The sequence below is a fragment of the Tenrec ecaudatus genome, chromosome 3 (genome assembly GCF_050624435.1).
Source record: "Tenrec ecaudatus isolate mTenEca1 chromosome 3, mTenEca1.hap1, whole genome shotgun sequence".
In the NCBI taxonomy this organism is placed as follows: domain Eukaryota; kingdom Metazoa; phylum Chordata; class Mammalia; order Afrosoricida; family Tenrecidae; genus Tenrec; species Tenrec ecaudatus.
In genome coordinates, this window is record NC_134532.1 from 220,164,143 (window position 1) to 220,368,964 (window position 204,822).

At 57.2% G+C, this 204,822-nt stretch overlaps 1 protein-coding gene across 2 annotated transcripts; it reads right to left on the bottom strand.

Annotated features, from left to right (window-relative positions):
* Positions 1-3,916: 3,916 nt before the first annotated feature.
* SORCS2 (sortilin related VPS10 domain containing receptor 2) lies at positions 3,917-183,131 on the bottom strand. 2 transcript variants are annotated; one of them, XM_075544655.1, is made up of 27 exons: positions 182,702-183,128; positions 131,240-131,307; positions 92,962-93,061; positions 69,143-69,307; positions 67,530-67,603; positions 60,210-60,274; positions 59,632-59,750; positions 56,356-56,445; positions 48,392-48,571; positions 47,694-47,840; positions 40,312-40,414; positions 37,071-37,147; positions 33,616-33,707; positions 33,018-33,125; positions 24,204-24,324; positions 23,370-23,503; positions 22,771-22,899; positions 21,567-21,738; positions 16,571-16,757; positions 15,502-15,635; positions 14,410-14,533; positions 13,806-13,918; positions 12,915-13,040; positions 11,083-11,182; positions 10,152-10,254; positions 6,273-6,376; positions 5,768-5,973 (listed from the first exon to the last, which is right to left on the bottom strand). In XM_075544655.1, the coding sequence occupies exons 1-27, from the start codon at positions 183,080-183,082 to the stop codon at positions 5,909-5,911; spliced, it is 3,381 nt and encodes a 1,126-aa protein (XP_075400770.1). In that variant the 5' UTR covers positions 183,083-183,128; the 3' UTR covers positions 5,768-5,908. The 2 variants fall into 2 exon arrangements, with proteins under 2 accessions (XP_075400769.1, XP_075400770.1); XM_075544654.1 differs by lacking the exon at positions 6,273-6,376 and having other exon boundaries at positions 3,917-5,973; positions 182,702-183,131.
* Positions 183,132-204,822: the final 21,691 nt, after the last annotated feature.

Genomic DNA, 204,822 nt, shown 5'->3' on the forward strand with positions numbered 1-204,822 from the left:
CTGGTGCAGCCATCCCCTGATCCCTGTGGGGACAGATGGACGGTAGCGGCCCAAGCCCAGGGCTGGGGGAGGGAAGGGTCAGAGGAGGCGTGGAGGGGCAGGGGGTGTTATGTTGGTGGACGATGAGTCCCTGGAGGCTTGCAGACCCAACTGTGCCCCTGGGCTGGACATGGCATTGTCACTGACACAGCTGTGTAACACACAAAACATCTGTCCCGACAGCCGGGCACTGCAGGACAGGCTCGGGGCCTCACCTTCGTCTCACCCCAGATGCGCTGTGGGCTGGGCTGTACTCCAAGCAGAGTGTTGCTGGTGGTTATAACCCTAGGGCCTGTGGGAGGTTGGGCCTGCAGGGAGTGGCCTCTGCAAATGGCGGTGGCGAGTGCTCACAGGCAGAGCCCAGAAGGAGGCGGGCATGTCCAGAGGGCGGCCTGGGCTTGAACCCTGGAGCTTGGGTGGGTGGAGCGGGTGAGCCCTAGGAGCAGGTTTTAGCTGAGTGGCACAGGGGTGTCTAGCTGGGTGGAGGGCAGGGCGCTGGGGACGAGGAGGGGGAAGGGGCAGCAGGCATGTCCAGGTCCCTCAGGGGCCAGTCCTCCCTGTGATGGCCTACTGAAAAGGCGGTGAAATTGGCAGAGGTTACTCTTGGGTCCCCAAGGCCAGCCTGGCCCTGCATCCCAACATGTGACCACTGTGCAACCGGTTGACAACAGATGCTGTAGCGACCACAGGTGCCACTGTGTGGGCTCTGGCCACAGCAACCCTGTGCACCACAGACCGACACACTGCCCATCGCTGCAGCAATCTCAGGCCTCCTCCAGTCAGGCACAGGCTGCAGCCACAACCTCAGTCCATCTGTTGGAGGGCCCTCCTCGGTTTTCTGTCCCTCCATTTAGACATCGGGCTGTGTTCTGCAGGGTCCACAGTCCAAAACCACCAGCCGACCGGCCTCTCTTTCAGAGGAAGACAGGCTTTGCTCCTCCCATAACTGGTAGTCTCATCGGGGCACTTCTACCCCGTCTTGAAGGGTCACTATGAGTCGGTATCTACTTTGCCAAGTTTTCCACTTTCCCAGGCACAATGCCCTTCTCCAGGGACTGGTCTCTCTTGGCAACATGTCCAAAGTACATGACAACGTCTCACCATCCTTGCTTCTAAGGAGCACTCTGCATTGGTTAAAATCAGGAAAGGTGGGCATCAGGGTTGTGTCCTCACACCATTCCTCACCCAGTGTGTCCACTGAGCAAATCGTCAGAGAAGCTGGATTCCATGAGGAAGAGTGTGGCATCGTGATTGGAGGAAGGCTGGTGACCAACCTGTGGTATGCAGATGACACAGCCCTGCTTGCTGACAGTGAGGGGGACTTGAAGCACCTGCTGATGAAGATCAAGGATGTCAGGCTTCAGTGTGGATGACGACTCATTGTCAAGACCCAAATCCTCACCACTGGACCAACAGGTCCTAGTATGATCAATGGAGAAGAGATCGAAGCTGTCAAAGATTTGTCTCGCTTAGATCCACAATTGGTGCTCATGGGAGCAGCAGTCAGTAGGTCAAAGGACACGTTGCATTCAGTCAGTCTTCAGCACAAGACCTCGTTAGGGAGTGGGAATGTGAGGGTGTGACCTAGAGGACTAACGTGTGCCTGACCCACGCCACACCATCACCATTGCATGCTGTGCACTGAAAAGGAAGTCTGGAGACGAAGGGATGTGTTTGAGCGGCAGGCAGAGCTGTAGACGAACATTGACAGCACCCTGGGCCGCGAGCCGGACAACCCGATCTGCCCTGCCGTACGTCCAGAGTGGCCCTCAGAGGTCAGGATGGTGAGAGTGCTCCGATCCGGATGCCACACTCTTCTCCTCATTGTGCAGCTTCTCTGGGGACATATACGCTCAGCGCACAGGTTAAGTCTGGTGAGGTACAGCCCTGACACACGCCTTTTCTGATTTGAACCCTGCAGTGGTCCCTTGTTCTGATCATGGACACAAGGAAGTGTTCTGGAAAACCCATTCTTCTCAAGGTTATCCATGGCTTGTTATGATCTTCATAGTTGAATGCCTTGGCATAATAAATAACACACAAGCAAACATCTTTCTGGTACTCTCTGATTTCAGCCAAGATCCATCTGACATCAGCAATGAGATCTTTTGTTCCACGCTCTCTTCTGAATCCGGCCTGAACCTCGGGCAGCGCCCTGTCCAGGTACTCGGGCAACCATTGTTGGATGATCTTCAGCAAACTTTTACTTACATGTGACATCAATAACTTTTTTCTATGGTTTGAGCCTTCTGCTGGGTCACCTTGCTTTGGAATGGGCACAGATAAGGATCTCTGCCAGCCTGTTGGCCAGGCAGCTGCCTTCCAGATTTCCTGGCACATCAGTGCCTCCAGTGCCGCTTTAGCTGCTGAAACATGAGTTGGTTTTCTGTCAGCTGACACCACCAGTCTTTACCAGAGCCAACAGCCTCTTGTTTCTCCTTCAGAGCAGATGGTGGGTTTGAACTGCAGAACTTTCGATGCAGCCAAGAGCCCCTTAAAACAAAAGCACAATCATGTTGACTCATCACAGCCCTGTAGAGCAGGGTGGAATGCCCCACGGCTTTCTGAGACTAACTCTGACTTCAGCAGCAGCAGCTCACCTTGTCACCCCCACACCACCAGGGCTCCTCAGGGCTCCAGGACACCTGGTGACCACATCTAGGGAGTGGGAGGTGGGCTGGCTTCCGTTGACCACACCCCTGTCGAGGGCACCTTTGGGAGTAGATCGTGTCCATACCCAGGTTCACTTCCAGCTGATGGTCATCTTTCTCAGAGCGGCCTCGTCTGGCCCGTTTGGGACCACTCTCTGCACAGGGATGTGGAGCCGGACAGCAGGGCCCCACACTGTGGGCTTTCTCAGCTGGGTGCAGTGAGGGTGGGGGGGTGGGCACATGAGTGAGGGCAGAGGGCTGGGCACCACAGATTCATCCCACTGAGCCTCAAAGCAAGTGTCCTGGGACCCCTGGAGTGGGCCCTCGGGCCCCGAGAGCAGCTGACGGAGGGGTAGACACCCGTCCCCTCTGGAGGTCCTGGGTAAGAAACTCCCCATCTCCCTGGGAAGCCTCTGTGGGTTTGTTCTCTGGGTGGCTGGCCACTCCTGCAACACCCACCGGAGGAAAGCTATGATGGGGCAGCTCTGGGGGAGCCCTGCTCTCAGGGCACCCGCTCCAACTGCCCCTGGCCTGCTCTGCTGGGGGGTGGGCACAGGTGGGTCAGCGGTCTGCTCTCTTGGACACCAAGAATGAGCACAAGAGCAGCCTGGGAGCCTGGCCCCGCTCTTCAGAGCCAGGCACTCGAGGCCCCCAGGGCCTGGGCCGTCACCCCTCAGGTGAGGCCTTGTTCAGAAAGCTGATGGACAGTGGCAGGCAGCCAGGGCCAAGTCCCCTCCTGGTGGCCAACCATGGAAGGGCACTTGCCAGGGAACTGGCCCCTCTGCTGCCCCCCATACAAGTCCCCTGGACAGCGATATGGCCTTGCTTCGCCTTTGACAAGTAACCAGGCAGGGGCAGAGTCGGACATCAGAGTGTCGGACATCAGGGTAGGTAAAGCCAGAAACTAAAACAACTTACAGCAACCCTGGGGGACAGTGTGGAACCGCCCCACGGGGTTCAAAGAGACAGAAACTATGGGAGCAGAAGCCGTCTTCTCTCGTAGAGCAGCAGGCGGGTTTGGACCTTGGACCTGGTGGTTCGAAGCCCTGGATGTCAGTGCAGTGAGGAGCAGAGAGAGACCTCCAGGAAACAGGGCAGCCCTGCGGGAGCCAGGGAGCCAGGACTGTGAGGCTGGTGCCGGCCCGGCAGGCGGTGCCCCTCGGCTGTGCCCCAAGGCGGAGCACAGACAGGGACAGCGGCAGTAAGGCAGAAGCATCCCAGGCCCATTTCATCTTTGTTAAAAGCATCACAAAGGATTTATTGGTCTTTAAAAAGGAAACATAAGAAAGACTGCACCACAACTTGTTATGTGCACAGACGCCAAGGGTGTGCAATCGCCCCCGACTCCGCCCCCGGGATGCCCCGCAAGGGCTTCCAGCAGATGAGGTCAGCCCCAGGCGTCTCTAGCTCCCTGTACATTGCAGGTGCAGCCACCCACCCGCTTCCCTTCCTGGGGGCTGGCGTAATGGGGGGGGCACAACTAAGGCTGCATCAGGAGCAGCCCCGCCCCAGGGGCTTTAAAAGTGGTAACCACATGACGTGCCAGAGAACACAGGCCACTGAGGGACCACACAGCTGAGAGGGGTGGTCTCAAGGGCCCAAGACCTGACTTGGTCACCCACCCACAGGCCCTGGCAAGCTGGGGGTGGGGAGAGTGGTATTTCTAGAAGATTCTATGATGACTTCAGACCTGGAGTGTGTTGGCTCAGGTGTCTCACACATAAGGGGTTAGAGTGCTGGGGTGGGGGGTCCTGCTAAGAGCTGTGAGCAGGTGAGAGGCAGGGGCCCCTGGGTTGTGTTTTTGGAAGACCATGAGCAGGTGAGTGGGGGCTACCGTGAGGGCCCCAGGGAACACAGCCAATCCCCGGGCCTGCCTGACCGGCTCTCCACTACTCCTGGCCCCTCACCAGGGCCCACAGGATTTGAGGGGGTCCACCAGGAGCACAGCGAGACCCTGTGGCTGCGGGCACTGAGCTGGGGGCTCACATGGATGGGGTGTTCAGTGCCCCCTCCCGCCGCAGGACCTTCCTCTCTACCTCAGAGAGGAAGGGGTAGGGCCACCTTATGGGGGAGAGGAAGGAGAGGACTCCCAGGACAACTCTGAGGCTGCCTTCCTTGATGGAGGGACCATAGCGGTCCTGTGGGGTGAGGGGTAGGAGAAGCAGGAGGAGGGGGGCGAGGAGCAGTCAGGGCAGGGAGGAGGGCGCATCCCTTTGCAAGGTGTGGGGTCCCTGCAGTCAGAACCAGCCCTGGCTCCCGACAACGGCAGGCACCTGGGGGCCCATTTCCAGCATGGAGGGGGTAAGCAGAGGGGTATCCTGTCTCACGGGTGTGCCTCAGTTTCCCCATTTTCAACTGGAGGCATGGTCCCTGGACCTCTCTTGGCTGCTCGGAAGAGCAGAACGTGGGGTGCCTCTTAAGGCCCCTGCCCTGGCAGAGGAGCCTGGGAGGGTGCAGCCCGCAGGCTGCAGTGGGACACGCGGGGGCTTCTGTGGGGAGGACGGCAGGAGGAGGAAGCCTGGGCACCGTGCAAGGAGCTCCCAAGGATGAACGGCCAGCAAAGCCGCCGCCGGGAGCTGCTCCAGTTCACACACCCCAGACAGGCCCCTCCTCGCCACCCAGTCACCCGGACTCACAGCGAACCCTAGAGGGCAGGATGGAACCATCCCTATGGACTTCTGGGACTCTGAGCACCCCAGGAGCAGAGAGCCTCCTCTTTCTCCCTCAGAGCAGCTGGTGGTTTCAAACTGACGAATTTGCAGCTAGCAGCCCAACTCGTAACCACGACGCCCCAGAGACCCTCCCTGGTGGACAGGCTAGATAGAGGGGGCATGAGAGGTGGGGCGCAGCCGTCAGGAGGGTCAGTGGGGTGGGGCAGGGCTGAGGGAGAGCAAGGATAGGGCCCCTCAGCCACCCCTACAGTCTGGAGCAGCAAGTGGGAACTCAGGGTACCTAACACCCTAGACCCTGGAGGGGAGCGCGGCCAGCCTCAGCCGAGCTTCCGGGGGCAGGGGCGGGAGCGCAGCTGGGTGACCAGAGCAGCCGTGCTGTCCAGGTGTCTGGCGTCTGGTGCGTCCAGGGGATGCGGTGTCCAAGCCACAGCTCTGAGCCCATCTGGTGAGTGGGCGGTGGGGCTGGACCGAGGAGGAGCTTCTGTCGGCCCTCAAGGGTGGCCTCCCCAGGAGGGACACAACAGTGAGGAGAGTCCGGGGGTGGCATCAGCTGACCAGGTAGCTGTGCATCTCTCGGGAGTTGATGCTCAGGACCACGCCCGAATGGTTGCCTGGGACAGAGGGAGCCCACGTGAGTGCCGCCCCGGGGCTGGAGCACAAATGGGAACACAGAGGGGAGCCTCCCATGTGGTCTAACCACCTGCCGCCAAGTCATCTACGGTAAGTGGTGATAGTGACCCCATGCGATGACATGCATTTGCCAGCCTACTGTGTGCCCACATCAATAGCCCACTCAGCAGGTTAACTTGGGAGGGGGTTTGAGGTTTTTACAGCACACGTGTATGTGTCCTCTGTGTGAAGTGTGGGACGTGGCCCCATTGCCCCTTCGCAGCAGGCCCCCCACTCTCACCCTGCCCAGTGCCCTGGGCGTCCTCGCTGTGGCTCACAGGGCTGGTCATCTCCTGCTCCTTCTCATTGTGCATCTGCGCGTACACAGTCCTGCCAGGGCGTTTCCTGCCGGGCATGGGGCGGGGTCAGGGCGAGCCCTCGGGCCCTGGGACCTGCTCTGGCTGTGAGGGTCCCCTCGGGGGCTGGGCTGGCATGGAGGTTGGACCTGTCCGTACACTGTGAGCAGGACGTGGAGCCTGAGGGTGGAGAAGAGGTGACTGTGCCTTCACAGGCCACCCTTGCCTTCTCCCAGGGCACCGAGGGTCCCCTTGCCAGTGGGGACATCCTGCCACCTGGATCTCAGTGCACTTGGTCCAGCCTGGCGAGGACCTGCATGTCTTGCCGTTCCCACCGGGGCAGGGCTGTGGGTGAGGCCTGGTCCCCGACCCCTGCGAAGCTCTCCAGCTGTAGGTCCAGAGAGGTGTCTTACTGGGCTCCCTCCTGCAGCCACTCATGCTGAGACTGCACCCCATCCCACCCCACCCCGCCAACCCCACAGCTCACGGCCACCCGCCCACAACTGGACATGACATGCCGCCACCAGTCTCTCGGTGTGTCAGAGCCCACGGTTGTGGGTACTATGTTGGGCAGTCACACAGGGCCTCCCCCATCTCCACAGTCACCCCCTCTACTAACCATGCAGTCTTTTTAGCAAGGACACCCTCCCGGCGGCCTGTCCAGGGCCGTGAACCATGGTTTCACCCGCCTGGCCTCTGAAGCGCATCCTGGCTGTCCTTTTCCAAAGCAGATTGGTTCCTGGTTTCCCTGTAGGATCTAGCTCTTCTCTCACCCTCTCCCACCTCCTTCCTCCTCCTGTTTTCCAGGGGAGGGCGGGAGGCTCTGGGAGGAAAGGCCACTGCCCGAGCTGCAGGGCCAGGCGGGGCCCTTCTTCGACCGCTTCTCCTTCCACGGTTTGCTCTGCTCCTCTCTCCTCCTGGGACCCCAGGGACCCCGGATGTTCGACTGCTCCTCTCTTTCCTCCTGGGACCCGGATGTGCACTTGAACACTTGGCGGTCCTCGTCCTCCATCCGCGGTTCCTTCCTCGCAGTCCCTCGCACCAAGTCACCTGGGTCCTGTCCTCCGCCTGCTCACCTTGGCCCTTGAGCCTCTCCGATGAGCTATTCAGGGTGGTCCCACAGGACAGAGCAGAACTGCCAGTCTCAATGGGAGCAGTAGTCTCGCCTTTCTTCCATGGGGCGGCTGGTGGGCTTGAACTGCGGGCCGGGCAGGATGCAGCCCTGAGAGTCACCTGCTATGCTGCCAGGGTCTGTGAATCCGCTCGGGGTGGGATGTCAAGGAGTCTGTCTTATGCTCTGGAGCGAGACTGTAAAGCCCCCGCGGCCCTGTTTCCCAGCCCTGCATCGGCTCTCCTGCCAGTAGGTGGTCCCTGCGGGCTTCCGGTCTCCCGTGGACCTCAGGGCAGGCTTCGACAGTCAGTGGGAAGCCTTTGTCTGGTCCATCTGAGTCTGTGGACCTGGGGGACACTCACTCCTTCGCCGCTCTGTACACTGGTTCTTACCCAAAAGCTCAAACCAAACTCATGGCCATCAAGTAGACACCTACTCATGGCCCCTGTGGGTTCCAGAGACCAACTTCTGATGCGTGGAGAAACCAGTCTGAACCCCCCAAGGGGCTGGTGGGCCTTACAGATTGCAGCCCAGCTTGTAACCATGACGCTGCCAGTCAACACCAGACAACGTGGCGTCCCCTCCGTAGGGGGTCACTGCCACTGGCCAGTGGCCTGTCCTCCCTGTTGTGCATGGTGTCCGTGGCTCCAGTCTTGGCCAGCTGGCCGCCTGGCAGCACTGTCCCTATGTGCCGGGGTGGGGCTGCCCTCTATCTGCTGGGCTTTCTGTCTGCTGCTGATGGCATCCTGGGGAGCAGGGTGCTGCAAGGAGTTCATGGGCCGTCACCCCACCCACACCCCTTCCAGGACTTAGAGACGGATCAGCTGACGCAAATGGGGCTTTGAAAGCCAGGCCCAGGGGCCTCGGAGACTGGAGAAGGGGGCTGATCTCAGTGTGTGCTGGAGGAAGTCCCTCCACCCCGCTCCCCAGGGTCCCATCACACGAAGGGGCTTCTGCCACTAGCCAGACCCAGTCGGGCAGGGACACGGAGTGCCAGCTACTCAGTACCAGGTTAGGTGTTTCTGCCACCCCTGTGCTGAGGCTGCAAGTTGGTCGGTCAAGTCCACTGCCCGCCTGCTGTGACGAGGACCCCTGTTCTCTGCAGGCTGGGCACCGCAGCCCACCCTGCGGTGGGGGGGCACAGCCGGTCAGGGTGGGTCCTAGCTTCCCTAGCTGCCCGAGCGACCCCCTTGTTTCACAGGTGGGGATACAGAGGCTCTGTTAAGGGTTCTCCCTAGCACTGTCCTCTCAGGCCACCCCCCACCATCCACCTGGACCCCAAACCTGTGTGTTTTAGGGCAGACCGTGAGGATGGGGTGGGGAGGGTGGGAGGTGAGTTACTGAGCAACCCGGGCAGAGCCAGTGGGAGCCAAGTACAGTCCCTGGCACGACTTCAGTGTGACCCTGCCCCTAGGCACCTCTGCAGACTGAGACCCTCTGGTCCGTGAGGTCATCCTGAGGCCTGAGGGGCAAGCACCCAGAGCTGACTGGAGTCTGACGGCCGACTAGAGTCCCAGTGAGCACTGGTCCCACAGACCTGCAACCACTGCGGCCACTGCCTGGCTGTGGCCAGTCCTACATCCAGGGGGCAGTGAGGCTGAGGGATGCCCATGCCCACCCTCAGAGGGGCTGTGTGCACCTCCAGGTGGGCACCCTTAGGAACCAGTGTCTGAATGCCTGTGGGTCAGGAAGGCCCAGCCTGGCTGTGCTCTGCTCCAACTTCTGCCGGCAATCTCCCCCTCCGCTTCAGGGTCTCCACTCAGACCTCACCTCCTCGGGGAGCCCCCGGCTCTCCCACTGCTCAGCCCCCCTACTGTTTCCATGGAGCCCCAAAGGCTCTCCAATCACTCAGCCCTGCCACTTCCCACCAAGACCCCTAGACTCTCAGACTAGCTCAGCCCCCCTGCCCACTGAACCCCTCAGATGACCCCTCCAATTGCCAGTGGGCACCCCATCCTCCGAGCTGCTGAGAGTAGTCCCACTGGCATGCTGCCCTGGAGAGTACTGCCCCAGACCCCCAGAGGGGCACGGGGCACAGACCTACCAGACAGACTGAAAATGACATGAGCCTTGGCGGGTCCGCACCAGCACAGGGGGGAGGGGCTACCCCGAGCTCAGCCAGCAGCAGGAGGAACAACAGGTCACGGCTGCAGACCCCTGTGCTCCTGGGCTCCCGGCCTCAGTCCAGGGGGCAGCTCCCTGTCTGAGGCACCCCCTCAACCATCAGTGGGGCAGGTGGCCACACCCACTTCACAGATGAGGAGTGGGTGTGTCTGGAGGACAGCTGGAGCCCTCGCTGGCCCCCTGGCCCCCACCCCACTTCCACCAGGGTCCCTGCGGCACCCCATCTGCACCCCTGGGACCCAGAGGGAGTTACTGAGGAGGCACAGGGCAGGGTCTGCTGGTAGCAAACCTACAGCCTTCACCTTGACCTTGGGAAGCGCCCCACCCCCCCCAGCAGCCTGCCCCCAGTCTGGGGAATGGGATCTGGGCCTCCTGAGATTGGCGTGGGGCTAGGGGTGCAGCTGGGAGCCAGCAGATGGGAGGGGCAGACATCTGCGGGGTGAGCAGCAGTGTCTGTCCGGGAGCCACAGCCTGTGTGCTCTGGAGTGGGGGAGGGAAGAGGCTGGAGGAACCCCCAGGCAAGCACACAGCCCCCCCACTTCATGCCCACCTGCGCCCCGTGCCCATGCCAGGCCAGTGGGATCCTTACCTCTTGAACTTGTACAGGATAAAGGCTCCCAGGGCAAACAGTCCCGCGACAAAGAGGACGGCCACTACCCAGTAGCCTCCACCACCGCCCAGATGCCGGGAGCCTGTGGACAAGCAGCTGTCAGTGGGGTGAGGGGCAGAGCCCTGTGAACCCGGAGTGGGTGAGTCCTGTGCCCGGTGGGGGGGGGGGCGGGTGTCTTTGTCATGGTCACGAGGTCAAAGTGCAGTAGATGGGCCTGAACCTAGACCTTTCACAAACAACGCTCAGGGTAACACACCAGGGGAGAAGAGAGCCTACAGGCCCCCAGAGGTGAGCGGTGTGAGGCAGACAGGGTCCCCTGAGAGCCACAGAGAGGCTATCCCTGGGAGCCAGAGAGCCTGTCCCTGGTGCCTGGAGGGACTGTCCCTGGGGCGCAGAGCCTGTGCCTGGAACCCAGAGAGCCTGTCCCTGGTGCCTGGAAAGACTGTCCCTGGGGCGCAGAGCCTACCCTTGGGGCCCAGAGCCTGTACCTGGAACCCAGAGAACCTGCCCCTGGGGCCCAGAACCTGCACCTGGAACCCAGAGAGCCTGCCTCTGGGGCCACACCCTGAAATGGACATTTAGCCTGATGACTGAGGAAAGGAGGGGCTGGCCCTCAAAGTCCCCCGGGAGTGTCTGAGCAGCACAGAGCACATTGGGGACAGTGATGCGGCCATGTCCCAGGAGGGCAGGCCAGTCCTGGAGAGACAAGGGACACTCGGGGTGGGGCCAGGGGTCACTGTCCTGGGCCGATAGACCTGTGTGTGGGCGCGGAGGGCCTGGGTCTGCCAGATCTCCTGCGGCCACAGTGCCCCTTTAAGCAAAGGGAACTGGGGAGAAAGAGGGTGTCTGCTGAGATTCTTGCTTACAGGTAAAGGCCTAACCCATGTGTGGGTGAAGTGGCCCCTCTCACCTGTGTCCACGTCCCGCAAGGCCACCAGGACGCGGACCCCACCACGCAGGATGAAGCTGATCCTCTGGGCCTTCAGCACCTGCTGGATGGCCAGGACCCTCTGAAAGCAGAGAGGGGGCTGAGCAGAGCCTCTGGAGCCACAGGCAGGGCTGGCGGGCAGAGTTGGGGCTGGTGGGCAGGGGTCAGGGCTGGTGGGTGGGCCACAGTATGACTCAGTGCCCAGGTTGGTGCTGGAAGCTGTCAGGCCAATTCCAGGGTTTCTAGGCTGCAGTTTCACAGGAGTGACTGCCAGGCCTTTCTTCTGCGGTGCCTTGGAGGTGGGGGGACAGCCCGTCCTCCGGCTAGCAGCTCAGCTTCATTGCTTCGTCATGTGATTCCAACACACTCCGCAGGTGCAGTGGGCACCGTCCATAACAAAAGGCCTCCACATTGAAATGTGGCCTTGCTCTGGAATGTAACTGGTTTTAATGCACTATTGAATAATCACACTCACAAACGCATTGTCTGCAGCCCCACCAATTACATTATGAAGTAAGAGGCCCTCCGTAATGTCACTTAAATGTCATATAATTCTATCACCACCCAGACTTGTCCCATCATGTGAAGGGATGTGATCACCCTCTGTAACATAGTGTCATGGAACATGTTTGCCTCGCAGAAACTGAAAGCTGGATGCTGACGAAGGGAGGATGAAGAATGGACACATTGGAACTGTGGGGCTGGAGAGACATCCTGGACGGCCCCTGGGTGGCCGGAGGATAGACTAGTCTATGTTGGAAGAAGTAAGGCCCCAGTGTCCCTCAGAGACAGAGATGACAGACTTCCTCTTGAGTGTGTTGGGCGCGTTGTCAGGAGAGACCGTCCCTGGAGGACGTCCTTTTTGGTAAAGGGGACGGGCGGTGAGAGACGGGGGGAGGGGGCGTTCAGGAGATGGACTGGTACCGTGGCTGCAGAACGACTGGGGAATGGAGCAGGACAGGGCAGTGTGTCCATGTGCTGCATATGGAGTCACTTAGGTCGGGACCAACTGGATGACCCCTAACCATGTGGTGTAATGCAGGGTAATCACATTCCGTACGGAGTGGACCCGCACGACCAGACAAGGTTGTGTAATGGCCCTTCGTAATTGAAGCTCTTACATAGCACACTTTCCTGTAAGGTTACCTAACCTCCCTTCACATGACGTCACGCAATGTGGTCACCCATCCCAGTGCATTGCAATGTGACCTCTCTCAATCGCTTAATGTACCGCGATGCTGGGTGCTAGTGCTGCATGTGTACCGGTGCAGCTGTGATCTGCATGGTGGGCTGTTTGGAACCACCAGCCGCTGGGTGGGACTGGGTGTTCCCTCCTGTCAACAGTTACAGTCTCAGGAACCCACAGCGGTTGTGAGTCCGCGTGACTCAGGATGGGATGGCAGCGCATCTGGGTTTTGTGGTAATTGAATGTAAGGTCGTGAACCCCCCATAACCAGATACAACATAACCTGACATAAAGCTATGAAATGTAATGGACTGTAATTACTTCCCATAATGCAATGTGATCAGTATAGCAATCAATCAGCAACCTACAGAGCAAAGAGGCGTTCCCTAGGGCAAGTTCTGCCCACAGACGATGGATTGGTATTTGAGAAGAGCTCCTTGGTCCTCCCTGGGATGAGACGTGTGATCGTGAGCCAGCCCTCTGCATGCACACGGAGATTCATGTCTGGCTGGGGCTGAGCCCCCCGGTTGGCTGGGACTGAGCTCCCAGTTGGTGGGGGCTGAGCCCCCAGATTGGCGGGGGCTGAGCCCCTGAGGCCTGAGGGCAGCAGGGCTATGAGAGCCACTACCTTGTCATCTGTGAGACTCCTCTTCCTGGTAGGCCGAGGAGGAGGCAGGAGCACATACAGGTCGGCCACAGTGGGCAGCCCGGGCTTCACCACGGTCACCAGCAGCTCCTCGGGGACACTGGTCTCCTGTGGGACCCAGGTACATGGGTCAGGCTAGATGCCACCTGTCCTTGTCACACTGTGACCTCAGCTACACCCTCCCTGCACTCAGCTGTCCTTGTCGGGTCCCCTGGGGGACAAGCCTCCCTGAGCCTACACACCAGGGCATGGGCCCCAAGGTCCTGCTGCCCAGCAGGGCCCCCTTCACCTCCTTCCTGGGCCCCCTCACCCTGTGGCAACAGGTAGCAGGTCCCAAGGTGACAAGCTAAGTAAAGGCTCAGCCTTGTGGTCCTGCTGCCCCCGGCCCCTCCCGAGTCCCCCAATGCAGGCCAGACCGGCAACATAGCAGACAATGGCTCTGCTTGTCCCTCTGGGGCCTGGAAGCCCCACCCCCACCCTACAAGCTTCTACCCCTCCTTCAATACCCAACACACCATTGGCCTCATGCAGTGGGAGCCTGGGATGCCCTCTGGGATTGGGCTTTCTCTCCTGGGGCACCCAGGGCCTTGGGTGTCTGCAACCCACCTGCCACCCTGCCCAGGGCTGCTCCTGCTCATACTCTGCTGGGCAGCTGCTTGGGCAGTCACCCCCATGGCCCGTGGCCAGGCCAGAAGGCCACTCAGTAAAGGGCTCTAAGTTCACGCCGACTGCGGGGCTCGGGGACTATGGTTGGTGGGGCTGTGGGGTGTGGTCCCCACCCTGCTGGGAAGACAACTCAGCTCTGAGTCCCTGGGTGCCATCCAGGTGGTCAGTGGTGACAGACTGGCCCCCCAGTGGGCAACCCTCGGGCACCTTAGACACGAGCCGGGTGACCCCCAGGCCGACGTCCTCCCTCCACTCGGGGATGTTGGGGTTGTGGGCATCCAGGTCCTTGGAAAACCTCAGGGGCACCACCTGGAACTGGTCTGGGAGGAAGCAGAGACGGCAGTCAGCCCGGTGTGGCTCTGTGAGGGCCTCATGGGGGAAGGACCACCATTTCAGAGCTCCTGGCCACCACCCCATCATCTTATCCAGCAGCTCACGGCCCCTGCTGTGGACCCAATGGCTTGGGATGGTACCCGCAGGCCCTCTGCCCACCTGTCAGCAAGGACACTGATGGCTCTGACCATCAAAAATCCAGTGACAGCACTGTGAGGGGACAGTGTCAGCCATGCTGATTGTCCACCATCTCTGAGAGACAAGCTTCCTGGGCTCCTGAGGGCTGCCCACCCCCTGCTGTCCCCAGTCTGGTCCCCAAGCAGATGCAGAGCCCAGTGACCACAGAGGGCCTGCCCTCCTTCCCTCCCTCCCATTTCTCTGAACAGCAGACAGTGGGCACCCCTCCACTCCTTCCCCCTGCACCCCCTGCTCTCGGTGTGTAATAGGGGAGCCTGGGGGTCTTGGGGCACGGACTTACCCAGCACACGGATCACCCTGGAGTCCTGCAGCACGGAGCTGCCACAGGCAGCCTGCACTGTCACCCGCACATCTCCCGCCTCTGCAAACCGAGTGGTCACTGAGCTCTCCAGGGACAGCAGGGGCTGGGGATGGGAGGCACAGACAGGTCAAGGCCTGAGGGACAGCAGGGGCATGGGAGAGTCAGGGCCCAGGGGATGGGTGAGGGTAGGCTGGGACGCAGGGAGCATGAGAACACCCCAAAGACACCCCACTTCCCAGTTAAAATGGGGATTCACTTGGTGACCCCAGCGTGGTGTAGGCCTCCCAGCGCCCTGCCTCCAGGACACTAGCCTAGCCCCTGCTATGTGGCCTCTCCGGGGCCTGCTGTGGGGGCCAGTGAAACCCCTGCAGGTGTGAACCCCAGTGCCATCCTTAGTGCCTGGCATTCAGCTCAGGTGGGCACACTGTGAGAGTGGGGACAGGTATGGTGGGCAGCAGCAGCTCCTGAGGAGCAGGAAGGCACCACAGCAGATAGGACCAGGGACCAGGGCAGTGCGGGAACCCTAAAGCGCTCAGTGGGACCTTGCTGAGCAGAGTCTGGATCCCAGAGTGCAGGCCTTTCCCTCCCTGTTCTAGGGAGACACAGCCAGAGGCTGTGATCGATCCCTCTCTCCTGAGGCTGGCTGGGGTCTGCTGCATCAGGGGAGGTCCACAGGCCCGCCCTGCAAAGCCATTAGAGGACCTCAGTCTTGTGACTCAGGCACTCATCTGCTCAAGAACCGTCCCAGGATCCCCACTGCTCACAGGGTCCAAGTCTCTGAACAGGACCTCTGAGACCAGCCCCAGGGACCCTTCCACCACCAAATAGCCCTCCCCTGACACCCACTGTAATGGCTTCCAGACACCTCTCCTGCCCGCCCCCAGGATACCTGCCCTAATTGAGAAGAAGGGGGTCCAAGGGGGTCTGGCCCAGATCCCCCAGTGTCTACTGTGCTCAGCCAGCATGGGGCCCAGTGAGGGAGAGTGGGGCACCTGAGCCATGTGCCAGGCGGGCTCACAGGGTCCTCCCTGCACCAATCAGGGGAGGGTCGAGAGGGCACAGCCAGCACACCTGCAGGCTGTGTGCGATCCACCAGTAGAAGACGGTGAGGTTTGGATTCAGAGGCAGCAGCACTGCCGTGAGGTTCACCTCCTCATTGATGCCGATGACAGGGACCACTTCCAGGTAGAGGGCTTGCAGGGGGGCTGCAGGGACCAGAGACAGGCTGGCAGTCAGTAGGCATAGAGACAGGGGCACTTCAGAGGCTTCTTATTGATCCGTGACCACACCAAGTTCACTCCCACCACCCCCATCACCTCTACCACCTGCACCCGCTCCACTATCATCACCTCCTATCATCACCACCACACCCCGCCAACCACACCACCCCCATCATTATCACTACTATCACCACCTCCACCATCATCATGGTTATCTCCATTTATACCCTCACCAACTATGCCACCTTACCACCTCCACCAGCACCATCATCACCACCAACTACCACCATCATCAACTACACCACTACCACTACCATCACATTCACGTCTACTTCCACCTCTACCACCTCCACCATCACCATCACTACCATTACCACACCCTCCCCAACGACATCAAGTACACCACCATCATCACTATTTACACCATCATCATCACTACCACCATCACACCACCATCACTGCCATCACCACCACACCATCACACCACCATCACTGCCATCACCACCACACCATCACACCACCATCACTGCCATCACCACCACACCATCACACCACCATCACTGCCATCACCACCACACCATCACACCACCATCACTGCCATCACCACCACCATCACACCACCATCACCGCCATCACCACCACACCATCACACCACCATCACCGCCACACCATCACACCACCATCACCGCCATCACCACCACACCATCACACCACCATCACCGCCATCACCACCACACCATCACACCACCATCACTGCCATCACCATCACACCATCACACCACCATCACTGCCATCACCACACCATCACACCACCACTCTGCAGATCACTAGGGGTGGCTGTCATGAGGGCCCTGAGTTGCAGCAGCCCTGAGGGCCTCCCTGTCCCCCGCCCCCCGCACGTCCCAGGGCAACAGACTTACAGTTCACCTGGACGAAGAGCACGGCCTCGTCCTGCCCAGCCGCGTTCTCAGCCCGCACAGACACGCGGTACACGCCCGGGCTCTCGTAGCGGTGCCGCACAAGCTCTCCGCTCTGCGTGAGGTTTACGTACATGGCCTTGAAGCCGTCCCCGAGGTCAACCTGGTACTTGGTGGTCAGAACATCGCCCTGCAGGGAAACATTGTGAGGCCACTTAGCAGAGGCCACAATGCAAGTGCTACGGAGGAGTCCCTCCCTTCCTCCTCCTTTCTCTCCCTTCTTCCTCCTTTCTCTCCCTTCCTCCCTCACACTCCTCCTCTTCCTCCATCCCTCACTCCTTCACACACTCCTTCATTCCCTCCCTCCCTCATTCTCTCCCACCTGCTTTGTCTCCTTCCCTCCCTCCCCCACCCGCTCTTCACGGAGGGGCAAAGGAGAAGTGTGACCGTGGCCGTGGGGTTAGAGGTGCTCACACAGCATGGGAAGGAGGACCCGGCACCGCTGTGGCTCACAGTGTCACACCCATCTATCCTGTTGACCCTCACACACGAAGACCGTGTCTTCCGTGCCCCACAGAAAGTGACAGCCAAACGACGAAGCAGGAGGGACCTCGTCAGAGGTGCAGACATTGCTGGTGATATGGGCGGAGGGCCAGACACAAAGCTGCACCTCCTCTGCATGTTGGCAGTCGGTGCTGAGTCAGGGTGTTGTGGGAGACGCTTCAGGAAAAGCACGACGATGACCTGGTGCTCAAGCAGTGTCCACGTCCCACAGCGTCCACGCCAGGGTCCATGTCCCCCAGCACCCTACCCCACAGAGGCATGGGGCTGCTAAGCGAAGCTGCTGTTCTTGTTCTAAACAACTGGTGACGCTCCTTCCTGGTCACAAAGTCCCTCGTTCAGAGACTCTGACTGTGGAAATGAGGGGGGCTGGCAGCCCTTGCTGACGAAGATCAAACTGAGAGCCTCACATCGTGAAACGGGGAGAAGGCTAGACTTGTCCAGGACTCCGTCTTGCTTGGACCCACAATCTGCTGTGGAAGCAGATCACGTGATGCGCTCTCTGGAGTGGCCTCCCAGTAGCTGAGAGCCCAGGAGAGCGACCCAGCCCCATCCACTGCTCTCTGGCTGGGATCGCTGCTCTTCTCCTGGGGGACCCCACCTCTCAGCAGGGATTGCTCATCCTTCCACTCCAAGACAGTCATGTTCCGGCCGGGGTTGGTCCTGGCTACTTCTGCCACCTCAATAAGATCTGCCATGGGAACCTGACAACCCTTCCTTCTGAGGTGGACGGTGACATCGCCCCTGATTCCAGGAGATGCAGAAACTGCCATGAACGAGCCTGAGCACAGGCATCGAGACTGCCAATGGTGGGTACAGGCATCTCCGGGATCAGGCAACATGGCGGCAGTGTCTAGTCTGGGCACTTGGTGGCTGAGAAGGTAGATGTACTATCAACACACAGTGATGGTGAGCAGTACACCTGGGAGCCTTCTGCTGGGGCCTCCATCACCACCGCTGTGCTGACCACAGGGGAGCCACGGGTCAGAGAGCCAAAGTGCTTCCACAGAAGATAGACAGACTGCCTGGAGGAGAGGCCAGGAGGGAGAGAGGGCACCAGGCAGTGGTGAGGGGGAGGCAGAGGCAGAGAAGGGGACATGGCGTGGGGGGTGGGGGAGTGAGGAGAAAGGGATGGTGAGGGAAGGCCAGGCTGGAAGATGTGGGCTCAGCGGAGGGGCATGGTGTTAGGGGCATGAAAAGGGAAACCAAGCTTAATGAGAACTCCGTGGCCCAGCAAGTGTGGTGAAGAAAGCTGATGGTGCCCAGCTATCAAAAGACATAGCATCTGGGATCTTAAAAACTTTAAGGCAAACAAGTGGCCATCTAGCAGGGAAGCAACAAAGCCCACATGGAAGAAGCACACCAGCCTGCGTGATCACGAGGTGTCGATAGGATCAGGTATCAGGCATCAAAGAACAAAAAAACATATCATTGTGAATGAGGGGGAGTGTGGAGTGGAGACCCAAAGCCCATCTGTAGGCAACTGGACACCCCCTTACAGAAGGGTTGCGGGGAGGAGACAAGCCAGCCCGGTCGCAGTGTAGCAATGATGAAACATACAACTTTCCTCTAGTTCTTTAATGCTCCCCCCCCATACACTATCATGATCCCAATTCTACCTTACAAATCCCTCTAGACCAGAGCATGTACACCGGTACAGATAAGAATTGGAAATACATGGAATCCAGGACAGATAAACCCCTCAAGACCAATCATGAGAGTAGTGAGAACAGGAGGGGGAGCGGAAAGTGGGGGTGGAAGGTCACAACGATCACAAGTAGAAGAAGAAGGGAGAAGAAAGAAGTAGAAGGAGAAGACTGGCATAGAGCTCTGTGCCAGCCTGAGTCCACCGTGGGCGGCCTTGATGGCTTCTGACCAGAGAAGCTCAGCCTCGCCCGTGCATGGCGGGCCCGGGGGGCCAGCCCCTAACAAGTTCCGCAGGTCAAACTCTTGCAGGCCGTTCGCCGAAACGTGGCTGCCAGGAAGCGCCGGGAGCTCATCAGGGCAAACTGGAATCCGTTCGCTGAAGCCAGAGGCTCGGTGTCACTCCCTCTGAGCTGCTGGACGGTCACAGCTTCCACCCGGGATGAGAGGACGTCTCTCGCGTGGAGGGGACTAAAGTCCATCTGTTGTCTCAGTGGCAGAGCTGAGAGCAGGTGGCCTGCACAGCGCTAGTGAGGGGCGCGGATGCGGTGCAGCTCTGCGTCCCCTCAGAGGTGTGTCCAGAAAAAGGCCTGGCGCTCTATGTCTGGAAGCCAACTCTGGCACAGTCTCGCCCCATGGTGCAGGGGTGGCCGTGCACTGGGGACAGGGGGATGGCCCCCACCACTGACAGGGAGTGGCCATGGTGCCCTCTCTGAGCCCTCCCCATGAATAGAGGGTCAACATGAGCCCCAAGGGGCTGGGCAGCCCCGGCCTCAGTGGCAGGCTTCTCTCCTGAGGTGCTTCATTTGTGTGAGCCGGAGGCCAGGTGCCCCAGCAGGGCTACAGCTGGTGCCTGATGTGTGACAGTGTGATGGGGTGTGGCTGTGCGTGTGAATGAATGTGTGACTGTGGGAGTGTGTGTAAATGTGAGTGTGTGACTGTGTATGAGTGTGACGGTCGAGTGTGTGACTGTGAGTGTGTAAGTGTGGCTGTGGATGTCTGTGCATGAGAGGGTGGGTGGCTGATTGCAGGAGTGTTTGTGAGCATGAATGTGAGTATAGGTGTGCACGAGTAGCTGTGTGTTTGAATTGAGTGTGAGTGTGTCACCGTGCGGGCTCACGAGCGTGCTCGTCAGTGGATGCTGGGTGAGTGACTGAGACTGTGTGTCTCTGGGTTCAAGTGTACTGCGTGTGTGTGTTTGAGGGTGCCATAGTGAATGGGTGAGTGTGCATGAGGTGTGTCTCAGGAGTGTGGGTGTGAAGGTGACAGTGTAGAGTGCTCACCCATACATACTCCTGCCTTATGTTTTGGGGAGCATCCCCAGCCCCCTCCAACCATGGTGTGTATGGGGTCTGCTCTCAAGTTTTGCTCAGCTCCCCCACTTTGTCTCAGCTGCCTCCCCCCACCCCATGTGGTACGTATACCAGGTGCAGAGAGAAGGCAGCCCCGGCAGGGGAGTGGGGGGCTGCCATGGGGCTGAGGTGCCGGCCATCCTGGCCCTGTCACATCGTCCACAGTAGACTAGCGTTAGGGGACAGCAGGGGGCCATTTTCCCAGAAGTGTCTCCAGGAGCTGGGTGGGGGCCTGATCTGCTGTGGGGACCACAATGGGCCAGCCACCCAGCATGGTGGTGGACTGGCCTGGGACGGGCAGCGCTGGGCTCTGCCCACAGAGCCCCAGGCCTGGACACAACCCCACACTGGAAACTGTATGGCCTTGGCTCCACAGCAGGGCTGGCCATGGCCAGGGCTGGTATGTGTGCATGACGATGGCATACATGGCCTTCCGGTCCCTTGCCACCACCAGCAGCATGTGTAAACAAAGGGCACTTGGTCACCAACCCCGCTTATCCCTGTCCCCCCTGCCCCCCCCCCCACTGCTCACCGGACACCCGGCCCACAGAGCCAAGGGCCCCACGAAGCCGCACTGAACGCCACCCAAGAGCAGGAGTTTCCCATGGGCACAGCGTGGGCTAATGTGAGCCACTCACATGGAAGCTCTCAGATGGGGGGGGGGGGGGAGATGTGCAGTTATTAACAGTGACTGCCTGGGTGGGGGGTGGGCCACTGCTGGTATTTACCGTCTTTACGTTTTAATAAAGCACTTGCAACACTCTGCAATGAATGCACGTCGTTCTTAAATCACGAGAAAATGTGTCAAAGGGGAGAAACAAGACGGAGAAGATCCTATGTGTATAGATCCTTCCAGCCTTTTAGAGACAGACAGGCACACGCATGCACACACGACAGAAATCCCCTCGGGCAGCGAGATGAGAGGCGTTCTCTTGTTTCTTAACGACTTTCTGTTTTTCTTAAGATTTCAAATGATCTAACTTAATACAATCGATGGTGTAAAAACTTTTAAGAATGTCCACCCACCAGTAAATATGTTAAGCCAGAAACAAATATAAACACACCCCCCACACTCACACACATACACACACTCGCACACACATACACTTCAGTCACACATTCATATGCACACTCACATACACACTGACACACAAGAGATGCACACTGTACAGCCACATACCTCACACACACACTCACACGCTACACCTAGATACACCATCAACATGCTCACACAGATGCCCCTGTGCAGCACACACACCACACTCAGAATCACACCACCTCACACACACACAGCAACACCATGCCACACACACCTCACACGCGCCTCCCTGGCAGCACCCTGACTCCACCTCACCACGACTGGTCTGCACCAGGAAGCCCGGGGCTACCACCCACTCACCCACGGCTGGTCTGCACCAGGAAGCCCAGGGCCAGGTGCTCACCTGCTCCTGCCGCACCACAAACAACACATCCTCTCCTGGCTGCACGGCCATGGCCTGGCCCAGGATGCTGAGACGCAGGCCCCGGGGCGGCATGAGGGGACACTGGAGGGGCCCCGCACCATGCTGAGGGTCCACACCGCCCTCACACACATTGGATGCCACCTTCCGGTACCTGTGGCCAGGAGAGCGGGGAGGAGAGCAGGGCCAGGGTTGCCGTCAGCACTCAGACACTGGGCCCCAGGACCCCCACGGCCCCCATCCCTCCCCTGTCCCACTCGGAGAAGGAAGCCTGAGGGGTGGGGTCAGGAGCCGAGGCCAGGTCACCTTCCCTGTCTGATCCCTGACTCGAACAGCTGCCAGCTGCCCTGCCTTCACTGCCCAGCTCCGAGGAGCCACCTGTGTCCTGTGACCTCCCCAAACCTGGCCTGGCCAGACTCCTCAGAGGTCACCTTGAGCCCATCCTGGCCTGTGCTGACTCCCCAGCATCCCCGGGCTTGCACACTGGCTCATAGACACCTTGTCCGCATGTGGCGGCGGTGGGGCGGGGGGGCACATAAGGTCCCAGGGATGTCAAACCATTTGTAAGATCAGGCCCCAGGGACCCTGACTGGGAGGGAAGCACGGATGTGGTGGTCATGGTGGGTGCAGAGGTTTGGGGGTGACTGGGCCAGAGGGACTGAGGCTGGTGCCCCCAAGGTGTCGGCACAGCACCCCAGCGACCCTGGGCAATGTGGCTATCTCTGCTATATCAATGTGGGGGCAGTTGGCTCCTGGCGGGGAGGGGACACTGGGCCTGACTAGCACCTGTGACCCTTCCCAGGGGTTGCAGCAAAGTTACAAGGGAGCCCAGGGTGACCACAGGGCAAGGCCGGCCCAGGGTATAGCCAAGGAAGGCTGCCTGGAGGAGGTGCCAGGACATACCAGCCCCAGGTCGGGTTCACAGTGGTCCAGGTATGGGGCCCAGCTTTGCAGGCTCACAGGGGATTGAGCGTGGGTCCGGGACTGGCTTTGCAGGCTCAGCAGGACCGGGTGGAGGAGGCCCTGTCCTGTGCAACCCCCCATAGCCGACAGCACTTAGGATGGTCTCTGCTCAGACCAGCCGCGGACCCTGCTCTGTGACAGCATAACCACCCAACTGTGGATGCCCTGGACTCCAGCCGCCCTCCCGCCCCAGGCGAACCACCCCCCCACCCTGTCCACTCACCCAGGGCTGGTGCTGTATGTCTGCCCCAGGGTACAGCCGTCCGGAGGGGATGACGGGTCAAACCAGAAGTTGGCCAGACACTTGCTGGTGCTGGGCTCTGGGGCCAGGGCGCGCTCAAACCCATAGTCGCTGGGAGCAGAGAGGGAGAGGGTCGCAGTCAAGGGGTGGGCTTGGAGGTGGGGGAACAGAAGGGAGCCCACAGAGCCCAGGATGGAGGTCCCACAGGAGAGAGTGGGGCGGGACACTGTATGGAAAGCAGTGGTGGTGGGTGGGGAGGTATGAGTGGGTTAGTGGGGAGGCCAGCCAGGAATGGGGGTGTCCCTTGTGGGCCAGGGCAGCTCCAGAGGCATCTGAGCAGAGTGGGGGCTCAGGGGTGGGGAGGGCCCAAGATGCCCTGCCTGCCCCTTCTCTCCCTTCCCACGAGCAGGCCCCCATGAGCTGTCTACACTGTGTCCACCCAGCAGGAGGACTCCGGGGAGCCGGCCCTCCTGAGGAGGCCTAAGCGGTCCTGTGGGACCGGGGGGCAGGGGTGGTTTGGGGGTAGCTGGCCACCATCCTGCACAGAGGCCGAGGTGTTGGGGGGCCAGGGGCTGTCTCACCAGCGGAAGTCCGAAGTCCTGCACTCGCACACGCTGGACGTGAGGGCTGATGTGAAGCTCCGCCCCTTGATGCACCAGGACGTGGCCTTTCTCTTCCGGAAGCTTCTCTGCTGGCCCATGAGGCAGCGCTCGCCCTGTGGCAGGAAGGGGCAAGGTAAGCAGTGGCCTCAAGAGGGGTCAGTGCCTCCACATCACTGTGAACCTCGGGTCTTCCCACAAGAGTAAACTGAGGCAGGGGACACAGAGTCCCCGAGGTCAAGCTGGGGCTCCCTGGGCACCCACTGTGTCCATGCTCCGGTGGGTCATAGGACAATGGGGCTGTGTCCACGCCCTGGTGGGTCATGGAACCACAGGGCTGAGTCCACTCTCCGGTGGGTCATGGGACCACAGGGCTGTCCACACCCCAGTGGGCCATGGGACCACAGGGAGGAGGGAAGTGCAGGGCCTTCCACCTCCACCCTCCCCTCAGCCCAGGGGACGGCATGAGGACACTTAGGGGGCCCTTGGTCCTGAGCCCCCAGTGTGAATGCCCAAGTTTGGACAGCAGAGCCCCCTGTTTCCACCCCCAGCCCCCACCAGGAGACCCTGTGCATGTCCCTGGAGAAACAGTCCAGTGTTTGCGATGGAAGGTGGGTGACTCGGTCCATAGAACTGCCCTGTATTCCTTCCCGAGATGGGATCTTCTGGAACCTTCTGAATATATCTGCCCACGCGGGTCTGCCGGGGATCATGGAGTGAGTCCCAGGAGTGAGGAAGTGTCCAGAAGGCCCCCAGAAACACCCCACTCCTGGGAGGGGCAGCACCCCAGCAGCCTCACCCCCCCCACCCCCGCACCTGCAGGTCACGGAGCTCCCAGGAATCGTAGTCATCCTCCCTGCATGGCCGGGGGAAGGAGGGCCGGAAGTCCACCTTGACCAGCTCCCAGTCAGAGCGGAAGCTGATGTGACCAAAGACCCTGTGGACAGGGAGAGCCCCTTAGCTGCCCAGAGGGCCCTGCCCATTGGAGAGTGGACCACCCATAGCCTGTCCCTGGGGTCAGGGGGAGCCGGGTCTGGGACATGGACACCCAGCCCCCATATTGTCCCTGAAGACCCTGTGTTCAGGGCACATGAGGCCCAGTGACACCCAGTGGGGGCTCAGCCTGTTCTGGCTGTGTGGCTGCCAGCCTCTTCTGGGATGGGGGATGGGCAGAGAGTGCCGTGCTGTGTGGATATGCCTAGCCTGGCTTAGACAGGGAGGGGAAGGGGCTACCAGAGCCTCTTTCAGGGCACTGGCATTGAGGAGTCAGTGTAAGGGGCAGAGGGGTGGAGCAGAGGGCAGGACACCCAGGAGGATCCAGAACTGGGTGCAGTGACACTGGCACCCCTGCCCAGGGCGCTTGGGGACAATGGTGGATGTAAACAGGAATGAGAAGGGTCCTCCACTGGAAGTCTCTACCCTGCACCCACATCAAAGGCACAGAAAGAGCCAACACAGGCTGGGGGGGCTCTTCCTGGGGAGCATTACAGTCACAGACCAGTCCACTGGTGTGTCAGCAGGCTTGGGGAGGGGAGAGTGCGGGTCTCAGTGCCTGGCCAGCTGCCAGCCACCTCTCTCTGACAACCATAACCAGGACCTTACTGGCTGGTCAGTCAGCCCTGGTCTATTCCCTCCTGGTCACTAAGGAATTCAGCAAACCCTCCAGCCCCTTTGGAAGGTGGTCACCTCTTAAGAAGACCCCTCTCCCAACCCCTCCCCCACCCCAGAAGGAAGTTCCCCTGCAAGGCCTTTCTTGCTGGGTCCTCCCCACAGGGAGGGCTGCTACCTCAGGGCTCCACTCGTGTCCACACATCCAGCAGATGAGGGACCTCCAGGCTCACAGATCCTGCACATGAGGAACCCCCAGGCTCACAGAGCCCTGCACATAAGGGAACCCCAGGCTCACAGATCCTGCACATGAGGGACCCCCAGGCTCACAAAGCCCTGCACATGAGGGACCCCCAGGCTTACAGATCCCGCACATGAGGAACCCCCAGGCTCACAGAGCCCTGCACATGAGGGACCCCTAGGCTCAGAGATCCTTCACAAGAGGGACCCCCAGGCTCACAAAACCTGCACATGAGGGACCCCCAAGCTCACAAATCCTGCAAATGATGGACCCCCAGGCTCACAAAGCCTGCACATGAGGGACCCCCAGGTTCACAGAGCCTGCACATGAGGAACACCCAGGCTCACAGATCCTGCACATGAGGGACCCCCAGGCTCACAGATCCTGCACATGAGGGACCCACAGGCTCACATATCCTGCACATGAGGGACCCACAGGCTCACACATCCTGCACATGAGGGACCCCCAGGCTCACACATCCTCCACATGAGGGACCCCCAGGCTCACAGATCCTGCACATGAGGGACCCACAGGCTCACAGATCCTTCACAAGAGGGACCCCCAGGCTCACAAAGCCTGCACATGAGGGACCCCCAGGCTCACAGAGCCCTGCACATGAGGGACCTGCAGGCTCACAGAGCCTGCACATGAGGGAACCCCAGGCTCACAGAGCCTGCACATGAGGGACCCCCAGGCTCACAGATCCTGCACATGAGGGACCCCCAGGTTCACAGAGCCTTCACATGAGGAACCCCCAGGCTCACAGAGCCCTGCACATGAGGGACCCCTAGGCTCACAGATCCTTCACAAGAGGGACCCCCAGGCTCACAAAGCCTGCACATGAGGGACCCCCAGGCTCACAGAGCCCTGCACATGAGGGACCCGCAGGCTCACAGAGCCTGCACATGAGGGAACCCCAGGCTCACAGAGCCTGCACATGAGGGACCCCCAGGCTCACAGATCCCGCAAATGATGGACCCCCAGGCTCACAGATCCTGCACATGAGGGACCCCCAGGCTCACAGATCCTGCACATGAGGGACCCCCAGGCTCACAGAGCCTGCACATGAGGGACCCCCAGGCTCACAGATCCTGCACATGAGGGACCCCCAGGTTCACAGAGCCTTCACATGAGGAACCCCCAGGCTCACAGAGCCCTGCACATGAGGGACCCCTAGGCTCACAGATCCTTCACAAGAGGGACCCCCAGGCTCACAAAGCCTGCACATGAGGGACCCCCAGGCTCACAGAGCCCTGCACATGAGGGACCCGCAGGCTCACAGAGCCTGCACATGAGGGAACCCCAGGCTCACAGAGCCTGCACATGAGGGACCCCCAGGCTCACAGATCCCGCAAATGATGGACCCCCAGGCTCACAGATCCTGCACATGAGGGACCCCCAGGCTCACAGATCCTGCACATGAGGGACCCCCAGGCTCACAGAGCCTGCACATGAGGGACCCCCAGGCTCACATATCCTGCACATGATGGACCTCCAGGCTCACAGATCCAGCACATGAGGGACCCCCCGGCTCACAGAGCCTGCACATGAGGGACCGCCAGGCTCACAAATCCTGCAAATGATGGACCCCCAGGCTCACAAAGCCTGCACATAAGGGACCCCCAGGTTCACAGATCCTGCACATGAGGGACCCCCAGGCTCACAGAGCCTGCACATGAGGGACCTCCAGGCTCACAGATCCTGCACATGAGGGACCCGCAGGCTCACAGATCTTGCACATGAGGGACCCCCAGGTTCACAGATTCTGCACATGAGGGACCCCCAGGTTCACAGATCCTGTACGTGAGTGATGCTCCCCGCCCCAAGCTCAGGTCCCTGCACATGAGGGACCTCCCAGGGCTCACAGACCCCCACAAATGAAGAACCCCCCCTCCGCAGGGCTCACAGACTCCTGCAGATGGGGGACACCTGAGTTGACAGATGGGGGTGCACAAGTATTCCTGTCTGACAGACAGAGAAACCAAGGCACGGGATCCCCCACGGGCACAGAGCAGGACTTGAGCCCGGGGCCGGCAGTTCCCGGGTTGTGGTGTCTGCGTGGTCAGTGTGGCCCAGCAAGCGTAAACTCCCCAGGGATGTCACATCTCGGCAAGTCTCCCACGGGAGCAGAGCTGAGGACTTGACCCTTCAATCCCAGAGCTTGTGGGAGGCGTAGGACCGGTGGGACAAGGTCATAAAGGTCAGTAGACAGACCTGGAATGATCTATGCCTTTTCGTTTTCGTTTTGCTGGGGCTTTTTCCCGCTTTTTCTTCTTTTGGTTTGTTTTCTCTCCTATTATTCAATCTTGTATTTTCCTTGTGTTTTGTCTCTGTTGTTGGTTTGCCTACCTACATAAAGTGGAGATGGGAAGCAAGCCCGAGGAGGAGGCAATGGGACCCAAAGTTCCAGAGGGACTTGGTGGGTAAGAGGGTGGGGCAACAGAGAGGAGAGCAAACCATGCCATGGATGGGAACAACTAGGAGATTAAAAGCAACAGCGAGGGCAGAGGGATTCCGGGGTGTTGGAGCAACAGCAATCTGGCTAAGGGGAACTACCCAGAGGCAGTAGGGTGAGCATGATGGTGGAGCAGGAGGAGGTGAAAGGAAACAAGAGAGATCTGGGAAGCAAAGCTCAGGACAGAGGTGTAAACACAGGTGTGAACCTATGTAAATATACTGATTCATGAAAATAGAGGTATTGGCCCGTGGACATATATTTATATGGCAATACACTGAGGAAGTGGACAGACTTCAGGTCTCTGCTCAAGCCCTGCCTCAACGCAAGGATACTTTGTTCTAACAACCTGGCATTCTGTGATGCTCACCCTCCGACAAAGTTGTTGAAGACAAACTGGGTGCACACACAAATGTGGTGAAGAAAGCTGATGGTGCCGGCTATCAAAAGATACAGCGGCTATCAAAAGATAAAGGCTTGACATTAAACAAGCGATCATCTAGCTGAGAAACAATACAACCCACATGGGAGAAGCATACCAGCCTGTGTGATCCTGAAGTGTTGATGGGATCAGGTAACAGGCACCACAAGACCCAAAACAAAAACAAATTGCAGAGAACGAGGGGGGTCGGAGCAGAGACCCAAACTCATCTGTTGACAGTGGGCCCTCCCCTCACAGAAGGGCCAGGGGGAAGGGATGGGTCAACCAGGTTGCAGTGAAGCACCGATGAAACACAACAGTCCTCTGGTTCCTTTAGGCTTCCTCACTCCCCACTATCATGACCCCAGTCCTGCCTTTCAATTCTGGCTAGACCGGAGCATGCACACTTGTACAGGTAAGAGCTCACAGCACACGGAACCAGGCCAGATAAACTCCTCAGGAACAGAAATGGGAGTAGTGATACCAGAGGGTAGGGGGAGAGGAGGGGAGGAAAGGGGAATTAATCTCAATGATCGACGCATAACCCCCCACCCAGGGAGACAGACAACAGAAACGTGGGTGAAGGGAGATAGCAGTTAGTGTGAGATATAAAACAATAGTAATTTATAATTTATCAAGGGGTCACAAGGGTGGGAGGCTGGGGGAAGGTGGGGGGAAAAATAGGAGCTGATACCAAGGGCTCAAATAGAAAGTAAATGTCTTGAAAATGATGATGGCAACATATGTGCAAATGTGCTTGACACAACGGATGTGTAGAGTGTTGTAAGAGCTGTAGTAGCCCCCAACCGAATGATTAAGAAAAATAAATGAAGGGAAAAAAATCCAGAGCCTGCGTGGACCTGAGGGGACAGCTGTCCCCCTGGGAGACTGTGGTTGAGAGAAGCCTTTGTTCCTTCATGCTGCCAAGGCCACAAGCGCCTATGCTGTGGGTGGCCTGTCACGTGGCTGCCACAGGGACTCCTGGCCCAGGGCCTCAGTCCCTCCCAGCCCTAGGGCTGTGCTGGTGGGAAGAGAGGTGGCCACAGGGTCACTTAGACGACAGCTGTGGGCAGAGCTGGAGCAAGAGCCATACAGGAAAGCTCCTGTGTGTGTCAGGACAGGAGGGGGAGGACAGAGAGACACAGAAGCAGAGCGATCAGGAGAGACAGACATTGAGACAGAGACAAAAAAGAGAGACACAAAGTGGAAGAGACAGAGAAGCAGAGACAGGGAGAAACGGAGAGCTAAGAGATGGAGAGGGAGAATGAAGCAGAGATGGAGAAAGGGATTGAGACAGAGGGAGATGGAGAGGGAGTGGAACAGAGTGGCAAACACACGAGAGAGAGAGATAGAGAGAGAGAGAGAGAGAGAGAGAGAGAGAGAGAGAGAGAGAGAGAGAGAGAGAGAAGAGACCAAAACACAAATTCCCCACCATCGAGTCAATGTCGACTCACAGTGACCCCACAGGGCAGGACAGAACTGCCCCGTGCGTTCTTTGAGATTGTAACTCTCTGCAGGAACAAGACACCTCATCGTTCTCCTGCAAAGTGGCTGCTGGATTTGAACTGCTGACCTTGTGGTTAGCATCCCCACTCATAACCCAGGCTCCTTAGAGAGACAGAGGTGGAAGGGGTACAGATGGTAGAAAGACAAGCCCAGGGCAGAGCGTGTGTCTCCACATCCAGGGCCCCCACCCTGGGCTCCATATCCAGGGTCCCCCATCCCGTGTCCTCCATTCTGGGTTCCCCTTCCTGTGCCCCCATCCTGGGACTTGCTGGGGTTAGGGTGTCATGGAGAGGGCAGAACAGAACCACATGCCTGCCAGCTGTGCCCCGAGGGGGTAGGCACCAGAGACGGATCCAGGCCGCAATCTGGACCATCAGGGGTGTGGCTGACTGGAGATGTGGACAGGGACAGCATGGACTTTCTCTGGCCAGTGGGTGGACAGCCAGCAAGGCCACCACGAAGGACATGAATGGGTGATGAGGCAGCAGGAAGGGGTCACTTGGGCCCCCGAAGCCAGGTGGTTATGGCCCTCAGCAGAAGGCAAGGCAAACCTGTCCAGCTGAGACAGGTAGGGCCAGGGAAGCTGGGCTGTCCACCCACAGGAGGGGTGGGCTCCCTCGCCCTTCTGTGAGAGCCACAGACACGGGGGCCAAACGCAGCCTGACGGTTGGGGGGGTGGGGTGCGGGCATGGTGAGGAGGGTCCAAAGAAGGAAGGAGAAGGCTGGGCTGACCTCCAGGTCAGTTTATGGTGTTCCACACAACACTGCACCGTGTGTCTACAGTCCTCATTCGCCAGGGCCTGGGGTTCCTCATCACTACATTACCACTGCCATCAACACCCTGCTCCCCATCTCCATCAACTCCTCTCACCTCCGTCACCATCACCATCGTCATCTTCATCACCACCACCACTTCATGGACATCATTGTCACCTTCATCATCTCCATCCACTCCATTGTCACCTTCTTCATCAGCACATCACCTCCATCACTGTCACCATCCTCCTCATCACCATGATGTCACATCAACTCCATCACCATCACCATCCTCCTCATCACCATGATGTCACATCACCTCCATCACCGTCACCATCCTCCTCATCACCATGATGTCACATCACCTCCATCACTGTCACCATCCTCCTCATCACCATGATGTCACATCACCTCCATCACCGTCACCATCCTCCTCATCACCATGATGTCACATCACCTCCATCACTGTCACCATCATCCTCATCACCATGATGTCACATCACCTTCATCACTGTCACCATCCTCCTCATCACCCCCAACATCATCATCACTGTCCTCACCGTCACCATCCTCCTCATCACCATGATGTCACATCACCTCCATCACTGTCACCATCCTCCTCATCACCATGATGTCACATCACCTCCATCACCGTCACCATCATCCTCATCACCCCCAACATCATCGCTGTCCTCACCATCACCATTGTCGCGCGCTCAGTCTCGCCAGCAAGAAGGACGCGCCACAACAGGATTCTTCCACAGGCGGAAAAAGACCCCGAAGCCCCAAACTACTGCTGCTTATATGCGCTCTATGGGGACGTGCTGTGCATTGATTGGTGTGTTCGCCAGAACCCTTATTAGCATACTCCAGGGTGGAGTTATGACTATGTCATCTAAGCAGTGCGCATGCTCTAAGTGGTTGTTTACCACTTAACTGGGCCACCGCCCTGACTGCCTGGCGCCATCTTGTAATGGCGGCGAGAGCTGCAGCTTCCCACATCTCCTCCTTTCTTATTTATTTTAGGCCTAATCCATCGATCCATCCCTGAGCCTCCAGCAGCCCCAGGAGATCAAGATGGATATAAGAACCCAAATCTGGTCACCCTGATGCGTGCAATGAGCAGAGCTCCGCATGGTGCAAGGGCTGGCCAAGATCCAATTTCTGTCACTCTTCCCAGTGCAATGGGGTCTTCCCCTTGGGGTGCGAGAGCTGACAACTTATGGGGGTTAGTTTTCTTTTAACAAAGAAAGCCAAAGATCATGGGAACCACCGCACTCAATCGCTAAGAGCGCCTGCGCAATGATGACCTTGTCACGCCTTTGCTGAGCTTTAAGTTTGCAGAGCAACCATAGCAACAACACTCCTCCACAGCACATTATTGCAGCAAATGTAAACACCCCCACCCACTCCTTAAAGTAGGAAAATGCAGATGAAAGCCAAGAAGAAAAATTTTCAAGGGTAAGGGGTTCCACGCGTGTTCCATTCAATCGGACAACTTGATTCAGGAGGTCTTCTTGCAGCTGGTTCAACTCTTTGGTCCATTGTCCATTAGCATCAATAGTAGCGCTGGATGGATCGCTGTCCTCTTCATTCTTTCTGCTCCCACGATCTTCATCCTCCTTCTTAATTAGTCTCACCAGTCTCTCTGGCACCCAGATGAGGTTTTCTTCTTCCGTTTCTTCCCACGCCGTGCGGTTCTGAATTCTCCCTGATGACAGGGGGTCTCCGCTCGTGCCGGAGGTGGTCGTTCCCGGGTTTCGGCACCACTTGCCGCGCGCTCAGTCTCGCCAGCAAGAAGGACGCGCCACAACAGGATTCTTCCACAGGCGTTTAATGCGGGTTCGATTTGCAGATGCGGAAAAAGACCCCGAAGCCCCAAACTACTGCTGCTTATATGCGCTCTATGGGGACGTGCTGTGCATTGATTGGTGCGTTCGCCAGAACCCTTATTAGCATACTCCAGGGTGGAGTTATGACTACGTCATCTAAGCAGTGCACATGCTCTAAGTGGTTGTTTACCACTTAACTGGGCCACCGCCCTGACTGCCCGGCGCCATCTTGTAATGGCGGCGAGAGCTGCGGCTTCCCACACACCATCATCCTCACCATGATGTCACATCACCGTCACCATCCTCCTCATCACCATGATGTCACATCACCTCCATCACTGTCACCATCATCCTCATCACCATGATGTCACATCACCTCCATCAGCGTCACCATCATCCTCATCACCATGATTGTCACATCACCTCCATCACCGTCACCATCATCCTCACCATGATTGTCACATCACCTCCATCACTGTCACCAACCACCATTGTCCTCCTCATCCCCTGGAGGCTTTCAAAACTGGTCCTCCCCTCAGATCGGAGGTGCCCCCTCCACAGCTAAGTGACCCTTGCAGATGACCACACCTGTGAGCAGACCCCAAGTGGCTGAGTCCAGGTGGCCATGGCCTTAGGAGCCTCACCTGTCCCTGGGTGGCAGAGAGGCTGGTGCAAAGATGAAGGTGAGGGCAGGCAGGAAGGCCAGCCCTGAGCTTTGTCTCTGAGCAGTCGGGCCTGGACAGGCTGTCCACTGCTCCCTTCCCCACCTCCCTTGGGGGCTCCAGCCCATCTTTCCCCAGTACCTACTCACGTCATGACCAGTGTCTCATCCCCTGGCTCACTCAGCAGCCCGTCCACGAACACCGAGGTGCTGGTGAAGTTGTGGGTGCTCCATGTATGGCCTTCATCCACGCTGAACCTGTGAGGGAGGACATCAGCTGGCCCTCCCGCCCAGGCCTCTGGCCACCTGCCAGACACACTGCCTGCACTGATGCCCAGCTCCTGCCTGGCCACCCAGTGGCAGAGGCTGCACCTGATTGGGGATGCCAGGGCTTGCTGTCCGGGTACCGTTAGGACTCCTGTGCCCACAACCCAGGCTATTAGGCCTCAGGGAGTGTCAGAATGGCTTGCAGCCTCCTGGGCCAGACTCAATGGGCCCCCGGGGGCTCCCTGAACCAGCTCCAAGGTTGTGGAGTGTAGAGCCCACCTGGTCTGGCCATCCTGCCCACCTCCTCCAGGTTACTCACTACCCCAGAGGCCTAAAGGTCGCCTCTCCAGGAAGCCCTCTGTGACCCCCTGAAGCTGGGGGCCCCCACCACTGCACCCCATCATGCTGTGCTGCCCGTCCCAAGCCCTGCAGGTTGGGGGGGGCATGTGGACCGTGCTGGGCAAGGTGCCCAGGTCCTTACTTGAGGACCTTTAGGGGGATGGAGGTGTCCTTGACAGCCACGATGACCCCGCCATGGTCCAGGAACAGCACGTGGTGCTCCTCCTCAAACACCTGTGGATGGACACAGAGCGAGCGCCACCATGGGAGGGAGGGAGAGGGCAGCAGGACACCATAGGGAGAAGGCCCAGGTAGTGGGGGCCAGGGCAGTGCCAGCTATTCCCCAGCACACAGCACCCAGCACCCAGCATAGCCGGCCTGGTCTGGCGTGGTTCTCACGCCCCATCCCCCACCCCACAGATGCAGCTTGGGGCCTGGTGACAAAATCCAGGGAGGGCTAGTCACTGCCATGGGCTCTCCAGGGGACATGGTCACTGCCCCAGATGGGGGCCATCGACAGAGGGGGACCAGCCCAGAGGGAGCCCCCAGCCCATGGCTGGAGCCATTGACAGAGGGGGAACCAGCCCAGGGGGAGCCCCCAGCCCATGGGTGGAGCCATTGACAGAGGGGGACCCAGCCCAGAGACCCCAGCCCATGGGTGACAGAGCACAGGACTCCTTGTCTGCATTCCTGCCTGTCACACACAGAGCACCACGCAGACCCTACGTGGATATGCATTCCTGTCCCTGGTCCCCTCCCCAATCCATCTGTAACTGCACCTCCCCTGGGAAATGGCCCATCATGCCCTGCTCCAGGCAGGACACCCCACCGTCCCAGGTTCTGGACACAATGAGCACCCCCACCCCCACCTATACAAGTTCCTCACAGGAGCATCTGTGAACTGTCTGATGGGTAGCAGTCACTGTGGGCACATGAGTGAGGACACTGGCTGGTGTCACAGGTGCAGACACAGGGGAGGCCATACAGGTGTGGACACAGGTGACGGCATACGGGTGAGGACATAGGAATATAGGTAAGGACATACAGGTGAGGCGGGTATACAGGTGAGAATACATATGAAGCCATACAGGTGTGGGCACAGGTGAAGACAAGTTTCTGTGCTGAGTCACCCCCAGAAGGCTGGTCTATCCCTTTGAGTGCCATCAAAACCCTCAGATGCAAACCCACCGTCACCGCATCAACTCTGCCTCGTAGCGACCTGTGAGTTTCTGGGACTACAAATCTCCAAGGGAGCAAACGGCCCCTGCTGCCCCTCGGGTGGCTGGTGGAGTCAGTTGCCCTGCACACAACGCACAGTGCCACCGGCTGCTCTGAGCTCCCAGGGCCCCTGATATGTGTCTGCCTGGGCTTTGGTCTGCATCACCGAAGAAGCACCAAGTGCCACCACCACCACCCCACCCCAAGCCTTACTCTGGGCTCCCTCCCTGCTCTTGCCTCTGTCCCTTGCCTGGCATCCTCTCCCACTGGCCCTAGTGCCAGCATGGTGCCCAGCCCCCAGCTGCCAAGGGAGCGACCAAGCTGAGGCCAGGCTGTCTGGACCCCTTGACAGCTGCCTCTCTGAACCCCAACATTCCTGCCTTCAATCCAGCCAAGGGACCGAGTGGCCGAGACAGAGTCCAGCGCCGGTGTCTGCAAACAGCCTCCTGGCCTTGCTCACCTGCTGGCTGTGTCTCATCTAGGGGAAGTCGGTGGGTGATAAACTGGTAGCAAACCTCCCCCACCCTTTTCAGCACTTGATGAAACCCACCAAGGCCTGGGGGGGGGGTGGCTACGGGTGAGCCTTCCTGCTATGGGCAGAGCCTCTGCCCACAGAGGGTCCATTCACATTCTGAAAGCAGAGACGGCCGCTCTGAGCAGCTGGACCTCATCACCTCTGCTTCTGGAGGTAAATGAGGGCGAGCACGATGGCTGCTCTCCCAGGGCTCTGCCTGGGTGCTCTGTGCCCGCCACCTGGAGCACCCCCTTCTCTTGGTCTCATGTCCATCCATGTGCACAGCCCAGGTGAGGCCTGGGACCCTGGGCTCCACGTGGGGCCAGGCGTGGGGCCAGGGTAGGCCCCACGGTCAGCCCAATGTGACCCCCATGGTCAGCCCACCCTGCTGTGTCAGCTCAGCGCCCACAAACTGAACCCAAACTTCACTGTCATCAAGTCCGTTCCAGCTCAGAGACCCTGGGCTGAGTGGCCCCACTGGTGGGGCTCGGAGACCCCAGATGTGCACTCACACAGGAGGCTCCATTTCCTTCCCTCAGAGGGGCTGCTGGATTCGAACCGCTGGCATCGAGGTTGGCAGGCCCACATGTAACCCACTATGCCACTGAGGTTCCTTAAATCATCACCCTCGGTGTCCTGCTCCCCAGTGCCCTCATTTTGAGACCTTCAAAGTCCACTCAACCACCACTAGAAGCTCAGTTCTGCTCACGGTATTCATCCTGTGCTCTATAAGGACCGGGTCCTGGGGAAGCCCTACCTCCATCTCATGTACCTTCCTGCCCAGGTGCCCATTCACCTGGCCAGGCATCTGTTCCTTTCCCCACATTCCCAGGATGCACCTGGAGGTCTCTGTCACCCTCCCCTCGTCCTTGGCCAGTGGTCATCCGTGACCATCCGTGACCATCGTGACCATCCATAGAAATGTGTGGCCATCAATGATCATCCATGAGACGCTGGTTTCTATCAAGAAAACTGCAGCATCAGGATGGGAGGAAGGCTTGTTAACAGTCTGAAATGAGCAGACGACACAGCCTTGCTCGCTGACAGTGAGGAGAACTCGAAGCTGATGAAGATCAAGGACAGCAACCCCCAGTGTGGATGATAATTCAGGGTCAGGAAGACCCTGGTCCTCAGCACTGACCCACAGGTCACCTTGTGACCAACGCCGAAAAGGCTGGAGCTGCCAAGGGATCTGTCCTCCCTGGATTCACGGTCAGTGCTCAGGAAGCAGCAGTCAGGAGATCAAAGGTCAGGCTGCATTAGGGACATCTGCTGCACAGACCTCGTTAGAGTACGGGAAAGCAGGGAGGTGACTTTGAGGATTTAAGGGCGCCTGACCCCAGCCATGGCCTTTCCAGTGGCTTCTTCGGGATGGGAAAGTTGGACACTGAGGCAGGCAAAAGCAGAGCAGGTGGATTTGAAGGCGGTGCTGGAGAAGAACACTGAAGGCCAAAAGGACAAAGCAATCTCCCGGGCAAGGCGAACGGCCAGAGAGCACCCTAGCGGCAAAGACGGGACACCCTGTCTCGTGCACTTCAGGGGGACCCGTCCCTGGTCCCGTTGGACATCCCGCTGGGTGCAGTGGAGGGGCAGTGAGGGAGAGGAAGGCCCGCGGGGAGATGGACGGACACGGGTCGCACCAGTGGGCTTGGGCATAGAACCACGGTGGCTGGTGCAGGGCTGGGCAGTTTCGGTCTATTGTGCACGGGTCTCAGTGGGTGGATACCGCCACCAACAGGACTGTCCCGTGGCTGTCCACGGCATCCACGACTGATGGGCAGGTGAAGTTTCCTCGGGATGCCTTGAACCACACATTGAGGGGGGGGGGGGTGACAGACACACACTCTGTCCCTGCACCGCCTTACCTGCCTCCAGGTGCGCCCACAGTCTGAAGTGATGTACATTTCTTCTTTATACTCCACCAGCTGCGAGCCCAGGTTGCCTGGTCCCAGAGAGAGGGGGGCGGGGTCACTCCCAGGCCTGGTCGGCTTTCCCCGCCTCTGTCCCATGGACCCGCTGATGGCACGGTGATTTCAGGATCCGGGCAGTCACGCTTCTTTACCAAGGACATCACTTTGGTGGCTGCCCTGGCTACCAGTTCCCCTTCCCCACCTGTCTTCCGACGATGCCCAGCCTCCATCGGGGCCCAGAGTGCCCACCTGCCTGAGTGGCCATCCCTCTCCCTGTTCCCCCAAGTCCCCATCAGAGTCCCCAGCAAAAGCTTTGTCCCAGAGCCCCAGACATGAGCAACAGCTGTGTCGAGCAGCTGACTCATATGCTGCATGCTGGGTGGAGGGACACAGGACCCCATCTGCAGGTAAGGAGCTTTCAGGGAGACAAGGGGCTTTGTGAGATCCTGGGACCCCACCAAGGCCTAGAAAGCAGAGCCTGGGACTGCAGGGGAGAGTCTAGGGCAGTGGTTCTCCACCTTCCTCATGCCGCGACCCTTCCATACAGTTCCTCATGTTGTGGTGACCCCCAACCATAAAATTATTTTCGTTGCTACTACATCACTGTCATTTTGCTGCTGTATTGAATCGGGTAACCCCTGTGAAAGGGTCCTTCGATCCCCCAAGGGGGTCGCGACCCACAGGTTGAGAACCACTGGTCTAGGTCAAACTCAAGAAGCCCTGAGCAGACCACTTTACAGAGGAGGAGCCACACACAGGGGGATGCGGAAAGAGCTGCATCCCTGGGGAGAGGCTCAGCCCAGAGCACATCGTGGCCTGGCGGGCTGGACCTGGCCTTCTCATGACATCCGGGAGATGGTCTTAACCAAAAGGCTTGGCAGTCCCTCTGCCCTCCAGGGTCTCCACCAGGACAGGACCAGGGGCCTGTGGTGAAGACATTCAGGCCACTTTGGGCTCCCGTCCAGGCCCCGACGGTCCCTGCCTCAGTGGCCGGAGCTCAGATGCCACTTTAAGTCTTATTTATGTAGCGCTCTCAGCAGTACTTTATGCAGAGCTGAGTTTAGACATTGTTGGAAAATTCCAAAGTCAATGGACTGCCTCCAAGAAATGAGTTAGTAAATGTCCCTGCTAACAGAGCGGTGGAGTGTGTGTGCCTAGCTTCTGCTTTTCAAACTTCATCCATCCTCCATCTGTCTGTACACTCGCCCATCTATCCACCCACCCACCCATCCTCCCACCCATCTACATCTATTCACCCGTCCATCCATATATTCATCCATCTACCCACCCCTCCATCCACCCACCTACATCCATCCACCCACCCCTCCATCCACCCACCTACATACATCCATCCACCCACCTACATCCATCCACCCACCCCTCCATCCAACTATCCACCCACCTACATCCATCCACCCACCCATCCATCCACCCACCTACATCCATCCACCCACCCATCCATCCACCCACCCATCCATCCAGCTATCCACCCACCCCTCCATCCACCCACCTACATCCATCCACCCACCCCTCCATCCACCCACCTACATCCATCCACCCACCCCTCCATCCACCCACCTACATCCATCCACCCACCCCTCCATCCACCCACCTACATCCATCCACCCACCCACCTACATCCATCCACCCACCCATCCATCCACCCACCCATCCATCCATCTACCCACCCCTCCTTCCACCCACCTACATCCATCCACCCACTCATCCATCCACCCACCTACATCCATCCACCCACCCACCCATCCATCCAGCTATCCACCCATCCATCTACCCCTCCATTTCACTTATCCATCCATCCACCCACCCATCCATCCACCCACCTACATCCATCCACCCACCTACATCCATCCATCCACCCATCCACCCACCCATCCATTTCACTTATCCATCCATCCACTCACCCATCCATCCAGCTATCCACCCACCCATCCATCCACCCACCTACATCCATCCACCCACCTACATCCATCTATCCACCCACCCACTCTTCATTAATTCCATGGCCTATCCATTCCTCCATGAACCCATCAGCATGTACTGAGTGCCCCTCCCCGAAAACTCTGTGTAGTGGGGGAGCTGGCAGGTGAGCCTGCAGTGGTCCCCAGAGTGGGGCGTAGAACGAGAAGTTGATGGGTCTGTGTGTTTGAGGTGGGGTGGGGGGAGGTAGTTGAGATGGCATCCAGTGAAGCAGTGACCACTCACTTCATGGGGAAAAGGCCAAGCATTTCCAGATCCAAAAACAAGCCTCCCAAATAGTACATCAAGCCTAAGCCCACACCAGCTCAGCTTAGGGCTGGGCAGCCTATGCGGAGAGCTGGCACAGCTCTGGGGGCCAGGCTGGCTGACGCTGTGCCACACTCCCCTTCCACTCCCCCCTCACAAGCGCATTCAGTGAGTGAGCACAGGGGCTTCTGTGGTCCCTCAGAAAAAGCAAGGTGGCTTCAAGCAGAGTCAGCGCCAGCACTGGGCTTCCATCAGCCTGTCGCCGTGGCACCTCCAGGACACAAAGCTGCTTATTTTTGACAATTCTTCAAACAAAAATAAGCCTCGTTCAATTACAGCACACTCATAGATACCTTAAAAAAAAGTCTAATTTAGGAACAAAGAATGTCACCAATGATACAAATCATCCATGTTTCCAATTCTTCATCCTCCCATCCATCTATCCATCCATCCATCCATTCTCCAATGGATCCATCCATCCTCCAAGTAATCCATCCATCCATCCATCCATCCATCCATCCATCCATCCATCCATCCATCCATCCATCCAATTCATTCATCGGTCCATCCATCTATCTATCCTACTATTCAACCATCCATCCATCTGTCCATCCTCTCATCCATCAATCATCCTTCTATTCATCCATCTATCCATATTCCCAACCATCCATGCTTCCATCCATCCACTCATCCATCCTTCTATTCATCTATCCAACAACCCTCTCAGTCACTCCTCACCCCATCCAGCCATCATCTTATCTGTCCATCCTTCTATTCAGCCACCGCGTGCCATGTGCACTCTGGGTCTGTCAGGAGGGGGAGCTTCCTGGAGCGGCTGTGGCCATGCCCATTGGGCATGCTGTGGCCCAGGCTCATCGTTCTCATCCTCGAGGTAAAGCGCTTTCCTTGTGCGGTGGTGGGGCCTGCCAGCCCACAGGGGAAGCACACCTACCTGCTCCCATGATGAGGCCCGGGGCCGTGTCCTTGGTGTGCACAGTGCCCGACACGTAGGGGTTGTCTGCCCATCGAAGGTGCAGGTGGAGGTAGCAGTCCGGCTGCAGTGAGAGGGGCGACAGTGAGTGGTGGGGGAGAGCATGTCCTTCACACAGTGAGGACTGCGCCAAGCCCTCCTCTGGGGCCTGCTAAGGAGGAAGGGGAGCCAGGTGTGCCTGGGGGAAGGAGGAATGGGGTGCGAAGGAGATCCTACCAGGGGGATGGGGGCAGGAGGGGGTCAGCCTAGAGACTGTTGATTTTCTGCCCAGGCCCTCAAAGTGGCATGGGGGTAAGGTGCTTCTCCATGGAGGACCCCAATGTGGGTGCTCCTCACTCCCCGAGGAGCATCTGTTCAGACCCCACACTGGGGTCTCGGTGGGCATCCAGAGCTACCTCTGTCAGGGGCAGAGGGGGAGGAGGGGCGAGGAGCTGGAGACCGGTCTCTGCGGAGCCTCAGTGGGACAGAGTGGGGAGATCAGCTCGGCCCATGATAACCTCCACTGACGGGCAGAGAAGAGTTTTGTTTTCCTTCTAGACAAATCTCCAATTCAGAAACACTCTAGAACCAGGCCCCCAGAGCCCCATATTCTAAGCCAAGGGGTTCCCCTCATTTTCCAGGCCCTGAGGGGTTTGGTTTCCCCGTCCCCAGAATGGAGCAGTGGCGTCTGCCTCCATACTAGGAAGGGGGTCACTCAGAGCTCCCCATCATCGCCAGTGAGCAAGACCCTACACTGCTCCCCTTTGAGTTCACAAGACTTCCTGCAGCCCCAAGCTTAACATGTCTCAGCCCATTGACCCAGGTTAATGATTTCCCAAGCAGCATGTTGGTGGTCACACAGCCGCCTAGGCTGGGCCCCGCTGCCACAGGGGCTTGATTTGTTCTGCCGGCACACAGTGGGTTAAAATGCACGCATGGGACCATATGTTACATGACTCCATTCGTACAAAACTTCCAGAGTAGGGAATTCCATGGAGACAGGAAGTAGACTATGGCTGGGCTGCCAGGGCCTGGGGGGGTGGGGGGTGGGAAGCCAGGAGTGGGAGCCCACGGGCATAGGTTCCTGTCTGAGTGACAGAAGGCCGTCCAGTTGGCTGTGGCCATGGCTGCCCAGCCCAAGGGGTGTCCTGGCACCTGCCAGGTCCCACTCATGTGGAATGGGGCTGATGGTCGATCTCGAGGCCGCGAGCCCAACCTCACTGCCACTGAGTTGCTTGTGGTCCACAGAGGTCCCGGAGCGCAGACTGGGATGCCCATGGGGGCCTCTGAGACTGCGACTCCACACTTGCGCAGACAGCCTCGTCTTTTTCCCAAGGAGTGGCTGGTAGGCGCTCAGACTGCTGACATAGTGGTTATCAGCCAGCACTGGGCCCACGGTGCCACAGGGCCCTCACTGAGCTCGGCAAATCTCCTGGGCATGCTATGCTGGGGACAGCAGGTTCATTTCCACTCACAGCAGCTGTGTGGCAAAGCTGAGCTGCCTCATTGGGTGCCCTGGAGAGGTGAAAGAGAAAGCCCCTCGGCGAGATGGACTGGCACCGTGGCTCCAGCAGGACGGTGGCAGGGAGGAGCCACCACCTCCAACAACTGTCTCTGTGGCAGATGGTCACGTGTTTCCTCCCATGGAGCCACTTGGTGGGCTCAAACTGCTGACCTCAGGCTAGCAGGTGAGCACTTAGCCCCAGCGCCACCAGGGCCTGGTCCTCTGAGCTCCCTGGAGTGTGGGAGGAGCCCAAGTGGCCAGAGCTCACAGCTGGTGCCTGGCTGCAGCCAGCTCTCCCCATTGCGCTGCCCCAGCAGGGCTGCTTTCTGTGCAGTGGACAGCCTGTTCTGATTGCCCCAGGGCTCTGTGAAGTCCCGAGTGGGGGAGGGGTGGGCATGACCGGAGGCGGAGCTGTGGTGCCTTTGGAGCCTACAGACTGCAACAAACATATCTTTCCAGCTGGTCCTGGAGGCCCTGGGCTAGATTTTGCTGGGCAGGACTCTCCTGACCAGCAAGCAGTTCTCTGGTGGGAAGTGCTCTGCTGGGTGACTCTAGGGTGGGTGGTCCCCTGCTGGCAGAGGTTTCGTGGGGTCGTTCCAGGGTGGGCGATGTTCTGGGCAGTGCTCAGCTGGACAGAAGTATGGTGGGCAGGGTTCTCCCAAGGGGTTCTAGGGTGAGTGGCCCCATGATCCCCGGTGGTGTTCTGCTGAGCACTTCCAGGCTCCATGGTTCTGTGCTGGGTGCTGGACTGGGCAGTGCTCTGCGGGATTGCGGGATCCTGTAGTGCTCTACGGGGCGGTGCACCCATGAGCTGTCCTATGGAGGGGAGTGCTCTGCTGGACAGTTCCAGGCTGACTCGATGGTGCTCAGCTTGGTGGCATTGTGCTAGGTAGTGTCTGGCCTGGGCAGTGCTCTGCTGGTAAGGTCTATGTTAGGAAGTGATGGGGGAAGTGCTCATCCGCTGGGTGGTCGATGGTGGCACGGGTGACTACAGTGCTCACATAGGTGGCGCTCGATGGGGTAGTGTTCTGCTTGAGCAGTGTTCTTCTGGTGTCTGCCAGCTTGAAACCAGGCCCAGGGGTCCCTGGCTCCCCATGGGGGGTCCTGGAACATGCCGTTCCTACCACTTTCATGGCGAAGAACAGACACGTTTATGAGGAGAAAGACCCTGTCAATCTTTCTTTCCAAGCCGAAGAATGTCCAAAAGTCCACAAGAGATTAAGACGATAACCTGGGCTGATAGTCCCCTGTGGTGAGAGCTGGCCTCTGCCCCAAGAAACCCCGCTTGTGACTCAGGATTGAAATCTGAGCTTGTAACTCAGGCAGCATCCAATACTGGTGCTGCCGACCAAGCTCCCTGGAGGAGGAAGGCGCTGCGGGAGGCCCTGAACCCTCAAATGGTCCTTCTGCCCAACAACCGGTGGTGGCTCTGCTGCAGGGCAGGCTCATCCTCAGAGACTGGTGCCAAGTGACAGATGCCAGAAGCATCCTGATGGCGGCTCAGGACCCTGGAGCCTGAGGGGGTGCAATGGAAGGTTTCAATGCCAGCCCTCGTCTTTAGGAGGCCCCAAAGCTGCCATGTCCCAGGAGCTTTCGGGTGGACGGACAAATCAGGACAAAGGAGAAACAAGGAGAAGGGGCCCGAGAACTCAGCACACCCGGGACCTGGAAAGGGCAGAGGGAGCTGGCTCTGCACCTCTGGTAGACCCCCGTGGCCCGTCACCCCTGCTGCTCTCTTTGGACGCCTGGGAATAGACAAAAACTGTGAGTCCGACAACCTATGGGGCTGAGGCCGCCAATCAAGCCCACTGGAAATGGCTGGTCGGTGTGGTGTTTCTGTAAAGGCTGGACGGAGAAAGCCAAGGAGCATGTGGAGCGTGGGGTGAAGAAAGTGAGACTGTGCCCAGTCCCGATGCAAAGCCTCCGACAGGGCATGGCCTGCAGGGCACCGTGGAGACCTTCCTCTGGGCGCCGGTAAACAGGCCTATTAGGGAGACAGCTGTTCCCTTCCAGATGTTATCAGAGAAAATAACAGAGTAATTCGAGGGTTGGGTGGGGTCCTGATCCCTTTGGAGTAAACCAAATAAAAACTCCATGGCTGCTATTCTGTGCTCTATTGCATCCCCCTCAAAATATGTGTGGACTTGATTAGGCCCCAATTCTGGACTTTGTGATCTGATGTAATTATCCTTTAAAAAAACCAACCAACTCACTGCCATCGAGTTGATGCCGAACCATCATGACTCAGGGGCAGGGTAGAGATGTGCCTATGAGTCTAGGGGAGTAGAAAGCCCTGTCTCTCTCCCTGCTGCTGCAAGTGGGTTTGAAGTGCAGGCCTTGCAGATCACAGCCCAACTTGGAACCACTGCGCTACCGCGGCTCCTACAGGTTGGACATCCTCACTTCTAGGATATGGACCCTAGTGGTAACCTATAGGAGAGTCTAGAACTGCCTCTCTAGTTTCTGAGACGGCAAATCTTTCCAGGAACAGCCAGCCTCATCTCTCTCCCGAGAAGCAGCCGGTGGGGTTTGAACTGTTGGCCTTGGGGTTAGCAGTCCAACTCGTAATCCACTCCTGAAAACACCCCCACATGTGGTGTGTGTGGTCACAGCAGGAAGACCCTAGGAAACCAGACAGTATCTTGTGATCTTTCAAAGAGATGGCCACGCTTGCCTTCCAAGGTGCCTCGGAGTGGGCTCCAACCACTGACCTCCAGGTTCACAGTGAAGCCCCCTTACCCCCTGACCAAAACCCACACCAGACTCACTGCCATCAAGTTGATGCTGACTCACCGCCACCCTCCAATACCCTAGAGGGCAGGACTGTCCTCGTGGGCTTCTGAGACCGTAACTGTTTATGGGAGCAGAAAGGCCTTTCTCCTGAGGAGCTGGCTGGTGGTTTTGAACTGCCAGCCTTGCGGATCGCAGCCAGATGCTCCCCCACTGCACCAGTAGGCCTCCTGGGTGGAGCTGCTCAGGGGCTCCTAACGTAGCTGTGGTTGTTTCAACAGGGCCATGCTTCCTCTCGTTGAGTGAAGTCTGACAGGAGTCCATTCCTGCGCTAGCACGCTTCAAAGAGAGATGATTTCACTATGGTTCTTAGGAACACATTCTCCCCACTTCATTAGACCCTCTTGCATGGGATAGTCTAAGCAGCAGATTTTGATTAAAATAAAAGGGCCACTCTTATTAAAGCATAATTGAACTCTGGCCAGCCTGGGAGGTAGGGGAAACTGTTTCTGATACCTGCTGGCAGTCCCTCCCTAGAACCTGCCGAAGGTGCCCCTGAAGTGGACTTGGGGCTCAGACAGAGAGTGGGCAATGCCTGCAGCCCCTGACACCCCAGTGGGCAGCTCGCTGACATACTCCTTGAGAAGTCATGTGCAGACGGGGATGTTAACAAATTTGCCACTCTTAGCTTCCTGCTCTGAAATTTCCTCAGAGTCTCTGCTTTGTCTAAGACAATGCATTGTTGCCTAAATGTTTCTAAATCATAAGCAGTGGGAACAAATGTTTCTAAATCATAAGCAGTGTTTTCTCATGAAAACATGTGCTGAGTCAGCTGCAAGTCACACTGGTGAGTCACAGTCTGCCAGGGGCCTGCTCGGGCCTCCCTCCACCAGTGTCCTGTGCCAGCCCAGTGGTGCAGCCACTGAGTCAGCCCATCACGGAGGGGCTTCCTCTTTCCAAGGACCCTCTACTCACAGGCCCCTGTGAGTCAGGACTGTCACCTTTACATTGAGCTGCAGTCCTTGCTCTGCATCGGCAGGTGTGTCAAGTCCTCCTCACTATCATCAAGCAAGCTGTGTCATCTGCATAGCGAAAGTTGTTACCAGGCCTTCCTCCCATCCTGATGCCACACTCTTCCTCTTCTCTGATGATCTGCTCAGCGTATAGATCAAACAAGTCTGGTGAGATGACACAGCCCTGACACATGCACACCTTTCCTGACTTTAAACCCTGCAGAATTGCCTTGTTCTGTTCACACAGATGCTGCTTGATCCATGCACAAGTTCCAAATGAGCACAAGACAGTGTTCCGGAATTTCCCTTCTTCTCAAGGCGATCCACAGTTTATTAGGGGCCACGCAGTCCAATGCCTCAACAGTCCATGAAACACAAGTCAACATCTTTCTGGTACTTTGTTTCTATCCAGGATCCAACTGACATTAGCAATGAAACCTCTCATTCAGTCTCAGAGGGGACCTGAACTTCCAACCTTGGGTCTGTGGCAGAGCACCACTCAGGGAATCTCCGAAGCAGAAGCTCCTTCGTGCAGCACTGGAGTCCAGATGCTCTTACGACCGAGGGCCAGAGGGGCTGGGAGCCTGACTGGGGTGTGTCCAGTGGAGAGGCAGTGCAAGCTACCTGCCCGTCCCACGGGGACCTCGCTGGTCTCAGCCCTGAGGAGTTCCCCATGCCTGACCCCTGATCCCTGGACTAGGACTGTCTACTATCACCCCGAACCAAGCCACCCACCCCCTGCCACTGAGCTGATTCCCAGAGCCACCCTGCAGGACCGTTATGGGGGCAGCAGCCTTGTCTTCTCCGCCGGAGCATCGAGTGGGCTCCATCTGCTGACCTCAGGGCTACACCACCCCCCCCAACGCCGGCCAGCAGCTCCTTCTATCAAGGCCGTCCTCACTGACATCAGCCCAAGGCACCCCCACCTGCTGAGGGGTCACGTAGCTCGCACATGTGGGTGGTTCTTATTCCTCATTCAAGACGCAGACAGCCTCCCAACGGCACGCCAAAAGGTCCATCAAAACCCTGCCTTTTCCCTTGAGGATGAGGAGAACCCCTAGGCAGCCAGCGGGACGACATCCAGGCTGACCACACAGCAGTCGCTGTGGGTGGGTTCCAGCTCTAGCCGCCCGGCTCCCCGCAGCCCCGGTTTCTCTGCGGCACTTCAGGTTGGGTCCACCTTGGTCTGCAGGGTCCAGGGGCACAGTGAGGCCACCGCCAAGCCCGTTCCCACTTATGGCGACACCAGAAAGCGGGTCTCCAGGCTTTTCCTAAGGCGGTTTGACCCTCTAGGTCAGCAGTGGAGTGAACCGCTCCTTCTGCTTTCCATGCACTTCCTTGGTCCCAGGGGATCTGCTCTGGTCCCAGGGGGCTGCGACTGCGGGGTCACTTTTATGTCGAGAATTGTGCCCTGCGCAGGCAGCTGGGCTGTTTCCTGAGACTTCCATGGGAGATTCCCCCCACCTCCATCTTCGTCCCAGCAAGGGAAGGCTAGGGCACAGCCCCTCTCTCCCTTGGCCCCTGGGATCTCCCTGCACAGGATTACTCTGGAACCTGAACCTAAGTCCCTCCTGTTTCCTCCTGTCCGAGCCAGTCATTGCTGACCAGAACCTATTTCAGCAACGCTCTCCTTGGTTGGCTGCGATGGCAGCTTACCCACAGACTCAGACAGTGGCCCAGGGTTCTGAAGAAGGGCGGGGCCAGCTGGAGGGGGCACACAGAGGAGGCCTGGGGGACACCTGCCTGTGGGACAGCCCTCTGTGCTCAGTACAACTGCCCCTGTGGGACAGGGAGGTGGCTGGGGAGGGGTACCGTTTCCTGAGCCCCCTGTGTGAGGAGGCTTCACCACCCTTACCTGGGCACAGTGTCAGGAAGACCCGACAGGGTGGTCAGGTTGGGGATCAGTGACTGGACAGACAGAAGGACCACCATGATGGACTCGGACACACCAGGACCATGGAGGGGACAGGTTCCCATGTGTCCTTGTTCTCCATGGGCCACCAGCGCTAAGCCCACTCAAGGCAGCTCACAAGATCAACGTGCTGGGGGTGTGTCCAGGAAGCTGGGGACTGGGGCTTGTCTGTGGAATGGGGCATCTCCACCCCACAGGCACTCACCGCCTGGCAGTTGGTGGGCTTCCCGTTGAGGTCGGTGCTGGGCGGCTGCAGGTGGGCCCAGTCACGGCCCTTGTTGTAGGTGATGAGCGTCATCACCTTCCCGTCCAGCTTCTGGTTGGCCAGGAAGACGCCTTTCACCCCTCTCACCTGGGACACACGGAGGGCCAGCGCCTGAGCCGGAGCCCGCACCGGCCGGCCTGCCTGCCACAGCCAGCCCACACCCTCCCAGCCACGGGAAGCCCTGCCAAGGGCACTGCAAGCTGGAGGGGGCTGGCTGAGATGTCTGTGCCTAAGCAAGAGAGGAAGACAGCCACAGAGACACATAGAGAGAAAATAGAAGCAGAAAGAGACAGAGAGAAAGAGTCAGGGACAGAGAAATAACTTGGAAGAGACAGACAGAGACACAGAGAGACAGAATGAGGCAGAGAGACAGAGACGGTGAGAATAAAGAGAGAAAACTTGAGAGTGAAGAGCAAGCAGTGAGTGTGGGAAACCCTGGCTGGGGCCCAGGTGATGGACCCTAGGTGAGGGGGTCCCAGATGAGGGGGTTTCAAGTGAGGGAGGTCCCAGGTGAGGGAGGCCCAGGTGAGGGAGGCCCAGGAGAGGGGGTCTCAGGTGAGTGAGTCTCAGGTGAGGGGGGCCCAGGTGAGGGAGTCAGAGATGAGAGGGTTGCAGGTGAGGGGCCCCAGGTGGCTGACCTCCAGGATGTCGACTAGCACGTTCTCCTCGGCCTGCCGAGAGCTCCGCACGTGCTCCAGCACCAGGGAGTAGAGCTCTCCACGTGGGTCCGACTGGTACAGGTTGTACGTGTCCCCTTGGTGCCACTCCTGCACGGCCACGAACACCTGGCTCTCGTCCGTGCTGATGATCTGCAGGTCCTGGGGACGAGAGGATACTGGGTGACTGGTGGGGGCGGGGGGGTCTCGGACCTCAGCCCAGGGGGACAGCTGTGGCTACCATGTCAGTGCTGGCATGGAATCCCATTTGTGGCGCTCTCTCCCGACTGCCGACCCTCTGCTGTCCTAGTCCGGCGTCACGGACTGGGCGCAAACTCACAGCGACGGACATAAGGGAGCACTGCCCAGCCCTGTGCCACCCTCACAGCTGTTCTTCTGAGAGGGCCCACTGATGCAGCGCTGTGACCCTCCGCCTCACGGAGAGCCTCCAGGGCCGGTCTCTCCTGTCAGCGTGCCCAAAGGTCATGAGACAGAGAAGTTTCACTATCTTGGCTTCCAGTAAGCACTCTGGACGTACTTCTCCCAAGACAGATCTGCTTGTCCTGTCAGTTCATGGCCCTTTCAATGCCCTTCTCCTGAACCCCCATTCAACCGCACCGTGACTGTAACCCTGTGAGCTCTTGGTGGTTTTGAACTACTGATCTGGTACCTAGCAGGCCAGTGTGTAACGCTCCAGTTTGTCTTTATTCAGTGTCCACACATGTAGGAGGCGACCGGTCAGATGCACATCGGTCCTCAAAGCAGCACCCTTGCTTGTCCACACTCTAAAGAGTCCCGTGCAGCACATTTGTTCAGCGAGCGCAATGTGCCCTTTGATCTCAGGGCTGCTGCTTCCATGGCGCTGACTGTGGATCCAAGCCAGACCCAATCTCGGGCAATTTCAACCTTTCCTGCATCCATGATGACACTCCCTGTGGGTACAGTGTGAGGATTTGGGTCTTCTTTACATTGAGTCATCGTATACACACTGAAGGCTGCAGTCCTTGACCTTCATCAGCAAGTGCGTCAAGTCCTCACTGTCAGCAAGCTAGGTTGTGTTATCTGCATATCACAGGTTGTTGATAAGCCTCTGTGTTAGTCCAGGTAGACTAGAGAAACAAATTCATAGACACTCATATGTGTATAAGAAAGAGGTTTATATACAAGAGCAACTGAATATTGAGAAAATATCCCAGCCCGGTCCAGATCAAGTTCATAAGTCTGATATTAGCCCCTATGTCCGATACCAAACTATATAGTCCTTTTCGGACTCACAAAACACATGCAATGATGCGGAATGCAGGAAGGCCACAGGCCAGTGGGTAGAAAGTCTTGTGGATCCAGTGGCGCTGGAAGCATCTCAGTGCGGGCAGGGGTCTGTCTCCATGTGGCTCCTCCAGCTCCACTCTGGCTGCATCAGCGCAGCTCCATCAGGCTCATTGCCTGGAATGACTTGCATGGAGTGAGCCCAGAGAGAGTGTCTCCCGCCTCCAAGGAGGAAGACCGGAGTTCCCAGAATCCTCAGAAGGCATGCCCACACAGAGGCCTCATTGGCTATAACCTGATTGACAGGCTAGACTCCACCCCTTCACCCTTAATCCTCTCAAATTGACAAACGATTATATAATTACACACGATTATACAACTACCATGCCTTCCTCCCATCCTGATGCCACACTCTTCTTCATATCAGCCAGCTTCTCTGACGACTTGCTCAGCAGACTGAACAAGCCTGGTGAGAGGGTGCAGCCCTGACACACTCCTTTCCTGAATTGCGCCCTTGTTCTGTCCTTCCCCTCCGTTCATCACTGGGCTGGCTGTTCCTCTTGCCTCTAAGTGCGTTTGGATGGCAGAAGCCCCGCTGACTTCCGGACATTTCGCCCCAGCAGGCCAGTGGGAGACAAGCAGGACTGCCCCAGAGTTTCCACGGTGAGACGCGCTACTCCAAGGGGGTGACTGCTGGGTGATTTCCCACAGGGCAGCAGCTGCTGGCTCTGCACCACCCATTGCCGCCCAGGCTCCCTCACCTCTGCGCCACCAAGCCTCCTGAGAACACCAAGAACCAGAGCCAAACCGAGTCCATCCCAACCCCAGCGAACTGGCAGAGTGGGACTGCCCTTGGGCTTCTGAGGTGGGAGACCTTTATGGGGGCCAGCGGCCTCGCTGGGGGCCTTCACCACGGAACCAGAACAACTCAACTCCCTGGCAGCGTGTCGGTTTCTGAGACTGTCACTCTCTGTGGAGGGGCCGGGAGTGTCTAACTCCCGACCTTGGGGTGCACACCCTGGCGTAACCACCGGGCCACTAGGGCCCCTCCTCGCCTCTATTCCCTCTACAGCTGAGGGGTGCCACGGCCACAGGGTACAAGCCAAACTGGACAAAGCCGGGTTAGAACTGGTCTGTTCTGACTTCTAGGGGGTCGGGGTGTCCCCCCTTGAGGACACAGCTGAGCAAACGCACACCCCTCCATGCAGAAGGCCTCCCACCCACAGACAACCTTGGGGTTGCACTGTGGAAGCAGGGCCCAGCCCGTGGCCCAGCCTGACTATAGGCAGGGCATGGGCTCCCCACTAGCACACAGGTGGCAGGAAAACAGATACTATGTATGAACCTGGGAAATCCCTACAAGGCCTAGGATGCTACACATCTCTCTCTCTATTTCTCTCTGCAAGGGGCTGTGAGGGAAAGGTGGGAGGTGGGTCTGGGAGGTGCAGTCCCAGCTGGGTGGATTTCCAGGGTTGTCATGATGTTACTTGGGCGATTAAAGAGGAAAGTGAAAAAGAGCTGGTGGATTCAGCGGGGAGACAGGCAGGAGTTACAAATTGACCATAAAACGCTGAGATCTGATTAGGAAATTCAATTAGCCAGGTAGGTGAGCTGTAGGCGGGCACCAGGAGGTCCTGGCAAGGCTCTGGTCTTGGGGGAAGGAAGCAGAGTTCTCGGGGCTTGGCAAGCTTCTGGGGAGAGGGGGCCCCGGATGAGGATATGACCTCCACTGGGGAGCCACTGGACCCTCTGGGTGACCTGGACCCAACTGGGCATTGGCGGCCACCTCAGGGCTCTGCCATGTCACTGCCCGGCTTCCTACTCCCAGGCTAGGACTCTGGCCCTGTCTCCTGTGCCCAGTGACCCCGAGGGACATGTTCCTACCCATCTCGTAGCTCCCTCAAAATGCCCACACTTTACGTGTCCATCCACGGACTAAGCAGTGAGAGTCTTCCACAGATGAGCACAATGGCCCCCAGGTCACAGAGGCCACAACTGGTGGCCACAGGCCAGCCTCAGCTTCCTGGAGCCCACGAGTGCCCACGAGGACCAGCGGACTGGGGCTGGGAGGGACCGCCCCCCTCCTCCTGAACAGGAAAATACACTGCCCCTCTGAGGCTCCAGCCCCCGGCATAAAGACCCTCCCCCCTCACAGGAGTTATGAGACCCCAGGTCCAGCTGCTTCAGGCTTCCAGGCTGCAGTGACCAGTCCAGGGGGAGGCTTGTCCCCGCTAACTTCGGCATCCATCTCCTGGTGGCAGTTGGCATCAGGCCCTGGCGCCCACCCGCCCCCTGGCCACCCCAGGCTCTCATCTTTTCAGGGCAGGTCACCAGGCTGCCAGGCATGGGACACAGGTGGGACCGCCCTGGACACACTCCCCGAGGGTGCACTTCAGGAGGAGGGAGTGGCAGGGAGAGCAGAGACCTGGACCAGCCCAGGGTCCACTGGTAGGCAAGGGTTTGGGAAAGCTGCCCTGGGGCACCAGAGTTCTAGGAGGTAGATGGGGCAGAAGGAAGAGGGGAGAGGCCATGGGCCAACAAAAAGAAGCCAGTGGGTCTGGCCCAATCCCAACTATGTTGACACCACCACCACCCTCCTACTCAGAGGAATGCACTTCAGAGGACAGCACTGGGGCTACAGCTTGGGGAGAGGGGTGCGTCGGATTAGAGCACGCAGTAGAAATGCAAAGGGATGGAGAGGGAGGAGAGGACATCCTTGACCATGACCCTGCAGGGAGCAGCACAGTCTGGCACCATGACACTGGGGCGAGGCACTAAGAGCATGCAACAGAGCAGCAGGGGGAGCAGAGTGATGAACCCCCGGGGAATACCAAAAATAGACTTTGGAGACAGAGTGTGACACCCCATCTGACTTGACTGGAAAACACTCATAAAGGCCACCAAACAGACCTTGAACTATGTATAGACTTTTCCATTTTTGTCAGTGGCTTTCTTTTTGTTTTTGTTATTTTGCGTTTGTTTTTTACTGTTGTTGTTATTGTTTTGTTGGTTTTGACTTCCTTTGTTGTTTTATTTGGCTTTGCCTGGTTTTTGCACTTATTAATGTGTCTGCACGACTGTCCGGATAAGAGAAAAAATTCAGAGATGAAAAGAATGAGATCAATGGTTCTGGGGGGATACGGAAAAAGGGGAGATGGGAGAAAGAAAATAGGGGGGCACAACCCAGGGACAAAGGAACAACAAGTGAACTAAAATCAATGGAAGGAAGGTCGTAGGATGCCTAGTGGGGCTCTATCAAGGGCATTGTAGCAGCGAGGAATTACTAAACCCGAATGAAGGCCAAACATGATGGTGGGACAATAGGAAAGTAAAAGGAAATAGAGGAAAGAACCAGGAGGCAAAGGACATTTATAGAGGCCTAAATACAGGTATGTAATATGTAAATACATATATAATGAGAGGCGAATAGAACTATGTACTCATATCTACATGTTAAAAATTAAGGTTGCAGATGGACATTGGGTCTCTACTCAAGCACTCCCTCAACACAAGAACACTTTGTTCTAGCAATCCGGCATTCTGTGATGCTCACCTTCCCGACATGATTGCTGAAGACAAAATGGGTGCATAAGCAAATGTGGTGCAGGGAGAGGGACCAGACTTCAACCCATTGCTCCAAGATGTGAATGCAACATGCCAGCATGGAGTAGAGAACCAATGGGGAGATCTGAGGCACCAGCCCCAATCCCAACTACGTGAATGCCTGCCCCTCCCCCCAGAAGAATTTCAGAGGACAGCACTGAATCTGCAGCTCAGGGAGAGGGACATGTCTAATCAGAGCACACAGGAGTAAATGAAGGGGGAGGAAGAGAGAGTGAAGCACATCCTGGTCCACCAAGCCTTGAGGACAATATTCCCACTCAGAGCAGCCAATTCACAGTCAAGACCACATGGCCAGCCCCACTGTGAGACACGACATCCCTCACTGATCCATACCCCTACAGGGGACAACACTGGAGACTATGAGAATTCCACCTGATCTGATCCTACCACACCAAGGCAAAACACTAAGAGCATGGAACAGAACAGCAGGGGAACAGAGCAATGAAGTCCTTAGGGAATACCAAAAATAGACTTTGGGTCCAGGGCTTGGCACCTCAACAGACTGGACTGGAAAACACTCCTAAAGGCCAACAGTCCTTGAACTAACTATACAAGCTTTTCTTTCTTGTTGTTTTGTTTTGCTTTTGTCATTGGCTTATTGTTGTTTTGTTTTATTTTGTTGCTTAGTTTGCTCTGTCTTGTTTTTGTGCATGTTATTATCTCCACAATTCTGTCTAAATAAGATAGGCTGGCTGAACAATCTGGAGGAGAAAACAACAGGACCAACAGTTCTGGGGGCACATGGGAGAGGGGAAGGTGGGAGGAAAGGTAGTGATCTTAACAAACCCAGGGACAAGGGAACAACAAGTGATCCAAATTGGTGGTGAGGAGGGTGTAGGAGGCCTGGTAGGGGGCGATCAAGGGTAATGTAACCAAGAGGAATTACTGAAACCCTAATGAAGGCTGAACATGATGATCAGACAAGAGGCAAGAAAAAGGAAATAGAAGAAAGAGCTAGGATGTAAAGGGCATTTATAGAGTTCTAGATGCAGGCATATACAGATGTAAATATATTTATATACGAGGATGGGGAAATAGATCAATGGGCATATATGTATAGATTTAGTATTAAGGTTGCAGATGGACATTGGGCCTCCACTCAAGTACTCCCTCAATGCAAGAATACTATTAAATTGGCATTCCATGATGCTCACCTTCCGTATACAATTGCTGAAGACAAAGCGGGTGCATAAGCAAATGTGGTGAAGAAAGCTGATGGTGCCCGGCTATCAAAAGATATAGCATCTTAAAGGGGTCTTAAAGGTTTGAAGATAAACAAGTGGCCATCTATCTCAGAAGCAACAAAGCTCACATGGAAGAAGCATACCAGCCTGTGTGCTCACGAGATGCTGAAGGGAACAGGGATCAGGCATCATCAGAACAAAAAGCATATCATTGTGAATGAGGAGGAGTGCAGAGTGGAGACCCAAAGCCCATCTGTAGGCAACTGAACATTCCTTTATGGAAGGGCTGCGGGGAGGAGATGAGACAGTCCGGTTGCAGTGTAGCAATGATAAAACATACAACTTTCCTCTAGTTCCTAAATGCTCCCCACCACACACAATTATCATGATCCCAATTCTACCTTACAAATCTGACTAGACCACATGATGTACACTGGTACAGATAGGAACTGGGAACATAGGGAATCCAGGGCAGATGATCCCTTCAGGACCAGTGGTGAGAGTGGCGATACTAGGAGGGTGGGGTGAAAAGGGGGAACTGATTACAAGGATCTATATATAACCTCCTCCCTGGGGGACAGACAATAGAAAAGTGGGTGAAGGGAGACATCGGACAGAGCAAGATATGACAAAATAATAATTTATAAACTATAAAGGGGTCGTGAGGGGGTGGGGAGCGGGGAGGGAGGGGAAAATGAGGACCTGATGCCAGGGGCTTAAGTGGAGAGAAAATGTTTTGAGAATGATGAGGGCAATGAATGTACAAATGTGCTTCACACAATTGATGTATGTATGGATTGTGATAAGAGCTGTATGAGCTCCTAATAAAATGATTTTTAAAAATAGAAAATGTGGTGAAGAAAGCTGATGGTGCCCGGCTATCAAAAGATATAACTTCTGGCGTCTTAACGGCTTGAAGATCAACAAGCATCCATTTAGCTCAAAGGCAACAAAGGCCACATGGAGGAAGCACACCACCCTGAAGTGTCAACGGGAACCGGTGTCAGGGATCTAAGACACCGAATAAAACCATACCCAATGTGAATAAGGGGGTGGGCATGAAGTGGAGATCCAATGACCATCTGTAGATAATTGGATATCCCCTCACAGAGGGGTCACAGGAAAGAGATGAGCCAGTCAGGATGCAGTATAGCACCAATGAAACACACAACTTTCTTGTAGCTCTTTGGTGTTTCCTTCTCCCCATATCATGACCTCAATTCTACCTTACAAATTGGATTAGACTAGAGCATGCACACTGCTACAGATAAGAATACAGGATAGATAAACCCCTCTGGGCCAACAATGAGAGTAGAGATACCGGGAAGATTAGGGGAGGGTGGGGGGATAAAAGGGGAATTGATCACAAGGATCAACCTAGAACCCCTCCTAGGGGGATGAATAACAGAAATATGGGTGAGAGGAAATGGAAGATGATGTAAGATATGAAAAAAAATCTATAACTTATCAAGAGTTTGTGAGGGAGGGTGGGCAGGGCAGGGAGGGGGTAGAAATGGGGAGCTGATATCAAGGGCTCAAGTGGGAAGAAAATGCTTTTTAAATGATGATGGCAGCATATGCGCAAATGTGCTTAACACATTAGAGGAATGTGTGGATTGTGATAAGAGATGTAACAGCTCCCAATAAAAGTATTTTAAAAAGAAATAAAGAAGCCAGTGGGAGCTGGCCCTATTATGGGTGGAAGGGCAGGGGAGAAGGGGAAGGGGCTGAGAGGAGGGTGTGTCCCCAGGACAAGCAGCCAGATTTGTTCCTGCCTGCCCTCTTCACCATGAACCAGGACCAGGGTGGCCGCACTGCCCCACTGAGTACGTGCGGATGCAGGTCCGGCAGAGGCATGGAGTCAGCACTCACCTTGGGCAGGGCGTACTTGGGCAACTTCATCTGGACAAATGGGCCTCGGCGATAGGAGACGTAGTATTTGGTCCGGTTTGTTGAGGTTGCCTAATTGGAGGGAAGAGACGTACTTCAAAGAGGGCTTCGGCCTGCAAACTGCACCATTGTTATGCCTGCCTGAAACAGACAGACTCCTATTCATCCTTCAAAACCCCAGACCAAATGCCCTTTCCCTGTGAATTTTTCCTCTGCCTCCCTCAGTTGGAGCACATCTCTGTTCCCCATGCTCCTCCTGCACCTCGTTTCCCTGCACTGGAATTACGGAACAAGGGGGATGAGTTCTAGTCCCCTGGACATATCTCAGGGAGAGTGCTTTGGGGAGCCAAGCCACAGAAGGGGGTCACCCCACCACTCAGTGCAGGATGTGCCAATGACTGAGTGCAGCTTCAGTGAGCCTCACACAATCCTGTCCCCGCTTACAGATGAAGACACTGAGGCGTGGCCGGCAAAGGAGCTGGTAGAGAGGTGTCTGCTCGGGAGAATAGGGATAGGGTGGAGGACAGCAAACCAGTTATCCCAGAGGAAATGGGGACAGGGGGGTGGGGTCTTCTCACAGGGCTGCAGGCGCACTCGCTCACACCCAGCAAGTCAGCGGCAAGGGGGCTTCCTTTGGGACCATCTGCATCCAAGCGAGAAATGAGGCACAGACCATGGGACTCCACTCTTCACTCTGGGCCCCACGCAAAGCCTGAGTCACAGGTCTTTAGCCTCACCATGGCCACAAATGTGGGAGCCACTTCCTAGAATCAACTTTCTCTCTATGCTCCTGGGAAAACAGCTAAAAGACACTGGAATGATTCTACCTATTTTCCTAGGGTTCCTTGGGTGCATGTTTGTATACACATCCACACTTACATGTGCATATGCATATACATCTGAACATACAGAATGCATCTACACACATACACGTGTACATCTGAATATACACGTGCAGCTACATGTGTGTACACACAAATATACACATACACATGCATATACATATGAACACATACACATGTGTGTACGCCTGAATATACACATCCACACGTGCATCTACACATGGATATGCATGTACACATCTGCACATACACATATGTATATATGTATGCATTCATCTGCACATATGTCTATTGCATACGTGTGAACAGACATATATACATGCACACACATGTATGCTTACATGCCTGTGTACATGAATACACACACTCTCTCACATCCACCCCAAACCAAACTGACTTCCACTGAGTTGATTCCGACTCACCGCAGCCCCGTGGCTCAGCTTCGAGCTGCCCCTGGGAGTCTCTGAGGCTTTAGCGCTTTTTAGGAGCATTCAGAAGCATCATCTTTTCTGAGGAGTGCCTGGGCAGCTCGAACAGCTGACCTTGTGGTGTGCAAGTCAGTGCACAACCCACTACAGCACCTGGGATACACACACACACACACAGAGCACATATATCCACACCCACGTGCACACACATCACATGTATCCACAAACACGTAAACACATGCAAACACACACATGCACACACATCCCATGTCCACGCACGAGTAAACACATGCATACACACACACAGATCCTTAATGAGGGTAAGTCAGAAAGCGCTGCTACAAAGCATGGGTGCCACTACTACACTACCCAATGGTGTCCACTGTGAAATTGTTGTCCTCTGCGCCACGCCCTCCCTGCCTCCTCCCACTGACCCCTGTCAGACAGCAGATGGGCATCCTCACGGGACTCCAGCTGTGCCCCTTCTCAAGGCTTCCAAGGGGCAGGACTGGAGCAGCAGGCAGAGCGGAGGGGCGGGGTGAGCAGGCTCATTGTCTGCTGGGAAGCATTCTTCAGCAGTGCTTTCCGGGCTGTTCTTACCAACACCGGTTTCTGTTTTCTTAAAAATCTTCACAGTAAGTCCTCACACTTGTTCTGCATCCTTTGAGAATTCCTTTAGAATTCCAAACAACATCATCCTAACCTTCTGCGGTGACTGCTCTGCCTCAGGCTCTGAGGCCTAGCAGAGCCCCTCAACGGAGATCACCAGCTGGAGGAGGCTTTATTCTAGCGACACACCCCCCCCCCCCGTGAGACTCAGAGTGTGCACCTGAGAGAACGTAGAGCCATGGTCAAACCCGTTTCGTGTGTGAAAGTGGTGGGAGTGTGAACTGGACCCCAGCAGCCCCCACCCCCCCGACTCCCCCAAGTGCATTGACACATGAGGGGGCTTCACAGAGATCCTGGGAAAATCCCATTCTTTCTGACTCCATTTCCTCCCGAAGTTCTTGAAGTTCACACATCTATGTGATGTACACATGCATGTACATATACATAGATACATGTATGCACAGACACTTCCCCAAGGACAGGCTGCTCCTGCTCTCTGGCCACTCTGGTGACCACTCCAGCAGGGGCGTCTTTGCTCAGCCCTCTGCAGGCAGCAGTTTCTGGACAGGGGCTTGGGGCTCAGCAGTGTGGGCAGACAGGGTCTGAGACGGAGGTGGGGAAGGTGACAGGAACTGCAGGACAGGGGACAGACTACAGACCAGGTCAGTGGAGGTTAGGGGTGGGCTGGGCCGGTCTGCTGGGGGGCGGGGGGAGGGACTTACTCTCCCTTCCAGATCCAGTTCCTCGCTTGATGGGGGCATTAGCACATGTTGTCTAGAGTGGGTCAAGCAGGAGGAGAAAGGGTCCCCCCGGCACGTGGAGGAGAGTCTGGGGATCATGTAGGGGCTGGGTCAGATGACAAGGGTCTTCCCGACAGGAGTCCTTGGCCATGTCTGACAGGACCACCAGATAGAATAGAGAGCCCTGCTTCTGTCCATATCAGAGCGAGCCTTTTCACAGCCTGAGCCTTCAGAAGAGCGTGAACTGTTTCAAGGGGTGAGCCTCTTGTCAAGGGAGGCAACCAAGCAGCTGTAGGACCCTGTACAAGCCTCGTGGTTTCTGTGGATTGTCCCACCTGCAGCCATTCTCTCTCTGATCCTCCCTGAGAGTTTGGGGTACACTCAGCAGGGCCCTGGTGGCTTACTGGGGAGTAGGCAGCTGGTGTCCAGTGGTCAGTGACCAGAAATAGCCCCTAGCCCGTTTCAGAGTTCCCCAATCCAAGAGGCAACATGGGCTTGGATTTGGGGGTGTCAGGCCAGGAGGCAGGGCTAACAGTAGGGGGCGGGAGGGAAGCCGGCAGCAGCTGGGCCCAGATTTGGTGTTGGGCAGGGTCTTCGGGAACACACGGGCAGGGGTGAAGTGGCTGTGTGGGCACCCACCTTGAAGAAAATGTAGGCATCCTGCACGGTCAGAGAGCCCTGGTCGATGGGGCCGGGGAAAGGTGTGGCCAGTGTCCTCTCTGAGCAGTTATGGATACGGCAGGTGACATAGCGGACGCCTGCAGAGGAACAGCGCCGCCTATGAGACTCCAGCAGCCCGATTCAGTCCAAGAAGCCCTGGGTGCCCACCCGGGCCTAGCCCGACACATGTGTCCCCTCAGTGTGAGGGCCAGCCTCGAGCCCGGCCATGCACAACTGTGAGCAGCTTCAGACCTCACTGCACGGAGACCCCAGCAGCGCCAAGAGTCTGAGCAGAGAAGGCGCCTTGCTGCTCACACAGCAGCCCCTGGTGCCTCAGGCTGGTGGTGGGGGTCCCAGCCCGGGCCAAGAGCAGGGACAGTCAATGCTCTGCTCTGCCACCTGAGGGCACTGCTGGACTTTGGTTTGCACTAGTGGGACCAAGCACGCGGACTGGTGTGGTCAGCAGGTAGCCCAGGAGACAGGAGACTGGAGACTGGACAGGGATGAGGTCGTGGGGGTGGGGAGCTCAGGGGCCTGGCACGCCCCACCCACCTTACCTCCAGCTGGGTCCTGGGCCTCCATGTGTACCAGGTCAGCGTCCCGGTCCACGCCAGCTACGGCCCTGGAAAGAGGGGAAGCAGGCTCAGGAGCCTTGTTGGCACAGTGGTCACAGGTTGGGCTACATGTTACAGGTTTCCAGGTCAGCAGTTCAAAACCACCAGCTGCTTCCTGCGAGCATGAGGAAGCTTTCTGCTCCTCTAAAGAGACACAACCGTGGAAACCCACAGGGGCAGCTCTACCCTGACCTGCAGGGTCACTGAGTCCACACCGACTCGCTGGCTGGGAGGTTTCTTTCTGGGGTTTGAAGGGGTGTCCATCTCGGCCCCTCCCAGCTTCCCCCCCGGGAGCCCCGGTCTTGGTTGCTGGACCCTGATGCCTGCACCACAGGGCCGCCGTGGGGACACAAGCCATGGAATGCGTGTTCACAGGAGCCCTGGCAGGCAGTGGTCAGTGCTCAGTTGTTACCACAGGAGTCCGGAGACTCCAACACCAGCCCCCAGGAAGGGGAGGGGCCAGACTGACTGCGGTGGCTGCTGTCACCACTGTCACCATTGTGGCTCTCAGGTGCTGTCGGGGAGGCTCTGTGCCGGGCCGCTGTGGCACCTGCTGTGTCCATCCATTGTGTCCACGGTCCTCCTCTCACTGCCCCTCCACAGTGCCAGGCATGACTCCTTCTCCAGGGACTGGGCTCTCCTGATGGATGATGTGTCCACAACATGGGAGACAAGGTCTCCCCTCCCCGCCGGGCTTCATCGAAGATGGGCGTGTTCGTTTCCTGGGGCCCCACCCCCCACTCCGTGCGCTTGCTCAGTGTTCTTGGCTGGCACCAGGAGGGCTCTCGTCCTCGGAGTGCCCCACGCTGCCCTCTCCCACACGGGCAGCGGCGAGTCGGGACCCACATCATGCCAAGGGCTACGGAAGTTGGCATGCCCGAGACACGGCAGCCAGAGGCCCTGACGGAGTGAACAGAGGTGCCACAGGTGCCTGGGTGCAGGCTGGCAGCTGCTAGAATGGGGGGCCCGCCGCCCTCTGGTCCTGGCTCCTGCAGCCTCAGGGCACTCAGACAATGGTCTGGCTGACAGGAGGGGTCGGCTGAGGTGGGGGCAATGCACCCCAGGACTCATCATCTGCGACAGATGTCACTCCCTGAGCCAAAGCAAGGCACTGCCCAGGGCCACCAGTCCCTGGACCTTGCCAGCTTGGCCCTCAGCCACGCTGACCACTCGGCAGATACTGCAGTGCGCCTGCCCAGCTCTGGACCTGGGTGGGAGAACCTCCACCCATGGGCCAAAGCTCGACCCTCCCCTGGGTATGCTGGTGGGATGGGTAGAGGTGGGGGTGGTCACCCTGACCCTAGCCCAGCAAACGTGAGACCCTCACCCTACAACCCAGGGACGCTTATCCTACAACCCAGGGGCCCTCAACAGAGCAGGGTTCACTCTCTGAGCCCAGGGAGAGGGCCAGTTAGAAGGTCCACTATTGGCCTCAGCTCTGTGAAGCAGCCCTTTGTCAGATCCTGGGACCAGGGTGCCCACAGCGGAGGAGGGGTGTTGGGTACAGACCAGGCCTCGGGAGGACAGAGGGATTAATGTCCCAGGCAGCATGGGTGTGGGCCTGGGCACTGCTCAGCCACATTCTCACTCATCCACTCTTTTATCCCTTTCCTCATTCACGCCCTCTCTCCCGAGTTCATCCATTCATTCACTCATCCATGCACCCACACATTTCCTCCCTCCCCCATCTGTCCATTCACCTGGCTCACTTATTCATTCAACCACTCACTCACTCACTCACTCACTCATGCTCCCACTCACTCACTCATTCATTCATGTTTCACTCATTCACTCACTGACTCACTCATGCTCCCACTCACTCACTCAGGCTTCTACTCACTCTCTCACTCTCTCACTCACTCACTCACTCATGCCCGCACTCACTCACTCACTCATTCACTCATGCTCCCACTCACTCACTCATTCATTCATGTTTCACTCATTCACTCACTGACTCACTCATGCTCCCACTCCCTCACTCATGTTCCCACTCACTCACTCACTCACTCATGCTGCCACTCACTCTCTCATGTTCCCACTCACTCACTCACTCATGTTCCCACTCCCTCACTCATGTTCCCACTCATTCACTGATGTTTCCACTCACTCACTCACTCACTCATGTTCCCACTCACTCACTCATGCTCCCACTCCCTCACTCATGTTCCCATTCACTCACTCACTCACTCACTCACTCATGCTCCCACTCCCTCACTCATGTTCTCACTCACTCACTCATGTTCTCACTCACTCATTCACTCACTCATGTTCCCACTCACTCACTCATGTTCCCACTCCCTCACTCATGTTCCCACTCACTCACTCACTCATGTTCCCACTCCCTCACTCATGTTCCCACTCACTCACTCATTCACTGATGTTTCCACTCACTCACTCACTCATGCTCCCACTCACTCACTCCCTCACTCATGCTCCCACTCACTCATTCCCTCCTGCTCTCACTCACTCACTCACTCATGCTCCCACTCCCTCACTCATGTTCTCACTCACTCACTCACTCACTCATGTTCTCACTCACTCACTCACTCACTCACTCACTCATGTTTTCACTCACTCATTCACTCACTCATGTTCCCACTCCCTCACTCATGTTTCCACTCACTCACTCACTCATGTTCCCACTCCCTCACTCATGTTCCCACTCACTCATTCACTGATGTTTCCACTCACTCACTCACTCATGCTCCCACTCACTCACTCCCTCACTCATGCTCCCACTCACTCATTCATTCCCTCCTGCTCTCACTCACTCACTCACTCACTCATGCTCCCACTCCCTCACTCATGTTCCCATTCACTCACTCACTCATGCTCCCACTCACTCACTCCCTCACTCATGTTCCCACTCACTCACTCATGCTCCCACTCACTCATTCATTCCCTCCTGCTCTCACTCACTCACTCACTCACTCATGCTCCCACTCACTCACTCCCTCACTCATGTTCCCACTCCCTCACTCATGCTCCCACTCACTCATTCATTCCCTCCTGCTCTCACTCACTCCCTCACTCATGCTCCCACTCACTCATTCATTCCCTCCTGCTCTCACTCACTCCCTCACTCATGCTCCCACTCACTCATTCATTCCCTCCTGCTCTCACTCACTCCCTCACTCATGCTCCCACTCACTCATTCATTCCCTCCTGCTCTCACTCACTCACTCACTCATGCTCCCACTCACTCATTCATTCCCTCCTGCTCTCACTCACTCACTCACTCATGCTCCCACTCACTCATTCATTCCCTCCTGCTCTCACTCACTCACTCACTCATGCTCCCACTCACTCATTCATTCCCTCCTGCTCTCACTCACTCACTCACTCATGCTCCCACTCACTCATTCATTCCCTCCTGCTCTCACTCACTCCCTCACTCATGCTCCCACTCACTCATTCATTCCCTCCTGCTCTCACTCACTCCCTCACTCATGCTCCCACTCACTCATTCATTCCCTCCTGCTCTCACTCACTCACTCACTCATGCTCCCACTCACTCATTCATTCCCTCCTGCTCTCACTCACTCACTCACTCATGCTCCCACTCACTCATTCATTCCCTCCTGCTCTCACTCACTCACTCACTCATGCTCCCACTCACTCATTCATTCCCTCCTGCTCTCACTCACTCCCTCACTCATGCTCCCACTCACTCATTCATTCCCTCCTGCTCTCACTCACTCCCTCACTCATGCTCCCACTCACTCATTCATTCCCTCCTGCTCTCACTCACTCACTCACTCATGCTCCCACTCACTCATTCATTCCCTCCTGCTCTCACTCACTCACTCAATCACTCACTCACTCATGCTCCCACTCCCTCACTCATGTTCCCATTCACTCACTCACTCACTCACTCACTCATGCTCCCACTCACTCACTCCCTCACTCATGTTCCCACTCCCTCACTCATGCTCCCACTCACTCATTCATTCCCTCCTGCTCTCACTCACTCCCTCACTCATGCTCCCACTCACTCATTCATTCCCTCCTGCTCTCACTCACTCCCTCACTCATGCTCCCACTCACTCATTCATTCCCTCCTGCTCTCACTCACTCCCTCACTCATGCTCCCACTCACTCATTCATTCCCTCCTGCTCTCACTCACTCACTCACTCATGCTCCCACTCACTCATTCATTCCCTCCTGCTCTCACTCACTCACTCACTCATGCTCCCACTCACTCATTCATTCCCTCCTGCTCTCACTCACTCACTCACTCATGCTCCCACTCACTCATTCATTCCCTCCTGCTCTCACTCACTCACTCACTCATGCTCCCACTCACTCATTCATTCCCTCCTGCTCTCACTCACTCCCTCACTCATGCTCCCACTCACTCATTCATTCCCTCCTGCTCTCACTCACTCCCTCACTCATGCTCCCACTCACTCATTCATTCCCTCCTGCTCTCACTCACTCACTCACTCATGCTCCCACTCACTCATTCATTCCCTCCTGCTCTCACTCACTCACTCACTCATGCTCCCACTCACTCATTCATTCCCTCCTGCTCTCACTCACTCACTCACTCATGCTCCCACTCACTCATTCATTCCCTCCTGCTCTCACTCACTCACTCATGCTCCCACTCACTCATTCATTCCCTCCTGCTCTCACTCACTCACTCATGCTCCCACTCACTCATTCATTCCCTCCTGCTCTCACTCACTCACTCATGCTCCCACTCACTCATTCATTCCCTCCTGCTCTCACTCACTCCCTCACTCATGCTCTCACTCACTCATTCATTCCCTCCTGCTCTCACTCACTCACTCACTCATGCTCCCACTCACTCATTCATTCCCTCCTGCTCTCACTCACTCATGCTCCCACTCACTCATTCATTCCCTCCTGCTCTCACTCACTCACTCACTCATGCTCCCACTCACTCATTCATTCCCTCCTGCTCTCACTCACTCACTCACTCATGCTCCCACTCACTCATTCATTCCCTCCTGCTCTCACTCACTCACTCACTCACTCATGCTCCCACTCACTCATTCATTCCCTCCTGCTCTCACTCACTCACTCACTCATGCTCCCACTCACTCATTCATTCCCTCCTGCTCTCACTCACTCACTCACTCACTCACTCATGCTCCCACTCACTCATTCATTCCCTCCTGCTCTCACTCACTCACTCATGCTCCCACTCACTCATTCATTCCCTCCTGCTCTCACTCACTCCCTCACTCATGCTCCCACTCACTCATTCATTCCCTCCTGTTCTCACTCACTCACTCACTCATGCTCCCACTCACTCATTCATTCCCTCCTGCTCTCACTCACTCCCTCACTCATGCTCCCACTCACTCATTCATTCCCTCCTGCTCTCACTCACTCACTCACTCATGCTCCCACTCACTCATTCATTCCCTCCTGCTCTCACTCACTCACTCACTCACTCATGCTCCCACTCACTCATTCATTCCCTCCTGCTCTCACTCACTCACTCACTCATGCTCCCACTCACTCATTCATTCCCTCCTGCTCTCACTCACTCACTCACTCACTCACTCATGCTCCCACTCACTCATTCATTCCCTCCTGCTCTCACTCACTCACTCACTCACTCACTCATGCTCCCACTCACTCATTCATTCCCTCCTGCTCTCACTCACTCATGCTCCCTCATTCATTCCCTTATTCATTCCCTCCCCTTCTCCCTAGTTCCTCCTCCTCTTTCTTCTTATCTCCCTTTCCTGGCTCTCTGTCCCCCACCCTGCCCCTGCACCTCCACAGCAGGGTCCTGCCTGGCCTGCACACTCAGTCCTGGGGTGGAGTGTGGGGGTGCAGAGGGGAGGGGTCAGGCCCCACAGCCAGCATGCAGTAGCTGATGGGTGTCCTGACCTTACACAAGGGCCTTCCCTCTGGGCGCATATTCTCTGTCACTCAGGCTGCTGTGGTGTACCAGCAGAGCCAGGTCGAAAGGACAGAATGTGAGGACCTCCCTGCCCCACTCCCACCCCAGCCTAATGAGCTGCGTGTGTTTGGCTTCTGTGGTCTTAATGAGCCCGCCTGTCAGGCAGTGCACGACCGGCTGAGCCCTGCTGGCAGCCCAAGGACAAAGAGCCATGGACACGCTGTCAAAATACCTCCATGGGCACCCCAGCCTGCCCCCCACCACCACCACAGACACCACCACCACAGGCAGCCAGGGGAGGCAGCAATTGATGGCTGAGGGAAGGACAGGTTGGAATGATCACCAATTTACCTCTACTCCTCTGTGCTGGGCACCCTGCAGCCTCGGCCAACCTCCCACCTCCCCAGGAGACCCAGACCCAAAGTCAGAGACACAAGTGACCACAGTCAATGGAGACGAGCATGCAAGCCGCCCACGGGCCCTACACTGGGGTGCTACACAAGAGGGCTGAGAGAAAGCACGTGAGTGTGTAAGTGTACGTGCACGCCTGTGTGTGAATATGAGTGAATGAGTATAGTCTGTCAGAGCACTGTGTAGTGGGAGTGTGTGCATGGGTGCGTGTTGACACCAGCAGAGGGCTGTGGGGAAGGACATGCGTGTGTGCACGTGAGTGTGCGTGGGTGAGAGCCCTGTGGGTACAAGCATCTGAGTGTGTTTGTGCTTGTGTGTGAATGTGTGTGTGCTTCCACGAGCAGAGTGGAGTGTGCTGTGCGGGGGACATGTGTGTCACTGCATAACATCAACACCAGGACATCTGTGAGAGAAGACAGACTGGCCTGCTGCTCCAGCATGGGGTCTACAGGAGAAGCCCTCAGGAGGTGAGTAAGGAAGGAGGCAGCTGCTGGCCTGGGCCTGTCCTCCTGGCTCTAGACTGGGCATGCCCCACCCACCCCTCACCACCCATGGGCTCCTTGTAGGTGGGGTGTCTGGGGCCTGGCCTGCCCCCATCACACTCGCTGGCTCCTGAGGGGCTCAGGCAAGCCAGGCTGCAGAGGGGCACTTTGGTGGACCCAAGAGAAGGGTAGGAGGCCTGAGAGGAGGGGCCCAGCTCAGCACCCACCACAGCGGGAGGTGGAGACCCTGGCCCACCCTCCCTACCCAGGAGGAAGCCTAGGCTGGGTGAGAGGGCCCCAGAGGGCGTGGCACAGCTGGGGGCAGAAACAGCAGGACGGGGGTGGGGGCTGGGGAGTGGAGTTAGTAATGTCCAGCGCCAGCCAGCCCAGCAGATGGGAAGCCCCAGGTGGGAGTGCAGGCACACCGGAGGGATGGAAGGGGGCCTCCAGCCTGGACCTAGCAGGGGGTGGGGGAGAGGGCTCACCAGAACACGTGATCCTTGGTCACACGCTCCTGTAGCAGCGTCCACTTCTTCCCCAGGTCAGAGGACACGTAGAGCTTCGGGACAAAGATACACGGAAACATTGGAAAGCCTGTATCCCCCAGGCTAGAGCTACGTCCAGCAGAGCTGCTGGAGAGCGCCTCTCTCCCTGATGGGCTGGAACTGGTCACTCCAAGGCTTGTCCCACCCACTGGGGCCACTGGGGCAGGGTGCCCTGAGCCAGCCGGTAGCTTTGGCACTCTGTGAAAACCGCTCATGGCCTGCTGCCACGGAGGCTAGCAGGACACACGATGACCCGTGGGCAGAGCAGAGCTGCCTTGTGAGGTTCCAGGACTTCATCTTCATAGAGGCAGATGGCCTCATCTGCCTCCCTCAGAGCAGCTGCAGGATCCGAACTGCAGCCCCACAATGAACCCACTGCACTACCAGAGAGCCCTAAGCACCACCATGAAAGCCACGGTTATGAATGTCCCCACTCCTTATGCAGCCGGAGCTAAGACTGCCGCTCCCCCTCTGTCCCTCATCCTCGAAAGCAGGGTCGATGGGCAGCAGCCCAGCTTCAGTACTGTGAGTGGTCATGCACCGTGAGTCACGGAGCCATCGCGCAGCTGTCAGGGACCACCGGCAAATCCGTCTTGGTGATGGTGCATCAGGCTAATTACAGAGACCAATAAGCACGACCAATTCCCAGAGGCCTGTGCTGCCCCGAGGAAGGTGCCTGGGCAGAGGCAGCCAGGAGGCTTTGGACACACAAGGACCAGGCAGTGGTGGGGAGGCCGGGTCCTGTCGAGAGCCGTCACTCAGTACCACCAGACTCTACTGAGATGTTCCTGTCACTACAATTCATTTATTCATCCATTCAGCCAACCAACCACTATTGCTCCTGCTTTTTTCCATCGATCCCCCACTCACTTGTCCAGCCACCCATTCTCCTGGTCATCCATCCATCCATTCACCTAGTTACCTACCCACCCATTTACCTGGTCATACACCTACCCATTCACTCAGCTAGTCATCCACCCATCCATCTACCTAGTCATCCACCCACCAATTCACCTAGTTACCCACCCATCCATTCACCTGGTCATTCACCCATCCACCCACCTAGTCATTAACCCATCTATTCACCTAATCATCCACCTATCCATTCACCTAGTCATCCATCCATCTATCCACCCACCCATTCACCTAGCCATCCACCCGTCCATTCACTTGGTCATCTATCAATCTGCTCACCTATCCAGTTATCCTTACTTACTTTCTCTCATCTGCCCACTGGTCTGATGACTGGCATGTGCCTGAGTCAAGCCATGGTACTCTTTATTGCCTCATAGGCATGTGAAAGTTACACGTGGAATAAGGAAGACTGTGGATGAATCGTTGTCTTTGGACTGTGGTCCTCAGCAGCACCGTGACAGATCTTATCCTGAGAACTGACACGGAGCCAAAGGAGGCCAGGGAGAAGGGCCGGCATGGCCACTCAGCTGAGGCCCCAGAGGCCCGCTTCCTGCATGTGGCGGCGACAGAGAAGTTCAGGGGGCAGCGGAGTGAGCAGGGAGTGGAGCGGGTGTGGGACCCCCCGCCACGGCCCTCACCTTGTTCTCCTTGGTGTAGGCGAGGACCTTGTCCTCTTCCTTGGGGTGAAAGGTCAGTGTCTCCACAAAGAAGGAGATGAGCTGCTTCTGGAAGGAGGCCCCCTCATCGGTGCTGAGGAAGAGGCTCTGGTCACGGTCGCTGAGCGAGGAGCTCACCAGAATAACCTGGAAGAGATGGAACATGGTGAGCAGGAGGAGGGAGGGTGAGTGCGGGGGATGGACGCTGGGCAGCCGGAGGGCACACACCGGCGCCCAGATGAGCTGGGTCAATCCCCTGCCCATGTGTGCTTAGGAACCCCGACTAGCCTCTCCATGCCTCAGTTTCCCTGTTCGTGCAGAGGAACAACCACACTGCATTGCCCTGGGCTGCCGTGAGGACGACAGGATGAAGTGGGAGAACTTCCTACTGCTCTGGCTTTCCAGACGCGTGCATGAGCGGGCGAGGTGTCTCTGCTCTTTGGGTTAGGTGGTCTCTGTTCTTTGGGGGATCCAGGTGGTCTCTGTTCTATGGAGGGTTAGGTTGTCTCTGCTCTATGGCGTGTTAGGGGGTCTCTGTTCTATGGAGGGTTAGGTGGTCTCTGTTCTATGGGGGTCCAGGTGGTCTCTGCTCTATGGGGGGTTAGGTTGTCTCTGTTCTATGGGAGGTTAGGTGGTCTCTGTTCTATGGAGGGTTAGGTTGTCTCTGCTCTATGGCGGGTTAGGGGGTCTCTGTTCTATGGAGGGTTAAGGGGTCTCGGCTCTATGGGGGTCCAGGTAGTCTCTGTTCGATGGGGGGTTAGGTTGTCTCTGTTCTATGGGAGGTTAGGTGGTCTCTGTTCTATGGGGGGTTAGGTGGTCTCTGCTCTATGGGAGGTTAGGTGGTCTCTGTTCTATGGGGGGTTAAGTGGTCTCTGTTCTATGGGGGTTAGGTTGTCTCTGTTCTACGGGGGGTTAGGTGGTCTCTGTTCTATGGGGGTCCAGGTAGTCTCTGTTCTATAGGGGATTAGGTGGTCTCTGCTCTATGGAGGATTAGGGAGTCTCTGTTCTATGGGGGGTTAGGGGTCTCTGTTCGATGGGGGTTAGGTGGTCTCTGCTCTATGGGAGGTTAGGTGGTCTCTGCTCTATGGAGGGTTAGGTGGTCTCTGTTCTATGGAGGGTTAGGTGGTCTCTGTTCTATGGGGGGTTTGGTGGTCTCTGCTCTACAGGGTTAGGTGGTCTCTGCTCTATGGGGGTTAAGGGGTCTCTGCTCTACGGGGTGTTAGGGGGTCTCTGTTCTATGGGGGGCTAGGTGGTCTCTGCTCTATGGGGGGTTAGGTGGTTTCTGTTCTATGGGGTCCAGGTGGTCTCTGCTCTATGGGGGTTAAGGGGTCTCTGTTTGATGGGGATTAGGTGGTCTCTGTTCTATGGGGTGTTAGGTGGTCTCTGCTCTGTGGGGTTAGGTGGTCTCTGCTCTATGGGGGTTATGGGGTCTCTGCTCTATGGGGGTTAGGGGTCTCTGTTCTATGGAGGGTTAGGTTGTCTCTGCTCTATGGGTGATTAAGGGGTCTCTGCTCTATGGGGTGTTAGGGGGTCTCTGTTCTATGGGGGGCTAGGTGGTCTCTTCTATGGGGAGCTAGGTGGTCTCTGCTCTATGGGGGTAGGTGGCCTCCACTAGATCCTTAGGAGGAAGTTATCAGGCAGACGGGGAAACAGAGGCACTGAGAGGAGGAGCAGAGTGGCAAACAACACATCTACCCAGTTGGGACAGAGCCCAAGTCTGGCTCCGGGCCCATCCCTAGGCTCACTCTCAGGTGATTCAAAGTGCCGTGCTGGTGACACAGCCTGGGGCTCTATTCCCCTTGGCTGAAGAACCCTGGAGGGGGCCAGTCGCACGCCTCAGTCTTGGAGGCACGGCCTCCTCTGCTCTCGGGAGCATGTGGTTAGGGACAGAGTAGAGCCCTGACAGGAAGGGAGACAGACAGAACAGGGCACGTACTCTCCAGAAGTCCAGACTTCCCTGGGCCCGCCAAGACAGAAGCCCAGAATAGTGCCCTGAGGCACACTCTAAGCCTTAGCTCCACTCTCCCCTCACGTCATCCCGTAACAAGCCCCACAAGTGGCCTGGTACCTTGCAGGCTGCGCTTGTTGAAGTTTCATCTTCCCGAGACCCACATGGCCCCAATCAAGTCCCCACACCCCAGGGGAAGGCTGGGGGCCGGACACCCCATGATGAGACCAGAAGAGGAGTGGAAATAGGGAGGAAGTTGGCAGGCTGTGGAGGATGTCACCAAGGTCCCTCCCCACACACGATGTGCAGGGGCAGCAGAATAGGAGCGTGCTGAGCTACGCATACTCTCACCACAACTTTGATAAAACAGGTATTTTAAAAGTGGGGGCCCTGGCAGTGGGCCAGGGTGGAACAGGGGGCTGGGAAGGCCTCCGGTGCTGAGCTTCCTCCACAGACATGGAAGCTCACGGGCCCGAGTGCACAGTCTGCTCTGAGCCCCGAGCTCCTGCCGGTGCGTGCACGCATACACTCCGGGCTCCGACTGCTGCGGCCCTGCAGACGCAATGAGCCGCTGGTTGAAGGAGACCCACACGGGTCATCGGGACAGACCTGTCTGGTGTGGAGCCACAGTCAGTAGGACTGTGTCCACGAGGTTTTCATCATCGCCAGGCCCGTCTACCTAAATGCCCGTGCGTGGAGTCAAACCTCTGACCTTTCTGTGTGTAGGGCGCACTGCAGCACCCAGGGGGTCTTCCCAAACGCACCCAGACCCACTTATCCTGAACTAGCAGCACGGAGTGGGCAGACGGGGTCGGCGGCCAATTCTGGGGGAGGCCCCCTCCCCAGTGCAGCCTTTCCCGCCCACAGGGCTGGGCCCAGGAAGCCAGTTGGCAGAGGTTCTGTCCTGGGCCTGGGCCTGGGCCGGCGTCTGCGGAGGCGCAGGGGAAGTGCTGACGTGGAGCAGATCCCGGCTGGCAGTGGCGGGCTGGCAGACTGCGCCTCCAGATCTCGCCGCCTATTTTAAGCAGGGTGTTTGGAAGGCTTTCTATTCCTGGCAGACACATGGCTCCGCGCCGGCTCCTGGAAGCCGTGTGGAACGTGTAAAAGGAAAACAGTTGGCAGATCTCTCGGCGGGTGGCCGAGCAGTTTGATGCCCATGCCCCATGACTCCGCAGCAGCGGACGCAATGACTGAGACTCTCCAGAAGGCCATGGCACAGCAGTCAGTCACGGGCCCACGTGGTCAGAGCCTGTGACATCACAGCAAAGACCTGATGTCAGAGTGGTCAGCTGAGGGCCCATGGGTCCTGGCCCATGACATCAGAGGATTTTGAACCTGTGAAGTTAGAGCAGTCAGCTGCGAGGTCCATCGGGAACCCCAGGACACTATAGCAGTCAGGGTCTGTGACGTCAGAGCGGCCAGAGTCCATGATGTCAGAGTGGCCAGAGCCTGTGATGTCAGAGTGGCCAGAGCCTGTGATATCAGAATGGTCGGGTCCCAGCCCCTTCTTGAACCCAGAAGAGGTTCATGTCACGAGCCTCACCTGGAAGCCCATGAGGAGGTCGTGCTGAACCCGCTCCTACCTACTGGGTCCAAGCCTGTGCCTGATGCCAGCCTGCCTGAGCTCAGCTCCGTGCCCTGGCTGGGCTGTTCTATACAAACTGGCTGGCGCAGTAACAGTGGGCTGGCTGCTGCTCTCTCTCAGGGACCCCGCTCCTCATTGTCCCTGGCCTCCTTCCTCACGGACAGCAGGAGACTGGTCTCAGGGTGAACAGGAGGGAAAGCAAGGCTCTGGAGGCCATGCCCCACCATGCAGCCTGCAGCACTGGAGCCAGGAAGTTGGTCTACACCACAGCCGCATGCTGGGGGCCCACCACCCCCGAAATAACCTGTTTCAGAAACAGGTCTGATCACCTGGGGTCCCGGGCTGCACTCCTGTGGTTAAGAAAACCAGTCCCCATTGTCCAAACAGAACCATCCATGGGTTCCCAGGGCTGGTCTCGGCCCTGCAGTCTTGCCATGACGTCCACAGCCCAGCACGCCGCCATGTTTACCACTGAGGCGCTGCCATCGTTGGGGGCACCGGGTCAGCTCACAGGACCCCACCAGCCCTCCACCAGCCTCCCATCTGTGGTATGTGGGGGCCAGTGAGGCAGTCACCGTGCCAGTCCTTCTGGCTCAAGGGCTTCCTCTTCTCCACTGAATTTCGACATTGCCTGACAACTGACCCCGTCTCTCAGGTGGGGAAACTGAGGTCTGAGAGGCTCCATGCCTGGTGGAGATGACACTGCAACCAGGGTCTGCATGCAGCTCTGGTCTCAGGGCACCAGTCAGCGTGTCCCAGGGTCCCTGCACTTGTCCCAAGAGTATCCAGCAGACCTGGGGGTCCTGATGCCCTGGGAGAGATCTTGTCCCCTCAAAAGTGTCCCAGAGCGGCCTCGAGGGCTTAGCAGGACCTGGCCACCTGGGGCTGGATGGGGATTGCAGACACGCACAGCTGGCCACCCCGTCCTCCTCCATCCTCTCCAGCCTCCCGCCGGCCCTTCCTCCAGAAGACCCAACTCCCCTCATCACATGCCCCCCAGTCATCACAGCTGTCCCCCAGTCCCAGCCCTCAGGGTCCATAGGGAGTCCCACGCTAAGTCTTAGGTGTGTCTGAGACAGATGCACCCTGGATCAGGGGAAGGCAGAGGGTCTTTCTGCAGGTGAGCAAGCTGAGGACCAGGTCGGAACAAACCTCAGGCAAGGGGCACATCAGAATCCAGCAGAGAAGACCCTGTGGGGACCGGGCCCCTTGTCCACATACTGCCCTCACACGCTTCCTGGGGTCTCCAACAGGAGACCACTGCCCCCGCCTGCCCCCACAACCTGCTGGACCCCCCCGCTGACCGTGGTCCGCTTCTGCAGAAGGGGAAGTCACCACACTCTGGACACCAAGCAGTCACCTTCCCTGCTCCCCTTCCCAGCCCAGGGTCCCCCCATGTGCCCCCCAGAAGGTGGTGCCCGTGCCTGCCTCCTCACAACAGGCTCCCTCAAGATCCACCCCACCTCCCCTGGCTCTGCGTCATCAAGTTGGCAGATAGCACACAGGGCTACTCTCTCTCGGGGGGCCGCCACCATGGGCTCCAGGCCAGCTGGGTCCACACTCTGCCATCTTCCCCCAGCCAGTCCCAGCGACACGGCCCCCGCCACTCCAGTCACCTTCCTCTCAAAGCCCAGTCATCAGGCTATTCCTGGCCGGACAGCTGTGCCCAGCTGGGGACACCAAGCACTGGCTCTGACACCAGAAGAGGCAGGCTCAGAGCGAGACACACAGCGGCACCCGCCCCCAATCCCAAGTTAGAATTTGCCAGCGCTTCCTCACTGCATGACTCACACAAGCAAAAATAGCTCTGGCTGCAGGCACGTCAATCAGCCCAAGGCACTGCGCCCCTCCCGTGGGCCGCCCGTGGTGCTGCAGGCTCTGGGGTTTGAGCCCCAGAAGCACCAGGAGGCAGTGATGTGGTCTGCTGAGTCTTCATCACATCCTGGCCACCCGCCGCTGAGGCTGAAGGAGACAGTCTCACCAGGCCACCCAGATGGCCCCACCAGGGTCACCAGCAGTTTAGTGGCAAGTCTACAGGCCCTACCTCAGACCATACCCCAAACAGGCCTATCCCACGGGACTTGCTACTGGCACTTGGAAAAGTCATGTTTACATGATATTGTTGCCTGTTAAGAGGCCACGGTGGCATTGTGGGTTAGGCGCTGCTGATCGTGGTGACGGTGATGGCAGTGGAGGTGGAGATGCCAGTCATGGTGGTGGTTGTTAGTGATAATGTTGCAGTGATTGTGGTGGGTGCTGGTGGAGGTGGTAGTGGTAGCTAGTGCATGGTAGAAATGGTGGGTGGAGGAAGTGATGGTGATGGTGGTGGAGGAGATGATGGGTGTGGTGGTGAAGGAGGTGATAATGATGGTCGTGATGGAAGAGGTGATGATAGTGGTAGAGGAGGTGGTGATGGTGGTGATGGAGGAGGTGATGATGGTGGTAGAGGAGATAATGGTGGTGGTGTGGTGGAGGAGGTGACGGTGATGATAGTGGTAGAGGAGGTGGTCATGGAGGAGGTGATGGTGATAATGGGGCGGTAGAGGAAATAATGGTAATGGTGGTGGAGATGATGATGACGGCGGTGGTGGTGGAGGAGGTGATGGTGATGATGGTGGTAGAGGAAATAATGGTGGTGGTGGAGGAGGAGGTGATGATGGTGGTGGTGATGATGATAATGGTGGTGGTAATGTAGGTGGTGGAGGAGGTAATGGTGATTATGGTGGTGGAGGTGATGGTGATGGTAGTAGAAGAGGCAATGGTGGTGGAGGAGGTGGTGGTAATGTAGGTGGTAGAGGAGATAATGGAGGTGGTGATGGAGGAGGTGGTGGCCATGTAGGTAGTAGAGGAGGTAATGGTGGTGTGGTGGTGGTGGTGGAGGATGAGATGATGGTGATGGTAGTAGAGGAGGTAATGGGGGTGGTGGTGGAGGAGGTGATAGCGATGATAGTGTTTGGGGCCCAAGTCACTGCTGACTAACAACGGCTCATGTCTCATAGTACAAAGCACTACCAGGGCCTGCACCATCCTATAGGCTGCGGACCAGTTACTGAGATCCATCAAGATTTTCCTGGCTACTTTTTGGAAGTTGATTTCCAGGCCTTATTCCTGGTCCGTCTTAATCTGGAAGCTCCACCAAAGCCTGTCCAGTAGCCTCCACGGACAGATGGGTGGTGGCTGCACCTGTTGTGCCCTGACAGCTGTGTAACTGGGTCTCACACATGAAGGTGAGACTTCCACCACGGAACCGCCGCTGTCTGGGACTCCTGCACTGCACAGCCCGCACCTGAGAGCCAGCAAGAGGTTTCAGCTATTCAAGAGCTTCTGAAGCAGGCTCAGACTCATGTTTGGGGTTGGGGTCAGGCATGGACCTAGGGCACAGGCTCAGACTCCTTGGCAGGCATGGGCTCCGCAGGCAGCTGTGGGCACAGATCTGGGCTCAACAGGTGGGCATAGACTGGGGCTCAGTGGACTCAGGCTCGGCAGGTGAGTATGGGCTCGGGGCAGGCTCTGGCTTGGTAGGCAGGCACAGGCTTGGGCTCTGCCAGGCTGTGCAGAGTCCAGAAGTCTGGGGATTCTCAGAAGCAGCTCCCCGAGGACCCTGACCTCTGACATGTTGGTGTTGTCAGAGCCCCTGTCCTTCAGTGCAGCTCTCCCAACAGTGCCCATCAGGTTGATGCCCCTCCCATCCTGCCCGCAGACACATGTTGTGCCCAGTGCACCACTCCTCAGACCTGTCTCAGCCATGTTCCATTCGGCATGAGCCCAGTCCCCCGGGGCTGTGAGCTCTGGCTTACAAAGACCCTTGAGTGACACTGGGAGGGGCCACTTGGGGACATGCCTCCCACAGAGACTTCATCCCCAGCCACAAGATAGTGGAGACTTTGGGGAGGGATAAGAGCAGTCCCTGCCATCTGCAGGGGCAGCACTCCACATGCACTCAGGACTGGGCCCTAAGGGCACACCGGGGTGTCCCCCCCAGCAAAGCCTGTTGGAACTGGGTGCAAGGTGCCACCCGCCCCAGGCATGCTCACCCAGGATGCTCTCTACCTGTGCCTCCCACGACCTGGGGCACCAGTATTTTCCTCCTGTCTTTTTCCCAGGATGCCGCCTCACTTCCACTCAGTGGAGGGTCCCGGGAAAGAGAAAGGCCAGGAAGGCAGCTTCCCCTGACAACCAGGGGGCTCCGCAATGAGCACAGCGGACCCTCTCTCAGCACTCACACCCCAGAGGGGACAAGTGTAAACAGACCCCAAGGGGGGTCAGCCACAAAGTAAACCCAGGCGACTTAATGACAGGTGTGCACGGTATATGTACCTTTGTGCGTGTGTGTGCACCAAACCCACTGCCATCGGGTCAATTCTGACCGCAGTCACCCTCCGTCGGGTCTCCTGGACATCAGCCTTTATAGGAACAACAGCCTCGTCTTCCTCCCACAGAGCAGCTGCTAGGTGGGAATCTTGCTGCCAGCCGCCCAGAGCCTCCCCAGCAGAACCACCAAGCCTCCCTCATGGGAAAAAAATGGAATTGGAATATAATGGAATTTTCCCACAACCTGCTTGAAGCCTCCTGTGTCAACCCATGCACGTGCGTATGAAACTGAAGAAAAAACAGCCAACTCAACTCACCACCATGGAGTCGATGCCGACTCGCAGTGACCAGACAGGACGCGGCAGAACTGCGCCTGTGGGTGTCCGAGACAGAAAAGCTGTTCCTCCCGAGGAGTGGCTGGTGGTTCTGAACCAGGGAACCTGCTCCCCACAGCCCTGCACGTAACTACTATGCCACCAGGGGAGGGCTCCCAAGTGCTTGGGGAGAATCCCATTACCTTCCATTTCCATGTTTCCAAGGTCTGCAGGCGGCATGTGCGCACTACTGTGCATGTGGAAGGGGGAAGCTGGCCTGCACGCACACAGACCACAGGCTTCCACGCTCGTTTACCCCACTGCTCCCTTTTCAGAAAAAAGTAACAAAATTGCTCAGCACGGCCCTGGCAATGACTCTTTGTATCCAGGATCTAGTATGAGCATCTGCTCATAGGGCCCCCAGCGCTGTCTCTGGGGGTGATATCCCACATTGGGAAACCCCGGGATGAGGAGAAGGGCGGGAGCAATAGGTGGGGACGAAGGCCTCCTTCCTCCCAGCCTCCCTGCTGGTCCCGCTCTGTGGAGATGCTCAGGAGACACCTGCCTGCCGGGAGAGAGACGTGTGGATACTGGTGTGGATATAGAATGGATACAGGGGCGGCTTGTGTATGCAAATGAAGAAGGAAAACACGCCCCCTGCAGTTTTCAGAAAGCTCCCAATTTGCTGCTGCCTGGAGCACTGTGCTGAATCTGCGTTCCCCCGCTCCCCAGCCTGTCTCCCAGGCCCTCCAGCTCCCCCAGCATGCATGTCTGAGCACTGCTCCCTGGATTTCTGTGCATCCCCTACGTGTGTGCCCTCTGCTCTGGAAAAATACCCGTGTGACACGTTTCTGTTTGTTGTGCACGGATGAGGTCACTGGGAGGCAGGACCTAACAACAACTGGGAGATCTATTAATGTTATTCATGCTTTTAATTCAACTCTTTCCTTTCACTCTCTGTGAACTGCCTCTCCATTCAAATATTGATTCACCCATCCATCCATCCACCCATCCGCCATCCATTCACTCACCAAGACAGAAACCCATACCATGATCCCTCCTCCACTACTTAGCCACCCACCCAACCACCCATCTAGCCACCGACCTACCATCTAGCTACCATCAGCCACCATCTGTCTATCTCTCATTAATCCACCATCTATCCACCCACCCATCCATCCATCAACCCATTCATCATTCACACACCATTCATTCATTCATCTATTCATCCAATCATCCATTACCCATCTATCCAACCACCATCCATACATACATGCATTCACCCATCCATCCATCTATCCACCCACACATACATACATACATATTCCCATCCATCCATTCATCCACCCACCCATCCAATGATTCATCATCCACACATTATTCATCTACCATCCATCCACCCATTCATCATTCATCCATCATCCATCCACCATCTATTCCTCGTTCTGCCCACCCACCCAGCCCCATACACGCTGTGAGGGAAACTTCCAGAGTTGGGCCCTGTGCACACTCGTCACCACACAGCCTGAAATGCCCTGGTTGGCAGGGGGTGGGTGTGCGTCTAGTCTCTGCATACCCTTGACGCTGCCTAAGACATGGAGTGTGGTCCGTGAGAGGCGGTGGTCGGTGAGATGGGGAGTGGTCAACGAGAGAGAGAAGGGTGGTGGTCAGAGAGGGGTGGCCAATTAGAGAGAGCCCTTGTTCTCAGCACCTGCTACGCATCGACGAGCCAGAGTCCCGACTTGGCCCCATCCGCTGGGATGCGAGCTACTTTCCAGGCAGCAGTGGGAGCCCGCTGACCAGCCTCCAATACAACGTCCCATGATGTGCACTCACCCGGAGTCACGGAATCGATTGTTGGGGGCGGCTTCCATCTTCCCCACGACCCGGCAGGCACTAAAATGCTAGGCACGTCTGTAATTAACGGAGAACTTGCTGCTCTCTGGCGGGGCTGACCCAAGACACACATGCAAACACCCCCGGACCGGTTGGCATGGACAAGCCACAGCCAGCATCCACCAGGCCGTGTAAACACTCAGCAGCAGTGACATCCTGTGCCCTGAGAGCCTGGGCCCCCACAACCTCAACTCCCAGGGGGCCGGAGCGAGGGGCTTCCTGGTGCCTTGCCTGGCTGTGGGAAGGCATTCTAGACAGTGCTGCGGAGCTGTGTGCCTGCGCCGAGCGGGCAGCTTGGTGCCTGGCGGGGGCAGACGGGAAGACCGCACTAGCTCTGGATGAGTAGTCTGTGAATGACCTATTCTGCTATCCGCTATCTGCTATCCGCTCCAGGCTGGATGGGAGGTGATGGCAGGGAGGGTCCTGCCTTTTCCCAACGACCGATAAACACGACGCTTTGAGAAGCAACGTGGACTCTCCCAAGACGTCCTCCAGACATGCTGGGCAGCTGCTCGGGGCAGATCACCCAGATGTCTCCATAGGGGCCCGGGCTGCTTTGGGCCCAGCAAAGTCGATCCTTGGTGTCACTTTTGCTGGACCTGATGCCTGGGGCTCCAGGTAAGCCAGGGCTCATGCTGGATGAACTACAGGGGTGGCAGTCAGGAGAAGGATGCCCAAGAGGGCCACATGGAATGTTCCAGAACCCTCAGAGAATCCTTCTCATGGAGAAATGGGAGTGGGGGAAGGCTCAGTCCCAGCCAACAGTCTGAGGGTTGGGCGGGGCAACACCCTGCAGGACTCACTGTGCTGGCCATCAAGCCAAACCTCACCTGGTGGCTGAAAGAATTTGGCCACGGAGGCACCTGCCCTATGGCTGGCAAGGGGAGCTGCCCTACCAGGCTTGGGCGAGCAGGGCAGGCTTGGGCTGTCTTGGGGCCAGGGCCTGGGCACAGGCAGGGATGGGCTTCAAGGGGCATCCAGGCCCATGCTCAGGGACAACAGAAGGACCCTTTCAATCAGCAGGGGAGTCGCTGCTGTGTAAAAGGTGTCTGGAGGTGCTCTGTGGCCTCAAGCCCCCACCCTACACCTGTGCATGCAATCCCGCAGCATCTGTGCGATCATGAGGCTCACACAAGGTCATCCTGGAGCGCCCAGCCCTGGTCTACCTGATTGGGCTCCTTATGAGAGCCGAAGAGAGGCAGAGAGGGCCAGGGGGTGGGGGTGGGAAGAAGGACGGGACAGGAGGGGTTCAGGGACAGCTCAGATGTCCAGTCACGGAGGCTGGACGAGGCAGGAAGATCCTCCTGGGACCCTTTAGAGGGAGCCGGCCTTGCCCCATGGGGCATGGGTCTCCAGACCGTGGGGGAACACAGGCTGCTGTCCTCAGCAGCCCCACCTGGTGACCCTGGGCTGCGAGGGCCAGAGGAAAGCAAGGTCCAGAGTAAAGGGGACAGAGAGGACCTGGGCTCTGGGCTCTTTGGGGAGAGAAGGTAGGGGGCCATCTCTGGGAAGGGATGACACTGAGGGAACAGGCCAGCAGTGGGGGTGAGGTCAGAATTTGGCACAGCCTTGGCCTTCAGTAAGATGTTCCCACGGTGCCCTTCCTGTTACCCCACTGGGCAGCCCACAGGTCACCTCCCTATAAACCACTCCTGTGCACCCTCCATCCTGCTCCACTGCCATCGGTACACTCTAATCCCACTAACATCAGCAAGTTTGGGGTCTACATGCCCCACTGGGTTGGGGGTTTCTGGTGGCTAGAAGAATGTTCTGACTCTGTCTTCTGCCTTCCCAGGGGTCTGTAAGGATAGGTGGATGATGGGTGGATGATGATGGATGGATGGGATGGATGGATGGATGGATGGATGGATGGATGGATGGATGGGTGGATGGATGGATGGATAATGGATGAATGGGTGGATGGATGACGGATGGATGACGGATGGATGGGATGGGTGGATGGATGGATGGATGAATAATGGATGGATGGATGGATGGATGGATGGATGGATGGATGGATGGATGATGGGTGGATGGATGATGGATGGATGGGATGGGTGGATGGATGGATGGGTGGATGGATGGATGGATGACGGATGGATGGGTGGATGGATGATGGATGGATGGGATGGGAGGATGGGTGGATGGATGGATGGACGATGGAAAATGGATGACAGATGGATGAACAGGTAGATAGGTGAATATAAAGTGTGTGTGGTGTGTGAGAATATATGTGATGTGTATGAATATATGTGAGTGTGTGATAATGTATGTAGTGTGTGTGGTATGTGATATGTATGAAAGTGTGACAATGTGGGGTGTATGTGTGAGGTGTATGGGGGTGCTGTGTGTCACAGAGCATGTGCACATGTGTTGTATGCAGGCACTTACCACATACACATGCACACACATACACACACACAAGCATACACCTTGCTGGTTGGTGTTCTCTGCTTTCAACAACTGTGAGAACAGCGCAGGACTGCACAGTGGTTCATTCTGTTTGTGGATGGTAGCTCGATGGGTCGGGCAACTCGACAGCCCCTGAAAACAACAAGCACCACAGCACATGCATGCCTGTGTGCACACACGCCTGCACATCACTTCCAAGAGGGTCAGCAGAGACTCCAGTCTCCACCACACCCACCCACCCCTTAACTGATGGAGCAACGGGGCTCGGGGATGCCCCTGGGCACCAAGCCTGCTCTCACAGTCCCTCTGACTGACCAGTGTGGTCTGTCATGCTGTGTGCCAGGCTTGGGTTGGGCCCCTGAATGGGCAATGGTCCCTGCCCTCCTGAAAGCTCTCACCACCTGGGGGAGGGGTCTGCACAGAGGGTCTCTGGAAGGCTGCAGGGAAGTGGGGAGGGTTGAGCTGGGGATGGATCCCCCTGGGCTCCCCACCCCACTTTGTTTGTGTCCACAGGGGTGCAGCTACACCAGGAAGAATTTTCCTCTGGAGCCCACTGCTCATGGGGACAGATCATGACTCAGGGTCCAAGGCAGGTGATGAGGCCACCCTGCACCAACGAGTCCAGGACGCCATCACTGGTGAAGCCAGTGGCAGGAGACCTGTGCTGGGATAGATGAGGAGGGCAGCTGGCTCTGGGCCTCCCACCCACTGGTGCCTCACAACCACACCCCGACAGGGGCCCCAGTGCATGTCTGTTATTGATGACCCCCAAGGGACAGAAGGCTGCGCAGGGCAGCCTGGGCATCACAATAACTGGTCTGTGGCCACACAGAAAGGCCATTAAAAAGCTAAAGCGGAAAACCCACCAGCCAAGCTTCCTGTCAGGAAACAAGTGACAGGAACATCATTTTCTCTCCTGCACTGCCCAGCTGGCTATCTGGAAGGTCTCCGAGGAGGACAGGCTCCGCATGGAGCACCCAGAACCCACCACCCCCTTCGCCCCCAGCACTTGTCTGGAACCTGAAGGTCATTGAGGTCCAGGGCCAGCCGCCCGTGGGGTCAGAAAAAGCCAGAAGCCAGGCGTCCAACTGACGCAGGGCAGCCACAATGGAAAGGACTCTGGGGGAGAATGGGGGCGTGTGGTGGGGCTGGACAAATAGAAATGCATCCCCCACCCCCACTGTCTGCTGCTGCCGCGGAGTCTGTTCCAAGGACAGAACAAAGGCCCACTGGGCCCTGCGCCGGCCTCCCACTGTTCTGAGCTCTGCGCCCTTGCTGGAGCCACAGTGTCCGTCCACCTCGCTGAGGGCATGCCCCTCCATCGCGTCTGTCCACCTCGCTGAGGGCATGCCCCTCCATCACTGCCCCTCTACTTTACCAAGCACGATATCCTTCGCCAGGGACTGGTCTCTCTTGACAACACGCCCAAAGTACATTTGATAGTTTCTCCGTCCTTGCCTCTAGCAGTGGTTCTCAACCTGTGGGTCTCGACCCTTTGGGCGTCGAACGACGCTTTCACAGGGGTTGCCTGATTCATACCAGTAGCAAAATTACAGTGATGAAGTGGCAACGAAAATAATGTTATGGCTGGGGTGGGGGTCACCACACCTGAGGAACTGTATGAAAGGGTTGCAGCATGGGGAAGGTTGAGAACCGCTGCAAAGAGCACTCCGGCTGTACGTCTTCCAGAACTAATTTATTCATTCTTCTACAAGTATATGCACATTCTTCCTGTGTGATCATGTCATCTCTTGTCAGCTTGAGCGAAGGGGTGGAGTCTAGCCTGTCAAGCAGGTCATAGACAATCATGCCTCTGTGTGGGCATGGCCTTCTCCTGAGGATTCTGGGAACTCCAGTCTTCCTCCCTGAAGGCAGGACACTCTCTCTGCTTCACATCCTGGTGACAAGCCAGATAGAGCAATGCTGATGGAGCCAGAGCCCTGGAACGGGAGGAGCCACATGGGGACCCATGCCAGCCATGAGATGCTTCCACTGCCACTGGATCTACAAGAGTTTCCACCCACTGACCTGTGAGCTTCCTGCACTCGGTGTCATTGCATGTGTGGTGTGGGTCTGAAGAGGAATTTATGTACTAAATTGGACATATGAGCAAATATCAAACTTTTCTTCCTATATAATACTCTTTGATATAAAGTTATCTTCTTACACATATATGAGTGTCTCTGGATTTGTTTCTGTAGTCAACCTGCACTAACGCACTTCTCCGGAGTCATAATTCAGACACTTCAATCAGTCTCCCATCTTCTTTCTACATGGTTCAGCTTTCCTGTGTATACGAGGCGACTGAAAAGATGGTGGCTTGGGTCAGGAACACCTTGGTCCTCACAGAATGCTGATCCGCAGCCAAGCGGGTTTGAACACAGAATGGCCATGGTTTAAGGCGAGCCCAAACCTCCCTGCCCTGACAGATGACTGAGAGCGAACCGCCCTGAGGGCTCCCGACAAGTGCTCCACAGCCCACACTACCCCCCAGCTCCCCCCAAAAAACAACACATGCCAACTCGGTGGGGCAATTGTCCTCAGGGGTTTGTCGGTTATACAACTATGCAATTTGGCTGTTCTGTAATGATGGCATTTGGCAGTTATAGCATGGCGTAACCACTTCCCATGGGCCTGCTGTGATCGGCCAATCGTTCGTAAGGGGCTAGGGTGACATGAAACACTGTCACTCAGGTTACAGCTCTGATGCAGTGTCAGGGTCGTCTTGCTGGGGTGTGACCTCATCGCCTTTTGTCTTATGAGAGATCAGAGGGAGCCCAGCAGAGAGGGGAAGCCACCACCACCAAGCAAGAAGAGCCGAGAGCAGAGCACTTCCTCCAACCCGTGTCCCTGCGCTGGGGGAAGACTGGTGCCTGGCGGAGCTCCAAGGGATGCAGGCCCACAGATGCTACAGGGAGGCCAGGACCTTGCTCAGGAGCCTCCCTATGAGCGGCTGGCCTGGATTCAGAGCGGTGACAGACCCACACCTGTCCCCCCAAGTTTCAGAGCGGCGATAGATCCACACTCACCCCTGAGTGTGTTTCTTCTGCTACACTGGATCCCTGTGGGGCCATCCTGCTCTGTCCCCAAGGTCACTTTGTGTCTAAGGGAATGGAGGGCAGTGAGCGTGGGTGGCACTGGACCCCCAGAGGCAACCCCACTGGGAAGGGCATGCAGGGGCAGTTCCCTGTTTCACGGAGAAGATGGACATACACTGGCCCAAGCTCTCTAGCTCACAATGAAAGGGGCCCCTGGTTAAGCACTCGACTGCAAACTGGAAGGCGGAGGATTTGAACCTACAGCAACAGGAGAAAACCTGGGATCTGCTCCCATAATACCACCACCTAGAACCCCCATGGAAGGTTCTGCTCTGTCCTGGGGGTCACCGTGAGTGAGGACCAGCCTGACGGCACCCACTTACACAGCCAGCCCTGAGCTCCCCGCTGGCCCCCGTGTACCCACTGTCCACCTTGGGCCCCTGTGCGTCCTCTCCTTGTCTGTGTCCATGTTGTTGGGGTCCCTGGTCATGGGAGAGTGCTCACAGGGTCTGCAGGCTGTTCCCTGCTGATTGCATGTGAGCAGCTGCACACTGAGGGCCCATTGGCACCCCTCACCTGGGCAGCCATGTGCCCACTCCTCCCCAACCCTGACATGGCCCTTCAGGGACCAAGACAGGGCCACGTTTGTGTCCCAGAGACCTCCAAGGAGACAGAGACAAAGACTCAAGAGACAAGAAATGAGCGAATACGAGAACTGGCCAAAGAAAACATGCATCTAACGAATCAAGGCAAAGTCTAACTTGTGGGATTAAAATCAAACACGATACAGCTGAAATCCTAGCGGAAACAGGATTGCCTTCAGGGGGGCTGTTTGGAAGTGACACACGATGAGGTCCATGAATTATTCAGAGGGAATGCAGATACTGACTAACACTAAACTTTGTTTGAAGGGCAGGTCAAGGAGGAGAGTGGAACATACCTCTCATTGAATACCTGGGGGCAGGGGGTGGGGAAACCCCAAAAAGTTTTCAGAAAAAAACTAGTATCTTTGATTTCCATTCCCCCACCCCCACCCCAATGCATTTCCTGATGCTCCCTCGTGCAGAAGAGACAAAATATGAGGAGGGGAGATAATCATTAAAACCAGAAATATGAAAAAAAAAACAGAAATATGTGTGGGACCGTGGTTTACATGGGAAGTCACCAAGTTGGTGAGCATACTTCCCAGGGCAATGAACTTGGTGGCACGAAGCTCCTGGGTGACACACAGAGAGCCCTGGAGGACTTTGAATGACAGTCCAGCCATGTGCTGCTAACAGGGACATGCGCTGGATCTGAGGCTGACGCATGGCTGGAAGGGGGTGGGTGGCAGGGGGGCAGGAGGAGAAAGAGGGACCCCCGGGGCATAATGTCCCTGCCCTGAGGAGGCAGGATGCCATCTTTCCAGGTAATGTGGGGAGGACTACTAGAGCCCTGAGCCCTGAGGCTACAATGAGCTTCCTTGTTGGGGGCCATTGGCATCAGCCCCAGAAGCTAAGACAGAAGCCTTTTCAGGGGCCTCAGCTCTGACTGAGACCTGGGTGACAATGTCAAGTGACAGCCTGCAGGCTCCATGCTCTGTGGGTGGAAGTGGGTGGCTGTGATATGGGGGACCCGGCCTGGGACAGGTGGGGTGGTCTCAGCAGACACTCAATGGGGCCCCTCAGCCGGACCACCATGAACTACTACGAGCTGAGGCCTGAAGCCATGGCAAGCTCTTCTAGAACACACTCCCAGCAGGAAGCCTGCTTGTTGGGCTCTTTCATCTACATGCCCGCCTGACCACCTGGGTGCTCACCAGAGGTCACCTCTGTGCCCACCTGGCTTCACCTATATGCCCACCTGAGTTCATTAGCATGCCACCTGAATTCACCTGCACACTCACCTAATTTCATCTGCATACCCACCTGGGTTCCCCTTCATGCCCACCTAGTTCTACCTAATAAAACTGTCGACAGTACCTGACTTTGCAGGCCCCTCTCCTCAGAACACCCCCACATGCAGACCTTCCAAATGTGCCACCCTGTTACCACTGCCCAAATAAATGGATCCGACTGTAGCTCCTATGAGCTCCTCCTGGCAAGCTCCTATTCGTCCCACAGCACCCATCACAAATGGCCCCTGTTGTCACAAGGCACACGCAGCATCTGACCTCTTCTCAGCCGCATGGTACTTGCCACCTTGCAGACACCCAGTGACTTCTTTCCTAATTTCCCCTTCCTAATTACCCCCCTAAACCCAAGGAGTTCATTTCAGGTGGTGTAATCACCTCCTTTTAAAACAAACACACCAATCAGACTTTCAAACATTATGATTGCGTGTTTCCTTATGTTGAGGATGAGCCTACTCATTAAGAGTCCATCCCCCACCCCCAACTGTGGGTTTTACGAAGGAAGCTCTCCAGGACCACAGCGCCCAGGACGGGGATGATCTTGGCTGGGGTGACGTTTTCACTGAGCGTGTGGCTCCGGGCAGAAGGGAGGACGTGCTGGGCACTGGACTGGGTCACTCCTGCTCCCTGGGGTGCAGAGTGGTGTCTCTCTGAGTCAGCCGCAGACTCGCTGCACAGCTGCCCGCGTGTCCACTGAGCTGTGACTGCCAGCCAGAGCGGTGACAACCTCCACGTCATCGCCTCACCAATCAACAGGGCTCCGGGGAAAAGCAATTTCTTAATTATGAACTCAGTTCATCTGTCTGCCAAAACAAGCCACAGAAACTGGCTGGCCAACCTTCCTCACCCGCTGTCCACATGGCCAGAGACGGCCGCCAGGCGGGCTAAGGCCTGTGCAGGGCTCCAAGGGCAAGGGGACCCCCGCTTAGCCTTCCAGACAAGCTCTGGAGCCCACAACTGTGCTGAGGCTGGGAGGACGAGGGTGCACAGCTGCTCGGTCCACCTGGTGGACGCCTTGCTACTGAGCGCCCTGAGTCCATCCCAGCTCCCAGAGACCCCAGGGGACAGAGAGCTGCCCCAGGGAATCACCCAGGCTGCCACCAGGCCCGTCTCCCTCTGACCCACCAGGTGATTTGAACCGTCCACCTTCCAGTTAGCTGCCGAGCACTGAACTACTGCACCATGCCAGCTATACTGGAACGTGGGTGGCCAGTGTGAAGGAGGAATGGGAACCCCATCTCCTTCCATTCTGGCTAATGTAAACGTGGAAACAAAATCACCGCGCTGGGTTCCGTTCGTGGAAAGCCAAGTGTCTTTGGACGAGCGTGGTGTGGGGAGGGACTCTTCCCTCAGTGTGAACCTGTGTGAGGTATAGAGCCCAGAGTTCCCACTGGGCAGCTGCCTGCCCACCGGGCTCCTGCTCCCGGCTCTGCCGCTGGCCTCAGGACTTCAGAAGTGAGACCACCACAAGCTAACACAATGTTTCTTTTTGAGCCTTCAGACCTGCAAGGTGGCACTGTGGGGTGAGCATTGGGCTGCCCACTACAAGGTGGCTGGTTCAAACCCACCACCCGCTCCGAGGAAGAGAGACGAGGCTGTCTGCATCCACAAAGACTCACAGTCTCCAGTATTCCCAGAGGCAGTTCTGCAGTGGCGGCAAGTTTGAGTTCGGGATTCTGCATCAGCTCCCCAAAAGATTCACTGTCTGACAGGTCTCTCCTGTCCTACAGAGCCCCTATGAGTCAGAACCGACTTGCCAGCCATGGTTTGGGTTTAGTTTGGACCGGTGAAGTCAAGATGTGTGAAGTAGTGGATTACTTGTGCGGCTGCTAACTGCAAGGTCCAAGGATCGAAACCACCAGCTGCTCCAAGGGAGAAAGATGAGGCTTTCTGCTCTCATAGAGTCAGAGTCTCAGAAACCCAAAGGGGCAGTTCTGCCCTGTCCTAGAGGGTCTATGTGAGTTAGCATCAATTGATGGCAGGGAGTTTTTCTGGGAAGCCATGAAGAGCCAGGCTTCATGGTAACAGACAATGTACTGTCCCTGTGAACGGTGGTTAACTGAACAAAATCAGCCCTGTGGGGGGCAGTCGCCTGGTTTTCACGTGATACAGAGACCCCTGGCTCGCTGCAGAGGGTGGGTCTGCGGCCAGCACACCACTTCCCCAGAAGCACCTACTCACTCAGTGTCCCTGGGTCCCCGCATGGTCAGTCCCACAGGGGCTTTCGTCAGGCCCCAGTGCATGTCCCCGCAACAGCTGCAGGCCCTACAACCCTTCTCCCTGTGACTTGAGTTAGGGAGGGTCTGCTCTGGACCCGAGGCAGCTGCAGTCTCCAGCAGGTGACTTCGCTCTGGAGGGTCAGGCTGGGGCCCCAAGTGCTTGTGGGAGTCTGGAGAGATGGGAGGTTAAACCTCCAAGATGAACGGAGCGATGCTCTCTCATCAGAAGAGACAGTTCCCGATGGGGAGTGCATCCTGGGTGGGATGAAGCCCGCTCACATTTTCAGAAGGGGCCACTCGCACAGTGTGCCCCTTCAGCAGCGAGAGATGTCTCTGTGTTTCGGGAGGACAGACGTCGCCCCCCTTTCCATAGGAAGGGAGGCCTGGAAGGTGTACCTGGAAGGCGGATGTTAGGAATATTTTCAGCGTTAGGAAATGGGACAGGTCACTTAAAGGCCTCAGACGGTAAATCCAGATCTGCCGAGCGTCCATCTGTTCTCCCCCCACCCATTCCTGGGAGTCGGCCAGAAAGCCCAGGAAACGCAACGGGCGGCCAATTTTCAGCGTCTGCGTTTGGCCTCACTGTGGAATGAAACCTGAGACTCAGAGGATTCGAAGCAGGAAGCCCAAGGGTCGCTGTGGTGGGTGAAACGGCCTGGACGGGTCCTGACCCTGCTGCCTGCAGGCCTAACGACACAGCCTGCTCAAAGTCAGGAGGACAGGAGTCCAGCTCGGCGTCCAGCAAGCCCAGGCCCTCCCAGTGGACCCACTGAAGACGCTGACACGCAGCAAGGCGGACCTTCCCCGAGGGCCAACGCCAGGCTTCTGGGCGAAAGGAAACCTCCGTACTTAAAGAGCCCCTTGCAGAGAAAGAAGGCCAGGGGTGGAGAAAGTGGGGGAGTGGGCGGATGGGTGAAGCCAGCCGGGGGGAGGCGCTGGGGAGCGTGGCAGCAGATTGGGGGCGGGGCCGGGGGTGGAGTCAGTCTGTGGGGTGGGGCCAGAGGTGGAGACATTCCATTGGGAGGGGCCGGAGGTGGGTGGAGGCAGTCTGGAGTGGGAGGGGGCTGAGATGGAGGCAGTCTGTGGGGTGGGGCCAGAAGTAGAGACAATTCATGAGAAGTCGTGGGTGGGTAGAGGATGCAGTCCCTGGGGAAGAGTGGGGGATGGCGGGTGGAGGGGTGGGGGTGGAGGCAGTCCTGGGGCAGGGGCTGGGAGTGGAAGCAGTCCGGGGGCGGGGCCTGGATGGAGAAAGTTTTGGGCGCGGGGTCAGGGGGTGGAGGCGGTCCAGGGGTTAATGAGCCACAACTGGGAGCAGGGTCGCAGTGTCCTCCACCCACCCGGTCCTCAGTACGCGGGGCTGAGCCAGGGCAGAAAAGGGGTCATGGTGTCCTCTGCCCACCTGGTTATTAGTATGGGGGCTGAGCTATGGTAGGGAGCAGGGAGTCCAGGGACCATCCCCCCCTACCTTGGAAAGCAGGAAGTGGGGCTTATGTGAAACCACTAGCTTGAGGGGAGGGGGACACCACCCCTACCCCGTCCCGTCCAGCTGCCCAGACACCTAGGGACTGCAGCAGGGCTCGCCAGGCAGACAGACATCTCAGGAAGCGCCAAGGACGGTCTCGCAGGGACACCCACGTGGTACTGGCCTCTGCGATGCTTTATGTGCCATAAATCTGACACGCCGGGAAGCAGCCTGGTCCAAACCCATCACTCCTCAGCCCCCAAAGCCCCGGGGCCCAGAGACCAGCCAGCCTGAGCCAGCCATCACTCACCCCAAAGACAAGCACGGCTAGTGGAGCCAGGCTGGGGAACTGGGAGGCTGGGGGAGGGGGAACCTTCTCCAGTCTTCCTAGAGTCACTGCATCTGCTGGGTCTGGCTGCAGAGGCCTGAGAACAAGGCCCTTCCCCCTGATGGACACCTTCCCCCTGACGGACAAACATCCAATGTCTCTGGCAGACAGACACCCAATGTCTCTGATAGATCAATCCAATGTCTCTGGCAGATAACCCCACGTCTCTGACAGACACCCCAGTGCCACTGGGCAGCCTCGCTCTCCCAGTGGCACTTGTGGGGACAGGTGGGCATCCTGCTCTCTGCCGCTTGGGCCAAGCTCGCATGGGGCAACTTAGCAGGGCACAGCATTACAGGGTGGCTGTGGGCTTGGTTTGCTATCACTGTAGAGGACAGTGGGGTGGAGGCTGGTGGCAGGGAGGACACAGATTTGCCCAGCAATCGGTGCTGTCCCTACAGAGACCCCAGACCATCACCCTTACCTCCTGGCCCAGGTTTCAGGGAGAAGCCCCTCTGGGTCGGATGTCCAGAGGGAGCCTGTGGTTCTCCTGGGGTGGCTGATAGACACTGGACTGGGCTTGCTTCCATAAGGCAATATCTGATCAGCCAATCAACGGGAAGGGGCATTTCCTTGGGGGTGTGGTCTGACTGTCATATCCATGGGTGTTCAGGTAAGGCTGGTTCTCCCTCCCTCCCCCTCCCCCATCCAGACCCGCTCCCTGTGTGACCCCTGGCCTTTGGAATGTCAGGCCCCAGGTGGTCTCAGTCTGCAGATCCAGGACCAGCCCATCGGTCCTCACAGCCTGAGACTCAGTTTTTGTCATGATTCTGTGTTTGTAGATGAGGGGTGGTCATGAGAGCCTGGAGTGGCAAGGAGGGATTTTCCAGGCACTGCTTGAAGCCCCCCTTCCCTCATCTAGCCCATGGGGCCCTCCCTCTCTAGAGGACCCGATTACAGCCCATTTGCACAGCAACCAGGGGAGAGACCCCTCCCCCCTCCTCCGTGCCCACCAGCCCGATCTCTAGAGAGCTGGCGAGGGAGCCGCATGCTCGTTAAGAGTCCAGCAGGACTTTGGAGGACACATAATGGCTCATTTATGGGGGACAAATCATTATTTAATTGGACTCTAATTACGTGACAATTAGGACAGGCGTCTGGGTGGCGTGCTTGGGTGGCTGTCTGTGCCACATGGGGACAGTCTCTATGTCTGCATCCATTAGCAGAGCTCACACCTCACGGTGGCCCCCGCCTGGTGCAGTGAAGCAACAGGCAGAGCCCTGGGGTGAGGGCCGGCTTCTACTAACAGGGAGGTGCAGGTGCACAGTCTCCCAGCTCCTGCCCCTGCCCAAGTCGGGGTCGAGCTCCCGAGCTCTCAGTGGCCCATCTTCTGGGAGGGGTCGCCAGGCCTCTCTGTGCCTAGCCCACCCAGCCCCCAGCCCGTGCTTGCCCTCAGAGGCTGCAGAAAGCCCTGCCCTGCCCTTGCCCCTCAGCCCCAGTCCCTCACCCAGGCTCTCCTGTTAGCATCCTTTGCAGCAGAGCCTGCTGGGCCTTCCTGTGTCCACGTGCACAGGACACCAAACCAGTGTCCACATGGTCAGCTCAGTGGCATCCATGACTCTCCTGAGTGTGTGCCGCCTCCTCAACACGCTTTCCCCACCGACTCCCTGACTCTGCTCACAGTGAACCCAGGGGCCAGAGGAGAACTTCCCCAGAGGGCATCCAGAACCAGGAATCATGTGGAAACAGACGATCTCATCTTTCTCCCAAGGAACGGCTGCTAGGTTTGAGCACTGGCTGTACTGTTAGCAGCCCAGTGCCTAACCCACTGCGCCATCAGGGCCCCTTAGAGCTAATGAATATAAGCACTGAAGAGCATGCTGCTTAATGTGGTGGGATTTCTAGTGTGTTATCATGCACTGACCATATAAAGAGCCAAGTCACGCCCACTGTGAGCCCCGCAAGGACCACACGTGGCCAGAGGGTGAGTGCCACCCTGCCCGGCCGACTGCAGCACCTGCATCCAATCACGGCTGCTGCCCTTGCTCGTGAGGGCCCACACTCACAGGGGCTGCAACCCTGGGGGGCCTCCCCGAGGTCACTGAGGACCCTGAGGCGCCGGTCCGTGCAGTGCGCACATACCAGTCATCGCCCGTCACGACCCTCACAGGAAAACCCAGCCAGGGCTCTGCCTGCCCCTCAGCCTCCTCGGAGCAGGTGGCCCTTGCTGTATCCACCGAGGCCCTCCCCAGCCAGGCAGGGTGCAGAGCCCAGCGCATCCCCACCAGGAAACTCCAGTAGACCCACAGGAAACAAGCCGCTGCCCGCAGCTGCTTCCCCGGGCCAGCCTCCTGCTGAGGCCCCGCCCATGGTTTTACCTCACCCTCTGGGACTCACCTTCCGCTTGTTGGTGGGGCAGATGTAGAAGTTGTCGATGACCGTGGTGACGCCCGGCTGCAGCGTGAGCTTGCTGTAGGACGTCCCAAAGTCTGACGACCTATGGACAGACAAGAGCCACAGCATCACTCCAGGAGCAGCTCTGCCAGTGCCAACCCTCTGGGAGCAACGTGTCCCCAGGGGGTGGGAGAAGCTATAACACGTCACAGTCTGGGGCCGGACTTGAACCCCAGACCCTCTCTTCTGGCAGGCTGCACCCTGTGGTCCATTCTGCCCTTGAACCTCAGCTCTTCTGGCAGGCTGCAGCCCAGGGTCCTTTTAGTCAGAGCCTACCAGCACCCCACTGCCTGCACTCTAGTTGTACCCTCACCTCATGGCCTTCCTTACTGACCCTTCCCTCTGGTCACCTAGCCCCGCCTCGCCCCCTCTCTCAGCCTCTCCCCAATGTAGACCAGGCTCAGACCAGATCTGCGGTCCCAAGGCCCTGCTCTCAAGCAAGTCCCTTCACCCCCATCTGAGAAGAAGGCCTTCGCTCAGCAGGGCCACCACGAGCAAAGCTGTCCAAGGTGACAGCTCACCTGTGACTCAGGTCCCATGGACTGGGTCAGTGGAGTCTGCCACTGCCCGATTCTGACTCCCAGGACCCTGAGGGTGCAGGTGAGACTGCCCACTGGGTCCCCAGGCTGCAACTTTTTACAAGCTGATGGTCAGAGCTGTCCCCCAAGACCTGAAATGACCAATGGCTGCGGCTGGGTATCATCTGGCCGATTCCAACTCCCAGGACCCTCAGGTGCAGGTAGAATTGCCCACAGGGTCTCCAAGGCAGTGAGTTTTACAGAGAAGTGGCCAGGCCTTTCTTCCACACGTGAACAAATGAAGAAATGAGTGAATGAATGGGTGAACATGTAAGCAAATGAAGAAATGAGTAGACAAATGAATGAATGGGTGAACACGTGAGCGAATGAAGAAATGAAGGAATGGGTGAACATGTGAGCGAATGAAGAAATGTGCGGATGAATGAAGGAATGGGTGGATACACAAAGCAGTTCAGTGGGGGCTGCAGAAATGTAGGTAGAAAATGCAAATTCGTCACTATGGGAAACGGAGCCTGGGCCCCACTGAGCACACAAGACCAGGCCAGCAGCCTGCGACACTGATGGGTTGGGGCTCATTAAGCCCAGCGTGGGTCCCACAGGGGGACGTGATTCAGTGAACCAGACACCGTCCTCATCCCGCACAGCTCCCTCCATGTGCCCAAAGGGAACGTCCTGCTGTCGCCCAAAATAGCACTGGGTCTGCTGGCGCTGGCTGACGGTGAGGCCACCCTGCTCACAGTGAAGGAATCCTGCCCGGTCCCCACCGCCTCCCATGATGCCTCACTGCGATTCCAGGATGATTTTCTAAAGTCAACAGCCAAGCCTTTCTTCCTAGTCCGCCAGGTCTGCTAAACCCTGTTCAGCCTCATAGCTGCATGCCACTCCCACAGGCAGACGGGTGGGCAGTGGCTGCACAGGAGCTTGGTGGGCATTGAACCCAGGTCCTTTCTACAGGGTCCCCACTTCTGCTTGGACTTCTGGGCACGTGACAAATATCTGCCTGTGGCTCGGGGGTGGGGAGGGGGCATTCCATTCCCCCCTGAAGAGAACTCCACTGGAAGTCTCTCAGGGTGGGCGAACTGGAGGCAAGGAGTTTTACTCAGGAAGCCAAGCAGGACTCGGCCAGCTCCCCAGGGCGATTGCGCCTCCCATGCAGCACCCTCTCCCCACAGCCTGACAGCAAGTGAGAAGCAACGAACGCCATGGTTTGAAAACAGCTGGTGCTCTGAGGGCATCGGACCTCTGAGAGAGGGGCTCCACTCGGCCCTGAAGGCTCTTGGTGGGTCAGGACTCTGCTGGAGCCGCAGGCTAAGCAACGAACTGCCAGACTGGCTTTGCAAGTCCACAACTGCTGCCTGAAAGCCAAACGCCCTGGAGACCCTCTGGGGCCGCCCTTCCATCCTCAGTGAGCCCAAGACCCCCCCCACACACACAGAAGCAGCAGGAAGCCCTGGTAAGGGCACCTCCCCTGCCCCCCGCCCCCACCCCAGAGCAGCACACCTGCTCTTTCGGTCGGCTGGCAACCCGCAGCAATGGGGCAGCTGTGCACACAGTGCCAAGAGATGGCTGTCTGTGATGGGGCCGCACAGGCCCCTCCTCAGAAGGCCACCCCCTGTCCCTGCCACGCCCCTTGCCTCCCTGTGCCCCAGCCTATGCCCATCTCCCCAGGTTGGACAAGGCTCAGACCCTGCAGGTTGCCAGCCTTTCTTTTTCCTGCTCCTCTTTGTCTTTGAGAAACAGCTCCCCCCCCTCGCTGGTGTCCCCACAAACAGGATGGATGCTAATTTCACAGGCCTGGGGCTGAGCTCACTGGCCCTTAGTGGGAGGGGGTGTGTGTCAGGTGGTGGCTCCAGTAGGTCCCGGAAGTCCTTCTTCTGTGTGGACCCCCTTGCTAACATCACAGGTCACTCAGCTGGGCCCTGGGTAGCCAGGGTAAAGAGACCCCCGTCCACCCCCCGGGTTAGAGGTACCCAGTGGCCTCAGAGAGGGCCAGCAAGGGGCAGCTGACTCAGGCCCTGGTCCATCTGATGGCCTCCCACACATGCGACAGCTGGGCTAGGGAAAAGTGACCACAGGTTCCTAGAGCTCCTGGGGATTGGGTGGCTTTGGGGATGGGTGGCAGGTGGAACTTCACTTTGCTCTGGAGAGAAGTTTCCAAAAGTCCACCAGGGACTCTTGGTTCAGAGAGGCCCGCAGGTACCCGCACCCATGTGGGCCTGGGTGCCCGCCAAAGTCCTGGTCCAGGGGACCCCATCCTGGAGGTGGCTCAGGTGGAGCTGTGGATTGTGTCCACGGCAGCTGGGCCTTGTTCCCATGATGGTGGAATTGTCTTCTCTGTGAACTGAAGTGGTCACCTCTGATGTTCAGGAGGGAGGGTGGCCCTGCAGGATCAGGTTATCTTTACCAATCTCTTTTGAGGCATGAAAGAGACTAAACAAACGAGGCACATAGAGACGCCCAAGAAGAGCTGGAGCGGAACACATCCTTCGGACATGAGGTCCCTGAGCAGGGAACCTCCTAGACCCCGGGGAAAATGGATGCCAAGACACATGGGGATCTCCAAGGAATGCTGGGCCCATGGATGCTGAAAGGAGACCAGGATCTTCCCTCAGAGGCAGGACAGAGAGAAAGTCTTCCTGAATTCAGGCTTCTAGCCTCTTAAACTGTGAGAAAGTAACTGTCTGTTTATGAAGGGCCACCCCACCACCAGTGGCGCGTCTGTCTTCACAGCACCAGAGAACCGAGTCGGGTGGCAAGCCCTCACGTCCCTCTAAAAGCCAGGGAGAAGGTGGGCATGGTGGGCCTCGGGAGGCAGCTCAGAACCCCCCTGGCCCACAACCGTCCCATCAAGCATGGGCCCCACCCCAGCTGGCTGACTGTTTGTCTATCTGTCTGTCTGACGGTGCTGCCTGGCTGCAGCCATGAGGCTGGTGGCTGTGTCATCAGCACTTCGAACACCAGCAAGGCCAAGCCTGGTTGACAGGCCTCCACAGAGTTTCTGGACTCAGGCTGGTGACCTACTTCCAAAACCTGTTGTTGTTGCTGCTGTTGTGTGTCCTCATGTCAGTCCCGACCCACAGCGACCCCCATGCACAGCAGAAAGAAACACTGCCTGGTCCTGCGCCGTCCTCACCATCGTTCCTGGGCCTGAGCCCATCGATACAGCCACTGTGTCCTTCCATCTCCTTGAGGGCCTTCCTCTCTTTCGCTGCCCTCCACTTGACCTAGCATGATGTCTTTCTTCAGGGACTGGCCTCTCCTGACAACCTGTCCAAAGTCCATGAGGCCAAGTCTCACCGTCCTTGTCACTAGGAGCACTCTAGCCGTACTTCCTCCAGGACAGAGCTGTTTGTTCTCTTGGAAGTCCATGGCACTTTCAGTATTCTCGGCCATCATTCAAATGTATTGATTCTCCTTCAGTCTTCCTCATTCAATGTCCAACTTTCCCGTGCACACGTGGGGATTGAAAATACCATGGCTTGGGCCATCATTGCCGCCGCTGCCACCATCATCATCATCACCACCACCATCATCATCATCATCATCCCTACATGTGAGCTGGGCCAGTCATCCTCAATGCCATCACCATCATCACCATCATCACCATCATCATCATCATCACTACATGTGAACTGGGCCAGTCATCCTCAATGCCATCAGCATCATCACCATCATCATCATCACCATCATCATCATCATCACTACATGTGAACTGGGCCAGTCATCCTCAATGCCATCAGCATCATCACCATCATCACCATCATCATCATCACACTCATCATTACCACCTTCACCACCATCATTGTCATGTCTCATACTCGTCAGACTGAGCTAAAACTCATTGGTGCCACTCACATTTTTCTTCACAACCACCCCTCATCCATCCACTGTTCATTCATCCATCCATCAATCCACTCACCTATCCATCTATCCACCCAACTACCCATCATCCATCTATCCTCCCACCCATCAATCCATCATTCACCCATCCATCCAGCACTACCGACCATCTACCCGGCTACCATCCATCCATCTATCTATCCGTCCTCCCACCCACCCACTTGCCTACCATCCAACCATAAGTCCTTCATTCATCCATTCACCCACCTACCCATCCATCCATCATCCATCCCCAGCTCACTGCTGTTGGGTCAGTCCTGATTCACGGTGACCACAGGACAGAGGAAAGCTGCTTCTTAGGGTTTCTGAGACTCTGAATCCTTATGGGAGTGGATGGCTTCAGCTTTCTCCCCCATGGCAGCTGACGGGTCTGAACCGTTCACCTTGCGATTGGTCCCAAGGGCTGTCCTTGCAGTTCTGGGGTTCAACACCCTGATCAGGACCCACCGCCCCCAGAGGTGGGATGAGGACCCCCATGCAGGTCTTCCTAGCAACAGACTCAGTGCCTGAGCAGGAACAGAAATAGGTGTCCAGGTGCACCCAGCTACATGTGTATGCCAAGGACCTTCCTTGGCTCCAACAGAGGAAGCCCGTCGCGGAGGGATCGGCTGGGACCGGGACTTGCATTGCCACCAAATGACGGATGGGAAGGGGCACAGCAGGCCCTGCTCATTCAGTCACTCCATCCCTTCATGCATTCAGTGAAGCCCCACCACCAGCACTCCCACGACCCTCAAGCCAGAGCCCGCCTCCTCTGAGGACACCACATGACTGTACACGCTTATAGTAGACCTCTCTCCCCAGGTCCTGCGTGCCAGGTCAGCACTCACTCAAAGGGGCGAGGCGGTGGTAGGGAGGGGCCCAACATGACACAACCCAAACGCAGGTGGGTGTGGGAGGGTCAGAGCATGTGGCTGCCGATGGCCACATTCCTGGAAACCCCTGGACGTCTGGGAGACCATGGCCCACTCGGCCCTGCCCTTGCCACGGATAATTGAGTGAGTGTCCAGGGTTCCCGAGGGTGATGGGGCACTGGCCTTGGGGGGAGAGCGGGGGCAGGCTGAGAGCGGGCAGGTGAGGGGGATGCGAGCTCCGGGCCGGAGCCAGGTGGTCACTTGGCATGGATCTGTTTTTCTTGCTGTCACTCTCTGGGGCCATCAGGTCAGTCCCGACTCAGAGAGACGTGGTGGACAACAGAAGGAAACACCACCCGGGGCCTGCGCCGGCCTCCCCATGGTTTCTATGCTGGGACCCACAGTGGCAGCCACGGTGTTGTCCATCTCGCCCTCCTCTTGCTCGTTGCCCCTCCGCTTCACCCAGCAGGAGGCCCTCCTCTCGGGGGGCTGGTCTCCCCTGATAACATGTCCAAAGAACGGGAGGCCGAGTCTCGCTGCCCTTGCTTCTAAAGTGCACTCCGGCTGTGCTGCCTCCGAACTAGACCTGTTTGCTCTCTCCGTGGTCCCTGGTACTCTCCATGATCTTCGCCAGCACCGAAATTCAAATGTATAGCTTCTTCTTTGGCTTTCCTTATGTGACACCCAACTCTCACCTACACAGGAGGCGACTGGAAAGACCATGCCCGGGGTCAGGTGCACCTAAGTCCTCAAAGTGACCTCCCTGCTTTCTGCATCCTAAAGAGGTCTGTGCGTCGGGCTGACCCAAAACAATGCATCCTTTGACCTCCGGCATGCATCCATGAGCACTGACTGTGGGTCTGCCAAGGCATGCCCTCGGCAGGGGTTAAGTGGGTAAAGGGCAGTCAGTGTACACTAAGACTGGCGATGTGGAGAGGGCAGTGGAGAAGACCCTGGCAAGTTTGCCTCCGTGGTCTTGCAACACCCCCACCAGCTGGCGGGTGGGCGCATTTGCACAGGGCCTGTGAAGTTCTGATGAGGGGGACCGGCCCGTGCTGCCGGCCACTGGGTATGCAGTGAGCCATCCATAATCAGGACCGAATCCCAGAGCCATCAGGAGAACAGCCGTGAAGAGAAGTGGAGCAGCATCAAGAGACCGAGGGAGGGCTGCTTACCCATGAGTGAGGGCCTGCGGGCAGGAGGCTGGCTGTGGAAGGGTGCTCTCTGGGCATCTGCCAGGCCTGAAGGAGCTTTGTGATGCCTGCCCAGGCAGGGCAGAGGCCAAATGATGTGTGAGTGAGGCCCAGGACCGGAGAGAGAGGGAGGTGGCTAGGGGCACACCTCACTCCACACACTCACCACACACACTCACCACACACACTCACTACACACTCCGTACCACACACTACATACTACACACACACAACACACTATGCCACACACACCACGTGCTCCCCACACATCCACCACACACGCTACACAAGTCACACCAAACACACCCATCATATGCACCATACACGCGCACACACACACCATGCATCTCATACCACATAAATGCACACACATCCCATACATGTCACATGGCTGAGAATCTACATACATTCTCCCTCTCCTGGACCCCATAGATAAGGGTCACCCACCTGCCCTGCCCCCTAGACATTCCTTGAAGTCCTGCCCCACCCCTCCCCGCAGGGCTGCCTGGTGCAGACCCACCAGTCTCAGCCAGCCTCCAGACCCCCATCTCCATCTGGGGCCAGAGGAGCTGGCAGTGAACCTGTCCGTGGCTCAGATAAGCCCACTGTGGACGGATGTGCAGGGAGAAAGGTCACACGGGGAGGAGTCACAACCCACTATCAAGGTACAGACAGCCGTTGGGGCTTCAGAGGGCAGGAGGAAGGGAGGACAGCTGGGGACAGGGGCAGGAGTGGCTTCAGGGAACATGCACCACATGCGTTGAGCGGTGAGTAGAAGCCGATGCCCCGCCCAGGCTCGGGGCCCAGGGCCTAGTCACAACAACAGCAAGGGATAGAGTCGGGGCGTCCTCTGGAGCAAGGGTGGCAGGGTCTCCCGTCACAAGGAAAGACAGTGGGGCTGAGCCCTGTCCCCACCAGGTGTTGTCAACCCTGACTACTCCAGGTGTGTGAGTCGCCCCTTTGGGGAGAGGGTATGCTGTCTTCTTTAAACCACGCACTTGTGCCAAGAGGGGACTGCACAGAGACCCAAGCAAGATGGGAGCGGCAGAGTCCCCAAGAAGGCTGCACAGGAACTGAGACAAGCGGAAAAGAGAGAAGAGGCTTGTCTCAGAGCAGAGAGAGAGAGAGGGACTTCCTCAAGAGCCAACACACACACACACACACACACACACACACACACACACACAGCCTTCCCTCAGAGCCCAAAGAGAAAGCTCTCCTAGAATCCAGAGAGACTTCTCTGAGCCCCCACACACAGAGAGAGAGTTTTCATCAGCGTCCACAGGGAGACTTCCCTTAGATTCCACAGAGAGAGACCATTCCCCTAGAGCCCACGCACAGAGCAAGACTTCCCCGGAGCCCACGGAGAGCCTGTGCCCCTCAGAAGCAGCAGTGAAACGCGGCAATGGCTTGGTGCTGTGGGCCGGGCTGACTGCACAACACTGGGTACAGGGAGATCCCTGGGATGCAGGCGGTGGTGCAGGCCCAGCAGGGCTCTAGTCTGTAGTCCAAGTGCAGACAGTGGGGGGCCATGGCGTGGCCAGTGGCCACAATAAGGGTCCAGCGCCTGCCAGCCTGGGTTGGGCTGGAAGGGGCCTGGGGTCCCGCACCAGCAGCAAGGGATGCTATGGGGCAGCTCACAAAAGCACCAGCCAGCAGAGCCCCAAGACCCTGCCTGAATCCTGAGCAGACCAAGCCCTCGGGAAGCAGGGTTTCCCAGCAGCCAGGTGTCCAGGTCCTGGAGCTGCCTCCTCATGCCACAGTGCCGAGGAATCCCCAAAGGCCGCAGCCTGGAGTGTGAGTCAGCATCCCAGAATGGCTCGTCTGCGGAGTGGGACTGCAAGAGTCCGTTCCCCGTGATCAGAGGTGTTCCGGGCACTGTGTAGAGGCAAGACCGCCGCCAGGCCCAGAGCCCCAGGTGAAGCAGGAAGTTGAGGAACAGTGGATGCTGGGGGCCTCGGAGGGTCAGAGGAGTGGATGACAGGGCTGGGGGCAGGCAGAGGCGGGGGCAAGGGTGGCTTGGGTCCCCCCTGGCCTGGTCATGTCCCCTGGGCTCTCACAAAGCTGGACCTCAGGGGAAAGAGAAGGTAGTAGTTATTTTATTAAGGACCAGGGAATGGCAGAAAATTGAATTTGGAGAAAGAACCGCAGCCACGTCCCCAGGCCTGACATCACTATGGCTCTTATTCCCCCTGGTGGTTCTGGCAGGAAATCTTGCAAGGAAGGTTCCAGAAAGAACTCCTGGAGATTTCCAGCCATTCACCGTGAGTCCCGGTCTTCCTGATTCAGCCCTGTGAAGTGGGAGAAGGATGGGAAAGAGGAGACAGGCAGGCATCTGGGATGTACTCTTGGAAGGGAGGGAGGGAGGCGGCTCAGGAGTTCACCGGGGAGTCAGGGCTGCAGCTGTCCGAAGGACCCGCCGCTGCACATGGGTTACTCCCAGCCTGCACCCCCAGCCAGATCCCTTCTGTTCCCACCCAATCCCACTTACAGGAAGCAAATCTTGCCAAATCCAGATTACACTGCCTCTGAGCGTCATCCCAACAAGTCTGCAAACTGTGCCTGAACATAGGGCCCTCGCTCAGGGGCCCAGGAAGGCTTGTGGGTGGGTTTGTGGTGACCACATGGGGGTGGGAGGGAGGTCCTCTTGTAATTTGAGGGAAGGCAGACTTTGATGTAGAAGTTGGTGCTGAGCCCAGGGCTGGTCTCAGGCAGGATCTGGCTGAGGGTGCCAAGGTGGTCCCCAGAGGGCCCTGGCTACCTCGTGCCTGGGCTGGACCTGGGCCTCCATGTGTTCAGGAAGACCCCACCCCCCGCAGCCTCTGTTCCCCACCTGTGACGTGGATGAAAACAGCGTGTCAGGGCCAAGGTGGGCTCGGACAGGCACACAGGACGCAGGGGGCGGATGGCTGAGTGGGCGCCAGGGGAATTGGTATGCAGTGGGGTGCACTGGCCGGGGCTCCGCAGGGTGGACACCGCCTATTCAGATGTGGGCAGCCAGGTCTTTCTTGGCCATCATGGCCCCTGGGGGGTTCCAAAGCTGATGCTCTGTACTGCAGGTACAGACAGCCTCCTCTTTCTCCTGAGGAGCGACTGGTGGCTTCGAGCCGCTGACCTTGAAGTCAGCAGTCCAAGGAACCACCAGGGTTCCTTTCTTTCAATGACCCCACCAACCCTTGGCCTTCCAGACTCGCCGAGGCATGGAAAGTTTGCACGATGGGGGGGCCACCCGAGGACTGGAAGGTTCCGCCCAAGCCTCCCTGAGTGTGGCTGGTGTCATCAGAATGAGCGCTTCGGGGCACGTCTCCTGTCACCAACAGGGTGGGCTTGCCTCCTGGCAGGGGACATGTGGATGCCACCTTCCGGCAGCACTGGGGGCATGGGGGACTTGGGAAGGTGCCATGGTGGGGTAGGTGGGGGGTGGGCGAGGAGGTGGGCACCAGACACAGGAAGCCCACCTTAGGCTGCCCACATCCACCTCCAGTTCATATCCACTCTGCTGTTAGGCATGGAGGAGGCTGCAAGGGTGGGGTGACCTAGGTGGACAGTCACCGGTCTAGGACAGGGTGGGACAAGTGCAGATTTGCCCATCCTGGCAACCACCTCCCCAGCTCTATGGCCAGGCACCTGGGGCAACGCCATCGCTGGGGTAAGAGGTGCTGGCAATGTGGGTGGCATCATTGAAGCCGCCCATGAGTATCTGGGAGTGTCCCCTGTGCTGGCATATCTGACTGTGAGGAGGGTCTGTGTGTGTGAGAGAGAGAGTGCGCACATGTGTCCACCTGTCCCATGGTTTCTGGAGAGGAGCAGGCCCCCCTGGAACCGGCCGGCCAGCCCGACACCTGTCGTGAGCAGCAGAGCAATGACGAGCCACAGGCCTGCTCTGGAGTGGTGAGAGCAGAATGCACTGGGGCTGGACATGCTGGGGGCCAGGGGCTGGGGGCCAGGGGCTGGGGGCCAGGGGGCATGCTGGGGCCAAGAGCTACTGTGAGAACCTGAATCACACAAACCGGCAATAACAGCCACACCCTCCAATGTGTGCAGGTGGCTGGTCACTGGGCCACGGGTCCACAGAGCAGGCTCGATGGGCTTGAGCTGATGGGCTAAGGGGAAGCGCGCAGCAGGGGATGACGACAGGTGCATATCAGACCCCACGCCCTGGGTTTATGGCTGTAGTTTGCAAAAACCCTTTGCAATGGAGAAAATGTCCTTCCCGGTTTTGAGAGCTGTGTGCACCCAATTCGCTGGGAGCCCTGCTGGAGACAACGGTGATGCATCTAGCCGCTGACAGGCAGGGTGGGGACTGGAGGCCAAAGGCCAGGGATGAAAGGAAGACCTCTGGAGACCCCACTGTCCCACGGGGTCATGATGAGGCAGACACACTCCCGGGCCCCCAACAACATCTACCTTTCCAATAACCACTTGCATCACAGGCGAGTGAGGAACCTCCTGACACTGGTGGGGAAGCAGAATGCAGCCCTGAGGACCCCTCGTGGGGCAGACTGCCCAAGGAGAACTAGGCCAGACTTCTGCCACAAGCCCCACCCCACCCCCCCTGCGGTCCAGCTCAGGGGTCCGGAAGGGCTCTCGAGGACAAAGAGCTGCCCCACCCCCATAGGGTTGCTGAGACCACCCGTCTTCACGGAGGCAGACCGCCGTGGCATCATCCTCATAGCAGCCAGTGGGTTTGAACCACTGACCAGGCAGCTAGCAGCCTAACCCTTACCCTTGTGCTCATCTGAGTCTGGTTAGAACCCACAGTTCTCCGAGGAAAGCAATGCCAACTCCGAGTAGCCCGGGAGGGGCAGTCCCAGCAAAGGCCTCAAGCACGCGAATGGCATCCATGCAGCACACAGTAAACGTGTGACCAGAGACAGCAGGCCGTGTAAGACACAAAATAACTACAAGACTGTATCATCGATCAAGGATTCACGAGGCTGATACCAAGGGCTCTTAGAAAATGACAATGGCAACATATGTGCATGTGTGTTCGACACAAGTGAATTACCGATTGTCATACGATCTGTACGAGCTCCCAATAAAATGATTAATAAATAAACTTGCGTGCAGGCCACACACACACAGCCCCCCAGGACCCACTGTTCAAATGTTACCAACACCACGGCTTCTTGGCTTCCAGCTGTCCCTGTCCCTAAGAACATGGGACAATCCTGAGGGTGGTCAGTGGGAGAAGACCCGGGGCAGGTGAGACTGACCAGGCACTGCTGGTCGGAGTAGAACGGTGCTCGCTAAGGTTTCCACTGTCTGGCTTTCTCCAAGAAAATCCCCAGGCCTCGCTTCTGAGGGACCCCAACTGGACCCCAACTCTACCCTTCCCTCAGGCAGGTGAGCCTGTGGCTCTCCAGGGTCTGGCCAGGGTGGGAAGTGGGGGCAGAATTAGGAGTTGGGCCTGGAATGCATTGCTCATTCAAATGGACAGGGTCCCTTTGGGGTCCCCATCCACGGGGGAGGTGGGCGACACCTCAGCTAGGCTGGCTGGGGAAGAGAGCTGGAAGGGGCTGGACCTTCAGGTTTTATGACCCAGTGAAGGGAGGGTGATGATTTGAGGTCCCTGCGGTGAAGAAGGTGGGTGAGTTAGTCTGCTGGTAATCACAACACTAGAAACAGATCCTACTGCAAGATTCTGTTGGTCTGAAATCCAGGATGGAGCGCTCCCAACGAGGCAGGAAACATTCCTTTTAAGCGTAATCGGTAGGGAAATCTGGACTCAGGAAGGAAACTAGAAAGACCATTAAGATAAGTATCCAGGCATGAAGCATTCCCATTCAGAGGCTTGGGGGGGTGAGGGGATGGGGGAGGGGGTCTGGTAAGCAAGTCACAGAAACTTCACTTCAATGTAGATAGAATGGCATGAAGCTCCAGGGGACGGTGGTCTCATGGCCCCTGGAGAAATGTAGTTTAGATAATTTCCTCGTGATCATAGCAAAACCTGCCTTCTGAGTGTATCCACTGTACCCTGTGACTGTCAAAGTTGCTCATCTCTCCAGGGATCCTCTGGCATATGGTACCGGGCGCACCATCCTTGTGGACGTTGGAACAGCTAGGAAGACAGCCCATTTCCCTTCTGCAAGCCCTTACAGGAATAAGGGCAGACTCTCTCAAAGCAACCTGGACTCTGAGGGTTCTACAGGGACCCCTCACAGCCGACAACACCTGCAGGGGAGGGTGGAGAGGGCAGGCAGCTCCTTCCACTTCAGTCCCCTACATGGCTGGAATGGCAACCTGGGCCACCTGTAGGAGTCACCGGTCAGGGTCACCTGTCAGTCACAGCAGGTGAGGGTGAGGCTTTGTGACTCCACATGCTGACTCTCCTGGATCATAAGGTGGGAAGACCAAGAATCCTAAGCCCCTCAAAATTGGCAGTTTGAAACCAACAGCAGCTCCACCAGAGAAAGAGGAGGCTTTCTACTCCCATAGTTACAGTCGCTGCAGAGGCTCCTCAGGAGAAAGTCAGGCTTTCTACTCCTATAAAGAGTTACAGTCTTTGCAGAGACGCCTCAGGAGAAAGCTGAGCTTTCTACTCCTATAAAGAGTTACAGTCGCTGCAGAGGCTCCTCAGGAGAAAGCTGAGCTTTCTATTCCCACAGTTTCTGTCTTAGAGACTCACAGGGCAGCTCTACTTTGTCCTACAGAGTTGCTATGAGTAGACATTGACTTGATGGCAGTGAGGGTGGAGTTTTTTGAAGTTCCCACCCTAAAGTCCTCTGTCCCACCTGAAGCCATCTACTTTCCCCCTCACCCCCACCCCACCCCCCAGCTGCCAGGCCCCCAGGGTGCCAGAATGGAGAGCAACACTTTGACGTGATGGAAGCTGGCCCAGGGTCCCCAACCTGACCCAGATAGTAGGTGGGGGGACCCCACGGGCATTCCTGCGGAGCCTCCAGGTGCTGCAGGGGCGGGGGCCAGCTCCCCCTCCCAGGGAATTCCAGGTTCAGATGTCCCAATTCCAGGATGCAGGCTGAACAGGTTTCTCCAGAGGAGGAATGGACGAGACTGGGCCAGCCAGATGTGCCCTCACCCCACCCTCAGAGGCAGGGCCTGCCGCCCTGAGCAGACAGGAAGGGTAGGCAGGGCCGGGGGACTGAGGGCCTGAGCGCCCGCCACGAGAGACCCCGCTCGCCCAGATCTCAGCACCCCGCTTGGAGAAAAGGAAGGTCCTCTTTCCAAGCTGTGTGGGCCTCAGAGTTCCGCGGGGCCCACATGGGTCACAGCCTCACCAGCACCTCCCAGCCTTCCTGTGACTCCCAGGGAACTCCCCAGCCCTGAGTCCAGTCAGCAGGTGCCGCGAGCATGAAGGGGCTGTGTGTTTTATTTCCTGGTCGCTGCCCACCGTCCAGACGCAGGGAGGGGACATGAGTCTTGGGAGCTGTGCCACCAAGTGTGGGAGGCAGCTTTGAGGTAAAAGAAGTTGTTCTGTCGGTTCTGAGGTCTGGATCAGAGGTGTTGGCAGGGCTCCCTCTGAAGCAGATGGGAACCCTTCCTCATCTCAGTTGTGGGCCCAGGCACCCAGGTGTGTAGGCCACCCTCCTCTTCTATCCATGTCTCCTAGGACACCAGAGTCCACCCTGCTGCCTGACCTCAGCCCAGCCCACACCGGCCAAGGTCTCAGGTCCTGGGGCCAGCACGGGCCACATCTTCATGGGGACACAAGGACTATAGCATCGCCCTCTCCAGCTTTGTCCCTCCCTCCCTCACTCACTTGTTCATGGAGTCACTCAGTCACTCCATCACTTGTTCATGGAGTCACTCACTCAGTCATTCCATCACTTGTTCATGGAGTTACTCATTCAGTCACTCCATCACTTGTTCATGGAGGCACTCACTCAATCACTCCATCACTTGTTCATGGAGGCACTCACTCAATCACTCCATCATTTGTTCTTCTAATCACTCACTCATTCACTTGTTCATGGAATCACCCACTCAGCACATCACTTGTTCATGGAGTCACTCACTCACTCACTCCATCACTTGTTCACGGAGTCACTCACTCACTCACTCCATCACTTGTTCATGGAATCACTCACTCACTCCATCACTTGTTCTTCTAATCACTCACTCACTCCATCACTTGTTCATGGAGTCACTCACACAGTCACTTGTTTGTTCACTCACTCACTCGATTGTTCATGTAAGTAATACTCACTCATTCAACCCCTGCTCATTAAGCATTCATTTGTTCATTCACTCACTAATTTATTTACTCACACAATTGCTTATTCATGTAATTAATCACTCACTCATTCGCTTACACTCATTCATTCAATCACCCAATCACTCAGGCACCCACTCATTCAACTACTGTTCATATAATCACTCATATACTCAATCATTCAATCTACCCCTTTTCATGTAATTAGTCATACATTCCTTCAATCACTTGTTCAAAGTAAACATTCACTCATTTATTTACTTGTAATTCAATCGCTTGTCCCTATAATCACCCATTCATTCAGTCATTTAGCCACATTGGGTCACTCATTATTTGTCCATTCACTCATTCCCTCCTTCGCTCCTCTGGTCTTGGGTGAACATCTCCCACATGCAGGGCCCCATCTAGGGGCTGGGGCCCTGACTGTCGTGAGCATGGAGGGGTGGGGCTGACCAGCTTGGTGAGCTTGGAGAAGAAAGTTCTGGGGCAAGGCTGACAGGGTCGGTCTCTGAGTCCCCACTGTCCAGTGGGAGCACTTACAGCACATTGGGGAGCCCAGCATGACCAAGGGGTCACTGCAACTCAGAGCCAGTGATCCTTCAAGACTGGTCCAAGTGCCGGGGCACAGATGGGCACTGCTGGTCTGGAAACCACCACCATGCAGACCCTGCCACACCGACCAGCACCCTCTCTGGGCAGGAGCAGGTGGCCCACAACCATGACATGGACACATTCTTGGTCTGTCGGGGGTTGGGGGTCTGTCAGAGGGAGGGGGGCTCTATTAGGAGAGTAAGCACAGCAGATGGCCCAGGCTGGGCCCCTCCAAAGGCCAGGTGTTTGCAGGTGTTCCCTGCTTTTCTCAGAAGCTCCCTGCGGAAGGTGTCTGAATGTTCTGAATCTGGGGAAAGGGACGATTTGCAGGCCAGGCTGACGGGAACAGCCCGTGGCCCACCCTCCAGGGCACAGGTTCAGGGCCCGCTCAGACACAGGAGACAGACTGAGGACTCAGGGCATGAGGCAGTCAGCTTAGGGGGGTGCTCAGGCTGTGGGGTGCCATACTGTGGAACCCTCAGACTGCGGGTTGCTCAGGCTGTGGGGTGCAAGGAGGAACAAGAGGTGAGCCTGGGGCCTGGGCACCACCTGGCAGATTGGGGCAGAGGGAGTCACAGCCTTGGGTACCCCATGCAGGGACCAAGAGCCTTCAGCACCCCTCCTCACCTCCCTTTGGGTAGCCCCCTGGCTCTAAGTGCACAGTTTCTAGTGTGTGTCCCAGGGGATCACCCTGCCTCTCAAGGCCGATGGGGATGGGGTGAGTGAGAAGCAGACCCAACCGGGCATCTGATTGCAGCCCCCCACATCTGTGCCTAAATTCACGGGCCAGCTGACCTCCGGGGCCCTCCCAAAGCAGGCCACCAGGCCGGCCTTGCATCCAGGAGCTGGGAAAGCAGGGCCTCCATCAGCTAGGCTCTGTGCCCTGGTGTCCAGCCCCTCAGCCAGGATGAGGGCACCTGCACGCGGCTGGGTGCTGGCCTCCTTTCCCTGTGATTCTGCAATGTGAGGGCAGGAGGAGACAGTCAAGACCCCCACAGCAGCCTAGAGGTGGTGGTTTCCTGGGAGAGGGGGTCCTGGGGCCCTGTCTTCATCCCTGGAACCTCTTTATTGCGCGTGCACCCCCAGCCCCGCCTCCCAGGAGTGCCATGGCTCACCCTCAGGGCCACGGGTCCCTCAGCCCCACACTCACCCCTGAAGAGCACAGCCCCCATTGCCCTCTCATGAGAGCACACAGCCCCCAGGAGTTGACCTCCCGCAGGAGCACATGACCTCACCCCTCAGCGGGCAGGGCAGACAGGGGAGCTGGCTGGCCCCATCTTCTGAGGAGGAAGGCCGAGGTGGATGGCTGAGGTCCCGGGGCCCCCACCCCTAGCTCAGTGCTGCAAACCAGTTCCCACACCCCAAGAAGTCACTCCACCATGGGGTGCCCACACCTCCTCCCTGGACTGGTCAGAAAGCCAGCCTCCTGTGCTGCTGGGCCCCGCCAGGCTCACCTGTGCCCACACCTGGGCTCCAGGGCTGAGTCACGCCTCCCACTCAGCACGGTATCCTCACCACACCCTCACTCACCTACCTGCCTCGCCCACTCCAGCCTGCCACTCACCTGCAGAGGCCCAGACCCTCTGCCTCCCAGCCAAGCCCGGCTCTGCACCCCTCCCTGACCCCTGACCCCAGGCCCCAGGGTAGGGTCCCCTTCAGTGCCTCTCTACCCAGGCATAACCAGCAAAGCCTGACTTGGGGAGAAAACTTGGGGAACTTTTAGAAGAGGAGTACTCACGCTTACGAAGCCGTGAGGGGGAAGGACGGCTTGTCACACCATTCGTGTAGTGTATGTGCCGTGTGTGTGTGTGTGTGTGTGTGTGTGTGTGTGTAAGAGAGAGAGCTGCATGGTGCTGAAGAGCAAGGAGGCCGCTTTGAACACAGGATGCGTCTGCCCAGGCCATGCTGCCTTCCGTCGCCTCTGTACATGTGAAAGGTGAACACGGAGCACAGGAGCCTGCAGTGTCGGTGCATGAGAACGGTGGTGCCGGAGAAGAACATCGGAAGCACCGTGGACTGCTAAAAGGGCAGCCAGCCTGTCCTGGAAGAAGTATGGCCAGAGCGCTCCTTAGAGCCGGGACGGTGAGACTTCATCTCACGTGCTTTGGACACATTGTCAGGAGAGACCAGTGGACATCATGCTTGGTAAAAAGCATGCTTGGAGGGGCAGCAAAGGAGAGGACAGGCCTCCCTCAATGAGGCGGCTGGACACTGTGGCTGCCTCAATGGGCTCAGGCACAGGCACCATGGTGAGGCTGGCGCAGGACCAGGCAGTGTTCTGGCCTCTTGTACATCGGGCCACTGTATGTCAGGACCGACCCGACAGCACCTAACAGCAACTTCAGGAGAAGGCCTGACCCAACACCAGCCCGGACATGGCCACGGCAGGGCAGAGGCTCCGGCCTGAATGGACAGTGCCTCTCTGAGACACACACGGCCGCCACTGGCCCCTAGCCACTAACCTCAGCCAGCATGGGGTACCAGAGAGCAGTAAGGGCAATGCCCCCACACTCCACGTGGCCACGCAGACATGCCATGCCAGGGAACCACCAGTGTCAGCTGGCCCACTGGGGCCACGGCAGAACTCTGAGCAGGGACACAGCCCAGCCATGCAGGTGGAGGGAGAGGCTGTGCTCAGGCCCGGCAGTGTGGGCAGATGGCTGAGGCCGGGCCTGTAGGCCTGTGTGTGTCCAGAGAGGGGCCAGCAGTGGACAGAAAGGCCCCGCTTCCTACACACACTCGCTGTATGACTACCACCCCTGCTGCCCTCTGCTTCTCAGAAGCCAGTTGCCAGGCCTTTCTTCCAGGGCACCAGTCTCGGTGGGTTCACCGCCACCTTTCAGCTAGGTATAAGAGCGGTGTGCACCCCTGGGACGCCCAGTCCCCGACTGCCTGTGGTGAAAGCCAGGCCCCAGACTGTGGCTGCTCTGTGCAGGGAACTGAGGAAGGGTGGGGTGTGGTCCCCACAGTGTGTGTCTGCCCACAGCCACTGAGCTACACTCCCCAGGTGCGTGCACTCAGCTGCAAGGGAAGCGCACCTGGAGAGAAGCACAGGAGTGGACCTGGGGCTTCAAGCAGCTGGGGAACCCCTTTGTCTAGGGACCCCAGAGTAAGTAAATACGACCTCGGGTGGGGTGGGCGTGTGTCCCATGGGGCACCTGCCATCACTGCTGAAACTACTTCTCCGAACAGCAGGGTCAACGCAACAAGCCAGGGTTGCCGGACGAAGGAGTGACATATATGGTGTCAGGTGGAAGGTGACCAGGACACACGATGACTGGGTACCACAGGAGCTCCTGATGGAATTCATCCTGGGGATCGAGACACCAACCTACAGGCCTGGGGCCATGCAAAAAGGAGGGCAAGGACAAAAGCATCAGATCACCATCACAAAGTCAAGGTCAGAGAATGACCGGGCAGGAGAATACCCTCGTCCTGGGGTCAAGGGGTCGCAGACTTCCCACCTGCTGTCATCACAGGTCAGTGTGCCCATGCACAGAGAGAGGAGGAGCCGGGGGTGGAGGGCGTGTGAGAGGAAGGAGGAGAAGGGGAGGGAAGAGCTGGAGAGCAAGAGAGTTGGGAGAGAGCAGGACAGAGAGAGAGAGCCAGAAACATCGGGCACAGGCCTCTGGGAGAAGGAGCTGCAAGTCCCAGGTGCTGCCTCGGCCACTGCCCTGTCGGATGGAAGCTGCATCCGAGGGAAACTTGTAGTTGAACAATTAGCTCTCATGACATGGCTCTGCTAGGTGCTTGCCCTCAGGAAGAGATCACTGAAGATAAGGGTGCTAGCTTCCGGGGTCCAAAAGGCTTGTCTTCACACAAGCAGCCATCTAAGTGAGGCGTCAACTAAGTCCACATGGAAGAAGCACCCCAGCCTGCATGATCTAAGGACCACAAATACCATCCAAACCCCAAGGAGAGATTGGTGCCAGACCTTAAAGTATGAACACCCCATTTGCAGAATGCAATGGGTGCCAGTGGAAACCCAAAATCCATTTGTAGGGTCCACACATGGAGTAGGCCTCTGGTGACTCCCCTGTGCCTTGGTAAGAAAGTGGCCCACTCACGGTAGATGGAGGCAGGTTAAAAGTTAACACCTTATCATTTGATCTCTCTTTGGACCCATTTTGAACCTGTTCTAGTATCCCCCTCCCCCACCCTCCCTCCCTCATGAACCCTTGATAATTTATTTTAAAATTTTTCATGTTTTACACCGACCGCTGTCTCCCTTCACCAACTTTTCTGTTGTCCATCCCCCTGGGAGGGGGCTATAGGTAGATCAATGTGATTGGTTCCCCCTTCTTCCCCCACCTTCCCCTTCCCCTCCTGGTATGGCTACTCTCATTGTTGGTCCTGAGGGGTCTATCTGTCCTGGACTCCCTGTGTTTCCAGCTCTCATCTGTACCGTGTGCACACTCTGTTCTAGCCAGATCTGTAAGGTAGACTGGGTTTTTAATATTTCAGACTTTCTTTGATTGCGGTTGTTCTCTACCTGACTTGGCTGTTGCTGTTAACTTCTGTTCTTTTCTGGTGTGTTTCCTGTGTGTGCATCCAGGGCAGAGAGACCTATGGAGACAGTACCTGGATGGAGGTTTCAGGGGCGGTGGGGGGAAATCGGGAGCTACGAACAAGGAGCACAGAAAGAAGAGAGCCCCAGTACCAGTTAAGGGGACACAGCACAACCCTTCTCCGTATGGTTGGGCTATATGGCATGTGGGTTTCTGCCAGTAACACTGGTCTGGTTCGTTTCCCGTGAAGCGTGCGGCTGGGGCTCAGCGTCAGCTTGGACTCCAGGGACCCATGTGCAGTGGGAGGAAACCGCCCAGCCCTGCGCCCCTCTCCCGCATGGCCCTGTCACTCCCGGTCCCTCTACCTCCTCCTTGCCGTTACCCCTCCCCCTCTACTTTACCAAGCGAGAGGTCCTTCCCCAGGGATGGTCCGTCTCAACTAGACTGCCCCCTGTCCAGCAGGATGGCGGAGGCGCAGCTGGGCACACAGACCCTGCTGGATGGTGAGTGTGACCACGGCTGCTCTGTGAGGCCGTCTGATGGCGTCCACTGCACACAGGCACACAGCCCCAGCATCCCTCTCCTCAGGGCACACCCCAGAGTGCCCCCGCCCAGGGGTGCCCCTCACTCAACGTGAAGTCTGGGCTCAGGGAACAGGGTAGCGGGGTAGAGACACACGCAGGGAGACACTGTGGCTATGTGGGGGGGGGGGGTGTGAGGCAGTTCCTGGTGGACAGCATGAGGAATAAAAGAGGGGCCTCGGGTCTCTGGACCCCGTCTGAGCGCAGTCCACAGGATGGTGTCCCTGGGAAGTGCCTCAGCGCCTGGAGTCTGAGAGGGCGTGCAGACGGCCCCAGTCAGGAGGTCCTGCCCACATTCCTCGGCCCACTGGGCTGTGGCTCCTGGAGGTCCTGAGCCTGAACCACATCTGTGGGCTTTCCTGAGAAGCCTCCAGGCCCAGGCTGAGGGGGGACCGGCAAGAGTGGTCCCCAGTGAGGGGAACCCAGCCAGAGTCCACCCTCATGGCTGCATATGGGAAACCCCTGGTCAGCCAGGCACCAGGCACTATGGCTCTGGGCAAGACTGGGCAGGTGTAAGACATTCAAGCTAAAATGAAAAGGTGCTAAGTGAAATGAAGCTCTCCCCAGAAGGACAATGCCCACAGCTCCTGGATCTGTGGCAGGTGGTGTGTTCCCAGTGGTCAGTCCCAGGGATCTGTACTGTGGGGTGTCTTCCCCAGTGGTCAGTCCCAGGGATCTGCACTGTGGGGTGTGTTCCCCAGTGGCCAGTCCCAGGGATCTGCCCTGTGGGGTCTATTCCCCCAGTGGTCAGTCCCAGGGATCTGCCCTGTGGGGTCTGTTCCCCAGTGGTCAGTCCCAGGGATCTGCACTGTGGGGTGTGTTCCCCCAGTGGTCAGTCCCAGGGATCTGCACTGTGGGGTCTGTTCCCCCAGTGGTCAGTCCCAGGGATCTGCACTGTGGGGTGTGTTCCCCAGTGGCCAGTCCCAGGGATCTGCATTGTGGGGTGTGTTCCCCAGTGGCCAGTCCCAGGGATCTGTACTGTGGGGTCTGTTCCCCCAGTGGTCAGTCCCAAGAATCTTCACTGTGGAGTGTGTTCCCCAGTGGTCAGTCTTGAATATCTGCACTGTGGGATGTGTTCCCAGTGACCAGTCCCAGAGATCTGCACTGTGGGGTGTTCCCCAGTGGTCAGTCCCAGGGATCTGCAGTGTGGAGGCCGCGTTCACTTCACCAGTGATCAGCCGAGGGCATGCTGAGGGACACTGGGCCTGTCCAGCGATGGGAAGTCAGGAACAGTTGGTAGCAGGGGTGGAACAGCATGGTACAGGTGGCGTGTGTCAGTGAGGGGCCCATGTGAGGATGGCAGGAAGGACATTGACCAAATAGCACCGGGGAGGTCCGAGGTAGAAGGTGTCAGGGATTTTGTCCTGGGCGGACCCACCATCAGTGCTCACGGCAACCACAGCATTAAGAGATCAAAGGACACGCTGCATCGGGGAAACATGCCACACAAGATAGCTTCAGTGTTAAAAAACGAGGGTGTCCCTTTGAGGACTAAGGTGTACCTGACCGCAGGTCACCTCCATGCAGGTGAGAGTCAGACGTTGAATCAGGAAGACTGAGGGGAACCGACCGTGCCTTCGAGCTGTGGGGCTGGAGCAGAGCGAGGAAAGTTTGTGGGCTGCCAAGTGAATACACAGACCGTCTTGAAAGAAGCACATAAGAGTTGTACGAACCCCAATAAGACAATTGAAACAAGAAGAAGTACAGTCAGAGGCTCCTTAGCACCGAGGATGACAAGGAGGCATGGTCTCACGTGTGTCTGGACATGTCGTCAGGAGACACCAGTCTCCCAAGAAGAAGAGAGTGCTTGGTAAAGGAGAGGGCCTGAGAAAGAGAGAAGGGCCCTGGATGAGATGGACGGATGGACACTGTGGCGGAAGCAAGGGGCTCTAACAGAACAACTGTGTGAGGACGGGGCAGTCCTGGGCGCTGCTGTGAGTCAGAACCGACCTGGTGGCCCCAACAACGAGAGCAGCATACACCCTCACACAGTGGGAAGAAAGGGGTGATTGAAAGGGCTGTGTGCGCCCCTGGCCTCTCATTCCAGGAGGGGGGACAAGTCGGGGCAGGTGTCCCAGGTAGAAGTTGCCAGAGCAGCGGTGAGGGAAGAGGTGGGGACCCAGAGGTAGGAGGTTGTCTGTAGCTGGCAAGTAGGCGGGGCCAGAGCCAGGTTTTATATGGTGGCCACGCCTGCCCTGGGCACTAGAGGCAGCAACAGGCCACAGAGAGCATGCTGCGCACCCTGCTGCTGCTACTGCTGCTGCTGGGCCTCCGAGCCCCCACCACCGCCAGCCCCATCACTGACACGCCGGGATGTTCCCAGGGCTCCCCGGAGGGCTGTCGGGACCTACAGGCGGCGAGGCAACTGCAAGGCCCCCCAACCTCCACTGAGGACGAGGTCCCTTCTCTGGAGGCAGAGGGGCCCAGGTTCCACTCCGTCAGCCAGGTCCCGGACCACCTGGCCTGCGAGGTGTGCATGGTGGTAATGGAGCGGGTGCAGAGCTGGCTGGCTTGGGACAGCAGCGAGGAGAGCATCCGCAGGGCTCTGGCACGCGTGTGCCTCGGCCTGCCTCTGCGTCTTCGGGCCGGCTGCACTTCCCTGGTGGACGACTTTGGGTCCCGGCTGGCAGCTGTGGTGACCCAGGCCTCCCCGGGGAAGGCGTGCCACGAGGTGCAGGTGTGCCCGGCCACAAGGGCGCGGCGTTCCCGGGGCTCTGCGCCCCACAGCCTGCCCACAACCCTGCTGGACCAGGACAACCAGGGCAGCTTCTGCAACAGCTGCAGGAACCTGCTGAGCTTGTCCTCCTACAACCTGGAGAGCCGGGCCGCCAAGCGCGACATCCTGATGGCCTTCAAGGGCGGCTGCAGCGTCCTGCCCCTGCCCCTCCACCTGCAGTGCAACCACTTCGTCACCCAGTACGAGCCCGTGCTCATCGAGAGCCTGCAGGCCATGATGGACCCCACAGCCATCTGCAAGCAGCTAGGCGCCTGCCACCCACCACGCGACCAGCTGCTGGGCAGCGAGCGCTGCGTGGCCGGGCCCAGCTTCTGGTGCCAGAGCCAGGAGACGGCCAAGCTCTGCGGGGCCGAGGACCACTGCGCTCGCCATGTGTGGAGCGGGGAGCCCGGCACCCCGTTTCACAGGTGAGAAATGGAGGTGCCACCCACCCCCACGCCCTAACCTGTCCTCACACTCCACCCTGGTGATTGTCCCCCCAGCCCTATGCTGTGGTGGTGCTGGCAGCCTGGGGGCTCCCATGGCCCCAGGACACACTCCTGACTCAGGGAGTGGGGGCGGGGGCATCACAGCTGGGCTGGGCTGCGGAGCTGAGGAAGGACATCACGGCAGGGACCAAGTCCTCGGTCACCGCTGGGCACCATGGCCACCCACTGCCAGGAGGCCTGATGAAGTGGGGAGCCCCCAACCCAGCCCCTGGATGTGAGCCCAGAGATTGATAAGCCAGCCTGTGGGGGCCTGTCTGGGCAGGGCTGGGCTGTGGCCACGTCCTCCAGGCTGGCTGGAGTCTGGGCAGACCCTTTCATCCCCCAGCAAATGTGTGACTCTCAGTAGCAGCCCTCCCGGCTGCCAAGCTCAAATTCCAGATGGCCAGGGCCCACAAAAGCCACAGCCTCTAGTCCCACCCCTTCTCCCCCTGTGCAAGGGGCCCGTCAGTCAGACTCAGAGTGGGTGGAACAATTCAGGGGACCCGCTTCTCCCCCAGACACCAGGGCACACTGCCTGCAGGACCAGCACAGCCACCTGGCGTGGGGCCTGAGGACAGCAGGCACTCAATAAATCTCACACATCATCCACATGGCGTCTGTGTGCTTCTTCTCAGGAGGGCGCCAGTCCCTCCCGTCCCCCAAGTCTCCCCAAGGGCCTCCACCTCCAGCAAGTCCTCCCTGGTTTCCCAGCCTGGCGGGGCCCCTTGGCTTTCTTGTCCTAGGTCCCCACAGACTGGAGACCCTTGAAAGCCGTCCCTTAGGTGAGGCGTGCTGAATCCCCCAAACCAGCCTCAGCCGGGCACTCAGGGTTCCCATGGGGACACACATGTTTCCAACACTGGCAGCCTTGGGGACACACTTGTCACCTGGACCAGAACACCTACTTCCCAGTGAGTCCCCCCTTAAATGTCCTAAAGGGCCTAGGGTTCAGAGACCCTAAGGGTGCCCCTGTGCCTGCTCACTGGGGTCAAACACCCCTTCGTGGCACAGTCCACAGCTAGTGGCCGTGCCACATAGTCCTGAGAGTCCTGGCTGAAACACCTGAGCTGAAGCCTTGGAAGTGAAGTGGCATCCCCCTAGGTTCAGAGGTGAGGATAGTGTCCCTTTCACAGGTGGCACGATCCTGTACTAGAAAGTCCGATGCACTCATCGGCACACTGCTGGAGCTGGTGAACAGCCCGTGAGTTCACAGGAGACGTGTGGGGGAGGGGTTACACTGACTGAGATGGTGCTCTGTACGTTTTCCTGGAAGGATGAGCTGTGCAGAACTCACGGGCAAAAGGCAGAGAAAGGGATTTTAAGGAAGCTCCCAGGCTGTAATGCAGGGTGGCTGCCCTTTAGGACGCGTTATGATGACCTCTGAAGACTGCTGATGCCTGGCTAAAGGGCAAACCTCTCACTGCCAGCTGGGGCCTGGAGGCATCAGCTCCACAGCCGTGGGCCAGCAAGTCCAGCTCCCTGGATTCAGTGGCCAGAGGCACCTGCTCCACGAGCCAGCCTCCTGCACAAAAACCTCAGCTTCACTGCCCTGGGCCCAGGAAGTCCACACTCTGCCCCCTGCCCTGGCTCCAGGTTCTGCTGCTGCCGCCCTGATGGTACAGCTGTCACCCGGATCCAGGAGGTTCCCTGCACAGGGATCTCGGGTCCAGAGGACACGCTCCTCTCCTGGCTCCTGCTGGTCATGAGAGCCCTCCTGCTGCTGCTCAGAGGGCTGGTTTACAAGCAGCGGATGGCTCTCCAGGGAATCCTGTTCACAATGACTCCCAGTGAATCTTATAGCACCTTCCCCACCACCTGCTCACCAGACCCATGCAGGGAAAGGTCGTGGGTGGGCGTGGAGACTGGCTAGAAGAGCCACGCTCGGTGAGGCGCTGCCCCTGCACTAGGCAAGATGCCACTGGTCCCTGAAGCAGTGCAGGGCCTCGACAAAGCCCTTCACAATCTCCACAGCCTTTGTGTGTCAGAGGTTCTGCTTGAAGTGCATTCCCAGCCCAGCTGCTCACTGCGATCCCAGGCGTGTGAACCCACCAGCCGCTCCGTGGGAGAAAGAAGAGGTTGTCTGCTTCCGGACAGATGGACAACCTCAGAAGCCCATGGGGCCTTCTGCTTTGGGCTGAGGGGGTTGCTGTGGGTGGGAATCAGAGCAAGAGCACTGAGACTGTTTGGCCGAGTTGTACTCAAAACCACTCATAAAAAGGCCAGCGACAGAACTTCCGGAATGGCACAGAAAAGCCAGGCTCTGCATGTGAGTGCTCAGTGCAGCTCAGCTCTCATTACTTAGCAGAAACCATACAGGAAAGAAGGCAGTGGAGGAGGGATAGTTCACCACAGCACCACCTCATGGCCAGAGAGTCAGATCTGCCCCACAGCGACCCCACAGGACAGGGCAGAACTGCCCGGTGGGTTTCCCAGACCAGCACTCCTTATGGGAGTAAAAAGCCTCGTCTTTCTTTCCCGGAGTGGCTGGTGCACTTGAACTGCCGACCATGCGGTTAGCAACCCAGCACATAACCCCTGGGCCATCAGGAACCTTTCTCGCTCGGCACACTCTCATGTTTGCCTTCTTTTCTCTAAAATCATTCACCGGGGGCTCTTACCGATAGTATAGCAATGCACAATCAGTGAGACCAAGCATCATGGCACCACTGCCATTTCCAGAACATCTTTCTTCTTGAACCCTTGCATAGCAGCCCCCTGTGGCTCTGTTCTAAACCACAGGAATTCACTCGTGAGTGCCCTCCTTGCTCCCCAGCCACTCACAGTCCTCAAAACACAAACTCCCTGCCCTCAAGCCGATGCCGACTCACAGTGGCCCCATAGGGGCAGGCAGACCTGCCCCTGTGGGAGCCCAGACTTTCGCTCTTTACAGGAACAGAGAGCCCCATCTCTCTGCTGCACTCACAGTGGCCCTGTAGGGCAGGTAGACCTGCCCCTGTGGGATGCCAGACTGTCGCTCTTTACAGGCGCGTAGAGCCCCATCTCTCTGTTGCACTCACAGAGGCCCCATAGGGCAGGCAGACCTGCCTCTGTGGGTTCCCAGACTGTGGCTCTTTACAGGCGCGGAAAGCCCCATCTCTCTCCTTGGTGGTGCTGGGGGGACAAACTGCCGACCTTGTGAATTGCAGGCTTACGCTTAACCACTTTACCATCAGGACACCTTTAAGAGAGTATGCTCAGGAAGGGCTGCAGGAAAGGGACGCTCATGGCAGGACAACGTTCGCAGCCATGAAGCCATTCCAAAGCCAGAGACATAGCAACACCCAGCACACACCGCCAGGAAAACCCTCCCTGGGAGGAAGCACAGTGCCCGCCCCAGCCCGCCCCTCTCTGGGGAAGGTAGAGCAACAGGCGGCGCGCTGGCCTGGTCATACCTCTGAAAGGCTCTCTGGCAGCTCTACAAGCGACCCCAATTCGGAGCAGTTGGGGCAGGGGGGACATGGAAATGGACTGCATGTGACCCTAGCACATGTCCCACTGAGGTACAAGGACTGTGAGGTTCACATGCACTGTGCCACTGACACCAATAGCCAAACAACACGGGGTGGGGGGACGAGGATACGGAGTGGAAGCCACGTGTGACACTACTCGTTGCCCGAGGAAGACGGAGAATCCGGCTCTTCACCCCGCAAGCTGCCTGCAAGGCCAGCAGTTCAAAACCACTTGTCGCTCCTCAGGAGAAAGATGGGACTTTCTACTCCCACCAAGAGGACCGCCTTGGAGACCCACGGGGGCAGCTCTGCCCTGTGCTGTGGTCACGGTGAGACAGAATCGGCAGCGAGATTGGGGAAGCTGACAGCTTACAGAACAGTGAGCACAGCCATGCTGGCAGGCAGGTCCCGGTGCCCAGCCTCTCTGCTCCGGGCTCTGGGCCTCTGCCCTCTTGGCCCAGGAAGCCCGCCTGCTCCCAGCTCTGCTGCGGAGTCTGGGCACAGCGCCGCTGCTCCGTGTCCTGTGGGCTCCGGGGTCTCTCCTGCTTCTGCGGCCTCAGGCAGGGGTCTCACCGGGGCTCTCAGAACCGCTGGTGTTTCCGCTGTGTGGGATCTAAGTGGGGGCTGTGTCTCTCAAGCTCGGCCACAAGAAAGCACGAGCCCGCCATCTCTCCTGAAGCAGCCTGGGCCTGCTCACCCACAGGAGCGGAGCCCCGCAGAGGGAGGCAAGCATGTCGCCGGGGCAGCCAGAGACGGCGGTCCCTGACTGTGGACACAGCTCAGGGAACCTGGCCTTTGTCACAGGGTGAAAGCTGCGTGCACATAAGAATGGAGACATGTACCCACGTGCCCAGATGCTAATGCTTGCACACACACATGTACAGATCAGGCCGGCAGCACCCTCAGGCAGGCTCCGAGTCATAGCAGTCTGATGTTATCATGAGGGGTCTCCCTCCACATGCTGTCCTTCCCAGGGACTTCTCCCCACACTCCCCATGGCCAAAGTACATGAGACAGCCTCCCCCAGCCTCACTTCTAAGCAGCAGCCCTCTGGCCGTGCTTCTTCCGTTTGTCCTTGGTGTCTATGACACTCTCCTGCCCTGCACACCCCCCTGCCGCACCGTCCTTCTCTGTCTCCCCACCACCGTCTTTCCATGTCCCCCCAGCACCATCCTTCCCTGTCTCCCCAGCACCGTCCTTCCCTGTCCCCCCAGCACCCTCCTTCCCTGTCTCCCCAGCACCACTCCTCCTCGGCTGTGTCCAGCCTCCAGGGTCCAGGAGGTTTCCTTTTGAAGAAGCCCTGTCCTCTTCAAAGTGACAGCCTTTCTCCTTCACGGCCGGAAAGGACTCCTTTGAAGCAGATTTGTCCCCAGGCCCATGCTGGTGGGTTTCCAAAGGGGGTGTTGTCTCCGGGAGACCTGAGGCATTCCGGGGTGCTGATGGGGGTGGAGGCGGCGGGGACCAGGAGGCCGAGGAGCAGCAGCAGGGAGGGCAGCACGGTGCCTGCAGCAGGCCTGTGTCTCCAGTGTCCAGGGCTGGCCAGCCTATGGCACAAAGCCCTTGCTGGGAGCCTGACCTCAGCCACCTGCATCTCCCTCCGGCCTGGGCCCTGCCCTTCCCTGCCCGACCTGCACCTAAGCCTGGGGGCTTCCTCATGGCAGCTGATGGCACCCCCTGCAGACAATCTCTCCCCTAGCCCTGGCCAGCTTGTCTCCAGGACACTCAGCACCAGCCCCCTCCCACCTGACCAAACTGACTGCTCCTCCTGAGGGTCTCCCTCAGGGGCTCAAGTAGGGAGTACTCAGTCCATTCAAGTGGCCCCAGAGGGCAGTCAGGGTGTGCTGCTGCTGTTCAGACACCCCTGGGCACTCCTGGGGGTGCCCCTCCCAACATCTCTAGGGGGTGTCCTGAGGAGAGGGGTGCTGGGGGCCGTGTGCCTGGTGGAGTGGACACCACCAGCTGGTCCTCAGATGCCCTCACCCACCCAGCAGTGTCTGCGGGCCTGGCTATCCCGGGCCGTCGTGTTGGGAAGTGACGTTACAATGTGATGCAGCTTCCATCCGACAGGGCAGTGTCCGAGGCAGCACCTGGGACTTGCAGCTCCTTCTCCCAGAGGCCTGTGCCCGATGTTTCTGGCTCTCTCTCTGTCCTGCTCTCTCCCAACTCTCTTGCTCTCCAGCTCTTCCCTCCCCTTCTCCTCCTTCCTCTCACACGCCCTCCACCCCCGGCTCCTCCTCTCTCTGTGCATGGGCACACTGACCTGTGATGACAGCAGGTGGGAAGTCTGCGACCCCTTGACCCCAGGACGAGGGCATTCTCCTGCCCGGTCATTCTCTGACCTTGATCGACATCAAGATTTTCGATGGTCATACACCCTTACTCCCACTTGATGGCTGGCTCCAGGGGCATGTTGTTCACAGGGAGAGCTCCATCCACATCCCCTGTGACACCTGGTCACCCTGTCTCCTGGTCAGGTCTCACCTGGCACTGTTTGTTCCCTGGGCTCTATCCTGTGTCACCTGGAGGCCAGGCCGGGGCTCTGTGGACCATGGCCATGCTTTCCGTGGGGGCTCCTGTGCCTGTCATGAGGCCCAGGGGCTATTTGGTTGGCAGGGTCATGGTGGTGGGGTGGGGGGAGGCTGGAGTCGGGGGCTCTCGGGTAGGTTACCCCAATATTGGGGACCTATGATTACTTGTGTCAGCCTGCCAGTTCTTCCTCCTGGGTAGAGTGACTGCATTTCCCACTGTGCTGGGAAGGCACGGCCTCCGACCACACGTGGTGTGTCTTAACCACTGACCCAAGGTCCAGGGTGGATGGTTAGAAAACACCAGGAGGAAGGGCTGGCTGTGTACCTCCGCTGAGATCACAGCCAAGAGGCCCCCATGAGGCAGCTCCCCTCTGTGGCTCGATGGGAGTGGTGCTTTGTGTGCCACTAAGTCCATTAGAACACGATTCGGAAAGGTCCTTGGGGCTGTGTCATTGTCCTCATGCCCATTCCCATCCCATCAAAGGCTGCCCCCGTGCAGTGTCTGCCGGTTGCTCCTCAAGTCCCCCTTCCTCCCATTTCTCCAGGAAACACACGCATCCCCTGCCCCCACTGGCTTATTTCTACCCCAGTGGAGTCATAAGGGTGGTCTTCTGGGTAAAAGTCCACATAACTCACAGAACAATCACCACCTCTCAGATCCTGTCCGGACCTTGTGCACCCGGATGATCCCGTCCCCTGGAAGCTGCATGCTCCTCACCCGGGCATCACCGCTGCTATCGACCCCGGAGGGCCCCATCTTCAGCCTCCGCCATACAGCCGCCTGAGTGGCCTGGCCCCTGGCTCAGCCACGTCTGGGCGTGCCTCACCACGTCACCCCTCTTCTCTATCAATATTTTGACAGTTAGGATCTTAACTCTTTATTTCACTGTAGGAGGGGGTGCCTACTTTGCTTTGGGAGGTTGAGGGCAACCTGACAGCACTCCCCTACCCCCACCCCCAGCATTGACCCCTCAGAAGCCACCAGAAGAAAAGCGGCCTACAGATCACGGCAGAAGTGGGTCCGCAAACAGATGGAGTGCACTCCTTCTGGAAGAGGAAGGAAGCGGCAGAGCGGAGGAAAATGAAAGGAGGATAAACAGCTGAACGCAGAAATGAAACGGGAGGGATTAGAAGCAGAACACTGTGAAAAACAGTATTGTGACAAATTTGAAAACGTGGATAAAATTGGCAAATCCCTAGAAACGCATAAAAGCCCAGCCTGGTACCATCAGGCCGATTCTGACTCATCAGGAGCCTGACGGCTTCGAGGGCTTTCTGAGAAGGGGGACGTTTACCGGCAGACAGCCTCCTAGCTCTCCGCGGGAACAGCTGTTGGGCTTCACTGCTGATGTGGCGGGACCTGCCGCTGGCTTGCTCCTGGGTGCCACCAGAGCCCCTCCAGAGGTGGGATGGGAACAGGAAAGGCAGAGAAGGGTCAGTGGGGGGGGGGCATAAGGAGGGGAGTGTAATGGACTGGACGAAACAGAGCGTGTGAGTCATGGAACGTAAGCCCCTACCCACCTCCCCATGCAAACCCAGATGGAACAAAAACAACCGACAGAGACACCCTCAACACCCCCCCCCCCCAAAGACCACCTTCGCTGCACAGAGGCCTCTCTGAGTGCCAACAAACACCCAGCCTCACGTGCTGTGGAGGGGAGGGAGGAAATTAAAACCAAGCCCACTGCCTTCATGGCCATTCCAAGGACAGACGGCAGCCATTGTCTCACCATCAATCATTCCCTGGGTCTTGGAGGTTCCCAGAGCAGGGACCCCAGGTCCCCAAACACATTCCATTCCCAGCTCTTCTTTCTGGGTGCAGAGTCCCTCAGGGGCTCACTCTCTCCTCTACCTCAACCCAATCCTATAGACAGACAGCATCCTTCCCCATTCACATCTCAGGAAGAAGCGTTCAAGAGAGGATAAACACACCCTATTGAGCCCCCTGGCCCAGCCCAGTTGACACCATTCAGTCCAACACCCTGGGAAGATGCACCCATGAGCTGAGGGCTACTGGCCGGGGGAGGGGCGGGGCATGGGGCAGTTCCTCTCTCAGCCTCACAAGGCCTGGACGTGGACGGCCCCCCAAACTGGACATCCAGCCCCCACTATGTGTGGGTTTCCCCGCCCTGGCACTCAGGGAGGGCAGCCTCAGAGGATGTTGGGTAAGAGTGGAGTATGCAAGGAAGGAATGTGCTTCCAGGACATGACGTGTTTGGGGATCCCGGAGATAACCCGGGCGAGCACTGTGGCACGGGACAGGCTAGGGCAGAGTTTCTGAAACACAGACATCCCTAGCAGGGCAGGCACCGGGGAGGGCGAGTAAACGCCACCAGCTTCAAGCTGGCAGCCACCAGGGCCAAGGACACTCCGCAGCCACAAGGGAGCCAGAGGAAGGGGACCCAGCGTTCACCCCCTGGCTCTGGCCACGTCTGCCTGGAAGTGACATCCAGGAGCTGGGGATACAGAAGCTGTTCTGGGTGCTGGGCCGTGCAGAAGTAAGCTAGCCAGCTTCCACGTGTTACACAGATATATCGCTGCAACAAAGCCAGATCTATAAATCAAGCTTCGACAGGCAGCGCGGAGTCATTTGTATCCATTTTTAAAACATGCTAAACAATGGAGCATATTGATTTGTGCAGAGACACGCGGTACTTAAAGTATAAAACAGCGGCCGTGTGTGGACTTCTGGGCGGGGCCCGGGGCGGGCCAAGAGAGCAGGCTGGGTCAGAGGCTGTGACCTCCGGTTCTTGGATGAGATTGTTGTTGCCAGGTGCCTTGGAGTTGGTTTTGACCCACAGAGACCCGGTGCACAGCAGAATGAAGCGCTGCCCAGTCCTGCGCCATCCTCATATGGGCCCCTGTGCCTGAGCCCACGGATGCAGCCACGGTGTCTGCCCACCTCCCTGAGGGCCCTCCCCTTTCTCCCTGTCCTTCAACGTGACCAAGCAGGGACAGACCATCCGGCTGGGCCCACGTCGAGGACCATCCGGCTGGGCTTCTTGTGCCGGGATATGGAGTCTTTGCTGGCACCTGAGGTCTCTTAGGGGTTGGGGTCTTTGTAGAGCACCGGGGTCCATACAGGAAGACCTGAGATCTTCCTAAGGGGACCTGGAATCTCTACAGGATGTGGGGTCTTTATAGCAACCGAGGGGTCTCTATAGAGACATAAGGTCTTTGTAGGGATACCTAGGGTCTGTAGGAGCCTGGGGTCTCTATAGGGGTGCAGGGTCTCTGTAGAGGGACCTGAGGTCACTGCAGGGGTGCAGCTTGGATATTCCTCTGATGGCCACAGGAAGCCAGTTGTTTCCAGGTGGCCCACCTTCCTGCTTCTCAAAGTGGGGTCACCTGGAGCCCTAGAACCACAAGGGGCATGCTGGTCAGCATGAGGTCCCCAGACAGGCAGCAACAGCCTCTCCCAGAACTTGCTGGAAGTGCGGCATCTCATCAGAAGGTGGCTTTAATGAGCTCTGGGCTCGGGATCTGCTCCCGGCAGAGAGTGCAGCCTGGGGGCAGACACTGGTACTTGCGAAGGGAACAGCCTCACTCTGTATGAAGCCGGGTGCGCATGTGGTCTGTGAGCACAGACGGCTGTGTGGGGGTGGCCCGGGGACTGGGCCAGGAGAAGCAGATGGAAGGCCTGAGTGAGCTGGTCCCTGGGCTTAGATGGAGGAAGGGCACTGGCAGCCACATGGCCCATTCAGTGCAGGACAACTACAGATCCTCTGGCTATCCAAAGCCAGCACCTCTATAAAGGCCATACCTGTCATCAGCCAGGTAAACATTGGCACCTGGGGCCTGAAATTGCTCCATCAAAGTGTCTTTAGGAAGAAAGACTTTCAAAAGACTCCCTTCATTGGTGCTGAGGAGATGGGGGAGGGGTGCACCCAAGGCAGAAAAGGCTGGAACAGGTGGACAGGGCAGGGGGTGACTAGCCTGAAGAGAGATGTGGTGACAAGTAATTAAGCAGAGAAAACCATTCACCCCACTAGCCACCCCAGGGACTCAAATTCCAACAGGGAGGCCAAATGAGGTGTGCATTAAGGACCAGCCACAGACTATGCTGTGGGGACACGTCCCAGCTCCCTCCCTGGTGAGCCCTGGAGAGATGGGGGGAGGCGGGAAGCATCTGAAATCCAGAGATCAAAGATCACGGTCTAGCTGCAGGCAGAACTCCGGGCTGGACCCGCCAAGGAGAACAACCAGGGGACAGCGGTATGGAACCATTTCTAGGCAGGGGCCCAGCACAGTGGGGGCTGAGTGGGGCCAGCCCAGGCGGGGCTGGGCACTATGGAACTACTCTGCAGGCCACCATGCAATAAAGAAAGGCTGGACACAGTGAGGACAGCGCAGGGCCAGGCCCCACATCTAAGGACAGGCAGACCATCCAGGCCACAGCCTCCCACGGTACAGACCAGGACAATCAGGACCCAAGGAGGTGAAGGGGACCCCTGGAAGCAGTTCTAAAAAGGTGTCTTTGCCCAGAACCAGCAGACAAGGATTCGAAGCCCTATCCCAGGGCCGTCCAAAGTCAGCCCCCACGCCCCCCAGGACGAGCACCAGCCACACCACTGGGGTCTCTCCTCAGGGCTCTGCAGGGGGGCAACTCCTCCTGGGTGAAGGTTGATGGCTGGGCTGGAATCTCCATCTTGGTGGAAAGAGAATTTAGGCTGTAAGCAGGGAGGTCCACACGGGGGTGCCCTAGAACAGGGTGGCCCTTCACCCTACAGGACTTTGCTATGGTGGGGGAGAACAAAGGAAGAGAGCCTTGTGAGGGTGTATCTGGGGGGCAGGACCACCCGGGACAGACCCGACCAGGAGAGGGCAGAGGCAGCATGGCCCTGTCGGGAGCCTGATGGAGCTCCCAGTCCCCACCTGGGGAGACGACCCCTCGGGGACACTGAGCTTTTCCTGGTCTGGTAGCACCAGGGATGAAGCACCCCTCAGACCACACTGACTGGGGAGATGGACCCCCTCAGCCCCACAGACAGTGTCCCCAGTCCCTGTGCGCAGCTAGTCTCTCAGGAACAAGCCCCACAGAGGGGCAGTGCTCCAGCCTCACCACCCTCCTCAGGAGACTCCTCCCTCGGCCTGGGTAGAGCCCCGCAGCCTTCCTGCACCCTCCACCTGGCTCCAGGAGCACGGCAGCATGGAATCTTGGTCCTGAAACCAATCCCAGAGAGTGCTCCCTGGCTGGCCTGCCTGCCAAGTTCCAGTGGGAAAGGAAAGGAGGGAGCCATGGAAGAGCAGGCTGTTTGGGCGGCAGCCCTACCCCCTCGTTGCTGTGTGTGGGTGGGGTCTTGGCCCTACAGGGACCAGGTATGGACTCTTATGGAGGAAGAGTGGCCCCAGGAGCAGGGCTCCTCCCTGGGCCTCAGGCAGGACAGAGAAGCAGAGAAGAGTGTAGTCAGTGACTTTTGGCTTTTGAGGGAACCTTGCCCCCCTGTGGTTAGACCCTCCCAGAGGCCCCCAACCTAGGGACCAAACCCAGTGCCCAGGAGGTGAGTCGGGCTCACTGTGGCCCTGGGACAGGGCAAACTAGCCCTCCCATAGCGTCCGTCTGTCTGTCCATCCACCTGCAGGGAAGCAGCCGACCATGCAGGCAGCAGCCCTGTGCTCAACCCGCTGCATCCCTCTCTTCCCGCATGTGTCAGCAAGCACAGCCACACACAACCAGCATTCCTTATGCATGCCACCTACTGCCATCACGGCTTTTGGGGCTCAGTCACCCTCCACAGGGCCTGCGAGGCTGCGAGCCTTCCCAGGAGCAGAGAGGACCTGAGCCTTGCCGACAGAAGTCCACGGCTCACTCAGCCATGCTGCCGAGGCTGCTGTGTACACACACACACACACACACACACGCAGAGATAGATAGGCAGATGAGAGGTGATAGGCAGGTACCACTCCAACATAACTGGGCAGCCTTTCACTTTGTGTACATGGGGTCATGCCCAAAACAGAGAGAAGTAAGCAGGCACTGGAGCTGCTAACAGCACAGTCCGCAGTTCAAAACCACCAGGTGCTCCACAGCAGAAAGATGAGACTTTCTCCCTCCATGAAGAGTTCACATCAGAGCCGACAGGGGCTGTTCTCACCCGTCGTTCAGAGCAGCTCTGAGGGCAGTGAGTTAGGTAGACACGAGCTGCAGAAAGTTCAAGGGACAATGGAGTGAAAAGATCATGGAATTTCCCTAGGAGCCTTCTGGAGCTGCCGGTGAATTCATTGGTGCTGTGGTTGATGGCAGTGTCCAGTGCCATCGGGCAGCTGGTGTATAACAGAGGGAGCCAGCACCCGGTCAGTCCTGCGCCAGCCTCCCCTCTGTGGCTGTTTGAGTGCATGGTTGCACCCACTGTGGGGCTTAGCCCTGCCCACCAGCCTGCAGACCTGAGGAAGGGAGGTGGAGCCAGGGAGAAAAGCCAACAGACAACCATCCTTGAACTAACTACAAGTTTTTCTTTCTTGTTGTGTTTTGTTGTTTTTTTGTCATTGGTTTGTTGTTGTTGTTTTGTTGTATATTGTTGCTTGGTTGTGCTCTGTCTTGTTTTGTGCATGTTATTATCTCCGCAGTTCTGTCTAAATAAGATAAGCTGGATGAACAAGCTGGAGGAGAAAACAACCAGACTGACAGCTCAGTGGGGACAAGAGAGAGGGGGAGGCGGGGGAAAGGTAGTGGTGTTAAAAAACCCAGGGACAAGGGAACAACAAGTGATCCAAATCGGTGGTCAGGAGGGTGTGGGAGGTCTGGTAGGGCATGATCAAAGGTAATATAACCAAGAGGAATTGCTGAAACGCAGGTGGGGACTGAGCATGATAGTGGGGCAGGAGGATAGTCAAAGGAAATAGAGGAAAGAGCTGGGAGGCAAAGAGCACTTACAGAGGTCTAGATAAAGACATGCACATATGCAAATATATTTATAGATGAGGATGGGGAAATAGATCTATGTGTCTATATTTATAGGGTTATTATTAAGGTAGCAGGAGGACATTGGACCTCCACTCAAGTACTCCCTCAATGCAAGAATACTTTCTTCTATTAAATTGGCATTCTATGATGCTCACCTTCCCGACACAACCGCTGAAGACAAAGTGGGTGCATAAGCAAATGTGGTGAAGAAAGCTGATGGTGCCCGGCTATCAAAAGAGATAGTGTCTGGGGTCTTAAAGGCTTGAAGGTAAACAAGCGGCCATCTAGCTCAGAAGCAACAAAGCCCACATGGAAGAACACATCAGGCTGTGTGATCACGAAGTGCCGAAGGGATCAGTTATCAGGCATCAAAGAACAAAAAACCATATCATTGTGTGCTCACCCCCATGATAGATCGCTGAAGATTAATGGGTGCATAAGCAAATGTGCTGAAGAAAGCTGATGGTGCCTGGCATCATCATAACAAAAAGTCTTACCATAGTGAATGAGGGGGAGGAGTGCGGAGTGGAGACTCAAAGCTCATTTGTAGGCCACTGGACATCCCCATAAAGAAAGGTTTGGGGGAGGAGAAGAGCCAGGCAAGTTGTGATGTAGCAACGATTAAACATAACTTTCCTCTAGTTCCTAAATGTTTCCTCCCCCACCCCACCCCCAACTATCATGATCCCAATTCTACTTTGCAAGTCTGGCTAGACCAGAGGATGTATACTGGTGCAGGTAGGAACTGGAAACACTGGGAATCCAGGGCAGATGATCCCTTCGGGACCAGTGGTGTGAGTGGCGATACTGGGAGGCGATAGAGGGAGGGTGGGCTGGAAAGGGGGAACTGATTACAAGGATCTACATGTGACCTCCTTCCTGGGGGACAGACAACAGAAAAGAGGGTGAAAGGAGACATCAGACAGACCAAGATATGACAAAATAATAATTTATAAATTATCAAGGGGTCGTGAGGGAGGGGGACCGGGGAGGGAGGGGAAAAAATGAGGACCTGATGCCAGGGGCTTAAGTGGAGAGCAAATGTTTTGAGAATGATGAGGGCAATGAATGTACAAATATGCTTTACACAATTGATATATGTATGGATTGTGATAAGTGTTGTATGAGCCCCTAATAAAACGATTAAAAAAAAGTCAACAGACACCAAGTTCATGGGGTGGGGAGAGGGGAGACCAGTACATGCCTGATGCCCCAACCCACGGGGAAGGCCTGTCACCCCTTAACTCCAACATTCTCCGCAGTGGAGACTGGCTGCCTGTGCAGACCTCAGATCCTGCACAGGAGGGACCTCTACAGCGTCCAAGCACACTTCCCAGGGAGCCCAGCAGAGCCAGAACCCGCCCTCTGCCCGAGGGGGTCTTGGCAAGAATCAGGTCCGACCCAGAGAGCACACCCACCAGGGTGGGCCAGCGCTGGTCTGAAACAGACTCACAGCAGCACCCTGACTGGGGCACAAACACACACCCCAGCCCTCTGCCCCCTCGGGCCTCCACACAAAGGGCCGACCCTCCCCCTCCTCTGGCCCTCTGTTTGCTGGGCGCTCCCTGGGCTGGAAGTCCAGCCGCTGAGGTACATGCGCCTTTGGGGACGTCTTAAGTCCAAGCACAAACAGCGATTGTGCGCTGACCTACATTCCCCAGCAGGAGCAGCGCAGTCACTGCCACCGGCTCCTCTTCCTGCCCCCCCTCCTCTGGGGGAAAGGGAAGGGAAGGAGGTGTTTCTGGGTGGCAGTCAGCCAGCGAGCTCCCCTGCCCCGCGCACTGCGCACTGACTCACCGCCACAGAGAGCTCTCCAGCACCTTCCCCATGTCCGCGTGGTAGTACTTGGTCAGGATCAGGATGACCTGTGGGTCAGAAAGAAAAAGGCCGATGTCAGAAGAAGGTGCCCACAGGCGGAGGGAGGGCAGAGGGGCCCACCCCCAGCAATTAGGACCCTTCAAATAGGGGCCCACCTCCAGCAGAGGTGCCCAGAAGAGCGTCCAGGCTCAGAGACTGGGAAGGAAGGCCTGTCTCCCTGCATGCGAAACCGTTAGCCAGAGAGGACGCCAAGGAGCGGAGCGGGGCCACGAGCCTCAGTGAGGGCACGGGACACAGAGGACAGCGGGGACTAAGACTACACCAGGACGGCTGCACGTCCTCTGTGTGCATGGGCCCTGGGGGCCCCCATGCAGAGGGGGGGCTCCTCCCAGACCTCATTTGTCAACAACTCATCAGAACAAGAGATCCGGCCAGAGAGCTCCTCAGAGGCAAGGATGGGAGACTTGGTCGCACGCACTTGGGGCCAGTTGGCCCTGGAGAAGGCCGCTGTGCTAGATAAAGTGGGAGGGCAGTGGAAAGAGGCAGGCCCTCGAGGAGAGGCAATGGACACAGTGGCTGCCTCACTGTGCTCACGCACAGGAACCATTGTGGGCACGGTGCGGGTTACTGAGAGTTGGAACTGGCTCGGAGGCACCTGACAAACACAGCAACACCAGGCCTCGCCCTGGAGTCTCCTCGGTGTCTCTGAGCCACTGTGCCCCCAGACACCTTGCCTCTCAGGAGGACGTCAGGGGCAGCACACTCGAGGGAACCCGGCCAGGAGCTGCCACCAGTGGAGTGGGACACAAACCAGCCCAGGCAGCCTGGTAGACCAGCCACAAGGCCAGCGAGGCGGCATCCTGGAGTGACCAGAGGCTGGACGCAGGTCCTCGGGACAAACCCCCACAATGTGGTCACTCCTCCAGGGTGGAGGTGCAGGTGGCAGTGGAAGGCCACCCATAAACCATGGGGACAAGCCCTTCCCCACACACAGCTGTCTCCACGACGGGCCTGTGGGGAGCTGCACGGTGGGTAGAAAGGAAGCATCAGTCTATCCCTGTCCCTGCCACTGTCATGGGCACATGGAGTCAGGCCCAATCTGTGTGACCCATGCACACAAGGCAATCAAATGGTCTCCTCCCGGTCAGCCAACCCCCCACCAGACTCACTGCCATCGGGCCAGTGCTGACTCGGAGCAGCCCCCAGGAGTTCCCAAGGGGTTCTCAAGACTGTGACTGCGGGAGCAGAAGCCCAGTCTCCACTCGTGGAGCTGCTAGTGGTTTCGAACTGCCAACCACGCTGACTGCAGCCCAGGGCGTCAAGGCTTGCTTGGTGGCACTGTGGGGTAAGCACTGGGCTGCGGAGCAAACGGTTGGAGGTTCAAACCCAGTAGCAGCTCCAAGGGAAGATGAGGCGGCCACGCTGCCAAGGCTCACAGAGGCCCCGGGGCTGCTCTGCTCGGTGGCTCTGGGTCAGTGCCAGTGTGGGCTCGAGAATGACTTCGTAATGAAAAGGTCACAAACAAATCTCACTGCCGTCAAGCTGATTCCAACTCCTGGCATCACCAAGGCCCCAGGGGTCTTTTTCTCACAGGATGGTCTTTGACAGGAGGTGCCGAGACCGGGCCCAACTCCTAGCAGCCCCAGTGCCATGACACCAACTGCACAATCCACCCTGTGTGTTCACTGTGGCAACCCATCTCCGAGGACCTTCCTGTGTTTCGGCCCCTCTACTTGACCAGGCACGATGCCCTTCCCTAGGGGCGGGACCCTCTGTGACTCACTTAAAGGCTCTTGCAAACCCAAGGGGGGCTGACGCCACAGAAACAGAAAGCATAGCTGCCTGGCCAGTGGGTGCAGTGGGTTTCCTGTGGCCCCTCAGCATGGCCAGTGGGTACAACAGGCCAGTGGTGGCCCCTTGGCCAGGGCTGCTCCCAGGATATCACATTGCATTCTGTTCCCTACCAGCCAAGAGGCTCAGGACACTCTGGTTGCCATGGGGACACCTGGAGGCCAACCAGAACATCCCAGTCCCTCAAACCCTGGTCCCTATGGAGGCTGATAGCCTAGGCAGTTTGGGGTCCCTGCCCTGGGCCAGCCCTCTGACCACAGCTGCTGAAGATTAGAGAAGGGGGATCTTGGGGGGGGGGAGTGCAGTGGGCAGGAAGGCACCCTGTGAAGCCATCAGTGACTAAGTCACCTGCCCTGTCAGGAGCAAGGGGCTCCGCCCCCGGCTCTGAACAAAGCGACCACCCCCATCTGCCGCAAACTGACAGGCCAGGAGGTGGGTATTTTTAACCTATTGATTTATATTTTATCATCTTCCGGCTCCCAGAGGCCACAGGAACCAGAGCAAGATAGCTGGGAGGACCGCAAATTCTGTCTCATGTGTGACAGCCGGCGGGGGGAGGCCGACCCATAGCTTCACTGCCCAGCACAGGCTCGGGCAGCCACTGGCAGCCTCAGGGGTGGGGGCAGCAGAGCTGGGGCAAATCCCATGCCCAGCATTGATTGGGAACTGAAGTTCTCACTACAATAGCCTCAGGGGCTCCCAGCCCAGACTGGGGAAGAGTCGTCCTGTAGCCCCCTGTCTGGCTTCCTACCCCCACTCCCTCCCAGAAGCTGCTCCACAAGGGCTGCAGCCCCCATGTGGAAGAGACCCCAGCTGACAGCCCTGAGGGCAGACAGGAGGGGCTCAGGGGCTCTGACAGCCAGCCTCTATGTAGCTGAGGCTGGTCCCCAAGGCACCAGGCCTGGTCCCTCCCCACCTGCCCACCCCCAAACACGCCAGCCCACAGTGGAGCGACTGCCTGCCCCTTCCTTCAAGAACGCCCCCTGGTTTCCTCTAGTCCTCATCGCCCTCTGAGCTTCCAGAGGGTTCTGTCCCCTGAGGGGTGGAGCCACTGTCAAGCTGCCCTTCATATTGCCTGTTCTTCAGACCAAACTGTCCTTTGCGATCAGTGGAGGGCCAGGCCACCCTCTGCCCTCAGCACGCAGCGAAGGACAGCAAGGCTGCAGGCTAGTCGCAACATAACAAGGGCCAGTGCAGGCCTCCCTCAGTGCTGTCCACCTGCTCTGAGTCACCCAGGCCCAGAATAGCACCCTTTTCTCCCACAAATGCCATGAACTCATTCAGCTACTCGGGACCTGGCCATGGGTCCAGCCACCACGGGCACCCAGCTGCTGCCTGGGCTTCCTGATCAGCGTGACAAGGTCGTGGCAGCCAGGATGGGTCTGGGGCACAAACAGGCCCCTCCAGATGAACAGCAGACACCTCCCACATGCATGTTAGGTCCCTAATCCCGATGGCCCTTTCCTGGATGCCAGCCCAATATGTCTCTACCAGCCTCTGGACAGCCTCCGCCAGGGACCAGAAAAGCTGGTGACTGAGAACACAGCCCTGGTTCCTGACCACAGGGCCCTGTTCACCCTGACAACATGGCCCAGCCTTAGTGACCTGCATGGACTAAGGCCTTAGTGACCTGAACAAAATGGATGCCATGACGCTTGCTCGCTCACTAGCCGGCAGTAGTGAGTGGAAAGGGACTCGCCAGCACTGACCATGGGGCAGCAGGTGGTCACAGCCTGAATGACACATTCAGGAGGAACCGTGTCCCATCCTCCACCAGGACCTGTCCTGAAGTCACGCTCTGTGATGGATAATCTCTGTACACCCACATGCAGGTCCACAGTGGCCCTGGTGGCACAGGACTGGTGCACTGGGTTCTATCGGCAAGGTCAGCAGTTTGAAACCACCAGCTGACCTTTGAGAGAAAGGTGGGGCTTTCTACTCCTGTAAAGAGTTAACCATCTCAGAAGTCCATGGGGTTTCCCAGAAGACCAAGGAAACCCTCGTCCCAGAGGGTCTCAGCTAAGAGTCAGCAGTGAGTGTGACTTCTCTTTTGTGGGCGAGGAAGCCCAGTGCACACACCACTCAAGCCAGGGAGGAAGAAATTGAACAATTCTACCAACTTGCTCAGCCTGAAATGGATCCAACATAAATCGAGATGTATTGATTCTCTAGCAAACGCAGCGTAAGCCACCAGCTGTGATGTGCAGGCCACCCCACCCCACCCCCACTTGCCGACTGGGCGGAGGAGCTGAAGCACTTGCAGATGGAGATCAAAGTCTAGCATTCAGCACGGGTCAGCAGTGGGCAAGTCTGCTGCCCAAGGCTCCTCAGGCAGGCACTCCGTGGAGTTAGATGCACCTGACCCAGGCCAGTCTTTCCAGGCCACAGTCCTTTGTACAGGAAGACAGGAAAAGTTAGAGAAACTCGGGAAGAGTCGATGTTTGGCAGAGGATATTGACGGTGCCATGGACAGCCACAAGAACAAACAAATCCATGTCCGAGGAAGAGAGGTTGGCTGCTCCTTAGAAGTGAGGATGGTGGGGCCGTCTCACAGACTTGGGACGTGTTGTCAGGAGAGACCAGTCCCTGGAGACAGACCTCATGTTTGGGAAAGTAGAGGGGAGGGCCTTCGAGGAGATGGACTGACACGGGGGCTGCAGCAATGGGCTCAAACCTCACAACCATTGTGAGGCTGGCTCAGGACTGGGGGATTGAGTTTTGCTGTACACGAGATCCCTGGTACCTCACAATGACAGCACCTCATCTTTTGGGGGTACCATGCAACCTGTGGATGTTGAAACACAGGCAAGGCAGCTGAGAACACCCGGTCTTTTCAACACACACAGGAAAGTGTGTGGGAGAGTGAGGTGGATGGTCCAGTTCCGGCTCTGGCAGGCTTCACTCTTGTTGCTCACTGCACGTGCGGGGTCCAGCATAGGTTTGCCCATGAGGACACCAAGGCTCAGCATGCGGGAGCTGCAGACTAGGCTTCAGAAACGGGGCTCCCTCCGCTGCCCTGGGCCCCTAGTCTCACAGAGGTCAGCAGCAGGACATGGGCTCCCCGGGGCTCAAGGCCTCTTACCCTCAACCCACCCCACCCCCGTTACTGCTTCTGGAACTGTCAGAGTCTCAGTCTATAGTTGTGGGGTGCTGAGGGCTCGCCAAGCCCAGGCCCACTCACCAAGACCCTCTTATGTGCCTGAACTCACTGTTTAAACAGCATCCAGAGAGCTGGGAAGGAATGAGCCCCATCAGTCAAGGCCTGTCAGCGGAAAATAAATGCAATGTGTGTTACTGATCTGTGGAAACTGCATTTTTACATCCAATCTGTTGAAGGGCTAACGTGTGCGTTAATAGGTATAGCTCTGGGCACACTGTTCCAACCCAGCCACCCTTTAAAAATATTATTTACTCTCCATTCCTCCTGACCCAATGGAATTTTAATTTCACCCATCGCTCCTCCTTAATAGGCAAGGCAAGTCAACGTATTAGCCAGTTTGGGGGGTTTCTTGTGGGCAGCATCCTGGCACATCTACCTGGGAGCTCGGGGGGTGGTTCAGATCTATTTGTGGCCATAAAGGGTCACTGGAGTCATGGTACACTGTGACGTTGGGGCTGCCAGGTAGCTGGCAACAAGGAAAGTGCCCTGGGTGTCCCCAAGGAGGTGGGAGCGAGCTGGTCTGTTTCTAAAGCAGAAATCCTTCCCAACTCCGGCCGCCCCTCCCTCAACACCAGCCCCAGCCAGACAGCCATATGCTCCTTCCTTCCAAGAATTTCCCTTTGGCGGGTGGGCGACGCGTCACTCTGCGGGGGGGAGGAGGGTAGGGGCAGAGAGAGAGAAACCGGCGCTGCTCCAGCTGAGAGCCAGCCCTGGGTCCCCAGCCCCCACAGATGTCCCTGGACCCTCACAGAACCCAGACTGGGCGCCTGGGTTACCCCCTCACCTCCTCAGACCAGCTCCCCGGGGTCTTACTCAGGGATCTCTAGAGAAAAGACGCAGAGGGAGAGGAGGGCTAAGCCAGGGTCTGTGAGTCAGGTGATCTGCTCACCGTCTGGAGGTGGAGCCTGGTGCCCCCCACCCTACAAACACCCCTTATCAACTGATGGATCCCATGCAGTCCCTGACACTGAGGAAGGCGGTGGCAACTGCACTGTGGAAAGTAAGTACATTGCATTATGGAAAGTGTTTACATCGTGTTACATTGTGGAAGGCAATTACACTACATTGTGTGACTTTGTGTTATGCTAGGAAACATTCCATTCTGGTAAGAAGCTATATTGTGTTACGTTGTGTTACATTCTGTTACATCATGCTATGTGTCGGTCGTTACATGACACTCTATCACATCACAACGGGGAGGGTCAATCTGCTACACAGTCCCTACACAGCCCAGAGCTGAGCGGTGTCAGTATGTTAGGTCCGGGAATAGCAACTAGACTGTATTTGGCCAAACCACCCAATACCAGAGCCTTGCCAGCTGACACATAAAGGAACCATGACACTTGGCGTCTGGAGGTAGGGCCTGTGGGCTGAAATCCAGTTTGGGAGGAAGATTCTGGTAGTCCATCAGAATTCCAGGTTTCCTGTTTCTGGACCCCACGCCCTCAGAACAACTAATCTGGCCTCCAGCTCCCCAGGCCCTCTCTCCACCAAACAACAGCCGGTTTGTCCGAGGGGGCTCAGCGGGCTTTCGCCTGTGGCTTCTAAGCGCCAGCCTAGTGCTGTTATGCCCCAGAAAGTGCAGTGGGACCATCTGGATTCCCCAGCAAGGCAAGTGGCCCTGTGCAGGTCCCACCCCTCTCGGGCTCACTCTCCAGGGAGTGCAGCCATGGCCCAGGGGACCGAGCCACCACTGGGCTTCCAAATGTGTGACGCCACTGACCCTCAGATTTAGCTGCCTCCTTTGCCCAAGCTCCTCTCAATGGGCTGCTCTGCCAGGCCAGATGCCCCCACTCCAGTGCCAGTCACCCCCAGGAGCCCTCTCCTGAGCTCACGGTGCCCAGGCTCACTGACACAGCTGCAGACCAAACAAACCAAGTGGGCCCCTCATTCCCATATGCACAAAGACCCCCCTCAGAGGGTACATCCACAGGGGAAAGGGAGTCCTTAGCAGCCTCCAAGAACAGGGTCCAGGGAAGGCCCTCGGGACATGGTCAGGTCCCAGGGAGGCCCTCACAGCAAGGGACAATGGACACAAGGGTAAGACGCAAAATGAAAAGCATCATGACAAATCAGGGAGGTCTTGGTAAGCAAGACCCCAGATGGAGAGGTCTCTGAAGGCAGGACCCCAGATAGAAGCTATGGGTGGACGTCCACACAGCCTCACTCCAGAGGAGACACTGCTCAAGACGGGCTCCTAGCTCTCTCACCCAGTGCTGCCCCCTGTGGGGTGGTATCATAGTGGGGGGACACTGGAACAATCCAGGGAAGCTGCCCAAGGAGATGCCCCCTGGATGGCGGGCTACAGTACAGCCAGTTTGGGAACCTCTGCTCCAACCTCATCCTGAGGAGTTAATTCCCTTCTTCAATTCCCACCAAGGGAGAAAGACGGGCTTTCTGCTCCCGCAAACAGCTCGGCCTCAGACACCCACGAGGGCAGTGCTACACTGGCAGGATGGACTCACTGACAGCTGTCACAGCCCGCAGGACCGTTTCCACAGTTTGGGCAGCCAAAGGAGTCAAGGGCAGCCAGTGACGGACCCGCAGGGCTCCAGGCGACTGTGCCCCGTGGGTCCTGTGAGCTGAGTGGCTGGGCCACACCTGATGACCAACAGCCCTCTCTGAGCAACTCTGCTGCCACGCCAAGATGGTGGCAGCCTCGGGGGTCATTGTGCCCTTCTCAATGTTCTGTGAACCTGGGGACGTGTGAGGGGCAGTGAGATAGTTTATTGTGCCAGCCTAGCCGATAAACACAAGTGGGGTTAATTGAAGGGCGGAGAGATAAATGGCTCGGTGAGTCTCGCCTTTCTTGTCTCTTGCTCTTTGATCATCGGACCAGTGTGCAGCTGCCTTGCTTGTTCTGTGCCTCAATTTAGAGGCTACATGACCTGTGGGACGCCTAGCCGGTGGACTGTGTCGCTGTAAGTCGAGGTCCCTTTAAGACCACACGATTGGAATGTACATCTCTGGAGCTGGAGACCAACAGTTGGTGTCCTGCCTTGCTGGCGGCCCTCAAGACTCTCAGGGGAGTGAGTTGCACTGAGCCATTTGCACTGCTTTATAATTTGACTGTTCATTTCTTGTATTACATATCTATCTGTATATAATTTAACAGTTCATTTCTTGTGTTATATATCTATATTTGTAAATATAGATATATAAAGTTACTAGCAATCTGGTTTTGTCTATCTAGAGAACCCTGTCTAACACAGGCAGAATCAATCGATCGATCGAGCCCCCGGGGGTGAAGCTAGGATTTCCCAAAGGGGTTCTCCCTGGGGTTCTTGCTGTCCCTTCCAGCGACACATCTGGCCTGCTCCTCGCCCTCGTAGTTTTCGATCTCCTTCTAATGTCTTCCCAGCAAGCCCCTCAGATCATCTTATGACCCTGCAGGAAACCTACCACAGCGACCCTCTGGAATGAAACGACTGAACAGTGGCTGCATGGTTTCTGCACTGCCCTCTCCGCCTCCACCTGGACTGTCCGGACACACCTTTGTCTGAAGGCACCATGGAGACCAAGACTGTGCGCGCGTGTGTGTACATGCGTGTGTGTGACCGAGAGAGCCCCTGTGCCCTGCTAACCACAGAGACTCGTGGGAGCCCTGGTGGTTATGTGTTGGGCTGCTCACCACAATGTCAGCAGCTCAAAACCACCAGCAGCTCCTCGGGAGAAAGACAGGGCTTCTTACTCCCCTGAAGAGTTACCGTCTCGGGAACTCAGGGGCACTTCTGCCCTGTCCCACAGGGTTGAGTCAATGACCTTGAGTTTGTTTTTCTTCTGTTTATTTCTTGTCAAGTAGGAACTGTAATCCCAGCAGCGGCGTTGTTTCACTTGCTCATGTGTGTGTGTGTGTGTGTGTGTGTGTGTGTGTGTGTGTGTGATTATGGTTTACACAGTCTGCACTACAAATACGAGGGACTGGTTGACCCCCAACCATTCCAGGAGGTCGCACATGATCAAGAACTAACGGCACTGCAGGCAGATGTACAAGCTGCGCTGACGGATTAGCCGAAACAAGGCTCCAGGAATTGACGGGGGACCCCGTGGCATGCTCCAACAAGCTGACGAAGCACTGGAAGCACCCACTCCTCTGCCAGGAAACTTGGAAGACAGCTACCTGGCCAACGGCCTCCAGGAGATCCACATTGGTGCCCTTCCCAAGGCAAGGGGGCCCAGCAGAAGGCTACGACTATGGAACGACCTCACTGATGTCACAGGCAAGTAACATGCTGCTGAAGGTCATCCACCAGCGGGGTTACAGAGGTGCACTGACATGGCGCTGCCCGAGGTCCAGGCCAAATCATTCAGAAGAGGATGTGGAACAAGGGATATCCTTGCTGATGTCAGATGGATCTTGGCTCAAAGCAGAGGTTTCCAGAAAGATGCTGACTTGTGTTGAACTGACTATGCCAAGGCGTTCAAGTGTGTTGATCCTCACAAACTCTGGAGAGCCTTGAGAAGAATGGGAATTCCAGAACATCTCATTGTGCTCATGTGCAACCTGTACATGGAGCAAGAGGGGGTTGCTGAGAAACAAATGAGGAAGTTGTTTAAACAGATCACGGGATGTTCGGCGCAGGGTTTAAAATAAGGCAAAGGGTGTGTCCAGGTTGTCTCCTCTCACCACAGTTATTCAGTCGGCACTGAGCGATCATCCAAGAAGCTGGGTTCTAGGAAGAGGATTGGAGGGAGGCTTGTTAACAACCTGCGGTACGCAGGACCCTGCTCGCTGCACTTGAAGCCCTGCTGATGAAGATTAAGGACAGCAGCCCCTAGTCTGGATGATGACTCAAGGTCAGGAAGACCCATGTCCTCCCCGTTGGACCCACAGGTCCCATCATGCTAAAGGGAGACCAGGTTGAAGGGGCCAAGGATTTCCTTTCTCTGGGATTCACAGTCGATGCTCGTGGAGGCACTCACGGGCCAGTGTGCTGCACAGGCCTCTTTGGCTGTGACAGAGCAGAGACGTCACTCAGCAGACGGGGGCGGCTTCCAGGGCTTCATAAGCACGTGAGGGCAGGACAGTGAGGGAGGGCATGAAGCGGTGGGTTTGAGTCGTGGTGCTGGGGAGGGGCACTGGCTGCACCGCGGCTGCTGGAAGAACACACACGTGTCTTGGAGGAAGCACGAACAGAGGGCTCCTTGGAGGCAGGGATGGCGAGGCTTCGTCTCCAGGGACTGCTCTCTCCTGATGACAGCCCCAGAGTACATGAGACAAAGCCACCGGGGAAGAAAACCGAGGGTCCCTAAGGTCTCCCTCCACTTGCAGTAGTCTGTTACAGCAGACCCAGAGTGGAATGGACCAGGGTGGCCTGAATTTGACTCACGATGACCTCTAGGTGACCCTGTCCCCCAGAGGGGCTGGGGAAGATCCAAGGGGCTGAGAGAAATGCCTGTGCAAAGGCAGGGAGGCAGGGGCACTCATGAGCACATCACAGCCATCAGCCTGCATGCACCAGGAGAAGTTATGCAGGAGGAGCCAGCAGAGGGCTGGTCTCACTGCAGGCGCATGGCCACCAGCGCCTCTGTCCTGCCCCATCTGTGGCTTATCAAAGTCCCAGGTATTGCGTGGCACTCAGCCCTCAGTTTCCTGGGTCACGAAAACGGAAGCCTGTGGGAGACTTGTCAGGGAACATGTGCATCCACACATGCTCATATACACCACACACAGACACAGGGCATCTCCTGCGTCATGGAAACAGAAGCATGTGGGAGATTTTTCAGGGAACATGTGCACCCACAGACATACCACACACACTACACACACATCACACACACACCACATACACAGACATACACACCACATACACACATACCACATGCACAGACATACCACACACACCACATACACATGCATACACTACACACACACACCATATACACACACACCACATACCACACACCAGAGATACACACAAACACACATACCACACAGACACGCACACACACAGACACACGCACACAGCACACACATGCACACCACACATGGTGGAAGGGTGGGCATGGACACCGAGGCTGATGAGTCCCCAGCCCTCCAGAGCAGGATAGGCAGGAGGCGACAGGATCAGTCAGGCTCCAGGCTCACGGTGCCGCCGGGCAGCCCTATGTCACACACAACATCCCCATCCACAGCCACAGCCTTGACACAGTCCTGTCACCCTGCTGTACCATCAGTCGACGACCCCCCAGCTGCCTGGACAGAAGGAGGGCTGCCTTCCAGGCGAGAGGTGGGAGGGAGGGGGCGCCCAGCTGCCCTCACACCAGGCAACACGCCAAGCCAATAAGGGCCCGTCAGGGATGAGCAGGGCTAATGACAGGGCATGTGACATAACTGTGCCAGCCACCAGGACAGGCACCCTCGGAGGCGAAGTGGACATGACCCTGATAGCCCACCGGGCAGGAGGCCCGCTGGTCTCCCTCAGCCGGCTCCTGGAGGCTGGTCAGCAGGGTGGACCAAGCTCACTGCCCGTTTGTCACAAGCCACAGCACCTCCCTCCGGGGACAGTTCTGTGGCCTGAAATGAAACAAGCGAATTCTTCCAACAAACACTTCTCAGTGGCCACGCACATGATGCAGAGGGCTCATGGCCAAGGTAAACCGCCACCAGAGACCCCTGGCCCAGCAGCACAGGAAGTGGATTCGAACAGCCACTTTGCACAGAACACCTTCCTATCTGTCTGTCTGCTTCCTCCAGAACAGGCTTGCTCTTGGTTGGACTGAACTGCCCCTCTCCTCCCCTCCCCTCCCCTCCCCAAAGATGCCGTGGCGGAGACGAGGGGCACTCACAGCACAGCCCTGGGCATGCGACGTTTCCTTCTGCTGCACGGGGGTCTCTGTGGGGCAGAGCCAGCCCCATGGTGCCGGACACCCACCCCTATCAATGTGATCAGGAAGACCACGTGAGGCCGCCCTAGACGGGCAGGGTCTGACCTTATGAGGGTGTCTGTGCCCAGGGGCATGGAGCCAGGGGCAGGCCCGGGGAATGTACAAGCCTCTGGAGACCTGGAAGGCACAGGGCTCCAGGAGCTTAAAGAGGCAGGCTGGACCATGTCCCTGCCAACCCCTGCCAGACCCAGGTACAACCTCCCGACCGCCCCACACCCACCCCAACACACCGCCTATCCCCATCCCAGGCCCAGTGCAGAGGCACGGCGGCTGAGGGCATATTTGCAGGGCGGGGGTGGGGGGGTGGGGATACCTTCGGAGTTGGCATTAGTCTCGGCCCCTGCAGGGTATGTGGGATTGGCACCCAGAGTGCTCCTGAGAGGCCAGGGTGGTGAGACTCTGCCTCACGTACTTTGGATGTGCTGTCAGGAGAGACCCGTCCCTGGAGAATGGACGCCCTGCTGGGTAGAGTAGGGGCGGAGGGCCCTTGACGAGATGGACGGACACTGTGGCTGCAACAGTGGGCAGGACAATGGTGAGGGCGGCCTGGACCGGGTGGTGCTTTGTTTTTTGGGACAACAAGTCATTATGACTCAGAAACAACTTGACTGCACGGGACAACACCCCATCACTTACAGGGATGGTCACCAAGCCTCTCTTCCACAGAGCCACTTACTGGGGGGTGAAGGTGGTTGTCAGATTGCCTGCTTCTGGTGAGCAGCCAAGGCTTAACCGTTGAACCACCAGGCTCCCTTTGGCAGGAAGAGGACCCCGGACATGGTTGGGGGGATGGGGCAGAGTTGGTGAGGCCACCCACCTCACAGATTCATGCAGCCTGCCTCTGAGTTGTGTTTATAAAGATGTTGTAGCTGCCCTGAGTCATGGGGCCATATTCTGGGTGGGGGGCATGGCAGGGACACCCCTAACCCAGGGGCATGCAGGGGTTAAATGGAAGCCAAGCCCAGGCAGAGTGGGGAATGAATAGGGGTCTCTCTCTCAATGGCTGGGGTGGGGACAGGTCAGGTACAGAGTTGGACCCAGCCAGGTGGCACCAATGAGCTCAGGGCTCTGCCCACAACATGGGCATCACTCAGAGAAACCAAAGCTCTGCCGACCGCATTCCTCTGGGGCAGGTGCTCTCCGCTGCCCTGGGGGCAGCCAGGAGTCGGAACAGCTCAGCGAAGAACATGCCCGCCCCACGGTCCTCCGGGGCTTTTTCAGACATAGATGGCCAGGCCTTTCTCCCACGGAACAGCTGGGTGGACGCTGAGCACCTTCTCTGGTGGTGCTGTCCAGGGGCAGGCTTGGCTACTGGCGCCCACTGCACACACCTGGCCAGCACCCAGGAGGTGCAGGTCTCACAGCCCCAAGGGGTGTTGAAGGTGGCCTCTCAGGCAGGGGGTGTAGCTTTCACCAATCCCTCACTGCCAGGTGTAAATGCCGACTCACAGCGAACCGACAGGGCAGGGTGGAACTGGGCTGTGAGTCTCTGAGGCTGTTACTCTTTACAGATTAGAAAGCCCCACCTTTCTCCCACACAGCAACTGATGGTTTTGAACTGCTGACCTTGCAGCTTGCAGCCCAGCATGTGACCACTGTGCCAGCAGGCTTCCTAGCTTCCCCCAGGTCTCGCAGGGGGAAACCATTCAGTACCAGAAAGCCCCCACCTCCTCCTTAGTGAGGGGGCTTAGGGACACAGGCCATGGGGAGGGGTGGAAATGTGAACCCAGGAAACACCTCAGAACTAGGTGGCCAGTGCCAGAACTCAGGACCCAGCATGACCTTGAGAAAGGCACAGACAAGCCGCCATGGGCCGGCGGGGTCTGGCCAGCACCTACCCCCACCAGAATCTCGGCTTCCAGCGTTTGTCAGGCCCAAGCCACCACACCGCCGGGTCTCTGACTGAGGCCAGGTCTCAGCTAGCAGTCTAGGGAAATGCAGGCCTGAGGACAGGGAGGGCCATGCTGAGGGATCCCCAGGAGTCCCTGGTGATCTGTCCCCCCTCACTGCCCAGACCCCCATGTGGCTGACCGAGCGTTCTCAGTAGGAACCTGGGAAACGCGACTGAGGGCCTGAGGGAGTCCCTGCCTTGCCCATGTCAGGATCTAGGGGCCGTCCTCAGGACCTAGCCTGGTCTGTGGGTGCTAACCACTCACCTATGAGCACAGACACCGGCTCATGAACTGAAATTACTTCTTCCTGCATAATCTCCTTAATGACAAGATAAGATCACGCTTGACAGTGTTAATGCATCGCTAAAAGGAAACAGACCAATGCATGACAGTAAAGATCTTATCGAGGTTAATTTGCCATCATGTGTAGTTGCTACAACTGATTTTGTGGTTTCAACACACAGCACTTGGATCTTGGAGGAAGTGGGGTGGCATCCCATACCCTCGGGGGTGGGGGCAAGGCCTGGGGTTTGGAGTCACCAGGGGGCTCCCTAGCTGTGTCGCTTTGGACACTGGCTGAGCCTCACAGACCTCTAGATGATCATCTGCAGATTCGGACAGACGGAGGGAAGGAGGGAATTAAGAATGCATGAATGATGGATAAATGGATGGATGGATGGATGGGTGGGTGGTGGGTGGGAGGATAGATGGATGATGAATGGACTAGTGGATGATGGATGGATGGTAGATTCGTAGTTGTTGGAAGGATGGAAGGATGGATGGATGGAGGAATGGAGGGTGGATAGAAGGGTGAACAAATGGGTGATGAATGAGTGGATTGGAAGACAAGCGTTCATTACAACCTGTGTTGGACAGGGTTCTCTAGAGAGACAAAACCAGATTGCTAGTAATTATATATAAATATATTTATAAAGATAGATATATAACACAAGAAAAACCGTTAAATTATATAGATAGATAACATAAGAAATTAACAGTTAAATTATAAAGCAGTGAGACACTAGCAGTCTTTTAAGTCTTGAGAGCTGCCATCCCCTTTCTGTAGAGAGAGCTGGGCTATATATACCCAGGCAGCAAACAGCAAGGCAGGTCACCAACTGTCACCAACTGTCAGTCCCCAGCTCCAGAGACGAACATTCCAATCGTGTGGGCTTAAAGGGACCTTAACTTACAGCAACACAGTCCACAGGCTAGGCATCCCACAGGTAGTGTACCCCTTTAAATTGAGTCACAGAACAAGCAAGGCAGCCACACACAGGTCTGATGATTAAAGAACAAGAGACAAGCAAGGTGAGGCTCACTGAGCCATTTATCTCTCCGCTCTTCAATTAATCCCACTTGTGTTTATCGGCCAGGCTGGCACAATAAACTATCGCACAACCCTTTTCCTGATAGCCAGAAGATGGACAACCAACCCACGTCCGTCAACAGAAAGATGGCCACCAAGTGAGGGGGACCACACAGCCCATCTTGAGGCAGCCACTGCATCCCTGGTGAGTGCTGGAAGAAGCTACTGAGAGCAACATGCCAGTCCCAAACGGGCAAGCACTGCCTGACCCCGCTGATGTGAAATGGGCAGACAGACCAGTGGCTACCTGCTCACCGGTGCAGGGAGTCATGGGGCTTGTATACTCGGGGTGAGGGTTTATGCCACCGACCGGGAAAGCCATAGCACATGTGTATCTCACACATGGGAAATGTTGGACTCGCACATGTTTTGCTGCCCGTATTCTTGTCACGGGTTTTTAAACGCTGTGTGTAGACCCTTCCCCGGGGAAGCAGCATGCCCCCAAACCTCATCCCACACCCCAGCTAGCTTGGGCTGGGCCCAGAGGCCTTCCTGGAGGAGTGAGTGGGGAGGAATCGCTGGTGAAAGGCCAGAGTGAACAGGACATCAGTGGGAGACTTCCCCACTGCCAACACGTGCAGCCAGGGACCCTTGTCCCACGTCAGCAGACACCCCTCCACACGGAGCCCGGGGACAGGACACCCCCACCCATGCATCCTGTCCTCCTGAGATGAGCAGGGCTTGCTCCGGCTGCTCCGGCAGTGAGGGAGTGCTCCTGGCTGGAGCCGACACCACGTCTGCCCTCTGCCCCTTTGCCCGAGTGCTGGGTGGGAGCCAGGTGGTGGCGGATGTGTCCTGATGGCTTCCTGTGAGTCTTTCACATCCATCCTCCTTGGCCTGCCTGTGGCCTGGGGAGCTGGGCGGAGGGGCCCGCCCTGCTGGAGGGAACCAAGGACATTGTCCTGAGTAAGACACTCAGTGGTCTGAGCTGGTCTACCAGGAGTCAAAGGCCTCATGCCGAGCAGCCTTGACCACAGTGCTGGGACCCTGCTCTTGTCACCTGGAGGGGGGACCCACAAGCTGGAGGGGGACAGGGGCCTCAGAGCCATAACCAGTCAGGGCTCAGCCTGTCCCACCCATCCCCCCACAGCCAGGATTAATTAAATGGTTTCAAACTGTGATGGAGGCTCCCCATAAAGTATTTCAACATTAATGTTTCAAGGATAAATGAGAGCATTAAAATTCTATGGCTGAGGGATGGGAGGGGCATGGGGGGCCTCCAAGGAGAGTGCTGGGTGCTCCCTGCCCTTCCCACTCCGCCCCCTCCTCCACCCCACCAGTGAATCCAGGCCTGTTTCCCAGCAGACGCAGCAGGGGCCTGAACCAGGCCACCTCTCACTTGGTCATCACTCATTCACTTATTCACTCACTCACTCATTTACTCATTGACTCACTCACTCACACTTTCATTCACTCACTTATTCACTCATTCATTCACTGACGCATCCAGTCACACATTCATTCATGTACTATCCTAGTCACTCACTCACTCACTCATTCCCTGGGCACACATCATGTCATTCATTCATTCATTCAACACACAAAGTGGCACCTTCCAGGAGCTGGGCAGGGACCCACTTCCAGGTGATGGAGGAGCCTAGGAGGCAGTTAGAAGCAGATGAAGAACCTGGGCCTGGAAGGGAAGGGCAGTCCCAAGGAGGATGCTTCAGTGGTAGGACAAGGTGGACCCTGGGGAGCCTGGGTGGGGGGGCAGCATACACACATCACGAGCTTGGCTGCTAACCAAGCGGCACCTCAGAAGAAAGGCCTGGTGGTCTCCTTCTGAAAAGCCAGGCCCTGCAGCTCCAGCAGATGCCTGAGTCGAGGTGGACAGCAATCCACCCCCTCCCTGCAGGAGGACAGCTACAGGTCCCCCAGCTTCCGCTCAGAGGTGCCTAGTCTGAACCACTGCGTCTGCCACATCTCTCTCTGCACAGCACCATTAGGCCACTCACTACCAACCAAAGGGCCAGGTTTCTTCCCGAGTCTTTGGAGGAAAAGCCTGGGATCCACTTCTGACCTCACAGCAGTACCCAAGCCATCACAGCATGATATACACCCATCCACCCGTCTGTCTATCCTTCACCATCCATCTCTACACACAGCCTTCCATTCATCCATCTATCCACCTCAGAGGACCAGCCGAGCTCTGGGGAGAGCGGTGACTCGGGTGAGCACAGACTGTACCTGTTGTGGGGAGAAGGGAACCCTCACGCCCACCTGAATCCTCAGAAGGTGGCCATTCATCAGGTCACTGGTTAGAAGGGGCCACACTGGGTAGGCAGGTCCTTCCCCAGGGGCTGGGGTATTTACAAGCGGCAGGAGGGAGGGATGTTGGCCCATGAAGACAGGAACAGTCAGGGGCCAGCCTGGCAGAGAGCTGCCCCTGCCCTCCCTGGCAGGGGACATAGCTGGTGTCACCTGGCTTCAGGCTCTGGTGCCAGGCTGTGCGGGAAGACCTTCCTCTGTTTCAAGCCCCGAGTGACAGGAGCCACAAACTGGTCCCCCCATTGACCGAGAGGAGCCTCAGCACAAGTACAGGCAAGTCCAGCCATGAAGCGAGGTGAAGGTGGCTGGTTCAATCCCACCCTGGCACCAGAGAGAAAAGCAGCAATCTGCTTCCACAGTGTTAAACCTATTGTGACCAAGTGAATTCCAACCCGCACTCACTGCCGAGGGATTCCAAACTATAGCCACTCACTGCTCGAGTCAATTCCAACCCACAGCTCGAGTTTCTAAGACTGCTCCTCCTTTCCAGATCAGACTTCTCATTCTCCCATGCAGCAGCTGGTAGGTTTGAACTGCCAACCTGGCGGGAGCAACAGCACCTACTGTCACCGGCACCCGTCTTTAAAGACTGCAGCCAGGAAGGCCGATGGGAAGTTCTACACTGTCCCCTGGGGTCACCATGAGGCAAATGGACAACAAGCTCATTGGAAGTGCCAAGGAAGAAAGGCCTGGTGGCCACGTCTACAAAAGGCCCAGAGGAGGAGACCTATGGGTGTTCTCTATGTTGTATGGTTCCAGACGCTGAACCCTGCCTGACAGTGGATGTGTAGCGTGGCCCCATTCCTCATGGGTGGCCAGAGCTGCCAGAAAAGCCCTTGCCAGGCAGCTGGGAACAGAGTGGAGTGCCCTGTCCTCCCTCTGCCACAGCAGGTCCAGGGCCCCATGAAATGCCAGGATCTTGACTGCCTCTCAGTAGGGCTGTCCAGGGAGGCAGAACCACACCCCCACCCCTCTGCTCCTTCCCAACCCCACCACTGCCTCCCCTGCCCTGTCCCTCACCCTCTGGCTGTGGCTGCTTCCACCTGGTACACAGGGCCTGAGAAAGCCTGACTGGCTTGACGTGTCTCCCAGGCCTGCTATCCCAGGCTGTGGGGGGGACAGACGCCGACTGTGACCATGCACCTGTCACCACCTGGATGCTCTGAGAAGACGGGCTGGCCCACATTGAAGCCCACAGCCTGCTCGGCCAGTTGGATGGGGCTGGGGACATGGGGCTGGGTAGACCACAGTGGGGTGGGGGTGAGGTTTTCAGTGGACAGAGGTCCCTCCACAGCGGGGTTGATCTGGCCCTAGACCTCCCCCTCCCCTCCCCATGTGCTATGCTCCTGGGGTCTCCAAAGTGATAAGGGCAGCCCATACCATGACCCCAGGGCACAGTGACCCCATCTCTGCTCTACTAGGGTACAGTGACACACACCCCCCAGGATAGTAACTGCTCCACACTCATCAGGCCACAGAGACTCCCTACTCAGCCCTCCTGGGCAGTAGCCACCCAGCCCCACCTCACAGAGCAGCCAGACGAACACTGCACTCAGCCACAGACCAGGGACAAACACGTGGTCCGAGGAGGCAACCCCCCCACCCCATATATGACAGCCCCTTAGGAGGGGAGCCTTCTGTTTTTAGAGGCGTCTTCAGCCCTGCAGGCTCACTCCCAAGGCCCCTTTGCCTCCTCAGACCCCACCCTTGGCCTTCCCCTCCCAACCACCCTCCCTGGGGGCCTTTGACAGCAAATGAAACACAGGTGTTTGGGTGCACAGCCCAGGCCAGGAGCCCAGTCACCCATGGGGGCCTGCCCACAAAGTCAGCAGTTAAACCCGCCAGTCACTCCGGAAGAGAGAGACAGGGCTTCTATCCCATAGAAAATGACCCACAGGGGCGGTTCTGCCCTGTCCTCTAGGGGTGCTGTGAGTCGGCGTTCACTCAGTGGCACTGAGCTTAGGTTTTCCTGACCTGACACCTGCCCCCGACCATAGAGACCCTACAGGACAGAGGAGGATCACTCACTGGGGTTTTAGACTGTGAATGTTTGTGTGAGCAGACAGCCTCATCTTTCTCCCAAGGAGCAGCTGGTGGTTTTGAAGTGCCGACCTCATAGCAGGCAGCCCAGCACCTATCAGGCCATGTCTCCAGGGCCCCTTCGTGCCACTCAGGGCCTGGCCCCGTCTTCTCTGCAGAGGCTCTGGGAGCTGCCGGGCCCTTCCTGGCCTCATTTGAAAGTCCGAGCGTGCCCCATTCCATCTGGTTGCAGAATGCACGTCCTCCCAGAAAAATGCCCTCCCTCAGGGTCCCCGGGTAGGCCTCGGTCCAGTGTCGGCGCAGGGTATGAGGGCAGCAGTGGGGGTGCTTTCCTTACTGAGACACTGGCTTTACTGCATCAGGAGGACCAAGCAAGCATCGGTGCATTTGGACACAGACGTACTGAGGGCCTCAGGGGTGAATCTGCCGCACAGACCGCTTTAGAGATGAAAAAGCAAGGAGGTCACTTTGGGGGCTAAGGGGTGCCTGGCCCAAGTCGTGGGAGTCTCCATCGCCTCGTAACAGATGAAAGTTGGACCTGGAATCAGGAACACCGTGGAAGAAATGATGCATTTGAGTGGGGTGCTGGAGAAGAATTTGGGGAGCACCAGAGACTGCTGAAAGGACAAGCCAATCTGTGTTGGAAGTACGGCCAGAGTGCTCCTGAGAGGCAGGTATGGCGAGACTTCCTCTCACATTCCTTGGACCTGTTGTCAGGAGAGACCAGTCCCTGGAGAAGTGGTCAAGTGGAGGGGTGGTAAAACAGAGGCAAGCCCTCAACGAAGCATTTGGACGCAGTGGCTGCGTCAGTGGGCTCAGGCACAGGAACAATGGGGAGGCTGGCACGGGACCAGGCAGTGTTTCGTTCTGCTGGGCACAGGACCGACTCGATGGCCCCCAACAACCACAAGCGTGGACGGCCAGAAGAATGACCACCTCTGTCTTGGAGGAAGCCGAGGGCGCCGAGCGAGGCCTCCTCTCCACACCGTGGGTGTGTCCCAAGGAGCAGCCCCGAAGGGCCTGTGTCCTTCTTCTGCATGTTGTGTGTGGAGCTGTGGAGTCAGAGCCGACCTCGGCACCTGACAGACCACAGCACACCTAGGAGGGGGTGGGGCAGGCCCAGGATAACACAATAGGCCAGTCACACAGTCAGCACCCAGTGGGTGTGACAGTGACTTGACAGTGGACTGTAGTCTAGGAAGGGTGGGCTAGCACGATGGAAAAGTCTGGAAGATTCTGAGAGTTGTCAACCAGGACATGGAGACACGGAGACAGGAGTGAGCGGGTGCCATTACACGACCACAGAGCTTCCAAAGATAGAAGCACAGCACCCAGACCACGCAAGAGAGGGACAAGCTGCTAGGAAGGCGAGGGTCAGAGGAAATGACCACTGTCCGCGAGGTGGTGGGCACACTGGCTCACACTCACCAGTGATCGGAAGGATGTCACAGCACTGGACAGTGTTGCCATGGCCGGGGCCACTCCAGGGCCTCCCCTGAGCAAGCACGCCGGACACGTGGCCTGCCACTGGTCCACACAGCCAGGCCATGCACTGCCAGTCTCCCCACCTCCTCAGACAGATGGGGATGTGGCGGTCACTGCCCGAGTATTCAGAGGGGCCAGGGCACGTGTGGTGGGGTCTGCATTTCTGACTCCCCCAAGCAGCCGGCACACACCAGCGGTCATCAGGCAAGAGACCCGGAGCTAACACCTCTCAGTGAGACATCAATAGTGTCCCTCAGGTGGCAGCCACCTCAGGGGACCAGATAGGAAAGTCTGGTCTTCCCCGGGACCCTCCTTCCCAGGACCCTCATGCATGCCTGCCCTGCATGGGGCTTTGCGCCCAAAAAGCCCTGCCCAGGATGGCAGAGTGGACACAGCTCTGCTCCCAGGGCACCAGTGTGACAGCAGGAGTCATGACAGGCGTGTGCATCCCCAGGCGGCCCCCTCAGCCCCCAGTGGGTGGAAGGCCCTGCTCTCTGCGTCCAGCTCCCCTTTGCCAGCACAGAGCCCTGACCACTGAAGGCGAGCCATTCAGGCAGGCTCTATTTTTAGATGACACAGATTTGTCCCTTTCCCTCAGAAAGACGGGCTCCACAGGCAGGAGCCGGAACGCACGCATCGAACGTCTTCAGACCGTCCCCCCAGGGTGCTCCTCAGGGTCAAGGATGGCATGCTGCAGACACCTTGTTGGCAGGGTCAGTCCCTGGAGGACAGTGCACTTGGGAGAGTGGAAGCGCAGGGAGGCCAAGTGCACTGCTGCACAGACAACGCCCGGCAACCCCAAGTCACGAGACCACAGAGCCACGGTCATGGCAGCCAGGGGGGTCCACTAGTGGGCCAGCGACCACATAAGCTGGGGCACATCCAGGGGAGGGGGTTTCCTCATTGCCAATGACTCAGCTCTGACTCCCACCTCCAAAGTGGGGTCATCATGGAGTCACCCTGCCAGGTAGAAATGTCAGACGCACAGCACACCGCTGCAGTCTGAGCCCATCTGTTCGGCCATTACATGCACTACACACGCACCACACACAGCACACAGCATGCACTGCACACACCGTGCACACACGACACATATCACACGCCACACTACATGCACAACATACCCCACACAGCATGCACTACACACACCACCACACACCACACACTACATGCACTACACACACACCACACATACCATCCCACACACAACACAACACAAACACACCATACGACACATCCCACAACACAATACAAACACAACACACACACATACCCCACCAAACCACCATGTACACACAACAAACACATCACAACACACACACCAAATCACAACATGTATTACCACACCAAACGACACAGCAGTCCACACACATCCTCACACCGTGTCTCACACACACGCACACACACACACACTCCACAGACTGCTGGGCCGGTGACCTGCTCTCTGAGCACTACGGAGGCCTGGAGGGCTGGGGCAGAGTAGTGACTTGACCTGCAGGCATGTGACAGGCAGACCTCCCCCTCAGCTACTGAAGAGGCAGGCCAGGGGCTGGGAGGGTCCTGGGAGACTCCAGGGACCAGCTTCAGAATAGGACATTCCTTCAGGCCTGGTAATTTGGGGTTGTCTATGGTCGTCATGGCAACGCCCTGTTCTGTGAGTTGCCCAGAGCATAAAGTGTGGCAGCCTGAAAAGGGAGGGGAGCAGCCAAGGAAGGAAGGACAGGGGTGGGCTGGAAGAAGGAAGTGCAGGGGTGAAGGTGTGAAGGAGAGAGGCAATCATGAAAGGAGCAGGAAAGGTGGAAAGGAGGGGAGGAGGCAGGGAGGGTAGATGGAGAGGTGGGTGGGTGAGCAGGGGAGTGGGAGAGGGCAGGAGGGCGGAGGAAGGCATTGGATGAGGGATGATGAATGGGTGGGTGGGATCATAGAGGCTGGAGAGGTGAGTAGAAGGATGGAAGGGGTGGCAGTCACATAATCTGGTGTCACCTTGAGGAAGGGGTGGAGTCTAGCCTGTCAATCAGGTCACAGCTTGATGACCTCATTTGGAGACACTATGGAGATAAATAGCTCACTGAAGGCCAGACACACTCGCTGCTTCATCTCCCTGCGATAAATTCTTGTTGACAAACCACATGGAGCTACACTGATGGAGCCAGGGCTCTGGAGCTGGAGGAGTCATGTGGAGACTCACGCCTGCAGTGAGATGCTTTCAGCACTACTGGATCCATAAGACTTCGCACCCACTGGCCTGTGAGCTTCCTGCATTCGGTATCATTGTATGTTTACGTGAGTCTGAAGAGGACTTTATAGACTGATCTCAGACATATGAGCTAATATTGGACTTACGGACTTGATCTGAACTGGACTGGGATGTTTTCTCAATGTACAATTGCTGTTTGATAGAAAGCTCTTTCTTATCCACACATGAATGTCTACGAACTTGTTTCTCTAGTCCACCCAGACTAACACAGAAGGAAAGAAGAAATCAATGATAGAAAGAAGGGTGCATAGATAGATGGTGAGTGGGTGGATGGGTGAGCGCATGGGAGAAAAGAAAGAGGGAAGGGTGGGGGTGCAGAATAAAGGGTGCAGAGGGATTGGTGTTTGGAAATGGGGAATGGATGGATGGGTGGACGGACAGTGGGTGGGTGGAAGGAGAGAGGAAAGGGAGGAAGGGGGACAGAATGAAGGATACAGGGTGGGTGGGGTGGGAGATGGGAAGGAGGAGGGAGGACATGGGAAGGCAAGAAGGAATAAAGTGCGGCGAGCAGGAAGGGCAGGTGCTGCTGGGGGGCCTGGTCCGGGGTACCCCTCAGCCTTGCTGTGCTGGGTGGCCTCCCCTGCATGGGTACAGGCTCTCGCTCATATAGGGAAGCCCATGTCGCCTGGACCTTCCTCTCTGGTCTTGGAATGTCTCCTGAGCCCCGTGTGGGAAATTCTTGACATGGAAATAGCAAGCCCTATTTTGGTCAGCAGCCCCCGGCCCTACCCCCAATGTCCTTGGGAACTGTCTGATCCAGGAAGGATCTTTTTTTAGTTGAAAAGCACATTTTAATTTTAGGTGAAGTGTTCTAGGCAACAATTAGTCCTAAGACGTGACTCTGAAAGCTTTGCTGTGAGGGGGTGGACACGTTCCGGGGGGGGGCGCCATTGAGGGGTGCCGCAGGCAGGCCAGGGCCCCACGTGGCTGGAGCTGGGGCCAGCCTGGTTCTCTGGGGTCTCACCCACTGGAGCACCTATCCACACAGCCCACAGCACCCCTAATATCTGGGTGAGGCTCCCAGGGCAACACCATCACCCAAATACTTTTGTCCACATCCTGGGCCCCAGTTCGGGGCCCATCTTCCCTCCCTCAGCAGTGAACTCCAAATGGAGACTTTCCAGAGCCCCTCACCCCACCCCCCAGTCCCTCTCCACAGTCTCTCATGTCCTCTCCCCTCCATGTCCAGCCAGGCCTCCTCCTTTATCACCCCCAAGGTTCCTGCATTGCTCCCCGGTGCCAGCCCTTAACTATCCCACCCAATCCCAAATGGTCCAGGCACCAGGAATGTGTATGCTGGCCCAGGGCACCTTGTTCTGCTCTGCACCCGTGCAAGGGACTTGCTGGTACCACTCCCTGCAGGGAGTCCTCTCCCAACCCCAGCTGGCCCTCCATACCCAGCGGGTGACACTGATCTTGGGAGAGGAACTTTGGACCCAGTGGGTACCCAGTACCATGCTCCTCCTGCACACAGCTGCCCACATGAGCAGCTCCGACAAGCCCGAAGCAGGCAGTTGGCAAAGGTCCCTGGCAGAGGTCAGCCACCCTGGGGTCTTTACAAAGGCAAGCCTGTCCCCACCGCACTCTGCCAATGGCTTATAGAAGGACCAGCTGCTACCCCAGTGGTCCCCCCAACACACTGACACTGTCATCTACGACCCTTTCCTTCACCTCCCCTCCCTGCCCTGAGTGGGGGAGGGCAGCTCCCTCCCCATGCCACCGTGGAGCCCCCAGCACTGGCCGTGAGCAGCGCCAGTTATGCCTTCTCTAAGCAGGGGTTTGTGCAAAGAGCCCCACATAAGCCTCCTTGGCTTTAGTGCACTGCTTCTGAGTTGAGAAGTGGGATGGGGTTGGGTGAGCAGCCACGGAGAGCACAGAACTGCCCAGAGGCCGGAAGAATGCTGAAGCTTGCCCCAGTCCCTGCCCTGCGGGAAATGATTCTCCAGAGAAGCAGGGGGAGGTGCTCATTGAGCTCACCCACCATTCAATAAGTGTTTCCAGAAAAGTGCTTTGTGGGGCTTACAGACACAGTAGGTTCCAGGGACCTGCCACACTTCCCCCACAGAGTGTCCCTGATGACTGAATGGAGGGGTGGGTGGATGGGTAGGTGAAAAGATAGGAGTATGAATGGATGAGTGGGTGGATAGATGAATGGATGAGTGGATGGGTAGATGGGAGGGTGGATGGGTTGGTGAGTAAATAAATGGATCGATGAGTGTAGGGATGGGTGGGTGGGTGGATGAATGAGTAGGTGGGTGGATGGATGAGTAGGGGGGTGGGTGGATGAATGAGTAGGTGGGTGGATGGATGAATGAGTAGGGGGGTGGATGGATGAATGAGTAAGAGGGTGGGTAGATGGATAAATGAGTAGGTGGGTGGATGGATGAATGAGTAGGGGGATGGGTGGTTGAATGAGCAGGGGGTGGATGGATGAATGAGTAGATGGGTGGGTAAATAAATGAGTAGGTGGGTGGGTGGATGAATGAGTAAGTGGGTGGGTAGATGGATGAATGAGTAGATGGGTGGGTAGATAAATGAGTAGGTGGGAGGGTGGATGAATGAGTAGTTGGGTGGATGGATAAGTAGGGGGGTGAGTGGATGAATGAGTAGGTGGGTGGATGAATAAGTGGGTGGGTAGATAAATGAGTAGGTGGGTGGGTGGATAAATGAGTAGTTGTGTGGATAGATGAATGAGTAGGTGGGTAGGTGGATGAGTAGGGTGGTGGATGGGTGAATGAGTAGGTGGGTGGATGGATGAATGAGTAGGTGGGTGGATGGATGAATGAGATGGGTGGATGGATTAATGAGTAGGGGGGGTGAATGGATGAATGAGTAGGGCGGTGGATGGATGAATGAGTAGGTGGGTGGGTGGATGAATGAGTAGGTGGGTGAGTGAATGAATGAGTAGGTGGGTAAGTGGATGGATGAATGAGGTGGGTGGATGGATGAATGAGTAGGTGGGTGGGTGGATGAATGAGTAGGGAGTTGGGTGAATGAATGAGTAGGTGGGTGGGTGGATGAATGAGTAGGTGGGTGGGTGGATAAATGAATGAATAGGAGGGTGGATGAATGAGTGGGTGGGTAGGTGGATGGATGGATGAATGAGTAGGGGGTGGGTGAATGAATGAATAGGTGGGTGGGTGGATGAATGAGTAGAGGGGTGGTTGGATGATTGAGTAGGGGGTAGGTGGATGAATGAGTAGGTGGTTAGGTGGATGAATGAGTAGGGAGTGGGTGGATGGATGGATGAATGAGTAGGGGGTAGGTAGCTAGATAGATGAATGAGTAGGTGGTGGGTGGATGAATGAGTAGAGGGGTAAGTGGATGAATAAGTAGATGGATGGATGGATGAATGAGTAGGTGGGTGGGTGGATGGATGAATGAGTAGGGGTGGGTGAATGAATGAGTGGGTGGGTGGGTGGATGAATGAGTAGGTGGGTAGGTGGATGAATGAGTAGGTGGATGGATGGATGAATGAGTAGGTGGGTGGGTGAATGGATGAATGAGTAGGGGGTGGGTGAATGAATGAGTAGGGGGTGGGTGAATGAATGAGTAGGTGGGTAGGTGGATGAATGAGTAGGTGGGTAGGTGGATGAATGAGTGGGGGGTGGATGAATGAGTAGGGGGTAGGTGGTTGAATGAGTAGGTGAATGGATGGATGAATGAGTAGGTGGGTGGGTTGATGGATGAATGAGTAGGGGGTGGGTGAATGAATGAGTAGGTGGGTGGGTGGATGAATGAGTAGGTGGGTAGGTGGATGAATGAGTAGGGGGTAGGTGGATGAATGAGTAGGTGGATGGATGGATGAATGAGTAGGTGGGTGGGTGGATGGATGAATGAGTAGGGGGTGGGTGAATTAATGAGTAGGTGGGTGGGTGGATGAATGAGTAGGTGGGTAGGTGGATGAATGAGTAGGGGGTAGGTGGATGAATGAGTAGGGGGTGGGTGAATGAATAGGGGGTAGTTAGATGGATGGATGAATGAGTAGGGGAGTAAGTGGATGGTGTGGTAGTGCATGATTTCATGTGAACCGGACACTCCTGACCAGGAATGGAGTCAAACCTGTCACTCAAGTGGTAGCTTGAGGACACCCTGGGGTTGCCTTTTGTGTGACGGTGAGCACTCAGAACTGCCTTGCTGTCTGCCACTTTGCCTTCCTCTGCACCAGAACTTCACAGGACCTCTGTGCCTGCATCCAGGGGCAGCTCCACGTGGGTCACCAGACCCTGAGAGTTGTGGGTGCCCTACCAGGCTTCCACTGACCGTGTACCCAAGAGACCCCATGAGGCACACACCGACCTGTGATCTCCCTGCCTCCCACTTCACCTTTTTGTACCCTTGGCCTTCAGCCTGTGAGTCTGAAGAGGAGCTGGCTAGCATCAATTCTGTGGACTTGAGTTGGGCTGAGCTGGGGTGCTTTCTTCCTGTAAAGTTGCTTCTTCATAGAAAGCTCTTTCTAGTCCATAGATGAGGGTCACTGGTTTGCATCTCTAGAGAACTCAGCCTAACACAGACAGGTTGATGCATGAATAGATGAACGTAGAGATGGGTGAACAGAAAGATAAGTGGTTGAGTGATGAATGGATGGATAGACAGATGGATAGGTGATAAATTGATGGATGGATGGAAGAGAAGAACAGATAGATGGATGCATGATAGAGGGATGCTGAATGAATGAAGGGGGTTGTTGGATGGATGAATAGAAAGATGGGTGGATGGGCAGTCACATGGATATAATGGTGACTAGCTGGATGGAAAGTTGGGTGAATGGATGAATGATGGATAAATGGGTGGGTGAATGGATGGATGATGGATAGATAGATGAATAGATAGATGGATGGATAAGTGGAAGGACAAGTGAATGGATGGATGGGTGTGTGAATAGACAGGTGGAAGGACAGGTGAATGGATAGATAATGGAAGAGTGGATGGATGGGTGGATAGATGGATGGACAGGTGAACAAATAGAGGATGGAAGGACAGGTGAATGTATAGGTAGGTGATGGGTGGATGGATGGATATATGGAAGGACAGGTGAATGGATGGATAAATGATGGACGGATGGATGGATGGATGGATGGATGGATGGAAGGTCAGGTGAATGGATAGATAATGGATGGATGGATGGATGGACGGACAGGTGAACAGACAGATGATGGATGGAAAGAAGAATGGCAATAGCGCCATCTCTGGCCACTCTCTGCAGAAGATGTACTAAAGTGCTCTGCACACATCAAAAGAGAGAGCGAGATCCAGAGCGCTCTGTGGAGGTGGCGGCCTTGCTGATTGCCTGAGTGTGGGCGCAGACAGACTGGTGGCACTGGATAAGAAGTGGTCAGATCCTGCACCTGTGGTATTTTCATTACCCTCTGTCTCCAGCAATAACACCGTTTCCACAAAGCAAATTCCAAACACAAATCTCCACCCCAGGATGCCTACATTTTGTGCAAATCTATTTTGTATACACAAGGAATGCATTTATCAATATTGTTTGCTCATTGCTGAAATGGAATGCAAATTGCGTTTAATATATAATACAAATTCCCTAATCCACACAAACAGAGAGAAAAGGACTGCTGGTGGGCTGGCCAGCTGCTTGGGGCTCCAAACCCTGGGCTGGCCTGGGCAGTCTGCACTCCTCTACCACTGGGCACACGGGAGTTTCTTCCTGCTGGGTATTGCTCAGTATCCCCACCCCCCACCACCTGCCTCAGAGCCTCTCCCCGATCCCAGTAACTGAATAATCAATTGCTGCTTCCTTAATAACCAACTTTATTAAATGCAGAATATGTACAGCTGAGCGCTCAAGGAACTAATTTGCAAGTCACAGTCTTTGAGGGGTGGTTTAAAGAGAAGGTCCACATTTCCTAAGTCCAGGACGCTGGGTGGGCAGGGAGTGACAGGAAGCCGGGAAGTCTGCTCTTAGCATGACATGCATTTGGGAAATGCTGCTCCCAGCTGGCAGGCACCACCAAGCTGCCAGTGGTCCCGGAGGCTTGAAGGCACATGTGTGGCCCCTGGACCGCGCCCCCCCCCCCGAAATTCTGTGAGCTGTTAAGTGCCAACACCGGTGGCACTCCATGCTGGCATATGTGCATAAGGGGACAGACCTAGAAGGGAGCCCAGGCTAGCCCTGGCACCATGACAGTCAACTGGAACTTGCCCTGTTAGCCAGCATAGCCCAAACAGCAGAAAACAAACCCACCCGGCACCCGAATGGAGCTGTTCTGCAGGTGCTCGGCTAGTGTGAGTGGGTTCCTTGCTTCAGGTCCCTCATAGCCCCCATCCCTCCTCCCCAGCCTCACTGGGAGCCCCCAGACTAGCTGGACACAGAGCTCAGCTCAGACATGCCACTTGCAAAGTTGTGGCCTATCACACTCCCCGAATGCCCCTCTCTGATATTTCCTGGGCAGACGGCAGTGACATTGTGACCCACCCCTCAGGACAGCCCTCCATAGAGCAGTGACACCACAACCAGTCCCCTGGTGGGCTGGCAGCACCATGCCAATGCTGACCACTCTCCCTCAGTGCCCAGGGTCCTGGCCAGCTGGTCAGCCTGCCCCGGGGCTTCAGTACTTCGGCCGAGTGTCCATTAAAAGGCTGCCCTGTGGCCCCAGTGATCGATGAGCAAGGAGGGGAAAGGCTCCGTCCCCAGCAGACGAGGCAGACGCGCAATGGTACGTGCCCAGATGTCGCCTCAGCATATCTCCACCCTGCCCTGTGCACCCTAGGCCACTCCCCTCCACCAGGACACAGCCCCAGATGCCTGTCAAGCTGAGACCTGCAGAGTCTCGGGGGACTTTGGAAGATAATTACCCCACAGCCTCCAGGCTACATCTCGGGGACATAAATCTTGGGAAGTCTCTATGGAAACCTACAAAACGCATGTTGCTTTTATTAATACTCAGAGGAGCCGCTTTGGGAACCAGCCGGTTCGCTCCGCAGCCGCCGCCTGAGCCAGCGTGGTGCCCGGGAAAGGCTCTGCCAGGCTTCCTGTTCTGTTTAATTATGTACGGCACAGCCCGCACAGGCGAGCTCTCCAAAGACAAAGGGGCCCAGGTGATGGGGTAATTGCTGGGCTGGAACCCACCTCCCGCCCCGGCCCCCGCCCCCCAGCTTATATAAGCACCCGCTGCCACCTCCAGCAGGGCTGCACACGGTGTAGGCTGCTCAGGACACACCCAATAAAATGCCAGCCTCCAAGCCCAGCCCTGCCTGGGCACACTCACAGGGCCTGGAGGTCTGGGTGCAAATCTGGCTGCACTTGGAGCATGTCCATGTGTACCCCTCTTCGTCAGAATGCGGAGGTGGCTGAAAGGCTGGAGGTGCAAGGCCACCAGAGCCTCAGAAGGAAGGCCTGGCTCTCTCCTTCCCCACAGGCAGTCCCTGAAAGCCCTGGTGGGGGGTTGGTTTGAGCTCTTGACATTTCTGAGGCTTGACTGAGGGGCCCTCGGACGCCTGTCTGCAGCCATAAACACATACAAACTGGGGGGAGGTGGGAACTACAGAGGGCAACATTCTTGATGCTCATGCTGTTAAGAGGTGGGTCTAGAAAAACAGAAATGTGGGTGAAGGGAGTCAATGGATGGCTTGAGACATGAAACAACAACAATATATGTGATCAGGATTCATGAGGGGAGAGCAAGCAGAGGACCTGATGCCAAGGGCTCAAGTAGAAAGATGTTTTGGAAATGTTGGTGGCAACCTATGTACAAGTGTACATGATATAACTGAGTGATGGGTTGTCCTAAGATCTACAAGAGCCCCCTGATAAAATGATCCCCCCAAAATAAATAATAATAAAATGGGCAAAAAAAGAGAGGGAGACTTCTATTAAATTGGCATTCTATGATGCTCACCCTCCCGACACAACTGCTGAAGACAAAGCGGGTGAATAAGCAAATATGGTGAAGAAAGCTGATGGTTCCCGGCAATCAAAAGATATAGCATCTGGGGTCTAAAGGCTTGAAGGTAAACAAGCGGTCATCTAGCTCAGAAGCAACAAAGCCCTCGTGGAAGAACACACCAGCCTGTGTGATCACGAGGCATCGAAGGGATCAGGTATAAGGCATCCTCAGAACAAAAAAATCTTACCATAGAGAATGAAGGGGGAAGTGCAGAGTGGAGACCCAAAGCCCATTTGTTGGTCACTGAAGATCCCCTTGCAGAGGGGTCTAGGGGAGGAGATGAGTCACTCACGGTGCGATGTAGCACCGATGAAGAATACAGCTTTCCTCTAGTTCCTAAATGCTTCCTTCCCTGCCCCCCCATGCCCCCCGACCCCCCACCCCCCACCACTACCATGATCCAAATTCTACCTTGCAAGTCTGGATAGATCAGAGGTTGTACACTGGTGCAGATAGGAGCTGGAGGCACAGGGAATCCAGGGCGGATGATACCTCCAGGACCAGGGGTGTGAGTGGCGATACTGGGAGGGTAGAGGGTGAGTGGGTTGGAAAGGAGGAACCAATTAAAGGATCTGCATGTGACCTCCACCCTGGGGAACGGACAACAGAAAAGGGGGTGAAGGGACGTTGGACAGGGCAAGATAAGACAAAATAATAATTGATAAATTATCAAGGGCTCATGAGGGAGGGAGGAGTGGGGAGGGAGGGGGAAAAGAGGACCTGATGCCAAGGGCTTAAGTGGAGAGCAAATGCTTTGAAAACGATGAGGGCAATGAATGTACAGATGTGCTTTACACAATTAATGTATGTATGGATTGTGATAAGAGTTGGATGAGCCCCTAATAAAACGTTTAAAAAAAGAGAGAGAGGGAAATTCTACAATGGAAAAAGAAATAGCCTAAAAATATAAATTAGAGGTGGGTGGGTCACCCCTCTCCAACGCAAGATACAGCTCAAGAGCTCAAGCAGCTGGCAGAGGGAACACTTGCTCTGGAGACCCCATGTCAGGGAAGACCAAGCCCGTGGGAGGGGCGTCCTGACCTGGGCTGAGTAATCCCTCCTGGTGCCGAAATGAAAGAGCGAAGTCCCCTTGGATGTCTGGCCCAGTCACCCCTCAGAAGACCCAGGCCGAGCCAGGCCCTGGCTGCACCCAACCAAGAGACCCCAGACACAATAACACTGGCGGAGGAGGGGCGGGGCGCTCCGAAAGCAACGCTGAACCCCGTGACCAGTTCCAGTGCCCCCACAGCCAGAGCGCGCGCTCGGAGCCCTCCTGAGCAGCCCTCCCCCCGGGCTCGTAAGAAATGCTGGGGACCCCCCTCCCCCAAGATAGCCGCTCGGGGTGACACAAGCTTCCCATGCCGCCACCGCCATCCCGAGCCCCCCAGCCCACAGTCCAGAGCAGGCCCGCCCGCAGCGTGTCCAAGGTTGTCCACCTCGAGGGGCGCTGATGGCCTCGTCGTCGTCTTTCTCCCGCCCAGTGGTCCAGCCTTTTGTCAGTGGCCTCCGCCGGGTCTCCTTCAAATATCACCCGGAAAGTCCCACAGTCCCACAAAACAGGCCTGGAGAGGAATACAGCTAACTGCAGGCGCGAGTCCCGAGAGCCCGCGTGTGGCCTCCGTCGTCAGAGAGGCGCCACTGCTGGCTGCTCTTGGCTGATCTCCACGGACCCACCTCAGCCCTTTCTTCGGAGGCATTCTGGGTGGGCTCAAACGCCAACCTTCTTCAGCAGCCCCGCCCCGTAAGAGCCCCGCCCCCTTAAGCCCCACCCTAGCCTGAAGCCCCGCCCCTGGTCCAAAGTCCCACTCGTCTGAAGCCCCGTTCTCTGAAAGCCCGCCCCTGACTGAAGCCCCACCCTCGGAAGAGCCCCAACCCTGGTCTAAAGCCCCGCCCTAGGTCAGAATCCCGGCGCCATTTGTGCCACCCAGGGTCCTGAGAGAAGTGCAGGTACCGAGAATAGATGGGCTAGATGCCTAGCCAGAGTTGGCAGCGAGCTCTGTTCACACAGCAGGCAGGGCACAGAGAGTCATGGACACACAGCCTGTGACTGACCCTTCTGAGAAACCTTCAAGGACAAAGTCACCGTTCACCTTGTGATATGACGAGGGCATCAAGGCCCAGAGAGGTGAGGTCACTTGCCCAAAGCCACAGAAGCAGGAGCTCGCTGGAGGGGGTTCGGCTGAGCCCTTCGCTGGAGTCAGGAGAACATCTCCATCAGCCTTCACAGAGGAGCAAGTGGGCGGCCGGTGGAGGGCAACCCGCTGAGGTCACACCTCATGAACAGCTCAGCTGGCCCTGGGGTCCAGGCCATTTGCCTTCCTCCACAGAGCCCAGCAGCTGTGAGTGGGGCTGGGGTCTCAGGGAGGGAGGGAGGCCACCCCAGGCCCCCAGCACAGGCTCTGCCTCCACATGGGACACCCAGGGGACGGACCTTCGTGACAACATGGAGCCCCGCCTGGCAATTCTGCTGGCAGGAAGGTCAGCAGTTCAAACCCCAGATGCTCCCACAGATAGCCAAGGCCACCAGCGCCTTGGAGACCCCATGGGGCCATTCTACTCTGTGTGGGGGTTCTACTCTGGGGGATATCCATGAGTGGGAACCGGCCATAGGTGGGGTGTGGTGCAGCCGTTAGCCTGGAAGGAACCTCACTCTCCAGGGGTTTGTCAACTTTCTTGTCCCGGATTTCATCCTTCATGGATCCACAGACGGGAGATCAAAGCCCACACTGCACTGGGCAAAGGTGCTTCAAAAACCAAAGCTGTCCCTTTGAGGACTGAGGTCCCCTGGATCCAAGCAGAGGTCTTTCTGTGGCCTCATCTGCATGGAAAGTCGCGCATTAAAAAGGAAGCTGGACCGGAGATACAGTGTGGGAATTGCACCTGACCTGATCCCACCACACCCAGGCAAATCACTGGGGGAGTGCAGCGGAACAGCAAGGGAATGGAGTGGCAAGGTCCCCAGGGAATGCTGAAAGTGGACTTTGGGGCCAGGGCGTGATGCCCCAACAGACTGGACTGGAAAACGCTCCTAAGGGCCAGCAAACAATCCCTGAACTAACTACAAGCTTTTCTCTTGTGAACTGTTTTGTTCTGTTCGTTGTCAGTGGTTTGTTTTTGTTGTTTTATTGTCTGGTTGTATACTGGTGCTTTGTTTTCCTCTGTCTTGTTTTCGTGCATGTTAGTGTCTCCACAGGTCTGTCTGAATAGGACAGGCTGGATGAACTATCTGGAGGAAAAACAACGGGACCGACAGTTCCGGGGGGACTTGGGGGGGGTGGGGGGGTAAGGAAGTGGTGTTAACAAACACAGGGACAAGGGAAAAACATGGCACCCCAAATGGTAGAGAGGGGGGAGTGGCAGGCCTGGTGGGGAATGATCAAGGGTAAGGTTGCTTAGAGAAGAGGTATACTCTAGCCCAGGTAGCGACGAAGCATGGTAGTAGGGCAGGAGGAAAGTCAAGGTAGATGGAAGAAAGAGCTAGGACATGTACAAAGACATGTACATGCAAATATATATATAGGAGGATGGGGAAATAGATCTATGTGTCTATATTTATATATTAAGGTGGCGGAAGGACCTTGGGCCTCTACTCAAACACTCCCTCAATGCATGAATACTTTCTTTTATTAAATTGGAACTCTATGATGTTCACTCTCCCGACACAACTGCTGGAGCCAAAGTGGGTGAACAAGTAAATGTGGTGAAGAAAGCTGATGGTGCCCGGCTATCAAAAGAGATAGTGACTGGGGTCTTAAAGGCTTGAAGATAAACAAGCGGCCATCTAGCTCAGAAGCAACAAAGCACACATGGAAGAACACACCAGCCTGTGTGATCGAGTGGTCCCGAAGGGATCAGTTACCAGGCATCAAAGAACAAAAAATCATATCATTGACTGCACACCTCCATGATAGGATCGCTGAAGACAAATGGGTGCATAAGCAAATGTGGTGAAGAAAGCTGATGGTGCCCGGCTATCAAAAGAGATAGTGTCTGGAGTCTTAAAGGCTTGAAGGTGAACAAGCGGCCATCTAGCTCAGAAGCAAAAAAGCCCACATGGAAGAAGCACACCGGCCAGTGCGATCACGAGGTGCCAAGGGACCAGGTATGTGTATATGTATATGTATATGTATATATATATATACCATATTAAATGAAGGGGGAAGTGTAGAGTGGAGACCCAAGGCCCAAGTGTCGGCCAATGGAGATCCCCTCATAGAGGGGTTTAGGAGAGGAGATGGGTTAATTAGGGTGCGAGGTAGTACCGATGAAGAACACAGCTTTCCCCCAGATCCTGGATGCTTCCTCCCCCCAACTACCATGATCCGAATTCTACCTTGCAGGGCTGGATAGGGCAGAGGCTGTACACTGGTACATATGAGGGCTGAAGAAACAGGGAATCCAGGGTGGATGATACCTTCAGGACCAAGGGTGTGAGGGGCGATGCTGGGAGAGTGTAGGGTGAGTGGGTTGGAAAGGGGGAACTGATTACAAGGATCCACATATGACCTCTTCCCTGGGAGAGGGACAGCAGAGAAGGGGGGAGGGGAGACTCCGGATAGGGCAAGATATTACAAAATAACGATGTATAAATTACCAAGGGCACATGAGGGAGGGGGGAGAGGGAAGGGAGGGGGAAAAAAAAAAGAGGACCTGATGCAAAGGGCTTAAGTGAAGAGCAAATGCTTTGAGAATGATTGGGGCAGGGAATGTATGGATGTGCTTTATACAATTGATGTATGTATATGTATGGATTGTGATAAGAGTTGTATGAGTTCCTAATAAAATGTAAAAAAAGAAAAGAGGAGAAAAAAATGATTAGGGCAAAGAATGTACAGATGTGCTTTATACAATTGATGTATGTATATGTATGGGCCCCTAATAAATTGTTTTAAAAAAATGGAAAAAAAAAAAGGAAGCTGGAAGCACGTGAACTGTGGTGAGGTATGTTGACTACACCGTGGGGTCCCCAGCCAGAGGAACAAGCAAACCTGCCTTAGGACAAACGCAGCAGGAATCCTGCTCCTTAGACAGGGAGTGTGGCAGATGGCTGGTCACCAGGAGAGGCCAGTCCTCAGAGGAGATCATCTTGCTTGGTGAATAGGGTCAGCGAAAACCAGGGAGAGGCGCCGTGAGATGGACGGACACAGTAGTGCAACAAGGGCTATGAGAATGGCCCAGAACCTGCGTGCAGCCTTCAGTTCTGGTGGGCATTGGTCCAGCATGCCCAAGCCCACCAGACAGCAGTTAACTGGAACCAGAGACCCCAATGGCTCCCCCTCAGCCAGTGCTGGCAAGCACCTGCCCACCCCTGCCCTGTGTGACCCCTCCCCAGCCCTCACATTGGGCGGGCACATATGCACCCCTGGTTTTCAGAGGAGATGGGCTCTGCTGAGAGGAACCCTGCCGGGCCCCCAGTCTCCCCTGGCCCCCTCTGAAGCCGAGGGTCTCCCCCTCTGTTAGAGGGAGGGGGGGGGCCTAGCCACTCCCTCAGCCTGTCCAGCCCCTGCAGGCCGTGTCCCAGTCCTCTGAAGATGTGCTGCTTCGTTTGGTTGTTCGAACTCCTTCAGGTGGCCAAGGTCCCCACCGCTGTGAGTGGCTGGGAAGTAGTCTGTGGTACCTTGTAAAGGAAAGTTTCTTCATTCTCAAACCTTTGCTTCCTAAATAGTCCACTGATACCAGACCACGAGGCCCATGACCCAGGAGTCCTGAGGCCCCCCTTGAATGTAGACATAAAGGCAGATATGTCCTGGGTGCCTGCAATTCCAGGTCAGCCTCTGGGCTCTATGGTGGGAGAAACACAGGGAGCACCCATGCACCTGTACTTCGCCACCCCAATCCCTGCCAATGCACCCAGGAGCCCACTGGGGGTGCAGTGAGTGCTTGCACACGTCTCACGGACTTGGGGGGGGGTGCCAAGGAAAGGCTAGTGACCAGCCCCTGAGGACCCTGGGGAACAGAGGCCTTGCTCTGACACAAGCAGGGTGGCAAGAGTCAGGCACTGGATGGCAGAGTGGACTAGAGAGTAGGGAGGGCTGGGTGTTGGAGCCATAAGAGTCAAGGTAAACTGGACAGTGAGGAGAGGGGAGAGTGGACGTGGAGGAGGACTAGATGTCAGGACTGCCCGGACACCGTACTTGATGGAATATCAGAGACAAATAAATGGCAGGGAACATTAGATGTCTGAGTCAGCTGGACATCAGGGTGGACTGGAATAGCTGGGGTACTGGACACCAGAGGGGGGCATTGGACATAGGAACTGACCAGACATGGAGTCAATTGGTGTCAGAGTCAACTTGATGGCACTGGGGATTGGATGTCAGGGTCAGCTGGACATTAGGGTGAGGGTGGCCAGCTCAGGCTCTCCTTGGATCTGCATGTGGGTGGCCCCACTAGGTACTAAAGGAGGCCAGGTGGAGGGGTCCACACCCTGGCCCGGGAGTGGTGGTCAGCAGGCAGCATTTTGGTGTAGCGATCAAGGACCCCCCTCCCTCTAATGAAACACTTCTGTACTCCAGTCCATCAGCCAAGATAAATTGTAGGTATCTGCTTCAGCAGCCCCCCCTAGACCGTCCCAGTGCCCCCTCCCACCGGGTATTGCCCACTTCGGGAAACAGTGCTCTAGACTTGTCTTTCCCTGGAATTCGCACTACACGGGAGGGAAGAGCCACAGGATAGCGCACAGGTGGGAGGGCACTCCAGCGACCCAGAATGGTGAGGTCAAGCCCTTGGAAGCCTTGGGCTGGAGCACCACCAGCATAGCCCAACGGCCTCAGCCAACCAGTGAGCAGGACCGCTCTGCAACAGCCAACCAGAGCGCAGGACCATCCTACGAGCGCAGGAACCAGAGCACAAGGCTGTTTCTAGCCAAGCAACCAGAGGGCAGGACCATGCTACCAGCCCACCAACCATAGCACAGGACTAGCCAACCAGAGTGCAAGGCTGCTCCAAGCCAGCCAATAAGAGCGCAGGGCCACCCGAGGGCCTCCATCAACCATGTGAGCGAGCGAGTAAGGAGAGTGGGCAGTGAGGTAACCACATCAGTGACCACACTCAGGCCCTGTGCTCCCTGGCGCAGAGCGGCCATCTTCCCTTCCTCCCGACACCACCCCAAGGACTTGTCTCGGATATTTTCTGGGAAAACATTTTTTCAGAAGTAAGCCCTGGCGATGTGACAGTCAAGGCCCCAGCTGCTAAGAGAAAGGCCTGGTGCCCTGCCTCTGGGAAGATTATGGCCCAGAAAACACCATGTGGCCTGGCCACTCTGTCGCGTGGGGTCTCTGTGAGTCGGACTCAGTCTGGTGCAGCCAACACCAGCTCTGCCAGGACCAGTCTCTCAGTGACCCTGCGACTTATGGCTCCTCGGCCCTGCTCTCAGGCTCCGCCCTCAGATGGACCTGGCCCCATGCCTAACCACGCAGGAAGCTGTTTCGAAGCGTCCACTGACTGGCACTAAGGGCCCCCAATCCACTGGGGTGTCCGAGGCTTTGGTCTTATAAATGAACCGACATTGCTGCCACCTGCTGCCCTCATGCTGGGGTCAGCGTGCAAGTCCACAGCCTGAATTCTGTCCACGGCCATACAGCCCGTCCTGCCTTGAAAACACCACGTGGCCACCCCTCAGTGCCATGCTCAGCAAAGCAGACGCCACAGGCCCCGTCGAGCCAGAACAATGCCATCTTCCTCAAAGCGTCTCAACAAGAGGATCAGACAGGGCGTCCTCTGGCAGCCGCGGGCCTTTATCTTCAAAGTCAAAGGCATCAAAGTGCGCCTTCCCTGTTGTGAGCCCTGTAGCCTCGGAGGACAGGTGGGATGTCGGGGCTTCTCAGCCAGGGCCTCTGCTTTCTGCTTTCGATAGAAGGGGCCACTCAAGGTTGAGTCTGGTGACCAAGGCTGTGGACCACCAACGAGGCAGGACCCTGGCCCTGCACAACTGCTCCTGCAGCCATGTTGTATGAGATCCTTCCCAGGTCCCAGACTGGTGTCAGAGGTCATAGGTGGGGAAAGCTCTGTTAGAGCAAGCGAGGTGCCAGGAGGCTTCAGAAGGGACAACTAAAGCCCTTCGAGCCAATAAATGCCATGTGTACACACCAGGTGCACATGCACCACACATACATATGCAGGCACACACCACATACGCATGTGCACGCACCACATACACTCATGCATACTGCAGGTACATGCATGCACCTAACACATGCACATGTGTGCACTTGTGCACACAGCACAAGTACACGGATGCGCTGCATACATATGCACACGTGTATGCATGACACATGGACACACATGCACACGTGAGCACTTGCCACCCGTACACACGTGCACATCATACGCGTGCATAGCCGAGGACCTACCCACACCACACACACACCCAAGTGGGTTCAATGTAAATTCCCGGACACTGTCCAAGTCGAGGCTGATGGTTTCATGGGACAGAGGGGCTCTGAGACCCCCAACAGCATCTGAGAGCGGTCCTCAATAGCTGCTCTGCCACCAGCGAGCCGACCCCAGCACGGGTCGAACTGCCCTCGGCGTCTTCTCGGCTTATCCCACCTTTGGGTTCACAGCAGCACGGAACGGCTGCGCTACCAGAGTGCCTGGCCCCATCTGTGAAACGACCAATCAGAGGCTAGGCACGGAGCTAAGCCCTCAACTAGGCTCCTCCCTCCAGTTGCTGTGGGATAGACTACAGGGCCCGGCCACTGCGGCCCACCCAGCCCATGCCATCGACCCACCACCAACACCCCCAACCAGCACTCCATCCACAAGATGCCCATGCCCCGGCCCCCGTACTCCACCCACACCCATGAAGCCTCCCCTGCCCCCGTGCCTGTGCCCCAAGGACACACACCCTGCCCACCAGTACTGGCGTGGCTGTATCCCCACTCCCGGCCCCGCAGTGTCCAGGGGTCCTGCTGCAGAAGTGGCAGCAGCTGGTGCAGGAGACCCTCCTTATGCAAAGCCTACCACCCAGGGATCGGTCGGAAATGTTGGCTGTGGAATCTAAAGGTCGGGGACCACGTGGGAGGCCTGCAGGGGCATTTGGAGAGCAGCAGGTGGCTGGTGGGGCGATAGGGGGAGCATAGAGCCCCACCAACCAGCGAGGGCCCACCCACTGTAGCCAGGCCTAGGCAGGCAGCCGTGGGCCACCCTGAGAGGGACTCAGGTCAGGCCCTCAAGACCCTCAGAGCAGTCTCTGCCCCGTGGGGGAGCCCAGGCACATCCCAGAAGCCTGCAGCCTGTGGACCCACCTCTGACCAGCTAGAGGGGAGCTGGATTGGTGAGATATGATCAGTAGGGACCCCTCCCTGGAAAGGGATGCCATACTTGGTGAAGTGGAGGGGCAGCGATGATAAAGGGCATTCTCCATGAATTGGACTGGCACAGGGGCTGCAACAATGGGTCCCCAACCTAACAATGGAGCTGGCAGCCCCGCGGGGCTCTCCCTGCATGTCCTGCCACACAGCCCTGATGCAAGCTGGTGCCAGGTGAGCTCTGTGAGGTCATGCAGGCCCTGGCAGAGCCAGCCTGTCCTGGCTGAAGAATGCTGGTGAGGGGGCACATAGCCTCAGCTCCACCTGGCACATCAGGTTCTAGGTGGGGGTGGGAAGACTCGATCGGCTACAGACCTAAAGGTTGATGGTTTGAGCCCACCCAGGGGCCTACAGGAAGCACAGCCAGGTACTCCTCAGAGGTTGGGAGGGGGGCTTTGCCATGTGGTCAGGGCCTGGAGAAGGACCTTGGCAAGCGGAGGGGTGGCGAGAAAGAGGGCAGCCCTGGGCAAGATGGACCGACACTGGCTGCAGCATGGCGCAGGGTCGGCCGGTTGCTGAAGGCACCTGACAATAGGAGCCGGCTCTCTGGTTCCGAGAAGAGTTTTTAACCCACTGTCAACAGGTCAGTTCTGACTTGGCAGCCCTACAGGCCCCTGGGATGGTTGCTGGGTTTGTCTGTTTGGTTCCGACTCACAGCGACCCGTGAGCAAGAGAACGGAGCACTGCCCACGGCTGCGCCGGCCCCACACTTGTTCCTCCGCCTGAACTGTCCCTTGGTGCAGCGCTGTGTCCATCCAGTGTCAAAGGCCTTCCTTTCTGTCGCTGCCTCTCCACTGTACCAAGCACGATGTCCTTCTCCAGGGACTGCTCGCTCCTGACAACGTGCCCACTACCTCAGCGCCCTGTGTCAGGACAGGGAGACTGCCCCTGTGGATTTCCATGGCTGTGGATCTTTAAAAAGGCTGATGGCACGGGGAGCTGCAGCCAGATCCAACCTTCCAGTTAGTGGCCAAGTGCTTCACTGCTGTGCCACCAGGGTGCCTGCATACATATTACAGCCCCGGAACCTGGGTTAGGACGGTGGGTGGGTGGGTGGGGACACGCCTCTGAAGAAAGTCCAGGCGGCCTGCTCCCATTGAGCTGACCTGGAGCTCGGCTCCGGCCTGTCCCGCAGGCCCAGGGCAGTGGACTGGGCCATAGGGGCGTGGGGGGCCGGAGGTAGGTTGACTTGTTGGTGGGCTCTGGCCTCTGTCTCCCCAAGAGCCCCTGAGGCCCATTCCCACTGATGTCTGACAGTCCCACTCAAGGACACACACTAGGCAGGGAGGGGTGGCAGGAGGGAAGGCCCAGGCACATCTGGTCCACCGTGGGGGGCGTGGCCAGCTGGGAAAATGAAGGCGAGAGTCAGGGGGGTGAGGTGTGTGATGGCGCCTGGCAGAGCCGGCGCATCTGCCCATGTCCAAATTATGATTCAGAACACAGCACGCGGCATTCACACGGCTCCCCTGGCGCGGGCGAGGCGCTCAGGCGCAGCTTTGTAGGGAAAATCACTCTTTTAAAAATCAGAGCCTGTGTGGGTGCCGCTTAATTAATCGTTTACTTTCTACAGCAGTTGGGAAACAAACAAGTGTGGGGAGCAGCGAGAGACTGCTGGAAATTTCCCAAACTCGCCCACAGCCCCTCCATGGCACAGCGGCTAGGAGCTCCGCTGAGGACTCAGTACGTGCATGGTTGAGGGGCAGGGATGTAGCCCGCTGTGAGGACTGCAACCCAGCCCGGTCTTTCCAGTGCCCTCCCAGGCATGTGAGAATGGGCACATTGGCATGGCAGTGCTGGAGCAGAGTACGGAAAGCTCCCTCTCTGCCAGAGAACTATCTCGGGAGCAGAACAGCCAGCGTGCTCCTGAGAGGCAAGGGTGGCGAAACTGTGCCCCACGTACTTTGGACATGTTGTCAGACCCCCAAACTGGGCCAAGGAACACATGGTGACCCCCACACCCACCTGCAGCCCAAGACACAGGGTAAGCCCCAAAGCACAGCCTCACCGTGAGTCATAGAAAGACCGGACCAGACCAACACCTCATGAAGGTGCACAGTCACACACACGACACAATCACTCACATTCACACCCATGTGTACTTATTCACACACTCATTCACATGCACACCCTCAGTCACTTACTCGTTCCCATGTACTTTCCTCGTTCACACTCATCTACACACGCACATGTACTCCTTCACATTCACACACTTCACACTCATTCACTCATCTACACATACCCCCAGGGAGATGCTCAGTGTCCCCAGCAGAGGCATGGGTACAGGAAGCGTGGCGTGGCCTGCCCCTCCCCTCCCCACGGCCGCTGATTATCCATGCAGGCCCCGCTGCAGCAGGACAGTGGTCCCTCCGTGTCTGCTGCCCCTGCTGCTGCAGAACAGAGGCCCGTCTGTGTCTGCTCTCCCCATTGCTGCCGTTGAGGTGTATGAAGAGGATGAACCTAGTAACATGGACGCATACACGTGAAAACCGTGTTTTGTTCGGTATTTCACCCTCTTCCCGTTGTTAGCGGCCCCTGCAGGTCCCTGTGCAGATGGGGAAACTGAGGGCCGGAGAGTGGAGAGCCGCCCCCCCCCAACTTGGGGTTGGGGGTGTGGCAACTGAACCCCTCCCAAACCCCCAAGGGCGAAGGTACCAGAGTCCCAGCACAGGGAACTAAGATGTTCAAAGAGGCCCTCATGGTGCCCCCTCACCCCGCCCAAAGCAAAGGGCTCCCTAACTTCAGGAGGGCCCCGAACACTGTGAAACCTGCCACCCTGGATGACTTTTTATTAATAAGCCCCTGGTTTAGCAGGGCTCACTCCATGTCCTGTGGGTTGTGACAAATGTCTCCTGATCTGCGTCTCCCTGCAAACACTGCTCCCCGATCTCCCATCTCACCCTGCTGCCCCCTGGGCCCTGGAGGCCCCTGCTCCCTCCACATCCCTGCACCCTGCTGCCCCTGAACCCCATTCCCAGGCCCCCAGCTCACCCAGTCCCCTCCCTTCACCCCTGCTCCCCTTCACCCTGGTCACTGGTCACCAGAGCTGGGTGATGCCTGGTCTTCTCCTTCCTAGACTGCCCTGCAGTTGGGCCCTGTAGCAGTCATCTCCCCCATGCCACCCCCTACTCTCTGTGGCCCGACAGCAGGGGCCGGAGGTGAGTCTGTCCCAGGGACCCATTAAGTTAAAGGAAAAGCAAGAGCCTGGTCATATCCTGCAGCCCCCATGAGCCTCGGGGTGCCCTCCACCCTGGGGCACGCAGGGTGGCCTCTCTGAGGCGCACCCTGGGAGCAGTCTCCAGCAGCAGGTCACAGGACCCGTGGGTCACACCACAGTCACTGCTGACCCCAAGATTCCATGCCAACCCGGGATGGGGCAGTGTTGCTCACAGGATAGTGGGGGCCGAGACCACACAGAAGACCTTGGAAGAAAGGTCAAGTTTGGTATTCTGATGGGGTAAGGCCATTCGGTGACTCCCCTCCCCCCAGTGTGTCCGTTTTGCTCTGTGCTAATGATGAGCACCTCATTCAGAGAAGGTTCCATGAGCATCTTCAGATTCGGGGGTGGGGGGGAGTAACAGGCACAGCCCGAGCTAGCAGCCCCATTCAGGCCCCCCTGACCCCAGTCAGGCACACACAGGCTCCAGGCCTAAGCCCCTCTGAGAACCACACACTGACATCCAAAGGCCTCAGAACACACAAGCCTCGCTGAGCCCCCAGAACTCGGGGTCTGTGGGCACTAGTCCTCCAAGTTCAGTGCTCAGGACAGCACCACGTACAGAGTCCAAGGGCCCACCCCGAGTGTGCCTCAGCCAATGGGCAAGCAACTCTGTGTCCTGCATCCACTCAGCGGAACATGAGGAGGCCTTCGCTGTCGGTGGCCGTAGCAGCCATGGGTGCTCGGAGCACCGCAAGTGCAGAGCATGAACCTAGGACAGTTGAAGTCATCCACGATGAAAAGGGCCACGCCCAGAGAGACGTCCGAAGCTGAGCAGAGATGGACTGGAGCCAGCCACTGTGTGGGCCAGTCGGATGGCCCAGAATGCAGGGAAGGGGTCCCTGGAGGGATGGTACTGCATGGACTGTCAGAAGGAGCTTCATAGAGTACAAGGCGTCCAGTGCCAGGGCAGCACCACACACGCGTGCTGCCGGGCTCTGAGACCACTCGTGAACGCAGAGCAGAGAAGGCAGAAAGGAAGACGTGCTGAGCGAAGAGCCCAACAGGGAAATCAGAGGATGCCCCCCAAAGGTCACGTCATGATGACACACACAGGAGCGTGGAGCTAGAAAACCAGAGGAGAAGGACACGCCGAAGAGCAGAGGGGAAGCTCCAGGCCACACGTTGTAACATGGAAGGGCCACTGGGCGATGCTGGAAGCATAGGAAGATCATAGAAGAGAGACGGAGACGCAGAATCTCTCTTCACTCAGTCGTGTCAGGAGGCAGCATGAGAGCAAGGGGCAATGGACCAAGCTGCACTGAAAGCCCCAGGCGTGAACAAGGCTCCAGGATCGGACGGGACACCGAGGGAAGTGCTCCGGAAAGCAGGGGCAGTGCTGGACGCACTCACGCACCTGCGCCAGGGAATTTGGAAGACATGGCCAATTACCTGGAAGAGGTCATTATTTGTGCCCACGTCAAAGAAATGACCCAAGAGAATGCCCAAATTTTAGAGCAACCTCATTAAACATGCAAGCAGAATTCTGTTTCAGTCCATCCAACAGCAGTGCAGCAGCTGCCAGAGACTTAGTCTGGACTCGGGAGAGGACGTGGAAGAAGGGATGTCATAGCTGATGTCAGACGGGTCTTGGCGAAAAGCAGAGAGTACCAGAAAGATGTTTCTTCGTGTTTCCCTGATGTGGCAAAGGCCCTTTAAACAACAGCAACTGTGGATAACATTGTGAGCATGGGGATTCAGAATAGCCCCCGTGCTCGAGTGGAAGCTGTCCGTGGATCGAGAGGCAGCTGTAGGAACAGAAGGAGGGCTCGCTGCACGGTGTGAAATCAGGGGAGGTGCGTGTCAGGGCTGCACCCGCTCCCCATGCTTGTCCAATCTGCACACTGAGCAAGTGGTCAGAGGAATTAGACTCTGAAGAAGAGTGCGGCATCAGGATGGGAGGAAGGCTCATGAACAAGCTGCAGTACACAGACGACACAGCCTTGCCTGCTGACGGTGAGGAGGACTTGAAGCCCGTGCTGATGAAGATACGCCCCACTGTCAGAAAGACCCAAATGCTCACCGCTGGACCCACAGGGACCAGATCACAGTGACAGGACCCACAGTCAACACTCAGGGAAGCAGCCGTCCAAGGACCAAACAGCGCATTGCAAATCTGCCACCCGAAACCTCCTGGAAGTGTTCGAAAGCAAGGATGTCCTTCGGAGGACCCAGGTGCCCTGGCTCAAGCCACGCACGTTCCCTCAGCCCCCGTGGGCACAGGAAACTGGGCTGCAAGTAAGAGAAAGCGAGGAGGGTGGGTGGCGGGAGTCAGGTGCCGGCAGCGGAGGACACTGAGCACCGCAGGCAGGCCCAGAAGAATGGACGGGGCTGTGGGGAGGAAGGACGTCACGCCAGGTGCTCCATAGAAGCGACGATGGGAAGACTTTGTCTCGCGTACCTCGGATGTGTGGTCAGGAGGGACGAGTCCTCTGGAGAAGGACATCGTGCCTGGTATGGAAGAGGGGCAGTGAGGTAGAGGAGGGCCCTGGAGGTAATGGGTCCACGCAGAGGCTGCAGTCATGGGCTCGGGCACCAATTGTGCAGATGGCACCTGCCTGGGACCCATTTCATCCTGGGCTCCAGGTGGCATCTACTACCACCGCCCACCAGCATCAAGGGCAATGGGGTCCCTGGGCTCCCCGAAGGCCTCCTGGGGAGCACTCCATGAACAACCAGATGATGGGCAGCAGATGGAAGCAGTTCAGGCCAAGACCCATCCCCGGCTGCAACTCTAACGTCACTGATCTGGGATGTGGGGATGGGTCACTCCCCCACCCCCGCCTCCAGGAACGCACCAGCTCCCACACAGGCGGGCTGGGGAAGGAGGGGGGCACTATTTTAAGATCTCTCCGAGCCAGGGTGAGGAGAAACTAATTAAATTATTGTAATTTTCTATGCAAATGGGGGGGTCATGCCACAGGAATGCAAATTAAGAAGGGACTGGCCTAGCACCTCAAAGCATGTTGGAAGTTCTCCATCCCTGTCCCCTCTCTCCCTCCCCCTAGCCTGCTTCTCTCTCTCTCTCTCTCTCTCTCTCTCTCTCTCTCTCTCTCTCTCTCTCTCTCTGTGTGTGTGTGTGTGTGTGTGTGTGTCTGTCTGTCTGTCTCTCTCTCTCTCTCCTTCTCTCTCCCTCCCTCTCTCCTCTGTTTCTCTCTGGGTGGGCTCCAGGGGGAAGGCTTCCTTCCTTCCTCCCTTTGTCCCTCTCTCCCTCCATGTCCATTCCCCCTACTTCTCGTGGACCCCCCCCCCTGCCCTCAGGGCTACTGCTCTTTCTGGTGGTCCAGTGGACCTGAGCTAAGCCCCACCTCATCTGGCATCCTCTTCTGCCCCCTCGCCCTCTCAGACCCTTCGCCCCACTCCCATGTCCCTGTGTACAGAGAGGCTCTTTTGGGGACATGCCAGCCCCATGCCCCCATCCTCATCCTAAGGAGGGGCCCCACGTGCGTCCAGGGCCCCCGCTCCTGTGGAAGCAGGGTGGGGGCGTCCTCAGAGTCCTGCTTCCTGCCCTCCAGAGAGTGGGCGCAGGTTGGCTGGGGAGCCGCTGGCCCCCCAAAGCTGAGCACAAGCCAAACAGTGAGTGTCCCAGCTGCACGGCAGAGGGCGGCGGGCAAGCCCACAAAGCCCCCATTCTTCTGAGCCCGCAGCCCAGACAGAGGGCGATTGACAAGCTCCTCGGGGTCTGTCCCAAAGCCGGAAACGGCCCCGGACCCTCTGTGACTGCAGCTTATTTTCTGACCCCTCAGCCTGCACTTGGGTCCCAGCCCCCAGCCTTGGACAGACTCCAACCTCTCCACCACAAGGCACCCACTGCTCTAGGCGGGCCACCGCAGGCAGGGAGTCGGGTGGCACAGAGAATAGCTTCCAGGAACCGGTGTGGCCACAGGCCGGCCAGATGGCCACTATCCAGGCACAGGTGTGTGTAGAAAGGATACTGGGCTTCCTCTGAGCTGGCCTCATGGGGAATGTTCTCGGGAATTTTCCAGAATGGCAGGAGCCACCTTTGCCTTCATCCCCTGGTGCCCACCATGGAACACACACACACAGTGGGTCCAAGGCAGTGGTCCTGCACCCGACCAGGCCCTGTGCCACCTTCAGGAGGGGATGGTGCGAGCCCCTATCTTAGCCGCTGTGGGCTAGAGCTGCCTCCCCTCACCCCCAGGGGCTCAGACAGTGTTCCCTGTGCTCCCCAGCATCCCTCTCGCTGGCTGCTCTCTGCAAGTGGACACCAGGCCTTTCTTCCACGTCTCTTAGCCTGGACACTCTGCTGAAACCCAGCACGGGTGGGAATGGGGTCCTGTGCAAAGGCTGCCCTGCCAGGAGTCTCCACAGCCTTGGCCTCTCATCCACACTGCCCAGGGAGGCCTCGGGTGAGGGTGGAGGCTAGGGCAGTGGCCCCTTGGTGGGAGGGGCCCGAGTCACAGATTGTGGTCTGCTGACTTCACCTCTCTCCACTGGCCCCTCCCCTGAGCGGAATTTGTGACATGGTAAATCAGTCACCATCCAGCTGCCAGGCCAAGGACTCCCCTGCTCAGGGGATGGCCAGAGCACCTGTGGGCAGCACTCACTGGACACTGACACCTTGTCCCGGTTGGTGCTCTCTGAGCCCCTCCAGGGTCCAGCCACCGCTCAGACACACACACAGAACTGCTCTGTGACCTGGGCCCCAGGGCTCGGGGCCCCCGACGTCCTGCAGGAGGCTGTGAGGGAGCTGAGGACACTCATTCACCCACAAGGCTCCCACGAGGGGGACGCAAGAGGAGGGTGAGAGGACATTGGGGTCTGTGCACCCCAGGGCCTGAGGGCTTGGCCAGAGGGCAGAGGACAGGTCAACACAGAGGCCAGTGCACCCTCACCACACAGTTGGTGTCCCCAGAAGGCCATATGGCAATTCTAACCCTGGAACCTGTGAACAGACCCCGGGGGAGGGGCAGGATAGAAACCTGGGGTAGCTGCCAACACCAGACCCCTGGCATTAGGCCCCATGGGAGCCGATGTCTCCCAGCCCTCCCCTCCCTCACCCCGCTCTGACCTCCCAGCCTCCTCCAGATGTCATTCTAGTCACCACATCGCTCCCGGCCTCTCCAGGGTGGCTACCACACAGCCCCTGAGGGGAAACGCCAACAAGACTACTATCCTTCTTGCCCTTGGGACCCCATGAGGGGCCGGTGCTGGTGCTCAGAGAAGGGCTTCAGAAACGGCCTGTCTGGGTGTAGCAGCCGGGACAGAGTGGGCCGAATCCCCTCTGCCTCAGGCACCCTCAACCCTGAGGTCCAGCAGAGCGCAGGAGTGGGGAACAAGCAGGCAGAGAAAGATTTCCCGAGACAGAGATGCGGAGAGAGGCAGAGAGAGATAGGCGGGGAGACAGGAGGGAGAGGCAGTGGCCCAGGCTCTGTCTGAGGACAGCCAGCAGGTGGAGCTGGCCAGGTCCAGGTCCCACAACACCATGAGGGAGTCGGCTGAAGTGATTTCACAGACACAGTAAACTGAGGCTTCAGGACACGGCCCGCTGGGCATCTGGGACCCAGAATCACATCAGGGGACTGAGACATGTCCCCTAACTCAATGCCCCATGCTGGATGAGTCCACAGTGAAGTCCACACCTTGTACATCTCACGTCCATGGGGGAATGGGGACACTACAAGCAGTCCCTTCCAGAGCTCTGCATGCCCCAAACAGGCCACCAACCCTTATCCTTTTAAACCCGACCCTCGCCGACAGCCCTCTGTGTCCCTCTGGCCACCACCGATGCGCACAGCATTGGGCAATGGGCAGCCTGTCTCAGCTCACGGGCCCCTGGGCAGGGTGGCCTGTCCTCTCAGTCACCCTGTGACTTTTGCTTCAAAATCCCGTATTTCTTCCAGGAGGTGGGGGGTGGGGGAAGTCTGAGTCGGGGAGGTCAGGGGTGGAAGTGGGAGGGAGTGCCTGTGTGAGGCCCTCTGAGCCTAGAAGCCCACCCAGGTTGTGCAGGCCTGGGAGAGGAGGGACCATCACAGGCACGGAGACATCACAGGGCATCTCGGTGCTGGGCTACACCTCTGCAGGGCAGGGCCTCAGCACAGCCAGCGACCTCTGGGCTCCAGGAGGCCTCTGTGTGCCCTGAGTGCCCTTCCAGAGGATGGGGGACCAACATGGTGCCCCCTCTCCCCACCCCAGAGCACCTCTATGGGACCAATGCACTGGAGCAGCAAGCACAGACCCTGAGCACCCTCTCTGCAAGTGTCCGCCTTCCCAACCACTGCACCTTCTGAAGGGCCATGGTACCCACCAATTCCCTCCTTGGAGCCCCCCAAGCAGAGGAAATACCCCCTAACTACTCAGCTCAGGCCTTCCTGGCCCTGGAGCCAACACCCACCTGACCCTTCACAAGCCCACCCTCCCCCAGCCAGCCTTGCCACTGCTGCCCAGGAGCTCCCCACAGCCCTCTCACGCCCCATTAGAGGGATGGGATCAGGCTGAATGTGCCTCCTGCAGGGTGCAGGTGCACACATCACCTATCATCCCTCCACAGGGTGAAATGACACACTGCGGGGAGGAGAGGCTGCTGGACCAGGAACCCCTGGGGGGTTTGAGGGAGGGGGGACTCCTGTTTGTCCCATCCAGAGAACACAGGGTCAGGCCCCCAAGGCCACTGTGCACCCTGGGGTCTGACACCTTCTCAGATGGGGGGAGGGCTAGAGCACCTTCAGAGCTTCCCGGCTGTACCTAGCTGGCCCATACCCTCCTCTGGTAGGAATCTCTCCTTCCCTCCCCCTCTCCCAGTTACAGCCTCTCCAAGAGCACCCAGAGGGGCTGGATGAGGGAGGGGCATAGCACCCCAGCCAGCCCCTCCAAACCCTGGTCCAGAACTTTGGGGAGCTGTGGCCACCAAGAAAGGTGAGGGTCAGCGGCTGAGGGAGACCCAGTGGGTGGCGGGGAGAAGGCAAGGGCCACCAGGTTTGAATCTCTCACCCAGTGCAGCACCCTGGGGCATCGCCATTCGGGGACCCACAGCTGCCCATGCATTCCCTGGCCACAGCCCTTCATCCAGCCGGGCACCATTCAGAGGCGGCCTGTTGGGGCTGCCCACAGGCCGCCTTCTGTGACCACAGCCAGAGATGTAGGCGGGTCCCTTCTTGGGGGCTTCCCTGCCTTGGGGGACAGCCGCCAAGGACAGGCAGGCTGAGGGGAGGGCGGACCGCGGCTGCCTGGCCTGCTCTGCTGGGAGGCCCCTGCACAAGTGGCCTGCTGGAGGGGTGGCCAGCGTCCAGCTGGCGCCATGCCAGAGGGGCCGGGAAGATGGGGAGACAGCGGGGAGTTTGTGGCGTGCTGGGGGTACCGAGCAAGGGGGGGAGAGCATCCAGAGGCTTCGGGACCCACGACCGGGGCCAGGGAATTGGAGGGGGGTGGAGCGAGAACCCTGGCTCCTAGAATCCATCGCGGAAGAGCTAAAGAGAAGTTCCCGAGAGACCAGGCTGAGGAGGGTCCCGGGCCTCCAAACCGCGAACGTGGCGCCGAGCAGACTAGGCGGAGTCTGGGGCGCACGAAGGAGTTAGGGGAGTCCCGGCGAGAACCCATGACGCCGGGGCCTCCAGGGTCCTCCCTGTAACCTGAAACCCCGAGGTCAGCGGGGCGCCCCCAAGCGGCTCCGGTCCAGGAATCCGGCCGCCCCCGAGGAGCGGCGCTCACCCACCTGGGGACGCCCCGTGCCTCCCCCGCCCCGAGCCCGGAAGGGGCGCCTAGGAGGCCGCTGTTTCCCGAAGTGGCCGGGGACTCCCGGGGTGACCTCGGGGTCCCGGAAGTGGAGCGCGCGGACTTACGCTGCTGTCCTCGCCGGTCCAGTGCACCATCGCCTGATTGTGCGTCGCGTCCCCCTTGAGCACGAAGGACGAGCTGACCAGCGAGACCTGCGCCCGCGAAGCCGCCCCCGGCCCCGGCGCCGCCCTCGCCAGGCGTCCCCGGCCCGCAGAGGGGCCCGCGGTCGGATCGGGCGCGAGCGCGGGCGAGCGGCGGGCGAGGCGCGCGCGGGGCTCCGGGGCGCGGGGGTCGAGGGAGCGCCCTGCCGCCCCGCCAGCGACCAGCAGCAGCAGCAGCGGCAGCAACCCGGGCGGCCGGCGGCTCAGGGGACACGGCGGCGGCCCGGGACGCGGGGCGCCCGCGGCCGGGCCCTGCGGGGCGCGCGGGGGTCCCCGGGGCGCCATGGTCGCCGAGGGCGGCGGCGGCGGGGAGAAGGCGAGCGGAGGGCGCCTGGGAGCGCGAGCGAGCGCGCAGCGCGCAGAGAAAGGAGCGGGCGCGGAGGGCGGGAGGAGGGGACACGGCAGCACGGCCGCCGCCAGGCACGCACTGCCATCTGCCGGCCGGCCGCGCCAGCACCCGCCCCGGGCCCGGGGCCCCCGCCCACGCAGGGCACAGGTCCCCACCTAGCCATGGTGCTCCGGGCACCGTCTGCCCGCACCCCGCACCCTGGGGGCAAAGGTCTCCCCACCCATCCAGATCTATGGGTACAGGTTCAGCCGCCTAACTGCTTCTTCCAGGACCCTGCTCCCTCTGCACCAGCCAGGTCCCCCAGAGTGCACCTGCCAGGTCCCTAATCCCCCCACCCCTCAGAGTGCAGGGTCTGGTGAGGTGCAGCCCACAGTCAGGTGCCTGAGAAAAAGGACAGAGACCCAGCTCCAAGACAGAGTCAGCCCCACACCACTGCCCACATTGTCCTCCCCCCTCCCCCAGAGCCTCACCCACAGCTAGCATTCCCCCCTCCCCCACCAACCTCATCCCAGCTGGGTCTCTGAGAGGCAGTGAGACAGACGGAGGAGAGATAGGGCAGAAAGAGACACAGAAATAGAGATAGAAGGGGCAGGAAATAGAGATGGGGGCGAGATACAGAGACACAGAGAAGGGCAGGAGAGAGATTAGAGGGCTGTGGGGAGACAGAGAAGGGGAGGGAGAAACAGAGACAGAAGGCATAAGAGACTGGGAGAGGGAGAGGCAAAGATAGAGGAGGGAGAGAGACACAGAGACAAACAAGAAGACGGAGTGGGAAGGACAGGCAGGGACAGCAGAGTCTCTGACACTGGACAGGACCAAAGAGCAGCCTATCTTGGAGAAGCCCCTCCACCACTCAACCCCACCCAGCATGGAGAACCCTCTGCCCCTGCATGCTCCCAGCACCCCCACCCCCAACTGACCAGACTGCAGGGGATACAGGATGAAGGGGATGGGAGGTGGACATGGACGCACGCACACTCACCAGGCAGAGACCCCCAACACACAGGCTGGTCGGCCTGTGGCCCCTCTCCAGCTGTGAGATGGGCATCCCCAGGGCCTGGACACACTCTGTAGGTCACCACCAGGCTGGGGACAAGGTCTCAGCCCCACATCACAGAGCGACTCCCTGGGCCTGCCCTTTGAGCTCCCCCACCTGGCCGCTGGACCCTAGACCACTTCCTGTCTGAGCTCCCTCGTTGTGTTGGTCTGGGAACACTAGAGAAACAAATCCACAGAAACTCGTATGTATAAGAGAGAGTTTTATATAAAGGGTGAGTGTACATTAAGAAAGCATCCCAACCCAGTACTCCCAAGCCCACAAGTCCAACATTAGCCCATATGTCCGACACCAATCCACAAAGTCCTCCTCCATCTCACAAAACATGAGCAATGACACCAACTGCAGGAGGAAAACCTATTCAGTGAATGTGTGAGCATCTCAGCACTGGCAGGGGTCCCCACAAGGCTGCTCCAGCACCCAGGGCTGCATCAGGGTAGGTCCATGTGGCTTCTCGGGGATGTCTCACAAGAAGTGAGCCTTGCCAACTGAAGCAGGGAACTCGCTAAGGCAGCTGCACCTTGGTCCAACCATCAGAAAGCAAGAGACCCAAGAACCAGAAAGGTGAGTCTCACCAAGCCATTTATCTCTTTGCTGCCCTTCAATTAACCCCATATGTGTTTATCAGCCAGATTGGCACAATAAATCTTAAACTCTCTCATCTGTCCTGGCCTCCAGTTCCCAGACCACACCCCTGCTGTGATCCAGGAGCACACCTGCCTCCTGCCTGCACGCATGGTCGCAGAGTCAGGGAAGCTCCCCCTGAGGCTGGTTCCATTTACCTTCCCACCTGGGAAAGGAGTCCTGGGGACACCAAGGTTAGAGTAACTGCTTGTGGGAGACAGAAAAGCTCTTCCCAGGTTGTCCCCTCTAATATCTGCCAAATCTAGGGCACTGAAGGTTATCAGCCATCTGGAGCAAGCAGACCCCATAGTCTGAGTGGGGCCCACTCACCACTGATGCAGATCAAGGGTGAGAGCCCAAAGACTGAGGTCAAGCCAATGCAGGGAGGACCAAGATCAAGCTGCTGTCTTGACTCTAGAGTCCACCCCTCTTGTCACATGTGTGTCCCTAGTGCCTCCCCTTCCTACTGTGCGTGCACCCCTCACTCGTCCCCCTCCCCGCCCTCCTGCTGCACGTGTGTCTATGGTACAACCTGGCTGCTGAGATACTGGTCATCCTGGAGGTGAGCAATCGCCTGTTTTATCTTATCTGATATCTCTTTAATTTTCCCGCTCAATGACACAACTGCCCCCTGGACCCATTCGACTGTGGGGGCTGGTGCCCCACAATGGCTGCCGGCTCAGAGGTCAGTGCCTGAGCCTGCAGCCTCTTAGAGGGAAAAAGACGAGGCCGGCTGCTCCTGTGACGATCCCAGCTTTGCCCCCAGTAACCTTGCAGAGAGCTGCCTGCCCCTGCAGGTTTCTGAGACTATTTATGGGAATGGAGAGCCCCATCTTTTTCCCTAGGAGGGACTGCTGGGTTTGAACTGCTGACCTTGCAGTTAGCAGCCCAGCGAGCAACCATGAGCTCCCCGGAGTCCTCCAGGACACTACGATGTAGTCACTGTAGACCAGCCAAGGAGGCAGTTCCAGTGATCCTGAGATGGACCAAAGGGGCACAGAGACCACAGGGAGCGTGAGCTGCTGTGAAAATGGCACCCACGGGCTCACTCAAGTCAGGGTCATCACAGGGAGTCACTGAATCAGAACCACCTGTGGACAGCAGACGAGGGGAGTACAACAGGACAGGTGGTCTGTGCAGGGCGGCCCCCTCCAGGTGGCTCTCCCACCCAGGGAAGGGTCAAGTCACTCTGGCTCAGCAGTGAGCCCCCAGCCCTGGGCATCAACAGCTCATAGCATCCTGTGGGCCACATCCAGCTTGGTCCGAGGACAGGCAGAGGGGAGGCAGCCTGGACGGAGCCACGGACAACCACCCCTGGGGCTTCCTGAAGGCAGCCAGGCCTCCATGGCACAGCCCCCAGCTGATGATACCTTCCTGTGGGCGTGGCCTTCTCATGAGGATCCTGGGAACTTCCTCTCTTTCTCCCTGGAGGTGGGACACACTCGTCCTCTCTCCTTCACCTTCCTGTTGACGAGTCATGCTGGTGGCAGCCACACAGCCCTGGAGATTCGTCTACCACCATTGGATCCACAAGACTTTTCACCCAGGCCTGTGATCTTCATTGCATGTGGCTGTGTGAGTCTGAAGAGGGATTCTTGGACTAGTATTGGACTTAGGGACTTGATCTGAACTGGGCTAGGCTGTTTTCTTTCTTTCTTTTTTTTTTTAAACATTTTATTAGGGGCTCATACAACTCTTATCACAATCCACACATATACATACATCAATTGTATAAAGAACATCCATACATTCTTTGCCCTAATCACTCTCAAAGCATTTGCTTTCCACTTAAGCCCTCTGCATCAGGTCCTCTTTTTTTTCCCCCTCCCTCCCCGCTCCCCCCTCCCTCATGGGCCCTTGATAATTTATAGATTGCTATTTTGTCATATCTTGCCCTATCCGGAGTCTCCCTTTCCCCCCTTCTCTGCCGTTCATCTCCCAGGGAGGAGGTCACATGTGGATTCTTGTAATCAGTTCCCCCTTTCCAACCCACTAACCCTCCACTCTCCCAGCATCGCCCCTCACACCCCTGGTCCTGAAGGTATTGTCCACCCTGGATTCCCTGTGCCTCCAGCTCCCATATGCACCAGTGTACAACCTCTGCCCTATCCAGTCCTGCAAGGTAGAATTCGGATCATGGTAATTGGGGAGAGGAAGCATCCAGGATCTAGGGGAAAGCTGTGTTCTTCATCGGTACTACATCGCACCCTGACTGACCCATCTCCTCTCCTAAACCCCTCTATGAGGGGATCTCCAATGGTTGACATTTGGGCCTCGGGTCTCCACTCTGCACTTCCCCCTTCATTCACTATGGTATACACACACACACACACACACACACACACACATATATATATATATATTTGCATGATGCCTTATACCTGGTCCCTTGGGCACCTCGTGATCGCACTGGCCGGTGTGCTTCTTCCATGTGGGCTTTTTTGCTTCTGAGCCCAATGGCCGCTTGTTCACCATTAAGCCTTTAAGACCCCAGACACTATCTCTTTTGATAGCCAGGCACCATCAGCTTTCTTCACCACATTTGCTTATGCACGCATTTGTCTTCAGTGATCCTATCATGGAGGTGTGCAGCCAATGATATGATTTTTTGTTCTTTGATGCCTGATAACTGATCCCTTCAGGACCACTTGATCACACAGGTTGGTGTGTTCTTCCATGTGGGCTTTGTTGCTTCTGAGCTAGATGGCCGCTTGTTTATCTTCAAGCCTTTAAGACCCCAGTCACTATCTCTTTTGATAGCCGGGCACCATCAGCTTTCTTCACCACATTTACTTGTTCACCCACTTTGGCTTCAGCAGTTGTGTCGGGAGAGTGAGCATCATAGAGTTCCAATTTAATAAAAGAAAGTATTCATGCATTGAGGGAGTGTTTGAGTAGAGGCCCAAGGTCCTTCTGCCACCTTAACACTAAACCTATAAATATAGACACATAGATCTATTTCCCCATCCTCATATATATATTTGCATGTACATGTCTTTGTCTAGACCTCCATAAATGCCCCTTGACTCCCAACTCCTTCCTCCATCTCCCTTGACTTTCCTCCTGCCCCACTACCATGCTCCGTCCCCACCTGGGCTACAGCTATACCTCTTCTCTACGCAACCTTACCCTTGATCATTCCCCACCAGGCCTGCCACTCCCCCCTCACTACCATTTTGGGTCCCATGTTGTTCCCTTGTCCCTGTGTTAACACCACTTCCTTACCCCCCTACCCCCCCCACCCCAAGAGGCTAGGCTGTTTTCTTAATATATAATTACTCTTTGATATGCAAGCCCTTAGTTACACATATATGAGTGTCCCTGGATTTGTTTCTCTAGTCAACCCCGCCTAACACAGATGTCTTCTTGAGATAAGATTACTTCTTGATAGAAAGTTCTTCCTTATCCATAGGTGAGCATCACTGGATGTGTTTCTCTAGACAACCTGGCCTAGCACAGGTAAGCTGTAGTAACCAAAAAGAGCACCCAACCTTTGTGTCACAATGCAATCAAGATTCGAGGGACAAGTGTCTGATAGCTCTGTCCCCTGAAATGTGTGGCGAATTGGACTCTGCCCCCAATGTTGGTGCTGTGACCCAAGCCACTAGTCTAGCATCTGTTTGGAAGCAGGGTTCTGTTCTCTGTTATTGAGGTCCCATCACGGTAGGGTGGATGTGGCAGTTACATAATCTGTCAACTTGAGCAAGAGGGTGGAGTCTAGCCTGTCAATCAGGTCCATAGCCAATGAGGCTTCAGTGTGGGCCTGGCCTTCTCCTGAGGATTCTGGGGACTCCTTTCTTCCTCCCAGGAGGCAGGACACACTCTCTCCCAGTGAGACATTCCTGTTGAAAAACCACATGAAGCTACACTGATCGAGCCAGAGCCCTGGAGCTGGAGGAGCCACATGGAAATCCATGCCAGTTCTGAGATGCTTCCACCGCCACTGGATCCACAAGACTTTCTACCCACCAGCCTGTGATCTTCCTGCATTCTGAAGAGGAATTCACAGACTGGTATCGGACATGTGGGCTAAGATTGGACATATGGACTTGATCTTGGCTGGGATGTTTTCTTAATGTACAATTAGTCTTGGATAAAAATCGTTCTCTCTTATACACATAAGAGTATCTATGAATTTGTTTTCTAGTCCACCCTTCCCCAGGGATGGGGCCCTCCTGGTACTATGTCCGAGTTACACGAGATGATGTCCTGCAGGCTCATTCCTGAGGGGTTTTCTGGCTATTCTTTCAGCATAGACCTCCGTGTTCAGGCTGTCCCTGGTGCACGTAGAACCCTTCATGCACCGCCACTCCCATGCCTCGGCTCTGCCCAGCTTGCATGGGAAGATGAAGACCGCGGCCTGGCCTTCATGGAGAGAATGCAGGACTGGGCGCCAGGAGACCTGAGGTGCAGTCAGGTCTCCGCGGGCTAAGCTTCAAGAACCTGTGCCAATCCCACTCCCCTCGAGAGCTGCCATTTCCTTCTCTGCTGATGGGACCTCACCCTGTCCCTCGACCTTCCCCCTCTTGTTCCATACACCCCCTCCCTCCTTCCAAGCACCCTCCTCTTTGCCCCCAACCCTTCCCAATCACAATGTGTCTCGGTATGGCCACCTGAAGAAGCAAACAGGTGCGAGGCAGCACAAATGCAGCAAAAGCAGCTCCTTCCACATGCTCAGAAGCAGACGATAGCGCAGGGCCATTGGAGAGGTGTTTCTACTGAAAAGACTGCTGGGCCCCAGGTAGCCAGTGGGAATCTGGGACCTTTGGGGTCTGAGGACTCCTAAATCCTCACCTGAATGGACTCCGAGGTCCTGCGGGTGGGCTGGGTCCCAGTCAAACAGGGTCACACAGTTTGGAACAGTGATGCCTGAGCCCGGTGGCGTGTCTGGGGAAGCGATGATCTTGGGGTTTTGTGGTGTGCACAATGTATGCACGTAATGGAGACAGGAAGGAACACCCATCAGCCAGTGACCTTGTCCCAGATTCCATCGTGTCCCCCAAAGACCTGTCCGCTTGCCAGTCGTGATTCTTAGTGGGTTTACCGTTTGCCCTGATATAATTGGCAGCTATATCATGATCCCCATGATGTGATCTGAAGTGATAAGAAGATTGAGGTGAGGTGGAACCCCTTAAGACTGTCACGGTGCTGACCTGATGTGATGGGAGTTTTCCTGGCGTGAGGCATGTGCAGACAGAGAGAGACCCCCACCACTACGGAAGAAAACAACTGGGAGTGGAGCGCATTCTTGGAGCTGGGGTCCCTGCGCGGGGAATCTCCTAGACCCTGGAGAGGATTGATGGCCGGACCTTCCCCCGGAGCAGACACAGAGAGTACCCGCCCTTGGAGCGGGTGCCCAAATAGAGAGTTCCTGTTAGGTAGCTTAGCCTAGGGAATTGGGAAGTCCATTTACGCATGCCCAGGAGAGCCAGCAAAGGACAAAGCTGGATTTTCCCGCCAGTGGGTGGAGATGGGTGTTACACCTGGAGCAGCCAACATGGGCCAGGTGACTGCAATTCAGCCAATGGGATCGACCTGGGGTCGTTCACCACACCTCCCCCGGGAACCCTTAAAAGGCAGGGACCGGAAGGGAGAGGGGCTCTTGGTCTCTTGGTCTTGTCTTGCTTGGGTGGTCTGGTTGTCTTCGTGGGAGGAGAGAGATCCTTGCGTGTCCCGGAGCAGTCTCTGCCAGGCCGCATGGTCAGAGGAATCCTATGGGTGCCGCGTAAAACCTGATGCTTCTTTGAACTTTCATTAAATTCACTTGGATCACAAGCCCGGCTTCGCCGTGAAATCTTTCTCGCGTGGAGCCAAGGACCGAGGCTGAGATTTAAGCCGGAGAGAGAGACCTAACATTCCCACCTCCTAAACTGTGATTGTGCGCATTGCTGTGTGTTGAAGGCACCCGCTTGTGTTGTGTGTGCTATGGCAGCTCCTGGGAACTGCGACAACCCGGAGATGGGCTCAGAGCCGTGGACACACATACTGGGATTGGGGGAAGGAAAGGCCAGAACAGGAGGGAAAGTGTCTAACCAAACACAGCAACGACAACCACCGCCACGTCCTGGAGGGACACTAAACCCAGAATTGTTGCCATAGCCTACCTACAATGTCCTGCCTACAACCAGAAATGATCAGGCCCATGAGAAAGGAGGAAAATGTAACCTGCTCGGGGATGTGGGGGCAGGGGCAGGGGGATCTCTGATTAACTAGCCAACGACTTTGACCCGCAGTCCTTGAGGAACAGGCAGAGACTCGGTGTCATTATGATACACTTGACCAAGGGGACTCAGAGAAAGTGTGACAAGAACAATCCAACCAGTAGTCATTCTCAGTGTGGGGAAAGACACAGTTATAAAAGGGTACAAAACCAGCCAGATTTCAACAGCGAAGCTCAGTGGCAAATTAAAGATAACAGAGAAGTCGGGGGCTTGAAGCTGGAGCCATGGATGTATCCAGTCTGAAGAACAGAGGGAGGGAAAATGGACGGAGCCTCACAGGCCCACAGGAAAACATTAAAAACTGTGGGAAGCTGAACTGGGAAGAGCAGATAAGAGACAGACTCCCAACTTCCCTGCGTGAAGGGATCGGGCAGGGTGGGGCCCCATGGGAGGACCTTCATGTGATGTGCGTAGTTGGGGATGTGTCCCACTCCCCTTCCCCTCAGTATCAGTGAATCCCCACGATGCTGCTTTTAAGGGCATGGTTGCTACCACATGGCCTTGAAGGCCAACTGCTTACAGCCTATCAGCCTGAAGGTTGTCAGCCATCAAAAGCAATCAGACCCTACTGTCTCTCCCACCCTAAGAAGGGCCCCTCCCTCTGATAAGGATCATAGATTGTTCCCCTGGAAAAGAGCTCAGACATCTAAGGTCAAGGCAGCTCAGATGACCAAGGTGGGGCTGCCATCTTGACTCTAGAGCCCCCCACTCCTGCTACATTGCTACCCTCCTGTCACATGTGCCCCTAGTACACCCCCTTCGTATTGCATGCACACCACTAGTTCATCCCCTCCTGTTACGTGTATGTCTATTGTACAATCTCTTCCTATTACATATGGGATTCCCTTGGCCTGCGGGCCCAAGATTATAGAAACTCATGAGATTACATTACTCTCTCTGCTCAGACCTGGCTCCTGAAGTCATGACAGAGATGAGCCCTTGTCTGATGTCTCTTTAATGTACCCCTCAAATACTGTGGGGAGGCTGGTCCCCACTGTGGTAATTACATAATCGTGTCAATTTGAGGATTTGCGGTGAAGGGGTGGAGTCTCAGCTGTCAATCAGGTCATAGCCAATAAAGCCTCTATGTGGGCATGGCCTTCTCCTGAGGATTCTGGAGACACCTATCTTCATCCTTAGATGGGGTAGACTCTCTCTCTCTCTCTCTCTCTCTCTCTCTCTCTCTCTCTCTCTCTCTCTCTCTCTCGGCTCACTCCGAGAGACCTCTATTAACAAGACACATGGAGAGAGTCTGATGGAGCCAGACCTCTGGAGCTGGAGGAGCCACGTGGAGACCCCTGCCAGCACTGAAATACTTATAACGTCACCGGATCCACAAGACTTCCCACCCACTGGCCTATGATCTTCCTGCATTCAGTGCCATTGCATGTGTTGCATAAGTCTGATGAGGAACTTATAGATTGGTATCAGACATAGGGGCTATTATCAAACTTCTGGACTTGATCTGGACTGGGCTGGATGTCTTCTCAATAGTCAACTGCCCTTGTCTATAGAGCTCTTTCTTACACTCTTATGAGTCCCCCTGGATTTGTTTCTCTGGTCTACCCAGACTAGCACACGCACAGAGAACACCAGTGAATCTGTACTGAGAATCTAGGAGAAGAAATAGAGACAGGAGCTGAACAGATGCCTGAAGAAAAACCTGCAAATACCTTTCCAAGATTGGTAAAAACTGTAATCTACACATCCAAGAAGCTCCTTGGATCCCAACTAAGTCAAGGACAAACACGGGCACCTGATTCACCCTAGTCAAGCTGCTGAGGGACAGAGACATCAACGAAGTAGAAAACAACACAGAAAGTGCAAGGTCTCCGGAGTCCATTGGGAAGGCCATCAATGGGGAACAGCTTTAGCTAGAATGGCACGTGGCTGTAGGGATGAGCCTTGGGAGAGCCTGTTCAAGACCCCTGTCTGCAGTGGTGGGTGCACCAAGAGTAGATGCACAGAGACTGTGAGGGGAGCGGCGCCAGACCACAGGGCACCTTCGGATTATGTGGCTGAGAGGCGGAGGCCCAAAGAGAATGGCCTGCTGCAGGCCTGTTTGCTGATCCTGACTTGTGGCGGCAGCGACCTATTGACTTGGTCTGTGCTGACTCATAGCGTCTGTCCCCTGTGGGTTTCCCAGACTGTAACTGTTCGTCGGAGTAGAAAGCCGGTCTTTCTCATGAAGAGCTGCTGGTGGTTTCAAACTGCTGACCGTTCGGATGGCAACCCAACATGTAACTGAGAGGTGAAAAACAGAGGCGCAGAACGCAGATAGAATTTAGCCAGGAATGTGAAGTTGAGAAAGATTTTATTGAGGGAAAGAGCTCCTGGGATGGGAGGGAGAGCAGAGAAAGGGACAGGAACATCTTGAGCTCCTGGGAAGGTTCTGTGACCCAACAAGTTGGGTTAGGGAACTCGCACCTGGCAGTGAGGCGGTGGGACTTACATAGGGTCTGAGCCAAGGGCATAAGTGCTGATAAGGGGAAGGAAGTTTTCAGTGCTGCAGCTTCAGGATTTGAGTCAGGACGGGGCCTGTGAGTAAATTATCTTGTTTTTGAAAACTTGCTTCAGTCAGGAATGCTGGGGGAAGGGCTGAGTGGACCCTGCCCAGAGAGATCAGCTCTTTGGAATGCTGGGAGCAGGGGCTGCAAAGTCCAACAGGTCATCTGTCTTTCTGAGGGAGTGGGGGTCCAGACCTGCCCAGACAGTAACCACTGCACCCCCACTCCCACCTCCGACTTTCCAAGTGACCCCTTAGCTGTGAGTCTGGTCCGTGAGTTCTGTGTGGCTTTGTGTCCTGGGAGGAAGTGGGTCTCAGAAGAAAGGATGGAGCACGGAGTGTGGAGGCCTGTCTGGCCCCTGCCTGGAGACCAGAAGGAAGCCAGAGGTGGTGAAACATGCCCCCCCGCCCCCCACCCACTGCTGTTTACCATGGGGGGTGGTGCATAATCCAACTTCTACAGGAGCCTCTGCAGGCCAGTCTACCAGCAAGAGCCAGTGAGGGGGCTCAGGAGAAGGGGTAAGGGCTCCCTTCAGGAGACCCCAGGGCCATGTCCATTCTGCACACAGGCGGGCTCTGTGGCCTTGTGTGGGGTGACCCCTGGGGACCAGACAGGACTGTACTGGGGGCCAGGCCTGAGGGGGGAGCTAGCCAGTGGCTGTGCTGGGGCAGTGGGCCCCGATGGAATCTCTGCAGGGAGCCAGTTTGAAAAGCCCTTCTCTGGATTTATACCTCACAGACCCTGCGCCGAGAAGAGTGAATTTCCAACTGAAGTCACTCTTGTGAGCGGTCCGTCACTCTGAGGGGTCTCTACACAGAGAGGGCTGGCAGGAGTCTGTCCCCTCATCCACTGGGGGAGAGGGGATGTAACCCGTGGGAAGGGGGGCTTCTGGCAGCTGAGCTGGCTGCCATGGGAGGAGGAGGGGATTTCAAAAGCCAGCAGGGAGCTGGTTTTGCTGCATTCCAGGAGAGTCAGAGAGGTTCACAGTGGGGTGTTCCTGGCCCTGAGGTCTGAGTCTGGGGGAGATCATGGGCTGAGCTGGGTAGTCTCTCAGAAGACAGACAGGCTGAAGTCTGACTGCCCCACCCCCATCTGTTTGGACTCACAGTCTTTGCAGGTGCTGTCAGCCAGGCTCACACGAGGTCACCTGGGGCAGGTGGGCTCCCATCCCCTCTATGAGTAGAGTCCTTGTAAAAGAGGATATGAGACACAGAGACATAGGGGCAGAGGGAGGGCGCCGTGTGATGCTGTGTCCAGCACCCAGGAGCCAGAGAGCAGGGCAGGGTCCTCTCCGGAGCCTCAGGGAATCCTCACCCCCACTACCCTGACCTGCAATCCCCAAGAGCCAGAGAGAGAAGGGCAGGGTCCCCCTCAGAACCTCAGGAGGAACCTCTCCGCAGCCATTCCCCCACCCCATCCCCACCTGAGAGCCCACCTCCAGATGGGAAGCCTGCATTCCTGTCCCTACAAGTCCCCAGGCTGATGGATGGCTCCTTCAGCAGGGGAGGAGGAAACTCAGCCCATGGCCGCCATCAGTCCCGTCAGTTCTGACCCACAGTAACCCAGCTAGATAGGGTTGCTAAGTCTAACCCTCAGACAAGCGAGCAGAGCTTCCTCTTTCCCTGGAGGAGCAGGTGGGAGGTCTGAACCGCTGACCTTGCAGTTAGCAGCCCAGCGCCTGTCCCACGGCTCACCTCCCCAGGTAGTGGGGGTGGTTCCTTTGTCCTGCCTGAACCTCGAACGCTCAGTGCTCTGGTTCTGTTTTCTTCACTGGCTTCAAGGAGGCGCTGGAGCCAACCTTCTCTGCCTGTGGGGTCTTAGGAGTTGAGACCCGCCGGAAGGTTTGGCTTTGGGATTTTTCTTTGGTTGGTTTGCTGCAGTGAGGGCCACCCTGCTGGTCAGCAACCAGGGGCCCTGTGGGAGCAGAGCTACTCCTCAGGGATTCTGAGGCGGCATCTTCACGGAACTCCAGGGCCTCGGCTGGGGGGGCTATACTGAGCTAGTTAGCAGCTGGGCACGTTCACTGCTACATGACCAGGCTTCTGGTCAGCAAGAAGTCCTTGGGAAAGACGCAGCGGGTCAGCAATTGGCTGTGGACAGGTTGTGGGACAGGATGATGGGACATGAGGTGGGTACTGAACACCCAAACCACTGAGAATTCTCCTGGCCTGCACCCAGGGGTCCGCACACTGACACCACTTGCCCTGAGCTCCAGGGCTCCAAGTGAGGCCCCAGAGGGCAGTTGGGCAGGGCCACGAGCTGACCACCAAGGGCCAGGGCTAGCAGGGGCTTTCCTAGAAGCTTGCAGGGCCTGTCCCGTTGGGACAGTGTGGTCACTTGCTAAACGGTCTGTGGGAGATTCTCAGGGCCTTCCTGGCCGCCTCTCACGTGAGACACTCTTCCCTGGGGCTGCCTGCCTTCCCTCCCCCACTGAAGCCTCTGGGCTAAAGATCTCAAATCACAAAGTGGGTGCTGGGGGCCACCGTGGGGGAAAGGGAGCCGGAGTCTCAGGGAAGCTGCACTGGGTCCTGCTCCGCTCCATGCTCACCAGACTCAGGCTGGGTCTCTGCTTCACCGTAGGAGGGGTCAGCCCCGGCCCGCTGCTCCTCCCTCGGCCTGGTGCTGTCTGTGGTCACTGAGTCTGCAGGTTCGTGGGCAGCAGGGACAAGGCCTGTGCATCTTCTAGTCCCTGCCTGCGACTGTCCGGCCCACCTCCTCCAGTCCTCTGTCAGCAGCCCAGGGGCCGCAGAGCAGTGGTTAAGGAGGCACATGGTTCAAACCCACCAGCCGCTCCCCAGGAGGAAGACAAGGCCATCTGCTTGCAACCTTGCAAACCCCCTGGAAAAGTGTCCCTGGACTCTCTGGTCCAGATGAATCAGAACTGACCCAACAGTAATGGTCTCTGTCTCTCCCTCCGCCCCCCTCTTATCTAAAGAGAAGAATTATGAGTTCTTAAATGGGACAAGATCAAGGTCACTACCGACACACCATCTGACTGAGGGAGACTAGCAATGGAAATCAAAAGGGTGCCTGCCTGGGGGTGCTGAGACTCAGAGTTTCAACAAAGGCACCAGACATCAATGTGCTCCTTAGAGGTGAGGCTGGACAGACTTGGTCTCAAGGACTCTGGACATGTTGTTAGGAGGACCACTCCCTGGAGGACATCCTGTTTGATAAAGTGGAGGGTCATCAAAGAGAGGAAGGCCCTCGACGAGATGGAGGGGTACCCTGGCTGCGTCAGTGGTCTGAGACAGGGCATCAATTGTGCGGCCGGCGCAGGCCCAGGCGGAGCTCTGTTCTCTTGGCCTTGAGTTGCTATGGGTTGCTGGGTCCTGGTCCCCAGTGGGGCTCTGGCATTGGGCTTGGGCCTGTGACAGGGACATGGCCGTATGCTAGATGGAGAGCCTCCAGTGTTGGTTCAGGACCCTCCCCGAGGCAGTCAGGGTTCATCACCACGGACCCCAGGACAGTGACCTCCATCAAGGACACCCCCAGGCAAGCCCCTAAGGCAGACTACCCCTCCTTGGGCTGGCAGCAGGTGGGGTGGGGGGTACCCTGCCCTGAGCAGGACTGCTCTCAGGAGTCCTTGTTCCTCAACTGCCCTTTCCCGATGGCGGCTTTCCGGGGGCTGAGATGCTTCCAGACTAAGACAGACTAGGAAGAAAGGCCTGGAGATCTACTTCTGAAGATCAGCCAGTGAGGCCCCTACAGCGGCCCAATCCCTAGCTGTCTGTGGGGCTGGCCCAGGCCCAAGCAGTATTTCCTTTGGCTGTTTGCAGGGTCACAGCAAGTGGGGCTGACTTGTGAGGCGCCCACAGCGAGGAGGGGTCTGAGGACGTGATGGCGGAGACGGGGGTGGGCACAGCATTGCCACCTATGCAGCTCAGACCCAGAGACACAGCTGCCTGGACATGCATAAGGGGTGGGCCGTGGCTGTCCCAGACGCAGTGTGCAGTGCCCTCAGGCACACCGTCCGCTGTGGGGAGGCCGCTCCAGCTCCAGGCAGAGCCCGCCCCGGGCGGATGGTGGGGATGCTCCATCAGCTGGAGCAGGGCTGATCGCCTTCCCACGTTTGAAATGATGACGTAAGTCCCACCCACTGGTCTTGCCCTGGGCTGACCGTAATAATTCTGAGAATTGGGACAGACTGAGGGAAGCCTCCAGAAGTCCTGTGCTCTCCGTTTCTGCCCACCCTCCCCTTCCTCCTCCCAGCCCTCTCCCTGTCGGCTTGACCAGGCGTGGGTCCCTAGTCATGGAGGTGTTGCCTTGATGGTGTCACTGACGGGGCACCTGACTTGAGGGACAGGGTCTTGTCTCCGGGTGACCAGTAGAAGGAAGGCCTAACTGCAGAAACAGAACTATGTTCCCTGGAGGATGGGTAGGCCAGAGAAGCAGGCAGCTAGATGGGTGATCGATTAGATTAGGATGAATTGGTGGGTGAAGGAATGGGTGCATTCACTAGGGAGAAGGGCAGGTCCATAATTGGTGGGTGGGTGGGGGAAACGATGGGCAGATTAGATAGGTAGGGAGACAGTCTGGTAGAGATGGGCTTAAAAAGCAGAGAGGTCACTGTCGAAGCTCCCCAATGAGCTGGAAGACTGGGGAGGACAATGCCCACGGTCCAAAGGCGCTCGCTGCCCAACGGCAGAATTTATCTGAAGCCTTCAGACCCTCACCTGGCCAGCATCCTGTTCTGGCCCCCTCAGCCAGGTCCAAATGCAGAAGGCGCCCGGGAGGCTTCTTGGAGGCGGCAGCACGTGGGCTGCAGGCCCCACAGAGCCTTCTCCCCCCTCCACCCCCCCACCCCCGCAACCCGCCCGTCCAGAGGCGCCACCTCCCAACGAGGCCTGGCGTTTACTGTATATATTTTTTTTTTGGAAGAAAATGCCTGGGCCTCCAGCGCAAAATTCTTTTCTCTAGACAAACCCGTGTCGGGTTTCAAGCTGCATTTTTGCAGCCTTTTGGGGAAACGTGCATTGTCTAAGGTGGGCGGGGGGCGGGGCCTGGAGGATACTGCGAGCAGAGGGGAGGGGGAGCAGGGTGCTTCCCCAGCCATCTCTGCTCCCACTAGGGCCGATGTGAGTCCACCCTACCTGCAGAGAAAGACCCTCCTGCCCCAGCTGTGCCACGTGCGGGGGCAGGCCCTGGGTGGGGGCTTGGGGCTGAGCGGCCTGCGGGGCAGGGGCGGGGTGTGCTACTTAGTTTGAGAACTAAGGGACACAGCTCAGCCTGCTCCTCCCGCCCACTGCCCAGCCCTCACTGCCCAGCCCTCACGGGCGGACCCATCCAGGGGTCACTAAAGCTGCGATGCGAGGGGTCTGCTCTCCAAATCCCCTCGAGGCCCAGTGGCTGCGGGGAGCTGCCATCCGGAGGGGCGGAGGGGCCAGTTCCTGGGGCAGTCCCACAGGACCCTGAAGGAGGCAGTCCAGGGACTTGAGCTGTGGGCGTACTAGCCTGGTGCCCCGGGGCACCTTCTTCCACGGGGGATGGCTCCGCCCACCTGAGAGTGGGGGTGGCCGCTTCCCGCCCCTGAGACCCGAACCCAGACCCTTAGAAGCTGTTTCTGTTAGGTAGCTAGCATCAGGGATGGAAAGTCCATTGACGCATGCCCAGGTGAGCCAGCATAGGACAAAGCTGGATTTTCCTGCCAGTGGGCGAGGATGGGTGTTACACCTGGAGCAGCCCATCTGGGCCAGGTGATTGCAATTCAGCTAATGGGAGCGACCTGGGGTCGTTCACCACGCCTCCCCGGGAACCCTTCAAAAGGCAGGGACCGGAAGGGAGAAGGGTCTTGTCTTCGTGGGAGGAAACTTTGGAGAGAGATCCTTGTGGGACCCTGAGCAGTCTTCTGCCAGGTCAAAAGGAATCCTATGGGTGCCGCAAAGCTTCTTTTAACTCTCATTTAATTCACTTGGATCATGAGCCAGGCTTCGGCGTGAAATCTTCCTCCTGCGGAGCCAAGGACCGAAGCTGAAATCTACCTCGGAGAGAGACCTTACATTTCCAGTAGAGCGCTCGGGCCCGCTGGTGTTGGGTGGCACAGGGTCAGTTCCAGCACAGCCAAAGGAAACACTGCCCGCTGGTCCTGCGCCGCCCTCACCAACATGAGGACCACAGGTATAGGACATGCACAAGTTACAAATCGTTTAAGGCAGGGGTTCTCAACCTCCCTAATGCCACGGCCCTTTCATACCCCACCTCCTGTTGTGGTGACCACGAGTCAGCCGATCCCTGTGAAAGGGTCTTTTGACCCCTAAGGGGTCATGACCCACACACAGGTGGAGAGTCAATCTCTGACTTAAGGGATTATGAGAGCCATGTTGAGTCTAATTCAGGAAGTGAGGCCCCGGTGTGGTGTCAGACACCAGCAGGGTCCCGGCAGTGGTGGGCAGCTTTCAACAGGTCTTCCAGCCAAAGACTAGAAATAAAGAACTGGCAATCCACTTCCAGAAGTCCTACAGACCACAGAATCGTCGTCCAACTCCCTTGCTTTAGACACAAGGTCAGGAGCCACTGGAGACAGCGTGGGTGTGGAGGGGCAGATCGAGAGGCTTCACAGGACAGCCAAGGCTTGGGCACAGTGAAGGGACAGAGGCCCAGCAGTGTTTCCTGAACATAAGGCCCTCACCACTCGGAGCTGGTTCTTGGAAGGCAGCTATCCACCCAACTGTACGCCCCATCCCAGTTGGTATATTGTGATGAACAGTTTTCATTTTTAATAATGCAATTTGGCTTTTTTTCATTCCATGTTGGCATTTTTGAGTCCTGTTTTAGAATGTCTTTCCCAACTCCGAATCTCCAAAGCAGTCCTGTGGTGTCCTCTACAAGTTTTATTAGTTCACCTTTTGCACTTAAGATGTGCAGTTCATGTGGAGTTGATATTTATGTATGTGTGAGGTAGGGGTTAAAATCTATTTTCCCTGAAAAGACAATTTCCCCTCACAAGAAGGCTCCTATTCCATACATGAGAAAGATGGGACTTCCTCCTCCCTTAGTTACCGTCTCAGAAACTCAGAGGGCAGTTGTACCCTGTGCTGTAGGGTCTGGTTCTTGGGTTGAGAGTGGACAGAAGCCTCCAGGCTGCCACCTGCCTGACCTGTAGAGTGGACTACATGTTCGCCAGCCTGTGAGGCGGCAAAGGCCCAGCGTAGGTTGTTCCACACTCCCAACCTCCCACTGCCCTCAGATCGAGTACAAACCCCCAACCTGAACCCAATCCTGTGGAGGTGGCACCAGACGCTGGGAGGCAGAGATAAGGCAGGTCTCTCTGGCCATGGTCTCTTCCTCCGTGCTTGGGGCCAGGTGACCGTCAGCTGATGTGAGAGACCAGCTGTTTTGTGGAGCCCCTCCAACAGTCTTCGGGGATTAATGGTGGCGGTTACCATGGGTTACTACACAGTCCGAGCTTGTGCTAACCTGGGAGCAGGGCCTTCTTTTCAGTAGGAAGGGCCTTAAAATGGAACTGGCATAGTATCTGGAGGCCTCACGAGGATGGGGAGGAGGTGGTGGCAGGAGCACAGCAGGGCAGCCCTGAAGGTCCTGGCCTTGGGGGTTGGAAGGGGCCGCCACAAGCCCTGGTCTCATGGATCCAGGGGCCTCCTCCTCTAGATGCTCAGGGGCAGGCCCGCTGCCCTGGCCTCACCCCATGACACTGCTGCTTCTGGGCTGCAGGGTCAGGTCCCCCTGGTGGGGACATAAATACACAGGACTGCTTCTTGCAAAGAGTCCTCCTGGGGCCCCTGGCCTCTCCTTCCATCATCTGTCACCCACACTGGACACAAGACCGGGGCCATATGAAGAGATGGAGGCACCCCGTGTGCACTAGAGTCATAGCGCTTCACCCTGTGGGGGAGCGGCTTCTGCCTGCCTCTGGAAGGTTCCCCGGAAAGGCTGGTACCCGCACTCGCTTGTCCTCCGTGCAGCTGATCACCCAGCGCTTGGCTCTCCTCACGGCATGCTCTTTGGGCTCAAGCACCTGGGCCCCTTGTGGAGGTGCTCTTATCAAGAACATTATTGGCTAACGCCCTCCTGCTGACCCAGAGGAAAAGCCCAGCTGTTCATGGTCAGCCCACTAGGTGGTCTGTGCACCTCTGCCGAGAGTCTCCTCCCCATCCCAGCAGCCCTGGATGTGTGCGTGTGAGGGGCAGTCAGGGATGCCTGGACAAACCGGCCGCTGGCCCCCATGTGTCCGTCCGAGGCACGCTCCCTGGGCCCCAACAGCTGCCATCTCAGAAGCTGGTCACTAGGCCCTTCCTACGAGGCTCGTTTTGTTCCACAGCCAAGCTGTTCACGTTGCACCACGAGGCCCTGCGCCTGCTTGTTTGGACATGGAGTCCAAGAGCAATGTCCAGCCCCTGAGATGTCAGACCTGCCCAGCCCGGACCTGCCTGTCCCTGGAGCTGGCTGAGCCGCTCTCCTGGTGCTTGTGCTGACCATAGTAAAGCAGCCTCTGAAAACCGCGGGGTTCGCAGGCACAGTTGTACGGTGATGCGATATAAAGACCATAGTAAAGCCATAGGAGAAAGGAGAGAGTAAAAGGGAGGAGTCAGACATTTCATGGTAGCGTGCTCGCCTCAGCCCCTCTCAGTGGTCCACGTGGAGGTGAGAGACAGGAGGCAAGAATATATTCCGAACCAAGGCTTATATATCCTTAGGGGCGTGCAAGCCCCTTGATTACAGGTAACCACATACGTCACAGGACGGGGTTGTGCCACAGGCAATACAAGCCATGGGAGGGGGACGATCTAGGCATGTACATGCAATAGGAAGAGGAGGGTGGGTCCTAGATTCAAGATGGCAGCCTAACCTTGATCCTCCCAGTTAACTTGACCTTGTCTCTGCGCTTGGAAGTCATGGCAAACACGGTGAAGCCCTTGGCTGCTAACCAAGAGGTCAGGGATTGGAGCACACCAGTGAAGGGCCAGCAGTCCACTACAGAGAACCCCACCGGACACTTCTCTGACACGGAGAGCCTGCTCTCTGGTGGGACACTACACCCTGCTTGGTTTGCCTTGTCCCCTGTGTGTGGCTGTGCTGGCCCAATTCTAGGCTCTGGGAGTTTGTGGGGAGGTGGCCCGTGTGTGCATTCAGGACAGGGACCCTTGAGGCACAACAGTTTGGGCACAGACTGCTGAGCCAAAGGCCGAGTCCACCAGCTGCTCCTGGGAAAAAGATGTCTGCGGCTTCCGGAACCATCAGCAGGCTTGGAATCCTGATGACAGGCAGTGTCCCTCTGGCCCACAACTCAATGGGGACAGTTTGTGGGTGCGATCCGAGCAGTTCTGAGCACGGCCACAAGGTGACAGCACAGGCACCTCTGGGAAAACTCTGGTCTGGAAACATCCACCAGCAGCTGGCTGGCCCTGACCCCAAGAGGCCCACCACGAGGGGGGCGACCTGCATGTTACGGGACACGGCAGTGTTCTCTCCTCCGACCCTTGGCTGCATTGACTCCAGCTCAAGGTCACTGACAGTGGAAAATTCCACACACCGGAAGAGGAAAATACGCATCATTGGTTCAGCACTGACCTGACCACTGACCCTCATTCCACCAGCAGCTTCTGCCGCCACGTTCCGCTTACGGAGCTGCTCATAAAGCAAACAAAGTTCTAGATCAATGGTTCTCAACCTTCCTCATGCCTCGACACTTTAATACCGTTCCTCATGTTGTGGTGACCCCCTAACCATAAAATTATTTTCGTTGCTACTTCATAACTGTAATTTCGCTAGTTATGAACCGGGTGACTCCTGTGAAAGGATTGTTCAACCCCCAAAGGGGTCACATGCGGCCCACAGGTTGAGAACTGCTGTCCTAGATGAACTGTAAGTGCTCTCTGCTCACACCTCCAAACATCCGGAGTTTCACATTGCCACCAGCACACCGCTGCTCCTAACCCTGACTCCCTGACACTATAGAACTGCTGCTCCTTGCTGGCAAGTCCAAGCTGACTCCTGCTGAGCCCATGCACAGTAGGGTCAAGCAGTGCTGGCCCCATTTCCATCTCAGGCCCCTGTGGCCGATCCTGTCCTTCCTGAGTGTCTTCTAGCCCGTGGGTCCACAGGTCTCATGGGTTAACTTGTGGGAATAAATCACCAGACCTTTCTGCCTACTCTTAGGCTGGATGCTACACTGACAGCTGTCCAAGAGGGTGACCCTGCTGGTGCTGGAGCTGTGGGGGTGGGACAGTAGCTTCCAGCATCACAACCACAAACAAGCCACCACCGTGTGACATCCTGACAGACGGGTGCTGGGATGATTTCCATCCCAAGTATATATCTGAGTGTCTGCAAATGGGTGCTCATGGCTGGTTGGTTCTCCCCTGGTCCACATGGGTTCCACCTCAGTCCCAGCTGTTCCGCTCCTTGGTTCTCTTGTCCTGTGGTCCTATCTCACCTTTCTGGGCCTTACCGCCTGCCTGCTCCTGGCACCCAGTGTGGGCTGTCAACGTGAGCAGCTAAGTGGCTTTCGGGACTACAAACTGAAGAAGAGAGGGTTTGCTTTCTGCAAGGTAACATTCCAGGTAGTTCTTCACTTGGGAGGTCGGAGGGAGGCTCCACCAGACAGGAGCCTCCTGGGCCCCCAATGGAGGGACAAAGTCGGGTTCAGCCCAAGCCCAGGCTGAGCACTGGCCTCCCTCAGAGAGGTGAAAGTCTTGGAATCCAGGAATTCTGGGTGTGTCTCAAACGTTTTCCGGCGAGCGTTATTTAATTTTGTCCTTTTCTGTTGAGAAAACCAGAGATGGAAAAATACAACTACAAACCCCCACCCACCTATATTCCTGCCGATGAAAGCCAGGCAAAGGCTGAGGAGAAGAAATTGACATACTGTAGGTGAGGACTATGGCGAGCCCCGTGGATTGAGTCAAAAGCGACCTGGCGGCTCCTAAGGATAGCTGCCCATCACCCAACGTTGAAACTAACAAATTCGGCCCATTTACTGCTCGACTTTCTACAACAAAACGCCTAGGCCCGACTTCTTCCCCAACCTCGCTTTCTAAAAATCCTTGCGGCCCTGAGCCCGCTGCTTGGCTTCCCGCGGCCGCCCCGTCCTCGGCGCGGGTGGTGGCCGGAACAGGGCCAGGGACCGCCGCGAACCGAGCTCCTACCAGAGCTTGCGAGCGCCCGGTGCGCTCCGCCGGGGACGAAGGCCGGACTCCGCGCCGGAAGAGCAGCGGGAGACGGTCTCCGTATAGAAGCTAGTGAAATGGGCGCGGCAGCGTGCAGGTTCCACCCGCCCCTCCACGACGCACGCCCCGTCCCTCCTCGCT

Bases quoted from the DNA above. Each gene is read 5' to 3' on its own strand.
- SORCS2 (XM_075544654.1), bottom strand. From the start codon at position 183,082: ATGGCGCCCCGGGGACCCCCGCGCGCCCCGCAGGGCCCGGCCGCGGGC. The intron at 93,062-131,239 runs GTGAGTCAGTGC...GTCTGTCCATAG, and splicing joins CTGGAGAGCTCTCTGTGGCG to GTCGTCAGACTTTGGGACGT. The intron at 67,604-69,142 runs GTGAGGGCCGTG...TTTGTCCCGAAG, and splicing joins CCTACACCAAGGAGAACAAG to CTCTACGTGTCCTCTGACCT.